Source organism: Elephas maximus, chromosome 1 (genome assembly GCF_024166365.1).
Source record: "Elephas maximus indicus isolate mEleMax1 chromosome 1, mEleMax1 primary haplotype, whole genome shotgun sequence".
Taxonomy (NCBI): domain Eukaryota; kingdom Metazoa; phylum Chordata; class Mammalia; order Proboscidea; family Elephantidae; genus Elephas; species Elephas maximus.
Window position 1 is genome coordinate 63,155,763 of NC_064819.1, and position 288,358 is coordinate 63,444,120.

Sequence of the window (288,358 nt, forward strand, 5' to 3'; positions counted from 1 at the left end):
CCATTAGAGAAACATAAATCAAAACCACAATGAGATACCATCTTGCCCAGACATCATTGGCACAAATTAAAAAAAAAGAAAAACAGAAAATAACAAATGCTGGAGAAGTTGTGCAGAGTTTGGAACACTTATGCACTGCTGGTGGGAATGCAAAATGGTACAACCATTTTTGAAAACGGTATGGCACTTCTTTAGAAAGCTAGAAATAGAAATACCATATGATCCAGCAATCACACTCCTAGGAATATGTCCTAGAGAAATAAGAGTCATCACACAGATAAACATATGCACATCCATGTTCATCGCCGCATTGTTCACAATAGCAAAAAGATGGAAACAACCTAGATGTCCATCAACAGAAGAATGGATAAACAAACTATGGTACATACGCACAATGGAGTACTAGGCAACAATAAAGAACAATGATGAATCTGTGAAGCATCTCACAACATGGATGAATCTGGAAGGCATTATGCTGAGTGAAATAAATCAATCACAAAAGGACAAATATTGTATGAGACCACTACTATAAAAATTCATGAAAAGGTTTACACACAAAAAGAAACAATCTTTGATGGTTACAAGGGAGGGGAGGGGTGGGGATGAAAAAACACTAAATAGATAATAGATAAATGGTAACTTTGGTAAAGGGTGAGAAAGTACACAATACTGGGGAAGCAGCACAACTTGTACAAGGCAAGATCATGGAAGCTCCATAGACACATCTAAACTCCCTGAGGGACTGAATTGCTGGGCTGAGGGCTGTAGGGACCATGGTCTCGGGGAATATCTAGCTCAACTGGCATGACATATTTTATAAAGAAAACATTCTACATTCTACTTTGGTGACCAGTACCTGAGGTCTTAAAAGGCTGCGAGTGGCCATCTGAGATACTCCACTGGTCTCGCCCCTTCAGAAGCAAGGGAGAATGAAGAAAACTAAAGATACAAAGGAAAGATTAGTCCAAAGGGCTAATGGACCATAACTACCATGGCCTCCGGCAGACTGAGCCCACTACAACTAGATGGTGCCTGGCTACCACTACCGATGGCTCTGACAGGGATCACAATAGAGGGTCCCAGACAGAGCTGGAGAAAAATGTAGAGCAAAATTCTAACTCACAAAAAAAGACCAGACTTACTGGCCTGACAGAGACTAGAGAAACCCTGAGAGTGTGCCTGAGGACACCCTTTTAACTCAGTAATGAAGTCATTCCTAAGGTTCACCCTTCAGCCAAAGACTAGACAGGCCCATAAAACAAAATGAGACTAAAGGGGCACACTAACCCAGGGGCAAGGACTAGAAGACAGGAGGGGACTGGAAAGCTGGTAATCGGGAACCCATGGTCAAGAAGGTAGAGTGTTGACATGTCGTGTGGTTGTTAACCAATGTCATAAAACAATATGTGTACTATTTAATGAGAAGCTAGTTCTGTAAACCTTCATCTAAAGTACAATAAAAAAATACATAAAGGAGAGATAATCTGTGAAAAAAAAGAAAGTAATAAATTCTCGTTACTAACACACACACACACACACACACACACACACACAGGTACCAATTAGCTTTGCTTTGGCCCATGGCCTCAAGTATGTAAGTCCTAACTAGCTATACTGGTTTTAAAGTATATGCACAAACCTTTGACACTCCTCTTTTTAAAATGAAGAGCCTCATTGATGAACAGTAGCCATTGAGCTCCCTTTGAGTGGAGGCAGGACTTAGTGACTCACTTCTAACAAACGGAATGTGGTAGAAGTCATGGTGTGTGTGACTTCTGGCACTGGGTCATAAAAGACACCGTGGCTTCTGTTTGCTCTTCTGGATCACTCGCTCTGGGGAAACCATCCACCATGTGGTGAGGACATTCAAGTACGGAGAGGGCTACATGGTGGGGGAGCACTGACTTGCCAGCTCTGAGGGTGAGCCACTCTGGAAGTGGATCCTCCCAGCCACAATCAAATCTTCAGTTGTCTTCAGTCCTGGCTGACATCCTGAGAGCAACCTCCAGAGAGACCAGACATAGAACCACCCAGCTAAACCACTCCTGAATTCCTGACCCACAGAAACCATGTTTACTGTTGTGTAAGTTGCTAAGTTTAAGGATTTGTTATGCAGTAATAGGTAATACACTACCTTTCTCACAAATGTATGCCACTTTATATAAATCCAGTTGCTGTGGGGTCGATTCTGACTCATGGCACCCCCATGTGTGTCAGGGTAGAACTGTGCTCCACAGGGTTTTCAATGGCTGATTTTTCAGAAGTAGACCACCAAGCCTTTCTTTCTGAAGTGCCTCTGGGTGGACTCAAACCTCCAACCTTTTGGTTAGTAGTGAGCATGTTAACTGTTTGCACCACCCAGGGACTCCCTGTATTTAAAAGGACTAGAAAAAAAGTATAGATGAATTGGCATCCTCTGAAAATCATCAAGGAAGCCTGGTGGCGCAGTGGTTAAGCATTGGGCTGCTAACCAAAAGGCTGGCAGTTTGAACCCACCAGCCATTCCACAGGAGAAAGATGTGACAGTCTGCTTCCATAAAGATTATAGATTTGAAAACCCTATGGTTTGTCCTATAGGGTTGCTATGAGTCGGAATTGATGGCTGTCGGTCATAGGATATCATCAGCATCAAGACAGCTTTGAGTATAAGCTGTGCTGAGGTTAAATATTATATACCCATTCTTTGTATAGATGCCCTTATATGTACCCATTCTCGGTGAGTTGCTCTCTTCTTGGCAAGTGGTGAAGCAAAGCATTGTAACTCTGCTGTTGGTAAACAGGAGCCTTGGTGGCACAGTGGTTAAGAGCTCGGCTGTTAACCAAAAGGTCGGCAGTTTGAATCCACCAGGTGCTCCTTGGAAACCCTATGGGGCAGTTCTACTTTGTCATATAGGGTCGCTATGAGTCGCAATCAACTCGATGGCAATAGGTTTGGTTTTTTTTTTTGGTTGGTAAGTAGGCTTGGTTTATTTGTGGTTCGCCACACACTAGGTAAAGGTTATGGTGATTCAACAAGGGTGACTAATCGATCACACACAAGTGTCTCTTGCTTTAGTTCAGTTGTGTTTTTCTTTGACTAAAAATCTCAAGAGAACGGATCTACTCGGCTGTGATTTTCCCAAGACCTTGTGCTGGGCTAGGGAAAGACAAACGATAACACAGAAACCTAAGAATATCTCTAAGGTTTGATTCAGGCAAATATGTAGGAGAAAAAGGCCCAAAATAACTGCTTGAAGTTGTTAAAACGCTTAACGTTTTCCAGTTTTAAAATCCAAATAGTTAAATGCATTTTAGGCACTGTAAAAGGGTTAAGTTGGTTTGTATAACTACAAAACTGAACTGGACCTTTTTTCCCCTCTCTGTGTTGATCTTTTGTCCCTCAGGATACTCCAATTTCAAAACTTACCTCCTTCTTTGTAAACCACTCATTGTTTTATTAATCAGGTTCCCAGTGGCCTGATGAATAGGGTCCCATAAGGACTCAGGACTTCCTTTCTCAATGGCAGTCCCGTGCTGAGAAAACCTACAGTGAGCGCCAAGATGCAGATTGCTGCCAGCTGGGCTCAGATTACTGTGATTGAGACACCGAAAGCATCTTCTTGGGCTGCAGCCTTTTAGAGTAAGAACTGTAGGCAGTAACACAGGCACCCAGTGAGCCTCTGGGAGGGAAAAATTACCTGTTTTACCAGGAATACCCAGAGGGAGGTGTGCATCACAGAACATCTGAAAGATAAAGACTAAGGATTTCATTTCGACTTCAATCAATATGCTGCATCCAGGAAACGATGGCATTGAGGGGTGCTCAAATCTATGAGTCAATTTTTTCCCTCCTTGACAGATTAAAAACAAAGTGACAAACAGGCTAAATTTAGACTCTGGGATTTTGTTTTCATAAAAACGCATCCTCTCCTTCCGCCACCCCCGTAGAGTCCTCCACATTCCAGACCCCACCAACGGGAGGCTGTGGACACCTCCAGGAGGTCCCAGGTCCACTGGAAGGCTGCTGTGCATTGCAGCAGATGGCCTTTCTTCTCAGTTAGGAGAAAACCTCAGACAAACTGCTATCTATTATGGATTGTCTTTTTTGGTTTGTTTTTTAATTTGGAAGGTAGGCTTAGCCTTACAGGAAAAAAAAAAAAAAACGAACAAACACTTGTGCTAGTAGGTGATGCAAATGGATAATGTACTTGGCTGCTAACAGAAAGACTGTCAGCTCAAGTCCACCCAGAGGTGCCTTGGAAGCAAGGCCTGGTGATCTACTTTCATAAAATCAGCCATTGAAAACCATACGGCACACAGTTCTACTATGACACACCTGGGGTCACCATGAGTTGGAATCAACTCAACCGCACTGGTACTTGGAATGTTACTGTGGCAAGTTCAAGACTGAATACAAAAAGCTTTCTACACAGCTGCCCACCAAGAGCACACTTTTCTTCTTTTAAAACTCTTGGTCCAGAAGCGAGCAAGGGCTCTATTCAATTACGTCTTCTTCGAAGATTTTTAATTGTAGAACATTATGTGACCAGAAAGCTTTACTCTTTTTAAGCTTAATCATGTAATTGGTTGTCTTTTCCCAACATAGTTCTAAAGCTTGAATATTTTAATTAAAAAAAATAATTATTAGTTGGAACAACATAATTTAGTAGAATCTTGCCCTTACTTAACCCCAGAGGTATTTTTCATAAAAAGTTATTCTTCCTTTAAGTGAGTGCCATGGAAACACAAGGCTATATTGTTGTTATGATAAAATGTGTGTCTAAATAACTATAAAAAAAATGTGATGGCACTACTAATGTTATAGTTTGGAAATTAACTGTGAAACACATCCCTATATTTAACTACCCAATAAAATATGCCCTGAAACAGGTTTGTTCTCTCCCCATCCTAATGACAAATGACAGCGTCAATGACCCAAATACCACTGATATCTCCTACTAGTAAGGGCACGACAATTTGTTCATTTTGTCTTGAACAGTATTTTTAGTTATCACCGTTTATCTAAATATTAAATAGCTGCTTTTTTCTTTCCATTCTGTAAAACTCAAATAGGTTTTGGGATTTTTGTCTCTCCTATTTTCTCCTGGAAGTCTCTATATAAGACATTCTTCTGTCCAGAATAAAAGAAAAGAAAACAAAACAAAACATTGCTGTTGAGTTGATTCTGACTCATAGCGATCCTATAGGGCAGAGGAGAACTCCCCTATAGGGTTTTGAAGGAGCAGCTGGTGGATCTGAACTGCTGACCTTTTGGTTAGCAGGCAAGCTCTTAACTACTACGCCACCAGGTGTCCTCTGTCTAGAATAACCAAAGTTGTAGGCTAGGCTAATTCTTGATGGCTTTTTTTTTTTTTTTTTTCAGAGAGGCTATTGTGAACAACTGAGATTTTTTGGGGGAAAAAATTCTGTGATAACTTTTTGGATAAAAATTTCATATTAAACTGATCTTTACCACTGTTTCATGGGTTGAAGGGCACTGCCACCTGCTCTAAAGCTTGTTAAAGTATCATGAACATGTTTAACACATTGTGTCCTTTCTGCCCCGCCTGTCCCCCCCAGTACTGGTCACTCTGGAACTTGGGAACACTGAACACACCCTCTGTTCTCTCAAAGTTCCAGTCCTCCCTTCGAGAGGCCTGCCCCATTACATGTCACCTTCAGTGGGCAGAGCACCAAGAGACTGATGAGGAGCATGAGCTGAATTCTGGCCTTGCCAATTGTTCCCAGTAACTGAGGCACATTTCTGCCTCAGTTTTCCATTTGCCAAATGCTTTATAACAAGAGTACCTAAGACATCTGTTGCTGTGAGGATTAAATGAGATAATAAATATTAAATGTTTGGAACAGTGGCTAGCACACAGTAGCCAAAAAACTAAACCCATTGTCATCAAGTTCATTCAGACTTATGGAGACCCCATCTGTTACAGAGTAGAACTCCTCCACAGAAGTAGATCACCAGGTCTACTTCCACTGGATGGGTTTGAACTGCCTGGGTTAGCACTTGAGCACAAACTGTTTGTGCCACCCAGGGCACAAGGGACCTTAGCACGCAGCAGATCCTCAATGAATGTTTGCAGTTCTATTGTTTGACACCATAGAGACATGCATACATACAAATACAGCAAATTAGAATTTGACCTGAAATGTATGGCAGAGTTATTAAAGACAAACAAGTGATGTTTTCAAAACCTGAATTAAACCATTTGTATTCTAAAACACACAAAAATCTGTACCAATTAAATACAATAATGTTGAAAAAGGATATAAATTACAGTTTTTTTCTTTCTTTAAACAGACAATAGTAAAATACTACAGTCAGCTCACTATACACAAAAAATCATGAACAGCAGCTTTTCATTAAGGTCTCCAATATCTTCGTCACTTATTGATGCTAAGAACTTAAAAAGGTACAGCAGGCTGTACACATTCTCTCTCTCTTGCTCGCTCTCACAACACATCCAATCCAATTGTACAGGCATCTACAGAATAGATACAGAAAGTACTTGTGTACAAATGTCCACACACATGATCCTTCCCTGTCTCCATCAGTAGGAGAATCTTACAAATGAAGTCACGGACAGCAGGGTCACCTGTAACTGATCATCTCCTGCAAACACAATGAAGTATGCGCCCGTGAAGAGCTCAACCCATCTCTTCCAAATTTTCCAGAATTAAGTAAAATAACAACAACAGCAAAACCACACCACAATATCACCTAATAATCCAAAACAAAAACACACACACACAAAAAAAACCCAAAAACCAACACCCCCTCTTCCCACCTAACTCTTGGTATGTTCTTGTGTTTTCTTACAGTAATACTGCTCTCTGAATTCCACCTGCCTGGCTGGGCTGCACCAATGTGATGGGAGACGCAGGAGTGAGAGCCCCAGGCATTGTCAATGGTTATAATACAATGTCAAGTCAGCAGATGGTGGCCAGGTGGAAGACCAAAGAATATAGTTGTGAGATTTATCAGTGTGCTTATGAGAGGACAGAGAACGGCAGCATGTGGCTTGGTAGCCAAGAGAACTATGGCACCAAACTTGCAGTCAAACATATATGTACACAAAAAACAAGAGTGGACAGCAAAAACGTTCAGTCTTATGTAAGTTCTTTGGTTATAAAGAACAGCATTCCATAACCTTTTCTGCAAAGAGGGATCTGCAACCTCATCCCTACACAATAAGGTATTTTTCATTCACTTGCATCTAAGAGATCGCCCATGTTGCTTTGTAACAAAGTCCAGTACCTTCTGATTTTCTACAATTCACCTTTACCTGCATTTTAGCGTGCAGCCTTGTCTGTCTCTGGACAAACTATAGATACACATTTCATATACATTATATATATTATTTATATTAAAAAAAAATTAGAGCGTTAACTCCAGGGTCTACAGTAAGAATCGATTAAAGTTGTACAAGAATAGAGTTTACTTGTTCGAATCTGTAGAGGTTTCTACACAGTAGGGGTGTGTAGTAAGTGCAAACAAAAATACTGCCACTTAATTAATCCACGATTTTCGGTTCTCTTGCTTTCTGGAAAAAGCAGAGGCTGCCGATTCATCCAAGTGACAAAGTGCCGCTTCTCCCACGCAGAAGGGGGAAGGAGGTGGCCCAGGAGAAGGGTCTCTGTTTCTCCGGGCCAGAGCTGGTCTGAGGTCGGGCAGGGCTGCAGCATGTTTTAATGATGGAGGCTGGTGCTTGGCGAGTCTATGGAAGATGGCTGCCATTCCGTGGCCCCGAGTGCTCGCTGCCTTCACCGTGCAGTTGCAGTTGTGCTCCCCTAGAAGGCAGAGGCTCCATGAGTTCAAGCTCTCATCCCTACCTCCCCGGCCACCCCAAGGACTGCACTCAGCCCTCACCACTCCTACAGCTCCCACATAATAGGGCATCTCTTCTAAAGGGACCCTCAGGATTGGGTCTCTTACAGAAGCCACTTCTGGAATTTACACAAGGGAGAAACACAGGCCCACAGTAACACTTCTGGGAAAAGTACAGGCACATCTTGTTTTATTGTGCTTCACTTTAGTGTGCTCTGCAGATGCCACATTTTTTACAAACTGAAGGTCTGTGGCAACCTTGTGTCGAGCTAAGTCTATTGGCGCCATTTTTTCAACAGCATGTGCTCACTTTGTGTCTCTCTGTCACATTTTGGTATTAAACTTTTTCATTATTAAATCTGTTATGGTGATCTGGCATCAGTAATCTTTGATGTTGCTATTGTAATTGTTTTGGGGCACCACGAACTGTGCCCATATAAGACGTGACGGCAAACTTAATTGATAAATGTGTGTGTCCTGACTGCTCCACCAACTGGCCTGTCTCTAAAAAAAAAAAAAAAAATTTTTTTTTCCCCCAATCCCTGAGACAGACAATATTGAAATTAGGCCAATTAATAACCCCACAATGGCCTCTAAGCGTTAAGTGCAATTTGAAGTGTTAATCATTTCAAATGCTAGAAATGATTAAGCTTAGTGAGGAAGGCATGTCAAAAGCTGAAATAAGCCAAAGGCTACTGGGCCTCTTGAGCCAATTAGCCAAGTTGTAAATGGAAAGGAAAAGTTCTTGAAGGAAATTAGAAGTGCTACTCCAGTGAACACATGAATGATAAGAAAGCAAAACAGCCTTATTGCTAAAATGGAGAAAGTTTTAGTGGTCTGGACAGAAGATCAAACCAGCTACAACATTCCCTTAAGCCAAAGCCTAATCCAGAGCAAGGCCCTAACTCTCTTCAATTCTATGAAGGCTGAGAAAGGTGAGGAAGCTGCAAAAGAAAATTTGAAGCTAGCAGAGGTTGGTTCCTGAGGTTTAAGTAATGAAGCTGTCTCCATAACAGAAGTGCAAGGTGAAACAGCAAGTGCTGATGTAGGAACTGCAGCAAGTTACCCAGAAGATCTAGCTAAGATAATTGCCGAAGGTGGCTACAGTAAACAGCAGATTTCCAGTGTGGACGGACAGCCTTAGGCTGGAAGAAGAGGCCATCTAGGACTTTCATAGCTAGAAAGGAGAAGTCAATGTTTGGCTTCAAAGCTTCAAAAGACAGGCTGATTCTCTTGTTAGGAGCTAATGCAGCTGATGACTTTAAGTCGAAGTGAAAATGAACGCTCATTACCATTCAGAAAATCCCAAGGCCCTTAAGAATTGTGCTGAATCTACTCTGCCTGTGCTCAGTAAAAAGAACAACAAATCCTGGATGACAGCACATCTGTTTACATTATGGTTTACTGAATATTTTAAGCCCACTGTTGAGACCCACTGCTCAGAAAAAGAAAAAAAAAAAAAGATTGCTTTCAAAATATTATTGCTCATTGACAATACACCTGGTCACCCAAGAGCTCTGATGGAGATGTACAAGGAGATTAATGTTTTCATGCCTGGTAACATCCATTCCGCAGCCCTTGGATCAAGGTGTAATTTCAACTTTCAAGTCTTATTGTTGAAGAAATACATTACGTAAGGCTATAGCTGCTACAGTGATTCCTCTGATGGATCTGAGCAAAGTAAATGAAAACCTTCTGGAAAGAATTCACCATTCTAGATGCCATTAAGAAAATTCATAATTCATCTTAGGAGGTCAAAACACCAACGTTAACAGGGGTTTGGAAGAGGTTGATTCCAGCCCTTATCGATGACTTTGAGGAGTTCAAGACTTCAGTGGAGGAAGTAACTGCAGATGTGGTAGAAAGAGTAAGAGAACTAGAATAAGAAGTGGAGCCTGAAGACATGACTGAATTGCTATAATCTCATGATAGAACTTTAGTGGATGAATAAAAAGGAGTTGCTTTTTATGGATAAGCAAAGAAAGTAGTTTCTTGAGATGGAAACTAGTCCTGGTGAAGATGCCGTGACATTGTGGAAATGACAACCAAGGATTTAGAATACTGCATAAACTTAGTTGATAAAGCAGCAGCAGGGTTTGAGAGGAGTGACCCCCATCTTGAAAGAAGTTCTACCGTAGGTAAAATGCTATCAAACAGCATGGCACGCTATATAGAAATCTTTTGTGAAAGGAAGAGTCAATCAATGCATCAAACTTCACTGTTGTCTTAAAGCAGTTGCCACAGCTACCCCAGTCTTCAGCAACCACCACCCTGATCAGTCAGCCATCAACATCGAGGCAAGCCCTTCCACCAGCAAAAAGATTATGACTCACTGAAGGCTCAGATGATGGTTAGCATTTTTTAGCAACAAAGTGCTTTTTAAATCAAGGTATTACATTGTTTTGTTTTTTTTTTAGACATAATGCTATTGCACACTTAATAGACTACTCGTTGCCGTCGAGTCAAATACGACTCGTAGTGACCCTATAAAACAGAGTAGAATTGCCACATAGGGTTTCCAAGGAGCAGCTGGTGGAGTTGAACTGACAACCTTTTGGTTAGCAGCTGAGCTGTGAAACATTGTACCACCAGGGCTCCTTAATACCCTATAATATAGTCTAAATATAACTTCTCTATGCACTGGGAAAGCAAAAAATTTGTGTGACTCACTTTATCGCAACATTTGCTTTATTGTGGTGGTTCTGGAACTGAACCTGCTATATCTCTGAGGCGTGTAATGACAGCAACATCCAACATTAAAGTATAAAATGTATTCCTAGGCCTACACTCTAAGTCATTTCCTGGTGAGACCAAAAGTTCCAATAAAACTAGTACTTTAAAAGGTTCTCAGATAAACTTTAAAACTGTCAAAACAAATTACAAAAACAGCAGGAAAAAAAAAAAAAAAACAGTAAAGCGGATTCTTTTCAAAAAAAGAGAAAAACTACATACGCCCATCACCCCGGTACAACAAATGTTTTTATAATTCTACTTTTAAGCTAAGATTTTTGGCAAGGACACACTATTCTGGAACTTTTCAAAAAGCTCAACAGGTACTTTTCCTGTTTGTGGAGTTCTAAGTAATCTAGGCCATGGGATAAGAGTGGGATATGGCCTCCTCTCTGTGAGCCATGCGTCTCCCAGTATGGCCCTCAGGGTCCCTGCATTACAGGGTGTGTACGTGTATGCGTGTGTACGTGTGTGTGCACATGTGAGAGAGAGAAAAAACCTTGTCAACTCTGCTCCAGGCATCCTGAAAAAATCTTGGGGGTGGAGGGTGACTCCAGCAATTATAAATTTTTAAGAGCCACCTACCCTCAACACCCATGCGGAGTCTAACGTACATTTAATTTTAAGGAGCACTGCTATGAGTTGGAATTGACTCAACAGCAACAGGCTTGGTTCTAGGATGAAGAATAAAGAGGCCTTGACTATGAACTTCTCGAAAGAATGACTGAAACGCTGATGTAGGCCAGCTATGCCAATTCTGCTTCAGGATCAGTATAAAGGAAAACAGTGATGAGTGACTACTCTTATTTTGGTGGGGAAAGAAAGTCTTTCTCTTATTTTAAGAAATCACTGTTTAGGGTTTGCCAGTTTTTTAAATGAGTATGCTGTATAAATGACCACATACTGACATCTTAAGGGCTAGTATCAAAAGCAGAGGACATTGATGGTTCACTGGTAGAATTCTCTCCTTCCATGTGGAAGACCCATCGCTATGAGTCAGAATCAACTCAATGGCAATAGGTTGTTCTACGTATTTCGTGGTCCCAACTCTTGTTCCCAAAGCAGACTTGCTCCCCCATAGAGCATCAGCTGGGCCGGATGTGAGCTTGCTCCCCAGCGGGTCCATTTTCCCTGTCAGAAACATCTGAATGAGTCTATCCTACTAACTTAGTGGGATGAATACCCTATGGGGGTTGCTGCACAATGAGGTACGCCCATTGATAGCACAGAATCCAAAGGGCTGCTTCTGGAGTCCATTACCTGGTCACTGTCTGATGCAGAATGCAGCTGGCCAGGGTCCTGCAGCCCCTCTGGGACACTCTTACTCTCAGTTTTATTTGGTAGGTTCCTCCTCCTCAAAAGTTCTCCAGCAGAAGAATCCGTTAAACCATCAAAATTGTTCCCATCCGACACACCCATGAACTCTGTGAAAGAATGATCCTCCAGGATGTTTGTGGTGTGTTCTACGGTCACCTCCCTGGGGAAGAATTCCCTGGCTGGTGGGCCATTTTTGCTGGGGCAGGCATCTAGTTCTGAACATGAGCCAGCTCTACACAGTATTTTGGAGTTTTTCTCAAGGATGCTTTGGGATGATGGGCTCCCTTTGGTTAAGGCACTGTTTTCCTTGAGTGGCACCGTGATTAACTTATCCTTTACCAAGCCTCTATCTAGCTCTGTCAACTCTTTGTTTGAGGACGGTCTGCACTCGTGCGTAAGCGATGGTCCAGAATGGTCATGGGTATCTGCATCCTTCATCTGAATGGCCAGCTGATCTGAGCTGTCACTAGAAGGGACCACCATGTCAGACAGAGTGGCATTGGAGGCACTGTGGGAAAAGTAGCCACTGGTAATACTGCTGGTGGTAGGGCTACGGGATACTTCCTTCTCCAAGACCCGTGAGTTTGTCAAATCTACTTTAGAAGAAAACCACTCCCTGTTCTCCAAGCCAGCATTGTAAACACTGAAGTCAGCAAACTCCACAGGTACATAAGGCTGCGAGCTTATCAGCTTCCTGTTGATAGCTTCCAGCTCATTTTCCTCCTCCTCCGAGTCCTACAGAAATGAAGCAAAAGTCAGTCATTGGCTCCTTATGGCAACTGTATCGTTGAGACAAATTTTAAATACTTTCCTACTAAAGGCATTCGCATTCACATTCACATATTTCATGTTTATTTTCTTTCTAAGTTTGGTCAAATGTCACCTATTGTGCTACACAGGTAAATTCTCAGAAACCTGTGTGCATAAACCCATTATCTCCTAACGTGAAGAAGACTTATTTCTTCGGTGTTCACTCAATGCTAATTTGAAAACATTCTTTCTGCTGGTTTAAGAGAATGGATGAAACTGAAAGTGCAGAGGACTTTTAATTATTACTCAGGATTAGTCTTCAACAGTGGCATCCTCCCTTAATAAATGAACAGAAGAATGGCTAAAGGCAGAGAGGGCCCTTCTACATTTGTTCTTACAATCTTCTCTTTGGGAAGCAAAATACAGGTAATTACGGTAATTTGTGAAAAGTTTCTGAGCTTTTTAGTAGGGGAGTGCGGTAACAGGACAAGGAGTACAATTTCAACACCCATCCTTAGTATTATGCTAAATGTTGCAAGGCTGCAAAATACTAACCACCAAAGTGATAACTACAGTTTTCCAGGGTTTCTGAGAAGCATGAATAGAGGATTTGGGTAGAAGGTACAGAAGGCTGAAAAGTGGTTTAAATGAAAATCTCCTTGCTCATCAAATAGCTGTTTATAAAGATTAGTGAATACACAAAAGTGGGTGACATCAACTCCCTGATCTCTCTCCATATGAATGATTTTTTTTTATATTTGGTAGAAGATATTATTAAACCAATGGGTATTTTCTGTTCAAATAAAAATAATATTACTATCTAGTCATTTCTAATAACCTCACAAACACCTGATGACATTCCAAATATTCCTTTTCTCACTTAAAATATGACTTTCATTCAGCAAATATTCACTGAGCACGTACTATGCGCCAGCCACTGTCCTAAGCCCTGGGAATGCCAACGGTGAGCAAAATAGGCCAGGTCCTAGCCCTAGGGGAGTTATGTTGTTGGGTCCTTGATCTTAGAATAATCCTGGACACGCTGCTTGGGTGGTGGAAATTTCATTCAAAACTAGAGCCATAAACCACAAAAAAGAGTTAGCTCTTTTCACTGGTCATTTAGTTTAAGAAATTAATTAAAATGTCCATACAGGTATTTATATAACAATTAGCAGACAGTACAGACCTGGAACCAAAAAAATCAGCCTTACTAATTAAGGTTACATTTCAAACTTATTAAAAAAAAGAGACAGAGAGGCACACAGGCAGAGAGAGAGACTGATGGTGGCAGATGACTGCTGACAAAATAAATTTCATCTGTTGAATCTTATAGCAATATTTTTTGCATCTCATAAAATTCAAAAATAGTCTAGTTCTCTCTTCAATCCTTCTTAGTTTCTAAAATAACTTGAATATAAATTATTAAAAAGCATTTAGTAGTCTTAAATTCCTTTGGTTATTAACCAAAGCTAAATATCCAATGTCAGTGATAAGTTTCTGGAATTTAGAAAAATAAAAATTGTTGGCAACACTAAGCTCTTGTTGTCTTATCTTTAGCTGCATTCTAAATTAAGCAGCACTATGAAAAAGGGGAAGGAGCCCTGATGGCACAGTGGTTAAGTGCTCGGCTGCTAACCAAAAGGTTGGCAGTTCAAACCCACCAGCTGCTTTGCAGGAGAAAGATTTCAGCCTTGGAAACTTTATGGGGCAGTTCTACTCTGTCCTACAGGGTTGCCATGAGTCAAAATTGACTCAATGGCAATGGGTTTATTAAAAAGGGGGTGGAACATTCTTTTCCCCAGGTAGGGGGAATGCTTGTAAAGGCACAAACAGTGGACAAAATTATCTGAATCAGTAGCCTTTACCTGTGTTTTCTATATATTGTCATGTTTAGACTCAAAATTGTATTTCCTTTTGATTTAAGCTGGCAAAGAAATACAATTCTCCGAGTCAAAATACCTGATGCAGTTAATTACTAAAAAGTTGTGTGTTGGAAGGAAAATCAAATTTTAAGACCAGAATACATAATTTGGGGCCCTTTTAATGCCTGAAGTTCTCTTTTCTAAAGATCGAGGGAAGGCACGGTATCCTAAAATACAACTTTGCTGAAGGAGATAATCATTCGTGGATTTATCAAGTAAGAAAAGGCTGAATAAGTGTGAATTTATCACACTCACAAAGAAAAAAAATTATTCTTAAGGGATGAGAATGACCATAGTAAAACAGCTCAAATATGGACAAATACAGTAACACACTTAAAACTCACTGCTGTCGAGTCCAATCCAACTCATTAGGGACCCGACAGGACAGAGTAGAGCTGCCCCGCAGGGTTCCCAAGTCTGTAATCTTGACCGATGCAGACAGCCACATCTTTCTCCCGAGGAGCGGCTAGAAGGTTTGAGCCACAGACCTTTAGCTTAGCAGCCGAGTGCTTAACCACTGCACCACCAGGGCTCCTCAGTAATGCACTTAGGAAGAGGGAATAAATGACCTAAAGGGAAAAGCTAAAGGAGTAGGGACAACTTATCCCAGAAAAAAGAAAGTTGGGTCAAGATTAAACATTTTCCAACATTTAAAAGGAGGGTGAAAGTTTACCAATTTATTGCCCTCAAGGAGAAAAGAGAAGACTTCATTGGGTTAAATTGCATGTTGAGGGAGTTTGGGTAGATATATAAATAATATTTTTGGTATAAAAGTCTATCTACCTAACCAAACTCCCTCAACATGCAATTTAAGCCAAGATAAATATTATTTTTCATATAAAAATCTATCATTGTATCTTAATGAAGACTAAACTAAGCACTTTCCTACTATTCCTTAAAGACAGAAATAATCAAGACCCTACCTAAAAGTGGAGAATGAAGTCAAGTTCTCAAACTTCTCTATAGCTAGAGTCTTCATGAATTGATTTTTGCACTTTAACTTGTACAGCTGACATTTACCTACAGACAAAACACCTTGCTTTTAAAACGCGATCAAAAGCCACATTAAAGCAACGACTCTTTACAAGGAGCTTCGTTCAGAGTAGTTTTCAGCCCCAGTACAGTCAGGTCTGTGCTGTCCACCAGGGAGATGGCCTGTTTTCAGGACTGTGTTAACCAAGGGCTCCCAGTAGTTCTGTCCATGGTGCTTAGGAGTGGGCAGCACTTTGTTAGAAAGGCGCCCCAGCAGAGTCTACTGGAAATTGTACTCTTAGAAGCAGATGGATTGACTGGAGTCAGCCCAATTCTGCTGAGGGATGGGGCTCCTTGTTCTTATACCCTCGTTACCTGTGCAACCCTGGGCAAGTCACTCAATGCTTCTGGACCTTTGTTTCTACTTCTATAAAATGAGAGGAATGAACTATAGGCTGTTTATACAAGACTTGAAAGAAGGGTAGTGTGGATACTGGGTGAAGTGACTCACTTTTTCTCTCCTATTCTTCTGCTTCATGACTTAAAAAGATAAGACTCCAGAGCATACTGTTGCTACATTCATTTACTTTATTTACATAACACATAAAGTGCATTTCTATATCTTCCCAAATTGGTCAGACAACAAAATCTCACCTTATGAATCAACCACAACTATATTTACTATATTTAACGTGAAATTACAGGAGTTACTACAGTAATTAAAAAAAAAAAAAAATTTTTTTTTTTTTTTAGAGTAATTAGGGGGGTGAAAAAAAAAACTGGAACAATGTCTCGATATTCTCAAAAATGATCTCAAACTCCCTTGGTCACTCTGGACCACTACTTTACCCTCTGATCTTCCAAGAGTGCAAACGAAAGTGAATTAGGAACAAAGGACGAAAGCAGTTTACATTCATTTAAAAGAAGGGAAATAAAGTTTCCCAAAGAGAAACTGGAGGTTCATGTCAAGAAAGCAATGTACCTAAAATCTACCAAAATACCCTGGAAAAGCTGCTTTCTGAAATAAATCAAACAGTCCAGTAGGCTCAGAGATGAAGCTGGTTCAGTCAGTCAGCTTTCTAAGGAGAGTAGAGACAGGTGTCTCAAGTAAGACTCCAGCAAAGAACATGGTACTATCAAACCCTACTTGGTATACTTCATGAACATTTGGCTGCTTGAGATTTCCTGGGTCGAGAGAATCTGGTTCTATCCTACTCTCTGCTGGCAGAAAGCCTTAAGGTGGCTTTATTTAAAAGTATTAAAAGGAAAGCAAAGAAATAACTACAACACAAATTCTGTGAACTGTGAAAACTCTGTTGGCCAGCGCCAGAAGGGTTACCCAGCAGTGTCTTGATGGTGTGTTGTCTTATACCAAAATGTATTTTTTAAAAAGGTTTACAACAATGCTTGTGCATGAGGGTTGGGAGAGAGATGTGGCAGTCTGCTTCCGTAAAGATTCACAGCCTTGGAAACCCCATGAGGCAGTCCTTTAGGGTTGCTATGAGTCAGAATTGCCTCAACGGCAGTGGGCTTGGTTTTTGGGCACTATGGTCATCGTTGGTATGTGAGTAGACAGATGTAATCAGCCATAGAGCCAGGGGATCTGGAGGGGAAACAAACCAGCCACTTGGCCTTCTTAGCCCAGGCTGCTGTCCTTATTAACTAAGCAGATGGTGATCAAGTAAATGCCTGAGCAGCTCATTACAATTCAGAGAGATGAAAGGACAACTGCTGATCCTCTCACTCTTCTCCCTCAGGAGCTGGGGAAATGGTGTTTTCCTCTTTTCCTCAGTGGGCATTAGGAATGAGAAGGTCATTTCTAAAGATCCACTAGCACCCCAAGCATGCAAATGAGTGGCCAACTGCACATCTGGATTAAGTTCCGGTTAGTCTGACACGGTGTGCGTTAGCAGTACGTTTTGGAACTTGGAAGGGCTCTCACATTCATGAGCCTTTAGAACGAATGTAGCGTGATGGAATTGGGGAAGTAAGACTTCCCACACTCTGCCCAACACAGCAGATCCTACGCAGACATAAATATCCAGCAGCCCGACTTGCTTCAAGTCGGCCTTATTTTCCCAAAGCCTAGGAAGGCACATGAAAGTGAGAGCTGAGACACACAATTAGAAAATTCTTTCCAGCCTTGAGAATATGCAAATTAAAAAAATTTTTTTTTTTTTTTTAAATCGAGGTCTAATTTATAATCTAATAAGTGTGGTAGGCAGTGTTTTAAAAACCATTTCTCAAATCTGTAATTTAAAAACCAAGTGCTGGGGGAATGAGGTTTTGCAGGCAGAGTTTCAACCTATCTGTGGTGAAATATACACAAGCCATCCCGAAAGCAAGGCCAACACCAAGGGTGCTACAAGATATTTCACCGGGTAGTTAAGAAAGGCTGCCTACGGCACAGAGATGATGATGGTGGCTGAGGATGGACTGTGGTGTGGCTACAAACTACAGAATAATCTTGGCAATAGCATCAAGCAACATAAAAAAGCTTTCAGACAGACCCACAGCTAAATGCATAATTACTTACTCCAAGTAAATTCAATTCCTCTAGGTAGATTAACTTCAGAATCTGGGCAATATGTATAGGCACATTAGAAATATTTCAATATTAGTTACAGTGATCTCTTTGCTACAATTTCATAAAGACCAGAATCATTAGAAGCACCTTTCTCCCCTTTTTTCCAAGCAAACTAATAAACTAGAATTGGCACTTAAAAAAAATCATCAGCCATGGCCACATCCATGCAAAATTTCATTACCAATGATCACATGTTTTTTAAGAAAGCAAACACCCAACGCACAACTTGATTTCTTCACAAGTATTTGGATGATTGTCTGTGAAAGGGCCTTAAACCCACCACCAGGCAATATGACAGAAATGGTTCCAGAACTTACAATCTTCTTCTCAGGTTTGCTATTGTGTTCTACTGGCATGCGGCTGCCATTGCTTCCTGAGGGTACAATGCAGCCAAGGTTATGTGGCTGAGGTGGAGACATGCTCTGCAAAGGTTAAGACACACACAGATGCATCACACACAAAAGACAACGACAGTGAAAATACATATTAAGTACATGCAAGTTAGAAAGGCAGTGCAAACACTTTTATTACAGGTGAGTGGTGCAGCAACCAATTTTGCAGGCCGGACTTAAACCCCTGATGATATCTGACAAGACTACATGAGCTTCGGTAGCAAAAAGCACAACTGGCTTCATCAAATTAAAAACATAAAAGCCTCTAATATTTTCCAAATGTCCAAGAAACATCTCTTTCTCATTCAAAAGATAAAAATACCTTGAAAATGCTATTTACCACAAAGAACAAAACCACAATCGTGACCAAAAAAAAAAATTTCTACCACAACCCTGTGTGCTTAAGAAAAAGGAATTTCAGAATAGGATTCATGGGTGATAATCCACCTATGTCCACATGCATCATCCAACCTGTTAGTTAATGCAAATTGCTACTTCTCCAGAGGCAACCTTCTATTCTGCACAGTACAGACAAGTGAAGCGTTTACCTCCTGGCTCAGAAGAGGCCTCGTTTCAAGAGCTGTCCTTTTCTTATGCTCCTCTTTTACAGGCATGAGGGGTTTGAAAAACTTTGGTGGCTGAGGAGAGAATGCTTTAAAAGGGCTGACCATTAAGGCATGAGGATTCTCTGATGTACAACCTGGGGAAGACAAAAAAGCAAGTTTACAGGTGCAGAGCACTGAAAGCACAGGGAGAAGACAATAACCTCGCCACAGGAATATTTAATATAACAAGGAAATTAAGAGGCTAACATTTGGCTACACATTCAAACAGATGCAGACAAGAATAGAGGTAAATCTGAGTATATACTCGGTCTTAGTTATCTAGTGCTGTTATAACAGAAATACCACAAGTGGATGGCTGTAACAAACAGACTGAATTCTCTCATGGTTTAGGAGGCTAGAAGTCCAAATTCAGGGTGCCAGCTCTGGGGGAACGCTTTCTCTCTCTGTTGGTTCTGGGGGAAGGTCCTTGTCATCAATGTTCCCCTGGTCTAGGACCTTCTCAGCACAGGAACCCTGGGTCCAGAGGACAAGCTCTGCTCCTGGTGCTGCTTTCTTGGTGGTATAAGTTCCCCTGTCTCTCTACTGGCTTCTCTCTTTTATACCTCAAAAGAGATTGTCTCAAAAAACAACCTAATCTTGTAGATTGAGTCCTGCCTCATTAACATAACTGCCTCTAATCCTGCCTCAGTAACATCACAGAGGTAGTACTTACAACACATAGAAAAATCACATCAGATGACAAAATGGTGGACAATCACACAATACTGGGAATCGTAGCCTAACCAAGTAGATACACATTTGGGGCATACAATTCAATCCATAACATACCCCAAAGAACTGAAAACATGGCTCAAACAGACACTTGTACACCAATGTTCACTGCAGCACTATTGATAACAGCAATAAGGTGGAAACAACCCCAGTGCCCATCAACAGATGAATGGATAAACGAAAATGTGGAATAGAATATTATTCAGCCACAAAAAGAAATGAAGTTCTGGTACATGTTACAGCATGGATTAACCATGAAAATATTAAGTGAAATAAGTCGGACCTAAAAGAACAATTAGTGTGGGATCCCACTTGCATAAAATATCTAGAATAGACAAATACATAGAGATAGAAAGTAGATATGTGGTTTTCAGGGGCTAGTAGGGGGAGTGGGAAGTTATTGCTGAAGAGGTACAGAGTTGCTGTTTGGGGTGATAAGAAAGTTTTCAAAACAAACAGTGGTAATGATTTTACAACATTACGAGTGTAATTAATGCCACTGAATTGTACACTTGAAATGGTTCATGTGGCAAATTATATGTTGTGTATATTTTACTACAATTAAAAAAAAAGAATAGAGATAAACCTATAGAGTCACAAGAAGTTCCTAAAGGGCTGTTCAGCCTGAAAAAAATCAGAAACCAAATTTTCCACCCTCTTTTTTAAAATATAAGAAGTGCTGTTGGCATAGTGGTTAAGCACTTGGCTGCTAACCAAAAGTTGGTGATTCAAACCCACCAGCCACTTTGTGGGAGGAAGATGTGGCAGTCTGCTTCTGTAAAGATGACAGCCTTGGAAACCCTATGAGGCAATTCTACTCTGTCCTATAGGATCTCTATGAGTTGTAATCGACTGGACAGCAGTGTGTTTGGTTTTTTGGTTTTTATGATTTAACTTAAGTGCCACTTACCAGACCATTTCAATGCAGGCTCATCTGCCACTTCTCTGAATTCTCAGAATCCTTATTATCTGTACATGCATTTTGGCATTTAATCATTTCATATCTTCTATGTATCTTATTTCCACAGTTAGATTTTAAGAACCAGGATGGCACTCTCGTACCTTTCATTGCGTATAGCATAGTAGAAGCTTGAATAAATATTATACAAGTTTTCTTACAAATCTCTCTTTTCCTCAAGGCATCCTGCTCTATTTGACTAAGGAAGGACAATTCCTTTTTGCTTTTACTCATTTCTTACTTTATCTGGCCTTTCTCATTCTAAATTTTCTTTCCACATCATTGGTACAATGGCGCTTAGTAGGTAAAATATGAAGTGTAAGGTAACACAACCAATTTACCTATTCAGAGAACATTGTTCTTTCAAGGCAGTGGGAGACTGTGTATTTAGGCAATGACGTTGCCACTGATTAAACTAATTTCTGGTATTGTTGAAATTGCTTTAGGAACCAGTGCCATGTTCTCCTAAAAAACTCTTTAGTTTGAGTAAAAAATATAATGATGTTGTTGTTGTTAGGTGCCATCAAGTCAGTTCCAGCTCATATAGACCCTATAGGACAGAGCAGAACTGCCATATTGGGTTTCCAAGGAGCAGCTGGTGGATTTGAACTGCCAAACCTTTTGGTTAGCAGCCGAGCTTTTAACCACTAGGTGACCAACCCCCCGCCCCCCCAAAAAACCCACACTCTTTGCTGTTGAGTTGATTCCGACTAATAGCGACCCTACAGGATAGAGTAGAACTGCCCCATAGGGTTTTCAAGGAGTGGCTGGTGGAGTCAAACTGCCGACCTTTTGATTAGCAACCATAGCTCTTAAGCAGTATGCCACTAGGGCTCCAAAAACATGATAGAGGTGTAAATTCTTTGGGTTAAAGGATGAAGTCGAACTATAATGTAATAAGACTTGTTTGTGTCTCAAAACTGACTTCAAACTCATGAAATGATGAATGAAAAATGATTTGAGAATTCTAAAGTGTTATACAAAAATCCTAGTATTGATATTTGGATACACAATGGGGAAAAAAGCAAAAAGAAATTGAAAGAATATGATGTGTTCTGTTTAAAAAGAGAGTTGGATCTTCAAGCTAATTAGAATTTCAGCTTCAGATCTTATACACCACCCATGAAAGACCTTCTTTGTCATGCATTTCCTAAGTACTTATAAAGAAATATCACTGAAAAACAATCTCACTGCTACCTTCTTTACTCCTTCGAGGTGAATCCCTGGGTAAGGTTCCATAACATGCTACATCTTGGTAACTGGAGCTGTAGTCAGACATGTCTAACTGGTTCTCCGGCCAGCCCTATAAGATAAAAGTATGGATTAACTGTAATTAAGTCCTTCTAAAATGAGAAATGAAGCAAAGATTTGAGTTCCTTCTTCTTTTTTTTTTTTTAATGAGGGTGTATGCCATACTTTGTTTTTAGTACGAATTTCGAAAACAAAAAAGTACTGAATAACAAATACTATCCTACTCAAGGTATGAGTAAATGTTAGTATTTTATTGCATTTGCTTAAGATTTAATAAAATCCTCACAAATATAGGGAAATCCTCTTTTGTACCCTACATTGTCCCATTCACCTTCCTCCCCCTCCCAGACTCAACCACTTTAATGAATCTGGTATCTACCTTGGGTGACTAGGTAACTTAAAAGCCAAATTGAAACACTTTCGAGAATGAAAGGGTTCTATTAATAACTCTGCCTGGGCAGCACGCATAAGCTGGAAACGTCCCAGGCAAACCAGGTGGTGTGTTTACACTACGTATATTTGAGATTTAAAAGTTTTAAACAGGCATAAGATACTGGGGTACTAAAAGGAGGAAACTCTTGGATATACAGAAACTTATTTCATATTCCTTCAACTTCTCAAGAGTTGGCTGCCTCTAAGGACTAGATTTTAAACTTCTTGAGGACATAATCTGCATTTATTCCTTTTGAATTATCCACAGTCCTTGGATACAATTTGTGCTCAAGAAATATTTGCTGAATAAGATGGTGATGCAAACTGCCCTTAATTTTAAATCCCTAATTTTATCCAGTTGGGATAATTTTGATTTTGCTATGGTGAATGTAATACTTTACGCAGTTGATTGAGTTAGACCCATAAAGATAGATATTTAATTATGAGTATACAGAATGCTAACATAACACTGTAACACTAAGACCGCAGAGCAATTTCACGAGTATTTTAACTTGAAAACGGAGATATGGAGAGAATAGTTCGCCTAAGATTAAGATGGTAAATCCAGAGATTTTAAAAATATCACTATCCCCTGACTTTCGAGGTTTAGATTATGCTTGGGCCCTATCCATGTTCACGTGGACACACCTTATCATCTTCGTCAAAGCCAGAAAGGTCTGGTCGACTGGAAGAGACCTACAAGAGATGAACGGTTTTTATTAATGTGGTTTTTTCATTTAATATAATTATTTTTTCTAAAGAAATATAATGTCACAGATACATTGAAGCCTGTTTGACCCTCTCTTCATGCTCCTTCTTTCTTCCCAACCCTAGCAGTAACGACTACCCTAAGTTTGGAGTTTATCATCCCCATACATGTTTTATGTAATCACATGTGCATATATCCATAAGCAATATACAGCATTATTTTGCATGTTTTTATATTTCATGTAAGCGGTATCTTACTATACACTTTAACAGTTTAATTTTTTACTTGTTCCCTTCTCCTACTGATAGACATCTAGACAACTTCTAGTTTTTTTGTATTACAAACTGTGATGCGACGAATGTTCCTCTTATTGCCTCTAAGTACCACTCTAACAACATCCCGCAAGTATTGCTACGTGTTTTGTTTTCAAAGTAATTAGTTCTAATTACATCCTGTATAGCAATGGGAATGGCTATATATCTAAAAAATGGATGTCTGGGTTGTAGATAAGGTATGCGCATCTTCAGTCCTGTTCTTCCATGGGGATTTTAAGATTAGCTTTAAAACTGAGCCCTACAAAACATGCTTTTGGGGATTTATAGGTCAATGTAAGGAGAAGTGACAGTATGTTTATACTATGTGTTCCCATCAATGAATGTAGTCTGTTTTTCTATGAGTTGAGGCCTTCTTTTTGGTTATAGCTGTATTCAGCTTTTCTACTTCTTCTTGATTCAGTTTTTGCAGGTAATTTTAATTTCATTTAAGCTTTTGCATTTATTGGCGTAATATTATTCATGGTTTGCTCTTATGATGTCTAAGCCTCTGCTCTATCTGTAGTAATATCCTCCTTCTTATTCTCAAATTTCATAATATTTCATCTTCTTTCATGTTTTCTTTTCTTCCTCAAATCAATCTTAACTAGAGATCAGTCCATTTTACCAGCCTTTTCAAAAAAATCTGCTTTCCAGCTTTGGTGACCCTCTCAAGTGTTTCATGCATCTCTGTCCTAATCTTTAGTGTTTCCTTCTTCCTTTGAATTGATTAGACTTCTGCTCCAGTATTTATGATTTCCTTCCTTGTTTGAACTTATTCTGATTTTCTTTTTCTAACTTTAAACATTTTTATCCATAAAGATTTCACTATGTAACTCTAAAAGTTAAGGAACTCTTTTTAAAACCTTAATCACAATGCCATTATTGCATCTTAAAAATTAAGTGATTTCCTAAATAGTATCTAATACCCAGTCAGTGTTTCAATGTCTCCAGGTGTCTCATAAACTTTTTTACAGTTAATTTATTTGCAACAGGATCAAAAAAGCTCATACATTGCAATTGGTTGATATTTTCTTTAATCTACGATTTTCTTCTTTTCTCTTTTCCCTTGAAATTTAATTAAAAAAAAGAAAACCAACAAACTAGGTTATTTGTTCTATGAAGTTTCCTACAGTCTGAATTTTGCTAATTGAGTCCCTATAGTGTGCTCTAACACTTTTCTCTGTGTTAGATGTAGAGGCTTGCATACAGGTTCAAAAAAAAAAAAAATTTTTTTTTTTTTTTTTGCTAGAATACATCATAGGTGGTCTTTATTTCTTAAGCTAAATGCTTAGCTCATTATTTTTCAGTCCTCTTCTTTCTAGTTAAGAGCTGTACATTTCCTAATACTAGCTCTTAAGCTTCTATTCTCTCTACTGTCTGGTATTCTGCTGTGTAAATGGAATAATAAGAGAATTTAAGGCTAATGACAACTCTCCAAGTACCACTTTAACTGCACCCCACAAGTATTGATGTGCGTACCCTTTTCATTATTCTAATTATTTCCACCGTATGACCTCTTCTTTGATATGCTGAGCTAATTAGAAGTTTGTTTTCCAACTCCCAACTGTATGGGTCTCTTATTATCCATCTCTAATAACTGCACTGTGGTCAGAAGATATGTCCTATATGCTATTGATTATATGCATTTGCTTTGTGGGCTACTGCAAGGCAATTTTTGTAACTGTTACAGGTTTTAAATCATTTTCTGGCAATTCTAGAGGTCAGGAAGGCCAATAATACTATCTTGGAGAGCTCCTTACTTTTGTTCTACTGCTTCTATGAAACAGACTACTTTGAAGTGGTCCACACACTCATCTGTCCTTTCTTCCCATGACAGTGTCCCGCTCAGCTAGAAGCAGCTTCTGCTAATTACCTTTTCTAGATAAATCAGTTGAGGAAGATAATCAAAATGGTCAAAGGCAAGACTAGGAACCAGGGTGCTTGGCTTCCTGTCACACTGATGGGCCTCACAATAAACCCTGTCACAGCAGCTAAAATGGGACATTTATACTGACTCAAAAGCAGCACCCAGGGGCTCTCTGGCAGCCAGGATACTCCTTCAACCTACAAAGTTCAAAGAGGAATCTGGCAGAAGAGAAATGATAACGGACTACTCCCTAAACTCTTCCTCCCTCCCATCTCAAGCTCTATTTGTCTTTATGTCTCAAGAAACTTCTTGCCAGAAGATAACTTTGTGAATGTTGTTGTTGTTGTTGGTTGCCGTCAAGTCAATTGTGACTCAGGTAACCCCATGTGCGCAGAGTAGAACTACTCCATACAGTTTTCTTGGCTGTGACCTTGCAGAAGCAGATCGCCAGGTTTTTTTTTCTGAGGTACTGCTGGGCGTATTCGAACTGCCAGATTTTAGTAGTTGAGTACAGTCTGCGCTATCCAGGGTCCTTACTTTATGAATAGGGATTTGCGGTGCAATGAATTACTTAATATGGCCTGTCTAACCATGGTCTTTGTGACTTAGACACAATGACTGAGCGGGATTATAGAAATAAACTAATTGTGGCCCACCAAGGGGAATTGGTCAATTTTGCCATCCTGCTAGGCTTAAAATGAGCCACCTAAGAGGCAGGAGGACAGGATCTCACCACTGCCAAGAAAGAAGAGCTAGGAGCAGAGCACGTCCTTTGGACCTGGGATCCCTGCACTGAGAAGCTCCTGGAACCAGAAGACTGAGAGAGGGAGAGAGAGAGAGCTGTAACACTGAAGACGGTGAGAAGCAGTGGCAGAAAAACGGCAGCAGGAGAGACAGGTAGGAGATAGCACAGTGGGCTTCCCAGCCCATGGAGCAAGAAAGCTGAGTGCCATTGAACAGAAGGCTTGCTAGTGGTATAGGGTGTCTCTGGGCGCTAGGTGGAGCTAGGTTTGCTGACCCATGGAACTAGAGCTGAGCACCCTCAGGTTGAGGCTTATTGGAGGAGTGGGGTGCCTCTGGCTACTTATCAGCAGAGCTAAAAGAGCTTTGTAATACTTACCTGAGCAGGGCAAAGATCGAGGGGCCAAAGAGAAGCATGCCTGTGGGCACAGATGGGAAGAGGCCGTCCTGGTGGAAGAACTATATCCTAAGTGTTCCTGAACCTGAACCGAAGCCTGTCACTTCCCTAATAAACCCCATAATCGTGAGTATTATCGGTGAGTTCTGTGTGGCCACTGCAATGAATTATCCAATCCAGCAGAGAAGTAGAGAGTGCCATGGGAGGGATGGTGGGTGTCAGAACTGGTAAAGATGGTGTAGAGAGGAGACATGTCTAACTCCCACCTCATAGGAGTCAGCCTTGGGCTGTTGATCTTGATTCTCTTTCCGTCTTGTGAAGTTAGAGGAGGTCAGATGCCACCTTCATGCCATTTTCACAGGAATAGTAAGATTCCATTAAAGGAAAGGCCATGTTACATGTGACTATGTCCTCTGGTGTGCTACCCTGCTGCAGATGAGTGGGTTTGGCACTTTGGGAGCTCTATACCAGCACCATATGGTCTACTCCCACCTTGTAAACCCCAACCTCATGTCCCCTCATGTCCTCCACTCTGAATTCTGAGATACATCACGTAAGAAGCAGATCCATGGAGGATGTAACTTACGTTATGAACATTTGGTGTACTAAGGCTCCTCCGCATATGCCGGGCTTTGGTGGAAAGTGCTTCTTTTACAGTGACGGCCTGCAAATACGTAATAGTTTGAAAATAACATTTCTTATTTTTTCCCTCTGATTCCAAAAGTAATCTTTTTTGTGTGTAGAAAATACAGAAATTAAAAATTACTTCAATACTGGTGACTACTGCACAACATGGGGAATGTGGTTAATGGCACTGAATTGTTGTTGTTGTTACATGCTGTCAAGTCGCCTCCAACTCATAGCAACCTGATGTATAACAGGACAAACTGTACATGCAAAAATTGCTGAAATGTTTTGTTATATGTATTTCACCACAGTAAAAACTTAAAAAAAAAAATCACTTCAATCATACACACGCATGCATCTGTATTTAGAAAATAAAATCACTGTATTTACTTCTTGGGGTTTTGCTTTGTTTTGTTTTTTTAGTGAAAAAATACTTACTGAGTACTTGCTATGTGTCAGGCACTGTGATAGGAGAAGAGGGGTTAAGAAGACATTGTCTTTGCTTTTAAGGGAGCTTTACAGTGTGATATTTCAATACCCTTTGGTAAGTGCTAATGGTAGAGATAAACATGGTACCATGAGAAGACTAAGAAAGGAAAACTTAATTTGGTTAGGTCAGTCAAGGTCTGAGTAGGTATTAAGGATCACTTTCTGGTGGGAAGTGATAATTGTGCTCAATTTTTTTTTTTTTTTGGTAATTTGACCACACACCTAATATCCATAGTACTTTTTTTTTGTTTTTAATTGTGGTAAATATATATGAAACAAAACATTTTTTATTTCAACAATCTTCACATGTACAGCTCAGTGACATTAATTATGTTTATCATGTTGTTTGACCATCACCCTCATCCGTTCCCACATTTTTCCATCACCCTTAACAGAAGCTCAGGGTGCCCTAAGCAATGAGTCCCCTCCCCACTCCATCCACCCCGGCCTCTGGTACTTTCTAATAAACTTTGGTCTTTATACACTGGGCATCCACTTGTTGTTTCGCTTCACAATACACCAAAAGGGTTTTTTTTTTTTTTCATAGATAAAATCAGGAAAACTGCTGAAACAAAGATATTTATGCTGTGAGTTTTTCATATAGGAGGGCAGAGAAAATGAAGAATACCTCTAACTACATAGCCATCTTACTTGCAAAACTACCATAAACTTTTAGGAAGGCTATGGTTTACTCAGAAACTCTGGTGGCACAGTGGTTAAGTGCTAAGGCTGCTAACCAAAAGGTCGGCAGTTCGAAGCCACCAGGCACTCTGTGGAAACCCTGTGGGGCAGTTCTACTCTGCCCTGTAGGTTTGCTATGAGTCGGAATCAGCTCAATGGCAATGGGTGGTTTACTCATGTGGCAACTTTAGGTGGGACTTTTGCTAAAGGAAGATTTTTCTGACAGACTCTAATCTTGGCCCTTCTTGTTGATCAACATGTGCTTCCATAAATTTACTGCCATTGCTCTTACAAAGTAGTGCCTCTTCTGTCTTATAGCTACTTCCACGGCCTAGTGGATGATTTTCTCTTGAATGTCCTGCTGCCACCTCAAAAGTTAGCCTGGGTTCAAAAATTAGGGAGGCAGTAATTGTCCGTGGTTAAGCACATGGTCTCTGTAGAGTCAAGCTGTCTGGGTCTGCATCCTGGCTTTGTACCACTTACTAGCTATGTAATCTAGGGCAAGTTAGCCAACTTCTCTTGGTCTCTATTTTCTCATTTGAACATGGGGGTTCCCAAAGTCCTTACCCTATAAGGTTATTTTGAAGATTAAATGAAATAAATATATCTAAAATACCCAGGGCACAGTGCTTGGCAAATAGGCAGTATTCAATGAAGTTTTGCTGCTCTTAATACTTTTGCTACTGTTTTGTCCGAGTCACTTCTCTAAAAAGATAGCTACTCGGGTGTTTCTTTTCTGGTAGATTTAGAGAGAAGGAGTTTGATAAGTAAATTTCTCTTTGTCTGTATAGGGCTGGGGACTGGTAATCTATCATCTTCCAGTCCAGACATCCCAGTTACTTGCCTGGCGGAGCCGTTCGAGACTCAGAATGTTTTCCACCTGCAGCACACCACGTGTGTACTTCTCAATGTAGGTCTCCCCATCCGACGTGCCTTCGTTTTCACTCCTTGCTGCCATGAGAGCCAACGTTTCCCGGTCCTCTATCTCCTCTGTTGCCTAAAGGGACAGGAAGGCAATTAGAGTACTTTCACTTGAGCATTATTTTCATCAAAATTTTGGTGAGAAAATGATTTTAAGGTTTTGAGAATTTAGAGTTAACATCTTCTCCATTATTTACATATCGATACTTTTTAAAGTAGTATATATTTTACCTTTGGTATATTGGATACTATTTCATAGGTGACACCACAGGAATAAAATATATTTTTCAATGATATTCTCCTCTTCAAACTCTGGGTGAAACTCTGATAGAAAAGGAAAGCAGTATTAAGAGTTAGGTAAAAAATTTAGTATTTTACACAGTGGTTAAGAGCTAGGTCGCTAACCAACAGGATGGCAGTTTGAATCCACCAGCCGCTCCTTGGAAGCCCCATGGGACAGTTCTACTCTGTCCTATAGGGTCACTATGAGTTGGAGTTGACTCGATGGCAATGGGTTTTTTGGTTTATGCATTTGATACACATACATACTATTCAGCAAAACAGAAAAAAAGCTGAACCTAAAAATTAGAATCTCCAATCCTGTGTGACAATAATGCCCAGCTATCATTTGATTTGGGGATTAGATTACAGAATTTCTAGCATATTCAGGTGTTTGGTGGTGGTGTCCCTTTCCTATTGGCTGCCTCCCTTTTGATTTCTTCAGGGTTCAATCAGTCTATGAAGGGACAGTCAGAAGAAAACTGGAGAGGATCAGTTTTGTTGACAGCACCGTTGAGATGAGATTTGGAGAGACAGTAGATGAGGGCTTATTTGGAGCCCGCATTTCGTCCTGCCTTTGTCACTATCCTCCCTGGATCTGACACTTAATCTCTCAGTGCCAGTTTTTCCAGTTTTCGAGCAGTGAAATATCATAGCTCTCCTGCCTCCTAGAATTTTGGGTCTCCAATCAGTGGAGGTAGAAAAGTCCTTTTGTGGATGACGTTCCCCTCTGCTGTCCTCATGCCCCGCTACCTTGGGTAAATGAGAATCAAATGATAACTTGACCAGCGTGGTAACATCCTGCACGCCCATTGCATTAGCCCCACAGAAGAGTGCTCTGTGGTGACAAGAAGGAGAAAATTTCAAGCTCACATACACCACGGCAAACTCAGGCCCTGTAACTACCTGTTTATTGTAAATGTTGGCTGCAATCCGTTTTCGCAAGACTAACTCCATAGCAGCCGGGTGGCTGAGCTGGACTGTGGTCTTCACGATGAGGTAAATCCTTTCATTCTGGGGTGTGACCCTATTCAAGTGGACGGAATCATGTACTGAGGAGTCCCAAGAGGCTGTGGCTGAAACCTAGGAGTGGCACAAGGATGGAGGGACGGAAACACAAAACAACTCAGGCGTAGCTGTTCCACATCACAAACCAGGGGAAAAAAAGAAATTCAACTTTATTAATCCAATAGGTCTCTTTCCTCACCTTTTTTGAATGCCAATATACATGTTTATTTTTTAAAGTCCTCATTCCTCTATCACCAAAGCAGACCACCACAGTTTAATGGGCAGACAGCCATGAACCTGAAGCCATGGAAGAGAACCCGCAGGCTCCCTTACCTCATCGTCACTATGCTTTATGATGGGCAGGTAGAAAAACTGGCTCCCGTGCTCCTTGGGCAGGATGGAGTTCACACCCGATGCATGAGGGCCGACAAGCTGCTCATTGGCACTGAGGTCATCGGCTAACCATACCCAGGGCACCGAAAAAAGGAGAGGGGGAGAGGGAGTCAGGTTTTAAGCAAACATTAAAAATTTTTAAAATAGGCTTTTCACAGATGAAGTTTACACAGAACACATTTTCCTTTCTTTCTTCCATTCCTTATCTTGCAATTGAAATAGAGACTCCAAGATACTACTAAAAAACAAACAAACCAAATCCGTTACTCTTACGTCAATTCTGACTCACGGAGACACCACGTGCATCAAAGGAGAATTCTGCTCCCTAGGGTTTTCAATGGCTGCAATCTTACAGAAGCAGGTCTCTAGGCTTTTCCTCCATGATGCCGCTAGGTGGATTCACACCGCCAACCTTGCATTTGGCAGCAAAGTGCAACCTGTTTGTACTACCTAGGGACCTACAGATACTACCATGGGAGCTAAAAAGGTGCCTTTGTGAGTCTACTATAAAATGGACAGAATATATTCTATATGTAGGCCTAGGAGCAAATATTTTCACAAAATAAACTCACCTTAGAATTTTGTAAATTTCTGGTGTCAATTTTTCCTATAACCTAATGGTAATGTTAGGTTTGTTGTGTTACTTACACAACTTAACACTAAATTAGGGATTTCAGCAGTTAAGTTACCAATTTAGAATCAAAGTTCTAAGCACTTGGGAGAAATAGGAAGATCATTTTATTCCAATGCCCCATCCAATGTGGGCTTCCCCTTCACAAATTTCTGTAAGTGGTCATCAACCTTTGCTTGTACACCTCCAGTAATGGGGAACTCACCACCTTATGAGGTGACCCCACAGAAGCAAATCTACTTTTTTTTTTTTTTTCCAAATTGTGCTTTAGGTAGAAGTTTACAGAGCAAAGCAGTTTCTCATTAAACAATTAATAGATTACTGTTTCGTGATATTGGTTGCCAACCCCGCGACGTTTCAACTCTCTCCTCTCCTTGACCTTGGGCTCCCCATTTCAATTCGTCCAGATTTCCTATCTCTTCCTGTCTTCTCGTCCTTGCCCCTGGGCTGATGTACCCATTTAGTCTTGTATACGTGGTTAAGCTATGTGTATTATTTTTTGTTTTATAGGCCTGTCTAATCTTTGGCTGAAGGATGAACCTCAGGAGTGACTTCAGTATTGAGTTAAAAGGGTATCTGGGGGCCATACTCTCAGGGTTTCACCAATCTCTGTCAGATTAGTAAATCTGGTCTTTTTTTGTGAGTTTGAATTTTGTCCTTCATTTTTCTCCTGCTCTGTCTGCAAATTCACTTCTATGCTTTAAAACAATTCTTCATGTGAGGGACCAAAACCAGCCTCCCTGTATCTCCCATCCATCCATTACTGGTCTTCAGTCTAGAACAGTGGTTTTCAGGGTGTATTCTGAAGAGCCCTAGGGTCCTGAAGAAGGGCCTGCTAGGAGCCTGCCTACCTCCAAACTCAGCAACTCTGCTTTTATGTTCTACATATGGGGTTCCACTTAAGAGTTCATTTTGACAAGGGATTTTATTGATAAAAAACATTGAAAACCACTGTTATAGGTTCACCCAGGTTCGATCTCATTGCTGTACTAGAAAACAACTCTTAAGGTAGTGTTCTTGTATCATAGGGTGCCACTGGCATCAGAATTTTCAGGAGGGTTGGTCCGCAGTTATAAATGTGGATTCCTCCGCCTCTACCAAGGCTAAAGATTCAGAATCTCGCCAGCGGCGGGAGAGGTGATTACATTCCAGGTAACTTCTAGATCCTTTAATATTTGAGAAAAACTGCTCTAATGTTCTTGTATGCAGTTCTCGATCTCCCCAAGTACTCTCTTTTTTTTTTTTAATGAAATATCCACGTCTATCTTCCAATGATTCTAAATGTTACGCTTATACATAGTTGATTGGAATAAAAATGTCATCTAAATATGGCATATGAGTAATTAGAAAAGTGACTTAAAGATCAAAATGATGTGAGTCTGACTAGATTACAAACCTTAATGATAATGGGATTACACCCCAGGCCTTTAAGTGTCTTCTTACCGTTCAAATCAAGGAAAAGAACTGGTATGTGGGTTTCCATTCCAGGAGGTGGGATCCTAAATTTAATAACAAAATTTAATCATAATAAAATATGTGTTTTACGTTCTGTTAAATAACTAATAAAACACCACACAGGCATGGCAGCAGGACAGTATCATTGTGAGATACAGGATCTATTAATGAACTACTTCCACGTTTCCTGACCTCCTTGATAATACAAATCATAGAAATTATGTGACTTACATAAACTAAGACTAGGAAGAAAGGCTTGGAGATTGAGAATTAGCCAATGGAAACCTTATGGATCACAACAGAACACTGTCCAACTTGCTTGCTCTGGACATGTCATCAAGAAGGATCAATCCCTAGAGAAGGACATCGTATTTGGTGGAGCAGAGCACCAGAATGGGTGAGGGAGACTCTTGGGGAGGAAGGAGTGGTTTAATAGCCACAACAATGGACTTGGACATGATGGTGATCATGAGGATGACAAAGGACCATGCAACATCTCATTCTGTTGTACTTAAGGTCACTATGAGCTGGAGTCAACTCAACGGCAACTACCTATCTTTCCAGTTAAAACAAAGATTAACTGAAGCCTTTCTAAAATCATTTCTATTGATGGGAAAAACGGAGAGAGAAGTTAAGAGTGGGGACAGGGGACAGGATTGGAGCCTAGAAGAAGCAAATGAAAGGGACAATATTTAAGAAGATCAAAGGAGAAGAGAATGAAAGATGTGAAAGTAGGAAAGAGTGTGTGCAGGAGAGACCAAGGTAAGGCCTTATCAAAAACTGGCCCATCTGCATCAGAAGCACCTGGAGGGCCTCTTAAAATCAGGAGTTCTGGGCCCCATCCTTTCTCTTCCACATGAGAAGAACTAGGGTTGCGACCCAGGACTCTACATTTGACAAACACTCAAGATGATCTCAGACATGCTAAAGTTTGAAAACACCTCAAATAAGAGAGATGTGGGTAAAGTGAACTAGCCTAGAGGGACAGCTTGAGGAACAAAGGAACAAAACGGAAGTGGGATGAGATGGCTGTCCAGGGTAACTGGCTGGCAGCTGCATTCCACATGACCTATAGGACCTGGCACAACAGGAGCATTTGCAGTGAGAAATATCAGGTGACAAGTTATATCCTTGCAAATTCTGATTTTTAAGTTTTATAAGACAGACCATGAAATCAACTATACTTTCATTTATCATCAGGGTTTCCAATGACTGGGATTTTTGGAAAGTAGATCAACAGACCTCTTTTATGAGGCATCTCTGGGTGGATTTGAACCACCAACCTTCTGGTTAGTAGCTGAGCACTTAACTGTTTGTACCACCCTGGGACTCCTCCATTTTATCATTATAGACACATATAACATCACTAATATTTCTATGCCTCCCCAAAAGAGATGCTGGGCATTGTACATTCTGTGTACAAAAGGAATCTGATTTCTCTTAAATATGTAGGATGTTTTATAAGAAGAATGAGAATAAGAAGCAGCAGCAACTAGTATTCAATGAATGGGTACTAAGTACAAGGTATTTTATATACATTATCTCTAATCCTCATAACAGTACCAAAAACGTAACTCTTTTTTTTATTAATAGATTCGGAAGCAAAGCATCAGATAAGTTAAATAACTTGCTTAAGGAAATACAGTCAAGAGCTGAAGCTGGAAATGAAATCCAGATCTCTTTGACTCCAAAGACTCTGATACCATGCTACTTCTCATGAGCAGATAATAGGATTGATCGCTTGATTGATTCAATCATTATTTGTGCATTGCTGAAGTGCTTTCTTACTGGTACACTAGACACCAAACTAGATAGGCACTAGGGCAAATAAGAAGATATATTTTCTGCCCTCTTCAAATATACTCTGAAACATCCTTCTTTCAAGCCAAAAGGAAAGAATTTCTGCAGATGAGAGAACAATGTCCCAATTGCTTCTGCAGAGCAGGAAGTGCATGGTATTGGATTCCCAGCCAGGTAAATGGCAGGAAGTTGGCTGCAGTGCGGAAGAAGGCGGGAGGGAGCGGAAGAAGGCGGGAGGGAGCGCTAGAACGTTGCCCTTTCCTGCGCAGCTCATGTTGGCTAGCATTTGTTGTGATAATCCTGGAAAGTCACATGTATAACTTCTGCCACTGACACTCTGTACTATCCTGCCCTGCCTGCCTGGAAGGAAAATGGGACTCACCAGTCGGCGGGAGCGCCGGGGATGCCACTGCCTGGTGCTGGGACCAGCACAGCGTTCCTCTCCTCAGTCAGCCCCACCCACTGCTCCACCAGCCGGGCTTCCCGCTCCACGTCATCCTCTGTCTTCTCTGCAGAGCAAAATGAGGAGTGAGTGCCAAGAAGGGAGCAAGTGCACCTTCTAAACTTAAACGGACAGATTCTTACTCAGTGGTAACCACAAGTGGTTTAAACATCCACGGCGTTCCCAAACAGGAGCTGAGACTTCTAAGTTTAAGAATGAGTATGCAGATAACCTTGGGAAGCTAAGATGCTAGCTTAATGTGCCATAAGGTGGGAAGAGTAGAAACAGCAATGGGACAGGAAGCAGAAGAAGGGTTATTTTACTGGTTCCATAACCCGGCAAAGTTATTCAACAAATGAGTCTTAGTTTCCTAATCTGTTAAAGTGGGATACCTGTCACATCTACTTCATGCACTTGTTGGAACAACCAAATGAAATAATGGGAGTGATACTGCTTTATAAAAAAACTAGATACCATTTTATAAAGATGGGGGATTAAAATGCACCATATATTCCGCTCCTTAGAATCAACCTTTTTTGTTCCATTACAGAAGGAATTTCACTGACATACACTAAAGTCCTCTTACCCATAATTCAATTCTGAGGCTACCTATATGTAGTCAAAGTGAGTTTTCATTAGCAGGCTGAGCACAGACACAAACTGACACCACGAATGTTGAGCCAGGATGTTTCAGTGAGGGAGGATTTTTGCTGACTTCTGCAGGAAATGGATTAACACTCATGATGCATCCTTTGGTGCATAATCAATCACAGTAAGTGAACTGTAAAGTCAGGATGAGAAACTAAGGATTTTACGAGCACAGTTCTACTCTAGAATCTAAGAGAGCCGTGGCCAGCGTTGCCAAATGTCATCCTTGGGGCTACGTGGCAGACAGTGGTGCAGCAAGGGGCAGCCCTGAAGAAGCTGGGCTCACGGCTCTGGCCAAACAGTAGCTGGGTGGTGACCTACCAATGCTGGGGTTTCTGAAGTGACCCTTTAACTGCTGTCAGTCCCAAGTTCTGACCCTAGAATACATCGTATTGAGGTATTGATCTTATTTGTGTTCCTAAAAACAAAATTTAACGTTTAATGTCACCGTAAAAGCACAGTTTTAATGAAAACTGTATCACTTTCACGTTCAGAACTTTTGAAAACCAACACTCTACAATAAGATTCGCTCACGTGTATAATTTTTACAAATTCAAAAAAACTAAGATACTATGTCTAACAGTGGAAGAAAACAACCCAGCACTATCATGTAAAAGTGAAAAAGCTATTCGCAGAAAAAAAATTTAACGCCACATGCCTTCTTTTCTTTTTTTTTAAATTTGTGGTAACTATATAAAAAAAAAATTTTATATATATATATAATTTTTTTTATATAGGTAAGAAAACATTTGCCATTTCAACAATCTTCACGTGTACAGGTTAGTGACATTAACTATCACACACCTTTTTTATTGCTGACTTTTTTAATCTGTTCATCTAAGTATTCCCGTCGTTTAATGAGTGCGTCAGACCACCTCTCTCGTACACAGTTTAAATCTTCTTCCTGACATCAGAGAGGAAAAACATTTTGCTGTACAGTGCAGAGACAACCATTTCTTTTACTTTTTAAGGATATTTAAGTTGATTAGGAAACTTTTCATTAGGAAAGGCCATTGAATATAGCTGTGTGATTAATATGCGAGAAAGCAAAGAGGTCCCAGCAACACTGCATGCTGATCAAGGATCCCATTACTCAGAAATCAGAGCCCCTGGATCTCCAGAAGGATAATTATACTGAAAAGCAAGACATCTCCAACTACACCAGCTGCTGGATGGTTTTTACAGTGTGTGTGCATTTAAATCGAGGCTATTCATTGGAAGGATTTGTGATTTCAAACAGGACACCATGAACAGAGCCCAAACCATGGAACAGCAAATGGGATGGAACAAGACAGCCATTACATAGTTCACAGTTCAGTGGCCTGATAACACATATTATCTGAAATGCAAGAATAGGTAGGCAGAGACCCTTTCGAACTTGTTGCAAAGGTTTCACTTCCAATAACTACCATCAGGCTAACCCGAAACCTCCCATGTGACAACCCCACATGCAGTCAGCCATGCTTTAAGAAATCCCAGAAGCATCTGTTGGACTTCGCTGTGAACGAGACAGGAAGCACACAAACAGCCCGCAGGACATTAGTAAATGGCGTCACTGAGAACCCGGGGGATGATGAAAACTTCCCTTTGTTTGTTTTTGTTTGCTTTCTTTCTCTTATGAGGAGGGAAGGAAAACCCACCAAGCCTATTCAAAATGCTGACTTGCCTAATCCCAGTCTAACGCTTAAGACTTAACATTAACAACTGTTGTTGTTGTTAGTTGCTGTTGAGTCAAGAGACTCAAGGCGACCCCACATGTTACAGGGCAGAACTGCTCCATAGGGTTTTCTTGTCTGTAATCTTAATGGAAAGGAGCACCAGTGGTGCAGTGGTTAAGTGCTTGGCTGCTAACCAAAAGATTAGTGGTTGGAACCTACCAGCTGCTCCATGGGAGAAAGATGTGAGAGTCTGCTTCTGTAAAGATTACAGCTTTGGAAACCCTATGGCACAATTCTCCTCTCTCCTATAGGGTCACTATGAGCAGGAACCAACTTGACAGCAATGGTTTTTTTAATCTTAATGGAAGCAGACTGCCAGGCCTTTATTACCATGGTACTACTGAAGGGGGGTGGTGCAAAGCATTTGTGCCACCTAGGGACCTTACGTTAAGATAGACACATGCTATTTGAGGACTTCTGAGGCTTCCCCTACAATGCACCACAGTTTACATACAGGGAAAACATCTTTTTAAAGCTTGTGTGAAGAATCAGTGCAAAGACTGGGAAGCCAAACCCAGAAAACATTATCTTGGTTTGCTGCTCTGACCACTATTACCCCCATTCCATGACATCAGGTCAGTGAGTCTTCATGAGGTAAAACTTCTTGTCTACACATATTTTCTAGATTCCCAAAAAGAAAACGCTGAGACTTGAATTCTACAAGTCATGGATAACTAAGCTCATCCCTAAGGACAGAAGAAAACTGGCTAGAACAAAAACAAAAAAATATGTGCATAAAATGTCTTCAATATTCTCACCCAGCAAAAGTCTTGTAAAGTAAAGCGGCATATTAGAACAACGCCAGTCTCTTGGATAGAACCAGCAAAGTGCAGTTTAGCATAGGAAAGACAAGACCCTAGCCCAAGATTATGAGTGGATAACTGTGTGATTTTTAAGATTACTGATTTGAATACAGTGATGATGCTCTTTTTTAGCAAGGCTTTACAAGCTAGTCATTTCAGATGGCATAGCAAAAATGCACAATCTGGTTATAAATTTTGAGCTGACAAGGAAATCTGTGGAAATAGCACTGTAGCCCTGATTACGCTTAAAGCAAATCAAAAGCCAGGGAAAAACTGCATTCTCAGTCTCCTGTCCTTCCTCCTCCTTGCCGCCCCGCTTTGCGAACGCTGGCCATTAGCAGTAGCTGTGCCCCATGCCACAGGATCGACAGCAGCAGTAATACCTGATAACTATCCATATCATCACCATCCTCATCATCTCTCTGGGAGGAAAAAAATAAACACAAAGGACATGCATTTTTGTTTCTCAAACAGCACACAAAGAAAATAATCCTATAGCTTAACACATACACACACTATGCTGGACAGCTCACAACATCAGCATAATAAAACACTTAATTGAATCTCAAAAAGTTTAGTGGATTTCATTCCGTTGCCTCTAATTATTTAGAGATTTTAGGGTTTTTATAAAGCGAGCGGTCACCTGAAAATAAGAACTCCATCGTTATGCAAATAGTTGGCATGTATTGACGGGTAGGCTATTTGACCGAGTGAGGTCTGGGAAGGGCCTAGAAACGCAAAATGGCACAACTAGAAAGGACTAGAAAAATCTAGAGATTCTTTTGGGAACCTTTAGTTTAGCGATGAGGAAATAAAGGCCTGGAAAGATGAAATGGATTAACCCAAGGACACCTGGATACTGGCAGGGTCAGGACTAAAATCCAGGCCTCTGGTCTCCAATCCCTTCGGTCATCACAAGCAAAGCCCACAGGGAACCTAAGGCTACACTGGGCAAGATTCCATACCCTACTACCACAATGAAAGCACAGGAAATTATTTTGCCCATGTGGATCTATCAGTATCCACTATCGACCATGACAAGACCCCTGGGAAAACTGTAACTGTCTCAAACCCATGGCAACATTTTATACTTTTGTTGCTACTGTTAGTTGCCCTCAAGTCCATTCCAATTCATTTTATACCATTTACTTAAAATAAAAATTTTGGCAAAAACTTTTTTTTGGGGGGGCAAAACTGAAAATCACCCTGCTAAAAAGAATTCTAGTTGAGACTATTTTCCTTAGACACAAGGATTTAGGAACCCCCCATCTGTAGAGACCCATCCAGACGAAGATGGGCCCTACTCAAAATGAGTGCTGGGCCTCCTGCCGCCGCCTTTCCTTTTCCTGTGCTTACTGGAGGGGCTGATATTCAAACAGGCAGTTTGTGGAGTGGCCTAGTTAGAGAAGAGACATTAAACTGTTGGTTTTTGTTTTTCTTTTAAATGCTTCAAAAATATAGTTAAAATTACTCTCTTATCTGTGTAGGCTTCAAAATATACTTGGGTTTTTCTGTTTTCGTTTGATTAAGTGATAGATCGTTATCATTTAAATGACTAACTTCTTAAGTGAAAGTCTAATACTGAAGTCATTTTTCTAAATATTAATATTAATTCTGAATTAATATGGAGCCTCACAGTAAGGATAAAAGGACAGATGCTCATATCATTTACAACAAAGAGCTACTTAGAGAAACTGAAAACTGGCATCAACTTTCATGATGTGAAACTGCTGTGAAATCAGCATATCCTGGGTTGGTCTGAGCTATTCCAAAGTACTATGTCAACAACAACAAGAAGTTACTGGACATAACCTTGAGCATGGCAGCAAAGGGGGAAAAAAATCTTAAAATAGCTACAGTTTAGATCTGTATGGCTTGTACTATGCTCTTTAAAGGGTTTGTAGCACTGCAGAAAGGTTAATAATTTAGAGCTCAAATTTCAATAATCAGTTTTAACTCCAGGTGGAGTTGTTAAAAAAAAATGCAATTAATCAATAAATCCTTATCCTATTCCTCAGTGATCATATCCTGTATCCATACTGATCATATTCAGTGATCCATATTCTGTAGGTCACAGTTTAGGACACAGACTCACTGTTTAATCTGTGACCAGAGACTTATTAAGCCATACAGTTTTATTGCCGAAAGGGACCTCTGAGAATTAAGAAGGCCACTTCATCATTTTAGAGAAGAGAAAAGGAACTTGAAGCACAATTGACCCAGTCAAGGTAACTATTTAGTAAGGCTGAATTAGACTGAAGAGCCCACATCTCCTAACTCCAAGTTAGGGCTCTTCCTACCTTTCTATCTGCAGCCACCCCAGAAGATGACCACCAAGGGAGTGACTGATCTGGGATGAGAACACATACAATCCAATGTCCTACTTCACAGGCAGCACACACAAGGAAAAGTTTGGCGGATGAAATCTCTCCGCAAACAGAACAGCCCCTGTCCTTGGAATCTTATTCATCTGTTCCCCCAGGCTCTGAAAGCCAGAGGGGTCCTTGGCCTGAGGCCGGGAAGGCAAGATCTGATCCAGCTACGCCTGCCTTAGAGGCAAATAGTCTGCATAGGGATTTTTAGCCTTCCTAAAAAGCTTTTTTTAAAAAGCTTTGCCTGAATGCCAAAAGGAAATTGAGATAGAAGATGAATCATGCTCAAGACTAGCTGGGCTGATGCCCAGACTCCACAGAGAACCCAAAGGAGAAAAGTTTTCTCCTCATCAGGATTCTTTAAAGAGGAGGAAGCGTTCCCTATCACATACTGCAGGGAGGGAGCCAGGATGCGCTGCTCTGATTCTCCCCAGACCCTAGTTCATGTCTGGTAGTAAACTGAGGGCTTTGTGAAGTATATGCACTCCTCTAGACCACTGGGGGACAAGTGCCACTTCTCACAGTTTACGCTCAGGGAGTTCTGAGGAGTCCTGACTGATAACATGAAGACCAATTCTTAGAGGTTCTAGTGTATCTTTTTTTTTTTAATGAGAACTTTTAAGATTTAATGCATGGAGATTCAATGAACAAAAATGATCATGAAATCAATTTTTGATTTAAAAAAAATAGAGATTTCAAAGAGCTGCTAATTATGCCAGCGTATGGGACAATATTATGATAGTGATAAAAGTGTATTTGGCCAGGCCACGATGCCAAATATCCAACATAATTTGGGCCAGATATAAAATGAACCCTGCCCAGAGTAAATGAGTACTGTAGCATTAGTCTGTGTGTGTTTATAAATAAAACTATTATTATTATTAAACTCTATGCAAATAAAGAATTTTAAATCTAGAAGAAAAGTCACAGATGGAAATGTGAATTGGGGGCAGATATATGGTTAAGGCACAGAGATCTGTTATATTCCCAAATAGGTTCCCATCATAGCTCATTACCTGATTTAATGCTGTATCAACCAATCTTTGTTAAACACTCTTTTTAATCTGTTTGTCTTACCTGGTAACTGTCCAGCCCTCTTTGGAGTTTGGTAGACCTGGCCGTTACGCAGCCAATGGATACTGACAAGATGGCTTCAACCATAAGAGGCAATGTCCCTGAATGCTGTACAGGCTTCACTGTTACTTGCACTCTACGGGAATGACCCTGCAGAAGTGGAGATGAGGTGGGGAGTGGGTGCCAGGGGGTGAAAAGGGGAGATGGAAATAAAGAAATAGAAAGAATTAAGGAAGAAAGAGGCAAATAATTAGAAGATGCCCAGAAACTGTGTATAGGAGTGGGACAGAGAAAAAACATAAAACCAAACAAATAAAAAACATACGTAGTACCTGTCTTAGTTGAAAGATGCCTCCCGTGTTGACATCTTTTGCCTGATGAAGTTCCACAGCTGTGTATTCCCCCAACTCATTCAATTCTAATATGGAGATCCACATTTCTATCCTGCGAGTTACTTCGTTCCACCTGCAAAACCACAACCCAACACACAACCATGTCATCACCCAGGAAAATTACTGGTACTAATAGTAAAAAAGCCACCATTCACTGAGCATTTACTCACCAAGATTCTTTTTCTTAATGAGCTCTCAGAACAGCCCTATGGTGTAAGTTTTTTCTGTGCATTTATTTTATTGAGGCGGAGCTTCATTCAGTGAGATTGCCAGATCATTAGTATGCGGTTGGATGAGTTTTCACAAAGGCATACACAGCGTAACCCACACTGCCATGACTTCAGGAAGTTTCCTCATGCCCTGTCCCATACAATCTCCTCACACCCCTGCAGCAGCCATTTAAATGCATAGAGTAATTTTCTCCATTCTAGAACTTTACATAAGTGGAATCAGGCAGTATGTCCTCTTTTGTGTCTCACTTCTTTCCTTCAGCATAATGTTTTTGAGATTCATCCAAGTGGGTACAGATAGTTCTCTTGTTTTTAATTGCTGAGTAGAATTCTATTGGATGACTATTCTACAACCTGTTTATCCATTCTCCTGTTGCTTGCAATTTGAGAGTACTATGAACAAAGTTGTCATGAACATTTGTGTACAAATCTGTTTGTGAACTTATGTTTTCCTTTCTCTTGGGTAAGCTCCCAGAAATGGGACTGCTGGGTTACAGAATAGGTGAATGGTCTACCTTATGAGAAACTGCCAGTCTTCTCCCAGACTATGGCTTGCTTATTCATTTTCAGAAAGGTGTGATTTTTTTTTGAAATTTTTTTGATGAGCACAAGCTTTTAATTTTGATTAAGTCCAACTTATCAATCTCTTCTTCCACAGTTAGCGCTTTCTGTACCCTCTCTGAGGTTTTGTGACTATCTTTGTGATCGTTAAGGTTGCGTGTCAACTTGGCTGGGCCATGACTCTCAGTGGTTGGGCAGTCGTATGATGATATGATCACTTCCATGATGAGATTTGATATAATGTGATCATCTCCATGATGGGATCTGCTGTGAGTAGCCAAACAGTTGAAAGGGAGTTTCCTTGGGGGTGTGGCCTATACTGACTATAAGTAGGCTTCCTGGTAAGGCTCGTGGGCTTTTGCTCGCTCTGGATCCTGCAGCTGGCTCATATTCATCTGACCGCTGGTTCTTGGGACTTGAGCTAGGAGCTTACCTGCCGTCTTGACTGCCGATTTTGGGATTCGTCAATCTCTGAAGGCTGTAAACAAAAGCCCTGCTGTCTGACCTGCTGATCTTGGGTTCACCAGCTCCTGAGGCTACGTGAATCAGGAGAAGCCTCTATCCTAAGCCACAGACTTGGGATGTTCCAGCCTCTACAACTGTGTGAATCATCTCCTTGATATATACCTCTCTCTCTATATATACACATTTACATGCTTTACTGGTTTTACTTCTATAGAGAACCCAGCCTAAGACAATCCTCAAGCTGTGAAGATCGTCCCGTTTTCTTCTAGAAGCTTTATAGTTTCAACTTTTACATTTGAGGTTATAATGTATCTCAAATTAATTTTTGTGTATGCTCTGAGGTAAGGGTCAAGGTTGATTTTTTTCCCCCATGTAGATATACAGTTGTTTCAGTCCCATTTGTTGAAAAGATTATTCTTTCTCCATTGAATTTCCTTGGTGCATGGTAGTTCCTTTTATCTTTGTTTTATAAAGGAGGAAACAGGCTCAGAGAAGTTAAGCTTGCTCTAAGTAACAGCAGCAGACCCAGAGTACACAGCCTGTATTCTTATTCACTGTCCAAGGGCTAGTGCTGGCCCTGTGTCTGAAGTTCACAGCCAAGTACATACCTGTCATGCAGTGTCCTCGTCTTAGCATGAAGGGAATCGACTTCCCAGATGGAGCTACCATTTCCTGTACACCGGTGCCCCCATACTTCAATTGCCAATGCTCCATCTGAAATGAACTCCAGGAATTCTTCTGTTACGTTCACCACAAAGTCCTGGGAAAAGGGGAGGAAGGAAATAGCCAAAAGAGTTACGTACAGATGAGCCTGTGAGATTTCCTTTTTATCTTTCAACTGTATGTAGATTCAGGTTGGAGTACATTAACCTGACCCAACCATAACCATCTCTGAAGTTTTACAGAAAAGTACAAGGAGCCACAGAATATTAAATCTAGAAGAGAAATTATGAGACAATTTAATCAAACCTCATTCTTTTATAAATGAAGGAACTGAAGAAAGTGACTTGTCCAAAGCCTTACTGCTTGTTAGTTACAGAGATGAGTTACAGCCATGTTCCCTTACTCCTCATTCTTTCTTAGTTCCACAATGCCACTCTGACTTCCAGCTGGTGTGGATTGATTCAGAACATCAAGATAGGAACTTCTGATTATTCCTTCCAACAGAATTAAATTCTAAACAATTATCTTTGTATCTCTCTGCTCTTAAATTCTTCCACCCCAATTCCTTATTCTAAAATGCGAACAGATAATTGTGAGGAAATGAATACTGAAGAAGTAGGTGCAAATCACCCAGAAAAACACAGTGGGCAAGGAATCAAGCCAATTTTCCTTCCAATGGCCTCTATGGAATTGCAGGGGAAAACTTCTCTTTAATTTCTGGGAACAGCTGAGCTATACTGTTTAACCTCACACACACTCTCTTATTTATTTCATTTGGAGACAGAGCCAGAATTTTAGAAGAAAAGAAAATTTAAGAATCAACTAGTACAATCTACACGTTTCAGAGATGAAAAAAAGAGAGATCCAGTGAGTATGTGTAGCTCCTCAAGGTCACAAAGTGAATCCAGTGGCTTTGGGACTAGTTCTTATAAAAACAGTGGCTAACTAGGATGTATTATAAAAGTTAGATTTCACCCTTCTAAATAAGCAGCTTTGAGGATTCGAAAGAAAGACGGGGAATATATAAACAATATTCAGAGAGCAATAAAAATGGTCAATAATTCAGACTTAATGGTCTGCATGAGACTGGAGGGACCCCAGAGGTCATGGTCCCCAGACCCTCATGTTAGCCCAAGACTGGAACCATTCCCAAAGCCAACTCTTCAGACAGGGATTGGACTCGACTGTAAGACAGAAAATGATACTGGTGAGGAGTGAGTTTCTTGGCTCAAGTAAGACACATGAGACTATGTGGGCAGCTCCTGTCTGGAGGCGAGATGAGAAGGCAAAGGGGGACAGGAGTTGGTTGAATGGACACGGGAATACAGGGTGGAGAGGAGAACTGTGCTGTTTCATTAGCGGGAGTGCAGCTAGGAGTACATAGCAAGGCATGTATAAGTTTTTATATGAGAGACTGACTTGATACATAAACTTTCACTTAAAGCACAATCAAAAAAATGGTCAAAAAAGATTCTGAGAAATAGACTTGGTAAATAAAGATAAAGAAATGTGGGCTAATGATTGATTTGTTGCAAGAAGAAAAGACCTGGCATCTTTACATGAGTGAAATTGAGATGAGGCAGATCTCTTTGCTAAGTGGAGAACCAGAGAGAATGGACACAATTTGGGTCTTGAGTATCTGCTCAGTGCTTTCCAAGGAAAAACAAAACCATGTAGTGGATTGAGCCTGCCTTTCAGAAATGAGTCGTTGGCAGCCCCGCACAAAAGCAAGGGAGATCAAGTGACCTCTCAAAGGAGACTCATCCAACATTCACCAAAAATTCACTTTGCTCATCTTATGTATGTTTTTAAAATTCATAGGATACAACAGAATACTATGCTGCATTTCTCCCTACCCCCCCGCCAAAAAGAGAAGCATCTATATCAACTTACATGCTACTATGTTCATATATATTAAAATAATAGGATACAAATCTGCAGAATGTATAATGTGATACCACTGTTGTAAAAAATGTTTAAGAAGTTAGGCACACATGGCTATAAATATATGTATGCCCGTTTATGTGTGTACATATGTTTACCATACACATATAAAAGCTGTAGAGCAGTTTAACAGTTTACGAAAACTTTAATTTAGTTTCTTAAAATACATAGCAAACTGCCCTTGGTGGTTACACCTCTGGGGAATAAGATTCTGAGTAGAGGTGTTTTTCAGATTTTATTTTAAATATTTCCAAATTTAAATTTGTAAGTACATTCTGTACTTACAGAACAGAAACACATTTTGAGGTTTTAAAAAAAAAAGCAATAAAATATTAATTTAAGAAAATCCTTAGGGAAAAATTTTAAGTTACAGGTAGGTCTTTGAACTGCACCTAACCCGGCTGCCTCCACGTGGCTCATTTTGCAGCGTCATCTGTACCTTACAGTGAGAGAAAGTCACTGTGTACTGGGCATCCTTGGATGGTGGAGAAGGGACTTCTGGGTCCACCACGGGCGCAGCCACTGTAGACTCACATTGGTCCCAGAATGTGTATTGACAGAAGACAAAATTGGAGAGGTTCAAGGGCAGCCCAGATGCCTCTTTAATTTTCACCTGAAGAGAGAAAAATGCAAGGGTGACTCCCATAAAATAAATAAATAAATAAATAAAACTAACATTTTTTTCTTATTTTGATGACCTCAAATTTAAGGGTAGGCAATGTAACAATCAGCATCCATCTGACATCTGTAAATAACCGGCACCACTTCATTAAGGGTTCGATCTACAATTAAATCTGTAGATCGGAGCTGTAACTACAGTATATAAACATGACAACAAATGTACACATTGCCCTAAAATGTTCTTATTGACCGAGTTTCTGATATAAATGTAAACTTTTCTAAAAAGAACATAATTAACTGAGCAACATAAAACTAGCTGCAGCTGATTCTGACTCATGGCGACCCTGTGTGTGTGTCAGAGTAGAACTGTGTTTCATACATTTTCAATGACTCATTTTCCGGAAGCACATCACTAGGCCTTTCTTTCAAGGCATCTCTGGGTGGACTAGAACCGCCAACCTTTCAATTAGCAGCCAGCCATGTCAACCATTTGCACCACCCACAGACATCAACTAAGCAACATATATTCCCCTTTAATTAACTAAGCAACACATGCTTCTTACATGCCAAATAAATATGTAATATGCTTTGAAATTTTACGCAAGTGCCATCAGAAAGTGCTCCATTCTTTTGGAAAAGGACCGTCCACCATGTATCTAAACAGGACATTTACATGAGCCTCCCCATGACCATGCTCTCACCCGGCATGTCAGTTTTTTGACTCGGTGAATGATTTCCCCAGTGCTGTCTACGACTTCGAGGCTCCCACTTTCACTAGAGTTCTCCGAGGAGTCATCCTCCACCACGCGCTCCGGAACAGCTCCTGTCACGCGCATCACTTCCACGTGGAGACGCCCTGCAACCTGGGTCAAGGCAAGAGAGCATCTGGAGTTCAAAGATGCCCCATGCACAACCTGGTCCAACACAGACCAGAGACAGAAGCACAGCCTACAATATCCCCGGGGAGCCGCTCTGAAGCTACTGCCCAGTCATCTTCAGCAACAGGAGGCTCCCTCCTCCCAGGGCCAGGCCATTCCACTGCTGGTCCTTGCAATCACTCTGCCTTACTTGGAGCCAAATTTGCCTCCCTGAAACCTGCCTTTAGGAAGCATCCCTGGTCTTATCCCTCATCCACATGACAGCCCTGGAACAGCTTAAAGGCAGCTATGATATTCTCCCCGGAGTCATCTATCTTCTGTGTTTGTTTGCAGAGTCATTCATTTATTCATTTGATCAAATGCTTCTTGAACATCCATCCTCAATACGAAATACTTAACTGGAACTAAGTATTTAAAAGTAAGTATTTAAAACACTAACATAAAGATACAGGCTCTGTTGACAGGAAATGCACAAGCAAATGGGAAACATAGAGAACAAAAAAAAACACCAGTGGAGAGTAGTTGCCATAACAGAGATATGTGCAGGCTGTTACGGGATACACTTGCCCGCTCAACAAATATTTACTGAGAAGCTACTCTGTGCCAGGAATTATGCTAAGTGCTGTGTTTACAGCAGTTATGCAAGCAGACAGGGCTGCTGGCCTCATGAAGCTTCTATTCTCTTGGGAGTAGAGAGCAGCTATGTAAGTCAGACTGGAGCTGGGAGCAGGATGAAGAATGGCTTCATGAGGCAGTGACACCAGACCTATTCTGGGAGGACCAGCATATGCCAAGTAACAAAGGTATGAGCAAACAGTTCTTTTTAAAACTGTTTTTTATACTCAGCAGGCTTTAAATGTCTTCACTCTCCTGGTGGTTCTCTGATATGTTCCACGTTAGTAGTGTCCCTATTAAAGCTGGATGCACAGATCTGAACTAAATTATCGGGGCTATGCTGAAATTCTCATTCCCTGAGTGCTTAGATTGGCTGAGCTATCTTTCATGACAGTTTAAGGATGAACAGGACTGCAGGTTGTGAAGATGACTCAGGGTTCTCCCAGTGTTGCTGTCATATTGGAATAAATAACCATAGTTATTTTCTTAAAGGTAGCTCAGATCCAACTTCCACATAGCAATTAGCACTGGCACCAAGGACCTGAGAGAAATTAGTTGATGATATTTGACCAATTAGACAAATACGGGAGAAGCAGTAAGAGAAAAAGAAGAAGAAGAAGAAAAAAGTAAAAGATAATCAACTAGAAGACAGTGATTCTTTAGCTTTTTGGGGTGCTTTTTGAGAATCTAATACACTTTAAATATAATTTCAGGGAGATTCATGAAACACCCAAAGCACACCATGGACCCCAGCTCAAGAACTCAGGAACTAAGGTCTCAACCATTGGATTCTTTGCCACATGCGGTATGCCTATTTTTAACCTGATGTGGTGCGATGGATCATTTTTGTGTAGCCTTTCTCGCCATGGTCTTTTAACTCCTACCCAAGTGACTGGGTGGGACTGTGCAAATAAAGTAACTGTTGCCCACCAAAGGGACTGGTTAGTTCTGCCATTCCTGTAGGCTTAAAATGAGCCATCCCAGGGGTGAGAGGAGAGGATCTCACCACCACTAAGAAAGAAGAACCAAGAGTGAAGCATGTCCTTTGGACCTGGTATCCCTGCACTGAGAAACTCCTGGAACTAGGAGACTGAGAGAAAGCTGTAACACTGAAGATGGTGAAACGCAGTAGCAGAGAAATAGCAGCAGGAGAGATGGGCAGGAGACAGCACAGTGGGCTACCTGGCCCACAAGTGAGAAAGCTGAGTGCCTTTGGGCAGGACGCTTGCTGGCAGAGTAGGGTGCCTCTGGGAACTTGGTGGAGCTAGGTTTGCCAACCCACAGAGCTAGAGCTGAGTGCCTTTGAGCCAGGGCTTACTGGTGGTGTGCGGTGCTTCTGGCCACTTATCAGCGGAGCTAAAAGAGCTGTGTAACACTTGCCCGAGCAAGGCAGGGGCCAAAGGGCCAGAGAGGCATGCATGCAGGCACAGCTGAGAAGAGGCTGTCCTGATAGAAGACCTGTATCCTGAGTGTTCCTGATCCTGCACTGTAATCCGTTACTTCCCTAATAAACTCCTAAGTATTGTCTGTGAGTGCTATGTGGCCACTGCAATGAATTACTGAACCCAGTAGATAAGGAGAGCATGCCATGGGAGGACGGTTGGTTTCAGTACTGGTAAAGATGGTGCAGAGGGGATGCATGTCTGACCTCTGCCTCATAGGAATCAGCCTTGGGGTGTTGATCCTGATTCTCCTCCTACCTCATAAAGTTAGAGGTGATGCCACCCCCATGCCATTTTTACACCTGGGAGAGAGCAACTCTAGTCACCAGTCTTTTCTAGCAGAACGTGCACAGGAGAGTTATCATGTGTAGACGGTGTACTTGCAACACCACATTTAGGAACCTGGGATCTATTTCTCAGCTTCACTTTGTGCAGAATAGTATCTTATCCTCAGTCTGCTCTGTGAATTGCAAAAAACAACTTAGTAGTTCAAGTTTGTATGTTATTGAAGGATGAGCTAGAAAGTATTAAAAATAAAAACAGCAATTGATGAAGCGGGCAAAAAATTTTTTTTTAATTTGAACTTGAACATTTTCTGATATGTCCTATGTCCACATAAGGACAATATACCTAAATAACTAAAATATGAGAGTTCAAAAAGAGTAATAGTGGGATATGAAAGTTTGTTTTCTTTGAATGCTTTGGATTTCAAAAGAATCCTCCCAAGTTGCATCTTGTAAAGACCATTTTGGGGCCAGGAGTTAGGAAAGAACTAGAGTGTATTATAAAGGGAAGAGACTAAAAGAGAAATTAATTTCAGGCATAGAGCTGAATCTGGTTACCAAAATGTTTTTGATTTTATTAAAACAAAGAAAAAACCTGCGAACCTTACATATAAAACTTGCTGTAATAATCTTTTGAAACCATGACTTAATTCTAGCAGTTTCTATCTGTATTAGCAGAGAAAAAAGAATGTGGTTCTGACTACTCACCTTAGTTTCTTGATCTACCTCAAGAAAGCCTAGTCTTACCTCCCCCTGCTGGCTGATGATGGGAACTGCATACTGGAGTTTCACATCACAGAAGAGGCACTCCAAGAAGACATTAGCCACACCAATTAGGTTGTGATTCTCTTGGGCTTCATAAAACGGGTCACCTCGTTTCCCGCAGAGTCTCTTTGCCTAAAGGGTTGGAGGAACAGGCAGGCAAGTACGAAACAAAATATTGGCTTAAATAATGTTATAAAAACAAGCACTAAAAAAAAAAAAAAAAAAAAAATTTTTTTTTTTTTTTTTTTTTTAAAGAAAGCACTTACTCATATAAACAAGAAATAAAATTAGAATCATGCCATTAAAAAAAAATTAGCACACTAGAGGGGCTTGTTTTCTGGGGAACTAAGTGATATCCACGGGGAGGACTCTGCTTTAGTCACTGCCTCTTCTTCCCAGTCACACCCCACCTGCAGCCTTTTCCATTTCATTCCTTGTGCTTTGCCTCCTTTTCTTCTCCAAGCCTTCTTTTCCATCACTAACATCCCCAAAATGGATTATGCTCACTAAAATCACTCTGAATAATCTACCCAGGCATGGTGACAGGCAGGGGCGCATGAACATATGCTAATGATACAAAATTCACATCGGCTCCACCCAAGCTGATTTTTTACCACACTTCATTTGGCTTGAAATACAGTAAAAATGCAGCCAAATAAGAGTAAGCTACATGCTCTCTTCATTTAGTTCCCATCTGTGTGGGGACCACACATTACCCTACTGATTAAACGTAGCACTCCTTTCAAGGTCACTTTTAATTTGCTTTCCTAATGTAGATGCCCAAATATCATTAGAGATATTCCCTGGCACGTGTGTATATATGTGTGTGTTCTGATGGCTAAACCACTTAAATTCTCTGCTCTTATGGAACCAAATCTCCATGACATTTTGCATCTCTTACCTCTGGAACTTCTTCCTTCCATTCTTGATAAAGTTCTCTCATGTCAATTAATTTATTCTCCAGCTTCTCAATGGTCCACACTTGGGTGCTCTTTCCTTTCCTCCTCACTTGAATAGCTGGCTCACTCACTATTGCCCCTCTCTGCATAGTGAAGAAAAGCAAACAGAACAAGCCCTTTATTTATTAATTCATAAAAGTAATATATAGCTTTTTCGGGCTGCTGAAACAATATACATTACAGTAATATAGTAAGTTTGAAAAACACATCGATGTGTACAAAAGAAGATAAAATTCTACTATCTAAGGAATATTCTGGTTTGCTTTCCCTTGTCTCTAAAGACCCATACACATACTCTTTATTTTTTATCACAATTAAGACCAACACAAAATATAATTTCATAGCCAACTCTTCCCACCACAGTTTTTATATTGTGATCATTTTTTGTGTTGTTAAATATTCTTCATAAATGTGATTTTTAATGGCTATAAAGCAATCCATCATGTGGCTTTACCACACATTTGACTAACTATACTCCTATTGTTCATCTTGATGGCTCATTCTTTCTTTGCTATTATAAAGGCCGCTCCGCTAAGCTTCCTTGTACATAAAGTACTTAAATCTTTATGTATAATTCTGATTATAGACATAGAATAAATTTCTCAAAAGGGAACTAAAACCCACTCAAAGACTAAAACCCAGCAAGACTGCTATGATAGTCCCTGGCTCACTTTCTAGCACACGTGCTAGAGGGCTAAGTGATGGACGAAAAACTTTTCTTTAGAGTTTCTCCCTACAGGGAAAATCCTTCAAGTTGAAATGACAGGAAACTTCCAAATGGCTGCAAACAGTCCTTCTTGGTACATAAAGACAGGTATTGTATAAGTCTTCCTTTCTTATAAAATTTACTCTTAAAAGGTTACCTTAACAAAACATACACATACCTCCAATTTCAGAAAGGGGCCATTTTTATGAAAGGGAAAGACAGGCATGATTACTCATGGATACTTCTAGTTTCACTGTTTTAAAGAAACCATTTAAATTAGCAAGCTCTTTAACCACCAAAATTCTGCATATTCTGATCATAACATACCTAAGGGCATTGTTTAAATAGCAATTCTTACCTGAGAAAGTCTATAGAGGGATTCTTAAAAAGAATAAATACTTCTGGTTTCTATGTGGTTCTCCTCATGGATTTTTATGGACGTTGGTTTTATATTTCATTTTACAGTACTTCCTGTTGTATATCTTGCTCTTCTTTAATAAAGTCTCTTACCTTTCTATTGGCACTGAGGTTTGTAGCAGGGATCTGAAGAGTCACTTGGTAATCAGTGAGTTTGCTCATTTCCTCAGCTAAGAAGTTTGCTTCCCTCACCAACGTATTAGCTTTCACTAGCTGCTCTCGGAGCTTTGCCAGGCTTTGTCGGAAGAGTTCATCCCTGTGGTGCAGCAGAAAAGGAAATGAGAAAAACTAAAAGAAAACTATGACCCTGTTTCTAAGTGAGTCATATTATTAGAAAATGGTAGAAAACTCCTGTTAGGCAATATTTTCCACCTATTTTTACCAGGCCACCTCCTAGCCTTCCTTCCTTCCCACCAGGGATCTGTGGGCTATCTGTCGGGAACTATGAATCAAGAACAAATTTGTGAAGTGGCTTAACTAAAAACCATGTTTTAAATGCTATGCCATTTTAAGGCTGACTCGATTTTGATGTAATGATGGGGGGGGGAACAATAAAGGAACGCTTTAGAAAAAAGAAACAATGATTATGACCTGAGTGCTTGTGGGAGGGGCAACTGGGCAGGGGAGAGGGACCCGGAGTTAAAAGAAAAGTGTTTTATGTAAGTCTTTCAGTCGGTAAAAGGCACGAAATGGGGACTTTTGTGGCAGCAGAGTTTTTTTCCAACTTTCTACACAATGGCACTTCCTGATAAAACCTTCTCTAATACCTGGACAGGGTCAGAACCCTATTATATATTTTCCCAATCTCATGTCTTTTGCCTCAGGAGCATTTATCATAGTTGTAATTTTTCATTTATTTGTATAATTATTTGATTAATCAAATAAATGTAAGAGTCCTTAGGGAAGAGACCATGACTTTTTAACTTGTCACCACACCTAGCTGTAGCCAAATGCAAGGCCCATCGTAGGATACCCAATAAATGCCCATGGAATGAAAGAGAAACGCACTTCTGGATTTCACAGTTGAATCCGGGTTCAAATGTAACCCAGTCTAGCAGATTGCTCTAAGCAATGTATTTATACACCTCCTGCCCTTACTTCTTAGAAAAAGGATGACCCTTGAACATCAACATCTTGAGTCTTTTTTCGTCACCTTAGAAATGACACAGGAGACAAACTACAAGGATGCTACTAAAGATGACCTAAAATATATCACACGTTGATACTGCCTTCCCTAATTTCCTGAAGTCCCTGGGTGGTGCAAACAGTTAACATGCTTAGCTGCTAACCAAAAGGTTGGAGGTTTAAGTCCACCCAGAGGCACCTTGGAAGAAAGGCCTGATGTTCTACTTCCAAAAAAAGCAGCAACTGAAAACCCAATGGAGCAGAGTTCTACTCTGACACACACACAGGTGCTATGAGTTGGAGCAGACTCATGGCAACTGGTTAAAGGGGGCAGTCTTTAACAACTACCACCAAAGTACACATACTTCAAATGGACAGTATCTTTGAAAGGAAAAGCCAAATGCTGGTGAACCAGATATGAGATTAAACCTTTCCTTCTTTGCAAGGCTTGGCCCTCTTTGATATGTCTCACAAACGCTTCCCCTGAAGTCGCCCAGGTTGCCGCTCTTACCTCTCCTCTGCCCACTGGGTCACCTTCTGCTGAGCTGTCTGGCTGCTGTAGGCCAGGCGGTCAGGGCCGCTGCTCTGGGGCTGCCTCTCAGGGGAGAGCTGCTGGCGGAGTTGCTCCAGCTCGCGCTCATACATAAGCCGCTGCTCCTCCAGAGCACTCCTCTTTTCCTCCAGGTATTGTTTCTCCAGGACCTGAACCACATTTTGAACTGGGTCTGGTGAGCCAAGAGACAAGGCGAAGTGTCTGTCAGTGGTGGCTATCGCAGGCATCCATATCCTACTGCCAGCCCATCAAGGCTTCCCCCAGCAAGAACCAGCTCTTTCTGCAGAATCCAGCCCTTCAAGACGCTTTCTGTGAGAGCCCTGAAGGGCCTGTCAGACGAGATCACCTCACTTTTCTTTTTACTAACATTTTAGATAAACGTCCTATATGTAAGCATTCCCCACATCCACTTTCTTCAGCTTAATGTGCTCATGCTAAAGTTTAGGTAGACCATTAATCTACTACAAGCAGAGGGTGAGGAAGAGGGTGTGCTCTTGCCCAGTGAGAAGCAAAACTTCCTGAAATCTAGTTCAACTCCACAGACAGAGCCACACAAGATTTTACTTGTACAGTAGCCAATTTAGCTTCGGTTTTGGTATATGAAAAAAGTGTTTATATTTTTTTATTTTAACCACTAATCTTATTACTGTTAAATTTCTCTAATGAGGGAGGAAACTTACAAATTACAACATGTGTTTGAAAATACTGATTGAGTATATATATGGCCTGACAATTCCTTGGGTGCTAATATCTAAGAGGGCAATTCACATGTAAAAACACCAAACAGCTGCTTCCAATGTCTCCTTGGTGCAGAACCACAGCTCACCACATACATATGGGTGAATTAATGGATGATGCTCAAAGGGGCCACTACTATGATTATTGGTGGTTCTGGTGTCAACCATAAAGAGCTAATTGACTGGGCAGGACACAGGTTTGGTAATGACCAATGAGCTGGATGCCACAGAGAAAGATTAAGGCACTGGTCACATGTACAAAGGAGACAGTTACTGACATCCCTCAGTGAGGAGACTGTAGAGAAGCAGCAGGTTAGACAATCTGGATGGCAGAACAAGAAAATCACCAGCATACTAACTATTTCCTGGAAGTACATGGGACCTACAGGAATTGAGTTCGCAGACTGGCCTGGGGCATTTTTATCTCACCTGATAATGGCTATTTATTGACTGACTTAAAAAAATCCTATCAATCTATGAAATACTCATGTAAACTGCACTAATTTTCTATGTGAGCAGTAAAAGAAAAAAAAAGATGTTAGTTTTAAAAAATAAGGTTAAATAGTACAAAAGTAGGAAGCAATTTAAAAAAATCACAAGATACACAGAGTGCAGGTAAGTTGTTTTAATAAAAATGAGAACCACAATGGCAACAATAATGCTACTAGCTGCAGACTACATTTCAGGGAGAGGTACCATGCCCTTTGCATGCATGACCTCAGAAAAGCCTTGCAACAACCTAAGGCTGGATATCATCCCCATTCTAGAGATGAGGATATTGGGGCTCAGAAAGGTTAAGTAGCTTACCTAAGATTGTAAAGAGCTGGTAGGTGATAGCACTAGGTTTTAAGCTCAGATCAGAGTTAACTGGCTGGGGTATTAACTCAGTAATAAATTGATGGAATATTCTTACCCCCAATGTTTTATTCCAAATTAAGTACTCTGACTGGTAAAGAGCAGAAACTTTAAAATACTGTTCTTTGCTGATATAAAATTCTATAATCCAGTATTTTTTTAAAAGAAGAATAGTTTCCTTTATAGAGAGTCCTGATATAGACTGCCTAAAATATGTCACTTGAAAACCTAATAAAAAAATGAACTCGGAAAAAATTCTCACACAAAGGCAGATTGTGGGTGGGTAAGACATAATCTATAGAGCGACGATCCGTACATTCCAAAGCATTAGGGTTCCTAACATGGCCCCGGAACTTCTGAAGAAAATACGAAAAACATGACAAACTTGTTTGAAGGCGTCTGAAGAAATTTTAAATGTATAGATAGGAGAACACATGTTCTCTCAGAAATTTTACAAAATACATTTCTCAAACAGTATCTATTCTTTCTCTTAGGCTCGGAGTAATTAACTATTGCAAAAATTAATTGTTTTTTAAAAAAAATTTAAAAGAAAGGACAGGGTCTACATCATCCATTTACATTTATATAAATATACAGAAATAAATATACATTTATAATTACCTTCAAGGGCCCTAACTTGGCATTTCTGAATCTTCCAGACGAGGAAAACTGGAAACCGCCATTTTATAAAATAGTATTAAAGGCTTTTGCTAAAAGACACTAAAAAAGATATTTAACCCTCACTTCTTCTTGTTAATCTAGTAGCATGGAAACCCATATGATCCCCAAAATGGCTGCAGTAGAAGGATTTTATCTCAAGATTCTGTGTCGATGCAGAGACAGTATGACTGAGCCTGTTTAAAATGCCTCAGTAGCTACCAGGGAATCGCTGGGTAGCGCAAACAGTTAAGCACTTAACTACTAGCCGGAAAGTTGGTGGTTCAAACCCACTCAGGTGCCTTGAAAGACAGTCCTGGCGATCTGCTTCTGGAAGGTCACAGCCTTGAAAACCCTATGCAGCACAGTTCTACTCTGACAAACATGGGGTTGCCATGAGTTGGAACTGACTCGAGAGCAACTAACAACAACATTAAGTAGCTGCTAAGGCATCCCTGGTTAGTGGAAACAGTTTAAGCCCTTGGCTACTAACTGAAAGACTGGCAGTTCAAATCCACCCAGAGGTGCCTCAGAAGAAAGGCCTGGCAATCTGCCACTGAAAAATCAGTCACTGAAAACCCTAAGGAGCAAAATTCTACTCTGACACACATGGAGTCGCCACAAGGTGAAATCAACTTGATGGCAACTAGAGTAGCTGCCACCTGTATTTACCATGTACTCACCGCTCATGTTGTGTCCACAAATCAACAGGCAGCTATGAAAGAGAGAGTAACTCACCAAGACCTTCCCCAAGCTGCCCCACAGTACAACCTTGTAAGACCTGCCCCAGGGGACTCCCTGCTCTGTCCTCACTGTATGTAGCTCTGAGGGAGTCACAGGGGTTGGATTTTGGTTTTACCTCTGATTCCAAAGCTAGTCTGAAAATACTCTCTCTTAGGGATATTTGATAATCAGTTTCAAGCTTTCGCCATGATAAAACCAATTGCCATTGAATCGGCTCTGATTCATGGCAACACCATGTGTATCACAGTAGAACTCTGCTCCATAGGGTTTTCAGTGGCTGATTTTTTATAATCAGATCGTCAGAGTTATCTTCCAAGGCACCTCTGGGTAGACTTGAACCTCCAATCTTTCAGTTAGCAGCCAAGCTCATTAACCATTTATACCACACAGGGACCCCTTCCACTGCTATAAACCAAAAGAAACCCAAACCCATTGCCATTGAGTTGATTTCAACTCATAGCAACCCTGCAGGGCAGAGTAGAACTGCTACTATAGGGTTTCCAGGGCTGTAATCTTTATGGAAGCAGACTAACATATCCTTCTCTCACAGAGCGGCTGGTGGGTTCAAACCACCGGCCTTTCAGTTAGCAGCCGAGTGCTTAGCCACTGTGCCACCAGGGCTCCATTTTTTTTTTAAATAGGAGTTCATCCTTATCAGCAAGTTAATCTGGCTCTGTGATACCGCCCAGGGCAGAATCCAAAGATCAAGTGGCCTGCTCTTAAAAAAAAAAAAAACAGCCAGTCAAATATCAGGGCATTATATACAGTTTTACTTTCCTCTTACCCCCCTCCTCCTGAATGAACTGTTATAAAATTTAGTGAGCCTAGCACCTAAAGGAGATATTTCAGGTTGGTATATTAAGAAGAGAGAAAGGACTACATTTAATTAGACACAGCACTTCCTCTTCTTCGTTATTCTTTCCTGGACATAGAACTATGAATGAGCTCAAATCTGCCCTGTTAATGGCATAGAGAATGCTGGTGGGGGAAGAAGGGCATTTAGGTGAGGAAATAGAATAACTTCACATCAAAATGTCCAAAGAACTGAGGTCAGGGGAAGTAGATCCTTAGGGGGAAAAAAAAAAAAGAACATTTTTATCCCGGATGTAGTAAGCTAGATCTGTGACTCTTGTTGTTAGTTGCCATCAAGTTGGTTCTGACTCATGGCGACCTTATATGACCCCTTGTCAGTCCCTTATAGCTCTTTATTTAGAGCTGCCGTTGATACTGTGAAAATAGATGAGCGTCTGGTGCCTATTTGGAGCCCTTGGGAAGACGGCATTATTGTCCACAGATACTGGGTTTTCTTTTGCTTTTAGATCAAGTGAATTGGGTTTTAGATTATTATTTACTCTAAAGACTCAAAATTATATTATTCTAGCCTATTACTGGAATAATGTATGTGAATATACACCTGGAAGTACTACTGCCCTGAACTGCTGTGCCACCAACAGTAATAAAGCCACCAATAACGGTGGCATTAATACCAATGACACGTTTCAGTATGTCAGATGCATAGGAAAAAGGTAGCTACCAGGTTTGAGGCATTGGGAAGATAATGGAATTGGGACATAAGGGGCCCATAACTGAAAAGGAACATTGCTCATCAAGAATTCGGAGCAGCTTTGCCAGGCAAAAAACTTCAGCTTCTTCCCAATCATGTTTGTTAGATTTTACCAAAGCATGTAGCAGAAGCATCAACCACAACAGCACCGCCCAAAACCCGTCGAGAACCCTCATGCGAAGGCCAATCCATTAAAAACCTTTCTCCCAGCGTTTGTGGAGGAGCTTCGTCTGAAACCACACGAGAGGGAAGAGAATCTTCAAATAGGACCACCATGGGGATGACCACCAGGCAGACAGGCTTATTATCGGGAAGCCACCTAATAGCAGGAGTGAATTGCTTTGAACACTGTCTAGCCACCAGCCAGCCAATGTTGAAATAACACTTGTATCAGAGCATGACCGTGTAGCCTGTAGGGAAGTTCCATCTACTTGTGGAATTGGGTAAGGGGTGGGGAGGCAGAAACGTTACTAGACAAAATTAACACTGGAGAGCAAGGCTCAATACGGAATACAAACGGTGACTCATGTGAACACCATGAGTCAGAAAAATGATGACTCTAACTAGTTTGGCTAAGAGGACTGAAGGAATTAACAATTACTTCCTAAATACTGGTTATTCAGAGGTTTAATATATATATTAAGAAGATGGCAATTGGATAAACTTAGAAATCTGTGATCAGGATGGATAAATAATTAAATTGATATTACCAGGACCCTCTGCAGAATTAAAGACAGAATAGAGATCTCTAGAGTTCTGTAACCTTCTTTGAACAAACAAGCTCTCTCCAAGTGGGTGTTCCTTAACCTGGAGTTTGGAGCCAACATCCTCCTGTCACACCCTCCTACAGCATGTACCAACTCAGGCTTCTAAGAAAATCACTCACAGGAGACTTGCTGCCCAGGCATGTTGCTAAAGTGACCCACTGATGTGATTTTGGCGTTTGCACATCACTTTGGAAAGTCTTTCAGGATTCCTGCCAGCTTGCTGGGCAAGTAGCAAAGCAGACCAAAGCCTGAGTTCTAGCTATGGCCTGTTTTGTGCTGCAGTGTTCAGTAGGTAAAAGCCTCAATAGTCAATTTAAGACCCTAATTCCAAGGATGCTTAAAGAGAGAAATTACCAAACTTCTTTCATAAAGTTATTAATTTTTTTCTCCATTCTTTTTGTTGTTTTATACTTCTGCTTGCTTTTCAGAATCTAGCCTTTTCTTCATACGTCTTTTTTCCAATTCAAAATAGGGGTCCTTGCGGCTAAAAATCCAGAGATAAATAAAAAGGTCAAAACCTTTATTTCTACAAAAGAATCTCTAATTTGATATGCCAGAGATTTGACTGCCAATTCTCTAGCCGTGCTCAAATTCTTCCCAGGTAGGCTTAATCAAAGAGCAGAGTAAGAAAGGACATGCTTAAAGAAGAGCTCAACTGTGACAGACTAAAGGCTTTCCAAGCGCTCTGTCAGGTATTGGTGGCTTGTCCTAGAGCTCTCAGGGTCCCTGGAGGTCCTCCCTGGCTCACGTTAGGAACCCCTAGGTACCCAAAGAGCAGATAAATGGGAAAATAAGGTTGGAACAAGTCCAGAAACTAACCAGTCATTTTCCCAGGTGCCTCTGCTTGTAGCCTCAGCTTTATCCTCATAAAAGAGTTCTAGTCCTGAAATGCTGTTTTATCTCTGGTAACATGCAGACTTTCCTGTCCTGCTTCTGGGAGGTTGACGGATGAGGAAAGGAAGGGACAGACTTATAAAATACAAGCAAGGAAGGAATCTGGTGTTTCTGAGCACACATGAGTGTGTATAAGCTCAGAAGAAGAAAGAAGAGGTAAAAGAACACTGACTTTCAGACAAGGAAAGAATCAACTTTAATGCAAACACTGAACACCATCTGGAAAGTGTGATCTAGAAGGAATGTTCTAGGGAGGATCTCTTTCTGAAAACTCTGAGGCAGACTGGAGTGTAAGTAACACAAATAGCCTATAAAAGCATTTCATTTTTACAATTGGTTTTGTAAAAGTTATCTGGGCTCACTAAACAGGTCTCTTGGGGGTATAATTTCTAATCAAGTTTGTAGTAAAATATTGGGACTTTTATGTTTCCATTAGATCCTATTTGAAAGCCCTGGATTCATACTCTGCTACGGGTTTCCTACTCTGAAGGATTCAGCAATGACAGGTTCAATAAGTGGGAAATTTGATAAGCAATTCCATCACAATTACTCAGTATGGAAATGTTATCATCTGGCTTGGGAACAAGAGGTCTCAAAAAAGGCACTATCACCTCCTGGTTATATCTGAAGGGAGCCAAATATCCATCCCCTGGAATCTTCTCTTCAGCTCCTCACCTATGGCCTTTTTAAGGAATTAGTGCTTCTGTGTGTCTAGATTCCAGAAGGACACTTTAACTTCATACACACTTATCTCTCTTTGAATGGTGGGAGATAAGGAACGGCCCCAGGCAACAGAATCCAGGGTTAGGGTCTTACCATTGCTGTTCAGCGTTTTCATGATCACTTCCATCTGTGCAAACTCATAGTTATAGTCTGGTTCTGAGGATGCTTCACTGGCTGCATCCACGTCATGCTCCGGTGGACCCGTTTCTTTTTCAAAGTCTTTCAACCAGTCTCGCCGTTTCCTTTTAGGTAAGTTTATTCTGTGGGGGTTTTCACCATTAGAGAAAATCAACTTGTTTTACCCTTAAACCAGTAACGTGAAAACTTTATATGAAACTATTACTGAACATGGAGATGTTACCTAAAAAAGTGGTTATTTCCCCACAGGATTCTATCACCATGCCACAGCTGGGTGGTGCTGCACACGAGGGTGCCGTTTACACAGGACCTGAAGGGACACAGGGAAGATGGTAAGGTAAGAAGATGGAGGGTAAGAAGCACAAACACCAGCTCTGGGGGAACCTTCTCTGAAGAGAAGTATCCCAACTAATATATGGAGAAGTAATAACAGACTATCACAATTTGCAACCACTAGAGAATACAGGATATAGACAATGATGACTAAAGGTGGATAACATCTCTCAAGGAGCCCTGGTGGTTAAACACTTGGCTGCTGACTGAAGGGTTGGCGGTCTGAACCCACCCAGCTGCTCTGAAGGAGAAAGCCCTGACAATCCGTTTACGCAAGATTTGCACCTTTTTCTCCGATCCCCACAACTCTATGGTACCTGAATGTCCCAAGGTTACCAGTGTCTTCCTAAATACAACACCCAAAAGAAGCTCGCTGGCTACAGTTTTGACCCTTTCTTTTAATATAGGAAGACACTGTATGACTAAAGATTATTTGAAATCAGGAAAAAAAAAACTCGTTGCCATCGAGTCGATTCCAACTCATAGCGACCCTATAAGACAGTAGAACTGCCCCACAGAGTTTCCAAGGATCACCTGATGGACTCAAACTGCCAACCAAAGGAGCTGTAGCTCTTAACCACTATCCCACCAGGGCTCAAAATAAATAAAAATCAAGGAATAGTATCATTTCACCATTAAATATCTTAAGAATATCTTAACAATGGTATCACTACAACACACACTTTCACGTACTCCGTATGCTATTATTGTTAGTCTCAGTTTTTCATCATTTAGAAATTGATATGTCCTACATTAACAGAAAAATCTGAAATGAATGCAATGTCCTTATAAAAATTATAGTGCTCCAAAAGCGTGTTAATGAATATTTAACAAACTTTGTTTAAACTTTATAAATCACTGCAAAATAATTCAAGACATCATTTAATAGAAATAAAAAAGTAAATATATTATCTTCCCGATTCTCAAATTTCTACATATTATGGTCTGTTTTAGGAAATTTTTGTGCAATGGAGTTATATGATTAACTGTTTTCTTATATAATACACTGAATAACAGCAACTAATTTTATTCAGTACTTATACAGGTCAGGCACTGAGCCAAGGACTGGTAATTCTACCTTATTTAATCTTAGAAATCCCCAAGAAGGAGGCACTATCAGCCCCATTTACCACATGAGGAAACTGAACCTTAGATAAGGAAGTGTCTTATCTGACATTACACAGCCAGTCAAGACAGAATCTGCCTGATCCCAAGGCCACCAAAAAACCCACTGCTGTCAAGTTGATTCTGACTCACAGTGACCCTATAGGACAGAACAGAACTGCCCCATAGGGTTTCCAAGGTTGTAAATCTTCACAGAAGCAGACTGCTTCATCTTTCTCCTGGGTCCCAAAGCCAGTGCTCTTAAACAGGTGTGACATCATTCTCCACACCTGGAAAACCCTCTACACCTGATGATCCAGTGTATCGTTGACTTTGACATAACTGAAGTCTTCTCCTGAAAATGAAGCACCCGAGACATGGTAAGTAGCCATTTGCTTTTCTTACCTTGCGTTTTCTTTTGGGGTAAGAGACACATCTCCATCAGATGCAATGTCAATCTCACAGTGCTCAGGCTGAATTCCTATGCCAAAGAGCTGTATGTCCTGAGAGGTATCTGCACCCACCCTGGTATGAGCCTAGTCATAGATTATTCAGGAAGAAACACACTGATAAGTTATTCAACAAAATTGATCATGATCGGCTTGAATAACCCAACAGCACATTCATGACAACATTCAGTGAATCAGACAGGAGATGCTAGATATCTGGGACATTATAAGTCAAAAGCATTCATTAACATATTAAAAAATATTTTTAAACACTATCGGGGGAAAAAAAACCCAAAAACCAAAACAAAAAACCTTGATCAACAATATTTAAAGATTGCTTAAAATTATTAGTAGAATTCGTTGGCATTCCAATTTTGACTTGATCCCTTACCATTTATGTGACTGTAGACAAGTCAGTTCACTTTCTGAGCCTCAGTTTCTTTTTTTGTAAAACGAGGACAATACAGGGTTCTTTTAAGGACTGTCTGAGGTAACAATTAAAATGCTTTAAAAACAAAAATGTACTATATAAATTCAAGAAACACTCAAAGCAGTTTCATGGAAAGTCATGTTTTAAAATATGTAACTTCAAAAAATGCTAAAATTGGCTGAGTTTCCAATAACAATATTACATAGAGTACTAAAGCCTGTGGCTTCTACAACAGACCAATTAGCAGGATAAATACCTCAGATCTCAGACACATGAGGACTCTGACTGTGGTGCATTAATCTACTGCTTATACCCTAGTATTTTTTCTAACACTCCTAAAAATTATTTAGTCTCTCTTCAACAGAGAGGAAACCCTGGTGGCATAGTGGTTAAGTGCTACGGCTGCTAACCAAAGGGTCGGCAGTTCAAATCTGCCAGGCGCTCCTTGGAAACTCTATGGGGCAGTTCTACTCTGTCCTATAAGGTCGCTATGAGTCGGAATCGACTCGACGGCACTGGGTTTGGTCTGGTTTGGTTTATTCAACGGAGAAAGTGTTGAGGCTTTGTCTTCCAAAACTGAGATTTCAGAAAGAATTCCTGACTCCTTCATCATTTCCTAAATAAACAGATCCAAAGTCCTTTGGAAACCCTGGTGGTGTGGCGGTTAAGTGCTACAGCTGCTAACCAAAAGGTCGGCAGTTCGAATCCATCAGGCACTCCTTGAAACTCTATGGGGCAGTTCTACTCTGTCCTACAGGGTCGCTATGAGTTGGAATCGACTCGAAGGCAATGGGTTTGGTTGTTTTAAAGTCCTTTAGTGGGCTCTCAATAAGTCAAGGGCTATTTGCACCATAGTTATGTCTCTGGGAAAAGTAGAATAAAAAGGATGATAGAAGACTGAGGCTCCTTCTTCAATTCTACCTATTTCTCCACTGCATCCTATATATTCATTAGACAGATCAGAACCCTAACTAACCTTCCACACGTAGGTAATTCAGAGATTAGAGAATCTCTGCATTTAGAGATTTAGGGTTTCGGATACTGCAATGTAAACTACCTTCAAGTTCCTAGGTCCCCAATCCTTGAGAGTCATTTAAACATTCCCACCTGTATTTATATATCTCCATAACACAGAAGGAGAGCCTGGTGGTGTGGTGGTTAAGAGCTATAGTTGCTAACCAAAAGGTCAGCTGTTCGAATCCACCAGGTGCTCCTTGGAAACCCTATGGGGCGGTTCTACTGTCCTATAGGGTCGCTATGAGTCAGAATCGACTCGACAGCAACTGGTTTGGTTTTGGATAACACAGAAATTGTATGCGTGTGTGTGTGTGTTTGTATGAGATTAAAAATGTCCTAGTAGTCATTTGAGTACCCTGTGTCATTCGGGGTGCCCTAAAGCAAACAGGTGTCTCATTTTTCCTGGAACAAAAGAAGCCAGCAGTTCTGAAAGTGTGGCCTGAGAACCCCTGGGGTCTCAGAATCATTCAGGAGGTCCCTAGATCAAAATTACTTTAATGTCTTTTGCACTCTCATTTTCTTATGAGTGTACAGTGGAGTTTTCAAGAGGATAAAAGGAGTAAGTGATATATGATGATTTTTTTTTTATATCATGGTTCTGAAGACTAATAGAATGTGTGCTTGTATATATTTTTATATTTTAAGTTTATCTCCATTTTAATGTCTAATACAGTAAATTAGATAGATATAACGCACAAAAACAACAGTTCTTTAGCATCTCTGACTTTTTGAGTATAAATGAGTCATGAAGCCAGAAAGTTTGAGAACAGCTGCAAGGCTGCAATCAACTATCTAACATGGGCTTAGTCAGTGGCATACTCTGAGGCCAAAGGGCTAACTTCAAAAGGCCACACCCCATCTCCACAACTGAAGGGTGATTACAGGGCCAAGAGTTAATTTCTGAGGATGCAGGTTTAGAAGGGATAGACCTAGAAAAACCCTTGCTGTCTAATCTACCACAGGGGTTTGCTTTTGGCTTATGTTGATCTTGAGATCACCTTAGAATTACTCAGAAGCTTATCTGAGAATACCCAGATCTCAGAATCCTTGTGGCTGAATTCAGAACTTCTCAGAATCCTTCTCATACCCGGAGCTGCCTCGCACCCGGAGCTAGGAATCACCCTGAACTGCACAGAATAGCTGTTTTTCCTTCTCAATGGTGACCTAACTGTATTATCAATCCTTTTACTCTCAATAAGGCCTAAGCTAGATATAAAACACAAAATAAAAAAAGACAGGCACCCGATTCAATTGAGAATTGTACATGAATACATTAGGATTTCAACTGTTGGTTTACATACCATCTTACCTTTAAATAATAAACCAGGAGTTCGTTAAGAGCAGGGTCTGCATTTAGGTTGACTAAGTAACACTTGTCATCCCCCACCTTGATGCCAGACGTCTCAAGGGAAATCCCCATACTTTCAAGTTGTCGTTGTCTCTCCTGTGGACAAAAGGAACAAATGCAGGGAACTCTGTTTGTTACTCTACACACAAGATGTATCCATGGAAAATTTAAGGCACTGTTGCAGGGCACAATCCCAATAAAATTACGCCTTCTACTCAGTTCAACCAAGCTTACTGAGAACCTACAATGTGTGAAATAGTGTCCCTGTTTCATAAGGACACCAAGGGTGAAGCAGACATCATCTTGATCCCTAAATGGTCCACAGTCTAGTAGTGGAAATGTGGCCTGCACAATTAGAATACAACAGAAGAGATTACTGTGCCATGGGGAGATGCAAAGTGCTATAGGCTTCAAAGCAGGAGAGGCCATGATGGGTTAAGAGAACAGGAAAGCACAAAAAGATGGAAATAACTCAAAGGTCTATCAACAGATGAATGGATAAACAAAATGTGGTATATACATCTAAAGTAATATTATTCAGCCATAAAAAGAAATGAAGTATGGATACATGCTACAACACAGACGAACTTTAAAAACATTATGCTATTTGAAAGACACCAGACACAAAAGGTCCAATATTATAAGATTTCATTTATATGAAATGTCCAGAACAGGTAAATCCATAGAGACAGAAAGCACACTGGTGGTTCCAGGGGATAAGGGAATGGAGAGTGACAGCTTAATGGGTATGGGTTTTATTTGGGGCAGATGGTAATGTTTTAAAACAAGATAGAGGTAGTAGTTGTACAATATTTTGAATGTACTGAACACCACCAAACCGTTCATTTAAAAATGATTAATTTTACGTTCTATGAATTTCACCTCAATTAAAAAAAAAGAGGTATCAGGAGAGTCTTCCAGAAGAGAATACATTTGCAATGGTTCTTGAAACATAAGAATCTCAACAGGAAGAAATGGGAGAGTAGTAAGATGAGGGTACGGCATTCTAGGGGCAGGGCCTAGGAAAGTACAATGAAGGCTCTGGGCAGACTGGATGATTTCAGGTACCAAGAACCTTTAGCAAATGTGGGAAAGCAGTGGGAGATGGAGCTAGCAAAGCAGGTTGGGCCCATATTGTAGATGACCTTGAATTCATTCATTCATTAGAGCGTATAATGTGCTAGGCACTATTTAGAACTAGGAATATATTAGTGAACAAAACAATGTTCCTTCCTTCATGAACACTTACATTCTAGACAAACCATGAAGAAACAGACGAGTAAATATATAGAGTTTCCAATGGTAGTAAATACTATAGAGAAACATAAAGCAAGGTAAGAAGGATAGGAAGTTAGTTTTGTGTGTGTATGTATGTGTGTGTCTATGATATCTATAACAAACATATAAGCAGAAGCCTGGATGAGGTCCCAATTACTGCTTTAAGCTACTTGATTGGGATGGTCAAATATTTCCAAGTAGTCAATGAGATTAAAATATTAATGAAATGCATGGTGTAGAGATATGTACAACACACATATCCAATAAAGACAGCAAATGAAAAAGGAATCACAACATTTTATGCCAAAGTTATCAAGCTACCTGTGCAATTTCTTCTGTTTTCCTCAGCTTCTCTTCCCATGTCACTGTTAGTTCTTTTATCAGCTTTTCAGATTCTTCGAGCTTCTCCTTCAGTTCAGGGGCCTTCATAGCCTTTACAACGAAACCAAAGATATCTGATTTTTCAATTTTTTCCCTATCATTTTGTACAAGACAATCATTTATTGTCCTTCCTTAAGCAGTTATCAATAATCCGTTGGGAGCAAGTAATTAAGTAATACACGCTGCGGGTGTGTTTTGGATCCTTATTAATCAAGTGAAGTGTAAGAGAACTTGGTTTCTGCTGCTTAAAGGAAATACCAGTGCCCTGAATTGAAGTGACACAAATCATTCAGAGTGATTTTATCCATCATACTCAAATTTCACACCTAAAAGATGCTAAAGTTCATCTTCAAAACAGAAAAGTAGGAGGAAAAAAAACTCAAAAAACAGGTTACCTAAGCAAAATTCTTTTTTTCACTAAGACAGAGATCAACACATTTCACTAATAAATGCATTCCAGTTATATTAACGGACTATAAGTCCATTAATATAATGGACATAAGATTCTTCTTATGTATTTGAAAAATTGAATCTGGGCCCTTTATAATTACTTTTCTCTACTGATACTAATAAATTTAGCATCTTTATTATTTGCTTGGAAGCAGAACATCTGGTTAAAATGGCAGACTTCCCTCTGAGTTTGTTCAGTGACAATACCCAAAGGATCTAAATATAAATATATGCAACTTAAAAAAGGTTTTGGCCCAAGAGACAGAAAGGGCCACATAGGCCACAGACTACATCAGCCTGAGACCAGAAGAACTAGATTGTGCCTGGCTACAACCGATGACTGCCCTGACAGGGAACACAACTGAGAAGCCCTGAGGAAGCAGGAAAGCAGTGGGATGCAGACCCCAAATTCTCATAAAAAGTCCAGACTTAATGGTCTGACTGAGACTAGAAGGACCCCAGTGGTCATGGCCCCAGACCTTCTGTTAGCCCAGGACAGGAACCATTCTCAAAGCCAACTCTTCAGACAGGGATTGGACTGGACAGTGGGATAAAAAAAGATGCTGGTGAAGAATGAGCTTCTTGGATCAAGTAGGCAGTTGAGACTACGCATCTCCTATTTGGAGGGGAGATGAGAGGGTTAGAAGCTGGCGGAATGGACATGAAAGAGAGGGTGGAAGGAAGGAACGGGCTATCTCATTAGGGGGACAGCAATTAGGAGTATATAGCAAGGTGTATATAAATTTTTGTATGAGAAAATGCCTTGATTTGTAAATTTTCACTTAAAGCACAATAAAAAAAGGTTTTGGGACTTCACTTGGTAACAATGTGCTGTGACACCCTATAGTAGCATGAGCCTCTTCAGAGCCAAACCCTACAAATAAGAATGATGGTAGGGCTTGGGCAAGAAGTTGAAATGCTGTCTATGTGGAAGCTAGCTGAGTCTGCCTGAGTCTCCAGGTATTAACAGAGCCTGAGAGTGCCATTTAGTGCTGGATACAGGGAGGTAGACATGAAAACTGTAGGGTGAGCCTGCTGTGGCTTCTCCTCTCTTTACCTCAGCGAAGTACTGCTCTGGTGATCTGGCCTAGATTCTATGTGGCTGTGGAAATGCAGATTCAGAAATAAGTGAAAGTAACTAGATAATTCACCTATAAACAAATTCCAGGATCAATACACTTTCCTCCCAGGATCATCCCTCCCTTCAAAGTTTATCAGCATTTTGATTTTAGGGATGTTTTGTAACCCTTGTTGGCATCAATTTGAAAATTATGCTCAATGCACTGAATGATGATTTAATAACAATAAAAAAACAAACAAAGAAAAGTCTGGGTGAAGTCAAGGAAAGATGGTAACAAAGCAGAATTATTGCTTTTGTTTCCTGCCAGGAGCTGATATAAATGAAAAAGCAAATGGAGATTTCTGGGTTATTCCTCGTGTTCGACCATCATCGATCACCTACCTCTATGACTGAATGAGTAGATGATACGTAAGTAGTCTCTGAAAACTGCAAGGCACTGCAGAAATACGATCTACAATGTTAATAACCAGAAAAACAACATGCTTGTTTTTTACAATTTCACATCAGAAGAAATGTGGGCTCAAGGGCCAACTGATTTAGAAGTAAATAATTAGGTGGCGGTGGCAGCAGCAGCAGAAACTCTCTCTTAATTGTTCGCTTCCTCATCTGTAAGCTCCTTGGGCGGATCGGGTATTACGTTGTTCTTTACAATACCTAGCACACAGCAGGTGCCGATAAACACTGAAATGGTGAACTACGCTGAAATGACCTCGAACCAAGCAAGCACGTCCTCACCAGTCACATACCACAAGACAGGGAATTTCAAACACAGGGAGCATCAGGCTCACTTTACCTCAGCCTGTGAGAGCTGCTCTTTCAGTTTCTCCACTTCTTCCCGCAGTTCGCGGATGACTCTTGCATTGGGATCCTCATTGACAATGGCATGGTTAACAATCCTTTTGGCTCGATCTGCGTATCTTAATGTAGAGAGGGTCTCTTCATAGTTGTCTGCTGCTGGGCTGATGGTGGCTATCATGGAGGTCTGGCTGTTGCCCCCCAAATTGTCCTGCAGAGTATTTCAAATACAGTATTGGGAAAAGAGGTCCCTTCCCCACACGTGGGATGCAAGCAGTGCACATACATGTATGACGTGATTCCCCATGGAACTGAGTCTGCATTTCACAAATTATTCTGTTGAGAAGATAAAAATGTACCCTTTCTATTATCACAATAAGGAGTAATACCCTTGAAGAGAATTATAACAGAATAAAAAGCAACTGTTATCCTCCTAGGAGTGAGGATAACAGTATTGTCACGAGAGTTCTTTGTGTACTTGGTTGGCTTTGCACACACCTTTCAGCTGTCACATCTGAAATAGCCAATTTATAGCTGAAAAAACATTTAGAATGATATGTTACCTTAAGAAGCCAAGTGAGAACTGAATCTCGGTAAGGCACAAACTTGTTTTTACCCTTGCCAGCTGCCTGGTCGGCCAGTGAAGAAATAACCAACCCCAAGGTTGTAAGTGATCTGCCAAGAGACAAAAAAAGTTTTATGACATGCTTGTTTCCATAAAACAATGATCTTCTAGGTAATAAGTATAAAAGACGCAGAACAAAGCTCTAAAACTGATGCAAGCAGGTCTAAATAAATTTGTCAAGAAGCTGAAACAATGAGGGGGGAAAAGTAGCTATTAATTTGACAGAATGAATTTAGAACCTCCATAAGAATCTAGGAGCCCTGGTGGCACAGGGGTTAAGAGCTTGGCTGCTAACCAAAAGGTCAGGGGTTCAAATGCACTGGCAGCTCCTTGGAAACCCTATGGGGCAGTTCTACTCTGTCCTACAGGATCACTACTAGTTGAAATAGACTTGACGGCAAAGGGTTTTATAAGAATCTGTTCTGCCCAATCACAGAATCACATTCAGAACCTGGAAACATAAGTTTGTAAGATCAGACTAGAGAATTTTAATTTACTCCAAATGTTATGGTTAAAGATCTGAACCATTTACTCTCTGGGTCTAATTTGGACCATTCTGGCCTCTAATTTTGTTTCTCAGAATAACCAAGTAACTTGCAGGGCGCCCTCTCACTACACATTATAAGGCACACCCTATTCATCTGCTTAAATTTGGCAAATTTATTTCAGTGTATACTGCATTAAAGTTCTACAAAAACAAAGAACTACCCAAGAAGAGGATAACATATGGCTACAGTTTCAACCCGTTACTCAAAGCTGCATCTACATCACCTGAGAGCACGTTAGAAATGCAGATCTCCGAAGCTTCCCCAGACGTACTGAATCAGAACCAGTTATTGATATCCTCAGGTTATTCCTATGCACATTACATTTTGAGATGTTCTTATTGGACAGTACCCAAAATGGTAAACACATTTAGTTGTTGAGGTCTATGGTCCTCAAAATGTGGTCCCGGGAACTTGTTAGAGATGCAAATTCTTAGCCACCACCCCCCCTGCAACATTCTTGTTAGTTGCCATCGAGTCAATCCCAACTCACCCGATCCCATACATATCTGACCTAAACGCCGCCTGATCCTGGGTCATCCCCATGATCAGTTGGGAATCTGACTGTTGTGATCCATAGGGTTTTCGCTGGCTGATTTTCAGAAATAGACCACCAGGCATTTCTTCCTAGTCCATCTGAGTCTGGAAGCTCCACTGAAACCTACATGCAAGGATCATAGCAACATGCAAGCCTCCACTGATAAATGGGTGGTGGATGCACATAAAGTGCACTGGCCAGGAATTGAATCTGGGTCTCCTACATGCAAGGTTAGAATTCTGCCACTGAACCAACAATGCTCCCACACCCTAGACATTCTGAATGAGAAACATAAGGTGGAACCTAGAGAGCTGAACTCTAACAGGCCTGCCAGGTGATTCTGATGTAGGCTAAATTTGAGAGCCCTCACAACTTTAGCCTAGGTCAACGAGCTTTCTTTGGTGACTAACAGATGTTCTCCACATCTTGAGAATGGGGCCCTGGTGGCGCAGTGATTAAGCATTTGGCTGCTAACCAAAAACACCAGCAGTTTGAAAAGAGCACTGTAAAAACAACAGGTTTGTGGGGCTGAGGGACAGAGGGTTTCCTCTCTTCTCACAGGTAAGTACCAATTGCACTTTTAAAGGGAAATCAATTGGATCCCAAGTTTAGCAGCCAGAAAACAGCAACCTCAGCAGATCTTACTGGATCGCAATGGGGATTGCATGATATTACACAGAGAAAATCCTTTGTAAATATTTTCAAAAATTAAATTTAAGACATATTTTTATTAACTAGGAAGCCCACAAATTAGCAAGTCACCTGGCATTAGCAACTGAAAATGAGCTTTCTTTCCAATGTCAACAACAGATTCCCATTAAATAAGTTGAAAGGAAAGAAAGTGTATTTCCCACAAAACAAACTCCCCAAAGGTGCGGCACTGAAAAGTCATGGAAATATAAAGTGAATTCAAGAAGCAGACAATGAGCCAGAACTGTAATAACTAACAGCCATGACCGCAAAGCGACATAAATATGTACATCACACATGACAGATTTAAACCCATACAAAAACTTGCCCAGGAATGTTCATTCACAGCAGCCAAACTGTGGAAACAACTCAAGTGTCCAAACGGATAAACAAAAATGTGGTATATCTATACAATAATATTCGGCACTAAAAAGGACTAAAGTTTTGATACATGCTACAACATGAATGAACCTTGAAAACATTAAGCTAAGTGAAAGCCTTAAAAACATTATGCTGAGTGAAAAAAGCTGGACATAGAAGGCCATGTTTTAGGGAAATGAAAACATTTTAAAATTAGATTGTGGTGATGGTTGCAACTTCTGAATATACTAAAAATACTTAATCATATACTTTCAAAGGGTACACTTTATGGTATATGAATTATTTATTTCCTAGAAGCTTTAAAAAAAAAGGTCAAGCAAGCACAATTACAGTTTTTCAGTTGCTGTCAAGTCAATTCCAACTCCTGGTGCGCCCATGTGTGTGAGTAGAACTGTGCTCCATAGAGTTTTCAATGCCTGATTTTTTAGCACAGACATTAGGCCTTTCTTCTGAGGTGTCTCTGTGCAGACTCATACCACCAACCTTTTTGGTTAGCAGCTGAGCATGTTAACGTTTTGCACCATCCAGGGACTCCTTGCCAATTTTAGAGGCAGAAAAAGTTATTTAAGGAATCTCTCAGATTCTGGCAAGGCACTGCTCCTTCCCCAAAGCTGTTGGAGTTAGAGATTAGAAGCTGGGTCCTCATTTTAAATCTCTGCTGCAGGGATGCTTCTTACCACAAGTTCGTGGGTGGGGGTGGGCTTGCTGGAGAGGAGGGAAAAGCTAGGCTAGGAGACAACATTTATAAACAGAGAGCCATGTTTTATGACAGACATTTTAAAACTCTACCTGTCTATAAAAATGGAGAATTCAGGGTCGAAATGAGAGCAAATGAAACTTGGGAGGATCAAAAACAAAATAAATGCTGTTCCACAATAAACCAACCAATGAGGAAAAAGGAGAATCATAATTCAAACTTTCTTTTGCTTTCAGGGCCTTCCCAAGCTTAGTTTCCCTTGAAACTCTTAACTACCAGATTCCTTTTCTTGGGAATCAAATGTGATGTGAGTTATCCACACTGTCTGAGACGGATTTCAAATATGTTATTTTATCTACTTTTCCAATGATTGTTTTCTAAGATCAGAAGTACTGTATACAAACCAAAAAAACCCATTGCCATCGAGGTGATTCAGACTCATAGTGACCCTATGGGACAGAATAGAACTGCCCTATATGGTTTCCAAGGAGCGGCTGGTGCATTTGAACTGCTAACCTTTTGGTTAGCAGCCAACACACTTAACCACCGTGCCACCAAGGCTTCAAGTAGTGTATAAACCAAAAAACCAGTTGCTGTCAAGTCAATTCTGTCTCATAGAGACCCTATAGGACAGAGTAGAACTGCCCCATAGAGTTTCCAAGGAGCGCGTGGTGGATTTGAACTGTCGGCCTTTTGGTTAGCAGACGTAGCTCTTAACCACTACTTGAGGGCAGAGACCATTCCTTGCCATATATTTTCCTGCATGCAATTACTGTCCTTGTGGGTCTCTCATGTCAAATGCAAAGACATTTATCCAGATTTTCTTTTCCACAGGCTTGGACCCTGTAATGTGTAATGTGTAGATTAACAAGGATTCTCACCCTTAGATAATGAACAGAAGCAGGCTATTTTTATTCTCCCTAGATACAAGTCCATGTTTGATAACTCAAGCAATAGCATTTTTAAAAAAATGAAGAAATGAACACAAGTCACAGAAAGCACTCAAGAAGAAAAAAAAAAAAAGGAAGACTGAGACACATAAAACGATAGAAATATGCTTCTAAGTTGTAATATTATAAAATAAATTTAATGACAGAATTCTAGGAGTAACATACATTAATATCCCTAGAGCAAGTGTTCAACAGAAGCCATGTTTTGGAAATGTTAGATTATACTGTACTATATAGTGCCACAGCAGTGGAAATGGAAATGAGATTGGGAATGATACTCATCAGATGAAAACTGCTTACACTTAATGACTGGCCACTGTTGAGAATGAAATGGAACCATTCTCAGTCACATTCCTAGGGGTTAGTGGGAGAGTTCCATGCTCTAAATGAGTTCTTAGAGAACCTGTACTAACCAGACTCCAAAAAAAAAAAAAAAAAAAAACTGGCCATCAAGTCGATTCCAACTCATAGCAACCTTATAGCACAGAATAGAATTACCCCATAGGGTTTCCAAGGACCGGCTAGTGGATTTGAACTGCTGACCTTTTGGTTAGCAGGCAAGCTCTTTAACCATTGCGCAACCAGGGCTCCAGCCAGACTCTAGTAGCAGGGAAAAGGCTCCTTCCTTCCACCACCAACAGACAGGTGGAGCCGCAGTCTGATTTTTCAGTTACACATTCCCCTGTGAAGAGGGCTACAGATGACCTGTACTTCCCATGCCTCGAACATACCATGGCCATGTGGTGGCCACACAGCACCGTGGTTCTTCTAATGAAAGGAATAAAGTGCACTGTAAAGCTCTTAAGAGCTTAAGGAGAGACGAAGTTCCTAAATCCATAGGCCATTAAGCAGACACTAATGTCTGTGTGATGTCCCCGACAGGTCTGGTTAAGAGGATTATTACTGCTCCATCAAAGCTCAAAAAGGGGGCAGAGAGAAAGCTTAGGAAACATGTCAGAGACTTCTTTAGTTTTAGTGCTCAACTGGGCCTACGAGCACTGATTTTAAGGCTTAGAAAGTCATTTGTGCAACTATTGTGCAGCACTTCAATTTATCATTTTATTTTACTTTATTAACACCCATTTATATAGTGTTTCCACCACCTGTCTGTCAGTTTGTTGTACTGTGATAGCTTCTGTGTGGCTGTGATGCTGGAAGCCATGACACTGTATTTCAAGTATCAGCATGGTCACCCATGGTGGACAGGTTTCAGTAGAGCTTCCAGACTAAGACAGACTAGAAAGAAAGGCCTGACAATCGACTTCTGAAAATCAACTCTATGGATCACAACAGGGCATCATCTGATATAGCACTAGAAGATGAGCCCCCTAGGTTGGAAGGCACTCAAAATACACAGTGGCTGCAACAATGGATTCGAGCACACCAACAATTGTGAAGATGGTAAAGGACTGGGCAACATTTTGTTCTGTTGGACAAGGGGTCGCCATGAGTCTGAGGTGACTTGACGGCAATTAACAGCAACAAGAGTTAGGGGACTGAGCTCAGAGGCAGCTCCCCTCCCTTCTAGCCGGTGATCTTGAGAAAAGCACAGGACCACCGTGGCAAACATCCGTGGGATGGTAAATGTGCTATGAAAAAATTTCCATGCTTAGACACTGGGATATGCAGCATTTCCCAAACTTCTCTGGTCAAGAAAATCTTCCTTCCTTTGACTTTTTTAATGAAGTGACTTACTGCTGCCCTAAACTTTGTGTTCATCAAGGGCAGGAATCATGTTGCAACGAAGTAAACCCCGCAAATTTACCATCTTGCAGCTCTGGAGGCTAGAAGGCTAGAATGGGTTTCACTGAGCTAAAATCAAGGGGTCAGCAGGGCTCTGTTCCTTCCAATGGCACTAGGGAACTGTCTGTTCCCTTTTCTTTTTTCCACCTTCTGTAAACCACCTGCATTCCTTGGCTTGTGGTCGCTTCCTCCATCTTTCAATCCAGCAATGGCTGATCACATCTTTCTCACACTGCATCAGTCTGACCCTTGCTCTCCTGCCTCTCTCTTTCACTTATACTCGTGATGACTGTATATTGGGCCCACCTGGATGACCACTCGATCTCAAAACCACTGACTTAATCACTCTGCAAAATCCCTCTGCCATGTAAGATACACAGCCAGAAGTTTGGGGAATTAGGATGTAGTCAATCTTTGGGTGCTGGGAAGGCATTTTTCTGCCTACCACAATGCCTAAATTACTTTAGCATTTGATGCAGTGCCAGGAACTCAATAAATGTTTGCTGGTCTTTTATTCATACTATTTACCGTATACCCAAGCCTCAGCTTCCTCATCTTTAAACAGGGATAAAAGTATCTGTTAGGAGCGTCAAATGAAATAATGCATGTGAACATGCTCTGAAAACTATAAAGAGCTATAAAAACAAAGATGGTACCTCATAATCTAGTAGTAGGGAACAGACATACCCATTTGTGAAAGGGCTAGAATATAAATAAGGAAAGACAGTACAGGGCAGAGAGAACACCAATCAATTCAACAGTCATTATGAAATAGAGACATTTTTTTTTTTTCTTTTATCATTGTGACCTTGAGGTAGTCCAGTTAGGGGTGCTACATAATTCAATGTGCAAATGAGGACACCTGAGAAAATTTAGGGGGGCGCTCTTACTGTTTACTCTGGAACAAAAGTATAAACCAGGACTCTTCCAGGCAAACGGAATGCAGGGTCCCCCTAAGTGGAGCCCAGTGGCTAAGCCTGGGCTCTGGAGCCAGACTGCCTGCATTCAAATATGAGATCCAGCACTTAGAGCTGTGTGACCCTGGACAAATTACTTAACCACTTTCTGCCTTGGTTTCCTCATCTGTAAAATGGAGATAACAGATTAATCTCATGACACTGATGTGAGGATCAGATGAATCATTACATGTGGACGATTTAGAATAGCACCTGGCACATAGTGAGTGCTCAGTAAAAGCTAGTGATCATTATACATCAAGGCCACACACATACACTCTAAATTCCCACAAGTCCGCAAGCACAGAACGCACAGTGTTTTCTCACAAGCCTAGCCAGCAGGCAAAAGGCTGACATGGCTCCACACCAGTAAGTGAATCTCCAAGAGGGTGACAATCCTTTCTTTGGTACCTGCTCCCTCACACCCCCATTCCTGCTTTGCCATCCGAGTTTCTCAGCTCATTACAGAACGCAATGCAGAGCTGTAGTGCCAGTCTGGGATCTTGTAATGCTTCGTCATGAAATACAGCAAAATCCTTTGTGATTCGAGCAGGAGACAGGATGCCTGGAAGATTAACTTTCCAAAGCAGGAGTCTTTCTCCGGGAGTGGGGCTGTGTCCATCTGATAGAGGGGGCTCTATTTTATTTCTAATTTTAAACTACTGTCTGCTGAAACCATAATGCGCTGACATCATTTTAAAACGCAGGCTGCACAAATACGTTCCTGAAAATATTTCCTCTTGTCACATTCTGTTCTAAACTAAATCCCAAATTATTCCAGCTCTACCGAAAAGATGACAAGGACAGGCTAAACTTGCTAAACTTGGAATAATGATAATGATGATCAGAAAAATAATAGGTACAACAATTAATATTTATTCAGCACGTACTATGTCTCAGGCATTGTTCTAAGCACATTATGGGCATTTAATCCTCATTTCCTCTGCAACTATTTTATAGGTAGGTACTATTATTATTGCCATTCTACAGATGAGAAAAATGAGGTACCGAGAAGTTAAATCACTTGCCCATGATAAGCATACTGGGTAAGTTATGGAGCCAGGATGAAACCAAGATGGTCTGGCTTGAGGGCAAACTCTTAACTACAAACTCTGCTGCCTTTCCTGCTGGAAAACAAAAGCCACTTCCTCTGGATTATCAGAAGCACATACAATTTTCCAGTCCATCATGACTTGGTCCCCATTCATCTTTCCAGACTCATTTATTTCCACTCCTGTGCACATTCTCTCGCTGTCCTGAGTTACTGTTGCTGTTGGGTGACTCATGGCGACTCCATATGACAGACTAGAACTGCCCCATAGGGTTTTCTTGGCTGTAATCTTTATAGAAGCAGATTACCAGGTCTTTCTCCAGAGGAGCTGCTGGGTGGGTTTGAACCACCAACCTTTTGGTTAGCAGCCAAGCACTTAACTACTGAGCCACAGGGGCTCCTTTCCTGGGTGACTGCCTCACTGAAAATAACAAGCCCGGCATTTTTCTGGACCTCTGCTGCCCCCTCCACATGCAATGCCTGTATCTCCTTTGTCAACCTAGCAAACTCCTACACATCCTTCACCACCCTGCTTTCTTTTAGCCTGTGATGAATGGAATTGTGTCCCCTCCCCCCCCCGCCCCCCACAAAAGATGTGCTCACATTCTAACTTCTGGTACCTGTGAATGTGACCTTGTTCGGAAATAGGGTCTTTGAAGATGTGATTGGTTAACATGAGGTCACACTAGAGTAGGTGGGTCCTAATCTTATATAAATGGTGTCCTTATAAAAAGGGGGAAGACACACAGAGGCAGAAACACAGAGTGAAGAAGGCCATTCGAAGATGCATTTATAGGCCAAGGAATGAATACCAGGGCTACCAGAAGCTGGAAGAGACAACAAAGGATCTTCCCCTAGAAGCTAAAGAATGAGCATGGCCCAGCTGGCACACGGATTTGAACTTCTAGCCTCCAAAGTTATAAGTCAATAAATTTCAGTTCTCACAAGCCACCTGCTAGTAGTATTTTGTTTCAGCAGCCCTCAGAAACTAATACACAGCCTTTACTGCATCACTGTACCCACGTAGGAACTCAAGGCAAACAGCAAGATTTCAGTATGGTAGTTTTTCAATAACCTTTTTTTTTTTTAAGGTACTGATATTGAAACAGTATTAACCTTAGGTGGAGCTCTGGAGGCATGGTGGTTAAGGGCTTGGCTGCTAACCAAAAGGTCAGCAGTTCGAATCCACCAGCACTCTTTAGAAACCCTACAGGGCAGTTCTACTCTGTTCTATAGGGTCCCCATGAGTCAGAATTGACTTGATGGCAACAGTTTGTTTTTTTTTTTTAAACCTTAGGAAGGGATTCAAAGCAGATTTTCTTTTCAGAATAAACTTCCCCAGTTCATTTAAGATAATGACTGATTTGTAAAATTGTGACTTGTATTTACCTAAGACCACATTTATATGATGATACACTATGTAGTGGAGAAAAAAAAAAAAAAAAGTTTTTCTCCACTACACGTATGTGTGTATATAATCTTTGAGCAGGGCTGCACCATGTAGCTTTACCTAAATCAACCTCATGCATCTTAACAGGGGCAGGCTGTTTTCAACTCAGATTACTAAATCTGCATAGATTATGAACAACTTGTGCAACAGGCCCCTTACAACACAAGTCTCCCAGGACGCACACCAAGCTGGATGCAACACTCCAGTCTAACTCTGAGATCACCAATGTTGTCCTCACAGAGCCAGCTTACTTGTTAATGTTGCTGCCTTCTTTCAGTCGCTCTCCCGCAGCTCCTGTTTTAGACACTCTTTCGCTGCCTGCCAGGTCTACCAAGCTGACCTTACTGACTTTCTCTCCCGAGTTCTAGTTGTAAGAAACAAGAGAGAAATGACACACATCAATGAGAAAACCACACAGATATCAACACCTATGTCAACACTATAATTAAGAGAGCAATGTGAGTATCCGTCCCATTCCAACAAGGCAAACTTCTCAGGAAGTTTTTAAACTGCCAAAGGAGTTATCTGGACAAGCGATCCATTTCATACTCAATGTTTAAACCGGAGTGGAAAGCTCGCATTTTATTATGTATCTGGGTAATAAGTTCACTCAGCTTCCCGGCATCTAGTCAGAAAGCTGGAGGTTTTCTTTGGCTATGAGGAAATGCTAGGATTCCTGCACATTTAAGTCAAATTCCTCTTCTTCTGAAAACGTGCTCTTTAGGCTAAAAGCTGTGGTGTCCGCTGTGATAGCCCTCAAGTACTATAAGATAGAGTCAGTTGTTTTAAGGGAAATTTCAGGAAGAAAGTACAGACATTAGGAGCTGTGTGGTAATACCATGCTCTTGAGGGAGTTTACATTAAGAATCCAATTTTCTTTAAAAAAAGTTATATAGAAAGAAAGATCTAGCAAATTAAATGATTTAAGTAGCTCATCTAGTAAGTAGAAGAGCTGACATAAAACCCTCAGCCACTGACTCCTCCTGATCTATCTCACCCAGGCAGGCATTTTGAGTCATTCTGCTGCTGCTAGAAGTTCTGCCCGGACCCTCACCCCAGACTGCAGGTCATAAAGTGTCTGTGTGATGATGATGTTGAACACGGCATGGGAGCGGCTACTTTCTTCATTCATGTTGGTTGCAGCTACCGTCCGAGACTTATTTCCCTCAGACATCAATGACTCAATATCCTAGAGGCAAAGCATAAGGAAAACATTATAAGCAAAAAACAAGAACACCGTACTGCCTACCAGGTGTAACTATTAATTACAATCCCCTGACGCCCTGGTTACCGCCCTCCCATAAAAACCTCCCTGCCTTCCCTCCATCGAGCATGGTCTGGTCTTCCACCTCTTTCAGTGCTTCCTATTATTTGAAATGTCTCCCCCATTCTTCTGTCCATCCCCCAACTGTCTTCTTTCTATGTTGCTGGTGTTACTGTATACCATCAAGTCCATTTCAACTCACAGCGACCACATAGGACAGAGTAGAACTGCCCCATAGGGTTTTCGAGGCTTTTCAGGAGCAGATCACGAGATCTTTTCTCCCATGCAGTGGCTGGTAGATTCAAACTGCCAACCTTTTAGTTAGCAGCCAAGCGTTTAATCATGTGCCACTAGGACTCCTTCTCTCTAAGTACCTATTTTCTCCTTTGCAAGTTCCTAGGAGAGAAAAGAGCTAATGTTTATTGAGCACCACAGGTACTGCAAAGGTAGCTACCTGGTTTAACTCTAACTCTCCCATGCTTATCAGCCTTGTCTTGCTATCACCCGCTATGCTCCTCTGTCTCCCCCAGCACTGTGGGTCTCCCAGAGCAGGGGCTGTTTCTTATTCATCTTTGCACACTTGCTCCTAGAACACCTGGATCCTATAGATTCTTATAAAATGTCTGATGAATGAACATGACGAAAGAGGTATTTTCCTGATTTTGCACACAAAGACACTGCAGTGCAGGTAAGTTAAATAACTTTTCCCATATGTAGCAAGAGGCAGAGCCCCTGGCTCTTACTAACATGTAGCAGGATAAGAAGGACAAAGAACCCAAGCACCCCGAGCTAAAATGAAGGCTCCTTAGCAAAGCATTTGCTAATTCCACAGACCCACTGTACGACTCTGCATTTTTACGTCAGGCATGTTTCCATTCATCTCAGAATCAAAACATTTTTAAAGGGATGACTGCACCATATTTCTAATCTGAGCCATACTAAGAATATCTTCATTTAAATGGCTGGAGAGTGTTACCTCGCAGATTAATTTTAGTCATACTGATTTGACATGCTGATACAACAGCCATATAATATATATATAGCACAAGTAAGTATGAGTATTCATACACTCATTTGCATTCTTCAGCAACAGAGATAGCTGTTCATGTTATAAGATTTCCAAAGCAGGGATTACAGAAATAAGAGCAAAACATTGAGCCAGGCCTTAAGAAGGCATAAAAGTTAAGGAGTAGGTAAAGGAAGATGAGTCACTCAGTGGAGAGAGGAATGATTCAGAAAAGCAGAAGAACCAGAAAAGTGAAAAGCGATGGAAGCTGAGGCAGGAGACACCATCAAAAAGAAGGGGTCGAGAGAAGAACTAGATGGTACCCGGCAACAATCCATGACTGCTGTAAACTGACAGTAAATCAGAGTGTAACTAGTAACACAACAGAGAATCCCTGATGGAGCAGGAGAGCAGTCGGATGCAGACCCCAAATTCCTATAAAAAAGAACAGGCTTAATGGTCTGACTGAGGCTAGAAGGACTCTAAAGGTCATGGTCTCCAGACCTTCTGTTAGCCCAAGACTGGAACCATTCCCAAAGCCAACTCTTCAGACAGGGATTGGACTGGACTATAAGACAGAAAATGATACCAGTGAGGAGTGAGCTTCTTGGATCAAGTAGACACGAGACTATGTGAGCAGCTCCCGTCTGGAGGCGAGATGAGAAGGCAGAGGGGGACAGAAGCTGGTTGAATGGACATGGGGAATACAGGGTGGGGAGAAGGAGTGTGTTGTCTCATTAGGGGGAGAGCAACTAGGAGTACATAGCAAGGTGTATGAGAGACTGACTTGATTTGTTAACTTTCACTTAAAGCACATTTTTTAAAAAAAATTCTGGAAAAAAAAATAAGAAAGGGTGGAGTGAAATGCTGTTTAGACTACCAGATTTGTCTAGAAGGATGTCACTTGGCAACCCTAGGGTAAACAGTTTCCAACAGAGCAGTGTTAGTGAAAAGATTCAGCAACCTCAAAATGTTGGGCATTTCAGCCACACTGTAAAACTTTCACAACAGAACAGCTTCAAGCGTGTGATTAAAAGCCCTTTCTCCCTGTTTGGCATGTGTTGATCCTGGGTTTCTGAGGCTATGAAGGATATCAATACGCTATAAAGTATCAACATAAAAATATACCCAACATCAGTTACCCTCTGACTTACTGTCAGTTATTTTTAATGACTTTTTTTTTTTTAACGACACTTACCTCAAAGCTAGTAACAGCCAGTTGAGATAAACCATCTACATATGGCCCCAAAACTTTATGCTCTCGAACTTTAAGAGACTGCCTACTCCTGTAGGAGGGAAGAAAATGGAATGAATGAATCAGACCAAATTTGGAAGCTTTTCTTTCTTTGTAAGTATGCAGAAATTAAGATTGCAATTTGGAATTTTTTTTTTTTTTTAATGATCAGAAAATATTCTAAAAACGACTTTATTTGGATTAGCTAAACAGCATTCCATATGAGGAATCTCTTATGTGGTGATTTCTATTTAAAGTAACTTACTATTTAAAAGATTCTATTCTGAGTCCCAAACTAAACAGCCAGTGTTACAGAATACTAGGTTAGGCTAACTTGCTTTAGTAGATGAACTTCAAAAAAATGAAATTCTGCACATAAAAAACCAAAAACCAAACCCAGTGCCATTGAGTCAATTCCGACTCATAGCAACCCTATAGGACAGAGTAGAACTGCCCCATAGAGTTTCCAAGGAGCACCTGGTGGATATGAACTGCCAACCCTTTGGTTCACAGCTGTAGCACTTAACCACTATGCCACCAGGGTTTCCATTCTGCACATAGGAGGTTAAAAAAAAATTGGGAAAGAGCATGGCCAGATTGAATTTAAGGCTGTTTTGTTTGCTTTCTTAAATATTATTTTATTGTGGTAAAAATATGTATATATACCAAAGATTTGCCAATTCACTACTTTTTATATGTACAATTCAGTGTCATTGACTATATTCATCATGCACAATTATCACCACCATTAACAGAAACCCAGTGTCCTCTAAGCAATGATTCCCCCTTTCTCCCTCCCCTGCCAGATCCTCGTAACCACTAATTGACTTTGGTCTCTACACACATGGCCTATTTCATATAAATGTGATCATACAATATTTGTCCTTCTATGACTGACTTATTTCACTCAGCATAATGTTTTCAAGATTCATCCAGGTTATAGCAGGAATTCAGGACTTCATTTCTCTTTATGGCTGAGCAATATTCCACTGTTATGTATATACCATGTTTTGTTTATTCATTCATCTGTTGACAGGTATTTAGGTTCTTTCTACATTTGGGCTACTGTGAATAATGCTGCAATGAACATTATTGTACAAGTTTCTGTCTGTATTTCTGCTTTCAATTCTTTTGTGTATATACCTAGGATTGGGATTGCTGGGTCATAGGGTAGTTCTGTGTTTAACTTTGTGATTAAGGCTATTTTATACAAAAACCAAACCCAGTGCCATCGAGTCAATTCCGACTCATAACCGACCCTATAGGATAAACAAATTCTCAGTAAATAACGTCTTAAAATTTTTGAACGAGTACTGCACAATATTAAAATGTTTCAACTTTAATTTACTTCTTTAAGTATGCATTATTTTATGCTGCTTCTATGCTAACGATTTTAAACAGAAAATGATATTACAGTATACTGGTGTTTACCGTTACTGGTATTTTCTTTATACTTAAAAAACTGGCTCTGCTGTTGAAGATTTTAGGCTTCTTTTGACTTTTTAAATGGCAAACCTGCTTTGCGGTCTATTTGAACAGCTTTTCAAGAGACAACTGAGATTAAAGGCAAAGCTATATGTATTATGACCATATTGTCTATGTCATCTTTTCCATACCATCAGATATTCATTACTTTTAAAATCAAGAGTCAGTGCTAGGCATCAACTCAAGTGAGAAAAAAGGAGCTAAGAATTACTGGGAATCCCTAGGTAGTGAAAATGGTTAATTCCTTGGCTATTCACTGCAAATTTGGAGGTTCGCCTTTACCCTGAGGCCCCTTGGAAGAAAGGCCTGGTGATCTAGTTCCAAAAAATCAGCCATTAAAAACCCTATGAACCAGAGTTCTACTCTGACACACGTGAGGTTGATATATGTCAGAACTGACTCGACAACAACTGGGTTTTTTTTTTTATCTTTCAGTGGTGGGATTATAGATCATTTTTATTTCTTCTTATACTTTACCTATTTTCTAAATTTTCTATAAATTTATTTTTAAATCAGCAAAAAAATTAATTTTAAAGAAGTAAACAGGTCTCTCCTTTCTTTACGAATCTAGCTTTTATTACCTATTTTAAAAAAAATACAGACGCCTGGGTCTCACCCTGGGTTTACTAAATCATAATCTCTAGGAGTGGGGCTCAGGCCCATGTATCTTTTAAAAGTTCCCCACATGAGTCCAATGCACCAAGTAGAAAACTACTTGCTCAGGCTGAGTTGTTTGAATTCTTCAACTACTTTACCCCCAATATAGAGGCACTGCTTTCCAATATAAATGAAGGACCAATGTGTCATTCTTAAATCAATTTTTAGGAATAAGGTCATCATGGCAAAACAATACCAATAGTAAAAACATCTTTATAAAATGGCATTATGTTAGCAAATTTATACATGAATATAGAATAATCTGTAATGTGTACCGGGTACACCGATAGGCTTTGAGAGGCTGATAATTTCTCAGTAAGTGAACGCAGGGTACTAGTGACCAAGTCCTCAAATAAATTTATAGCTTGTAATTTTAACTTAAGGATCAATTAAAATGATTAGCCCTATTACTTGTGAGGATGGCGCAGGACCGGGCAGTATTTCATTCTGTTGTACATAGGGTTGCTATGAGTAGGAACTGACTCAATGGCACCTAACAACAACAAGGACCCCTATTACAAACTTAATTTCAACCGTTAACTCACCCTTTGGGGTCTAAAAGGTCCCGTACTTTCTCATTATAAATTTCCATATAAGATACTTCAACTTTGAAGGTCTGTGATTCATTTTGCTCCAAAGAGATCCTTTGAAATAAAGCACAGCAGAGCCTTGGAATGAGGCCCAGCTGCTCAGCATTGCCCATCATGGAAAAGGATTTTCCTGAACCTGGAGAAGAGCAAACAGAAAGAAGGAAGGGTAGAAGAAGCAGTAAAACGTAATGCATCAAGCGTGCAAGTTTTCTACATTCCCCAGCCAAGGTCACACAGCAGGAAAGTGGCAAACTTGACCTTCCAACCCAGGCTCTCAGACGCTAAGGCTACTGCTCTTTCCACTACACTCACGTCCTCCAGCTTCATTCTGACCACTAGGTCCAGAGGGCACCTTCTTTACAGATGGGTGAGTATGTACCCACTAAAAACACATAGTCTTTAATAATACATACAATAAACCACCAACTATACATTATTAAATAATATAAACAGTATATTACTTTTTTAACAGTATTTTACTCTTCTATAGTATTTTATATTTGTGCCTTGAGATATATTCTGAGTCTCCTAGTTATCCTGTAATGTGATATAAGACAGTGCTGTCATGATTTCTTGATTTATTTCCACTTTATAGTTGAAAGAAGGAGCCCTGGTGGTGCAATGACTACGTGCTTGGCTGCTAACCAAAAGATTGGTGGTTGGAAGCCACCTAGCTGCTCCTCGGGAGAAATGCCTGGTGATCTGCTCCCACAAAGACTGCAGCCTATAACACCTTATGTGCAGTTCTACTCTGACACTTGGGGTCTCTATGAGTCAAAAAAATGACTTGACAAAACCTTACAAGGGAAACATGGTTGAAAGACTGGTAGCTAAGAGCCATTGGTTTTTTTTTTTTTGTCTTAGTTCTTTCAATTAAGTGTGCCAAAAGCTTAAAACCAACCAAACCCATTGCTGTTGAGTCGATTCCAACTCATAGAGGCCCTATAGGACAACGTAGGGTTTCCCTACCCCATTGGATTTCCAAGGAGTGGCTGGTGGATTAGAACTGCCAACCTTCTGGTTAGCAGCCATAGCTCTTAATTACTGCGCCACCTGGGCTCCTATGCCAAAAGCTTAGGTTTAATAATTTATCATCACTCAGTTGCATCCTAGTGAAAGTCTTCAATATAGAATGAAACTAAGAGTTTTTCTATAATTTTTACTATAATATCTATATTGAGAGATTGGTAATTATTTTTCTAGTTTAAATACAAGTGAAAACTATAATTTAGAAAAATTACACTTAATAATTTGAAACTAGCTTTGCTCATTAACACTGAAATTACTCAATTACCAAAGCTGTTGAGCCTTCAAAAAGAAGGTCACTTCTGACAAAGTTAGAAACATTTTTCTGTTGCTTCCCAAATGTTTTCTATTTCCAAATTTTTATAAATGCATATTTAATATCATTGACTGCAAAACAAAAGCAGCATCTTACCTGTCTGTCCATAAGCAAAAATACAAGCATTATAACCCTGAAAGGCCTTTTCAAGAATTCCTTCCCCAAGGCACTTGAAAACCACTTCTTGACCTAAAAAACAAAACCAAAATAATAATAACAAATAAAATTTAAAAACACCAAAAGAGAATGATTTTTCTTGATGCATTTTTATTAATAGTTCCTGAACACACTGATAATATTCTCTCAATCCAAAAATATGTTAAAAGTGTACTCCATACCTACTACGTGTAGCGCTCTGTATTAAGAGGTTAAGACATGCAATTTCATATACTCTTCTAAACTAGAGCTCAGTACCTGGGTAAGTTTATGATTCTACACATTGTTTCCTTCTACTTCGTTTCCCTAGGCATTAAAGTTTCCCTTCCATTGTCAGCGGGCTATATGGAAGCATCATTCAAATTTGATTTAGTTTCTTCCCATGCCTTAAACCCAAACCCACTGCCGTTGAGTCAATTCTGACTCACAGTGACCCTATAGGACAGAATAGAACCGTCCCATAGGGTTTCCAAGGAGCACCTGGTGGATTTGAACTGCCGACCTTTTGGGTAGCAGTCGAGCTCTTAGCCACTGTGTCTCCAGGGCTCTTTCCATGCCTTAGCATCTAAAATATCTTAAGCATGAAACAGCTTATCTCCCCATCTGGATTCTGAGCTTCCAACTAACAGGAACCATGTCATACACAGCCTGATGTCCCTTCAGCACCTAGCACAGTGTTTTATACATGCTGCATGCTGAAAATTGTGTGTCACTAATGGCGGAATGAGGTCTTGAGCACTGAAGTGCTGTTTGAAGACTCACTGGCCCATCACAGGCATGAAGAGTGAGATGCAGGCACAGGCTCTTACGTGAACCTGTCCACTGTAGGCTGCAGCTTTTGGGGTGTTCTATCACGTATATGTTGGAAACCCTGGTGGCGTAGTGGTTAAGTGCTATGGCTGCTAACCAAGAGGTCAGCAGTTCGAGTCTGCCAGGTGCTCCTTGGAAACGCTATAGGGCAGTTCTACTCTGTCCTATATGGTTGCCACGAGTTGGACTCGACAGCAGTGGGTTTTGGGGGGGGTGGTTATCAAGTATATACTAGATTACAATCATGCTGCAAGGAAACATGTAAAAATATTTTTGAACACTTAATAATGCAGCATTTACTACTCTTCGAATTTGGTGATTTTCTAACATTCATTCTCACCATTGCACACAAAAAGCACACCAATTGCTGTCCAGTTGATTCTGACTCATGGCAACCCCAAGTATGCAGAGTAGAACCAATTTATAGTGTTTTCGAGGCTGTGACCTTTTGGAAGCTGATCGCCAGTCCTTTATTTTGAGGCAGCTCTGGGTGGGTTCAAACCGCCAACCTTTCAGTTAGGTAGTCTTACACTTGACACCCAGGAACTCCTTTATTAACGGAAGTAAATTTATATTCTCCTTTCTCTGTGCTCTTAAAGCCTTACAAAGACCACTGGTTTAAGCACTCCTTTCCCTGACTGGAATGAGAGCCCCTGGTATCACAGACTATAATTTCTTTATCTTTGTAATCCTAGTGCCTAGTACTAAACGTTTAATAAATGTTTGTGGAAAGGATGAGTTGGTTTAACTGTTTCTTTGATCATACATGCTACTACAATATGCTAATTCCTTTTACATGTGAAAATGATGCAACCAAATATAAGCTTTTGGATGTATGTTGTTCTCCTATGCAAAGTTGGATCTGATTTTAACAGTCCTGATATACTGTGATATATCCAGGCTGCAGAATGGGACTTGTAAAATGTGTCAGCATGAAACAAGATATTTTCAACCATTAGGATGGCAAAAAAATAAGATTTTGACAACCAATATTGGTGAGGAGTGAGGAAATAGGAATTTCCATTTACTGCTGATGGGAGAAAAGACAGATACAGTCAATTTGAAGGACAACCTGCCAGCACCTGTTAAAAGGAATCAGTCCACACTCTGTGACTCCCTTCTAGGCATCTATCCTAGAGAATCCCTGGATAGTACAAACGGTTAATGTGCTCAGCTGCTAACTGAAAGGCTGAAGGTTTGAGTCCACCCAGAGGCACCTTGGAAAATCTGCCAAAAATCTGTCATTGAAAACCCTATAGAGCACAGTTCTACTCTGATACCAATGGGGTCCCTATGAGTTAAGAGCCAACTCCATGGCAACTGGTTTGGTTTTAACTAGAATCAAGTTAAATGCCTACTAGCTGGGAAGTGGATAAAGTATGACTAGTTTATATAATGGAATACTTTATAACAGCTAAAAAAAACAAAAATTATACGTGTAAGCAATGCTAGATTTCGAAAACATCACTGAGTGAGAATAAAAGTCATATTCAGAACTCTACATATAATGCAAAAACTTATGTCAAATAATGTGTATGTGTGAGAGACAGAGAGATCCATGGATGCTTAAGTATGAAAAACAGACTGGAAGAAAATACATCCAACTTACATAACCTATTTCTCTATTTGTGACTTCAAACATCTAGTATAGACCCTGGTGCCAACAGGGAACTCAAAACATGTTGATTGAATGGGTAGATTTTTTACAGTGGGTATAATCCTAATTGTTGTGGTTGTCCTTCCTGAACAAACAGGTTTGTTGTGAAGACTACCTGAAGATGTGTATGTTTGCATGGGTGTGTGCATGCACACACATACACATCCTCTGAGAAGAATAAGGTATTATCCAGTAAATACACACTGTTGTTATTGTTGTTGTTTGCTGTCGTGGAGTCAGCCCCTGACTCATGGCGACCCTATGCACAATGAAACAAAATGGTGTCCAGTCCTACACCATCCCCATGATCAGTTGCAGATCAGACCACTGTGATTCACTGGCTAGTTTTCTGAAGTAGATCACCAGGCCTTTCTTCCTAGTCTGAGTCTGGAAATTCCACTGGAACCTGTTGAGAATAGTAGCAAAACATGTTCCATCACTGACAAACGGGTGATGGCTGCACATGAGGTTCAATGGCCAGGAATCAAACCCGGGTCTCCTACATGAAGGGCAAGTCCACCCAGAGGCACCTTGGAAAATCAATTAAGCCAATGCATCAAACACACACTAAACACACAAAAGGTGATATTATGTTATAGTCAAGTATGATAGAATCTTGCGTCACTAAGAAAATGTGTGACCCACCCTGTCACATGACTTTGCATATACATCAGTATATTTTTCTCAGAGGACCTTCTGTATTCCATATGGATTCCCAGACCCTAAGCAAGTGGCAGAGCTCATATCCAGAGCTGAGCCCTTTCTTAGAAGATCCTGAATTAAACCGAATCTTGTGTGCTCAAGCTTGTTAGAACTGTTTATGGTCCTCAGCTAGATCCAAGTGCCGTTTGAAGGCATTCTACAAGCAACGCTTTCTTGGCACAATCAGATAAATGGAGCAATCCTGTTTGATCTTCCACACTGGTTAACCAGCCCATGGGAAGGGGGTAGGGTACAGGTAGAGACAGCACACTATTTAAGATTTGGCTAGGTCAAACTTCCTGACTGTAATTTATGATTTCAATTCATATTTAGTAACTTGAAAGAAAGCAAGAGTTATATAGTTGTTGAAAGGATTCAACTGCAGAGAAGCACTGTATCCAAAGAGATTTTATCATGGTCATGCAGAGCCTGAATTCATTAAGCAATCACAAATTTATATCTATTTCTATATCAGGTAATGAAATGTAGCAGTCTCTGGTCTTGATGCTGACAACTGGACCAATAAGCAACATCATGATAAATGGAAAACACCGAAGTTGTCAAGGATTTTCATTTTACTTGGATTCATAATCAACGCCCATGGAAGCAGCAGTAAAGAAATCAAACAATGTATTATACTGGGCAAACCTGCTGCAAAAGACCTCTTTAAAGTGTTAAAGAGCAAATATGTCACCTTGAGGACTAAGGTGCATCTGACCCAAGCCATGGTGTTTTCCATCACCTCATATGCATGCGAAAACTGGACAATGAATATTGAAGACTGAAGAAGAATTGATGCCTCTAAATTATAGTGCTGGCAGAGAAACTTAATATACCATAGACTGCCAGAATGAACAAATCTGCCTTAGAAGTACAGCCAGAAAGCTCCTTAGAAGTGAGGATGGCAAGACATTGTCTCACATACTTTGGACATGTTATCAGGAGGGACCAGCCCCTGGAGAAGGACATCATGCATGGTAAAGTAGTGGGTCAACGAAAAAGAGGAAGACTCTCAACAAGATGGACTGACACAGCGGCTGCAACAATGGGTTCAATCATAACAATGATTATAAGGATGGTGCAGGACCAGGAAGTGTTTCATTCTGTTGTACAAAGAGTCACTGTGAATAGAAACCAACTCAACGGCACCTAATAAACAAAACAAACATTTTCCCTATGTTCTTTCAAGGGCAAACCACAATGTCCCTTTTTTCTTGGTAGGAATCCCCCCCCCCACCCCCGAGTGCCATCAAGTCGATTCCACATTTAGTCTTTTAAAATAAGATTATTGGTCTTGGGAGAAAAAAAGGAAGAACACTATAGAGCTACCTGAAATGATATGTTAATAAAAGAGCAGGATGTTCAAAATAAAACTGCATAAAAATAAATGCACATGATCAAATAATTCCCCAGCTTATAAAATACAAGAGCAAATTTCAGTTTAGCCTATATCCAAATTATTGCAAACGTTAAACAGGATGTGAATTAATATAACTAAATGGTATACATCATTATGCTTGCTACTAAGGAAAATGCAGAGAATTAATTCTTATCAACAACCCCAGCTGCAATGCATTTTCCATATTTTATATCACTGAATTTTCATAATACTCAGGTAAGAGAGGTATGGATTGTAATAGATAAGGAGACAGGGGTTCTGAAAACTTAAGGCATCTGCCCAGGATCATACCTGTAGACAGAGGCAGGGCCTGAGGAGGAAGCCAGGTGAGCCTGACCCCAACGTCTGTAGGCTCTGACTACACTGACTCCTGAATATTAAGGCTATGTCCATCCATAATCAGTAACTCACTCTGCCCATCACAGGGAATCAGATGCTGTCACCTCTGGTTCCCAGGATACTTTACAAACTCCCAAAGTGGAACTTACCATATTACACTGTTTTGTTTTTTTTTTTATGTGTGTCTCTATCATTGGATTGTGAGCTTCTTAAAAGCAAGGGTTGCGTCTTTCTAGAATGCCTGGCACAGAGTAACTCACAGAGACCCTTGTGCAGCAGAGTAGAACTGTGCTTCATAGGGTTTTCAATGGCTGATTTTTCATAAGTAGATTGCCAGGCCTTTCTTTCAAGGTGCCTGTAGGTGGACTCTGACCACCAACCTTTCAATTAGCAGCCAAATACGCTAACCATTTGTACCAAGTAGGAATTCCTATTGAGTGAACTATTCCTGTGCTGACACTGCTGTCTTCAGACTAAAGTGCATTTAATTGAGGGCACCTGTCCTCATTAATGGAGCCCTGGTGGTGCAGTGTTTAAGAGCTACGGCTCTAACCAAAAAGGGCGGTAGTTCGAATCCACCAGTTGCTCCTTGGAAACCCTATGGGGTAGTTCTACTCTGTCCTATAGGGTTGCTACGAAATGGAATCAACTTGACAGCAATGGGTTTGGGGTTTGGTCCTCATTAATAAAGAAGCCTTGGTGACACAGTGGTTAAAGTGTTTGGCTGCTAATCAAAAGGTTGGTGGTTCAAACCCACCAGCTGCTTCTCAGGAGAAAGATAAGACAGTCTGCTTCCATAAAGATTACAGTCTTAAAAATCCTATCGGGCAGTTCTACTTTGTCCTACAGGGTCACTATGAGTTGGAACTGACTCTATGGCAATGGGATTTTGGGGGAGGGTCCTCACTAATGGACATCAAAATATTGTTCTTTATGCTTAATAAAAAATGCTTAACTGTATTTAAGTTTACACTCTGGTCAAAAGTATGGCTCTTTTTGGAATTCTAACGAGCCCCTAAAGACTACAGTAGCCTTTGTTAAATAAGCCACTGGGGTGAGAATAGATTCGTCCACATAATATGCATCTAGTAATCGGATACTTTTGATAAAAATTACAGATTACACTTTTATTGACATCCACAGTAACCTTCTGGACATTATGACAAAATATACGTGACTGAAAGAAATAAACTGTCTCCAATTTAAATAAATAAGATTTTAGAAAAGACACAAGTTTTTAGTTAAATATTTGCAACTATGCTTGATAGAGTACAGTTCAGATTTCTCATATTTAATAAAGTTTTATTTATAACTAAAAAAAGGAAAAATTGGAGAAAAACAAAAATGGTATACGAAAAAGTAGAAAAAGATTATACTGTGTTTTTGGTGAAAAGAATTTTTCTCCTTTCCAGCCTTAAGTAACTATCCTGAAGCACAATTTGTAAAAGGATAAAATACAAAGAACTATTGTAAAGTGCATGTATTTTTAAAAATCAAAGCCAGACTAGCTTCTAGAAAAGACTGGAATACATTTCATCACTATGGCCTCACGTCTCAAAGGAAATTTCTTCTCTTCTAAGAGAAGAAATAATGAACATTTCCCCACCTCTACAAATACACAGCAGCATTGGCATTTTTAGTAGCTGTTTCCCTTTCTATTCTATGAATGTCCCACAATTAATATAATCAATTCCCTAGTATGGATATTTAGAATGCCCCCCCAAAAAACCTTTTTTAGCTGCAAAATTTATCCTTATCTTTATATACTTTTCTATTGACTTTATAAGGAAAACTCCAGAAAATCACATTGTTAGGTCTTATAGCAATGAATGAGTCCCTTTTCTCTAAACCCTTGACAAAAGCTGGCTATTATTCTTCATAGTTTTGAGCAAATTAAAAAAAAAAAAAAATCATGTTTTATTTATTCTTTAGTAAACTGGCTACTTAGGACCTATGTTTATTTCAATAAGTCAATTGGTTTAGTCATTTGCTCTTTTTCATATTAATTTTAAAACGCTTATTATATATTAAGGGTATTAACTTTTGGCCTATCATAAACGTTCTGAATACTTTATTCCAATCATTTACCTTTCAGTTTTATGTGGCTCTTTGTCATACGAAAGCTTTTGGTCTTTCATATTCACCTATTTTTTCCTTTATAAGTTTGTCTATAATAAATGTCATGCTTCAATATCCTTTTCCATCTCCAAATTATACAGATATTCATGCATATTTTCTTCCACTTTTTTTTTTTTTACAGTTTCATTTTCCAACCTGAACTCTACTCCTTACTAGCTATATGACCCTCAGCAAGTTCCTGTTTTCTTCATTAGTAAAATAGGGATAACAGTTGCTACCTTATTGGGGTGCTGGGAAGATTTAATAAGGCAACACAGGTAAGGCACTTCACTCTGCCTTGTTAGTATAAATTTAGAATATATTTTAGCTATTACCTATTATTAATATAATCCCTGAAATCTTTAATCAACTGTAATTAATTTTGATGCAAAGAAGGAGGTAACCATGTAATTCTTTTTCCTTCAAATCTTCCTTCTGTCTTTGCAAAGGAGGCTAGGCAATTAGGAGGTGATCTAATTTCAAAGATGAAATAAAATAGAAAGGGCACTTGTCTTTAGATTTTTGAAAGGAGTTATTCATTGCTATTTTTCTAGCTCCTCTAGAGGTCCCACTTCTAAAGTCCCACTGACCAAATATAATGGTGGTCCACTCTCACACCAGAGAGAGTGAGAAAGGGACATAGAGAGCAAGTGAGAGACAGCACGCATGTGCACACTACCAAGTGTCTGTGTGCAGTGTGGTGTGTGTGCTGCAAGATGATGAGGAAAGGAAGAAGGAGTGTCATTACTTGGATCAGGGTAAACCAGTTGCTTTCAGTCGATTCTAACTCCTGGTGGCCCCATGTGTGTCACAGTAGGACTGTGCTCCACAGGCTTTTCAATGGTTGATTTTTCAGAAGTAGATCATCAGGTCTTTCTTCCAAGGACCCTCCAGGTGGACCTGAACCTACAACCTTTCAGTTAGCAGCCAAGCACGTTAACTGTTTACACCACTCAGGGACTTTGGACCAGGGTATGCCAACCTATACTGTCCCATGGAGAAAAAATATTTTCTATTCTTTTATAACATGGAGCCCTGGTTGCATAGTGGTTAAGAGCTCAGCTGCTAACCAAAAGGTCTGCAGTTCAAATCCACCAGCTGCCCCTTGGAAACCCTATGGGACAGGCTACTCTATCCTACAAGTGTTGCTATGAGTTGGAATCAACTTGACAGCAACGGGATTTTGTAACATTAACATACCTCAGAAGGGTACAAAAAAAAAAAAAAACCCAATGCAGCAAAAGCTACATCAATAAAATTGTAAATGGTGGCATGTTCTAGAGTTCCCCTTATTTTTCAATTCTGGTGCCTTTTTAGCTGTTTGAACCCCTGGCCACTATTACAGTTCATCAATTTTTTGGTATCAATGACCTTCAGAGCACCACTGGGACAGGAAGAAACCATGACAAAAATGGCCAAACTGTCAACCTAAGCCTAAAAGTGCCCTGTCAACTCTTTATACAGCCTCCTGCCCTCCTTAACCTAAACAGCTCTCCGTGAAGCACAAACAACAGCTACCCTTCACTCTATGACACAGGAAAAGCACTAAATATCAAAAACCTTTATATGGTCTCTCAAACTGAGACCATGGTTTCTCCAAAAGACTGAAGAGTTTTTGTTTTGATTTTTAAAACATAACATTCCCCTTTTCAGTGTTGGAAAAAATGACTTGTCCACTGCTTTCTGAAGCTCAGGTCCAAAAAAAAACCTAGCTGTTTACGCTGTGTGGTGGTGGGAATCAGGGAATGTGACCAGTGCATGGGCAGATGCAATACACCAACCTAAGTGTTTCCTGACAACAGTTTACATTCAAAGAGAATGAAATGCTGCCTGTATGGAGGAACAGGCACCAGCCCATAAGCTCTACATGCCTGGCCTCGTGAATCCACAGGGCAAGCCTGGCCTCACTTGTTAATACCCATGGCCAGGATGCCAATTTCCTTTGCGGCATTTATGATTAGCCCTTCTATAACCATGAGGACAAGTCTTACAGCACTGGCATGCCCAAAGTAATAATGCAGTCACCCAGAATACATTGTCAGAACAGCAGAGAGAGCCCCAGCAGGGAATTTCTGCAAGCAAAGTCACAGGCCTGAGTCACCCAACCCTGAGTAGTCACATATGATACAGACCTTTGAAAAACTGACACCCTTGAGTCTCCACACTTGGGCAGCATATTCTGTTCCTATAGTGAACAGCAGCAGTACACTCAAAGCTACTGTACCTATGTGCACTGGGAGCTGGGTAACCAAGGTAATCCTCTCTCTAAAGCAAGGTCCTGATAGTAAAACACAGAAGAGAAAACAGGGATGAGAGGGAAAGAAGTGCCTATCATCCATTTGCCTACGATCTGATTAATGAAGAGGTCCATCGGGTCAATTCTGACTCATAGCGACCCTCTAGGACAGAGTAGAACTGCCCTCTAAGGGTTTCTAAGGCTGTAAATCTTTATGGAACCAGACTGCCACAGCTTTCTGCTGCAGAGTACCTGGTGGGTTCCATTAGCTGACCTTTCTGTTAACAGCCAAACACTTTAATCACTGTACCACAAAGGCACAGGGTAAAAAAGTCACAGTGGACTAGGTTCTAGGAAACAGAAGGGGAGGACAGATCCCATTCTTGTTTTACAATCTGTATTAAGCCAGGGAGACACATATAGACCATGGATCTACAAAACTATGCATTTCTCTCAAGTAGCTACAGGGAAGAGCATCTAAAATTTTAACACACTAATTTTATCGGTTTAAACAGAGTCCCTAGTTTTCCTGCTTTTCGCCACCTCTTTTCTCTATGGAGTAAGAGTAGGAAAAAAAAAATGGTGGGGCTCAATATTTGAGATGTAAATTTCTGGGCCTGCTCACGGGTGCGGGTGTTTTTCCACTTCTGAACAGTGCTGACAGGCATAGCGAGTCTGATGAGTCTGGACTTGGCAGGTGGCCTAGCTCCAACACAAAGCACCTGGACAGTGCAAGACCAGACAGGTGCTTCACGCACACCTGAAGGGGCTTCTAAGTAAATGGGGTTTAAGTAAATCCCTCTCTCTAACACCTTTGGTGTATGGAAGTGTAGCTCTCAAAATTGTTGTATGTAGTAAAATCTGGTTTAAGTTAAATGACCAAAGAACTACAGAGAGTTCAGATAAAAATAACTAAGGCTTTAAAGCTGGACTCAGTGACTTTAGACTGAAGTTTTAACCAACTACACGGTTTGCCATTAAGGGGCCTGGTAAATGGATCCCGAGAAACAGGGCCACGAGGGTAAAGGTAGACCATAGGGCCATTTTCCACAGTGGGATCCAAGAGCTATCAGCATTTCAGTCCTCAAGAGTCTTACTTTCAGCATGGCATGAGGTGACTCACCCAGATGAATGTTTCCACCCAGAGACAGCCCTGGGGCTTGTCATGAGCTGGCAGTGAACGTGGGCTCTTTATTTGCTGCCGGATAAAGTGGCTGACTCACCCAGGAGGGGGTCATGCAACACTGCCCTCAGTACTGGAGCCCAGGATGAAAGAAGACAACAAAGCCACCTCACCTGTGGGGACTGACCTATGCACACTGCCTTTTGGGGTTATTCAGGAGGGCACTTTCACATAAAACAACTGCTGAAAAAGTAAATGTTCTTTCAAGTAAATGTTCTTTATTTCATCTTTTCTTTGGTACCAGACAGGGACTATCTGCTCTATAGTATTCAAACAGTAACTTATACCACCTCTCTGATAAAGAAATATATCTACTGGACTGCAGGGTGCAAAATATTTACAGACTTGGGGGTGAGGGTTAAAACAAAGCTCAAGCCAAACATAAGCATTCTGGAATCTAGACAACTCTGACAGGAGGGAGAACACTATTAATATTATTCCTGGCTGGGTTCCTGCCCAAGCACTCCAGTGTAACCTCCTTAGCACAGGCTCTCTCAGGGTGAGAGAGAAGGGTAAGAGCCAGGACTGGAGTGACATCCATAGCTTTCACTAACATATTTATCATCATTGATTAAAATCCACATTTACCATTGTGTTCACCCATTTCACATGTAGCAGGGTCTCCCTGAACCTCAGTTTCCTTGTTTGTAAAATGGGGACAGTACTTGTTTCTACCTGATTTGGGTGTGTATCGCAATTAAGCTGTTGTTGTTATTAGGTGCCGTGGAGTCGGTTCCAACTCATTGCAACCCTATATACAACAGAAAAAAATACTGCTTGGTCCTGCGCCATCCTCACAATCATTGTTATGCTTGAGTCCATTGTTGCAGCCACTGTGTCAATCTACCTTGTTGAGAGTCTTCCTCTTTTTTGCTGACCCTCTACCTTATCAAGGATGATGTCTTTCTCCAGGGACTAATCCCTCCTGATAACATGTCCAAAGTATGTCAGAGGTGGGACAATTAAGTTAGCCATGACACATAAAAGGCCTAGCATAGTGCTGGGAGACTAGTACTCAGGACGATGTTGTCTACTGTTGTTATTGATAGCTACCTCTTAAATACCCTTAATGAAGTTAAGTGATGTCTTTCTATGTCAATAAATACTTCAAGGCAAAACAGAAAGGAAGGTATGGAAGAAAATGGGATGGGTGGGATAAATACACAGGACTGGGGGGTAAGAAATAAAAGAGAAGAATATGTATATAATTTTTTTAATTTAGCAATATTAGCTTAACTCATTTATTTCTTGTATGTGTGTGTGTGCTTTAGGTGAAAGCTTACAGTTTAATTTCGCATACAAAAATGTATACATTTATTGTTATGCGACAGTGGTTGCAATCCCTATAATGTGACAGCACACTCCTCCTTTCCACCTCGAGTTTCCTGTGTCCATCCAACCAGCTAACTCGTTTATTTCTGACATCTTTATGGAATAACCTTTCTTAACTGACCCCCAGTTCTCTATTCTCTGGGCGAGCCTACATTCTTCCTTCCATTTATAAAATACAGTGGTGGATGTCCACTGTGCACTGCATCACCCCAGCTGCTGGGCTATGCTCTGGACCTGTACCAGCTGAGTTATGTTTTTACAAAGGGTCAGTTGTGTTTGCTCCTACACTGGCTTATGTCAGCTGTACTTCTCTTTAAATATACAATTTAATTAACAAATTCAAAAAGAGAGGTCCTAATTCTGAGCCAGTAAGTTGAATGCTTAGTAACAACTGAAAGAACTGCTGTCAAAATAAGTACAGGTGAGACAACTGTAAAAGATTAGGGAAACATAGTAAGTATAGATGGATTCTGTGTCCAGACTGCTTCAGACTCACTTAAACTGGCATTCCTGGTTTATAACGAATCCCTACTTTAACAATCTTTTCAAATAGCCAATTAATTTTTTTTTCTTACAACTAGAGGGAAAATTTCTACGATATTTGACAAACCTAATAGTTAACAATTATTGTTTTCTCAGTGCAAGACATTTGCTGATTGCCTGTTTTCATGCTCACATGACTTACAAGAAGAAGGTACTGTGATTATCATCCAATGTCGCAGTAAAATAGCGGCAGAGCCAGGACTTGGTGCCCAGGAAGTCTGACTCCAAAGACTAGAAATCTGACTTTCAATTAAACAGAGCACTTGAAGAGCAAAATAGCAAACCAATATAATGTGATTAAACAAAGTGATACGGCAGAACTCTGCTAAAAAAAAATTGGTTCTATTTTTGCTCCTGTTGGCTTTTAGACTGCAAATTTTGATGCACAAATGTTTTGTTTCATTACTGATCTCACTTCAGTTAAACAATGTGAAACAGAAATTGTTCCTACCTCTGAGAAAATAAAACCTCCCATCATGGGAGCAGACTCTAACACGCCTGCTCTGCCTGGAGGGACAGCCCATACCTCGGAGGGGCTCCCTGCCACCTCTCAGGATAAAGGAGGGTGAAAAGAACAAGAATGAGAAGTGCAATCTTTCTCCTGCACTGCAGGCTATTAGCAATGCCTGAAAACACACGACTTTAGCAAGTCTGAGCAACATGCCATATGGCAAGAGCTGTTATATAATTTCTAAGTCAACAGTTTAGAATCTCTCGGGTCAGTAAGGAAATGTTAACGTCCACGCCAATCCCCAGATTTGCCATACCAGCTTGGTTATTTTTGATATAAGAATTTGTAGAAAAATAAGGTTATGAAAATATGTCTTAACTATAAAGAAAAGAATCATGGTTACTGGAAGTTACTGTTATTTACCAACATGACACATTTTAGGCAATGATTAAAAGTATATATATATACACATATATATATATATAGATTCATTGTAGAGATTGCCTTAATTGCAATCAATATTGACTTAAACATTTACAAAGACCTATTTATTGTTATGATAGCTCTCCAGTTTATTAGTACTTGCTATAATAGTTTCATAATCCTAAATGTGTATCCATGTTTATGTGCATGCATATATGGGGCTTTGGGAGACATGGGTTTACACAGGTTTACATAGAAATGTCATGTTTTAGGTGCATTTAGTCATTCGAACAGAACGAGGGGATACCACATGGTTTAAAATCAGGAAAGGTATACGTCAGAATTGTATCCTTTCATCACACTTATTCGATCTGTATGCTGAGCAAATAACCCAAGAAGCTGGACTATATGAAAAAGAACATGGCATCAGGACTGAAGACAGACTCATTAACAACCTGCGATATGCATGGGACACAACCTTGCTTGCTGGAAACAAAGAGGACTTGTACTTATTGATGAAGATCAAGGGCTACAGTCTTCAGTATGGATTACATCTCAACATAAAAGAGAAAAAAAAATCTCACAACTGGACCAATAAACAACATCATCATTTGAAAATAACGAAGTTGTCAGGGATTTCATTTTACTTGGATCTGCAAACAACACCCATGGAGCAGCAGTCAAGAAATCAGGCAATGTACTGCATTTTGGCAAATTTGCTGCAAAAGACCTCTTTGAAGTGTTAAAAGGCAAAGATGTCACTTTGAGGGCTTCTGTGAGCCTGACTCCAAGCCACAGTATTTTCAGTCACCTCATATACATATGAAAACTGGACAGTGAATAAGGAAGACCAAAGAAGAATTGATGCCTTTGAATTACATTGTTGGCAAAGAATATCAAATATACCATGGACTGCCAGAAGAACGAACAAGTCTATTCTGGAAGAAGTACAGCCAGAATGTTCCTTGGAAGCAGGAATGGCAGACTTTGTATCACATACTTTGGATGTATTATCAGGAGAGACGTATTATCTGAAGAAGGACATCATGCTTGGGAAAGTAGAGGATCAGTGAAAAAGAGAAAGACCCTCAACAAGGTGGACTGACACAATGGCTGCAACAATGGGCTCAAACATAGCAACGATTGTGAGGGTGGTGCAGGACTGGGCAGTGTTTCATTTTGTGGTACACAGGGTCGCTACGAGTTGAACTGACTCAAGGGCACCTAACAACAACAACAACAACAACAAGGTGCCTAATTCTACAGGTTACTTTTTGTCTTTTCTTAGCCCCAGTACAAGGGTAGCACAAATGGTTAAGTGCTCAATTACTAGCCGAAAGGTTGGCAGTTCTAATCCACCCAGAGGTACTTTGGAAGACAGGCCTGGCAATCTGCTTCCAAAAGGTCACAGCTTGAAAATCCTATGAAGCAGTTCTACTCTGCACACATGGGGTCACAGGGAATCAAAATCGACTTAAAGGCAACTAACAATAACAACAGCACAAGGGTATCTTGCTTCAAAGACTCAGAATTATCTGCCAGGCAAGCATTATCACGACTATCTAGCCATAAGGTCATTGGAGGAAGAGAGAATATATATGAAGTGTAAAATGCCTCAAAGCATTATTTAGTGCAATTCAAACGGCTACACAAACAAGCCTGTGCTTCACCTCTGAAAAGTCCCCTGGAACAGCTGTGCAGCCAGCCTGAAATGTCTGATTCGTGTTTTATCAGAGAGCTGGAGGAGATATGAGATCATTCTAGGCTCTATCTCCTCATTTCACAGATGAGAAAACAGACACCCATACACACAGGTCATTTTGCCCAAAGTCTAACAGTTTGTGCCCAAACCAGATCTTTTAAGTCGCAGTACAACGCATTTTCTTTCCAAAGTACTGAATCTGCTGCTACCACCACCACCACCGCCACGGAACAGTGATAAAGATGATAAATATCAAGTGAGCCCTTCCTAAGTACCAGGTACTGGGTTAATTAAGTACTTTACATGAACAGGTCATTTGATTCTCAAATCAATCTTGTGAGACAGAACTATTACTATCTTTACTGACATACAAGGAAACAGAAGTGACTGGAGATTAAGTAACTCATCAGACTTTTCTCAGATAGAAAATGGTAGAGGCAGGATTTGAACCCTGGCAATCTGACTTTTTTGTAATCTGACTTAAGAGCCCACATTCTTCAACCACCCCACTGCAGTGCCATTACACATACTATAATTATGCGTTTCTAAATCAGAAAGGTTAGAGTGGAGGCTCTTGCTATAACTTTTAATAAACAGCAAAACATAAGGCAAAATTAAAGCTTTGCTTCTCTTTGCTCTCAATCAATCCCTACCCTTATCCTTATCCCCTGCCCTTCTCTCTCAAACACACACACACACACACACCCGTCCCCAGTTTTGAAAGCTGCCTTGAGAGCCCTGATTCATTATCAATGATGCCATTATTCATTAAGCCTGACGAATAGGTTGGTTTCAGGAAATAAGTGCTTAGCCTTCTCCATTTCCTCTATTTCCCACGAGAGAATGAATGCTTCTATCTTAACTTTTCTATCTACAATTAAGAAGACATTGCTGTTTTTGTTTTAGGGCTTTTTTAATGAAAAAAAAAAGAAAACCAAATTAGTACAGAAGCCAATCTACTAGTAACATGTTTACTAGAGAGATTATTTACAATGGCTAAAAACGAACTTAAGGGATTAGCAGAAAGATAATTATACTTTTTAGCTAAGGTGGTCACAGTATTTATATAATAATGAGGAATATCTAAAGAATAAGAATTTCCCCCCAAATTTTGTAAACAGACATTGCTTTGTGAGCCAGGAGAATCCTATTTCAGAGATGACTAGAACAAGATGCCTAGAATGTGATTCATGCAACCTAAAATTTAGTAAAGATGGCTATCAGCATGTTTAAAAATCATTTTTATTGTATGATCCCACTATATGAAATATCTACACTAGGCTAGTGTATAGAAACTAAAGTTTATTAGTAGTTACCCAGGGTGGGTGGGAAGGAGGGGGAAAAGAGGACTCACTGCTTAGGGGACACTGAGCTTCTGATGTGGGTGATGGAAAAATCTGGAAATGCATATGGTGATGGTTGAACAACATGACAAACGTAATTAATATCACTGAATTGTACATATGACGAATGTTGAAATGACAACTATTTTACAATGTACTGACTGCAATTAAAAATCTTATTTATCTTTCTTAACTATTTCTGAACATAGCTATTTGTAATGAAGAGCTATAGAAATCTTGAGTTTCATGTTTGAATATTTTATCATCTGTACTTAGTGAAATTATTTCTGATAACAGAAAAAAGTGTCTCCTGTATTCAGGGACATGAGTGATATAGTGCCGGAAGCCAGAGTGGTCTCTCTGGGCAATAAAGGAAGATGTGAAAAACAATCTCCCTTAGCCGTTACTACTACTTTTTAAGTATTTTATTTTTATTGTTGTTGAGAACATACACAGCAGAAATTCAGTTTCTACAGGTACAATTCAGTGACATCGATTACATTCTTCAAGTTTTGCAACCACTGTAGCCATTATTTTAACCACATCACTCCAAAACCAACCAACCAAACAAACAAAAGCCCACTGCTGTCAAGTTGATTCTGGCTCATAGCGACCCTATAGAACAGAGTAGAACTGCCCTATAGGGTTTCCAAAGAGCAGCTGGTAGATTTGAACTGCTGACCTTTTGGTTAGCAGCTGTAGCTCTACTCCAGCAGCCCCTATTATACACTGCCTCAGTCTAAACTCAGTCTACCTTTTAGGATTTCCTATTATCTGGCCTTACTCAACATGTACACATAGGTTTCCCACTGCTTCATCCCAACATATACTTTCTGCCCAGAAAGGCTGCACACCATACTCAGTCCACATCTGCACCTTCACTGAAGAAAAAAAAAAACCAAACCTGTTGCCGTCGAGTCAATTCTGACTCATAGCAACCTTATAGAACAGAGTAGAACTGCCCCATAAGGTTTCCAAGGAGCAGCTGGTGGATTCAAACTGCCGACCTTTTGGTTAGCAGCCAAGCTCTTAACAACTACGCCACCACCTTCGCTGAAGGGCAAGTCAAATGAAGCATCGATTATGAGTGCCTTCCATTAATCAGCACATTGTTACCTATTTAACCCTTGCAATGACAATGCAGGAAACCCTGGTGGCGTAGTGGTTAAGAGCTATGACCATGTAAGTATGATCACTCCTATTTTTCCCATTTTACAAAAAGGATATCACAGCTCAGAGAGATGAAAGAAACTGTCCAAGAGAACCAAAATAGTGGTTCTGAGATTCAGACCCAGATCTGACTTCAAAGCCCATGTGTTTTCCTCGATAGCATGTTCCTTCCTCTCGTCTCACTCGATGCCCTCTACGCTCACCTTCATCTAAAAACCCTATGCTTAGCTTATGCACCAGTACAAGTCCTATCTCCTCCATGATGTCTTCTCAGGCAATGTCAGCCTTATCACACTGTGCCTCTTCTCAGAATTTCTACAGCACATAAAACCTGTAAAATTTAGTTTAACTATATATTATATCTAAATGTTTACTGTTGTTTAATATGTATTTATTTTGGTCTCCAAATCTATTTTTGAGTTTCTCAAGGACTTCCTGGTCTGCACACATGGTAAGGGTTACATGAGTACTTAGGGAATTATTCTGAGACTTTTTGGCTTCCTGGGTTATACAAAAGGAACAAAGAACAGACTCTGGGCCGGGGCACAGAATGGGCGGTACAGTCAGGGCGCAGTGAACTGGAGCCATATCATAAAGGACCTTGAATGCAGTCCAAGAGTTTTTTAATTTTATCTAGTAGGTGATGAGGAGCCCTTGCAAGTGTCTGAGAATGGCAGGAGAAGAGCTTTAGTTCAGGAAGTTTTATCTGGCTGCATCTGCACAACATCAATTGAACACAGCAAAAGACTGGACTCTATAGCTTCTGTCCCCCTTTGTCTCTGTAACCAGCAGGAAATTTTGTACCTTTGTTATTTACTTAAATCTAAAAGCACACTCCCAGCACAAACATACATAGGGCTAATGGTCAAGGCAGACTGCTTCAGACTCTTTAGAATCTACTATCTAAAGTCCTAAAGAACCTATAAGCAGGCAAATTAATTATAACCGACATTAAGAACTACTTATTCGCTTTAACAAAATACACTACTGAGCTTACAGGAATGATGTTTTTGGAAACGTGGGCTAATTTACCCAATATGAGCAACTGAAGCAATTCTCCTAATGCAAAACTGTTAATTTCTGAAAAAAAAATCATTTATCAAAGAATTTCTCAACAAGTTTGCTTTCCAAGTTAAGGAAAAGGCTATCAATTAAAAAAAATTTCATTCCCTATGAACAAGTAATGTCCCTTTTTCTTTTTTTTAAGATCTACATGTTTTAAGATCTGTATCTTTTCCTCTCCTTTCCAGAAAACTAAGCGGGAAAGTCATTCAGCTGATACTCACGTAAGTACAAATAAGAAGACAGTGTTCATTAAGATGAAATATCTATGAAAGGGGGCGGGGCAATCAGTAGGTAAGAATCAAAGCCTTCCTCCACTAAAACAAATGCTTCCCTCTTGTATTAAAGCAATTGTAACTGCCTTGTAGGAAAGCCTAAGATTCGCCTATGATCGTAAATGATGAATTGTTCAATGGAAAGGGGGATAAAATGCATTAAAGCAGGGACAGCTGTGAAACAGGGGGCCAGGAGGGAAAGTTTCCCTGAGGAATATGCAGTTTTAGTTAATGTCAGCACTGACTGCTTTGGAAACTTAGTATATGAGTGGGTTCTGGAAACCAACAGCACCTGTGCTTGGCTTACACATAACAGTGCCTTTGAAAGTCAGTACACAGGAAAGGCATGACAAATTAAACCTCTTCTTCATGTGATCATCCCAACAGCTACTGTTTATGGCTTGAGGTGGTTCCCCCATCATCGCTAATTCTTGGAACACCTCTAAAGTTATTAAGTACCCCTTTCAGATGAAGCTTAGTGATGTTAAAAAAACTGGTCAAGGCTTCAAAGCAGTAAGTGACAGGGCCAGAGTCTGAAACCAAACCTCGCTGGCTTCAAAGCCCACATGCAAGAATTGGAAAGAATGAGTACAAGTTTCACAAGAAAAACAAAACTCCAGAATAATTCAAGAAAATAGATATAATGGAAGAAGTGGCCAGGGGCCCAACAGTCAAGTGCAGAGAAATAACTAACTTACCAGCATATTTTGTCGTGTTAGATTCATCCATGGACCAAAAGCAATAGTCAAAGGCAAATACCTGAATGAAAAAAACAAAATATTAAACTTAAAATTACCCTTACATGAGTACATATGACTACAACAAAGAACCCAAACAAAAAATTACTGATGAAAAGGAGAGGGATGTCTGCTAGTGTTTGATTTAAAAACAATGTTTGGAAAGGAGCCCTGGTGGCGCAGTGGTTAAGGCACTTGACTACTAACTGAAAGGTCCATGGTTTGAAACCACCAGTGGCTCAGCGGGAGAAAGATGTGGCGATCTGCTTCCATGGAGATTTACAGCCTTCGAAACCCCACAGGTCGCTCTGAGTAGGAATCAACTCGACAGCAGAGCGTTTTTTTGAGTTTGTGTGTTTGGTGCCTTGTTAATCCTTGAGTTTCTTTTAGATTAAATGTATGATTACCTTTCTGTATCATACATATCTAGAATTAAAGCAACATCACAACTACATCTTTTTCTAAATGATACGTATAGTGAGGGAAAGAAAACGAGCTCTCTCCCAAGTCCCACAGTTATCTGTTGGACACTACTGGCTGGATCTCCTCTGGCTTCTCAAATTCAACATGTGAAAACTAAACTGATCAGCTTTCATTTAAACTAGTTCCTCCTCCTAGCTTTCCATGATGTTGTCATTTCTAGCATCACTGAAGGTCAAAACTCCCCATTTGGGACTCCTTTCCCACTCCTGTTTCAGCATGCAATCTTGGGCCAAATACCATTAACAAATCAACAATCTATTCTTATATGCACTAGCTTTCTGTATAGCTGTTGAATGCCTGCTATGAGCCAGGAATTGCTGATACTTCCTCTCTACCACCGCCCATCTAACCACTGTTTCCCATGCATGTTACCACCACTTGTGTTCAAGTCATTATTAGCAAATGCATACGGCAACGTTCCCCAAAGTGTGTTCCAAGGAAGAGTAGTTTCATGAGATAGCCCATGGATAGAAGATTAAATCATGCTGGAAACAGTGCACACTTTATTTGAGATTCTCAATGCATAATACATATTAAAGGCTCTAAGAAGTCCTCCAGCAAAGGAAAAAAAAACAACCAACTAGCTGCTTTCAGGTCGACTCCGACTCACAGTGACCCCAAGTGTATCAGAGTAGAACTGTTCCATAGGGTTTTCAATAGTTGATTTTTTGGAAGCAGATTGCCAGGCCTCTCTTCTGAGGCACCTCAAACCTCCAACTTTTCTGCTAACAGCTGAGTGTGTTAACCATTTGCACTACCCAGGGACTCCCCTCCAGCAAAATAATCCATTTAATTGTTTTACCTTTTTATTCCCCCAAACAATTTTGGCAATGAAATTCTTTTTTGAGCAACATCTACTGACATGCCTTGAAACTAGTTTTTCTCAGAATACCCTTTAGCAAGCTCTGACCCAGATGACTCAGCAGCCACTTTCCTGGGCTCTTTGCTAATATATAGCCTTTGCCGCCTTGCAGTCCAAATACCCAACTATGAGCATCCATGGGTGGGATCATTTAACACTTGATCATTTCCAAGGGATCATATGCGCTGAGCAACAGACCCCAAGCTCTTTGGCCTGGCATCTGAAGGGGCCACACACAGCGTGGCACTTCTAGCTGATTTCCCCCAGCTTCCTCATGCTCCAGCTGAACTTGTCATCACCTTGCAATTCCTAGGTACAATGCCACCTCTGTCCCTGTTCTTGTCTTCGTTTCCACATTCAAAATGTTTCACACTCCTAAGGCCCAGTTCAATACATTTCTTTTCCAGGAAGCATTCTTTGGTTAACTCTAAAAGAGTGAACTTTCCCTTTTCTGAAATCTCACAACACTGTTTAATCTTTTGCTATAACTACTATCCCTACACTTAACTGTGTATGTGATCTGTGTATATGTCTTATCTCCACTGGCAGACGAAGTTCTTTGAAGGCTGAACCATATCTAATTCATCTTTGTATCCTGCACTGTTCATAACGGTTGCTTTATAATTATTTACTGAATGATTAAAGGCATTGAGGCCTCGCAAGAACATAAAAATCTTTCATATCACACAAGTCTAAGTTACGTTCTGAATAGTTTTAGCACTACATAATATTTTAATGCTTTTAAAACTGATTCAGGTATATACAACGCACACAACTTACATCATCAACCCGAGGTCCAAATTTAATTTACTTATACAAATATTTGGAAACCCTGGTGACGTAGTGGTTAAGCGCTACAGCTGCTAACCAAAGGGTCGGCAGTTCGAATCTGCCAGGCGCTCCTTGGAAACTCTTTGGGGCAGTTCTACTCTGTCCTATAGGGTCGCTATGAGTTGGAATTGACTCGATGGCAAAGGGTTTTTTTTTTTTTTTAAATTAAAAACATTCATTCTATTCCTATACTAACCAAGTTAAAAAAGAAAACACTATAAGGATCATGGAAATAAAAATAGGGACAACACTAGGGACTCTAACATATGGCATAAATAGGATACAAACCATAACTAACAATGCACAAACACCAGAAGAGAAACTAGATAACTGGGATCTCCTAAGAATTAAACACTTATGCTCATCAAGACTTCACCAAAAGAGTGAAAAAAGAACCTACAGACGGGGAAAAAATTTTTGGCTATGACAAATCTGACAAAGGTCTAATCTCTAAAATCTATAGAATACTTCAACACCTCAATAACAAAAAGACAAATAATCCAATTTAAAAATGGACAAAGGATATGAACAGACACTTCAACAAAGAAGACATTGAGGAGGTTAACAGACACATGCAGAAACGCTCATGATCATTAGCCATTAGAGAAATGCAAAACGAGACTACAATGAGATACCATTTCACCCTGACATTACTGACACTAATCAAAAAAACAGAAAATAACAAATGTTGGGAAGGTTGCAGGGAGACTGGAACTCTTATGCACTGCTGGTGGGAATGTAAAATGGTACATCCACGACAGAAAACAATATGGTGCTTCCTTAGAAAGCTGGAAATAGAAATACCATATGATCCAGCAATACCACTCCTAGGAATATATCCTAGAGAAATAAGAGCCATCACATGAATAGGCACACATACACCCATGTTCACTGCAGCATTATCCACAATAGCAAAAAGATGGAAACGACCTAAGTGCCCATCTACAGATGAATGGATAGAAAAACTATGGTACATACACACAATGGAATACTATGCAACAATAAAGAACAATGAGGAATCTGCGTAGCATCTCACTACATGGATGAATATGGAGGGCATTATGCTGAGTGAAATAAGTCAATCACAAAAGGACAAATACTGCATGAAACCACTACTACAAAAACCCAAGAAGAAGTTTACACACAGAAAGAAACAATCTTTGATGGTTATGAGGGAAAGGGGGTGGGCAGGGGAAATCACTAACTAAATAGTAGATAAATGGCGACTTTGGTGAAGGGAAAGACAGTACACATTATAGGTGAAGCCAACACAACGTGACCAAAGCAAAGTCATAGCAACTTCACAGACCCATCCAAACAGCCTGAGGGACTGAGTTACTGGGCTGAAGATTGGGGACTATGGTCTCGGAGGACATCTAGATAAATTGGCATAACATCCTACTTTGGTGATTAGCGTCTGGGGTCTTAAACGCTTGTGAGTGGCCATCTAACATACATTTACTGATCCCATCCCATCCCCAGCAAAGCAGAATAACAAAAGCCACTAATGGACCACACGAACCACAGCCTCCACCAGCCTGAGCCCAGAACAAATAGGTGGAGCTCAGCTACCACTACTGACTACTCTGACAGGGATCCCAATAGAGGGTCCCAGACAGCGCAGGACAAAAATGTAGAACAAAATTCAAATTCACACACACACACACACACACACACAAAAACCAAACTTACTGGTCTGACAGAGCCTGGAGGAACCCTGAGACTGTGGCCCCCAGATACCTTTTTAATTTAGAACTGAAGTCACTGCCAAAGTTCACCCTTCAGCCAAAGATTACACAGGTCTATGAAACAAACAGTAACACACGTGAAGATCATGCTTCTTAGCTCAATCATGTAAATGAGACCAAATGGGCAACACCTGCCCAAAAGCAAAGATGAGAAGGCAGGAAGGGATAAGGAAACTGGATGAATGGAAATGGGGAACCTGGGGTGGAGAAGCGGAGAGTGTTGACACATTGCAGGAACTGCAACCAATGTCACAAAAACAGTGTTTGCATAAATTGTTGAATAAGAAACTAATTTGTTCCGTAAACTTTCACCGAAAGCACAATAAAAGAGAAAACAAAAAAGAACCTCAGCTATGAAACAATAGTTTCAGCCAATGGAGTGAGGCATATTTATGCATTCTAGGGCTCTTTCAGTGACTCGAGAGACCACACAGGCGTGATCCAGTTAATCTTCCTGCCTCTGGGCAGAACCCAACTTCAACACTTCTCCTGAGAGATGATGATCTGTCTTGTTTTCAAACATTTGCAGAAAAGGAGACTCCACAACCTCCCTTCAATGGCATTTTATAACACTTAACTCTCATCCCCAGGACATTTTCCTTTCTTTTTGACCTAAATCAACTCTCCTTACTTCAAATGGCCAATAGAGGCTATTTTCTACTTTTTAACTATCTTTATTGGTTTCTTCTGGGGTCTCAAATAATTCCTCTTAGTGGTTACTAGACATAAAAAATAATTATTCATTTCCTAATGCTAATTACTCATGTCTACTTCAAACTTAGTTTTAACAGTTTGCTATCCTGCATACAAAGTAAGAAAGCTAGAGATTTATATTCACAGTAATGCTACTTACTGAAATCCATGTACAACAGAACAAAACTCTGCCCTGTCCTGTGCCACCCTTACAATTGTTGTTTTCTTGAGCCCATTGCTGCAGTCATTGTGTCAATTCATCTCATTGAGGGTCCTCCTCTTTTTCACTGACCCTCTGCTTTACCAAGCATGATGTCCTTCTCCAGGGACTGATCCCTCCTGATAACATTTTCAAAGTATGTGAGACATAGTCTCACCATCCTTGCTTCTTAAAAGGTAGATGGAAATATTTCATTTTCAGTATTTTGTCCCCTAAAATTCAGACATGTGTTAAAAACAAGCAGAGGAGAAAGCAGCCCTGATGGTACTGGTAGACACAACTGTTCTTTGCTTGCCAAACTGCCAGCCTCTCCCTGAACTGAATTATGTCTTAATCTCAAAAGGTTTGATCACTGCCATTTGACAATGGTCATTCCTCAAATCAGTCAGGAAGTACAGGTTATTATTTTACTAAGCATTTACCAATAAGAAAAGTTGAAGCCAAGAAATTTGAGCGATTTCCCTAAAACTCAAAGAGAATGAATAGAAAACTCTTGTTATAAGTTTTTTTTTTTTTTTAATCTCAGTTGGGCATGATCTCCCCCTTCCATGAAATTCTACAGCACTTTGTAGCTCACGTAGCACTAGTTCACACACGGTCCTATTTCATGCCTCAGTTCTTCTGTGTGGGTCTTACCTCCAACTCTATATGTTGAGCTCCTTTGGGGCAGGGACTATGTCTCACGCACCTCACAGTGCCTGGCTGTCCACCTAGTACAGGAAACCCACTGATGCAATATTTTTTCAATTAGAAAACATACTACCAGGGGAGGAAATTGGAATGCAGTGCAAGAGATGGAATGAATGTGAGAACTGTTTTGAATAAGCAGTTCAAATTGCAGAATATATTTTTAGATGTTTCAATACTTTCGGATCCATGTTTTTGAGAACTCAGTTTCTTCAACGGTAAAATACGGTTTGGCCACTAGGTGAGAACTGGGATTCCCTCAATATCATCACATGATTCAGGTGGATAAACAAGTAAGGCCACATCATGTATAATTTGTAGTTTTACACCAGAATTAGAAAAATTACTTGTCTGACAGTTGGTCAAACAATGATCTGTTATGACTGTTATAACAACAGTTTTAAGGATGTTTAAAAGAATTTCTCTGCCTCAGGTAGTCCCACCATTCCCCTTGCAATCTTGTTATTACTACAAACAAATTACTTGTAAACGATTATTCTTCTTTTCATGGACAAAATTTAATTCATTACTGGATAATAAAAGATTTGTTACAAAAGGGGTACACAGGTTAATTTTGGTAACCATGATTTTCTGAGGTCTTATAGATGTTTTGATTTTCCAAATCAAAATTCATTGATATTTCAAAAAAGATAACAACTATTTTCTTGAGAGCTATTCACTGGAAAGTGGCTACTTTGAACAAAAAGGAAAAAAATTTTTTTTCCAAAACCAGCACATTATATTAGAGAAATGTGTTAAGGCATGGAACTCATTTCATTAGAATTCCTAAGTGCTTCTATCATCTGCTCATTATGAAGTCAGTAATATCTTAATTCAAGTGTAGAAGATAAGGAACTTTTTAATACATACAACCAAGTAAAAAATAAATCAAGTACGGAAACAAGTATAAATTTTATATTTCATCAATGTCAACCAACACCGTGAGAACGTTTTTTGTAAAGGCATTCATACCTTCCAAGAGCCTTTGATTAGAAAAAGAGCCAGAAGTACAGATGTTCTCTAGTCAATATTACAATCTGAAAGCCATTGTCTTCGTTGTGTTTCACAAAATTTGATCCCACCTTCTCAGAATCCCACTCCTTCCTCTTCGTTTGCACCTTGTAAAACTTATAAAGCATTTAATTCCCTGCAGCCTGATGTACACATCTGCTCCACCTTCATCACTCTCTTAAAAAATGTTAGTTTTGCGTGTGGGGGAACCACTGAACAGCTAGGAAAGTTACTACAAGCTGTTTTTAATAAGGCAAATGTGTTGAGTGATATATATTCTGAGGCAATGGAGTTTCAGGTCTTGCGAGCAGAATGCAGCATATACTCGAACTCCATGTGTACCTTAAAGTGCTATCTCTGCTGGCATTTCAGCAGAAATCAGTCTACAGCTAAAAAAAGAAACTTGTTCTATGTTCCGTGAAGAAACAGAATGTGTCACTATTTTAAGAGATGTGATCTGTAATCATTTTCCTGAGCCACAGACATCAAATGTGAAAATACTTAAACTGTTATTATTTCTGTATTCTTTCATTTATCCTTTCTAGTTGTATCCTTTCACTAATATGTTCACCAATTGCAAAATGTTTAACCCAGAAGGCAATCAACAAATTGGCCATTTGCCAATCCTCTCATTTTACGGGCTGTAGGGAGCTCGAATATGTATTAGGCATGTTTTCTATCCCGTAGGGAGCATGTTTGCTTACAGGCTAGTTAAAAAGACAAAAATTAAACAATTAATACTCTTGAAAAAATACAGATTTTTTTTTTCCAAAATCTTTTTAATACTTTTCCCACTGCCTTCTCAGGCACAAGGTGATTAATCCAATAGTTATTATGTCAAGACAATTAACTTTTATGCAAGGAAATATTTTTGAACATATACATCAGATGATTTTTGCAAACTGAGTCTAAGTCCATCCTCTTTCAATCTCTCCTTATTAAAATCTTTCAATGCCATCCGAGCCCCCTAAGTTGCAAGGCGCAACAATGAACTCAAACATACCAACAACCAAGATGGCACAGGACAAGTGACGTTTCATTCTGTTATACATAAGGTCACCATGAGTTGAAGCAACTAATGTGGCAACTAACAAACAACAATGTCATCTCAAATGTCACTCCCTTATGAAAACTTTCTTAAGGACACTATTGCTTCTTGCTCTGAATTCCATACCTATCTAACCAGATTTTGCATGTATATATATGTACATGTATGTATGTACATGCATGTATATATATGTATTATATATGTATATACACATCTCTATTTCCCTTTGTTCTGCTTTATCATTAACTATTTGTGGACAAGATCTTTATTTCATGTTTTTATTATGCATAATTCCACCAAACAAAAACACTCCCAAGAGTTTACTTTTTAAAACCAACTTCCTGGTGAATTACCTTTTAAATGATCTTGTAAATCTTTGTTTTCCTGCATTATGGCTGCTTAAAATAGTGCACAGAAATGAGTGTAAATCCTTCAGCAGCACTGCCAGGATAGGAGATACCACAACAGTGCTTTGTCAAAGCTTGTTTTCCCTTCAACAGTGAGATGACCTAGACTGGTGTCACCCCACAGACATTATTTTATGTTTACCGAAATCCCAACCCTTCCCCAAAGAGACAGAAGGAAGTTCCCCAATTCATCTATGTTTTACATCAAGGGCCAGCCACCTCTTCAGTTCTGAAAGCCTCCACTAGTGACCAAGAAATCTTCTGGGTATTTTGGGCACAGTGGGAAGTACACAGGAAAAAGAAGGAAAGAATATATAGACAAATAAGGGACTCCCCCTTCTGCTAATAGCCTCTCTCTCCTCACCTTCCTGCCCACTGAGCTGCAACTCATTCTTCAAGACTTGCCTAAAGCCACCTCCCCCAAGGTTTCCTTGACTTGCTCTCTGAGAAGTAATTATTCCCTCCTCTGGGCATTAAAGTTGGATTGTCTGTGGGAAATTAAACCCTGGGTGATGCAAATGGTTAACACATTCAGCTGCTAATCAAAAGGCTGGTGGTTCAAGTCCACCCAGAGACACCCCAGAAGAAAGACCTCCTGATCTACTTCCAGAAAATCAGTCACTGAAAACCCTGTGGAGCACAGTTTCTACTCTGACACACATGTGGCAGCAACTGGTCTGGTGGGAACTAAAGTAAAATACCTAATATAATGCTAGACCAGGAAAACAAACAAACAAACCCATTGCCTTTGAGTCAATTTCAACTAATAGCAACCCTACAGGACAAACAGAACTGCCCCACAGGATTTCCAAGGAGTGGCTGGTGGATTCTAACTGCTGATCTTTTGTAGCAACTGAGCTCTTAATGTCACCAGGGCTCCAAAGTAAAATACCTACTAATATAATACTAGGCACATAGAAGTAACTCAGTGTATAGCAGCCGATATTATCAGCATTAGCATTATCTACTAATGGGCTCTCTCCTCAGTTAACAATACAGCTACCACTTATGGAGTGTTTACTTGTATCAAAGCTTCAGGCTGTTGTTGTGTGCCCTTGTGTCAATTCTGACTCACAGTGGCCCTACAGAACAGAGCAGAACAGCCCCACAGAGTTTTCTAGCTGTAATCTTTACGGAAGCAGACTGCCGGGTCTTTTGTCCTGCAGAGCCATCGGGTAGGTTCAAACCACCAACCTTTCAGTTAGCAGCTGAGCACTTAACCATTGTGCCACAGGCCTCCTCAGGCACCAGGCTAAGCACTGTATATTCTAACCAAGCTATGAGCCTTATTGAAGCCAGGCACTGTGCTAATGCATACCTTCATTTCCTACAGGTACAGGACCCAACACACAGGTGCTCAATAAATTTTTAATAAACTAAATGGAGAGAGAAAAGTGAAAAGACAAAAAATGTCCATATCCGGTAAGAGGAAGAGCTACTACAGACTGTTTCGTTCTGTGTCAGAAGCATCAATGCAAAACATACTACTTACTAGTTTCGAGACCAGAATCAAAAAAAGATTCCCCGGAAAAAGAAAAAAAAAAAATTCCCTCTATGTGGACTCGCTTCACGCTGCAGGAAGGAGTGTGTCTCCTCTCACTCTATGACGTCTTTCTCCTCTCTTTATACAACCAATTCTCTGTTCACATCTGCAGGCCCAGCTGCCACTAACAGCCTGTCCCTAGACACTACCTGCTTTGAAAAACCAGCACCTGAGATCTCTCCGCAAACACCCGGTTCTCTAGTTTTAGAAATACTGTACAGGCTGGCTTGCTGATGTCCTGTGTTGTGGTTCCTTCCCAAACTGGTCATTGAAAGACAACTGGCATGAAAGACATACACCAGATGTGTGCACATTTCACCACACTGTTATGACACTTGAGGCAGGCCAAAAAAAGCAAAATTATGGTATTTCATTTCATTTCTAAATTTTCCTGTTAATGCCAAGTTTCAGCACTTTTTTCCCGTTCATCTCTTTCTCCTGATATCAGAGATGTGAAGGGGCATTTTTTTTTAAAAAAAAAAAAAAAAAAGGAAGCATCCAACTTCATTCATCTTGGAGAGGCCGGAGAGAAACTGAAAGGCCACTGAACCCAGAAAGCCTGTCTGATCACCGGAACTGTCTTCACCGCTGCTGTTAGCAAAAGCAGCACTGCCAACATCCACTCCTGCCTGTATTTGGGGATATCTGTTACTGGGCACCAAGAATGAGCGTCAGAATGATTATTCTTAGTACTGGTGAACTGTATGGACAGATGCTGCCTCCGCATTTAAAAATCTGTCAAGTAACTACTGTCTTTTTGTAACATCATTCATCATTTCCTTTACGTATAGATGCCTGTGTACGCATAGCAAACAATGTCTTGGATTACATGGTCAACACTGCCTGACCGTGAGGATGTCAAAGCCTCTCAAAGATTCAAAGCAAGGCAACAGCATCTGTTGCACACCTACAGGGAATAAGGCACTGTTTCTGACTTCAGGGAATTCACAATCTGGTATAGGAAGCGACTGTGCTGTGCCAAGTAATACTCTGCACTGCAGCTAAAATTTCTAAGGGCGCAAGGAGAAGATGTCTCTTTAAAGAACTGATTCATCTTTGCATTCATTTAACAAAAGCATTTACTGAGCAGTTATTATGGGCTAGCTAAGGCATAAATGAGTGCTCTCACTCTTAAAGATCTCATACTCTATTACAGAAAAGTAACCAAGAAACTTTAATTGACAAATGGAAAAGAAATTGAAGCTGTAGATGATTTCATTCCACTTGCATCAACAATCAACGTTCATGGAAATAGCAGTCAAGAAATCAGATGATCTATTACATTGGGCAAATCTGCTACAAAAGGCTTAACATTTTAATGTTTTAAAAAGCAAAGATGTCACCTTGACGACTAAGGTGCCTCTGACCCAAGCCATGGTCTTTTCGATCACCTCACATGCTTGCAAAAGTTGGATAATGAAAAAGAAAGATAAGAAGAACTGATGCATTCGAACTGCGGTGTTGGCAAAGAACATGGAATATAGCATGGACTGCTAAAAGAATGAACAAATCAGTCTTAGGTGGAATACAACCAGAATGCTCCTTAGAAGTTAGGACAGTGAGACTTCGACTCTCTTGCTTTAAACATGGCATCAGAAAAGACCAATCGCTAGAAAAGGACATCATTGTTGGTAAAGCAGATGGTCAACGAAAATGAGGGAAAACTTCAACGAGATGGATTGACACAACAGGTACAACAATGGACTCAAACATGCCAACAATCATGAAGATGGCACAGAACCAGGCAACATTTCATTGTTTTACATAAAGTCGCCATGAGTCGAAGCTGACTTGACAGCAACTAACAACAAAAACCACCAAGAAAAGTAAAGAAGGTAGTAAAGGATGACAGAAGAATAGAACTCAGTATACGATCCAGAAAAAATAAAAATGGAATAATTAAACTGGAGGAAGGAACTCAGGAATGGTTTCTAGAAGAGGAAAAATTGGGGCTGAATTTTGAAAGATAGCTGCTGAGTAGACACGTAGAAAAGGCACTCTAATAAAGGGCAAAGTTTGTAAGCAACACAGAGAAGAAGGAGTTGAGTGTGACTGGAGTAGGATGCAAAGTGCAGTAAGTAGGCAGGGGGAGAGAGAGAAAAAACTAGAGGAACAGGTTAAGACCAGATCATGTAGGGCTTTACATGCCTTATTAAGAAGCCTGAAATTTACCTTGCTGGCAAGTGATAGGGTCATATTTTCATTTTGGTGGCATTAATGTGGAAGACGGACTGAATGGGTACAAGAGACCAAGAGGCCAATTAGCAGATCATTATGACAGTAATTACACGTCACTATAAAAAAAAAAAAAAAAAATTTTTTTTTTTATGAGTCAGAATCAGCTTGATGGCAACTGATTTGGTTTTGGTTCCATGATAATGGTCAGATCTTCTACTACTCACCCCAGGGTGGACAGGGAGGAGCTATAGTGAACACCTACTCTTTTTTTACTTTTATTTTTGCCCAGAATTCCAATTTATTCTGAAATAGCACTTTTTCTTTTGAGGAATTCTCCTGTCCTCCACTTAGCCATTTGGCTCCTATGAGTGCTGCCATGTTTTTATATTCCCCACTACTGATTGCTTAGGGGAGAGGCATAGATGCTCAAGCTGGACCACTACCAGTTCCCTAATCCCTTGGCCATAGTTAATTGATCCCACAATGGATGTATGATTTGGGATTTTTAGACTTGGGTCTAAGGAAGTCAAACTAGTCTTTCTTTCTCTGATGACTGATGCCTAAATCTGGGACACATTGAGGGCATGTTTCTAACCATGTGGACCAGAGAATCAGAGAGAGGTGGTCTGTAGTGAGAGACAAGTGAAGGAGACGCACAAGAGCACAGTGACAGGAGGTGGGAGACGGGGCGGGGGGGGGGGGCGTGATGACACTAGAAGTCCAGCTACTTCCTGCCCTTGAGTTCTTTGAGACATCCTAGAATCTTTATAATACATTTATCTTTTGGTTAATATGGTCTGAGTTTCTGTCACTTTTACCTACATGAGCTGAATTACCCTGGAAGGCAGAGTTGAAGCCCAGGGCCAAGGGGCCTCCACCCAGAATCCAGAGGGCATGGCCAACATCCAGAGTCTGGAGGGCAGGGCCATTGCCTAGATGGTCTCAGAAGAGAGGATTATTTTCAAGCCTTGAGAGCTAATTTACTTTGCTTTCTTGGGTTTTTTAGACTTGGTGCCTATTATCCCTTCTTTCTGTCAAATTCCTCCCATTTGTAATGGAAAATGTCTACTTTGTGCCTGTCCCACAATTGTACTTTGGAAACAGATACCTTGTAATCTAGATTTCACAGGTTCATAAATGACCCAGAATGGAATATGCCTGAAGTCTCACTCATATATGATTTAGATGTGAGATTCAGACAATGAGATTTTGGACTCAGAGTTAAGACTTTTGGGATCATGTGATTGGGTGAATGTGTTTTACATGTGGGAAGGACAGAAATTTTGGGGGGACAAAGGGTGGAATGTTACAGATTGACTCGTGTCCCCTAAAAATATGTGTTATAAATCCTAACCTCTATGCCTGTGGTTATAATCCCATTTGGGAATGGGTTGTCTTTGTTACATTAATGAGTCTCTTTTTGAGTTATAAAAGAGATTAAAACAAGCAAGCAAAAGAAGCAGAGATGAGGGAGGAGAGACACCAAGCCACATGAAGATCACCCAGGAGCAACAGCTAAGAGACAAGGACCTTCCTCCAGAGACGACAGAGAAGGAAAGCCTTCCCCTAGAGCCAGCACCCTGAATTCAGACTTCAAGCCTCCTAAACTGTGAGAAAACAAAATTCTGTTTCTGAAAAAAAAAAAAAAAAATTTTTTTTTGGCAGACATATTTAAAAAATAAAGAGAAAGATATAATTTTAGTAATATATTGTATTTTAACAAATATATCCAAAATATTTATTTTATATTCTTTTTTTTCTCTCATACCATATCTTTGAAGCCTAGTGTGTATTTTACACTCACAACACATATTTTGTGCTTAATGGCAACCATACTGAATAGTGCAAGTCTACAACTCATCTCATGAGACAAGATTTTAGTTTCTGGAAATCCACTACAGCAAAGCAGTAGAGGCAACAGAACATAATGACATTCACAGATTATAAAAATAAGACTGAATAAAACCACACTTCACATGGCATAAGTTGTATATAATAAAGTTTTCCCCTCCTTTTTTTCTGAGCAATTTCTGTGAAATGCGGTAATTAGTATACCTTGGTATCTTTTTAAAAGATACTGCCATCAAAAGGAAACAATTTCATTTCACTATAATGTCATTTTCTTCTGATTAAGATATTTTTAAATATAAGTTTGCCAACAAACTTATGTAAGCAGATGGATTAAACACCTTGGAGTTGAGTAGTGAAGCTGAGAAGTGAAGTTAATTAACAAGATCTAATTGTTCAAATAAATCATATACTAAATTATAATGTATTAAACAGAACAATCATGGATAAAAAAGTATATGAGCCTAAACAAAGTAGTTTACAGATATTAACATTTTCTACAAACTTTTCCTCCTTACACTTTCTACCTATCTTGCCCCACAATACCCCACAAACAGAAAAACCACTTTTCAACCCCTCTGAGGTAACAGAAAGTATATTAGACTGGCCATCAGAAGGTACAGGTCTGGAGCCAAGCTCTCCCACTGGATAGTCTTGCCACTTCATTTCTTAAACCTCAATCTCCTTGGCCTTAAAACAAAAGGACTTGAATGGTCTGAGTTCAAAATCTCTCCTAGCTCTGCAGTGACAACTTGGCACATGAAAAGTGCTCAACAACTATTGAGGGAGAGAAGAAAAAAAGGGAAAAGGGAGAAAGAATTCATTTGTTCTTCTCTGTGTGTGTTTCAATTTGGCTCCTTAAGAAGAAAAGATGCTTATGCCAAGTATGACAAAAGCATGAAAAATGAAGGGACCTAGAATGTGCCAGACATCCTGGGGCCATCTGGGAATCCAGGAACTGGGCTACCGAAGGCAAAGCTACTGTGACCGAGGGTATTTTCCTGTACTCCATCAACAGAGTGTGTATAATGGCCTAATGAGAGACTGACTCTCCACATACATGTGCCAACTCCCTTTATACCACATCCTGCTAAAATACAAAGTTTTATCAAAAAGTGACTAAACTACCAGCAACTTTTCAATTTTTACCTTTTTTTATAATACCTCTAAGACAGAAAATTCTGACTCAAAATTACAGTCACACTGGCAAGGAGAGACATACCTACCCAACTCTGAAAATTATGAGTAATTTACAAATATTTTCTCCCAGTCAGTGGCGTATATTTTCACTTTCCTAACCATGTTTTTAGCAGAAGCTTTTAGTTTTAATAAGACCACCCTATCAATTTTTTTCTTACATGGATTATATTTTTGGTGTTATACCTAAAATGTCATCGCCAAACCCAAGGTCACCTAAATTTTCTCCTACGTTATCTTCTAGAAGTTTCATAGTTCTGCATTTTACATTTAGGTCTATGATTCATTTTGAGTTAATTTTTATCATTATTATTATGCTTTAGGTGAACGTATATGGAGCAAATTAGTTTCTCCTTCAATAGTTTATACACAAATTGTTCCATGACGTTGACTGCAATCCCTGCAATGTGTCAGCGCCATTTAATTTTTGTGAAGGGTATAAGATATGTCTAGATTCCTTTTTTTTTTTTTGCACTTGAACATCCAGTTGTTCCTACACCATTTGTCTCTTCTGTACTTCATTTTGATATTTTCTGCCACCCTATCTTCCACTTATTTTACTCTTTCTTCAGCTGGATCTACTCCACTGTTGCTGTTACGTGCCATTGAGCCGATTCTGACTCATAGCGACCCTATGTACAAGAGAATGAAACACTGCCTGGGCCTGTGCCATCCTCACAATCATTGTTATGCTTCAACCCACTGCTGCAGCCACTGTATCAATCCATCTCATTGAGGGTCTTTTTCGATGACCTTCCACTTTACCAAGCATGATGTCCTTCTCCAGGAACTGGTTCATCCTGATAACATATCCAAAGTATGTGAGATGAAGTCTCATCATCCTTGCTTCTAAGGACCATTCTGGCTGTACATCTTCCAATACAGATTTGTTCATTCTTCTGGGAGTCCATAATTCAAAGACAACAATTCTTCGGCCTCCCTTGTTCATTGTCCAGCTTTCGCATACATACGAGGTAATTGAAAATACCATGGCTTGGGTCAGGCACACCTTAGTTCTCAAAGTGTTATCTTTGCTATTTAGCACATTAAAGACGTCTTTTGCAGCACATTTGCCCAATCCAGTGTGTTGCCTGGTTTCTTGACTACTGCTTCCATAGTCTTTGATTGTGGATCCAAGCAAAATGAAATCCTTGACAACTTCAATCTTTTCTCCGCTTATCATAATGTTGCTCCTTGGTCCCGTTGTGAGGATTTTTGTTTTCTTTATGTTGAGGTGTAATTTATACTGAAGGCTGTAGTCTTTGATCTTCATCAGTAAGTGCTTCATCTTTGCACTGTGAACATGTGCAGGTCTTTGCAAATGTTCTATTCTGCTACTAAATGCTAATACTGAATTTTTAAGTTTGTTTTTTTCACATTGATAATTTACATTGGGTTATTTCCTACATCTGTGATATCACTTTTTATAAGTAACAGTTCTCTCCGACAGGTAACTCTCTCTTATCTGTTTTCTCCTTGAACATAATAAGCATAGTTATTTTAAAATTCACGTCTAATAATTGGAACATCTAAGTTATATGGGGGTCTATTTCTGTTTTTCTGTGTGGCCTTCTAGGCCACACAGGCTGTCAGACACACTGTTCCAACTTTAAGCTACTTCTTCCTGAATAACATACACCAAAACCACAGATTCACCTCTTTAAATTTCTACCTTCTCCTGGATCTTGGTCTGGTTATTACTTACTGTGGTACAGTGAATTACTTAATATGGCCCTTTTAGCCATGCATAGTCTTGTAACTCCCACAAAACCACTGGGTGGGACTATGTAAATAAGGTGCTAGTGGCCCACCAAGGGGATTGGACAGCTTGCCAACAATACAAATAAGGTGCAAAGAACCCTTGTATAGGTGGGACCATGCAAATAAGGTGTATGGAATGCTAAGGGGATTGGCCAATTTTGCCATTCTGCTAAGTTTACAGGAAGTCAATCCCAGGAGCAAGAGGTGACCTCACTACCATCAAGAAAGAAGAGCCAGGAGTTTGGAATGGATCCTTTGGATCAAGGCAGCTACAGTGGGCAAGCTGACTCATGAGTGAGACTGCTGAGTGACTTTTGGCAGGAAGCTTCCCAGCAGAGTGGGATGCCTCTGGGCACATGTTGGCAGAGCTAGGATTGCCAAACCATGGAGCGAGAGAGCTGAGTGCCTTCAGGACTATAATATCCTTACCCAGGTCACATCCCTGATCCAATGTAAAGGGAGTTTCCCTGGGGTATGGCCTGCCTAACCTCTTATGTCTCAACAGATAAAAGAAAAGGGAAGCCAGCAGAGAGTTGGGGACCTCATATCACCAAGAAAGCAGTGCTGGGAGCAGAGCGTGTCTTTTGGACCAGGGGTCCCTGTGAGAAGAAGCTCCTAGTCTGGGAGAAGATTGATAAGAAGACTCACAGAGAAAGCCTTCGGCTGGAGCTGATGATCTGAATTTGGACTTGCAATCCACTAGACAGTAGAGAATAAATTTCTCTTTGTTAAAGCCATCCACTTGTGGTATTTCTGTTATGGCTGCACTAGATGACTAAGACAGACTGGAATTTGTACAAAGGTTGGATGGAGCATGGAGGTATATTTGATTTCCACCTCATAGGAATCAGCCTTGGGCTGATGCTGATGGTGATTCTAGCCCCTCAAGAAGTTAGACGAAGAGGTCACACACCCCATGCCATTTTTATACTTACTAGCTTATCTTTCCAGTGCCTTCAAGCACAGGTATTATTCTTTTGTACAGTCCTGGGTGTCCTCAGTGGAGTGAGAGTTGTTATTGTTATTTGGTGCCGTCAAGTCGGTTCTGACTCACAGTGACCATATGTACAACAGACTGAAATACTGCCCAGTCCTGCACTATCCTCAAAATCATTGCTATGTTTGAGCCTACCTTTGTAGTCACTGTTGTCAATCCATCTGATTGAGAGTCTTCGTCTTTTTCACTGATTGTCTACTTTACCAAATATGATGTCCTTCTCCAGGGAATGGTCCCTCCTGATATCATGTCCAAAGTACATGAGATGAAGTTTCACCATCCTGACTTCTGTGGAACATTCTGGCTGTACTTCTTCCAAGACAGACTTCTTTCTTCTGGCAGTTTGTGGTATATTCAATATTCTTCACCAACACCATAATTCAAAGGCATCAGTTCTTCTTCGGTCTTCCTTATTCATCATCCAGCTTTCACATGCGTATGAGGCGATTGAGAACACCATGGCTTGGGTCAGGCACACTTAGTCCTTAAAGTGACATCTTTGCTTTCTAACACTTTAAAGAGGCCTTTTGCAGCATATTTGCCCAATACAACACATCATTTGATTTCCTGATCACTGCTCTCATGGGCATTGATTGTGGACCCAAGTAAAATGAAATCCTTGACAACTTCAATCTTTTCTCCATTAATCCTGATTTTGTTTATTGGCCCAGTTGAAGATTTTTTTTTTTCCCTTTATGTTGAGGTGTAATCCATACTGAAGGCTGTAATCTCTAATCTTCATCAGTAAATGCTTCAAGTCCTCTCGCTTTTTGCAAAGAAGGCTATGTCATCTGCATAGCACAAGTTGTTAATGAGTTTTAATTTATGAGTTAATTAATTAACGAGTTCTTCATATAGTCCAGCTTCTCAGATTATTTGCTCAGAATACAGATTAAGTATGGTGGAAGGATACAGCTCTGCCACACACCTTTCCTGATAGCCCCTTGTTCTGTTCGAACAACTGCTTCTTGGTTTATGTACAGGTTCCTCATGAGCACAATTAAGTGTTCTGGAATTTGCATTCTTTGCAATGTTATCCATAACTTGTTATGACCCACAGTCAAATGCCTTTGCATAGTCAATAAAACATAGTTAAACATCTTTCTGGGATTCTCTACTTTCAACCAAGGTCCACCTGATATCAGGAATGATATCCTTCATTTCATGTCCTCTTCTGAATCTGGCTTGAATTTTTGGCAGTTCTCTGTCGATGTACTGCTGCAACCAATTTTGAATTATCTTCAGCAAAATTTTACCTACACACAATATTAATAATATTGTTTGATAATTTCCACATTCTGTAGGGTCACCCTTCTTTGGAATGGGCACAAATATGTATCTCTTCCAGTCAGTTGGCCAGGTAGCTGTCTACTAAATTTCTTGGCATAAATCAGTGAGTGATTCCAGCATTGTGTGTGTTTTTAAAAAACCTCAATTGGCATTCCATCAATTCTTGGAGCCTTGTTTTTCACCAATATCATTGGTTCTTGATAATACGCTATCTCCTGAAATGGCTGAACATCGACCAATTCTTTTTGATACAGCAACTCTGTATATTCCTTCCATCTTCCTTTGATGCTTCCTGCATTGTTAAATACTTCCACCACTTGTCTGTCAGTCTGTCATACTGTGGTGGCTTGCGTTTTGCTGTGATGCTGGAAGCTATGCCACCAGTATTTCAAACACCAGCAGGATCACCCATGGTGGACAGGTTTCAAAGAAGTTTCAAGACTCAGACAGAGCAGGAAGAAAAGATCTGATGATCTATTTCTAAAAACACTGGCCAGCAAAAACCTTATGAAAAGCAGTAGTGTGGGAGAGGTGAGATTAATTCCGAATTGGCCATTTCTGACTGCACAAGTCAGAACCGGACCATTCAGCCTATGAGTTCCACAAATACTCTGCCTCTTGTGGCCGTTTGCACAAATGCTTTTGTTTTATATTATGCATGTGTTCCCTACCCCACTCTCATCAGAATGCTGGGACTGGGTCTTACCCATGCAGCACACGTGTCCTGCCCAGAATAATTATAGGTTACATTAAGCCAACCAGTCTTCTCTGATGCTTTTGCTGGTTATTTATGCCCAAATCTCATTGTTTTAAATTAATAAAATTTCATTTGTATATGATCATCATCAAAAGCATCTTTCCCTTTCCACATCAGCTTTCAACATTTATATTAATTCCTGCAGGGAAAGGCCTGTATCTTCTTTAATATCTTTTTTTTTTTTTTGACTCTATTGTATCATTTGTTTGATTTCAAGTTGATCTTTATACTTTCCAGATGTCCCTTACGGCATGCATTTATTTTTTTTAACTCAGTGATTTAAAACTAAAAAAAAATTTTTTTTTTTTTAATTTTCCTTGTACTTTTTAGGAATTATCAACAGGATACCTAGTGAAACCAAGGCTGAAACTACTAGGCGTATATACTGGTTAGAAAGTACCCAAGATTTTTCTGTGTACAAAGCAGTTAGTTATTTTTTAAAATGTGTATGTGTAGCTCTGTTTAATCTCAGTGCCTCTCCTTTCCTAAGTACCCAAATGTGGGATTGTTTAGTATTTCATTCCCTTTGTCTGTGGGGAAAATATAAAACATATTACAAGAGTGACACTGTGTTACAAAACTTCTGGGAACCAACAGGAAGGGAAGGAAGTGCTACATAAAAGGCACTCATGTCTTCCTGAGCAGGGCCCTGTTGGTATAGTGGTTAAGAGCTATGGCTGCTAACCAAAATGTCGGCAGTTTGAATCCTCCAGGTGCTCCTTGGAAACCCTATGGGGTAGTTGTACTCTGTCCTATAGGGTTACTCTGAGTCAGAATCAACTCGAGGGCAATGGGTTATCTTCCTGAACAACAGATAACTTTTTCAGGTCGCAAATCTCAGAGATAATATCCACATCACTAATTGCTCAGGGAGGGCTCCCTAATCCTCTAGATTTGACCAGGATGCCATTGCTTATACTTCTACAGCATTATATATTTCCTCTTTCTTAATAGATCTCATATTTATATTATTTGTTCAATGAATGACTTCCTTACTGGAGTTAAAACTCTTCCTGCCAAGGACAATACCTATGAAACTATTAAAAAAAAACAAAACTGTTGCCATCGAGTCGATTCCAACTCATGAGAATTCCGTGTGTCACAGACCAGAGTTGTCTTGGCTGTAATATTTACAGAAGCAGACTGCCAGGCCTTTCTTCCATGGTACTACTGGGTGGATTCAAACCACCAGGCATTAGGTTATCGCTGTTGTTGTTGTTAGGTGCCGTCAAGTCGGTTCTGACTCGTAGCAACCCTATGCATAACAGAACAAAGCACTGCCTGGTCCTGAGCCATCCTTACGGTCGTTGTTATGCTTGAGCTCATTGCTGCAGCCACTGTGTCAATCCACCTCGTTGAGGGTCTTCCTCTTTTCTGTTGACCCTGTATTCTGCCAAGCATGATGTCCTTCTCCAGGGACTGATCCCTCCTGACAACATGTCCAAAGAATGAAGATGCAGTCTCACCATCCTTGCCTCTAAGGAGCATTCTGGTTGTACTTCTTCCAAGACAGATGTGTTCGTTCTTTTGGCAGTCCATGGTATATTCCATACTCTTCGCCAACACCATAATTCAAAGGCATCAATTCTTCGGTCGGTCTTCCTTATTCATTGTCCAGCTTTCACACGCATATGATGTGATTGAAAATACCAAGGCTTGGGTCAGGCACATCTTAGTCTTCAAGGTGATATCTTTGCTCTTCAACCCTTTAAAGAGGTCCTTTGCAGCAGATTTACCCACTGCAATGCATCCTTTGATTTCTTGACTGCTGCTTCCATGGCTGTTGATTGTGAATCCAAGTAAAATGAAATCCTTGACAACTTCAATGTTTTCTCCATTTATCATGATGTTGCTCATTGGTCCAGTTGTGAGGATTTTTGTTTTCTTTATGTTGAGGTGCAATCCATACTGAAGGCTGTTGTCTTTGATCGTCATTAGTAAGTGCTTCAAGTCCTCTTCACTTTCAGCAAGCAAGGTTGTGTCATCTGCATAATGCAGGTTGTTAATAAGTCTTCCTCCAATCCTGATGCCCCATTCTTCTTCATATAGTCCAGCTTCACATATTATTTGCCCAGCATACAGATTGAATAGGTGAACGAATACAACCCTGACGCACGCCTTTCCTGGCCAACTGACTGGAAGAGATCCATATTTATGCCTATTCCCAAGAAAGGTGGAAATTATAGAACAATATCATTAATATCACACGCAAGCAAAATTTTGCTGAGGATCATTCAAAAACGGCTGCAGCAGTATATTGACAGGGAACTGCCAGAAATTCGGGCCAGTTTCAGAAGAGGACATGGAACCAGGGATATCATTGCTGATGTCAGATGGATCCTGGCTGAAAGCAGAGAATACCAGAACAATGTTTACCTGTGTTTTGTTGACCATGCAAAGGCATTCGACTGTGTGGATCCTAACGAACTATGGATAACATTGCGAAGAATGGGAATTCCAGACAGTTAATCGTGCTCATGAGGAACTTAATATTAATTAGGTTATTAGTCAAGTGCAAACCATTTGCATCAGCCAGGACCTATAGGCCTTCAGTAAATACAAATCGATGAAAGTCAGCATTTTAGTGGGTTTTTATACTCCAAAAGCTAAGTTGGATTCTTCTTCATAACCTCAAAGGCAAGTAAGCCTTGCCTATTCTGGATATCTTACCCTGTCCCAAGTAGCCCTGGTGGCACAGTGGTAAAGCGCTCAGCTGCTAAATGAAAGGTTGGTGGTTTGAATCTACCACCTACTCTGTGGAAGAAAGATGTGTCAGTCTGCTTCTGTAAAGATTACAGCCATGGAAACCCTTTGGGGAAGTTCTACTCTGTCTGATAGGGTTACTATGAGTCGGAATAGACTCAAAGGCAACGGTTTTTTACCCTCACCCAACACAGCTTAGATTCTGACCTTATAGTATTTGTAGTAACAGCCTGTTCTGGTCCCATCTCAGAAACCACAGATATAAGCAATCTCATCAGTCAGGAGCTGGCAGAATTTCTCCTTCCTTTTGATACCAAGTGTGCCTCTGATACCCAATAAAATACTCACTGGTAACAAAATCAGCCTTCAGTTATTCAGGGGTTGATCATTCAGATCCCTGACTTCTCTTACTTTTTTCCCATTTACTCTCTAGCTTTTGGGCTCCTCACTGGTAAACACACCATCAAAGGCTGACCAGAGCAATAGGGACAACTCCAGTTAATGAACTTTGTGATTGGCTGGGATCTACAATGGAGCACATGGAGGTGGTGGAAGGTTGAATATCTAAAAGTTCAGATGATTTTTCTGATAATTTCAACTACTTTTAGTAAGGCACAGAAAAGACAGTGTCTCTGATCAATAACCACAATTATCACACTACCACACTGTGATGTTACTATTTTTGTCCTTCCACTTTCTAAGGTGGTGATACCAGGTCCCAGGTCTTCCTCTTAATCATTGTGAATTACGACATGCGGTTCTCTCTCTTTGAGCCTCATTTCATCATCAATAAAATGGAAACAATAATTTGACATGTTTGCTTTGAGGATCAGAGCATTCATTTAGAGAAGGAACTAACACGTAAAAGTGCTCTGTAAATGTTGAGTAGCATTCTCGTTTTATGTTATTGCCAACGTCATATGTTCACAATCTGAGTTTTACATTACACTGCTGTTTTTTCTTGTCAGGGATAGGTGTTTCACATGGTTTATTGTGATGGGTAAAATCCTGAATTTGTAAACACTAAGCCACTATACCTGCCAAAATTCCATATAGGTGCTTACCTTGGGAGGTTTCCTTAATGATAGAAACAAAAAATTTCAGCAGCACAGGTAAAGAGGTTGTCAACACAGCAGCCACATCAGCGGGAAGCAATGGAAGAGAGAAAACATAAGGTGAATTCAGCATCTTGATAACGTGAGTTCAAAGATATTCTACTTCATGAAGCCTGGAAGCAAAATTCAAATACATTACTGCCTAAAGTGGCAAACTCTTATATTTGCTCAAAAATACAATATGGGCACAATGCATTTCTTTCCTGGCTTAACAGAATGACCCCACAGTCATTCAGGGATATTTTTAATGATTCTAAGAAATGCCAGTGGAAGGGTGTCAAGATAAAGATGCTACAGTCATTATTGCATGTGGTCAAACAAATACTTTTAAGTTAATTTTCACATTTAAAGCTCTTTTCTGAAATTGGTATTAAAACATATGCGTATTTTCCTTTGACTCCATATACTCTTAATTTATACGGGAGTTTTTCTCACTTAAAAAACCATGGCTCTAAATGATCATTTTCACATATTTCAACCCTGAGAATTTTTAAGTCACATTCTTCCCCCACCAACAACCATACAAGCTTATCTGTTCCCATATACATAGTCTTGTATTCTGCTTTTTCACCTAATATCATGATGCTAGGGGCACTGTACATATTTTAAAGTATTATTTGAGAAAATTATTCTGAGTAAACCTTTTTATCAAAGTATACATGCAGAAAAGTGCATGCATCATAATTTCTCAGCTCAGTGAATGTTCAGAACATGAACACACCTGCACACATGCACACTGTTAACATCAATTTTCACATATTAAGAACTCCGAAAGGGCTGAAATTGAACCTGAACACAACTCTAAAAAGGAAATAATTTTGAAAGTAGCAAAATATTAAGTTGACTTGTTTTGTAAATACGTTCCTTGTGGGCCAGTTAAGGCGCTGAGCTACGATTCCTACGTTAAGACAGTTCTTATTGTTCTCCCTAACGTGGTTATTCTTGATCAACCTCTGATACCATCAATTCACATACTATAAAACTAGCATGAAAGAGAAACGGAGAAGCTTTTCTCAGGGTTTCAATCCTTGTTCACAGGGAATAGAATCCTGGGGATAAGTAAACAGATTTTCCAGGGCAGAGGCCATGGGAAACAAAAGGTACAGGTGAAAACAGCATGGCGCCTTTTCTCCATCACTGCGTCCAACACTCCTCACAGAGCTCCTAGGACCCCAAACAAAGCCCAGAGCTCAGCAGCAGGGAAAGAATTTCCATGGATTCCACAATCAGGTAGATGATTTCACACATTTGAATCCAGGGAAAGAAAATTATGACCTTCCTATAACACAAACCTGAAGCATCATTTTGAAATTCCATGAATTAGCTGAAAGGAAATGAGTCCTCGTGTCTTATGTTATCAGCTCAGACAGCCAGAAACAATGAACATGATTTTTGTTTTAGTTTTGGAGCGGAACTGTATCTAGAATAACTGGTATCTCCGGCTGCTACCAAGCAAGTCTCAACAAACTTGTGCGTCTACCTTTCAAACCCAACATTTATAGATGTTATAATAAAAACGCATGGCTTTAATCCTAACAGAGCTATGGAAATTCTGTACATAAAGTTTGAAATTCATGCCAAGAAAATTTCCTGAAGTGGGACACTGCTCTGAAAGGCATCTGTTCAACAATGAAAACTTCATGCACAGCACTGTTGACTAAGTCTTCTCTTATTTTGTTTATTTTTAAGAAGTCATTTAAATAATTGTTTATCAAACAAAGAAAAGGAAAAAAAAATCACTTGGGTTACAATAAGACAATCAAATGAAATAACATGGGACAACCAGGAAAATACCCGTTTCCCATGTAAGCTGTGATGAACCAAATTACCTAACAGGGGGGTAGAACAGCACAATGGGGGGTAGCGGGTGGCTGGGACAGTCTAACAGGAATCCCAGAGACCTCTCCAGAGTTCAAAAAAAAAAAAAAACTCAGTTGCTGCTGAGTCAATTCCAACTCATGGTGATCCCAGGTGTGCAGGGTAGAACTGTGTCCATAGAATTTTCAATGGTTGATTTTTCAGGAGTAGATTGCCATGCCTTTCTTCTGAGGTGGCTCTGGTAAACTTGAGCCACCAACCATTCGATCAGCAACCATCATCCATTAACCATTTACATCACTCCTTTTGCACCCCAGCTGTCTGATAATCATCACCAGCTGCAAAGAACAAGTGCTGGTTTCAGCCAGCAGTGCATTTACCTCCTTAACTGCCCACTAATCAAACAACCCTTTCTTCATTCATATCTCATTAGCGTTTTCTTTATTCTTCTTAGGAAGTCAGTTCTATTTCAACACTTTTAGTACTTTTAAAGTATGTCCTTTTTACTTATAAAGACAGTATATTATATGGTGTTATGGGTTGAATTGTGTCCCCCTAAAAAATGTGTGCCAGCTTGGCTAGTCCATGATTCCCAGTATTGTGTGAGTGTCCACCATTTTGTCATCTGATGTGATTTTCCTACGTGTTGTAAATCCTACCTCTATGATGTTAATGAGGTGGGATTAGCAACAGTTATGTTAATGAGGCAGGTCTCAATCTACAAACGATGCATTGTTATCATTAACCAGTCTTTTACTATTAAAATATAATAAAAATAGTAAAAATCTTTCACTATTAAACTACAACCTACAAGATTAGGTTGTGTCTTAAATCAATCTCTTTTGAGATATTAAACAGAAAAGAGAGCAGAGAGACAGGGGGACTTCCTACCACCAAGAAAGCAGAGCTGGGAGCATTACACACCCTTTGGAACTCAGGGTCCTTGCGCTGAGCCAGTCCTATGCCAGGGGAAGAGAGATGACAAGGACCTTCCCCCAGAGCCGACAAGAGAAAGAAAGCCTTTCCCTGGAGCTGGCACCTTGAATTCTGACTTCTAGCCTCCTAAACTGTGAGAGAATAAATTTCTATTTGTTACAGCTATCCATTTGTGGTATTTCTGTTATAGCAGCACTAGATCACTGAGACTTATGGGAGTGCCAACACAATTCTGCTACCTTCCTTTGTGTTTCTGAGTAAAGACTCCTTGTTGAGAATGAATGGAGACTGGGCAGCAGGGTAGAAAAGGAAGCCACCAAACTCATCTGCTGCTACCCATATGTACTCATCATTTAGTTTAAAACAAAGATCCTTACTGCTGAAGAAAAAGCAAGCCCTTTTTTTTTTTTTTTTTACTGCATCATCACTTTGGCAAACCTTTCCTGAGATGTGACAGCAGGCAGCTAAGACATCCCTAATTCAGAACTGTAGGTACTGCCCTAATCCCCAGAGACTATGTGTCACTTTTCCTTAAGTATAAAGAAAAACACTTCCAATGTCAGTTATACCAATACTATAATTAAATACAATATGATATCCTTTGGAAAAAAAAATAATGTGACAAACCCAGTGACATTCATGTGAAAAAGGATGAATGAGGGTGAATACTGTATCTATATCTATCAGATTCAACATACCCATTGCTGTCCAGTTGATTCTGACTCATAGCGACCCTACAGGACAGAGGTGAACTGCCCCATAGAGTTTCCGGGGCTGTCAATCTTTGCCGAAGCAGACTACCGTATCTTTCTCCCTCAGAGCAGCTGGCGGGGTTGAATCGCCCACCTTGGGGTTAGCAGCTGAGGGCTCAAACACTGTGCCACCAGGGCTCAACAGAATCAACATACTCAATATTAAATGTGTATTTTTAAAATTTGGTCCCTTTGTTAATTACATTAGTCAAAGCCATGTTTAGGTCTTTGTCAGATCCAGCTACTGTCGAGATACCTGAGCGCAGAGAGAGGCAATATCCCAGCTAAGCAAATCTCCAGTGAACTAAAATTCTCTCTTCAAACAGGCCTCCCTGACCCCAGTCACAGGCTCAGTTGCTAACTCCTTAGAAAGAATATTCCACCAACACTTAGCTAACGTTACGGGTACTTCTGACCACGCTCCACCGCCTACTCTCTCATTCATCCTCTGAAAAGGTCTTGTTTTTAGACATGTGAACCTCTGTAATTTAAAAATATGTATTAAACCTGTTGCTGTCGAGTCGACTCCAACTCATAGCGACCCTACAGGACAGAGTAGAACTGCCGCATACAGTTTCCAAGGAACGCCTGGTAGATTCGAACTGCCGACCTTTTGGTTAGCAGCTGTGGCTGTTAACCACTAAGCTACCAGGGCTTCCAAAAATATGTATTAGAAGACTTTTTATGTATTCCAAAAAAACTAAACTGAATAGAACTTGACATTCTAAAAGCCAGCTAAGTAATATTTTTAGGTCTCAGAATTTGGAGAGAAAATAGAAAGTGCAATTCAACAGTGATACTAACTCTATCTTGCAAGAAGCCAAAGCTTCCTTTCTCTTCCAAGACAAGCAGCCCAATCTCCTCATGCCATTCACAGAATGTGCGTTCACCACCCAACTCAGGTAATTTCCATGCCTTTATCCTGCTTCCCTCTCCCCCTCTGCCTGATCAAATTTCCCACCCTTCAAGACTCAGCACAATAAGCAGATGAAAATATGCTCAACATTATTAGTCATTAACCCGTAGCCCACTGCCATCAAGTCAATTCCGACTCATTGAGACCCTACAGGACAGAGGAGAACTGTCCTATAGGGTTTCCAAGGAGCAGCTGATAGATTCGAACTGCTGACGTTTTGGTAATTAGCCAAGCTCTTTAACCACTGCATCACCAGAATGCAAATAAAAAACACAATGAGGTACCACTTAATATCCACTGGTACGTCTATTATTTTAAAAAATGGGAAAATAAGGAGTGTGTGGAGAAATTGGAACCCTCATTAATTGCTGGTGGGACTGTAAAATGGTATAGCTACTGTGGAAAAAAGTTAAACACAGAATTTGGCAGTTTCTGAAAAAGTTAAACAGAATTATCATACAACCCAACAATTCCACTCCTAAGTATATACGCAAAAGATAGAACAGAATTTTAGCACCAATGCATCTGGTTTGCTTCAGAAGAGTATACCTTCTAGAATCTACTTGACTTAAAATACACGCTCAATGGCATTTTTTAATTGTTTCCCTTCTAGCCCCCCACCCCCTCATTTTCTATAAGACTTTGCTCTTACCACCTATGGATTTTGCTAACAGCAGTGCGTTTCAACAACGTAATTCCTGCAGTTACCATGAGGCTGCTGTGGTTCAATGGGAAGACCCTTTAGGGAATGGTTGAGTAGAGAAGTGAAGTCAAGAGGAAGGGAACCACCACCAAAACGTATGTGTGTGCTTACACAAATATGTATACAGGCATATATGTGTATGGGTATGAACACGAACGTATATATATGTACACAGATAGTTGTGGATATACATACATATTACATATGTATATCCATATATATAATAAACCACATAGTGGACACAGTTACAGATACTTCTTAGACATACCCAAACACCTCGAGAGATTGGTTTTCAGAGTTTAAAGGCTTAGGACCATAGTATCATGGGACAACTCAGATAACTGGCATAACGTAGTTCATAAAGTGTGTGTTCTACAACCCAATTTGGTGAGTAATGTCTGGGGTCTTAAAAGCTTGCGAGCAGCGATCTAAGAAACAATTATTAGTCTCTACTTGTTTGGAACAAAAGAGAAAGAAGGAAACCAAAGACTCAGAGAAGAGAGTAGTCTACAGGACTAATAGTCTACACGAACTACGGCCTCATCTATCCTGAGACCAGAAGAACTAGATGGTGCCTGGCTACCATTACTGACCACTCAGATCAGGGTCATAATAGATGGATCCTGATAGAACAGGAAAAAAATGTGGAACTGACCTCAAGTTCTTAAAAAGTCCAGACTTACTGGACCGGTTCAGACTAGTGGACTCTCCAAGACTATTGCCCTGAGATACTCTTTAAACCCAAGCCAAAATTATTCCTTTAGGTTACCTTTTAACTAAATAACAGATTGGCTCATAAAACAAAGAATATCACCTATCAGTAATGGGCTCTTTTAAAGAATCATCTACGTGAGACTAAATGGTCAAAAATTACTCTAAAGCAAAGGTGGGAAGGTAAGGGGGCAGGGAAACTAGAGTACTGGAAATAGTACAACCAGAACGGAATGAATGGGAATGACGACATAATATCACTGAGTAATTTTTGTAGAAACTGTTAAATGGGAACGTAATTTGCTGTGTAAACTTTCACCTTAAACACAATAAAATATTAGTTATAAAAAAAAAAAAGGAAGTAATCAGACTGGGAGAAAACAGTAGAGGCAAGAAACTTGTGGGGTGGATAAAGTTAAAAGTAAAGATGCTGGGGTGGTAAAAAGATAAGAGTGTCACAGTCAAAGAATGAGACATTGACCTGTAACATTTCAGAGGCAGAACATTTCAGGGTGGTAAACTCTAACCTGGTCTTAGTAGTACGTCTGTGAAATGGAGTGGACAATCATTCTTTTAATAATACCTAACACTTAAAAGTGGAAATCCTGGTGGTGTAGTGGTTAAGACTTACGGCTGCTAACCAAAAGGCTGGCAGTTGGAATCCACCAGGTGCTCCTTGAAAACTCTGTGGGGCAGTTCTACTCTGTCCTATAGGTTCTCTATGAGTTGGAATCGATTTGATGGCAATGGGTTTTTTTTGGCAACACTTATTAGAGTACAAAGGGTTATGTGCTCAGCTGCTAACAAAAAGGTTATGGTTCGAGTCCAGCCAGAGGTATCTCAAAAGAAAGGCCTGGTGATCTACTTTCAAAAAATCAGCCTTGAAAACCCTATGGAACAAAGTTCTACTCTGACACACATAGGGTTGCCAAGAGTCACAGTCAATGTTATAGCAAAGGGTAGCACCTAGAAGTTCTTTGTGCCAGATATTATTCTGTTAGTTTTACCTGATTTAACTCATTTAACCTTCTTAATAACCCTGTAAGGCCGGTACTGTTATTTATTATCATTTTTCAGATGAAAAACACTGAGGAATAAGATACAGAGACTGCATGACTTGCTCACGTTCACACAGTTAGCTGGCAGCAGCGCCATGATTCAAACCCCAGCAATCTCTAGCACTTAACCCACTCTTAACTGCTACATTATTTTGCCTCTGTTGAGTCTAGAAGGATTTAGTGAAAGCTCCTTGAGCCTAGGCTAAGGTTTTAGATAGCAATCCTTATGGGTATTCAACTGTGTGGATCACCCTTATCTACGTGGGACATGAATGTGGTTAATGCGTGAAGTAGCCCTGTCCATGCCCAGGTCCTACATGAATGTGCAGCAGAAACCTACAGAGAGTGAACCTCAAAGAAGAAATACTTTTAATGTGCAAGACGGCTGTGAAGTTTGAAGAAGACAGCAAACTGCCACTTCCCCTTGAGGAAGCAGAAAATTGAGCACCACTACAGAGGTTATGGAGTCCTTGGGTAGTGCAAACCGTTAATACACTCAGCTGCTAACTGATGAGAATGAAGTGGTATCTCATTGTGGTTTTGATTTTCCTTTCTCTGATGGCTAATGACACTGAGATCTTTTCATGTGTTTGGTGGTCATCTGAATGCCCTCTTTGGTGAAATGTCTATTTGAGTCCTTTGCCTAAATGGAGTTGTTTTGAGGGTTAAATTAATTAATATATGTAAAGCCTATGAAAGAGCGCCTAGCATGTGGTAACCGTTAAGTAAGTGTTGGCCATTATTATTATTAAAAGGAGCCCAGGTGGCACAGTGTTTAAGCAGTTCAAACCCACCAGCCACTCTACCAGAGAAAGATGCGGCTGTCTTCTTCCGTAAAGATTATAGCCTGGGAAACCTCATGGGGCAGTTCTATTCTGTCCTATAGGTTTGCTATGAGTTGGAATCGACTCGATGGCAACAAGTTTGGTTTTTGGTCTCTGGGTGGCGCAAATGGTTATCACTCAGCTGCTAATCAGAAGGTTGGTGGTTTGAGTCCACACAGAGGTGCCTCGGAAGAAAGGTCCGTGATCATCTTCCCAAAAATCAGCCATTGAAAATCCTGTGGAAACAAAGCTCTACTCTGACACACACGGGGTAGCCATGAATCAAAATCATCTTGATGGCAACTGGTTTGGGAGAGGTCTATGAACAAAACCACAAAAATATTCATGTAAATGAGTTCGGAGCAAATCTAAGGCAGAAGGGGGCTGGAACAAAGTTGGAGAGTACAGCATACATTCGGAGAACAATAAAAAGACAGGGGTAATAGAGGGTAGTAAAGCTGAAATAATATATAGTGATCAAAGGACAAGGAAGGCCACACTGACTTTTCTTTGAAGCAACTGCCATGAAGGTTTGTGAAATAGGAATAAGGCAGTCAGATCTGACTTAGGAGGGTAAGACCCAGTGTGAATGAAGAGGCCATACCATCTCCACAGAGTATGCAGTGAGACGCACAGCCCTCAGAGTATGTAAGCTGAGACACACTGCAAAGGCAAGGGCTATAGAAAAGCAAAGAAAGATAGGATGTAAAGGTAAGAACATAAAGACAATTTGAAGAGAAACTCTATAAGATGTGTCTACTGATGTGTCCCACCCAGCCTCTCCACCATGTCTCTGAAGGTGGAACCACTGCTGTGTGACGGGAAGTGACTTTAGTATGTGACTTCAGGATCAGAACTTGAAGCTGATCTGACGAGATGAAGAATAAGGGAAAAACTACTTCAATTATATCAATGTTTATTATACTATTGACAGTTTAAAAAAATGAATTCAAAATACATTTGCTATTTAAAAAAAGATAATCCCAACATACTTTAAAAAAAAAAGACAAAACTCATTTCTTTAAAAAAAAATTATCACTCCACTTATCCTGCTCTCATTGTCAATAAAACTGACAAAGAAAAACTCAGCTAACTTTGTTCTGGGGAGGAAAGACTTGTGGTTTGATTTTTTAAACATATCTGGACTACATTCTTCTGGCATAACTATATCTGGCTAAAATTTCTACAAGAAGTAATATAGCACAGCGTTGCTGTCGTTAGATGCCATCAAGTTGGCTCTGACTCATGGTGAACCCATGTACAACAAAAGGAAGTGTTGCCGGGACCTTCGCCATCTTCCCCATCGTTGGTATGCTCAAGTCTACTGTCGTAGCTACTGTGTATTCTGAGTTCCTTCCAACATAGGGGGTTCATCTTCCGGTACTATACTGGACAACATTTTGTTGTGATCCATACAGTTTTCACCCGCTCATTTACAGAAGTATATCGCCATGTCCTTCCCTCTGTCTGTCTTAGTCTGGAAGCTCTGCTGAAACCTGTCCACCCCGGGTGACCCAGCTGGTATTTGAACTACAATAGCATAGCTTCCAGTATCAGAGCAACATGCAAGCCACCAGAGCATGACAAACTGACAGACAGGAGGCAGAGGATGTATTATGCTGTGATCTAGCTATGCTGACCTTGGGCAAGTTTACTTAACCCCTCTGAACCTTGGTTTGTGTCTAAAACTGGGGATAGAAGAGTGCTCCTTCAGGACTGTCGGAGGATTACATACAAGGACCCACCTAATGCTATTCACTGTTAGCGTGTGTAGCTATTGCTCAATAAATGCTAGATGCCATCGTTGTTGTTACAACAAATATCCCTCCTGGATTTTATATGCAAAAGGTCAGCACGTCTCAAACAAAATTTCATCTCTGAAAAGGTTCCTGGGAGCTGAAGAATGAGAGTACTTCTAAAACAGGCTTCGGGTTTTTCCCATAAGGGAAAAAAGTTTTTCCCTTTATGTACAAAAAAGCAGAAGAAAAAGAGAAAGAAAACAAACAAAATCCTCAGGAATAATTAAATAGGCATGCATTAAGTTCCCAACCTTTCTAAGAATTAAGCTATGATCTTAACTTTGAAGGAACAGGAAGGAACAGGTGCTTAACTGCAAACACCTCAGCATACTCCATCCAGCTGGTCACACCTGACATCTGGTCCCAGGTACTGCTACACCTAACTACAGGGGTCAAAAAAACCTCCTAGGACAGCAAAGCTGGTGCCATGACAGCTGACAAAATGGCCAGAAGAATAATGATCTAAACTTTAAAATTAAACAGACTTTATTTTTAAAAATGACCTAATGTATAAAAATGCATCATTTATTTTCTCAGTCTAATAAATACAGGGTATTTATATAATCACTAGCTGAAGAATCTAGAAGTATATACTGTTCAATGTGAAAAGCTGGCAATAAAAGGTCAAGGGTCAGGGTTAGAAAGAGAACCCAATGGAGAAAATAGCTTTAGGTTCCCTTTCCCAAAGCGACACTAAAGAGCACCAGAGAGCTAAGTCTCATTACCAATGTAAAATGTGACCTACAGGCCAAAGTTGAACGGTTATACTGTTTAACTACTGAAGCCCACTGAAATGAATGGTGAGGCAAGGCGACCTAAGACAGAAGAGGTCCATTCTGGTAGTCATTCTCTAAAGCATTTTCTGCAATCAAGAGGTACTGGCTTTGTAACAGAAGCAATAAACTTATTTTTTTTAAATAATGTTTTATATATTATGTTTTCAGTGAAAGTCAGAAGCAATAAACTTTTCAAATAAAGTAAATAACTGCAAAGTTATATAATTCTCACTGGATGTTTTCTAATCTATTAAAGTTTCATAAATTCATTCCATTATTTTAAAACTCTGATGGTGCCAAAAATTGTTCTAAGGCTGTAGGACTTTGTGAATAGAGGAAAATAAAACTCCAATTTTTTAAAAATTACTTTTCTGCATCGTTTGATGTGATCACGTGTTTTCTTTTTAGTCTGTTAATATGCTTTACACTAATTGATTAAAAAAAATCATGGCGAAATCTACGTAACGTAAATTTTGCCATTTGAACCATGTTTAAGTGTACAATCAGTGACATAATGACACTGACCGCATTGTGCAACCATTACCACTATCTATTTGCAAAAGTTTTTCATCACCCTGAACATAAACTCGGTGCCCTGTAAGCAATATCTGCCTATTCCCCCTTCCTCTCAGTCCCTGGTAACTAACAAACTTTTGTCTCTATGGATCTGCCTATGCCAGATATTTCATATAAGTGGGATCATACAGTATTTGTCCTTTTGTGTCTGGCTTAGTTCACTCAGCATAATGTCTTCAAGGTTCATCCGTGCTGTCACATGTATTAGGACTTCATTTCTCTTTATGTCTGAATAATATTTCATTGTATGGATACAGCACATTTTGTTTACCCATTCATCTGTTCCCATTTTTTTTAATCAGCATTTTTTCCTACACTTATGTAAAATTTGTCTGCCACCCAGCAAAGACAAGTTTTACTGATGCCAGACATACCATCTCCACCAACTGGAGAAACCCTCAGAGTATAGCCCCTGGACACCCTTTCAGCTCAGTAATGAAGTCAGTCCTGAAGTTTGACCTTCTGGCAAAGATTGGAAAGGCCCATCAAAAAAAAAAGAAGGAAAGTAGGTCTGCCAGGACAATCCCAACCACTACCTATATTGGAAGCTCCCTGCAGCCAGGTCCTGTAACTGCTTTGCTGGCTGCTGTTTACATCCTCAGCACGTAGCACACAGCAGATGCTCCATAAGAATCTACTGAATAAATCAACTGAACCACCTTTTTCCAATTCTTTACCTGGGACATGCTGCCTTTTGGAGTTTCACTTTGTATCTTCAGGCTTCCTTTTCCCATCTTTGAAATCATGAGGTTTTTTTTGTTTGTTTTGCTTTTTTAATGTCTTACAATAAAGTCTACAGATGGCTTAAGACGAGGCAAGGTCACATGAAAATAAATATCCTCATAGTAATGGTTCAGAAGCACAAAGAAAAGGCTACTTGTTTCTCAGGCTATCCTCCCCAGCTAGGAACTGACCTGGCCCCTGCACAGAGAAACCCCAAGCAGATACTGATGGTAAAGATGCCTAAGCAAAAGAGAATTGGTTGGAAACACAATTCCTGTAATTTCTCCTTCCCAGAACTCTTGCAGAACTACAGATTTCCTTATATCAATTTTTTTTTTTTAACGCATCTTGTATCATCTGAATAAACTAAGAAAGTTCCCTTTTAATCAAGAGGATACTCTCCACTCAGAACAACCAAGGACAGGAAAAACAGGGTCAGGGGAGGAGCAGGGAGCTGGAGGCAGCTGATCCCTGGATGGATTGTGGAATGAATGTCCAATGAGTTTTTAAACCACTAATTTCAGGAATCAATGTGTACTAATACTTTCACTCAATATTAGCCGAGTTTTTTCCTTTTTAATGAATTAGCTTTTCTATGCTTACAATAATATTGCAGTAAGCACAGTCGCATCACATACCCCTTGCTCTTAATTACAATGATCTGGCAACACAGAACCAGAGTCAGTTGTGACCAGTACAAAACTGAAGAACGTCACCACTTTTTACAAGTCCCACCGTGCCATTCCAGGATGTAGGAATAATGTTAGTATTGTGAGGCAGGTGAGGTCAAAGATGGATTTGTGTCGCCTTCACCCATGTTTTCAACTCAAAGGAAGCATAAAGAGGGGACAGTCCACTCAGCTGAACCTTGAAAGAGGCGGGGGTGTTTGTTAGATACAGAAGGGAGCCAGGTGTGCAGAGAAGGAGGAAGAAAGGAATCTATTCCTTGGCAGTCCTCTGAACTGTAGGAGAATCTGTAGGGACAGGGAGCTGATGGAGATGCAAAACCAGACAAGAAAGAAGGGCTGAGGCAATCTGGTTATCAGGTAGCTGGTTACACCTGGATAAAATCTGGAAGTATCACCTAGCCCAGAGCTCCTGAAAGTATAGACTGAGAATGGGTACCAGTCCATGAGCTGTTTGCTATTGGTCCTGGAGGAAATACGAATCTTGTCCAAGGTACCAGCCACTCCCTCATCTTCCTGTGGGGGTCAAGTGTCATGATGCCTCCCCCAACATTTATGAAAGTACTGGTCCCTGATGGACTGGAATTAAAAAGAAAAAAATGGTCCTTTGTTATTTTAGATATTTTGAGAAGCAATTTCTTAATCTATAAAATATTCAGGTTAGAAGGCAAACCTCAAGTATCTATTACTAAATTCTAAAATAAGTTTTTAATATTTTTATTGCTTTTTAACTACATTATTTATATTGCCTCTTTTTTTTCCACTAGCCACTTAACATGATGTCTTCTGAAAGCATTTTAAATACTGCTGCCCAGGAAGCAGAGTAAAAGTGCTTCAGAATAAATTCCATCTCTATGTAATCAACTGGTTAAAAAAAAAACACAGTCAATGCAAAACTTGAGATGACTAGACAAGTGTATATCCACATACCTACTAATCTAACATAATGATGCTCCTAGGGTCTAAATAGACATATTTCTAAAATTAAATGCCTACATAAAGCAAATGGAACGTTTTACAAGTGACGTGAAGTTATAATATAATTACTATCCACCAATAACAACTTCTGTGCCCTTTTCCCAAATATTGTCAAGGAAAGTAACACCTGAACTGTTTCTCCAGACTGACAAAACGTGTGACAAGAGCTGAGTGTCACAGGCCTCCAAGTAGGGCTGTCTCTGTGGAGCGCCCTCCAGCACGCTGCACGCAGCTCCTGTGCCTGATCGTCATGACTGCAATTCCCTGTTGGGTGAGCCAAGCAAGAACTCACATCTGGTTCTTGTTGGGTGCCATGGAGTTGATTCTGACTCACCATGACCCCGTGTGTTACAGAGTGGAACTGCCCCACAGGGTTTTCTTGGCTGTAATCGCACCAGGTCATCCCCCCACCCCCACAGAGCCACTGGGTGCGTTTGAACCGCTAACCTTTTACATAGCAGCAAAGCACTTAACCGTTGTCACCAGGGCTCCTTACCCGAAGCAAAATTAAGGAGACACAGGCGGCTTACAAAATTAAGCAAAATTAAAACAGCTCTTGTGCAATTTTCTTGTTATTATCCTCAAAATTATCATGCAGGAAGTGTTTTTAAAAATGCAGCACAGACCATCCATTCTCAACTTAAAAATAAAAAATTAAGACCCTCTGTGTGGTTATCCTCAGAGATAAATGTGCTGCTACTAAAGGCCTGACTTCAATTAATGAATGGTGCATGCATACATTTAACAACCCAGATTAATTTTCCATTTATGTGAAAGCTTGTGCCTTGATAGCTTGTGAAAGCATGCTTATGACAGTATAAGCAATAATATATCTGTATTTTCTACATTTGGGGGCCAGAATCAAACATCATGTTCTATGCAGTAGCTTTATGAAAGCAAGGGTATTAGCTGAATAATCTTTTAGTCCTCGATAGATGGTTGGATGCCACTGAAGTGACTCCAATGTATAACAGAATGAAATGTTGCCTGGTCTTGCATCATCCTCACGATTGCTGGCATGTTCAAGTCCATTGCTGAGGCTACTGTGCCGATCCATCTCACCATCTCATTTTCACTGGCCTTCTGTTTCACCAAATATGATATCCTCCTCCAGATCCTGCCTGATGATGATGTGTCCAAAGCAAATGAGTCAGACAATATTCTACGATCCATAGGGTTTTCACTGGCTAATTTTTGGGAGTAGATTGCCAGGCCTTTCTTCCTAGTCTGTCTTAGTCTGGATGCTTTGCTAAAACCAGTCCACCATGAGTGACCCTGCTGATATTTGAAATACTGGTGGAAGAGCTTCTAGCATCTCATCAACACACAAGCTACCACAGTGTGATAAGCTGGTAGAGACACACAGATGGTCGTTTATGAGAGTCAGTACAGTACGGTGGTTAAGAGCAGGGATACAGAAGCCAGGCTGCCTGCATTCCATTGTTGGCTCCACCACTTTCTAGCTATGTGACCTTGGACCTGGCATTTAAGCTCTCAGTGTCTCAGCTCTCTCATCTGTCAAATGGACTTTTTGTTGTTGTTCTTGTTGAGAATATACACAGCAAAATATAGACCAATTCAACAGTTTCTACATGTACCATTTAGTGACACTGATTATATTCTTCGAGTTGTTCCTCCCCCATTAACATAATCTCACTGCCCCCTAAGGTTCCTATCTAAGCTTTCAAGTTGCTGTTGTCAATTTGATCCCACATAGTTCTTAAATGAGCATATTGCAGCCCGAGGTCACCTTTTAGCTAAATAACAAAATGGATCACAAAATAAAGAGTATCACGTGTGAATACTGGGCTCCTTTAAAAAATCATCTATATGTGACCAAAGGGTCAATAATTACTTGAAAACAAAGATGAGCATGTAAGGGGGCAGGGAATCCAGATTTAAATGGAAATGGAACAACTAGAAATAATGAGATTGTTCGTGCATTGTAAAGAATGTAAATAATGTCACAGAACAATTTGTATAGAAATTGTTGAATGAGGACCTAAACTGCTGTGTGAACCTTCGCTAAAAACACAATAAAAAATTATTTAAAAAAAGAAAAAAACCTCCCTTCCTCCTAATAAGGAGGTTTCGGCAGATGCGCCAGGGGAAGGCCTCATTTGAGGGCCTCCCATAATGGAGGTACCTGGGCTAGCATGTGTAAGAGCAGGGCCAACTAAGAGACTGAGCTGAGTCCTTGACTGCAACTCCCTTCAGATACTACAGTGCGCTGGCTGTGCACCAGGTCTGGTGTGGGGAGAGCAGCTTTCCCCCACGAGGCCTGTCAGTTAGGGCCTTTCTAATTGCCTTTGAAAGGCCACACATAAGATTTTGGCCAGGATCTGGACTCCTCTTCTACAAAACTGGAATTTCTCAAAAAGAGGACAAGAGTTGGGAACAAATAACATTAAGTCTATTTTAAAGGATTAACATCTGAAAAATTATTTGTGCATTTTTTGTTATGACTTTCTCTTGAGTTTTTTTCCTTGTTTCTTCAGATTAGTCTACATACCTACAGGGAGAAGAAGTTATAAAATTTCTTTTAATGGACCTCATGGAATAGAATATCTTACATCACAATTAACGGAATGTGAAATACATCAACTAGTTCTTGTATTTTAAAAAAAAAAAGAGAATAATGTTTGGTTTTAAGAAGACTTCAGGGGATATTTTTGGTTTAAGGTTTAAAGATTACCTTAGGGCAATAGTTTCAGGGGTTCATCCAACCTTCATGGCTCCAGGAAGTACGAAGTCTATGAGAATTTGAAATTCTGTTCTACATTTTCCCCCTTTTGATCAGGATTCTTCTATAGAATCTTTGATCAAAATGCTCAGTAATGGTTGCCAGGCACCATCCAGTACTTTTGGTCTCGGGACAAAGGAGGTAATTTTTTATGGAGGCAATTAGCCACACATTCCATATCCTCCTCCTATAACTGGAATGTCCCATGAAACCATGACCCTAAACCTCCAAACCAAGACACCAAATCCCAGGAGGTTTTTGATTGTATATAAGCAGCCTCAGCAGCTACATTTTTTCTTTTTTTGTCGTCGTTGTAAATCTATCACACAACTTTTGCCAATTCAGCTTTTTACAGGCGTACGACTTATTGACAGCAATTACAATCACCAGCTATGCAAACCTACCCTTAAGCAGTGTGATATTTCCATCACCGTTAGCCCCTCCTTCCCCCTCTCTCCCACCCCTGGTAACCATTAATAAACTTTGTTTTCTATACATTTGCCTTTTCTTGTCTTTTAACATAAGTGAGATTATATAATATTTGTCCTTTTGTGATTGACTTATTTCACTCAGCATAATGTCTTCAAGCTCCATCCATACTGTAGCATGTAACAAGACTTCATTTCTCCTCCTGGCTGAGTAGTACCACATTTTGTTTATCTATACATCTGTTGATGGGCATTTAGGTTGTTTCCACCTTTTGGCTATTGTGAATAGTGCTGCAATGAACATTGGTGGACAAGTCTCTTTCTGAGTCTCTGCTTTCAAGTCTTTTGAGTATATTTCTAGGAGTGGGAGTGCTCAGTCATAAGGCAGTTCTATTTTTTGTTTTTTGTTGAGGACCCGCCACACCATTTTCCACAAAGCTGTACCATTCTGCGTTCCCACCAGCAATGGATAAAAGTTCCAATTTCCCCATAATCTTGCCCAAGTTTGTTATTTTTTGGTTTTTTGTTTTGTTATTTTCTGTTTTGTTTTGTTTTTTGATTATGAGAATGAAACAGTATCTCATTGTGGTTTTGATTTTCATTTATCTGATGGTTAATGATGCTGAGCATCTTTTCATGTGTTTGGTGGTCATTTTAATGTCGTTTTTTGGTGAAATGCCTTATTTAAGTCCTTTGCCTAAATGCAGTTGTTTTGAGGGTTAAATGAATTAATATATGTAAAGCCTGTGAAAGAGCACCTAGCATGTGGTAACTGTTAAGTAAGTGCTGGCTGTTATTATTATAAGGAAGCTGGGCAGCGCTGTGGTTAAGCAGTTCAAACCCACCAGCCACTCTATGGGAGTGACGGTCTTCTTCCATAAAGAGTACAGACTTAGAAAGCCGGTGGGGCAGCTCTATTCTGTCCTGTAGGGTTGCTATGAGTCGGAATCGACTCAACAGTAACCAGTTTGATTTTTGGTCCCTGGGTGGCAAAAATGGTTAGCACTCAGCTGCTAATCAGAAGGTTGGCAGTTCGAGCCCACCCAGAGGTACCTTGAAGAAAGGCCAGTGATTGTCTTCTGAAAAATCAGCCATTGAAAATCCTATGGTACAAAGCTCTACTCTGACACACATGGTGTAGCCATGAGTCGGAATCAACTTGACAGTAACTGGTTTGGCTTTTGGTTTTATCGTTATGGCTTTAAAGATGCTTTCATAGATGCTTAAAATATGCTGGTCAAAGAAAACCAGAAGACAACAAGCAAAATGCAGTTAAAGGTATGGGAGTAACAAATTTGGTGCAAAATCTCCCACTTTCGGCCATTTAATTTACTTATAAACTCCATTCTCTCCATCTGCCACAGAAATAGCTGTGTTACAGATGCCAGATGCTTGGGGGCTTTGAGAGCCTACAGGACCAGCCACCTTACGGGCTCTGGGGCCAAGAGACCCCCTGACTCAGCAGCCCACTTATTCTTCAGGACATCTGTGCAGAACCATCTAGTTTCAATGTCACATTGAGTCAAATCACCCAGGCAGTAAAATCAGAATTCAAATTAATCCCATTTCTGTTACTAATGAGATTTTAGGAAACATGCTAACAGGGCAGGATGGCATATCTCATCCTTGTCTCCATACTGAACTGGGAGCTGTGAGTCTTTGCCAATGAAGTGCTCATGACAAGAGCCACACCAGTGGCCAGCACTCATAGCAGTGTTATTCTCCAGGTTAGGAACAATGAGATGAAAAACCTTTGCAGTGCACAGTTTCATTCTAGGGTCTAGATATACCCAAAAATATTTAGGACGGGATGCAAGGATCCATTTTAAATTGCATCCAACCACACTGCAGAATGGAAGAAATGGGTGGGCAAAACAGGAGCCTGTTGTCCCGTGTAACCTCACTATATATGTGATCACTCTACAATGCCTATCACCCTCCCAGAGCTGAGTTCACAATGAGGCAAGTCTGAGATCCGATTCGTGAAGGTTTAGCATTGCGAAAACAAGGCTGCAAGATTCTCTCCCCATGTTCTCCTTGAGGACAGCTGCCATGTCCGAATTGCTTTTTATTACCCGCCCCCCCGACCATATAACAATGCTTTCTCTGCATGTACTATGTACGTGGCTTAAAAAAAAAAAAAAGGAATTATCCATTAGTCAAACTCACATGACCAAAGGAACCCCATTATGATGAAATTCTTCAAATTAAACGGCTTCCTTAAAGTTGTATAGGAAACTCATTATTTGCTGAAGATATTTTTTAAATATTAAAAAGATCAGGAAAATCCAAGTAAATTTTGGAGGATGAAGACAATTTCTTTAGTTTAAATGAGAATCTCAGGTATGAACAAGAGGCATCAAAGCTGGCAGACTCTCTTCCTGCTAGAACCTCAAGAATTATCAGTAATAGAGCAACCAGTAGTATTAGCAACTTAGTTCTCTCCTTCAAAAGGCACAAAGAAAACAAAAAGAATCTGTTAGACAGTCTCAACTCATAATTCCAATTACAAGCTATTAATAAAGCCATCGTTACTATTCCCATACTTAACCAAGCCAGATCGAACTCAAACAGAAAAAAAAAAGTTCCACAGTCAGACAAAACCAGTTGAGTCAATTCAGACTCATGGCAACCACCCTTTTGTGTCAGAGTAGAACTGTGCTTGATAGGGTTTTCAACGGCTGATTTCTCGGAAGTAGATCACCAGAGGCCTTTCTTTTGAGGTGCCTCTGGGTGGACTCAAATGCCAACCTTTCAGTTAGCAACTGCAGCGTCTATATGGCAGCCATAACCTCAGTGCTCAGTGCTGCTGTCCCTGAAACCATGAGACTGTGTTGTGTCTCTGTGACACCAGAACGCTACTCCTATCTTCTGCTTGATGGCAAGGAGGGACAGGGAAGAGGGAACTAATGTTACTGAACACATCTGTATGACACCCATGGTTCCTGGCACCTTGCCTTGTTCACTCAATCCTCAGACAACGTGAGGTGGAAATTATTAACCCCATCTCTCTGATCACATAAACTGCCCACATGGCTGAGTAAATGGCAAAGCTAGGATTGATACCTATTTCAGGTTCTTTTTTGGTATATTCCCTTACCCCCACATATAATCTTGAAACCAGAATGATCTTTTTAAAATAAACTTTCTATCATTCTCCTAGCTTAAAAACCTCCAACGGCTCTCTATTGCTCTCAGAATATACACTTGGAACACACGTACCTCTGCTTACCCTTCACACCCCTCATCTCCTTTCCCCTCCACCGTAAATTCATAAACCTCTTTCCCATCTCAGAACTTTCTCAAATGCAACTCCCTCTGCCAAGAACACTCTCCCCTTCCGGTTCTTTCTTGCCTTTGGCATAAATGTCACCTCCCTAGAGAGGCCTTCCTTGACCTTCCTTATTTCAGGACCCCCGTTTACTCACAATCATTGCTCACAGTTTCCCACGTGGTACTTACCACAGTTTCTCAGTGTCATGGTTTACTATCTGTCTAGGTCACCTTATAGTCCCTGGGTGGTACAAACGGTTAATGCACTCAGCTGCTAACTGAAAGGCTGGAGATTTGAGTCCACCCAGAGGTGCCTCAGAAGAAAGGCTTGGCAATCTACTTCCAAAAAGGCAGCAACGGAAAGCCCTATGGATCAGAGTGCTACTCTGACGTGTATGCGATTGCCATTGAGTTGAAGTCGACTCAATGACAACTGGTTTTTAGTCCATTTTATGGTAAGCTGCACCAGCACGGTGACTGTGCCTGCCCTGTTCACGATAACTGCATGCCTGAAGAATACAGATGTCCCCCAAGGCCACGTGACAAATCATATTTGAAGGACTGCCTATTTTTACATAAATAACTGGGTGCATTATTTTACTACTTACGGCAAAGTAGTTTTCATTTTGGTTAACCACTAATTTGAAAGTTCTTTTCAGTAAGGATGGTGTTTACCGGCTTATTCACTGGATTACTCAAGAGCTTTTAAAGTAGCAAGTATCAGGTCCAAAATAAAACCAAACCCACTGCCGCTGAGTCGATTCCTACTCATGGTGACCCTACAGGACAGAGTAAAACTGCCCCATAGAGTTTCCAAGGAGCACCTGGCGGATTCAAACTGCTGATCTTTTGGTTAGCAGCTGTAGCAGCCCTGTCACTCTGCTTTATTTTCTTCTTAGCACCTTTAGCCACTTTAAACTATCTCATTTAATTTTCTGCTTACTTATTTATCAGATTTTCTCCCCTGGGCCCAATAGTTATGAGATCCATGAAAACACGGACTTTTGTCTTGTTCCCTGCTATAACTTCAATAACTAAAAGAATGTCAGGCACAGTCACTTAATAAATACCTGTGAAATGAATGAATGAGTGAGTGAGAGAGTTCCTTGGCTCATGTCACCGGGTAACATTACAAACAATGGTGATACTGCCCTGAATAATGGGGTTTGTGTGAAGACCAAACATACATGCAAAGTGTTGTGTTTTTAAAGGTGTTATATTAGGGAAAATTTCAAATACCTACAAACGGAGATAAAAATAATGCAACATAATGAGCCCACCTTCAACAATTATCAGTCCATGGCCAGTCTTAGGCAGGTAAAGTATACTGGTTGTTGTTTTTATTAGCTGCCATCAAGTCGGCCCCAACTCATGTGACCCCATGCACAACAAAATTAAACACTGCCCAATCCCATGCCAGCCTCATGCATGGTTGCAGATCCAACAATGTTCTGTGGTGAAACATGTGATTTTCATTGGTGGATTTTCAGGAGATTACCAGGCCTTTCTTCCTAGTCCACCTTAGTCTGTAAGCTCTGCTGAAGCTTGATCAGAATCATAGCAACATACAAGTCTCTGGTGACAGATGGCTGATGGGTGTACATGAGGTACACTGGCTGGGAATCAAACCCAGGTCTTCCACATGGAAGGTAAGAATTCTACCAATGAACCACCAATGCCTCATTAAAGTATATTTAATGCTCCTAAAATAAAGCTGCTAGAGATTCTCCACTTTAAACATCAAATATTAATGTCAAATTCAAGGTGGACTCACATGTAGTCCTGGGAAACTAACACATTAAAATTTTCCAAGGGACTTCTCAAGGTTTTACACAGCACTGAGAACAGTTATCACTCCTTTTCCCAAGGACCTCAACCTTCCTGTACACAGAAGTAAGAAAGCCTGTGGGCACCAGAAATAGATGTTCCACAGCCCCAAGGGAGCCAGCCATGTCTTCACTCCCAGCACACTCAGGGGCACTACCAGCTCCTATCTGACCTGGTCTGTTATCTAATTCTCCAGCACAGGGCAGACAGGTCAGCCAACAGGCAAGGCTGTGAGGGAGGGAGGCTGACAGTCCAGCACTGTGATGAGACACAGGAAGCCAAGACCAACACAGGCTCCTTTCACCACCAGAAAATAATGGATGTTCGTGATTATGGCGACACAGCCCCTAGACTCTGTTTAAGATCTTGGGAAACTATGGCAAAATGGTTAAGGACTGGTGTTTGAGGAATAAGCTCCAGTTATGTGGAAAATTAACTTATATTAAAATACTTATGAATAGGGGGAGGCGGAGCCAAGATGGCGGACTAGGCAGACGCTACCTCGGATCCCTCTTACAACAAAGACACGGAAAAACAAGTGAATCGATCACATACATAACAATCTACGAACCCTGAACAACAAACACAGATTTAGAGACGGAGAACGAACTAATACGGGGAAGCAGCGATTGTTTCCAGAGCCTGGAGCCAGCATACCAGTCAGGTACGGCACAAGCACAGAGACCTGCTCCACCCCCCTGAACTAACCCCGGGAGGGGGACTAGCCGGTTCCACGGGCGGCGTGGGACGCAGCCGTTAGGAGAAGTCCCCGGGAGGCAGTGACTGATCTTGGAGCAGAAAGAGCAGCATCCGAGCCGGGGAACCGTCCCACAGGGATTTGGACTGCACGCAGGCGGCTTCATTAACATCTGAATAGCCTGAGCCAGAGGGAGAACTCTGATAGGGATCTGACTGCAGTTTTTTTTTAGCGGATTTTCTGGAAAAACTAGTTTCCCAGTGATGGCTCGGAGACAACAATCCATATCAAACCACTTAAAGAAGCAGACCGTGACAGCTTCTCCAACTCCCCAAACAAAAGAATCAAAATCTTTCCCAAATGAAGATACAATTTTGGAATTATCAGATACAGAATATAAAAAACTAATTTACAGAATGCTTAATGATATCACAAATGAAATTAGGATATCTGCAGAAAAAGCCAAGGAACACACTGATAAAACTGTTGAAGAACTCAAAAAGATTATTCAAGAACATACTGGAAAAATTAATAAGTTGCAAGAATCCATAGAGAGACAACATGTAGAAATCCAAAAGATTAACAATAAAATAACAGAATTAGACAACACACTAGGAAGTCAGAGGAGCAGACTCGAGCAATTAGAATGCAGACTGGGACATCTGGAGGACCAGGGAATCAACACCAACATAGCTGAAAAAAAATCAGATAAAAGAATTAAAAAAAATGAAGAAACCCTAAGAATTATGTGGGACTCTATCAAGAAGGATAACCTGCGGGTGATTGGAGTCCCAGAACAGGGAGGGGGGACAGAAAACACAGAGAAAATAGTTGAAGAACTTCTGACAGAAAACTTCCCTGACATCATGAAAGACGAAAGGATATCTATCCAAGATGCTCATCGAACCCCATTTAAGATTGATCCAAAAAGAAAAACACCAAGACATATTATCATCAAACTCACCAAAACCAAAGATAAACAGAAAATTTTAAAAGCAGCCAGGGAGAAAAGAAAGGTTTCCTTCAAGGGAGAATCAATAAGAATATGTTCTGACTACTCAGCAGAAACCATGCAGGCAAGAAGGGAATGGGACGACATATACAGAACACTGAAGGAGAAAAACTGCCAACCAAGGATCATATATCCAGCAAAACTCTCTCTGAAATATGAAGGCGAAATTAAGATATTTACAGACAAACACAAGTTTAGAGAATTTGCAAAAACCAAACCAAAGCTACAAGAAATACTAAAGGATATTGTTTGGTCAGAGAACCAATAATATCAGATATCAGCACAACACAAGGTCACAAAACAGAACGTCCTGATATCAACTCAAATAGGGAAATCACAAAAACAAACAAATTAAGATTAATTAAAAAAAAAAAATACACATAACAGGGAATCATGGAAGTCAATAGGTAAAAGATCACAATAATCAAAAAGAGGGACTACATACAGGAGGCATTGAACTTCCATATGGAGAGTGATACAAGGCGATATAGAACAATACAAGTTAGGTTTTTACTTAGAAAAATAGGGGTATATAATGAGGTAACCACAAAAAGGTATAACAACTCTATAACTCAAGACAAAAACCAAGAAAAACGTAACGACTCAACTAACATAAAGTCAAACACTATGAAAGTGAGGATCTCACAATTTACTAAGAAAAACGCCTCAGCACAAAAAAGTATGTGGAAAAATGAAATTGTCAACAACACACATAAAAAGGCATCAAAATACTTATGAATAGGAAAACACGAGCAGCAGGTAGAGTTGGGAAAGTTTTTTTTTTTGACTGAAGTAAGAATAATTTTAGATACAGTATCTAGCCAATTTTCCATTTTTCAGGCTTGAGTTTCTCTAGTTTTTCTTTAGTATTTTGGTTGAAAGGATCAAACCCACTGCCACCAAGTTGATTCTGACTCATGGCAACCACATGCGTGCAGGGCAGAACTACTCCTTAGGGTTTTCAAGGTTGTGCCCTTTCAGAAACACACTGCCAGGCCTTTCTTCTTCTGAGGTGCCTCTAGGTGGGTTTGAACCTTTAGCCTTTCAGCTAGTAATCAAGCAGTTAACTGTGTTTGTGCTGCCCAGGGACTCCACAAGCAGACTATAAGCAGTAAAACACCTGACTATACACACCTTAGCTTTGCTGTACTCTATTGTGCTGTCCAAGACACCTTAGCATTAAAAAACCAAAGCCAAACCCACTGCCGTTGAGTTGATTCTGACTCATAGTGACCCGATAGGTCAGAGTAGAACTGCCCCATAGTTTCCAAGGAGCGCCTGGTGGATTCGAACTGCCGACAATTTGGTTAGCAGCCGTAGCTCTCAACCACTATACCACCAGGATTTCCTATCTGAGTGGAACACCACAAAATAAGTCATATGTCCCCAGTCTGAGTAAGGAATTTCTTTTAAAAGTTGAAACATTATTCTTCTGATCAATTTACAAAACTACTATTTCATCCTACTCTCATTATAATATATATATATATATACACATATATAGTCTAAATTAAAAGTGAACTGAAAATAAGTTGCCCTTAAAAGTTCACATCCTACCTTAAGATAAATGATTATATGTAAGGTCCTGGAAAAATTCCACCATGATCCTAAGACCTAGGTAGAAGGCACCAATACAAAAGAATGGAAAACACTCTAATGGCACATTTCACTAAGAGTATTCAGAGGAGGATTATTACTTTAATTTACACTAAGCGGGGGACGAGGCTGGTGGCATAGTGGTTGAAGCACTTGACTGCTAACCAGAGGGTCGGCAGTTTGAACCCACCCGCTGCTCTGCAGGAGAAAGATGTTGCAGTCTGCTTCTGTGAGGGTTTACAACCTTAGAAACCCTATGGGGAAGTTCATAGGGTCGCTGTGAGTTGGAGTTGACTTGACAGCAGTGGGTTTGGTTTGGTTTGGTAAGGAAGGAAAGAGTTTTATAATAAAATACACCCACCTCTCACTTATCAACAGGGTTCCAAAGACCAGGTAGTTATGTGAAAATCAGTGTTATGCAAAAATGGAGATCACAAAATGGAGGATGACTACATCATTATATAACTGCCAAACCATTGACAATCATGGCTCAGCCAAGTTGACACATAACCTTAACTGTCACAGCCAGTGTTACTCTCTCCTCACACCCTGCCATTTATTATTGCCAGATGTATGTCGTTAATATGCAGAATAGTCTGATAGTAGATTTTTTACTATTGCTGTAGATGTGAAATGTCAAGTAATGAAATAGTGATAAGTGAGAAGTAGGTATATGTTTTGAGCTTCTACTTCTGCTGGCCCCCAACTTAAAGATTCACAAGGCATGACAGCATGTCAAAGGCTCTGAGAAGTCCTGCAGTAAAAAAAAAAAAAAAATTAACTGCAGAACCATTTTTCCTTATGTGGCAACCCTTAACATCCAGTAGAAGCAAAGACAATTCAAGACAAGCTGAACAAATCTCAAGTAATAATCAGCTAATATAGAAAAATACACTTGGGCTTTCTACTTTATGAAGGAGGAAAAACATACTCATCTAAAGACATAGTTTCAAAAATGTCAGAGGACCACAAACATGAAGAAGTAACTCCTTAGTGCAATCTTTCCAGAATATTTTTCTACATTTGAAAATAAATGCAACCAGCTGAGCTTCTTATTAGAGCTTTGGTCATTTCCATAGGGATGTTTTCAAACTAAACAATGGGTGTGCCCCATAACTGACTCTCTAAGTGGAGACACAATGGAACAGAACATCTGCCAGTAACTGATGAGAAACAAGGTGGGGAGGGAAAAGGAAGGGAGGAGAATGCCCTTGGAAAGTCGAGTTCGGGAAGAACAAAAACTCCAAGTGTCTTCCTGTGCTCTCAAGGCTAGCCTGGTTCCAAAGACTAGCCTGGTTAAAATATTTGGGTTGCTAGCCAGCCCCAATCTATCCAGAGCCCCCCAAAATAATTTGTTATTTACCAGTTTCCATCAAGTAAACTCTGACTCATGGTGACCGCATGTGTGTCAGGGTAGAACTGTGCTCTGCAGGGTTTTTGATGGCTGACTTTTCAGAAGTAGATCACCAGGCCTTTCTTCCAAGGTCCCTCTGGGTAGACTGGAACCTCCAATCTTTTGTTTACCAGCCAAGCGTGTCAACTTTTTGTACCACCGACAGGTTCCAATATGGTATTAGCTCTAGAAAAAGTGCAGTGATCACAAGAAAGGGCTCACCCACAAGATTCTGCAGAAATAGGGCTTTGATTCCAACTTAGGAGACTCAAGTGAAGAGGTAGCAGACCCTAGGAGAGTCCAAAACAAGTCCATTTTCCAGGAAACCAAAACCAAACTCATTGCCGTCGAGTTGATTCCAACTCATAGCGACCCTATAGGACAGAGTAGAACTGCCCCATAGTTTCCAAGGAGCGCATGGCGGAATCGAACTGCTGACCTTTTGGTCAGAAGCTGTAGCTCTTAACCACTATGCCACAATCTCCACAAATGAAATTCTCCAGTATTCCCATTAATAAAAGCAAACCATTTGGAAATTCCCAACCTTTACCCAAGACATTTGGCCAGAAAGGAGTCAACTCTTGAAACTTTCAATGACAAGCCGATTTGCTAAATTTGGGGTCCATATTGTTTTCCAAATATCAGTGAAGAAACAAAACTGGAGAACGGAAAAATAAACTGTAGTGGTCCATACCAATCTGTACGCTGAGCAAATAATTCAAGAAGCTGGACTATATGAAGAAGAATGTAGTATCAGGATTGGTGAAAGACTCATTAACAATCTGTGACATGAAGATGACACAATCTTGCTTGCTGAGAACAAAAGGGGACTTGAAGCACTTACGGATGAAGATCAAAGACTACAGCCTTCAGTATGCACTACAACTCAACATAAACAAAACAAAAATCCTCACAATTGGACATCATGATAAATGAAGAAAAGACTGACCCTCTCAAGGATTTCATTATACTTGGATCCACAATCAAGACCCATGGAAGCAGTAGTCAAGAAATCAAATGACATATCGTATTGGGCAGATCTGCTGCAAAAGACCTCTTTAAAGTGTTCAAAAGCAAATATGCCACTTTTAGGACTAAGATGTGCCTGACCCAAGCCATAATATTTTCAATCACTTCATATGCATGAGAAAGCTGGACAATGAATAAGGAAGAGCTAAGAACAATTGATGTCTTTTAATTATGGCATTGGTGAAGAATATTGAATATACCATGAACTGCCAAATCTATCTTAGAAGAAATACAGTCAGAGTGCTCCTTGGAAGCGAGGATGGTAAGACTTCATTTCACATACTTTGGACATGTCATCAGGAGGAACCAGTCCCTGGAGAAGGACATCATGCTTGGTAAAGTAGAGGGCCAGCAAAAAACAGGAAGACCCTCAACAAGATGGATTGACATTGTGGTTACAACAATGGGCTCAAACATAACAATGATTATGAGGATGGTGCAGTACCGGGCAGTGTTTTGTTCCGTTGTACATAGGGTCGCTATGAGTTGGAACTGACTCAATGGCACCTAACACAACAGTCCATATGATGCAATACTTCATGGCAGTGCAAGTACCTGAGCTACAGTTATGCACGTCAGTGTGGATGAATCTCAACAACATAATGTTAGAGGAAAGATACAAGTCCACAAATAATATATCCAGTATGATTACATTTACATAAAGTTTCAAAAAAAGGGCAAAACTCAACAACATATTGGGGATACACAGTTAAATGAAAAACTGTTTTAAAAAAGGCAAAGGAATGATGAATGCAAAAATCAGGAAAGTATTGGGAGCACAATACTCTTGAATCTCCTCTGAAGTACAGATAATCTGTTTCTTAGATGGGTGGAGGGTATGTGGGTGCTTGTTATTATTATTATTATTCTTTAATTCCCCTATATGTTTTATATCCTTTTAAACATATATTTTGCAATTTTCAAAAGTAACCAGTGATTCTTAAGTCACTACAAAAAATAAATTTAAAAAGATAGAGTGGATAAGTCAGGAGATTTCTATTAGGAGAAACTCACCAACTGTGGCTAAGGTCAAGAAAGCCCTTGGAATTCAATGAGTCTCTGCAATTAAAACAGGAAATTCCATCATATTTTCCTTGTTCCTCAGACCTGGAGGTGGCCAGCATGAGTCCCTGTTTTTCAGATGGTTGGTAGCAGGTTTTTTCATGTTTGTGAAAAGACAATATATGGTGATTAGGGGCAACCCTCTTCACGATGATTACATTAAGGAACACAAATTTTCAAATGAACCACTCAGACAAATGACAAGGAAAACAGACCACAATCCTTCACAAGCTGCACTCCAAGGATCAAATAACAGCTCTTTAACCCGTTCCCAACTTCCTCCAATGCTCCAATGGTTGTTTTGTCTTTTGTTTTGTTTTAACCAATGCCTGAGCCAGGAATATATTATAAGTCTTCAGTTCTTATCTCAGACGTTGTCAGTGGGGGCATAGCTCTCAAAAAATCTTTCCTTGAGGCTAAGCAAGCTCAGGAGACCCAGTAGGATAAAAACTACCATTTACCGAGTAAGCTCTTTAAGGTCAGGCCCATGTCTCACCCTGGAGTATCTTCAGCACCTACCTCGCTATCTGGCATGTGAAGGTGCTTAAAACTCATTTACTTTAAAATATGATCTTAGAATTGTAAAATTATTTTTAAGGAGCCCTGGTGGCACAGTGGTTAAAATGCTTGGTAGCTAACTGAAAGGTAGGAGGCTTAAACCCACCAGCAGCTCCATGGATGAAAGACGTCCATAAAGACTTACAGCCTTGGAAACCCTATGGGGCAGTTCTACTCTGTCCTACAAGGTCGCAATGGGTTGGAATAAACTTGACGACAGTAGGTAGTGGGTTAAAATTATCTTTATTTAAAACTTCTGACAAAAATTTCAGGAACATTAAATAAATGTTATGTTAGAACTAAAAGATACCGTTATGAACAGAGATTATATTTCTAATTATATAATATTTGAAGTATCATTTATTAACATGCTTTGAAAAGTCACGTTCACAGGTTCCAGCAGGACTCACATTTGATTTGAAGATTTTCCTGCCACTAATTACAATACTTGGTAGAGCTGCTTACCGTACACATTTTGGGGATTTTCTGCCCAATCTATCATGCTTGGTAAAGAAGAAGGTCAGCAAAAAAGAGGAAGACCTTCAACGAGATGGACTGACACAATGGCTGCAACAATGGGCTCAAACATAGCAACGATTGTGAGGATGGCGCAGGACCAGGCAGTGTTTCGTTCTGTTGTATGTACATGGGGTCACTAGGAGTCGGAACCAATTCGAAGGCACCTAGCAACAATGGCCCAATCTCTAGTCTTAGGCTTGAAATAATTTAAATTACTATGAATTCGTACAATGCTTTCAGTGCTGTTAATAAAAAGTCCAGCCTATCAGTGTGCTTCATTCCCCTTTTGTCTGATTTAGAAGTTTGAAATTTCTCCTTGGATTAATCAATGAAAGCACCTTACAAATAAATGCTGCAGATTTTTTAGACACTTAAGTAATAGGATTCAGCAGGTAAGATGAAACGTCTATAAGCAATAAACAAACTTCTACTAAGGGCAAAAAAACCCAAAAACCAAACCCAGTGCTGTTGAGTCGATTCCAAGGGCAGCCCTTCTTAAACAATCCTGGGATTAGGTTGCGTTACATACTCCCCATTTTTGTCCATATCTGCCTTAGAAACACGACAAAACAAGGGCAAAGAGTTACAGGAAGGACATTATGAGCTGAAAGGAGTTGAGTTGGGAGGGCAAGACAGAGAAGAAAGAAACTTAAAAAAAATCTGCTAAGAAGCAGAGGCCCCCCCCCCCACTCCCCAACCTCCCCACCCCAGTATTTAGACAGAAACATATTGCATTTCATGCATCATGTTCTCTCTTATTGCTGGTTGCAGCTGAGTATGAAACTAATACTTAGCTGGTTCAGAAGTAACAGCAACAAATTCCAACAAAACCTAGGTTAACTGATACCCCTTATTATATACAATATCTAAGAAGATGGGGATAAGTGGATATACTCCTAAGAAAATTCACTAAGATGCATAAAAAAAAAAAATAGGAGCTTGATATTAGAATCAAATTAAATTTACCCCTCCCTCCAAATGTAAAATAAATAAATAATTTTTTTTCTCCAAATGTGTTCCCAAAAAGAAAAAAAAATTTTTTTCAAATCCATCCAACAGATACCTGGGAGGAGAAAAGTCAAGGCAGAGGTATCAGCAAGTCCAAAAATACTGAGGCAGGAGCATGGTGATAGAGATGTTAGTCTTATTCAGGACACATTTTGAAGTTAGGGCCAAGGGGTCTGCTAATACCAAGAGGTGAGGTGTGCAGGAAAGACAGGAATCAAAGAGAAAACCAAAGTTTGTCACCTGATCAAGATGAAGAATGGGGCTGTCTTTCACTACAATAGGAGAGGCTGTGGGAAGAGCTGGTTTGATGCAGGAAATCAGGAGTTTGCTTTTAAACATGAGAACTTTGCGATGCCACTTAGACATCTAAGTGGAGAACACAACTAGGCAGTCTAGATACACAAGAAAAGCCCAAACCATTGCCATCGACTCATTTCCAACTCATAGCAACCCTGAAGGACAGAACAGAACTGCCCCATAGGGTTACCAAGGAGTGCCAGGTGGATTCAAACTGCCTACATTTTGGTTAGCAGCCGTAGCTTTTAACCATCATGCCACCAGGTTTCCCAGATACAGAAGAGGAGAGAATAAAGACAATGTTTAAGGCCATACGCCTGGATGAGGTTATATTCTGTTGTGTAGAGCAGAGCTGTCCACTAGGCAGCGTGAAGGGAACGCACCTGGTTTCTCCATCATCACTTTGAAGAGAGAGTGTAGTGGACGTTTCACAAGAGAATGTAAAAGTTATCCTATGCGTTTAACTGTTGTTGTTAAGTGCCAGTCAAGTTAATTCCAACTCACAGCAACCCTACAGAGCAGAACAGAACTGACCCATAGGGTTTCCAAGAAGCAGCTGGTGGATTTGAACTGCTGACCTTTCGGTTAGCAGCTATAGCTCTAAACCACTAGGCTGATATGGCTCCATACACTTAACTAGGAGATGATAAAACAAAGCCTATGGGTAGAGCTGATAATCAATAGTGTGTGTATTTAAACAATGGGCAGCACCTCAACACTTAACCAAAGATTATGCTTGATTAACAGCAGTCATTCCCTGAGAATGGGGTGGCTACCAGAATAACGACAGAGGCAAACACTCTTATCTATTTTATAAGATCTACTCACAAATAAGGAGATGCCAAGATGCCAGTTCCCAATACCCATCTGTCAGTTTGTCCTACTGCGGTGGCTGGCATGTGGCTGTGGTGCCGGAAGTTATGCCACGGGCATTTCAAATACCAGCAAGGTCATCCATGGTGGACAGTTTTCAGTGGATCCTCCAGACTGAGACAACTATGAAGAAAGGCTTGGGTATATACTTCTGAAAATAAGCTAATGAAAAATCCCACGGATCATATCAGAATATTGTCCAATACAGCACTGAAAGATGAGCCCCCCAGGTTGGAAAGCACTGAAAATACACAGTGGCCACAACGATGAACCCGAGCATACCAACAATTGTGAAGATGGTGCAGGACCCGGCAGGGGTCACCATGAGTCAGAGCCACTAACAACAACAACAAAGATGTCAGTTTGCTCTGGAACTTACTAAAAAAGAGGATACTTGGCTAGGAGAGCAGCAAATCAGAAGGAAAATGTATTTTGTTGCACAAGTAGCTACATTCACTAAAGATGGCCGTCATTCCTACTCTGCCCCTATCCCGACACTGAAAGGAACCTGCTGTGCCCAAAGAAGCAGACGAGGGAGGCATCCTCGTGTAAACCTCTCATCTTAGAATGAAGACGCCAGAATCAAACACGTAACTGAAGTGGCCATTAGGCCCAATTTCCTATTAATTCTGGAAAGAAATGTACTGTTTATCTTTCGTTAAAATAGAAGGCTGCCAAAAAAACTACGCTCCTGAAATGTTCCAGGAGTTCCCAAATTTATCCATATCCTGGTGTGTTTCTCACAACACATTTAGGCCGTTTTCCTGGCCTTCAAAACGAGGTTTCACTAGCTACTTCTCAGCTAGAAGGAACCCCCAATCACAAGACTCATTGGGAATGCAGACGACTAATAAGAAGCAGATTGAAATTTTCTTTGATGTAAAATTTAGCTGTCACCTAAGGACGCAAAAACTGGAAAATGCTCTAATAAATTAGATGATGAAGAGATCTGAAAGCGGTGTTTTAAAATCTAATCAGAGTACAGGTAAGTCCCTACTTCCATAATTGCTGGGTACTGAGGCTACTGGGGCAGGGTGCAGGTCCTAGCGTGGCTTAAACAGTTTGCGCTCAACTACTAAAGGTTGGCAGTATGAACCCAAACACCAGCACCAAGAAGGAAAGGCCTCGTGACATACTTCTATAAAGATTACAGCCAAGAAAACCCTGTGGAGCAGCTCTGTAACACACAGGGTTGCCATGAGTCGGAATCAACTTGACAGCAACAGGTTTAGTTTTGGAGGCAGGGTGAGAGAGCAAAACTTCTAGGGGGAACCAGAACAGTGAGGATTTGGTGGGCGGCGGGGGGAGAGTGGCAGCGGTGTGGCCCAGGCAAGAAGACTCTTGGTATAAACAAGCAGCTCCTACTTGGCAGGCCAGGGTTGAGGGGTCTTTTATTCAATGTGGGCCCCCACGACACCAGAATACCAATCCCCAAATACTTCAGAAGCAGACACTGGCAGGCAACAACACTTTGAGGACTCATGTACATCAGTCAACTCATATGCCAAAGACAGACCTGGACAAAAGAAAGTCAGTTTAGAATCACCCCATCATGTATAACGTGTAAAAGTGCAGGCTGTGAGAAAATACAGTATGTGAAAGCTGAAGACCTCTTAAAGACGTTTCTGTATCTATTTCACAGGCTGGTTTAAATATGGGAAAATGAACCCAGTCTGTGAGCTAATAATAGGTGCAGCTCTTCATCCAACTTGGCACAGTATGGTTTAATGAACACAAATGCACAAAACTCACATATGTATTTGCTTTTGTATAGCTGGGGTGTTTTGTGTGAATGTATTCTTATTCTCCAAAATGTCTGCAGTACTCCAAACCTGTCTCAGGTGAAGTTCAAGGAAATCTCTTCACACCAGTCAGACGAGATAACAGGAGAATCAAGACCGTCTTCAGGCCTGAGGTGTTGGTGACATTGGGTCCAGACAGCTACAGAAACCAAGCAACTAGACCAGGGGAACATCAATTTGCCAGTTACATCAGAGGCCACCACCAAAGGCCACTCTGAGAAACAGAAGCCACAATCTGTTCCACTTCACTGATCAAGGATCGAGGGAAACGGAAGTTCAGAGGTCACTTTATCCTGCGATATTATGCTACAAGTAGACGGTTGTTGGTTGTTGCCGTCAAGTCGATTCAGACTCCTGGCGACCCCATGTGTGCAGAGCAGGATGGCTCTGTAGGGTATATGAGGCTGTGACTTTTTGGAAGCAGACTGCCAGGCCTTTCTTCCAAGGCACCTCTCAGTGGGTTTGAACCCCTAGCCTTTCAGCTAGTAGTCAAGTGGTTAACCACTTGCGCCACCCAGAGACTCCCCAAGCAGGCTACAAAGCAGCAGAAAGCCTGACGCAGCTTCCCATTGCTGCGCTCTATCGTGCTGACCAAGACAATCTCAACATCAGAAGACCACAAAATAAGAAATCTTATTTCTCCACTTTGAGTAAGGTCACGTGTGTTAAATGTCATCAGAAGATAACCACCCAAAAAATTACGTTTAAAAGGAAGTTATTGAAAACACATGATAGAGGTCACACCAGGTCTTAAGCTTCTCAGGGTAATTTGGATCACACGAATAACAAAAAATGTGAACTTAGAAAAGATAAGTGTATTAATAGAAATGCTGAGGAAGAATTTAAAGTAAGATCACAGACACTATAAATATCTCACATTCAGATTTCAGTCACCTAGTCTTACCTCTTTGACCTCCTTCTCTAGCAGGAATGAAGGGCTCCACATGCGTGCCCTAGCCAATCCCCATGACATTAATCCCCACAGCCATGTACAACAGTTCAGAGACAGGCAGCGGAAGGACAGCTGACGAGCAGGGCCACTGTTACGTGAGACTCATTAAAACGTTAAGTCAAAGAAAAGGAACTAAAAATGGGGTTACAGCCCATCTGCGATACTTAAAAAGATACCATTTGTTAAGTGTATTATCCTTTTGCCTTTTGCAGGATAAAATGAATTAACAGGTGCCCAGAGCTAGGCCCAGTGCTATGGGAACTAGAGAACAGAGCAAAATTATCCCACTTCCTTTAAAGAGTCACAATTTATTTTGAATTTTCAACACTGTACATCAAACCATTATGACGTATTTACTTAGGAAGTATTAAGTACCAAGTGTCAGCTCAGCTGGAATGGTGAAGTACCATTAAAATTTATAAGGAAGAAATCACAAAGGCCTAATTCCTCAGCTTCCTAATACATGCAGTGAACAATGAAGTGACAAACAAATTCCTCAGGTGAGACATCATTTTTAATTCAAAAGATTGGTGGATTTCCATAGAGACAGTAACTACTTCAACTTCCTGGAGACATCGTAATAGGAAAGCAACTTATGGTGTTATCTGGAGAAACACTGTTCAAAAATTATCTTGCTTTTCCCAGAGTTGTCTGACCTCAGGGTTCATACAAAGGCTAATAAGTGTTACAGCCAAACTGGCTGAGACTGATGGAAAGTGGACAAGTCTGGGTTAGCCAGATTTTGCCATAACCTTTGCTGCAGCAGAAGGGTTGGGAGTTAAGGAAGTTTCCACAACAGACAGCAGGGCTGGGAAAAGGAAAAGGGTGGTAGGAACCTCACTGTTTAGATCACACCACTACCTTAGAGTCCAGAGGGTTTTAATGGGCTTCTGACCAGCTTTCTCAGAGTTCCTGGGTGGTGGAAATGGTTAATGTGCTCAGTTGCAAACTAGATTTGAGTCTACACAGAGGTGCCCTGAAGAAAGGGCTGGCAATCTACTTTTGAAAAATTAGCTATTGAAAACCCTATGGGCACAGTTCCACCTTAAACACAGGTGAGGTTGCCGGGAGTTGAAGACAGCAACTGGTAAACCCGCTTTCTCACACCCTAGCTCATTTGATCACTGTGACAATCCAAGGCATTCCCAGGGTACCAAAATTACCATTTACAGACTAGGGCTTAATCCAAGGAGTTAAGTAATTTGTCTAAAATGTGATAGAATCAGATCTAGAAACTAGTTCTCTGGATTCCATAAGTCCTATGTTTTCTCAACTGGTCAATGCCGAAGCTTATTGTCAAATGAGAGACGGCCTTCCTAAAATACTGAAATACACATACGTGCATGTTACCATTGTTGTACTTTCACGGGAAAATACTGCATTCTTGAGGCTTTGTTTTGTTTGGTGTTATGGACATATTATTCCTAAACCTGTAAAGGCCTACCAATGAAGCACCTTCACAGGCTTAGGTCCAATTTCTAGTGCTAGAGATTTTTATTTGTTTACTGGTTGGTTGGCGGATTGGGTGATTCTGAGGCCAAGAGAGCTGGATTATCATTTTGCTCTTGACTTGTTTTGTTACCTCAGATGAATGCTTTACATCTCTTTCAGATTCTTAAGAGATCTTCCTCTTCCAAAGGGATACCACATACAGTTTGTACTCATAAAATAGGATTCCATGAAGTCTTCAGAGAAATGATGTAGTATAAAAGAATTCGATATTCTAGCTAATTGAGATGTTGAGTATATATTAAACACCTACCATGTGCTCAGATAAGAACTTGACATGACAAATATGCCCTTCTCCAAGCTCAAATCTTGGGATGAGAAAATAAGAATGAGACACAAAACGCTCCATTCTCGAAGCTTTGTTCTTATAATGGTGGTATTATAAAGCTGGACAATAGAGGCCAAATGAGACTTTACGTGCTTATGAGAGTATAAGAACAAGAGCCGCCAAAGCACTTTACTATGCTGTCCTTACGATGATAACAGTAATACGCGACCATGGTAGGGGAAGGCGATACTGAAGAGTATACAGGAAAAATAAAAGCCCCTGGGATCTCATTGCCGAAACATAGCTACTATCACTGTTATGGGGAATTATTCTCCCAGACTGATTTCTTATGTTTCTATCTCCACAATGGTTCTCAAACTGTGGTCCCCAGACTAGCAGCAGAAGTGTCACTAGACACTTTTAGAAGGCAAATGCTCAGGCCTCACCTCAGACCTACGGAATAAGAAACTCGAGGGATGGGACCCAGCAACCTGTGCTTTTAACAAGCCCTCCCAGTGATTCTGACGAATGCTCAAGGCTGAGAACCACTGACATATCCTACACGCACATACACGTGTATCTAAACATTTCCCCCCCAAAAATGGGGCCATGGCATACATGTTTAAAACTTTAAATCTGTACTTGGTACCAAGTTTATATTTTTAAAATTACCTGAGTATTGTATAAATACAATAACTTTTGTATGCTTGAACACCTTGTACACAGGTGAACAGTATCACCAAATGGTTCATATGACAGATGCAACTATACATCAGAGTCAGCCGGACTAAAGCGCTGCTGGCTGAATAAACAATCATTTAGCAATGCTGGGACCTAACGAATCCATTTTTTACAATCTCTGAGTAGTTTCAGAAGGGCTTTAGATCTTTCTAAAAACAAGGGACATCCTCATTAGCTTCCCCATCCTGCCTATGAACCTATTTTGTTGTTATTTAAAAACCTGCTTTGCATTCCAGCATTCTGGCACTAAGCAAGTTAAGTCTCCTGACCCACCAATCTGCACACACCGGAACTGTCGCCTAAACACTCTTGCTTTTGCTGCCTCTGCCCCATCACAGCAGGGCACCACAGCTCAGATTCCAGAAAAGCTACACACCACACTTCCAGCTCTAGAGCTGGTACGCAGGCCAGGCACCTCTACAGGGATCATGGAGTAACGCCTGAAGCAAGGAGGAAGTCTGTTTGAGATTGGAAAGACAAGAAAACTGCTGGTGAGTAGCACAAACCATTCCATGAAGATTCTACTTAATTTTGCCAAATTATTCCTCCAGTTTGGGAATCACATCTTTCCAAAATCTTTGCCAGCCCTAGGAAACCACAGTAGATTAAAGCAGAGAATTAGGTCAAGTTTTTTCTTTACACAAGGTCACACAAAAAGTTCATCTTAACTGGAAAAAACTATTAACAGTAAGATGAGAGTATCTTCACTATGTGGAGACCTGATGGCTCAGCGGTTAAGAGCTAGGGCTGCTAACCAAAAGGTTGGCAGTTCCAATCCATAGGCTGCTCCTTGAAAACCCTATGGGGGCAGTTCTACTCCCTCCCATAGGGTAGTTATGAGTCAAAATTGACTTGACAGCAAAGGGTTATTTATTTTAAAAGGAAGATAAGTTTAATGACCCTGGACAAGTCACTGAACCTTTCTGGGTCTGTTTCCTCTTTAATAAATGTGAGGGGATTGCAGAAAATGAACTTGAGAGTTGTCAAGTGCTAGGAGCAAAAGAAACCCACGAAAGCACAAGTATCATACAATTTTACAGCACCTGTAAAAGATTTGCTGGATAGCAATCTTTCCTCTCAACGAAAGAGTACATTCCAACTGCACTCTTTGTTAGAAACTTCAGGAGAAGAGAAGAGAGAGGATAGCAGGCACGGATGAAAGGCTTCGTGGAGGGGTGGTTAGCACGCAGACTGGAGTCCGAACGCCTGGGCCTGAATGCTGGCAGAGCTCCCCCATAGGGCTTGTAAGGAGGTGGATCCAAGCTGCTGACCTTTTGGTTAGCAGCTGAGCTCTTAACCCCTGGGCCATCAGCACTCCTACTAGCTGGGTGATTTGGGCAAATCACTTTATCCTGCTGAGCCTCAGTTTCTTCATTTAGGAAATGGGTTTAATAGGGTTTTGTGAGGATTATATGATTATGTAAAGGACATAAAACAATTTCTCACCTATATAAATGTATTATGAATAGTATGAATATTTATGAACATGCATATAAATATGAGTTATTACAAATAATATGATTAGTGATATTGGATGCCCATTAAGAAGTACAAGGTGGCTATGATCTGGAAACATCATTAAAATGTAACATAAGTGCCAGAAAACATAAAAGATGTACCAAGATTACATGGGGTTGCCAAAAATGCAGATACGGCCTGAGTGAGTAAACACACTAGTCCCAAAGTTCAGCAGAGACTACCTACCACCCTGCTTAATTACAGCAATATCTTTTCAGGGGTGACCTTTCAACTCACCATTAGAGACCAAAGGTAAAGCAGCTCAGAGGAAAGTCTCTAGGCTTTGAGTCAGAACAGACCTGGATTCAAAACCCAGCACCTCCACTTAGGAGTTTAGTAACCTTCAGCAAGTTACTGAACTTTCTCTGAGAATTATGGCCCTCATATCATAAAACAATATACTACCAACTACCCCACAAGATCGTTATAAACCTAGCACAGGAACAGCCACATGAACAAGTGATCAATATACGTAAGTTATAACAGTTAAAACAGCTCCAGTGGAAGTGTAACGACTGCTGAATGACCATAAATTTCCGTTTTGTGTGGGAAGGGCAGTGTGTGCAGATTGGCAGGTACCAGGAGGGTGAAAGGAAGCTAAATGAAAAATGACTCGTAGCATGGGGAGAGGTACTGACAAGACTAAGGCCAAACCACAGAATTCATAGCTTTGCTCTGGGGCTAAAAAAATAAAACAGTTGTCACTGAGACAATTCAAACTTGTGGAGACCCCAGCTGTATCAGAGGTGAACTGTGCTCCACAGGGTTTTCAGTGGCTAGTATTTTGGAAGGAGATCACCAGGCCTTTCTTCCACGATGCCTCTTGGTGGAGTTGAACCTCCAACCTTTCAGTTAGCAGCTGAGCGTATTAACCACTTGCCCCACCCAGGGACTCCTTGTCCAGGGGTTACCCTCTTTAAAAACAAAAGCTATATGCACTGAAAATATTTTAGTCTTTGGACTGCAAAAACAAACAGCTTTGTTTCTTGTACCTTAATTTTTTTAATTTCATTGCAGATTCTGTTTCTTTAAAAAGTAACTATTTCATCTCTATTACTAATAATAGCAATTAACATCAGAACCCATATCCTGGGATGGAAATTCATAAAGCCATCACTTGCCATAACTAGGACCTCTGGTACGGAATACACCTTTTCTCATGAATGTTTTCCCCATTCAGTATTTGGCTGGTGTTCTTATGAGGAGGAAATGTGGCTTACCTAAGAGTTTCATGCGTGGAAAGCCATTTTATCAATGTCACAATGAAATCTTGTATTTCTAGTGCTGTTTCAACGTCACACACAATGACATACAATTCAAGACAAGGAGGGCTCCTGAAAACCACCTATGGTATCACTGCGTATAAGGCAAGGACGACAGAAGGCTGGAAAGCTAATGAGGATTGCCAAGAGGGAGAATTGCCTTAAAAACGACAGCAGACAACTGAAAGAAACGAACGGAACTACAATAATTAGACCACGGCTCAGAAAATGAAAACATGTTTGTAATACATTTTATGTGAACTGTGAAAAGATGAAGAGGTCTGGTTTTGATCTAGAGCCGATACTCTTCCCAAATTAATCACAGAGATAAGGGAATAAAAGAAATTTTATATTCTCCTTAACAGAGTAATTCAACCAGCTTTTCCAACTTCATTTTTTACTGTTTGGCATTTTATTTTATTAATGTGCCCCTTTAACTTGATGACATGGATAACAACACCTTCTCTTGGGGGAGGGAGCGTTAAAAAAAAAAAAAGAAAAACTGAAAATGTATTGTTTTCTTGTGAATTAGAATAACTATTCTACAAGGCAGTTTTTTTTTTTTTTAAAGAAATTACAATCAATGAATACTAATAATAGAACTTCATGAATAGTAAAATTTCACTAAAGGACTAAAAGTTAATGACATTCTGCTTCAAGTTCAAAGACTGTCTTCAATGTTGTCTGTGTTCTCACACAATGCATATAAGAACACAGCAGGACACACTTACACTCCAACAGGAAGACGGTCATCCCCAGAATGCAGCCCAAACTAATCTACAAACTACAAACTTTGTTGAGGGCCAAACAAATGAGCATCAATTATCAATTCCAGGAGTTGTAACCTATTTATTTCTATTGCTCCAATGCCGAGTGGGTTAGAAGTGACATACTCATAGTTGATGTCCTATCTGTTAACACTACAGTGGAGACTTTTAATCACTATTTAAAATTTTTATGTCACATCTTGATTCTGCTCTTTTCAGTTCAGATCGAATTTAAAAAACAAAACAAACATTTAAAAATTTGGACAATTTTATACTGTCTGGTTCTATTGTTAAAACCATCACACCACCCACAATAAACCTTCAATCCTTGCTGGATTTTTTGAACCACATACCTTACTTAACTCACTCTCCTCCCACTCAAGTTCTCATATTTCAAGAAATCCAGTTCAAAAGGCACAACGACTGATGTTCGTTAAAAAAAAAAAAAAAGAATATAATTGAAGTAACCAAAATAAAAGTAATAAAAAGTCTGGACCAAGTAAAATACACACTATACAGCCTCAAGTCTCCAGTATTCTTTGAAAAAAGAATAACTAAGTGAATGGGAACAAGAAAGGAGTAGAAAATCAGAATCATTAAGTCAGCAATTAAAAAAAAAATTTTTTTTAAGTTTACTAATTTCCTGGAATTAAAATAAATAAATAAATAAATACTCTGTATATGTTTCCAAAAAGAACTTTAGCAAATTCTCTTCCTAGGTATTGGTAAAATAGAAATTCTCAACACAGAAGCAACAGTCCAAGTTTCCTTGATCCATTTTTATCTTAAACACAATGCACTAGAAATACCTTTCTTCCAACGGGAAATTTCAACTCGTTCGACCTTCCTGCCTAGCTCCTTACTAAAAACCTGGCACAGTGGCTTCAGAACCACATTTATCTCAGTCAATTCCTGGAGTGCCTTTCAGATCTATCCCTCAGTCTTCCTTTTATCTGACGACAATGCAATGTAACTATGGAAACGTAGGTCTGAGAGTTATAGGTTCTCTTATAAACACAGAGAGCTGCATTTTATAACTCGATTCCACCTAAACTGTGTCATATATAGGGTCAACTTGCATTTTTTTTTTTTTTTAAACAGTGGGAGAAACAATTATATAAATAGGAAAGAATAAATGCACTATTATAAAATTCAGGGCAGACTTTCTTCATAATTACAAAAGAGGCCACAATTTGGTCTCATGTACTACTACCTAAAGGCCCGAGGTCATTGGCATTCTTCAAATCCTAAAGTAACCCTGGTGGGGTCAGAGCGGAGGGCCTGGGATGGCAGCATTTCCCTGCAGTGGGCAAGGTAGAAGCCCAAGCCAGCTGCTTACACAGAGAGAAGAGCAGCTGAACACCACCCCATTCCTAATTTAAGAACTCAGAACTCTCCCAGCACTATATGCTTCCGTAGCTAGAAAGTCAAATAAAATATTCTGGCAGGTGGCATTCTGATATCATGAACATACTGGTACCAGTTGCCATGAAGTTGACTTGACTCGTGGCGACCCCATGTGAGTCAGAGTAGAACTATGCCCCACGGGGATTTCAATGGCTGAGTTTTCAGAAGTAGATCACCAGGTCTTTCTTTCAAGGCACCTCTGGGTGGACTTGAACTTTCAACCTTTCAGTTAGCAGACACGCAGGTTAGCTGTTTGCATCACCCGGGGACTCCTATCGTAAACACAGACCACCCCTATCATGTGATAATTAAAAGACTTTTTTTTTTAAAGATTATACTCTTGCAATAACTGCATGTCATAAATACAGCCACTTACTGAGATCCAATTTTTATTAACAATAAACAAACGTAAACACTGCAATCTCATAGAGATTAGGATTCGTCACCATGCAATCAGGTTATGTCCTGTACTGACTTACCAGCTGCAGCACTGAATGAGTTCCTTTGCTCCTGAGTTTCTGGATTCTTATAAGAGCAACTGCAACTTCACGTGCTGGCCCAAAATAAATATTCAATAAATGAAAGTTTGGTGTAACTATTTTTATTATTTCATCATTTACCGGGGAGGGAGGGGTACGGGGGAGGAGAGAAAACCCTGTTACCATCAAGTGGATTCCGACTCATAGCGACCCTACAGGACAGAGTTAGAACTGCCCCATCGGGTTTCCAAGGGTGTCATCTTTATGGAAGTAGGCTGCCATGTCTTTCTCCTACCAAGCAGCTGGTGGGTTCAAACCACAGGCATCTTGGTTAGCAGCTGAGCGCTTTAACCACTGTACCACCAGGGCTCCATGGAAGGGTAGAGATGGGACACAGAAAGACCAAAACATCAGTGGTGGTTCTCTGTCTCGAGGGTGGGATTGCAGATACCGTTTTTTCTTGTCTGTGCTTTTCTCTGGTTCTTAAATTCTCTACAAGGAAAATTTTAATGCTTCCGTAATATAATTTTTTAAAAAATTGGTCACTGTCCTGAATAAATACCACAATCAGATTCTGAAGAAATACTTATCCTCTTCAGAAGAGATAGGAGCCCTGGTAGCGCAGTGGTTAAGAGCTCAGCTGCTAACCAAAAGATCAGCAGTTCAAATCCACCAGCCACTCCTTGGAAACCCTATGGGCAGCTCTACTTTGTCCTGTAGGGTTGCTATGAGTTGGAATTCACTGGACTGCAACAGGTTTGGTTTGGGTTTGGTCAGAAAAGATAGTTCCTGTTTAACTCTCTCTTATCCTGGTAGTCAATAATTTCTGCTAACCACAGCCCATTCCCAGGCCCAAGGCAGGAGGAAAGAAAAAACCCTGAACCAGCACCCAGGGGATCAGTGAGAAAAAGTCAGTACCTCTGACCCTCCCTCAGCTCTGGGGTGGGTAAGGGAGGAGTGCAGGGAGACCTGGGCATAACACTTCTCAGGCTGCTGGTTCTCACCACCACCCACCTTTGCAAGTGGCTCAGTGCAGAGAAAAGCAATGCGTCCTGGACTGTCCTGTCCTCACCAAGTAACCAGAAAACTTCAGATGCCCTGGGGCTGGCCCTGGGCAGAGAGTTTTTTTAAACATTTCCCAAGTGTTTCTAACAGGCAGCCACCCAGTATCGAGAACCACAGCAGGTTCCTGAACCTCAATGCAACACCCTCTCTCCCAAAAAAGGAGGACTTCAATTCTCTCGAAATTCATCTCTCTCTCACTATCTGTAAGAGAAGGAAGAAAGATAACTCTTGACAGCCTAAGAAGACTGAGCATTACCGACAAAAAAAAAAAAAATTATCTTCTTAAATTTGTACAGGTATAAAACAAAAAGCTAGTTACTTTCAAAATTGAAAAACCAATTGTATACTACACTTGATTAGTATAAATGAGGCTTTCAGAATGATAAATGGCTAATTTCCAACCAGAGTCTTAAGATAAAACCTGATGGCTTAATTGACCCTTACAGAGATCCTAAAACCACGATATTGCCTTCTCCCTCCTTTCAGCTTGTGCTGTCTATGCAAAGGTTATTTTTTAATGAAAACATAAAGAAATTTCCCCCAGTGAGAATATCGCAGAGGTGACCACACAAGCTGACCAACTCAAACAAAATGAGTGATTAATAGTGACATCAAGTCACTTACACTCACGTAAAAATCTGAACAGAAGCAAACCGCTAGAGAGACAGGAAGGGTCTGCTATAATTCTTAATTGAGGTGAGTTGTAACCAAAGGTAAAACGCTTCAGGCAAAGTAAAAGATGGCAATCATTTGAAACCAGAGAAACGAAAGAATAGAGAACAGGCTGGTGTCACCTATTCAGAACACAACCAAAGAGAACTCCCATCAGTAACTCACTATCAACAGGGTAAAATCAATGTTAATTTGACACTATTACAACAGTTCACCAGCCATCACAGGGAAAGAGGGCTGAGTTGCCCCTCCATTGCCCTAAACTTTTAGTAACATATTACACACACGCAGTCTAATATCTTTGAGAGGTTTAAATGTATGCACTTTCTATGCTGCACAGTCCCAAGCAATGTTGTGAGAAAAAACAGATACGGAGGGAGCTGCAGGTATGATATGCCAGGGCCGATAGGTATTGTAAACAAATTCTTTCATTCTTTCAATTTATCCCAGTAGTCCTGTAAAAAGCCCTGGGGGGGCACAGTGGTTAAGTGCTTGGCGGTTCTAACCCACCCAGTGACTCCACAGGAGAAATACCTAGTGATCTTCTCCAGTGCCAAGAAAACCCATGGGGCAGTTCTACTCAGTCACAAGGAACTGTTATGAGTCAAAAATTGACTGGATGGTACCTAACAACACCACAGCGATCATATAGAATGTGGCTACCATGACCCTAGTTTACAGATGAGGCTCAAAGAAGTCTAAAAACATCCTGAAAGTCAGCAACATAACAATGTCAATTAACAGTATTCACAAGTAATATTAATGAATTAATACTAACTTATTATTTTTGAAAATATATCATTCATTTTGACATCCGTAATGAGATTTCTATGAAGTAGATTTACACCTTCCATTTAAATGTGTTGGCATTTCCTCAGGAAAAATGGGTAGCAACAACCAGGAAATTTGTGAGGTAAAAAGAAAAAGAGAATCTAGATTCAGGATCCGCCCCCAATAACCCAAAGTGGAGAGCAACAACTGGAAGTCTCTGGTAATTCCAAAAGCTGTTACTGCTGGCTGCCCTAAATCCAAGGGAGCCACATTCTCAATACAGATTAAAGTCTTGATGTAGCATTGGCCTTGACAATGATCTCAAATGGTTTTAGCCCTTCAGCCTCTATAGATGTTTTTCACTGTAACTGGGTGAGGGCAGTTTACAATAGCTTATTCCACAGTCCTGAAGACACAGTCATCTAAATGCGCTGTTTTTCAAACAGTGACAAGTGATCTTTTCATATAATTATGGAAAGCAAAGATGCCTTGAAAAGGGGGCACTGGGATAATTTATTCGGGTTTTTTATATGTGAAATTATAGAATTTTCCAGTTGGGCATCTGCATCTCAAGACCCACTATTCATTCCGCTATTGGTTATGTAACATAAGAATGAACAAGAAGTTATCCTATGTTTAATGAGATTACAATCCAATTAGGATTGTATTGACACATAACAGGTATGAAACAAAGCCTTGCCGAATGACCGAATTAATAAATGAATTGTAATGAAAAAGGTAAAACAACATAAAATGTGATAAATGCAATAAGAAAGGTATGGAGTGCTTCTGGAGTTTAGAGGGAGGAGACCATGAAGGATTTCGTGAAGATAGAACATACACTGGTCCTGAATGATGGGAGGATTTGCCAGTCTCTTTCCCCTAACGAAGAACTGCAGTTGCCATCAAGTAGATTCTGACTCATAGCAACCCCATGTGTGTCAGAGTACAACTGTGCTCCATAAGGTTTTCAATGGCTGATTTTTGGAAGCAGATTATCAGGCTTTTCTTCTGAGGTGTCTCTGGGTGGGCCCAAACCTCCAACCTTTCTGTCAGCAGCAGAGCATATTAACCATTTGCACCACTGAAGGGTTGGGAGTTTGAGTCTACCCAGCGGCAACTTGGAAGAAATGTCTGGCAATCTAAGTCCGTAAAATCAGCCACTGAGAAACCTATGGAGCACAGTTCTACCCTGACACGTACAGGGTCACCTGGAGTCTGAGTCGACTCGATGGCAAAGGGTTTAATGAATAATAGGACTTCCTATGTTATGGCAGCCTTGAAACAAATGCTTATGCTAGGACTTCATCTAAAACAAACTTCATGCAAAGAATAAAGAAGAGTTAACTTTTTAAAATATCCTTTCCCTCTAGAAGGTTGTCAACTAAATCTCACTAAAATGTCAGAAACTAGTATCTCAGTTTTCTGAGCTATAATGGATTCAATATGGTACTTAAAAAAATTCTCTTGCCATATGTAGAGGTTGTCCTTGAAACATCACATTGTAACTGAAGGTCTGTCTTTAGCATTTCACTCCTTTGAAGGCTGTATCTTTACCCAGCAAAGAAGAGGCAGGGTTACTACAAGAGTGATATGCTCAGTTAATTTTTATGTACTCATACTGCAAAACCAGTTCAATTTATTCAACCAATCTCATAAAATGTTACAGCCTTGCATGTCAAAACCCCATCATGATGAAGACAAGAGTCATTTATCTCTAAAACATATGCGATTGTTATGCAAGCAAACTGGCACAAACCTTCTTGAAACCCCTGTCATTGGCTCCAACAGAATAAAATCTAAAGAGCGACAAATTTAAATCTTGAAAATACCCTAAGGTGTACCAGGGTTTCCCTGCCCCTCCTCACTGTGCATGTGCTACATATTAACAACACTGAAACAACAGAAGTCATCTATAAACAAAATTTCCTGAAAGGAAGACACAAGACATTCTGGTGCACGTCTTAGTAACAGATGTTCTAGTACACCTGAAATCCAAAAATCAGCAAAGCAGTGATGATACACTTCACTGTAACACAGTAACAACAAATACATAAGTTATACTTGATTTGGTTTTCCATAATACCTCCTCAAGGTCAATTTAGTTCAAGTTTATTACTCTGCACAATCTTCTTTACTTTGGAGTTTGAGAGCCTATCCATTGGAAACAGAAATGAATTCTCACAGAGTCTGAACTGCAATGAACTGGAATGCTACATACACTTACAGGATCAGAGGATAATAGCAATTATTGAGATTAATCTCATTTCACATCTATGTGACTTGCCCAAGGACACAGGACCAGAACCCAGGCTTCTGGATTTCCATTTGTAAGTAATACAAGTACACACTAGCTGTCCCAGTCAGCAGTACCAGAGCCTTCCTGATGAGGTTCCAATGGTGTCTATTAAACAAAGAAAGCCTGATTAACACACGGATCTTGAGCCTCTTCAGGGTAGACAAACCAACCAAACAAACAAACTTGTTGCCGTAGAGTCAATTCCAACTCATAGCAACCCTACAGGACAGAGTAGAACTGCCCCACAGGGTTTCCAAGGAGCACCTGGCGGACTCAAACTGCCGAGCTTTTGATGAGCAGCTGTAGCTCTTACCCACCAGGGTTTCCTCACGGTAGACAGGCAAGGTGAAAATGGACAGGTTGTGGACAACTTTCCTCTTCTCAGCTTTTAAAACATTTTGTTATAGGTTTTGTTTGTTTCAGAGGGGGGTTTAAAGACATCTATAAACAAAAAATTTGAGTGAATTACCTGATGGGTTGGTATGATAGCCCTATTTATGGTGACAACTGTTCCTCAAAAAACAATTACTACATTTATTATTGACTTATGCAGTAAGCACTTTATTAGACTAAGTAACTGCTGTTTGGTTTGCTCGTGGTTGTAGCAGCAGCGCTGGTGGTAATAATCAATAAAACAAAACAGAACAAAAAACCAGTTGCCATCGAGTCAATTCTGATTCATGGCAGCCCCGTGTGTGTTTCATAGGGTTTTCAATGGCTGATTTTTTAAAAGCAGATTGTCAGGCTTTTCTTCCAAGGCACCTCTGGGTGGACTTCAACCACCAACCTTTTGGTTAGCCACGAGTGCTTTAATCATTTGCACTACCCAGCAACTCCAATAATTAATAATGATAATAATAAAAGTCAATATGACTGAGCACTTGCTGTGCCCAGCACTGTTCTAAGAACTCTACATACATTCGCTCCTTTAATCTTCCAACACTAAGGTATTGTCCTCAGTTAACAATGCAGAAGTTGAATGGAAAAGAAGATAACGTAGCTGCTAAGTGGCTGAGCCAGAAAGTCCTCCTATATTCTGCCTAGTGCAATTGGATATTACACTGGAACAGAAAACAGAGATGAAACTCATTGTAGGAAATTTTTTTGTAAAAAGATTAAAGTTCTGCTCCTATCACCATTGACAGCAGTGCTTTTAAAACTTGACTATCTTTACAAATCACTCAGGAATTCTGTTAAAATGCAGGTTTTGATTAGGTCTGAGTTGGGGCCTGAGATTCAGCACTTCTAACATGCTCCCAGAGGATGCTGATGCTGCTGGTCCATAGGCCACACTTTGAGTAGCCAATGATGACAGCATGAAAACTGTTACAGAGAAAGCATTACTGTTAAACAGATTTGACACATGGGAGGAAAATACTGTTAGTGAATGTAAAGATTGAACTGAAGTAGGGGTAAAAAAAACAAACCACAGACAGTGTACACTTTGCCCCTCCAATCACTGTTTCTGTTCTTTCAAGAGGCACAAGAAGAGTTAAGCAGGCACTAGCAGAGTTAAAGGAGCCCTAGTGGTGCAAAGGTTAAGCACTTGGCTGGTAATCAAAGGCTGGAGGTTAGAATTCACCCAGTGGCTCCATGGAGGAAAGATTTGGCAATCTGCTCCTGTAAAGATTACAGCCTAGAAAACCCTGTGGAGCAGTTCTCCTCTCACATGGGGCTGCTAAATGAGTTGAAAATCAACTTGGTGGCATGCAACAACGAGCAGACTTAAGCAAGAGCTCCCATTTCCCCTTACCAGATAGGAGCCCTGGAGGCACAGTGCTTAAGCACTCAGCTGCTAACCAAAAGGTTGGTAGTTCGAACCCACTAGCCACTCTGAGTGAGAAAGCAGTGGCAGTCTGCTTTCGTAAGGCTTAAAAGCCTGGAAAACCCTGCGGGGCAGTTCTGCTTGGTCCTACAGAGCCATAACAAGTTGGAATTGACTCCCCAGCAATGGGGTTTAGCAATGAATAAACTAAAAACGAAATTAAGAAAACAATGACATTTACAATAGCATCAAAAAGAATATACACTTAGGAAAAAATTTAAGACAAGAAATACACATCGTGTGCACTGAAAATGAAGTATCCTTGAATGAAACAACAGGTTTAGACTCAGCTGACAGGTTTTCAGGAGCCAATTTCACAGGGGGCCATATGTAAAATACAGCTGAAGGCGGGGCTTGGACTACTGGCTGCATAATTAACTTGATGTACAACAGGACTCTTGACATTTCAAGTCCCACAAGTTTGTTTTTTTCTTATAACAAGAAAAAACTGAAGTTGGCAGTTTTTTACGACACACTTTTTAATTGGTTAAGACTTAATATATGCAATTCTAAATCATCAAAGAAGCTTTAATTGGTCTTTGAAGGATGAAATCTGTTCTGCTATCCAAATATATTACCCTCCTAATACCCATTAAGAATCTGGCTTGTTCTCACCTGGATTACAAATAGCCTAGTTCCATGAACTGTGACCTCATTATATTAAAGAAAATAAAGTCAAGGATTTATGAATCTCAATGCAAATATCTTGACTTTCTGGGGAAACTCTAAATACCTAAAAGCATCTTAGTTGCTTTTTACTTTGATTCTCAATTCAGGATGAAATATAGAGAAACTAAATTTCCATGGAATTTAGAAAAAGATGGACTGTACACCCCCTTCATTACTACAGAAGAATTGGGGCACGAGCTGAGTATTATGAAGCCTCGCCATAGCTCCTAAATTACTGCCTTCTCTGTACATTCAAGATGCAGGTTACTCTATGTCAACATACGTATTTCGGTCCGTGGACGTTTAGGCCATGCCAGGGCAACACGCGCCTACCTAGGTTTAAATTTTGGTCATGTCATTTATTGGCTAGACAATCTCCAAACTTGACCTGCTTCATCTGTAAAATGGGTACTGTATTAATTTTCTAAGGCTTCCACAACAAAGTACCACCAACCGAATGGCTTTAAACAACAGAAATTTATTGTTTCACAGTTTCGGGGGAGAAGTCTGAATTCAGGATGTCAGCAAGGCCATGTTTTCTTGAGAGAGATCCTTTCTTCTAACTTTCTGGTAGCCCCAGGCATTCCTTGCTTTGCAGATACAATACAACTTGCTCATCTTTCTTACTGTCTCTCTCTCTTTTTTTTTTTCCAGAAACATGCCTCAAATGTTTTAATAGAATTTAGCTTTCCCTTAAACTGTCTTCATAACAAAAACAAAATGAACAATAAAAAAAAAAACACTCAGCGTTAAAACCACTACTGAAACTTACAAACTTGAAAAATTAGACATTACAGATAAGCAAAAAACTTCATATTTTGAAAGCAATATATTCCAAGTTTCAAAGACTTGACAAGCGCTGCAGAATATCTTTCATCAGTAGATGGCATCTTTCAAAATCCATGGTCTTCTGCTAGGTAGCATTCACTAGTTTGAGGTATCTTTTATAGGTCAACCACTCAGAGATTGGATTAGGACCCATCCTACTCCAGAATGATCTCATATTAATGGATAATATCTGCAAAGATCCTATTTCCAAACCAGGTCACTTTCATAGGTACAGGGGGTTAGGACTTCATCATATCTTTTGGGGGGACCCAATTCAACTCATAACAGGTACCTACCACATAGAGTTGTGATAAGAATTAAATGAAATAATATGTCTCAGAACAGATGGTGAATTGATCAACTCTTCAGCACAGCTGGATGCCTATAAGCCCTGGTTATAAGATTTATTCAACAGAGCACAACCCTCCTCTCTTATGGACTGGCTTTGGCACTTGGACAGGAAATTGAAAAAGTAGATTAAAGCAAGGAATCATAAAAACTAATATGTGTACTACCAAAGCAAACCCACTGCCATGAAGTCAATTCTGAATCATAACGGCCCTATTGGACACAGTAGAACAGCCCCATAGGGTTTCCAAGGAGCGCCTGGTGGATTCGAACTGCTGATTTTTCAATTAGCAGCCATAGCTCTTAACCACTACACCACCAGGGTTTCCATGTGTTTACTAATATCTGCCTTTACGTTAACTTACATCACATAAAGTTCATTCATTCACCAATATTCAGATGTGAGGCAAAGGCCTTCATCTTTGATAATGGAGTCCTGACCTGTTTTTTTCTATATAAATGATACCATGATGGATGGTCAACAATTTTTGTTTTCACTTTCTTTAAAGAGGAGCAAAAATTAAAAGGTCTTTGAAAAACAATCTGAGGGCAGAAAACTTTTACATTTTATAACCCTCTCTCCTTCCTCAACAGCAATATTTTGAGTGCAGAGATTCTCAAACTGTAGTGTGCTTCAGGATCACCTGGAGGGTTTGCTAAAACACAGCTTTCTGGGCCTTACCCTCAGTTTCTGAGTCAGTAGGTATGGGTTGGAGCCCAAGAATGTGCATTTTTAACAAGTTCCCAAAGGATGCTGCTGATGATGATCTGGTCACCACACTTTGAGAACTCACCTTCACTGATTCTATCTTTCATAGGATGTGCATTTATAGTTCATCCGTTTATATAATATCTCATTAAATTCCACAATTTAACAACAAATAACTACTGACTCTCAGTAAGCTTACAACTCAGCTGGGAGAGGTAGAAGTGCTTGGTGTTATGAATTATGTCCCCTTAAAAGACATATTGATAATGTTCTACATCTTAATCTTGTGAGACGCGTCTGGAGACTTAAAAGCTCTTGAGCAGCCATCTAAGACATAACTATTGGTGTCTACTTGTCTGGGACAAAAGAGAATGAAGGAAACCAAAGACTCGAAGAAGAAACTAGTCCACAGGACTAACAGTCCACAAGAACCACAGCCTCATCTAGCATGAGACCAGAACTAGATGGTACCTGGCTACCACTACTGACCATTCTGACCAGGGATAAAATAAAAGGTACTAGATAGAAAGGGAGAAAAATGTAAAACAAAACCAAATTCCTAAAAAAAGGTCAGACTTACTGAACCAAAAGAGACTAGAGGAATCCCCAAAACTATTGCCCTAAGATACCCTTTGAACTTGGAACTGAAGCCACTCTCAGCGGCCACCTTTAATCCAAATAATAGATTGGCTTACAAAATAAACAATATCACCTGTGAGTACTGTGCTCCCTTAAATAATCAACTATAGGAGACCAAATGGTCAACATTTATACTAAAATAAAGAGGACATGTTAAGGAGAGGCAGGGAAGCTAGATTAATGGAAACAGAACAAACAGAATGGAAATAATGAGAATGTTGACAACACTGTGAAAATTGGAACCAATGTAATGGAACAATTTGCAAAGGAAACTGTTAAATGGGAAACTAATTTGCTGTGTACACTTCCCCGTAAAACAATATTAAAAAAGACACATTGAAATCCTAACCCCTGGTACCTATGCACATGACCTTGTTTGGAAATAAGGTCTTTGAAGATGTTATCAGTTAATATTAGATCATACTGGAGCAGGGTGGGTCCTAATCCAATGAGTGGTGTCCTTATAAAACTGGGGAACGGAGACAGAGATAGAGGAAGGATGGCCATGTGACAATGGACAGGTTGCCAGGAGCCACTAGAAGCTAGGAGAGGCATGGAACAGTTTCTCTCAGAACCCTCAGAAGGAATCAACATGATGTGAGCTAGAGATTTGGACTTCAGAACTGTGAGACAATAAATTTCTATTCTTATAGGTCACTCAATTCGTGAGATTTTGTTACAGCAGCCCTAGGAAACTAATACACTTGGATATCCAACCAGGATGTTCATGGACATTGGACCCACCATGGATATCAGCCGACTTGTGTCACAGAGAAAATAGAGAGTGCCAGTAAGTGCAGTGAGTTGGTAAATGGAGATCAGTTATGAAAACGCTGACTGCATTAAGCCGATGCTTACAAATTCCCTGCATCCACTCCCAACATACAGGTGAAAAGAATCAGGGCTAGAAATGTGTGGTTTTCTAATAACCACACACTTATTGAAGTTTTTTCTCACTACTCAGCATCTCAGGCTATAATTATATTACCAGACAGAGTGATCAATCCAGCTTTAAATTTGTAGGTATAAAAATTCCCTGTTGAGACTTCACACATAAGCCTTATTGCTTTTATCACTGACGTCCTCTCAGAAATTACAAGGTTAACTTACCATTAAACTTTTTACATCTTCTACTTTTCTTTCGAAACCTCACCTTGTTTTCTAGGAGAAGTTTCAACTGAAGCATTACACCAGAGTCCTTACAGATGCAGACCTAGGACGGTAGAACTTACTTGTACGCTGCTAGGCTCAATGTGCCCCATTCATTTCATTGCATCAAATAACAAACATAAATGCTAGCACACCAGTTACCACCCACAACAATCTCTTGGATACCCAGCTGCAGTGATAAACCATTAACCAAATGTGATGGTGTCTCAAGGTCCTATAAAAGAAACTGATCTCCAATTGCACAGATGTGAGCTAGAGGCCAAGGATAAAGTAACAGCTACCCTTGTTTATTCCTCCCCAAACCTAATTCCCCTCTCCAAATCATACAAGCATTGAAAGGCAGCAGAACACAGGAGAACAAAAAATACACTAGGAATGCCAGCTTGATTTTACTTTTTCCAAAATCTAAAAAAAAAAAAAAAAATCTGTCTAACTTATTTATAAAATATATATACCCTGGTGGCACAGTTATCAAATGCATGGCTGCTAACCGAAAGGTTGGTGGTTTGAACCCACCAACCGCTCCATGGGAGAAAGATGTGGCAGTCTGCTCCCACAAAGATTACAGCCTTTGAAACCCTATGGGGCAGTTTTATCTGTGCTTAAAGTCACTATGAGTCAGAATTGACATGGCAGCAATGGGTCTGGAATTTTTTCCCCCATATTTTTGCATCTTACTTGTTTTATACTTCTTAATCAAAAGAAGTCAAAGATATAAGGATCAAAAAAAATCATTATTAGAAAACAGTATGGCTGTCTATAAAGAAACCCCAAGACAATCTGCAAAAAGCTATTAGGACGTATGAAAATTTAGCAATGTTACTGCTTATAAGATCTATATATGCTAAAGTCAACATTTCTAAGTTACAACAAAAAAGACTCAGAAAATGCAATTTACAAATACCATTTATGCTGTGCATCAAAGGACATTATCAAGAAAAGTGAAATGACAACCTAGAGAATAGGAGAAAATATTTGGAAACCACATATCTAATAGGGGTTTAATACCCAGAATATATAAAGAACTCGGCAACAAAAAGACAAATAACCCAATCACAAAATGAGCAAAGGACTTAAAAAAACATTTTTCCAAGTAGGATATGCAAATGGCCAATAAGCACATGAAAAGATGTTCAACATCATTAATTATCACCAGTTGCTGTTAAGTCAAATCAGACTACCAGTGGTGACCCCGTTAGTCATTCTTGTTGTTGTTGCTAGTTGCCATCCAGACATTAGGAAAATGCAATTCAAAGCCACAATAAAAAAAACTTAACATCCACTAGGTATGGCTATTATCAAAAAGCTGGAAAACTATAAGTGTTGGTGAGGATGTAGAGAAATTAGAACCCTCATCCTTTGCTGGTGGGAATTTAAAATGGTACAGTTGCTGTGGAAAATATTCTGGCAATTCCTCAAAAACTACCATATGACCTAGAAATTCCACTTCTGGCCATATGCTCAAAATAACTGAAAGCAGCAACTGAAAGAGATACTTGCACACCAGTGTTCACTGCAGCATTATTCACAATAGCAAAAGCTAGAAACAACTCAAATGTCCATCAACAAATAAAATGTGGTATATACATACAATGGAATATTATTCCACCATTAAAAGGAATTAAGTTGTAATACATGTCACAAAATGTAAGAATCTTAAAAACATTACGCTAAGTTGTGATGGTTATGGTTGCGTGTGTCAACTTGGCTGCACCATGATTCTCAGTGGTCTGGCAACTATGTAATGATGTAGTTTGGCAGCTTTGTGATGATGTAATTTGGCAGTTATGCAATGATGTAATAATCATGTGATCTGATGTGATCAGCCAATCAGCTGAAAAGGGAGTTTCCTTGGGGCTGTGGCCTACACCCAATATATACGAATGTTCTGGCAAAACTCATATGCTCTGGATCCTGCATCCGACTCACCATCCTCTGACATCTGGTTCTTGGGACATGAGCCAGCAGCCTGCCACCTGACCTGAAGATCTTGGGATCTGCCAGCTTCTGCAACCACTTGAGCCAGCTGCCTTCCACCTGACCTGTGGATCTTGGGATTCGCCAGCTCCCGCAGCCCCAAGAGCCAGCTGAGTTCCACCTAACTGGTCGATTTTGGGTTCATCAGCCCTGCAACCACGTGAGTCAGGAGAAGTCTCCAGCCTGACACCTGACCCACAGATATGGGACTTACCAGCCTCCACAACTACATGAGCCATTTCCTTGAGATAAAGCTTATGACATAAGTGAAATAAATCAGACACAAAAGAACAAGTACAGTCTAACCCCATTTACATGAAATACCAGAATAGACAAATGCATAGGAACAGAAAGATTAGTGGTTATCACAGGCTGGAGGGAGGGGTAATGGGGAATTATTGCTTAATGGGTAAGTTTCTGCTTAGGGTGATGAAAATGTTTTGAAAAAAACATTATGAATGTGATCAATACCACTGGACCGTACACACAAAAATGGTTAAATTGGCAAATTTTATGTTGTATATATTTTACCACACAAAAAATACCACCATGCATATTTATGCAGTTAAATACTATACAGCAATGAGAATGAACAATCTACAACTAGATGATCAAAGAAAAATAACACTGCAAAAGCCAGACATACAAGAACACATATTCTATGATTCCATTTGCCCAAAGAACAAAAAGAGGTCAAACTAACCTATGCTTTTAAAAGTCAGGGCAGTGGCAACATTGGGGCAGTGGTAGTAACAAGAAAGGAACAGGAAGATGGCTTCCAGGGAGCAGCTAATGTTTTTGTTTCTTCATTTGGGTGCTGGTGTTTAGTTTGGAAATTCAGCAAGTTGTACACTTACTGTCATGGATTGAATTGCGACCCCCCAAAATATCTGTCAACTTAGCTGAACCATGAGTCTCAGTATTGTGGGACTATCCACCATTTTATTTTATTTTATTTTTTGGGTCCACCATTTTATGTGATTTTCCTATATGCTGTAAATCCTATCACTACGTTGTAATAAGATGGATTAACAACAGTTATATTGATGAGGTCTACAAGATGAGGTAGTGTCGTAAGCCAATCTCTTTTGAGATATAAAAGCAAGAAGCGAGCAAAGAGACATGGTAACCTCATACTACCAAGAAAGCAGGGCCGGGAACAAAGCACATTCTTTGGACCTGAGGTTCCTGCGCTGAGATGCTCCCAGACCAAGGGAAGACTGATGCATCATAAGGACCTTCCTTCAGAGCCAACAGACACAGAAAACCTTTCCCTGGAGTCGGGGCCCTGAATTTAGACTTCTAGCTTACTGGACTGTGAGAGAACAAACTTATCTTTGTTAAAGCCATCCACTTGTGGTATTCCTGTTATAGCAGCCCTCCATGACTAAGACACTTATACATACAGAACAGGGTACGTATTGCATTATACTTCAGTTAAAAGGTTTTTTTAAAAAAAAAAAAAAGATACCACTTACAATAGCAAAAAATATTTTAGAAATACCTAGGTAGAAATCTAATAAAAGATGTGTAAAAACTCTACAAAGACATTTTTAATTCTAAATTTTTATCATTAAAGAACGCCTAAATAAACTGAGAAATATGCCATATTCTCAGATTAGAAAATTCAGTACCGTAGAACTCTCAGTTCTTTCCAAATTGAACTATATATCCACTACCACCACAACATAGTTTCTTAATGGAAATTTGTAAGAATGACCAAGCCACCCCCTTAAGCAAAATAACACGGGAGAACTTGCGCTATAAACTTATAAAAGTTATCAATAATTCAGACGATGTGGGATAGAAAAACAAAACACTAAAACAAATCAGAGAGCCCAAGAAATGCCTCTTAGTTATCTGGAAATCTGGTATGGCAGAACTTGTATCACAGGTCAGTGGGAAAGGAGGGATGACTTCATAAATGGCGCTGGGGCAATCTGCTATCTATATGTAGGGGAAATGAATCCCTACCACATACCATATATTTTCTAAAAAATCAATTTCAAGAATTTAACTCAGGAATTTGTGAAACGTAAAATTTAAACTTCTAGAAGAAAATATAAGAGAATATTTTTATGACCTTGGAGTAGTAAAGGATTTTTTTTTTAAACATATAAGACATTAACCTTAAAGAGAAAGAGGTTTTACCAGTTACCAGCTGCCCTCAAGTCAACTCTGACTCATGGCAACCCCGTGTATGTCAGAGTAGAGCTGTGCTCCATGTGGTTTTTTTCAATGGCTGTCACCTTTTATAGGTATATCTCCAGGCCTTCCTTTCAAGGGGCCTCTGGGTGGACCCAAACTGCCAAACGTTTGGTTAGTAGCCAATTGCTAACAGTCTGCGCCACCCGGGCGGGCCAAGGTGAAGCATAAATTTGGCTATCTCTAAACTGGAGCCCTGGTGGCACGGTGGTTAAGAGCTCAGACTGCTAACTAAAAGGTCAGCAGTTCGAATCTACACGCAGCTCCTTGGAAACCCTATGGGGCAGTTCTACTCTGCCCTATAGGGTTGCTATGAGTTGGAATTAACTTGATGGCAGTGGGTTCAGGGTTTTGTTTTGCTTTGTTTTTTATCTTCAAATTGGAAGTTCTGATAATCAAAAGAAATATAAACTAAATGAAAAGAAAAATCACAAACTGAGGAAATATTTTTGCACATGATAAAAGATTAATATGAATGATATGTAAATGACTTTTAGGAATCAATTAGAAAAGACAAACAATGAAATAGAAAAAAGGGCAACAGAGCAGGCATTCCACCTACCCCATGAAATGGTCAATAAATATATGAGATGTTATGAGGAAACGAAATTTAAACAAGATATCACTTCACATGCCATCCAAGGCACAATTGGTCTCTATTTAACTGGAGCAACAGAGGAAGAAGGAGAGTCAAGAATAGGAGGAGGATATGGAAAGGGCAGCTAATTGCCTCCATGAACAACTGCCTCCTTTGCCATGAGACCAGAAGAACTAGATGGTGCCCAGCTATCATTCCTGAACATTTTGATCAAAGATTCCATAGAAGAATCCTGATCAAAAGAGGGAAAATGCAGAACAGAATTTCAAATTCTCATGGACTCTAGACTTCCTAAAGCCATGAAGGTTGGATGAATCCCTGAAACTATTGCTGTAAGATAACCTTTAACCCTTCAACCAAAAATATCCCCTGAAGTCTTCTTAAAACCAAACAATTAAACTAGTAAAAAATGTCTGTCTTGAGCATTATGCTTTTTTAAAGATCTATATAGGATCAAATCGACAATAGGAACTTGAACGATTAGATAGGAACATTAGAGGGCAGTGAAATTACGTTCAGGGAGGAGGAACAACTCAGAAAGGGAGGATGAGAATGGTTGCACAACTCAAGGAATGTAATCAATGTCACTAAATGGTACATGCAGGAACTGTTGAATTGGTGTGTGTTTTGCTGTGTGTATTCTCAACAATAACAACAACAAAATAAATAAAATTATATTTGAAAAAAGTACACATATGCTATATACTTTTTATTATGCATTCAGTGTTTCGAGATTTTTAAAAATAAAAAACTTAGTTTTATTTTTAGAGATTAACTTTAAGAGAAAAAAATTTATTTCAGCAAAATTTGATAAATAATAATTGAGGTTAGCAAATTTGTTTTTGCTTTTAGGTTTCTCTTTAACTTCAAATTTTGAAACTCCATTGCCCATTAAAGTTTCTAAACTTTGTGATTCATAGAAAATGCACATTAAATATTAAGGGCAACCTACTCGCAATAGCTCAAAAAATTATGAACCCACACACTCTAACACATAAATATGCAGACAACGACAGAGCAAATGCAGCCAAGGTTTAAAACAGGTAAATTTGCTTTTCTTGTGACTTTTCTGTAAGCTTGACATTTTTTCAAAATTAAAGTTCTATTGCCCGAGAAGCATCTAGAACTCAGTAGAGGAAATACTATTTGACACTGAGAACACACTTTTCATGCTTTTCTCCTATTCTAATAATTTTTGATTGTAATGAACCACCTGCTCCCTCTCTCTGGTCTGAGAGCACGAGGTGCTGGAGTGGCCAGACTAAAGCATCGGAACAGGCTTGACTCGAAGAGATTCATTATGAAAGCGTCCTGGGTTAAAACGAATTGCCATCAGGGAGTAAAGTGGTAGGGTCTTGGGAGAGGACACTTTATATCCACAGATTTCAGTTTAAAAGTATTGATAACACACAAACGCAAGACGTCAACACCAGGAGAGACAGCATGCAGGGGGAGAACATATGGAAACTGTACTTCCTGAACAATTTCTCTGTGAACTTAAATCTGCTCTAAAAAATAAAGTATTTAAAAAAAATGAAAGGTCGTTTCCTCTGGGACATAAGAAATGTAATGAGCTAAATATCTCCTAACTTCAGGAAAACAACAGAAATTAATTGACTCAGTATTGTAGATTTCCTAAGAGCAAAATAAGTTATGCTGCTTGAATACTGAGGGGAAACATTTTGTTTCCAAATGACACAGTATCGATCATATGCCCTCTTTTACGACATAAAATCCGTTGCCATCAAGGTGATTCCAACTCATAGCGACCCTATAGGACAGAGTAGAACTGCCCCATAGGGTTTCCAAGGAGCAGACAGTGGATTTGAACGGCCGACCTTTTGATTAGCAGCTGTAGTTCTTAACCACCACGCCACCAGGGCTCCTATGATATAAAAGAACTATGCAATAGCAGGAGAACATAAACTTTTTGAAAGCGAAACCCACGCACTCTAATATACTTTTCCACTAATGACTGATAGCCCCCTACTTTACAATATTATATTCAATATGAATACACAAGTCCAATGTACAATATACAACATGACTTCAGAAAAAACAAGACCAGAGAGGATAAGTACATATGCCATCTCAAAGGAGATGCTGAAACTTGCCTACAACCATACATCATACCTCATTAGAAATTAACATTTTTCTCCTCTGGGTAAAAATGCACTTAAGCAGAGAAAAATTTATTGTGCCCTGGTTTGCCATTAGTATGAATCTTTTAGGAAAAATTAACCCTAGTGTACCACAGCTCATCGATAAGCTAATAACTAGTGAGACAAAGCATGTGACCAATGGCTTTGGGGAGAATCTTGGTTTAATATTTGCTGTAGCAACCAAATGGGCCTCCTGCTATGAATTAATGCGACTCCACATTATTTTAATTCTGGCTACTGAGTGATTCGAGAAATAATAGGTAGCTATAAAAAAAAAAATTTTTTTTTTTTATCTTGGAAACCCTGGTGGCGTAGTGGTTAAGCGCTACGGCTGCTAACCAAAGGGCTGGCAGTTCGAATCCGCCAGGCGCTCCCTAGAAACTCTATGGGGCAGTTCTACTCTGTCCTATAGGGTCACTATGAGTCGGAATCGACTCGACAGCACTGGGTTTGGTTTTTGGTTTGGTACTGACATCTTTGAGTACATTAGGATAAACATCGGTGACAGTCTGAAGGCACTGACGTACACAGGGACTTTAACTGTATTTTGCTGTTTGTCCAGGTTTTCTAAGGAGGGGAAATTGGGAAAGGCAGTTAGGATAGGAAAGGAAACCCTGATTCTAAGCACAGCCATAAAATACACCTGACACCAGTGTTCTCAATTGTCTAGAGTTGTGGAAACCTTTGAAATTTTGATCAAAGATACGAACTGTCACCCTTGGAAACTGTACATGCATACACAACACGTCGGTTTGCATTTGATTTCAGGGGGCTGACTAACCCCAGTTCAACATGCCCTGCACTACACAGATGGTCCTAATACTGCATAGAAGGTAAAGAAACAAGTGCCAACTCCAGTTTTTATGCCTAGAGGTTGGCAAACTAAGAGTAAAAACTCAACACAGTTAAGAAGTGACAAGTACACTACTGGTAGGTTTTAAAAGTAGTCATTACACTGGTTTTTATATTCATAAAGCACACTGATTAACTAAGATGATACATTTCTTACAAAATGCAGTTGCAAACTTATTTTAGCTAGCTCCCTTCTTCCTAAATAAAGCCTTGCATGAAAGTAATTATTAATTACAATCAATTTACTGGGCACTCATAAGAGTCTGTTGACAATAAAAACTAGTGACCCAAATAGTTTTCCTAGAATCTAGTCTGTAGCATACTGCTCTAATTGTTTAACTTAATCCTTGTTCTTTTGCAAAGCCTTGTTTAAATGTAAATTACATCTGGCAGTGTCTCAGAGTCTGGGGTTTCTGAGCTTTTCCGTTTACCTCTGTAAATACAAAATTACAAATCTTTGTGCTTCCTAACACAAGTAAAAGAAGAGCTGAGCACAATCTGATTCTATTCTAGTAAACAATAGGGGATTTGAAAAAAAACTGAGTGCAAACTTTATATTTGATTAGAAGGACAGAAGATTAAAAATGTAATTTCTATAAATATATATGCTGTTATCAGATGATTTATGAATGGATACCAAGTAAAGCACTGTAATTATGGATTTTACTGGTCAAATTTACCTTCTCACACTCTCGAGGCTCAAAAGAAGGGTAGGAAATATGTACACATACAAACATTCCTTTCTTATACGACATTTTCTGGATGAGTACCCTACAGAATTTTAACAAAAGCATTATTTCGTCAATGGTTGAGCTTCTGACAAAATTACAAAGCGACCACTATCTCTGCATCTTAGGAATTTATCTTTATTTGTCTAATTGTCCTCAAACACATTTTTAATCATGTCTTAAAAAGCCAAGTGAAATGTAAAAAAAAAAAGATTAGAAATATTCCTTTAATCACCCACCTAAAAAAATCTCTAGACAACTACTAAAGGATTAAAATTTTTTTCTTAAAAAGAACACAATATTATTGACTTTAAATGACTAGAAAAAAAAATGACTAGAGTATGTGGGAAATCACAAACCCACTTAATCACCTCCTAAGGAGCTATAGTTAGCATATCACTTTACCAACAGCCCACTTTTTTTATGTTTACGTTGGTTCTGATGCAACTCACCCATATATCATTTCATCTTTTTTTAACATTTTATTGTGCTTTAGATGAAAGTTTATAGACCAAATTGGTTTCTCATTCAAAAATTTATACACAAATTGTTTCGTGACTAGTTGCAATCCCCGTAATATGTCAGCACTCTCCCCCTTTCCACCCCAGGTTCCCCGTTTCCATTCCTCAGGTTTTCCTGACCTTCTTGCCTTCTCATTTTTTGTTTTTGGGCAGATGTTGCCCATTTTGTCTCATATACTTGACTGATCTAAGGGGCAGTTCCTTACAAGTGTTGTTGTTCTTGTTTCACAGGCCTGTCTAGATATTTGGCTGAAAGGTAAATTTCAGGAGTGGCTTCAGCTCTGAGTTAGAAGTGTGTCTGCGGGCCATAGTCTGGGGGGTTCCTCCAGTCTCTGTCAGGCCAGTATGTCGGGTCTTTTTTGTGAATTTGAATTTTGTGGTACATTTTTCTCCCACTCTGTCTGGGACCTTCTATTGTGAGTGTTGGTGGTATTCGGGCACCACCTAGTTCTTCCGGGCTCAGGCTAGTGGAGGCTGTGGTTCATGTCGTCCATTAGTCCTTTGGACTAATTGTTTCCTTGTGTCTTTGGTTTTCTTCATTCTCCTTTGCCACGGAGGGGATGTGACCAATAGATGTATCTTAGATGGCCACTCACAAGCTTTTAAGACCCAGGTGCTACTCACCAAAGTGGGATGTCAAACATTTTCTTTATGAACTATGTTATGCCAATTGACCTAGATGTCCCCTGAGACCAGGGCTTCATTTCATTGTAATAACAGTTTTCTTGAGATATAATTCATATACCATACAATTCATCCATTTAAAGTGTACAATTCAATGGTTTTTAGGGTATTCAGAGTTGTACAGTCATCACCGCCATCAATTTTAGAACTTTCACATTGTCATGAAGCTTGATATCAGAAGAGCACCACATACTTTTTCAAAAAGCTTCAAAAGAGCACCCTGAGGTCTTGGGCCAGCCTTCATCCAGCAAAGATTCACAGAAAACTTTAGTAAAATGTCTCTAAAAGCAGTCACCAAATCCTGCTACTGAAGCTGCCTTCTGTCCGATAACCTGACACAGAAATAGAAAGCTTCATTTAATAGACACCTGCCTCTGCAAGCCGTTACTTTTTCATCTGCAATGACAGTTACACCTCACGCACAATAAGGGATTTAACCAAAGAATAATTACAAACCATTCTAATCAACTGTAATTTGTCTCAGTGACATTAGTTTCGTCTACTGTCTCCACGTGACCATCAAATCAACCTAATTCCTCAAAAGATACTAAAGGGACTTGCAAAAACTCTTCACAGAAAACTTCATCTCTAGCCTTCTATTCCTTTCAGCAAAAGTGTTTTCTTACAATTGTTTTTTAAGCATCCCTGTATTTGCATAACGTATTCTGTAAAGCACACACATCTAACTCTGTCTTGTGAAAATTAGATATATCAGACTTTTGCGTAACTAAAATTGTTAAGTAAGATGTCTATAAATATCCCAAAACAGAGTTTGTTGCTTTTAACATTAGCTCCCAAGATACAAATAGTAAAAACTGTTCTCTACAAATATGGCACAGCTGTTATTTGAATTTTGTGAGGCAAAGACTACAACAATTGGGGATTTTAACAGCAATATACTTTTTTCCATCAGCTATCCTTTATATTTCAGATGGGACAATCTTGCTCAATTCTTTCATCTTCATTTTGAGTGTATAGTATGACATTTTCAATTAATTTCTGGTGTATGGTTTATTCTTATACTTTAATTTCATTTAATCCACCTAACTCACTGTCATGGTTTTATTCATCTAAACACTACATTCATTTCATTTTCTATTTTTTTTAAACATATACTTTTTTTTTAATTGTGGTAAAAATACACATAACATTTGCCGTTTTGATATTTTTTACATGTACAATTCAATGACATTAATTATGTTCACCATGTTGTACAACTAAAATAACTAGCCATTTCTGAATTTTTTCTTCACCCTTAACAGAAATTCAGTGCTTACTATGTACTTAATTTCTTAATTCTATAAAAAAAAAAAATGAAATTCTTTGAACAGTGCTCCCACCGTTGTACCATTTATTTCTAAATAAAAACTTACTGAGTTTGTAAGCTATTTGCTCGTCACTGTTTAAGGAGCTACATAAACCTTGTCATTCATTTAATGTTTACTGAAAACCTCTGTGGTAGGTTTACAGTGACAAGCAAAACTGGCATGATGCCTGAAGCCTCAAAAGGCTTTAATCCAGAAACACTCTCATTTATGTTGACAGGCCTGCATGGAAAACTTACCCATACAAAATCATGTCTTTTATGTGCCTTTGCAAATTGCTCTTTCTTTATTAATTGTGCTACATTATGTTTGGGAGCTATAATGTAGAAAGTTTTGTAAAATATTCAGCTGCCACCAAAAATAAAATTCTCAGAATACCAGATGTTTCTCTGTATGAACACATAAGAGTCAAAAGCTGGAATGCAGGAAAGAACGTATTCGTAGAAAAATTAATGATTTAGCAACAGGTTGTCATATAAATAACCCAAAAATAAGTCCATCTCGACATCTTCTGTATCAGTAGCCTTCTCCCCAAAAAGTGGAAGCACTCCTCTTGAGCAGGATAGATCATTTTCAATTACATTTATTAAACCTCCACATTAACCCAAAAACAAGCATGAAAGTCCGGGGCACATAATAGTAGGTTTCCTCATTCCATTGAAAGCTCAGTCCCACCGAGCAGCATGCCCTCCACAAGAGGCTATACTATGGCTGCACTCTGAGGAAAGTTGCATGACGCATTCATTTTGAATGCTATTTATGATTCCCCCATCAGCTGAGAAACTTTAGGAGTTACAAGTTGCCAACAAGGTAGGTCTGAGTCAATGGGAAAGTGTTTATTCAGAAATTTAAAAAAAGAAGGAAAACATGCTTTCAGAGCCATTTCATGAAAGCCATGAAAAAAATAATTTTGGAGTTTGCTTTAACTGGCAACATGAATGGATGGGCCTCTCTGCTGACTGGACTTAACAAACAAATTATAACCCAAAACAAAAGTGCTAAACTACAAAACCAAAACACCTTTGCTAAGCAGACCTCTCTCCACGAATAAGTTTTTTTCCTTCTATATCTAAATATGCATTTATGGATGGGCTCAGGTTGTCCAACAAATCAGTAAAGATTTTAGATTAGTAATAACCTTCAACATTCTCTATCACGTGAGAGGATCTTCTTATTGCAATAATAACTGGGGGAGTATAGCGTCCCCATTCCCTTCCCCCAGGTGATATATCAAGAATATCATCTCTCAGAGGGATGTGAGAGCTTTGTGTTGATCCAAAGGACCCATGGGTTTTAAATTTTTGAGAAATGCTTTTAAATGTCATTCCTCAGAGGCACATTCTAAGGAGATTAGGGGAAAGTAAAGCATTGTGGTGTCCATCATGTAGTTGTGCATGAGAACCAGCAAAGCAAGAGAGAAACAAGCTAGGAAGATGTCCCCATGGCTTCACCACCAAGGAGCTCATTCATAGTTTTAAGTATCATCGATTCCTTCATGAATCCAGCTGCCCACCCTCTCGCTAGGCACCACTGATGATTCAAAGTAGAAGAAGCTAAGCCTCCTTTCAAGAAGCTTACCATACAATCAGTTTAAAAAATTATTAAAAAGCAGATAAACAAGTACATATGCTTAAAATTATCTAAATAAAGTTAACACAAGGATCAGAGAAAGATTCTTAAAGGATGCATTTTGAATCATGTAAAGGGAACTCATCGACAAGAGTTCTTAGAGGAAGCTAAAAGAGCATTTCAGACTGGAGAAAAGACACAAGTGAGAAGTCAGATGTGCTACTTAACAAGACCTGAGCATGGCAAGGGCATAGACTTGGCTAGAGTGGAGGGACCTGATGAGCAGCTGGGATTACAAAGGTGAGGAGGCAGCAACTGATGTGGAGCTAACAACACAAGTTATTAAGATAAAACAAACAAAAAAAACCCATTGCCATTGAATCAATTCCAACTTATAGCAACCCTACAGGACAGAGGGGGACGGCCCCACAGAGTTTCCAAGGAGCACCTGGTGGATTCAAACTGCCTACCCTTTGGTTAGCAGCTGTAGCACTTAACACTACACCACCAGGGTTTCCAGATATTAAGATATATGACAATTTAAGTCCCATCAAGCAAGCCAGGGTGTGAAACCATCACACATTGGCCAATCACCAACCATATTTTAAACATCACATTACTCTGAATGAGGCTGACCACAAAGAATCAAACTGCACTTCTACTATTTTACCAATTGACTACCATAAATTAAAGAACACTAAACAAAACAGCCCAATCAAAATGATGGTATTTATGGTAAAGACGTTGTTGAGGATACTGTTCACTAAATGACACTCTAAGAGGACAGGGAGATATTTCATTCTGGGTTTAATTGCAAGAATAGCTCTGTTCTTTTTGAGCAACTGGTATTCTTTTTATAGACAATCATATAATTGATAGTGTTTTCCTCCGCCTGTGGCCTTGTAGGATCCTCCAGTCAAATATGAGGTCACTTTCCAGCAACTACAAGGACTTTATAGAGTACATGGGGCACCTTACCACTAGTTTCGAGTTACTTAGTCTCCCTTCGCCCTGGACGCCCTCCCCCTAAACCCTTGCCTCCATCCAGTCTGTGCTCTGTTCAATGGTTGGTGGATGATTCTGTATTTTTTCCACATTTTAATGTTTTCAAATTGCGGTGTGTCCTACAGTCAATGATTCGGTGGTTCAAATGGCAGCAGTTTCTCTTCCTTTTGTGGCACCTAAATAATGATATGTCTTATAATTTATAGCATTTTAGATATGATGAAAAATGGTAACAAATCAAAGAACAGGCTTGAAACAGCCATAAACAGGCAAGCTTTTCCTACAAAGGCTGAGACCAGGGAGAGAAGCAGTAAGCCTCAAGAAAAGTCGTAAAAAGAATGAAAAGGAGACCTGTGAAGGCACCTGCACGGGCGATAGCCAGGAATGGTAATGGAGGCAACACACAGAAGACACTGACCAGAGATGAGCACAGCCAGAAAGAGGCAAAAGTCAGAAAGGCTCTGCTCACAGAAGGTGGAGTGGAGCCGACATACGGACCCAGCTTTCCCTGGAGGGAAGGGCTGATGCTAGCATGGGTGTAGCGTGCATACTTGCCTGAGCCTAGAGGTCAACTACAGAGCCCTGCTGGCACACTGGTTAAGAGCCTGACTGCTAACCAAAAGGTTGGTAGTTCAAATCCACCAGCCACTCCTTGGGAACTCTAAGAGGCAGTTCTACTCTGCCGTGTAGGGTCGCTATGAGTCAGGATCATAACAGGCAGAGGTCATCTACAGGCACCCTGAGGCACCTCATCCGGAGTGCTGTAAATGTTATATGTATTCCAGCCAGAAAAATTTCCTATGGTCCTCTCTCTCACATTTCTCTGAGCCTCCACAACACAGCCAATTTCTCCCTTGCCCTTCATTGCAATCTTGCTCATGTTTGATTTGACTCAAATCTGATTTACCCAAGTTACTTCTGGCTTATGAATGACAATGTAATGATTAGAATCAAGTTTATGTTATCAGCCATCCCTAAAATTTCTTAAATATTGCACTTGGTTTCATTTGATTTAATTTGATTCCGACTCATGGCGATCCCATGTGTGCAGAGTAGAACTGCCCTAAACAGTTTTAAGGTTAGACGCCTCTGGGTGGGTTCCAATCAAGTAACAGTCATCATAAGGCAAACCTCCCAAGTGCAAAGGTAACACATATCCCCACTTTCCTATTTTTCCATTATCCTGAAACCTGCCATTCACATGGCACTTTGTCTCTCTGACCCTAGCAACAGAGAGCTGGGTCTTCACAAGTTAGGATTCTGTCCCATCAGCCTCTGCTGGCTCAATGCCCCCTGAGGACTGATGAATTCTTTATAACAACTCATGAAATTCAGAGAGACTATTACTTATACTATACGGTCATTATGAGTCAGAACAGACTCAACAGGGTTTTTTTTTTTGGTATTACCTATACTTATGGTTACCTATTTATTATAATCATAAAGGATACAAATAAAGAGATGCAACAGGAAGGCCTGGGGGAGGTACCAGCGCAAGGCTTCCACTGTCTCCAGGGACAGACCACCCTCTCCCATGCCACCCTCTCCCATACATGGGTGTTCTTGCCAATCCAAAAAGTCCAACTGCTTCCATGTTCAGGGCCTCTTACAAGAACACATATGAATGTTTAGGGCCTCAATGCATATGCATCAACCATGGAAGCAATCAATATGGATAACTGCATCATGCCCCCCTCCCTTCTGGAAGCCAGTTGCCAAAGACGGTTTTGGGGCTTCTACTACATTTTCACGTGTTTAAGTGCTGCCCAGCTGTTGTAGAAAAACAAAGGCACTTTGACAGCTCAAAAATTTCAAGGGCTATTTTCGGGAACCAGAGAACCAAAAAAACCAAACTCATTGCCATTGAATCAACTCTGACTCCTAGTAACCCTATAGGAGAGAGTAGAACTGCCCCGTAGAGTTTCCAAGGTGGATTCGAACTGCCAACCTTTTGATTAGCAGCTGTAGTTCTTAACCACTATGCCACCAGGGAACCAGAGACAAAAGGCCAAATCAAGTTCTTCCTCCTACAAGGTCTGTCTGTCCTTTCTAGTCGTTCTTAGCTGCCTCAGGGAGATCCCACACACAAAAGAATAAAATGCTGCCTGGTCCTGCAGTCCTGCATCATCCCTATAATCACCTGAGGATAAAACCACTGTGATCCACAGGGTTTTCACTGGCTGATTTTTGGAAGTAGATTGACAGGACTTTCTTTCTAGTCTGTTTTAGTCTGGAAGCTTCTCTGAAACTTGTTCAGCATCATGCCAGCCTTTACTGACAGACAGGTGGTGGCTGTGCCGAAGGTGCTTTGGATGTGAATCAAACACAGGTCTCTTGCATAAGGAGGTGAAAATTCTACCATTGAACCACCACTGCCCCATCCTCTTTCCTACTACACTGTAAACTTAAAGTGCATAACAACAATCAATTATCCCATATAGTACAAATTCATAACCAGTAGGTCTAGACATTGAAGGGTTCGGCTTCCTTTAAATGTTTTGACCAATAGAAATGGGTGGAGAGGGAAAAGAGTGGCTTGTGGAGAACATGGTCGGAGGTTTTACAATATGAAAAACATATTATCAATGACTGCAAAAGAGCACAAAAGAATTATTTCGGACAGAGATGTTCTATATCTTAATGATGGTTGTGGTGGTGGTTACACAGGTGTGTCCAACTGTAAAAACTCAGCAAAGTATACACATAAAATGGGTGCATTTTATTGTAAACAAATTACATCTCAATAAACTTGATTTTTTTAGAACCTATTATACTGCCACAGTAGTCAAAACAGCCTGGTACTGGTACAACAACAGATACACAGACCAATGGAACAGAATTGAGAATCCAGACATAAATCCACATATGAGCAGCTGATATTTGACAAAGGCCCAAAGTCAGTTAAATGGGGAAAAGACAGTCTCTTTAACAAATGGTGCCAGCATAACTCGATATCCATCTGCAAAAAAATGAAACAAGACCCGTACCTCATACTATGCACAAAACTAACTCAAGATGGACCAAAGACCTAAATATAAAATCTAAAATGATACAGATTATGGAAGAAAAAATAGGGACAATGCTAGGAGCCCTAATACATGGCATAAACAGTATACAGAACATTACTAACAATGCAGAGGAGAAACTAGGTAACTGGGAGCTCCTAAAAATCAAACACCTATGCTCATCCAAAGAATTCACCAAAAGAGTAAAAAGACTACCTACAGACTGGGAAAAAGTTTTTAGCTATGAAATTTCTGATCAGCATCTAATCTCTAAAATCTACAAGATACTGCAGAAACTCAACTACAAAAAGACAAATAACCCAATTAAAAAATGGGCAAAGGATATGAACAGGCACTTCACTAAAGAAGACATTCAGGTAGCTAACAGATACATGAGGAAATGCTCACGATCATTAGCCATTAGAGAAATGCAAATCAAAACTACAATGAGATCCCATCTTACTCCAACAAGGCTGGCATTAATCCAAAAAATACAAAACAATAAACGGAGAGGTTGTGGAGAGACTGGAACACTTATACACTGCTGGTGGGAATGTAAAATGGTACAACCACTTTGGAAATTGACTTCGTGCTTCCTTAAAAAGCTAGAAATAGAACTACCATACGATCCAGCAATCCCACTCCTTGGAACATATCCTGGAGAAATAAGAGCCTTTACATGAATGGATATATACACACCCATGTTCATTGCAGCACTGTTTACAATAGCAAAAAGATGGAAGCAACCAAGGTGCCCATCAACGGATGAATGGATAAATAAATTATGGTATATTCACACAATGGAATACTACACACCGATAAAGAACAATGATGAATCCGTGAAACACTTCATAACATTATGCTAAGTGAAATTAGTCAGTTGCAAAAGGACAAATATTACATGAGAATACTATTACAAGAACTCAAAAAATAGTTTAAACAGAGAAGAAAATATTCTTTGATGGTTCCGAGAGTGGGGAGGGAGGGAGGGAGAGAGGTTTTCACTAATTAGATGGTAGATAAGAACTATTTTAGGTAAAGGGAAAGACAACACAAAATACGCAAGAGGTCAGCACAACTGGACTAAACCAAAAGCAAAGAAGTTTCCTGAATAAACTGAATGCTTCGAAAGCCAGCATAGCAGGGGTGGGGGTTTGGGGACCATGGTTTCAGGGGACATCTAAGTCAACAGGCATAATAAAAACTATTAAGAAAACATTCTGCATCCCACTTTGGAGAGTGGCATCTGGAGTCTTAAATGCTAGCAAGCGGCCATCAATGGGTCTCAACCCACCTGGAGCAAAGGAGAATGAAGAACACCAAAGACGCAAGGTAATTTATGAGCCCAAGAGACACAAAGGACCATATAAACCAGAGACTACATCAACCAGAGACCAGAAGAACTAGATGGTGCCCAGCTACAACCAATGACTACCCTGACAGGGAACACAACAGAGAACCTCTGAGGGAGCAGGAGGGCAGTGGGATCCAGACCTCAAATTCTTGTAAAAGGACCAGACTTAATGGTCTGACTGAGACTAGAAGGACCCCAGAGGTCATGGTCCCCAGTCCTTCTGTTAGCCCAAGACAGGAACCATTCCCAAAGCAGAATCTTCAGACAGGGATTGGACTGGAGTATAAGATAGAAAATGATACTGGTGAGGAGTGAGCTTCTTGGATCAAGTAGACACATAAGACTACGTGGGCAGCTCCTGTCTGGATGGGAGATGGGAGGGCAGAGGGTGTCGGAAGCTGGCTGAATGAACACAAAAATATAGAATGGAGAGAAGGAGTGTGCTGTCTCATTAGGGGGAGAGTAACTAGGAGTATATAGCAAGGTGTATATAAATTTTTGTATAAGAGACTGACTTGATTTATAAACTTTCACTTAAAAGCATAATAAAAAATTTTTTTAAATAATACAGTTGATTTTTAAATATATTATCCAGGAACTAATTATTCAGTTTATAGTATATCAGCTTCATTAACTCTCTTCCTTCTCTTTTAGCTGCTTATATTGTAGCCACTTCACTAATGCTCACAAAATACACTAGAAAAATGGTTGACAACATGGAAATAATATTCGAATCTGTTTTTTCCTACTTTTTAGAAGCTATGATCATTCATTGCCCTAAAAGGAAGGTTTTTTTTTTTTTTTTTTGGTGGTAAGTTCTTTTGTTTTTTAATTGTATTGTGCTTTAGGTGAAAGTTTACAGAGCATATTAGTTCCTCATTAAAAAATGTATACACACACAAATTGCTTTGTGACATTGGTTGCAATTCCCACACTGTTTCAGCACTTTCTCCCTTTTTCTTTCCATTCCAAGTTCACCATGTCCACTCGTCCAGTTTGCCTGTCCCTTCCTGCCTTCTTGTCTTTGCTTTTGGGCAGGTGTTAACCATTTGGTCTTGTATACTTGATTCAACTAGGAAGCATATTCCTCACATGTGTTATTGTTTGTTTTATAGGCCTGTCTATGGCTGAAAGGGAGACTTTAGGAGTGGATTCAGTTCTGGGTTAGCATGGTATCCGGGGGACCACAGTTTCAGGGGTCCCTCCAGTCACCATCAGACCAGTATGTCTGGCCTGTAAAAGGAAGTTCTGATAAATGTTGCCTATGGTTCTCAAAAGTTGACATCTAGGACCCAACCCCTATTCTCCATTGCCCTCAAATGTAGAAACAGCCAAGACAAAAAATAAAAACTGAACTCAATCACTGCACAAAGTGTGACTCTTTTACAAGAACATTAAATTTAAAAAATAGTAGAAAACTAACAGGAGGAAAAAGTGGAATCCCACCAAACTGAGGATGTATTGATGTTGCTTTCTTGAAGAGTAACCTATAAGTTTAAGGGGCTTTTTTCCATAATAACATATAAAACTGGACAAAATGATACAAGCCCACAAATTTTTATGGACTTAAATGATCACCACCTATAAAGTCTTAATTTCAGTCATATTTAATCTCTAATATATTCTGTCCACAATTTTATCAGGTGATAAAGAATGTTGTTTGCAACAAGGTCAGCCATACAAGTCATCTAAAACTTGACTATCTGAGACTCCAAAAAAAACTCATCACCGTTGACTGAATTCCAACTTACAGCAACCCTACAGGACAGAGTAGACTAGGACTGCCCCATAGGATTTTCAAGGGACAGCTGGTGGATTCGAACTGCTGACCTTTTGCATAGCAGCCGAGCTCTTAACCATTGCACCATCTGAGAGTAGTATACAAATATTTTTGCTATATTTGACTCAAATCTCCTAAAGTCCATTTTATTGACCAATATTTCAATAATTATTGAGAGGAACTCAGAGTTCAGACACAGAAACTGGTTCTCTGGTCCTTACAAAATTTCACATAGCTTTTATTGAGTCAAAAATTCCATTCTCTTTTTAGCAGCAGGAAGGAAAAAAATTATTACAAGTGACTCAAAACAAAGTAATTTAACTGTGCTTCATCAGTGGGATGTTTCCAAAACGCAGCCACTGAAGACACTGTGATGTTAAATCTTATTATTTATCCAGTCTCTTTATTATCAGTGTTGATGTTGACCTTGTTACTCAGATTTGTCCTCCTGGTGATAAATAACATAATAGCTTTAATCATAATTTGAGATTAAGAAATAATCACACACTCATCAAATTAAAAAGAAGTATAATATTGGTTTGGGTAAAGGATTAAAATTTTTCATATAGGTAGGTGGTAAGGCTAAAATGAAAATTATCAATGTCAACTCATAAAAAGTGTGTGTGTGTGTGTGTGTGTTTATTTTCTCTCTAAAGTGGCCTAATATAGCAACATTAGTAACCATGAGAAATGACCTCCCATACCCACTAGATTTTGTTTCTATGTTTTTTTTCCACCAAAAGGATTCATATCTTGAAAGAGTCTTCATGATCCTGGAAAATATTTTTGCTAGTGAGCAAAATTCTTAAGCTTAGTTAAAAGGGCACAACTAAGACTCTGAATCAGCAAGATGTAACAATCTGAGCATTAAAAAAAAAAAAAAAGGAGAGGTGAATAAAAAACATGTCTAACATCTGATCCAAACACCACACAGTGCTTGGTTTCCACATGGATCAGGTGTAGATTCACTTGACTACATATTCTCCATCAGGTAAGTTTGAGAAGTTATCTAAAAAAAATTTGTTTTTATCCTCATTATGCATCATACTGCTTCAGCACCATTCCTCTGTCTTGTGGCTGTTACTTGTTGTTGTTGTTGTTAGGTGCCGTCAAATCAGGTCCAACTCATAGTGTCCCTATGTACAACAGAACAAAATACCGCCCGGTCCCGTGCCATCCTCATGATCACTGTTATGCTTGAGCCCACTGTTGTAGCCACCATGTCAATCCATCTCACTGAGGGTCTTCCTCTTTTGCGCTGACCCTCCACCAAACATGGTGTCCTTCTCCAGGGACTAATTCCTCCTGATAACACGTCCAAAGTATGTAAGATAAAGTCTCACCATCCTTGCTTCCAAGGAACATTCTGGCTATACTTCTTCCGAAACAGATTTGTTCGTTCTTCTGGCAGCCCATGGTATATTCAATATTCTCCACCAACACCATAATTCAGAGGCATCAATTCTTCTTAGGTCTTCCTTATTCATTGTCCTAGCTTTCACATGCATACGAGGCATTTGAAAACACCATGGCTTGGATGAGGCGCACCTTGGTCCTTAAAGTGGCATCTTTGCTATTTAACATTTTAAAGAGGTCTTTTGCAGCAGATTTGCCCAATGCAATGCATCTTTTGATTTCTCGACTGCTGCTTCCATGGGTGTTGATTGTGGATCCAAGTAAAATGAAATCCTTGACAACTTCAATCTTTTCTTTGTTTATCATGATGTTGCTTATTGGGTTCAGTTGTAAGGCTTTTTGTTTTCATGTTGAACTGTAATCCATACTGAACGCTGTAGTCTTTGGTCTTCATCACAGTAAGGGCTTCAAGTCCTCTTCACTTTCAGCAAGCAAGGTTGTGTTATCTGCAAAATGCAGACTGTTAATGAGTTTTCCTCCAATCCTGATGCCCCATTCTTCTTCATATAGTCCAGTTTCTCGGATTATTTGCTCAGCATACAGATTTGGTTCAGTGACTGTTACAAGTACATGAATAATAATAATAACAATTCACTAATAACAGACAAATACATAGATACCATTGAGTCAATTCAGACTCATGGAGACCTTACATAAAACAGAACAAAACAGTTCCCAGTCCTGTGCCATCCTCACAATCACAGGCTTGTTCAAGTCCATTGTTGTGGTTATTGTGCCAATCCATCTCACACTTGCTGGCCCTCTACTTCACCAAACATAATGTTCTCCTCCAGCAACTGATCTCTCTTAATGACATGTCCAAAGCAAGGAAGTTGGACAATGTTCTGTTGTGATCCATAGGGTTTTCACTGGCTGATTTTCAGAAGATCACCAGACCTTTCTTCCTAGTCTGTCTTGGTTTGGAAGCTCTGTCTAAACCTGTCCACCACGAGTGACCCTGCTGGTATTTGAAATACCAGTGGTACAGCTTCCAGCATCATAGCAACACGTAAGCCACCACAGTATGACAAACAGATGGGTGGTAGCTAATAAAAATATCTAACATTTACTGAGTATTTAGTATGTGCCAGATATTATTCTCAGTGTTTTACCTATTTTACACAGAGGAAGAAGTTAAGCAAAGCGAGGTTAAGCAGTTTGCCCAAGATTACACAGCTAACATGTGCAGGTACTAAGATTCATGCCCAGAGAGCCTGGGCTCCAGAGCTAGTGTTCCTAATGCCACCTCATTAATTAGAGAAGGAAAATCCCAAACATTCCACCAGGGTCTAACTTGGTTTAGTAGACATTCTACTCCCTGTTGGTACTGATCCCTTCCTCAGGGGAAAAGAAGTCTGAGGAAGGGAAAATTGGGGGGAAGGAAGATGTCGAAGATAAAGCAAAAGAAAAAAAATTATCAGCAAGACAGAAGTTTGAGCTTGGACTTAATGTTGTAAATTTTTACATAGTGTTACTGCCTAGAGGCAGTGTGCAACGACTGTCTTCTCATAACTTAAAAAAATTTACTTATCCCAATGGTATAAAACATCAAGCACATAAAATGGGAAATGCATCAAAACGATAATAGAATGAGCAAATTTTATTTCTAATATCTTGTATTTTCATGTGTCTAACAGTGAATGGTGAGTACCTGAGCAGTGCAAATGCACTCAGCTGCTAGCCGAAAGGTCGGCAGTTTGAGTCCACCCAAAGATACACCAGAAGAAAGGCCTGGTGATCCACTTTGAAAAAATCAGCCATTGAAAACCCCACAAAGCACAGTTCTACTCTGACACATATGGGGTCACCATGAGTCAGAATCGACTCAAAGCAACTGACAGTGGTAGCAGTAACAGTGAGTGGACATCACGTCTGGGTCTTTTTTTTTTTTTTTGCAATTTAAAAAGTTTATTTCACTCTGTAAATAGAGTTTACATGATAACAGTCCAAAATCTGTACAAAAGTTTCTGAAATATTTGTTGATCATGGAGACGATGAAGGGTATGGATGGCAGCAGGGGCATGGTAAAAACCAAGGCTGGATGTGTGAGCAAGAATCAAATCATAAAGGGATTTGTTTATGTTGATACAGAGTTTCAACTACTCTGTAGGCAGCACGCGTCACTACTGAGGAGCCATTAGATACAACTAGACTTCAGGTTACACAGACCAAGGTGGTCCCCTGCAGTTGAGGTCCAGAAGACAGGGAGATGAGAGAAGTTAAACCTGACCTAGATGCATTTTTTTTTAAATTGTTCTTTAGACAAAGGTTTACAGAGCAAATTAGTTTCTCATTAAACAATTAATACACATACTGTTTTGTGACACTGGTTGCCAACCCTACAACATGTCAACACTTCCCCCTTCTCGATCTTGGGTTCCCCATTACCAACTTTCCTGTGCCCTCCTGCCTTCTCATCCTCACCCCTGGGCTGGTGTGCCCATTTAGTCTCATTTGGTTTTACGGGCCTGTCCAATCTTTGGCTGAAGGGTGAGCCTCAGGAGGGTTATCAGTACTGAGTTAGAAGAGTATCTGGCAGCCATACTCTTGGGTTTCTCCAATCTCTGTCAGCCCAGTAAGTCTGGTCTTTTTTGTGAGTTAGAATTTTGTTCTACATTCTTTTCCAGCTCTGTCCTCTATCGTGATCCCTGTCAGAGCAGTTGGTAGTGATAGCCAGGCATCATCTAGTGCTGGACTCAGTCTGGTGGAGGCTGTGGTAGTTGTGGTTCATTAGTCCTTTGGACTAATCCTTCCCTTGTGTCTTTGGTTTTCTTCATTCTCCCCCTCTCTAGACAGGGTGGAGTATCTTAGATGGTCGCTCACAAGCTTTTAAGACCCCAGATACTACTCACCAAAGTAGGATGTAGAACATTTTCTTTATAAACTATGTTATGCCAACTGAGATAGATGTTCCCCATGACCATGTAAACATCACTTTTATAACTAGAAAAAATATTTAGAGTAAAAGCAAAATTACTTGCACTTTCAAAAAGAGAAGGAAGGGTACACGTCTCTCACTTCCCCTTCGTAAAGAAACCCTGAGCCATGCAAAAGCTGGCTGCGAGTTGCTAAAAAAGTCAGCCACGAGGGCGCTTGGATTAAAAAATAATAATAAAAGTAGAACTGATTGTTATTTTGTCATTTAAAAGTGTTGTGAAGAAGGACATAGCAGGAGTCCATCTCACATTCAATCACTCAAGGTCTAAAAAGGTACAGAATATTCACAGCCTTTCTGGAAGACTGCAGCTCCAGGAGCCGTGAAGCCATGAGTCATGAAACAGCACCACCACACAGATGGGCATTTGGAAAACTTCCAATGAGCTATTCCACCCTTCACTCCCATCAGTAAGACCTGCAGCGTGGGTTTTCTCCTGCTCTGTATTTCTCCCCAAAATGTGTGTATTAACTTGGTTAGGCCTTGATTCCCAGTATTGTGTGGTTGTCCTCCATTCTGTGACTGTAATTTTATGTTAAAGAGGATTAGGGTAGGATTGTAACACCCTTACTGGGTCACATCCCTGATCCAATGTAAATGGAGTTTCCCTGGGGTGTGGCCTGCATCACCTTTTATCTCTCAAGAAATAAAAAAGAAAGGGAAGCAAGCAAAGAGTTGGGGACCTCACACCACCAAGAAAGCAGTGGTGGGAGCAAAGCACATCATTTGGAGCTGAGATTCCTGTGCTGAGATGCTCCCAGACCAAGGGAATTCTGACGAGAAGGACCCTCTCCCAGAGCCAACAGAGACAGAAAGCCTTCCCTCTGGAGCGGGCTCCCTGAATTTCGACCTGTAGCCTACTACACTGTGAGAGAATAAATTTCTCTTTGTTAAAAGCCACCCACTTGTGGTATTTCTGTTATAGCAGCACTAGGTGACTAAGACAGAGAGAAAGGAGAATGAGCATGCCAGCGCCCCATGCCACTTACAGCGCTGACGTGGATCCACAGGGCAAGTGACTCCAAATGAAGGAAAGTATGATGGCAATTCCTCAGTATCTTACCTTTCTGTCAATTCTTCCACTTCACCCCCACATCCTCTCTCTCTCCTCCCTGTGAAAACGGATGGAAAACCTACGGCCTAACTCATATGAACTCCACACAAGTCATGTGGGTGTAGGCCCCATCCTTAGTCTGAGACAACACACCGCCACCTGGGCTCAGTGTCCCAGACGGCTTTGAGTCAGACAACAGTTCTGGTCTTACAGGAACATACCTAACTTTATGACTGCCAGGGGCAGAACTCTCTTCCGCTAGTCACCTGAGTGGTGCAAAGGTAATGCATTTGGCTGCTAACCCCAAGGTTGGAGGTTTGAGTCCACCCAGAGGCACCTTAGAAGAAAAGCCTGGTGATTTACTTCCAAAAAATCAGCCACTGAAAACACTATGGAGCACAGTTCTACTCTGACACACACGGGGTCACAGTGAGTTGAAGTTGACTCAACAGCAACAGGATTTTTCTTTTTTCAAATCATCTGTATAAAACTTGCTATTGGAACTGCAATATAAGGTGTGCAGCAAACATTAAAATGTGAACTTCTGTCCAAGTCTGGGTGGCTGCCCTTGGGAGAATCAACCATTACTTAGCTTAAATAGTGCTAAGCAGCTACAGATTGAGGGCAGTAGTGGTTCAGTGGTAGAATTCTCGTCTTTATTCCTAGTCCATGTGGGAGACCAGGTTTGATTCCCTGCCATGCACCTCAAGCACAACCACCACCCACCTGTCAGTGGAGGCTTGCACGTTGCTATAATGCTGAACAGGTTTCAGCAGAGCTTTCAGGCTATGACAGACTAGGAAGAAAGGCCTAGTGATCTACTTCTGAAAAATCAACCAGTGAAAACCCTGTAGATTATAACAGTCCAATCCTGTTGTGCATGAGGTCGCCACGAGTCAAGGGCCAACTTGACAAAAACAATAAGCAGACACGGCTGCTGCTTGTCAGCTACAGGCAATGTCATCAAAGCTGTAAGGGTGTAGAGCCATATCTGTACCGTCCTGCTCCAAAACTGCAGCCCTAGTGGCACAGTGGTTAAGAGCTCGGCTGCTAACCAAAATGTCAGCAGTTCAAATTCACCTGCCTCTCCTTGGAAACCCTACGGGGCAGTGCTACTCTGTCCTACAGGGTCACTCTGAGTTGGAATCAATTCAAAAGCAACGGGTTTATTTACTTATTTGATCTAAAATTGCCACATGACAATGCAGAGCCTATCATTATATAATAACCTAATGTAGAAACTAGATTAGGACCCAGGCTACAAATGGCAGAACCACAAGTGACATGACAGGCATGGACTGAGGGCCAAATAAAATCACTCCAACCTCAGACTCACATATCCAGGGTCAGCTCTTCTTTAAAATGTATACGCATATCTTTCATGGCATCCAGTCATAAAACATCTAGAGGGCACCCACTATGTGCAAGGCACGTACCAGATGCAGAGCAATGGGTAGGGAGGAAACAAGATAAATAAGACAAGGAGCTCTGCCCTCAAGGAGTATAGGGTGTAGAAGGGCTAATAAGCCATTTGCTCAAATTCTTCAGGGACGTGGAGCCAGTCATCATCCTCCTCTAGAGTACTTGGCACTATGACTGAACTGACAGAGCCATAATGTCAGTAAATGAACACAAGGTACCTTACAAGTATCAGTCTACAAAAACATAAATAAGCCACTAAGGAAATATTCATTGCAAGCTGTACTTCAAGTCTGTAAAATTACCAAAAGCTAGTGAAAAAGGATCGGAAACTTGCAACAGCTCCTCTCAGACACATGAGTCCTGAGCTGTGCTGAACAGAACCCCTTGGGCAGTTTCCTCCGAGTACACCTGCCCAGCTATGCCCGCCCTCCCAAGAAGGTTGGTCTGTTGACCTTTGGGGTGGATGTGGCAAGTGGAAAGTGTAACTCAACAAAACTCCCCACTGGAATTCTTTATGTGCTCCACCCCCACCCCACCATCCAACAAAAACTAAACTAGTTGCCATCAAGTCAGTTCCAACTCATGGCAACCCTATGTGTATCACAGTAGAACTGTGCTCCACAAGGCTTTCAATGGCTGACTTTTCAGAAATAGAATGCCAGGCCTTTCTTCTGAGGTGCCTCTGAACCACCAACCTTTCGGATAATAGCTGAGTGCTTAACCATTTGCCACTCAGGGACTCTTCCCACCATCCACAGAGATGGTGGGAAGGGACATGGAGCAAGTCATCATCCTCCTCTAGAGTACTTGGCACTATGACTGAGCTGACAGAGCCATAATGTCAGTAAATGAACACAAGGTACCTTACAAGTATCAGTCTACAAAAACATAAATAAGCCACTAAGGAAATAAGGATGATGACTGGCTCCATGTCCCAGTGGAGACAGGACTGAATCGTTTCATAAAATATAAAATGCCAAGCTCCCTCCCAAAAGTCCAGTTCATTATCAGGACTGTAGCTGGTCAAAATAACAAGTGCTTTACATTTAAAAGGTCAGATACTCCAAATATCATTCACTGAAGTGGTGCAGCATAACCTCGAGCCCTGTTTGCATTTGTCTGCCACCTCGATGGAATGAGGAGACGTTGGGCAGTTTCCACTCTAGGACTGGCCTCCACACAACAGACCCCAGAGCAATCAGTGCCAGACACTGGCTTGGGCCTCTGCCCCTGCTAACAATGTCCATGGCGGTAACATTCACAGCGATGAGACTCTCAGGCCACATGGTTCTGTACACTGATGTAACACTCTACTGTGAAATTAGAAGTCTTTATTAAAGGGCCACATTCTGCAAGTGAGACACCACGAACTTTTCTGAAAACTACTTTCAGAAAACTAGAAATGTGAGTGTGATCATCTTCCCCCAATTTACTGGGCCCGAACACGTATCTGTTCCTAAACCGCAGCCTCTCTCAACTCCACCTTCACTCATAAAAGGGCAGCCCGGGTATCCTAATGATGTAGAGCATCTGTGGGATTGGCAGTAATAGGAAGTTTCACAGAAAGGACCGCTGAGCATCTGGCCAGCAAGAATCTTGTACTGCGAACCAGGGCTTTGGACTGGTTCTTCTCACTTCAATCGTGGCCAAGAAAGCAGACCCAAATTTTTAAAATCTGGGTAAACCGGAACCATAGCCAGAATGGGAAAAAGTACAGGTCAAAGCCCTGCTAGAAATGTAATCTCTCTCTTAGCAAACAAGGGCAGTGTACTCACTGCATAGCAACCAAACCTCTTGCCCTTCGGATTTGCACAGAGTCAGAAACAGTGGTGCCCCATTCAAAGACGGTGGCTGACTGCACCACTTTGTGTCGCTCTCTCCCGTCCTGGCAATAACGCAGTCTCACTTATCAGGCTTCTAAAAGGGCTCATTATGCCTCTTCTGAGCCTCCCATTCCAGGGCTTTGACCCATAATTTTTCTCCTTCCAGTTGTGGTTCCAGATCACCCAAGTTGTAAAAATGTGGGTCTGTTCTGGTTTTGCTTCGTGGGCCATGACTGAATGGGTTTGAACAGGTTCAAAGCCGTGCTACAAACACATCCAAGAAACAAGACTATGTTAAAGTTGTCTCATTACACCCAGGGCCTTGGTAAAATAAAGGAGATGTCAGAAAAAGCCAGCTTCGGTTTGGTTAAATTTGTACATGTTCAAACTATATATAACAAAAAAAGATGTCAGTCCCCCCCAAATACCACATTACTCCTACTTATCTAAATCTAAGCATATCAAGAATTCTGCCTGCATTTTCACAATAAGCCATCTTAGGCAAACACATGTGAACAAGCTGGCTGTCTGCAAAACTTATTTTTGTCTCTTTATTCAAGGCAACAGGTTTTGGCCACATGAATGGAAGAAGGCACCAGGATGATAAGGGGAATGGATTCAAGACTTTTTAATGGATGTAATCTGTTTCTAAGGCACCCTAGTGGCACATATGGCTAAGCATTTGGCTACTAACCAAAAGGTTGACGATATAAATCCATCCAGTGGCTCTGTGGGTAGAAGACCTGGCGATCTGCATCCGTAAAGAAAACCCTACAGGGCAGTTCTATTCGGTCACGTGTGGTCACCATGAGTCAGAACCAACTCCACAGCACCTAACAACAATCTTATTTCTGCTCCGAACTCCTACTTCTGACATCCCTAGAAAGAATTCACTAAATACGAGGTTAGGGAGAAAGAGTTCACTAACACTCATAGCCAGGGATACCCAAGATCCAGATGTTTATGATGAAGACTGCATTAAAATTGGAATAAAAAATTAAAATTTAAAAAACCACCTGGTAATAAAAGCAAATTGCTGTAAGCACATGTAACTGATCTGAAATCTACTTAATTTCACTGTATCATTAGATCTCCTCACTCAGAATCCTAAAATAAAAATGCTCCCACCTGGTTCCTCACAAAGTTAAACATAGAATTACCTTCCAAAATCCACACCAAACCCGCTGCCGTCCAGTCGATTCCAACCCATAACCTCTCTACAGGACAGAGTAGAACTCCCCCATAGGGTTCCCAAGGATGTAATCTTTATAGTGTTGACTACCACATCTTTCTCCTGCAGAGTGGCTGGTGGGTTTAAACCATCAACCTTCTGGTTGGCAGCCGAGCGCTTAACTGCTGCACCACCAGGGCTCCTTAGAATTATTACCTTAAGACCCAGCAATTCTACTCTGAGGTATATATACCCCAAAGAATTAAAAGCAGAGATTCAAACAGATATTGGTACACCAGTGTTCACTGTAGCATTATTCACAAAAGCCAAAAGGTGGAAACAAGCCAAGTGTCCATCAACAGATGAGTAGATAAATAAAATGTGGTACTGTATTAAAAAAAAAAAAAAAATTTTTGTTTTTTTCTTATTCATACAATGGAATATTACTCAGCCATAAAGAGAAGTAACGTCCTGATATTTGCTACACACCAATGAACCCTGAAAACATGCTGAGTGAAATAAGCCAGACACAAAGGACCAATATGGTATGATTCTATTTATATGAAATATCCAGAATAGCTAAATCCATAGAGACAGAGATTAGTGATTATTACGGACGGGGATGAGATAGGAGTTACTACTTAATGGGTGTTGTGTTGTTGGGTGCCAGCGAGCCGGTTCCAACTCAGAGCGGCCTTATATACCACAGAACAAAATACTGCCTAGTCCTGTGCCGTCCTCACAATTGCTGTTATGCTTGAGCCCATTGTTGCAGCCACTGTGTCAATCCATCTCGTTGAGGGTCTTCCTCTTTTCCGCTGATCCTCCACTTTACCAAGCACGATGTTCTTCTCCAGGGACTGATCCCTCCTAATAACACGTTCAAAGTACATGAGATGAAGCCTCAACAGCCTCACTTCTGAGGAGTTTTCTGGCTGTACTGAGTACATTTCTACTTGGAGTGATAAAAAAAAGTTGTGGAAACAAATAGTGATCAGTTACACAACATTGTGAGTGTGATTAATGCCTCTGGATTGTACACTTGAAAATAGTTAAAATGGCAAAGTTTATACTGTGTCTATGTTACCACGATAAAAATAATAAAATAAAATGCTCCTAGGCACTCGGTGTCATACATGGAACAATACTTTCTGACGGGATCTGATACTTGCTTTTTAACAGCTGGCTGATTAGACTCATAGCAACCCTATACTATGAGTTGGAATCGACTCGATGGCAGTTTGGTTTGGTTTTTTTTTTTTTGGTTTGGCTGATTAGACAAGTAAAAGGCTTTATTTTACCAATTTAAAATTGTCTGGACTGGGACTAGAAGGACCCTGGAGGTTATGGTCCCCAGACCTTCCGCTGGCCCAAGATAGGAACCATTCCCGGGGCCAACTCTTCCGACAGGGATTGGACTGGAATATGGGATGGAAAATGTTACTGGTAAAGAACGGGCTTCTTGGATCAAGTAGACACATGAGACTGTGTTGGCATCTCCTGTCTGGAATGGAGATGAGAGGACAGAGGGGGCCAGAAGCTGCCTGAATGGACACAAGAAGAGAGAGTGGAGGGAGGGAGTGTGCTGTCTCATTACGGGGAGAGCAATTAGGAGTGTATAGCAAGGTGTGTATAAATTTTTGTATAAGAGACTGACTTGATTTGTAAACTTTCACTTAAAGCACAATAAAAACTAATTATAAAAGAAAAATGGTCTGGAGATAATCTAATACCAGATACTTTAAAATATTACAGCTGTGGAATGAGATCACACCTTGTCTGGCCTTGTCTCCCCATTTCAGCCTATCACTGTGCCTAGATTACAAAACAGACTGGTGAGCAGGGGCTAGAAGCCTAGACCATCAAGGCCCAGCCGCTCAGGGCCTAGGCCTCCTCCCCCTCCCATCCCTAGCTTCCACTCCTCATCCTGCTTCCCTATCAAGTTCTTTGCTTCCAGGGGTGGAAAAAGGACCAGCTGCTAACTCTGAGAGAAGCCAAAGAGTCAGAGATCACAGCTGGGAGCAGGGAGAGGCAAGGGGGAAAACTGCACGCCTGTCTTTTCCCCACTTACAAAGCCCCAGGCCAGGATGTTTGCTGAGATATTTTACACGCAAAGTAAGAAAAAAGAAGAGAGAGAAAAGCAAAACACACATACTCCATGTTTATTCATCTAAAGCTACAAAGTATTTAGCACATTAGAACTTCTAGTTACCTGCCTCAAAGTATTTCTGTTACACAAAACCCAAAATGGACAAACTGATCAAAATTCGTAAGAGAACAAAATATTTCCCTTACGTGGGTATATGTGTGTGTGTGTGTCTGTGTCTGTGTGTATATACTGCCAGGCGCTCCTTGGAAACTCTATGGGGCAGTTCTACTCTGTCCTGTAGGGTCACTATGAGTCGGAATCGACTCCATGGCAGTGGGTTTAGTTTTGGGTTTTTTTATGTGTATATATATAAATATGTTGTTGTTGTTAGGGCCTGTCGAGTTGTTTCTGACTCATAGCAACGCTATGCACAACAGAACGAAACACTGCCCGGTCCTGAGCCATTCTTACAATCGTTGTTATGCTTGATATATATATAACCCAGATCCAATGCACTCAAGTCAATTCCGACTCATAGCGACCTTATATATATATATATATATATATATATATATATATATATATATGTATATGTACGTGTGTGTGTTTGTGTGTACATATATATATACATAACAGATATGCATATACTTAGGCTTGCATGATAAGTTTTTAAAAAAAAATTTAAGAAAATGACTAATAAATTCAAAGAGAACTAGAGTGTTTCCAGAAAATAGCCTAAATCTGTTTTCAAAATTTTAATTTCTCAGTAAAAGAATGCCAAAAACGAAAGATTACAAAAAAATAAATAAGTGAAACAAAATTCAGGGATAAAATATATTCACTGAAGGGATGCCAGTGAACCACATATTCAAGTAAAAATATTTCTTTTTTCTGATTTTTATGTACGAGCCTTGTGTCCACCATCTTCAAAACGGTAAACATTGGAACAAGAGTCATCAGCACGGAGCCTGGAGATAATAAAGCCAGCTGCCTCAGGAAAAAAAAAAATCACATTATTGAATGCAACATTTAGTGGCTCAAGATGGTCATAACCTCACAAGTCAGCTTATGACTAGGTAGAGCCCTGGCAGCACAATAGTTAAGCACTCAACTACTAACCAAAAAGTTGGCCATTCCAACCCAGCCAGTGGCTCTGAGGGTGAAAGACCTGGAGATCTGCTCCTGTAAAGATTACAGCCGAGAACATCCAATGGGGCGGTTCTACTCTGTCCTATGGGGTTGTCTGGATTGGAATCTCCTCAGTGGCAGCCGACAACAACAGTACTGACTACCGATGAATCCCCTATACTAGCTATAGCCTAGTAACCGCATATCCAGTTAATATATCCAGTTAAGTACAACAAACATTTATTGAGAACATACTAGAGCTAAAATGACAAACATCTGTTATTTTTAGTTGCCACCAAGTTGACTTCAACTCATGGCAACCTTATGTATAACAGAACAAAATGTTCCCTGGTCTTGTACCATTTCCATTGATTGTTGGTATGTCTGAGTTTGGGAGAGGAGCTTGGAGTTTGGGAATGGAGTGACTAGCACTCAATTTCTAGAACACAGAGCAGAAGCCTCACAAGTGGAGTTGGGCCCCAATCCTATGACCCAGAACTGATCTCAAAACAGGCCCTCTACATGTTGTACGATTCCATTTATGTGTATGAAATGACCAGAAAAGGCAAATACATACAGATAGAAAATAGATTAGTGGTTGCCAGGGGCTAGAGAGGAGGGATGGGGGAAATGGAGAGTCACTGCTAACGGGCAGAGGGTTTCTTTCTGGGATGATGAAAATGTTCTAAAATTAATGTGATAACTGCATAACTCTGTGGATATACTAAAAACCACTGAATTGAATACTCTGGGTAAATTTTATAGTGCATGAATTATATCTCAATAAAAATGTTAGTTTAAAAAAAAAAAAAAAGCAGGGCCCCTTGTCATTCAGATAATTTTACAAAGGTTGAAATTCCAAGGAAGACTATCTATAACTGAGGTTTTTCCTCCTCAGGTCTTACTCCATGGTATCAGTGCTCCTCCCAACCCCTAGCCCCCATTCTTTGCACACATTCTTTTTAAAACATGTCAACCTATAAATACATATATATGTATTATTTAAATATATGTCATATATTTCTTAGAAGTATTCACCTACAATTTCTGGATATAAATTCTTTGTCCAAATTTATGACTGCCAAATGAGAGAGACTAGTGAAATATGGAACTTTCCTCTCAACAAAATTCATTGCATCCATCTCAGCCAAGCAAGCCTTCCTGGGATCTGTCCACTGAGGCAAGCAAACTGCTTGATTTCAGTTCAAATGAACAACATAAAAGTAGGCTTTAAACACATATTGCACTAAATGTGCATATTTTAATCAAAAGTAATCCAAAAATTCCTGGCTTAAAAGAATTTTCAGACTCCCTTTAAGAACAATCTTTAATTGTTCTTTCAAGGTATTAAAAAAAAACAAACTTCATTTGTGTAACCTGGAATGAGTAAGACACACTAGTAAAAGGCAGGCCCAGGTCAGTAATTTCGAAGTGTTCCATAGTAATCAAAATGATAATACTGCCAACACTTAGTGACTGCTACTTGCCAGGCACCGTGCTAATCCTCACAACCCTATGAGGCTTGTACTTTTATTATTCCCATTTTACAGATGAGGAAACCAAAGCACTGAGAACTAATTAAGGGACTTGCCCAAAATTTCACAACCAGTAAGTTGTGAAGTTGGAATTCAAACATAAGCAGTCTGGCTCCAAAGCCCACGCTCTTGGCCACTATACCATTCTATCACAAAACTTTACAGTGCTTTAAAAACTAGTCATTTACACCCAACCAAAAAACCAAAACCAGACCCAGTGCCGTCGAGTCGATTCTGACTCATTGCGACCCTATAGGACAGAGCAGAACTGCCCCATAGAGTTTCCAAGGGGCACCTGGCAGATTCAAACTGCCAACCCTTTGGTTAGCAGCCACAGCACTTAACCACTACGCTACCAGGGTTTCCAACAGATGTACATAAAAACACAGCCTGCAAGAGGCAAATAAGATATTTCCCTTCATCCAGGGTAAAAGCTTAGGCTCAGATACAATTTACAATATCCATGAAAATTTAAAATAGGCTAACTTTTAAATAGGGTGGTGAGGTTACCTCAGTACATTCAACTATACAAGCAAAAAGGTAGCCTGTCTTTCACAACATCCAATTATACACAAATAAGGGGACTATTTGTTCAATTTTAAGGGAAAAATTCTTTAGAATTTATAGTATACATATTGCCTTGAAGGACCCCAAGAAGTACAAAGTCTAATGGCGGAAGTAATATAAGGCCTCACACACACAGTGACAACCAACTTGAGAGTCATCCGTGGTGATGTTTTCATCAATTCCCCCATAAAGGAGAAAATTAACAATGTGCAATGAGTTTTTTACAAAACTAAATTTATCCAATGTTTGAATCTGAGATTATGTCCGCCCTCCTATTTTGGTGTTAAAATGTATTTTATTAAATAAGGTATCAACATACAGTGGTGTTTTGGGGATTTTTTTGTTTGTTTTCATGTGCTTAGATGGCACATTTTTAAAAGAAAAACTTAGAAACTCTTGTTTATCCAGCTTTTTATTTCTACTTTTTTTTTTTTTTTTTAAATCCCTGAGTCTAGGAACCAATGAGCAAGGTTAGCCAGAAGTCATCAATGCAAAAAAACACTAAGTAATAACCTGGCTAGAGAACTAAAAAGAAAAAAAAGTTCCTTAAGGAGTTCAGTAGACCAGCAATTTTGGAAAATTATTCCCACTGCATAATTCATCATAAAAATGTAGACTAAGCTGTCATTCCAAAGAGTGCTATTTCGGCTATCAAAGCCAGCAATAATTCAAGGCTTCAAAAACCCTTAGTGATATTACCACGCTAATGTTACCTACTGGAGCTGTAACTCTAGATCAAAAAAGCAGATGTTTAAAACTGAATAAGGCTGCTCGAATTTGACACCATTACCTTGATAAGCCTTCCCTACCACCACACTCTTCCCTACTTAAAACCTTACCCTTGAAACAAGTGTTTTTAAGGATCTTCCTCACTGTGATAATGTAACCAATACCTGTTACAATTCGTATCATGAATACTAAACTTTAATTAACCATATAAGTAGAAGTAGTTAAACAGAGAAAACAAAAGGACAAAAAAAAAAAAAAAATCCTGAGAGTTTGTTACTCAAACAAAACGAGGGTAGTTACAACTGCAAGTTTAGCTACACATTCTCTGTAGCTGGGATAATAAACAAGTGAGCACAAAAAAAAAAAAAAAAAAAAATTTCTGAGGACTTGTTTTATTAAACCACAGAACCTAAGTATATCTGAAGGTTTGTGAGGCTGCTCAACAAACTGGGATTCTTCTATGTGGCACTTCCCTGATTTGGGATAACCTTCTGCAGACCTGCACAGAGTCTGGGCAAGCTCCTAGAGTACCCTTTCTGATTTTCCTCTGAGGCTCCCAGCTGGAGATGCATGAATATTTGTGGTCATTCGAGGTGGGTGTATAAACTAGGGAGTGTCTCCTAAAGACAACACAAAGAGCCAACAGCAAAGAGTAAGCTTCCCTTTTCAAAGGCTTCCTTCCTATGTCTGCTTAAACAAACAAAACAAAAAAAAAGTCTCCAAACTTCTTCCTCTAAAGGAATTGCAAACAGACGCCTCTTCTAATAGCAGCAAGGCTCATCACACCTACAGACCAGACTCTGTAGGGCTGCAGGAAATCAAAAACACCACTCTCCCTTCCAAAGGGACGATGAGAAGGCTAGAACCCAAGAGGAAATGCACATCCACACACACCCTAACCTGGGTTTGGACCACAATGATGAATATTGGGGATTATTAACTGGAGTTTGGTAGGGTGAAATTTCAGAAACAAAGCAAGCTGCCGAATGAAGACTGGAGGCTAACAGTTCTGGAAATGTCATCTCTCCACCCCCAAACGTACGTACTTATCGCATAAAGCAGCTGCACGCCTGCGAGAGCAGCCTAAAAAAATCCACTGGTTCACAAGACAAATGCAACTGCCCAACGTGAACACTAGAAGATTCAAATCCGATGGCTGACAATATCCTATAGGCACAACCAAAAGCCACTGTCCTGGGCGAGGTAGGAGGCATTTAGAGTGTCTCTGTGGAACCCAGGCTCCTTGGCTAAAAAAAAAAGGCTAGCTGATAACAACTTCAGATATCTGGAGCTAGAGGCTGTCTTACTTCACCTGACACCTTCAGCTCTAGCATCAGCTACTGCAGGAAAACAGGGCCTCTTAAGATCAGTGACCCTGACCTCCCCAGTTCTCGAATGCTCTGACAAGAAGTAAATTAAAATGCAAACCATTCCAGTCACCGTTAAGTGTTGCCTCCATACTCTATTTGACTCAACTCTATGTTTAAGCAGAGTTGGGATAAATCTGAATTTTAGAACTGGATAAAACATGGTACAGATTATCTAGGCCAACCTTCAATTTTACAGATGAAGAAACTCAGATCCAAAAGGATGAAAGACAAGCTCAAGGATACACACAAGTTAGTGGCAGAACCAGACAGCCCCCAGACTTCACACCAGGCTCACTATGCCACAGAGCTTTTCCATAGCCCAGATCCCCTCCTGTGCATCGTGGGGTCCCCAGGGCTCTGTAATGGTGTAGAAAGTGATGTTAAGAGTGCCACACAGTTACAGGGCCTGAAGCAGGGAACTGGGGTTACAAAGCCGAGACAGATCGGAAAGCCAAAAACCTGTGACTCCTGACATTGTCAGTATCGGGAAGAAACAAGAAAGAGCACCACAGCTAGACAATTCAGATAATACCTTCCCCCTCTTCTGCAACTTAAGCAAAAAACAAATAACCATTGGCATTATAATTAAATACAGCTGGCTTAGGAGTCCTTAAGCTGTGAAATCAGATTTTAAAATTTGGTTTGTTAAACTAGCCCAGTGGTTTTCAACCTTGCCTGCTGGTTAGAATCAACTTACCAACCATGTGTGTATGTTAATCATCTTGACCATTCAACATGGTTTTGGCATCCTGACTTCTAGACTTCCCAGTTGGGGCCCCCGAAATAGTGCAGTCACGTACCTACTTTGCTCTACCAAATTCCTGACCCACAGGATCAATGTGCATAATGAAATGGTTGCTTTAGACCATTATGTTTTGGAGAGGTTTGTAAAGCAACAACAGTAACTGGGATACCTGGGAAGCTTTTAAAGACCCACTGCCCACTACACAGATCATTTAAGCCAGAATCTCTGGGGGTAAGACCCAGGCATCTATTTTTAAAGAATCCCAGAGCAGTGTGACCTTTCTCATCATGGTCTTTTAACTCCTATCAAGTGATTGGGTGGGACCACGCTAATAAGGTACACGGAACCCTAGTGAGGGGATTCATCAGTTTTGCCATCTCGCTAGGCTTGAAATGAGCCATCCCAGAGGTGGGAAGGAGAGGACCCGACTGCCACCAAGGAAGAACAGCCAGAAGTAGAACACATGCTTTGGACCCAGGACTCCTGTGATGAGAAGCAGGAGGGGGAGGGAGAGAGACTGAAGATGGCGAGAAGCTGTGGCAGAAGAAACCAACAGGAGACAGCGCAGTGGGCTTCTCAGCTCAGTGCCTTTAGGCTGAGGCTTACTGGTAGAGTAGGGTGCCTCCGGGCACTTACTGGAGAGGCTAAAAAAGCTTTGAAACATTTGCCTGAGCAGGGCAGAGGCCAAGGGCCAGAAGAGGCATGCCTGTGATCACACCTGGGAAGAGGCTGTCCTGATGGAAGAACTGTATCCTGAGCATTCCTGAACTTGAATTGTAAACTGTTACTTCCCTAATAAACCCCCTAATTTTGAGTATTGTCTGTGAGTTCTGTGTGGCCATTGCAATGAATTATTGAACCCAAGAGAAGTAGAGTCCCGTGGGAGGGATAGTTGATGTCAGAATTGGTAAAGATGGCAGGAGAGGAGGCATGTCTAACCTCTGCCTCATAGGAATCAGTCGTAGGGTGTTCATCTTGATTCTCCTCCCACCTTGTGAAGTTAGAGGAGGTCAGATGCCACCCCGATGCCATTTTTACACCCAGGTGATTCCAATGTGAAACAAAGGTTGAGAACCAATGTCAAGATCTCCAAGGAGCCCTGATGGAGCAGTGGTTAGAGAGGCTGACTGCTAACTGAAAGGTCAGCAGTTTGAAACCACCAGTGGCTCCACAGGAGAAAGATGTGGCAGTGTGCTTCCATAGAGATTTACAGCCTAGGAAACCCTATGGGGTTGCTATGAGTCAGAATAGACTCAATGGCACTGGGTTTGGTTTGGCCAAGACCTGCACTGTCCAATAAAGTAGCCACCTGCAACATATAACTGTTTAAAACTGATTAATAAAAAATAAACCTTAAAATTCACTTCCTCAGTGGCAATAGCCACATTTGGACAGCAGAGATACAGAACATTTCCATCACCACAGAAAATCGGAGAGTGTTGGTCTAAACTAGTGTTTTTCAAAGCTTGGTCCTATACCGGCAGCATCAACATCACCTGGAAACTGACTAAAAATGCAAATTGTTAAGCATCACCTAATCAGAAATGGTGGGCATATAGTTCTCCACATGATTTTAATTCACACTCAAGTGTGAGAACCATTGGTCTTGTGACTGCCCATACAAAATCATTTTTTCCACATCCTTATCTCATATTTAAATCTTTAAATTGTCAACTTTTAGCTTCGTTCTAATGTAATAGAGTAATTCACGTGCCATAACAATTTCAAAGAGGTGTTTTTCTGTTACCAAGCTCAAGAATAAATGCCTTTCAATAGTAAGCAAAGAACTCCTTTAAAAAGTTTGATGAAGAAATGGAATCACCAGAATGGAAATAATGAGAACGTTCACATACTGTAAAGAATAGGATCAACATCACTAAACAATTTATGTAGACATTGTTGAATGGGAACTTAAACTGCTGTGTTAACATTCACCTAGAACACGGTGTTTTTTTTTTTTTAAGTCTGATGAAGATATTCTCAGCTATTTATAATAGCTAAGAAAAATAATGCCTAAAAATACAGAAATGGTTAAAAAATTATGAAACTCAACAGCCTATTCAATTATTAAAATTATCATTGTGGAAAACATGTAGCGTGACAAATAGAAATGATTTTGAAAAAAACAAAACACAAAATTGTAATTGTAAAAAAGTATATGAGGACAAGGACAAAATGAAGGTAGAGGAAAAATAAAAACAACTGATAAGAATGATTTCCCCCTTTTTAAAATTTCTGCCACGCTTGTTACAAAGCTTCCTATGCAATAAACGTTTTTATATTGTTTAAAGATACAATTCAAAAGAGATGAGATTGTGTTTTGATGTGAAAAGTCCACTAAAAGGACAATTTAGTAAAATATAAAATAGTCCTTGTTGTTGTTAGTTGCCTCTGAGTCACTTGTGACTCACGGCAACCCCACACGTGCCAGGCAGAACTGTGCTCCAGAGGGCTTTCAAGACTGTGACCTTTCTGAAACAGATTGCCAGGCCTGTCTTCCAAGCACCTCAGTCGGTTTCAACTGCCAACCTTTTGGCTTGTAGTCAAGTGCTTAACCAGGAATTCCTACTTTACCGATGATTCATGGAGTTGTTAATCTCGTGGTAACATGGAATCAAGACTGGATTCAAGCAAACAAGGGGCTTGGAGTGGGTCAATTCTCCAGTCTTTCTAGTCCTGAGTGTCTATAAGGATTTCCCCTCTCTTCGTTTTTAACCTTAGATCAATCCCACAATCATTATAAGAATTATGCATACTTACAGTAAAAGCAGCAAAAGCCAGAACCTGAGTAAGGTGGAAACCTGTCAGAGAAAACTCAAATATTTTCCACTAAGAGAGAGCGATAGAAAAGCAGTAAGACTACGCCTTGTCAAAGGTGGAAAACTTTAGAAACCCAGAAAAACAAGGCAGTCCCATTGAGTTTCAGCTCTCACAGGTTTCACTGTACAAATAAAATTTGAAAGAGAGGTAAGAAACTTGACATATTTCTTGTTTATTTGGTTTTCACTTAGTTGTTCAGTGGTAAAATGGCAAATGAACGGATTTCCAGAGGAATTTCTTCTTATTTTTGTATTTGTAGAGTGACCTTTGAAAAGACAGCTCCTGAACCCAGATGTAATCAATTTCTTGCTTGATTCAATATATTTTCATTTGAATATTAGCAGTACTTCCTTTAGGCAGTTCTGCTGTTAGTAAACCTAATTTTCATGTTACCAAGGAACAAAATAATTTTTGAGTGTTTTTGTGTTTTTCTTACGTCTTATGTGTTTATCTGCTTTTCTCTGTTAGCTTTTCAGGTAAAGTTCCACAAACTCCTTTAAGTTCTAAATGCGTATAAGCACACTGTTCTGGCTCCAGGGAAGATTTGAGAAAGGATAACTTTTGACAGATAACTCTGAGAAACCTTGCTGTCTTGAGGATGCCTACTATTTGGGGGAAACTTGTTCCTATACATGTTCTTTAAAATTTGAGTGCATGGCATGTGTAATTTTAGTAAAAATTGGCAATGATACAAGTTCTTCAATTTATCCCTAACCAGATTTTGCCAGAAGAAGCTGATTAAGTGGTAGGATGATAAACTGACCACTTTGGTATTACTTTGAAATTTTATACATATTTTTTTTTCTCAGCTCAACAGGTATACCTCTTTTTAAGTTGAAGGGGAAAAAACTCTTTCAACTTTTTACCGTGGTGATGCAAAATGTGATTTAAAAAAAAATACTCTGCCTTTTTAGATGAGCCACAACCAATTCTCTTGATTAATTTGGGTAATTGAGAGTTACCTAGAGGAGTTACCATCTTTAATTCTAGCAGTTAACTATGCTCTTAAGAAAAAGGAAATCATTATTTTTATCATTGAACGTTAAGTAGAAGAGAGATTCGACAGAAACTTTTCGTAATAATAATAATGAAATAGCAGTACTTGGTGTATTGGATATTCTTGAATCTAGGCACTGAGTACACAAAGATGAATCATCTTTATAGTCCTTGCCTGGAGGAGTCCCAGAGTATAGCCGGAATTCAGCTACATCAGAGAAAGGTCTATAACATGAAAGCCAGAAATCAAAACATACAGATCAATATGCTTTAGGAAAAAAAAGTAGGTTATATAGGGAAAGGAAACTCTGGTGGCATAGAGGTTAAGAGTTACAGCTGCTAACCAAAAGGTCGACAGTTCGAATTCACCAGGCACTCCTTGGAAACCCTATGGGGCAGTTCTACCCCGTCCTATAGGATAGTTATGAGTTGGAATCAACTTGATGACAATGGGTTTGATTTGTTGTTTTTTTTTTTTTAATATGGAAAAAGGTGCCCTTGTGGCACAGTGGTTAAGAGCTCGGCTGCTAACCAAAAAGTTGGCAGTTCAAGTCTACCAGGCACTCCTTGGAAACCCTATGGGGCAGTTCTACTCTGTCCAATAGAGTCACTATGAGTTGGAATCAACTCACCAGCAACGGGTTTCTGGTTTATAGAGAGAAGACGATCACTAATATCCTCAGAAAGAGGAAGAAGATACTAAAATGATGAAACAAAAGTAGGATGCCACAGGAAAAAAAGTCAGAAACCAAAATAAAAGTGCTTGAAAATTTAAAATATGATAACATAAATGAAAAATTAAACATAATGGTTTGAAGATTAAACAGAGAAAATCTCCCAGAAGGTGGAATAAAAAGAAAAGAGATGAAAAACAGAAAGGAAAACTAAAAACAATGAAAGGTCCAGTTCAGGAAATCCCACATCCAAATAAATGTTCCAGAAAATAACGGGAAAAAATGGAAAGAAAAATTCATTAATGAACAAATTTAAGAATTGTTTTCAGAACTGAAGCACATGTGTTTCCAGGTCAAATAAGGCCCATTATAGTGTTTTCTCAAAATGAAAAAGAAAATATCCTACAAGATTCCAGATAGGAAAAAAACAGGTCATCTCCAAATAATTAGAAATCCAAATAATTTGGGGCTTCTCAACAGAAAACACTGGAAGATTCAAAAACATTGGCGGTCGTTAAGATAGAATTTGATACCCGCCCAAGCTAACAATGAGCTAAGTGGGTAGAATGAAGATATTTTCATGGCTTCAAAAAAGTTTTCTTCCTATAATACCCTTTCTTATGAAGCTACTAAAGGATGTGCTCTACAAAAAAACAGGCACATCCTGTAAACCACAAAAGAAGAAAAGTAAAGCAGAAAAACAGGAGATTCCATGCAGAAAGGAGGCCAAAGGAGTCCCCAGAATGATGGTGAAGGGAAAACCTAGAACAACCGGTCAGATAAGACTACCTTCCACAAAAGAGCAGGTTAGAGGGGCCAAAGAGAATTATCTCCAAGATAAAACCTAAAGAGTATGTGGTATCTTTCACTATCTGAAGAGAAGATTCGGACAAGTGGCAGAGAGTTTGAATGTTGAATTAATAAGTATATACAAAAAGAAGTACATGAAAAGCAGAAAAAAAAAAACAAAAAACAATTGTCAACTCCAGGGAAAGAAACCATAGAATAGAACACGGCTCAACAGTAAATAGTGTTCTACGTAGTCATATGGATAATGTAAACACTAAACAATGATCCAACCAAAATCTGTTGCTGTTGTTGTTAGTTGCCAGTCGAGTTGATTCCAACTCCTGTGTGTCAGAGCAGAACTATGCTCCATAAGATTTTCAAGGCTATAACCTTTCAGAAGCAGATTGCCAGGCCTTTCCTCCAACGTGACTCTGGGTGAGTTCGGACCACCAACCTTCTGGCTAGTAGTCAAGTGCTTAACCATTTACACCACCCAGTACTCCTCCAACCAAAATTACTATATAACTACACTGGGAAAATGGGGGGAAGGGGGAGGAATATGGAGGTAATAAGGCAGAGAAAGAGAGAAAAATCCTCACGTTTCATGGTAGTACACTGACATTGATAATGCCAAAAATTGAAAAAAATCAAAAACTAGCACTGTTGTTGCTGTGTGCCATTAAGTCAATTCCAACTCACAGCAACCCTATAGTACAGTGCAGAACTGCCCCACAGAGTTTCCTAGGTTGTTACCCTTACAGGGACAGATCACCAGGTCTTTTCTCTCACATGTTTTTCAAAAATATGAAAAGAAATTCCAGAATTAGCTAAAGCCACTAAAAGGGTTGCCTCTGCGAGAGAAATGAAGAGGATTTTTTTTTATCATAGCCTCTATAACTATTTCGTACTTCAAACCATGTGCATGAATAACACTGATTTAAAAAACTAGAGCCCAAGCTCTTACCCACTAAACCTGTGTTTTTCAAACTATAAGTTGTGACCTATTATCGCGTTGTGAAATCAGTTCAGTGAGTCACAGCCATTATTTTGTCATGAATTAGAATAGGATAGGATAGAACATAACAGAGACATTGCACACAGAGTATTTTTTTTACAAATCTTTACACACACACACACACACACACCGGGTCATAATGTAAAATACATTTTTATCTGTGGAATGTGACAACGTAATATAAAAATCACCACTCTACTACATTGGAGCCCTGGTGGCACAGCGGTTAAGGGCTCAGCTGCTAACCAAAAGGTCAGCAGTTTGAATTCACCAGCCATACCTTAGAAACTCTATGACGCAGTTCTCCTCTCCCCTATAGGGTCACTATGAATAGGAATTGACTTAACAGCAAGAGGTACATTGCATTATATGTAATCACTTTCAATCCTGTTTTTGAAAGAAAAAGATTTCAATCTAACTTTATTTTAAAACAAAGTGAAATGTTGATGGCTAGTGAAAATATTCCATTATAACGCTCTTTAAAATCCCACTTACAGATCATGACTGAAGAATGTTCCTTCCCACACTAGTGAAAACTAAATACTCTTCGGTTTCTTATAATCAAATCTGTAATATTTGAGCCACAGAAGAATAACAACACAGACAACAGAGAATGGAATTCAGAAATCACACAAATAATTTTAAAATGTATGATGTTATTGCACAATTAAGTGTACTCTGGACATGTTATCTGGAGAGACCAGTCCCTGGAGAAGGATATCATGCTTGGTAAAGTAGAGGGTCAGTGAAAAAGAGGAAGACCCTCAATGACAGGGATTGACACAGTCGCTGCAACAACGGGCTCAAACATAACAATGATTGTAAGGATGGTGTAGGACCGAGCAATGTTTCGTCCTGTTGAACACAGGATCGCTATGGGTCATAACCAACTCGACAGTACCTAACAATAACAACGTTCTTACTTCTTAGGGTGTTTATCTTTTTAATTTTGTATGACTTTGATTAATATTTAAACTTCTTGTCTACAGAGAGGCTTGGGTAGAAGGAGCCACTCTAGGAGCCTTGGGAGTGGCTGTGAAACCAGCTTGGAAATAAAAATTTGCAACATATAACACATAAACTAGAAAATATATTTGTAGTTGACTATGAGGTAGCTGACCCTCCCTCATACAGTTTGCAAGGCACACTATATACTTTGCAGTACAGAAAAATGGGAAAGTAAAAACTTTTATGCTTTTTTTCTAAGAGCCCAAATTTAGTCCAATACTCTTTTCACTTATCTAATTAGATACACACTTTGCTTTAGCTGTATTACCTCACAATTCACTTAAATAAAATACAGAATCAAGAACAAAAACTTCTGCAGAAAGTTCCATTACACTGTTTTTATGATAAAGCTTCACTTCCTAAAAGCTGTTAAGAATCAAATCCATTACTCTGTATTTTAAAAACCACCACCACCATCTAAGTTAGATACTGATATTGAAAGATATCAAAGAGATCTGTTAAGCTTTATATTTAAAAAAAAAAAAATCCGTTGCCATCAAGTTGATTCCGACTATAGCGACCCTATAGGACAGAGTAGAACTGCCCATATGGTTTCCAAGGAGGTGGTGGACCCGAACTGCTGACCTTTTGGTTAGCGGCCACTGCGCCACTAGGGCTCCACCCAAACCCAGTGCCGTCGTATAAATAATATGTATTTATTTATGTGTGTGTGTGTGTGTGTAGTGAGGAGATGGGACTAACTGGGGTGGCAACAGAGCTGGGAAGACTTTTCACTATCTCTTTATACTTTGGTTTTGTAGCTACCAGCAAATTAGGAATTCTCATTCTATTTTCCCACCTGAATTGCCCTGCTTCCACACCCTGCTCCACACCCCACACTTCTACACACACAATCACCCAGAAGTAATTTGTGGCAGGTATACTTTTTTTTTTTTTTTTTTTTTGACAAAGAACTTTCTCCTGCTCCTGCAAAAGTGAACCTACATTCTGAGCACCTACAACACCAGCACAAATGCCACCTGTCTCTAAAAGCTGCCAGGACCTAGGTGGGTTCCACAGTTCCCCATCAGTGCCCCCAGTGCAGTGCAGACATTTACTAAGCACCCATTATGTGCCAGGCATCAAGCGAGCAAGGGCATGAGACACAAAATAAGACAAGGTACCTGCCTTCGGTGAGCTCACAGCCTCAAACGGGGACAGAAGGGGAAACAGGTAATTTCCAAACAATATGGTTCATGTAATGACAAGTATACGCCTACATAGTTAACCACATTGTTTTTAAACTTTTTTCCTGTCTCTTCCTACACCTCTGGGAGGTGAGAGCCTCTGGAGTTGGCACAAGATCTGCATTTATTTTTGCATCCCCTGTGTCAAAGCATGGTATTAGCTGAACTTCATAAACATCTCCTGTACAACAATGCAATGGTATTTTAAGAAACAACACATGTATTTAATGTTTCAGAACTGTGATCAACATATGGTCCAGCTATTAACCTGGATCTTTAAGGTAAAATCCTAGAGTTTCAGGACCAAAAAACATTTTTAAACTCAGAAACCCTGTGAGCTATTAGTCCTCACCATGCCATTTTGGCTTTGATTCTATAGAAGGGGAAAAATTATGAAACTAAACCTGTCTGCTTCTCTTCCTGAAAATCAACACACTCTGCTTGTTTTTACTGGTAAAAAATAAACCCGAAAATTTTCACCCAGTAATGCTGAGCTTCTACTCATGGCTAATACAGTAGTAATTTCTTGCAATTTTCAAGAAAATAGTAATTTTCAATTTGACACAAGTTTACCAGTATTAGTATAATGACCTCATACACTTCAAGCCTTTGGACTTCCAGGTAGGAATAATAATAATATCCTCAGTATTCCAGTCATCCACCCTCTCTCTGCCCTTAGTTCTATCGCAAAACAAGTAACAGAAATGAATTACAAGTGCAGGTATGCCCCACTTTTCAAAAGTTCGGTTTACACCACTTCACTTTTACAAAAGAATTACATCAGTACCTGTTTTCGCTAACCAAAAGAAATCTGAAGAGGATTTTTGCTTTTATGAAAAAAGCTGAAAAGCAGAAATAGCATTCAGCATTTGTTTCGCAGCGAACCATTAAAAACAATAGCCTACGTTCAGGTTTACGCTAAGTATAACACCCTTACGCGCTCCCTGATCAGCAAGAGTGGAGTCTCCAAGCTCCATCCCTGGGAACTGTAGTCAGCATCTCAGCATCAAGCCACCATAACCTTGAACTGTATCTGTGAGCATCTGTGCTTTATCTTGATTTTGTGCATCCCTTAGCAAGATGTTAAGGTATCAGAAAAGCCTAACAGACCTGGTAAGGGTGTTAGACGGAGCGTAAAACTGGGTGTAGTTTAGTTGTTTGATACGGGAACGCTCAAAATTTTTTCCCATACAGATTAATGGTAATGGCTTCTTTGCTTCCCACCATTTCAGCTTATGAAAGGTTTCATAGGAACACTCTGCTTTCGGATAGGAGGGGAAACCCGTATAACATGAAGCATTGTGGCAATTAATCAACCAAGAGCCCAAGGGAGCAACTGTTTCTATTTTTAAACGCACTGTTGCTTTAAGGAAAAACCCTGTGGAGGAATATGAAACCAAACTGCATAATGAAAATCCAAATGCATTTGATGTCTTCATCCCTGCAAAGACAGTAATCCTAATCTAGGGGCAGCACTGCCATGTTGTTTCCACTCAGTATGACTATGGCCTGGACACGAGGAGAATTCCACATAAAGAACCCCATCCACCTTCCAAGAAAGGGATCTGTCAGGACAACAGAACAAGAGAACACCCATATTTCACGGCTATTCTTATAGCTCTAGATAGGGGACTATTCCAATCACCAGGCAGATGGATAAATCGCCAAGACCAGCCTACAAGTCTTTACTTAAAAGATCCTAATTAATAACTACAGTGGCAGCCCTAAAAATGATCAACTGATGATTTAGCATTTCTAACCAACTGTCCACAGTTACAACTGCTTTTCAAATTCCACCAAATTAAATCTGTTTCTTTCCACAAATGGCAAAGGTTCATTTCATGACATAGGAACCAACAGTAGCATTCATAGCCAAGAGTGACAAGAAGCAGGTGCCAAACCAGCAAGGAAAGGACACCATCAGATGCAACGGCCAAACAGCAGGAGTTAAAACATTCTACCTGTTTCCTACACTGTTCTGAAGAATCTGACCCAGCAGAATTTTTTCTCTAAAACAATATAACAACATCTAGTTTTGGGGGCAAAACTTTGGTGAGGTGGGTATCTAATTTAATTTGTAAATATTTTAATTTACACAAAGAGTGAACTATTACTATGAAATATACAACTACACTTCTATAAATGTATTTAAAAATAATAGGACAAAGGTACTGAAAAACATTGTCCAAGGATGCATCCATTATGGAAAAGTATCTCATCACATTTTCAATATAACTTAGCTACTTAATATCACAAGACAATTATAGGTAGTAAAACTTTTGTAAGCTGGGTAAAAATTGCTAGGCTGGACACACAAAAAAAGGACACTGATCTCCTTATAATTTCTTCCCCCAAAATTAGCAAAACTGTGCCTGATCACCACATGATTATAGAATGGTGGTGGTCCCTTCCTTTAGCAATAAAGTAACAAGCCCTACTTCAGAGTTTCTTGTCACTGAACATCTCTGACCTGCAAAATTCACTGATGTAGGGCATCAAACCACAGGTAACTCTTAGAAACACACTCATGCTCACTTCCGAGACAAATTAATTTTCAAAAGCCTCCCCTTTTTTCTTTTATATTTTTACAAACTACTGCCTTGCTGTATTGAATGAATTCCAAGTTTTCTTCTCAGGGGCTTACCAGAAAAATGCCAAATATTCAAATTATTTTCAGGCATTTTCCCATACTGCCGCATGGAACAGGGCAGAATTAATAAGGATCCAACAGTTACCACTTTTCAAATGCAAATATGTTGCCATCAAGTAAATGCAGCCTCCTTTTAAACATCCCCCAGTCTCTACACAGTTCAGGGCACTACTTTTGTTTCCCTGAAAATCAAAATTCCCGCATTACATTCAGGCATTATCTCAACTCAGCACCAACAACAAAATAGATTTTAAATGGTCCGGGCCTGAGTCTGCATCATACAAATCTGTTTTGCTTTGTGTTTTTCCCCCATTTTACACACTAAGTCCCTAAGCAACTCTGTCAAAGGAAGCAAACAGTGCAGGGGTGTAAAGAATGAGGGGCACTGGGTTCCACAACATAAGGCCTTGGGCTCCCGGCTAGTGACTTGCCCGCTTCGGCCTCAGTTTTCTTATCTGTAAAATGTGGCCGCTAGACTAATCATTTTATGGTCCCAGGCAGCCCCTCTCTGGGTATCATGAAGCCCGCCAAGGGCACAACTGATGGGCACCATCTAGACTCGGGAGGGCTGTGGCCAGGGTGCCCGGCCTGATGCCGCTCTAGATGGGCGGGCACAAGAGGGGGAGGGTGGACAGAAGGAGGAGAAGAACTTGGACTTGTAACAGCTTCAGACAGGAGCGTGCGACAAACTTGAAGCCGCCCTCCTAACAATAGAAAAGAGCACTGCTATTTTCCTGGCTCCAACTTGTAGGACCTTCTCCCCTCCCTCTCTGTATCCGCGTTACCTTTCTCCCTGTTTGGTGTTAGAAGGAGGAGGGTGCAGGACCGTTTGATTCCCTTCCATCTCTACCACGCACTTGGTGTTCAGTTCCAGTTCTGAAAGCACAAGGAAAAACGAACGTTGCAAAGTCGAGCATCCGTCCTCCAGCCGCCTGGGCGCGCCGCGTTCGGCTCTCTCCTGGGAGGCGGCCGAGCCGGGAGCCAGGAGTCGGTGCGCCGGGAGGCTCCGGTCCCCAGGGCGAGCGCGGGGACTGCCTCCGCCCGACTCCCCGACCCCGGCTTCCCTCTCGCAGCCCCATCCCGCGCCCTACCTCGCGTCCCCGCGCCCTCGCAGTTGCCAAAGTTGCCCCCGCCCTCCTTCCGACCAGAAATGAAAAGGAGCGGAAAGCTGCTCACCTCGTCGGTTCATGGGCCGGACCCGGACGGCAACTTTTACCTTGGTATCCGACATGTTGTCGGCGCTCACCAGGCGGCTCGCTGCGCCCGCTCGGCCCGAGGCGGCCCCTCACGCGCGGCGCCACCGCCGCCGCAGCCGCGCGCCCCCCGAGCGCGGCCGCCGCCGCTCCGCCGTCTGCTCCGCGAGGCAGCGCCGAGGCGCGCGGGCCATCCCGGGGGAGCGCGACGCGGGGAACGGCCGCAGCCCGGGGAGGGGCGGGCGCGCGGGGCGGGGCGCGGCTGCGGCGGCGGGCGGGGAGGAGGCCGGGCCGCCCCGGCCCAGGCGCCGCTCTAGCCGCGCCGCTGCAGCCGGGCGCGTAGCGCCGCGGCCCCTCGCGGTTGCCGCTGGCCTGGCCACGCCGCCATCTTCCGCGTTTCGCGGTTGCCCGCGCCCTCGGGCTGGGGTCGCCGCAGCTCCGGGGAAGGCCGGACGCGGCAGCGCGCGACGCCCACCTTGAGAGCGGCAGGGCGGCCCGGGTGGGAAGGGCGAGCGGCGCGGGGCTCAGGGACAGCTGGAATCCGGGGCGGGAGGCATTGTTCCCCCGGGTGGGGGGTGCCCGGGCCAAGCCTGTACCAGCGCCTTCGGGGACCCCACGGGGGCCGCTGTCACCCGCAGGCCCAGCGCCCTTGGGCGGTATGGAGGACTCTGACACGCCATGCCAGGTGGGCAGGCCTTACCCACGGAATTAAATACGCCTCAACCGAAATACCCGCGCGCCGCCCCCCTCTGCCGCACACAGCATGCAGCGGTATTTCAGGATCGTTGTGGTGAACCGAGACTAGAAATTAATCGATGAATCTACCACGGAAAGATTGTGCATTTGTAAATAGTGATCTCGCTTCATTCCCTTCCCTTCCACTTCTCTTATCGTGGGAGGGATGTCAAGAGGGCTGGGAGGGTCATTAACTCTTACATAAGAATTTAACAGCAATGAGTTCTGGAGTCCTGCCAAGAGGAGTCTTTGCTGCCAGGGCGGAACTGGGCGAATTTGATTTATTCTGTTTGGTTCAACAAGTGCTTATTGAGCGCTTGCTATGTGTCAGGCGTTTTGAAAAGCTCAAAAGAAATCTGAAATCCAGAGTTCACGGCTGGAGAATCTCAGTTTTCCTTTAATGTGGAAATTCATTTGTTGATAAATTGATTCACTGAAACTTGGATTGAGGGCCTACTTGGTGCAGGTTGCTGTGGAGGACACACACATGAAAAAAGTGATGAATCCTGTACCCTGGAGACAGATGCTAGAAATGTCATGGAGACATGTATAATGCTAGACAGTGTGGGCAGGCAGTATGAGAGAGGTTCGTTCGTCTCTGACAGGTGCCAACGTGTGGGCGTGACTTTAAGTGAGGCTCCACTGATGCTACTTCTTTACCCCTCTGTTTTTTTTTTGGGGGGGGGCAGTTGGAGCCATCTACCTGTGAAAGGCCTGTTGCATCTTTTCTTTCCCTCTCCATTCCTACTGCTGCAAGCCTAGTTGGAGCATCCATTCATCTACTCAACAAATGTGTACTCAGCTACTACTATGTAACAATGTTTTAGGCTCTTGGGATATATTACTGAACAAAAGAGGCAAAAATTACTAGCCCCTGGGGCTTAGAGTCTAGTTCTGTGCATATCTTCTCACCTTTGGACTACTGAGGCATCCTTTTAAAGGATTATCCTAGCTCTACCTCCTTATAAAACTCACTGCCACGTGGAGGATTCCAACTCACAGCAACCCTATAAGACAGAGTAGAACTGCCCCATAAGGATTCCAAGGCTGTATGTAATTTTTACGGGTTGGTCTAGTGGTTAAGAGCTCAGCTGCTAACCAAAAGGTCAGCAGTTCGAATCCACCAGCCACTCCTTGGAAACCCTATGGAACAACAGTTCTACTCTGTCCTGTAGGGTCGACATGAGTTGGAATCGACTAGATGGCAATTAATTTTTTTTTTTTTTTTTTTTGGTTAGGGCAGTTCTACTCTGTCTTACAAAGTCACTATGAGTCGGAATTGACTCAAGAGCAGTGGTTTTGGTTTTCGGTTTTTTATTGGAGTCCCTGGGTGGTGCAAATGGTTCAGTGCTTGACTACTAACTGAATGGCAGTTGGTATCTATCCAGAGTTGCCTCAGGAGAAAGGCATCTCTGGCAATGGAGTATTTATTTATTTATTTAATATTACCTTCCACCATTCCTGATACTCTTCATTTCATCCAGGACCTTTTCATGTAAAATTCCATCCCTATGATTAGCCATTTTTCTGGCAGTTTCCACCAATGGGAGTTGTAGTCCATTGAATTGTGTGCCTCCTGCCCCTGCCCGCCCCCACCTGCCCAAAAACAGTATGTTCAAGTCCTAACCCCTGGTACCTTTGAATGTGACCTTATTTGGAAATAGGGTCTTTGCAGATGTAATCAAGTTAAGATGAGGTCATACTGGATTAGGGTGAGCTCTAAATCCGATGACTGGTGTCCTTATAAGGGAAAGGAGAGGGTGACTTAGACACACAGAGAAGAAGGCTATGTGAAGACAGGCAGGAACTGGACTGATATATCTACAAGCCAAGGAACACCTGGGGCCACCAAAAGCTAAGAAGAGCCTTAAGAGGGAGCATGGCCTTGTCAACATCTTGATTTTGAACATCTAGCCTCCAGAATAGAAAGAGAATAAATTTTTATTTTTTTAAGCAATGCAGTTTGTGGTAAGTTGTTATGGCAGCCCTAGGAAGCTAATACAGGAATCTCAATCTCTCTCATTCTCTGCCAGGTAATGAAAGCCTTGAGTACTTGAGTAAGAAATTTCAACTTCATCTAAAGGCATTGGGAACTGAATGAAGGTTTTGGTTTTGGAACCCAGGACTGACATGGTTAATATGATGATACTCTATGTGGGAGTGTCCGATGAAAGACTATCCAGAGGGCTGTTGTAGTCATCCAAATAAGAGGCAATGGTGGCATGAACACAGCCCATGATAGAGAAAATGGGACCGAAGGAACAGATGCAGGACTTACCGTGGAGATAAAAGTGGAATGACTTTGCAACCAATCAGATACAAGGATTGAGGGAGATAAAAAGTTTGACCTGAAGGATGGCGGTACCATAACACACCATGAACGGAAGAGGAGAGTGGGTCTTGCAGTGAGATGGCATGATTAATTTGGTGTAGTTGGTTATATCAACAGCTTCCATCTGTTCTTTGCTAAATGGTCCTTCCTTCTCCTTTTCACCTTACTAGTGCTCTTCCACCTGGAGGGAAGAATTTGGGAACCTCAATGTCTTGGTTTCTTAGTGCTCCTGTAACAAAAAGCCACAAAGAAATTTATTTTCTCACAGTTCTGGAGGCTGAGTCCAAACCAGCGTCTCGTCTGTTGATGCTGTATTGGGCCTCTCTCTTAGCTTCTGGTGACTACCCACGATCCTTGGCATTCCTTCCTGCTTGTAGATGCATGTGCCTCCTTTGTCACATGGCATCTCCCACTGTATGTCTCTCCATGTCTGTTTTCTCGTTTTATAAGACACCATTCATAGTGGATTAGGACTCATCCTACTCCAGTATGACCTCGTGTTAACTAATAATATCTTCAAAGACCCTATTCCAAACAGGGTCACATTCACAAGTACCGGAGTTGGGACTACCATGTAACTTTTGGGGGATACAAATTAAATCCATAACACTCAATCTCAGACATTTGGCAAGCAGAAATCCAAGTAGACCAGAGATTTTAATTGGACAGACTTAAGAATCTGGAATCTTCTAATTCCCCCATGTTGTTGTCATTGCTGTTGTTATGTGCCACTGAGTTGATTCTGACTCATAGCGACTCTATTTCCAAGGAGCAGCTGGTGGATTCTAACTGCCAACCTTTTGGTTAGCAGCCTGAGCTCTTAACCACTTCACCACCAGGGCTCCCATGCTTGGTGTTTTTCTTATCCTTGTCTATTTACTTGAAGAGATTAGCAGTTGTAAGTGCTTCCCTTCAGGGACAGCAAGGAAACTTCTGGGAGCTGAACAGAGTGTTCCATTCTGGAGTCAATCTGAGGGAAAATAAGCTAAAGGCTCAGCAAAGTAGTTTGCTGAAGTCATGCTGTGTAGAAGTAAAGGCCCATTGGAGAACTGGCCTAACCTGAGAAGAGGCCCTGGTGGGGCTTCTCTGTCTGACAGCACAGCTGGCCGAGATGTTCTTTTCAACCATCTCTATAATCCCCAAGGACCTCCATAACCAATGAATTTGGCCATGTACACTGGTCACTAAGATATAACCTGGTACATGCATCTCACACACATGGCAGTTTGTTAGGAAGAGTTTGTTAATAGGGCTTGACTTCAGAAACTAGAAATGCCATGGGTTCTTAAGAGCTGGCGAGACAACTGAACATGAACATCCCAGAGTCTCTGGAATCATCTTGATTTGTGTGAGACTGAGATAGATAGGGTTAACTGTGCTGAACAAAAGAGCTTTTAAAAGATTATCATCTAGAAGCTGGGTAAACAGGAACCCACCTTGTCAACATGAGATAGGAATTACTATCTCCTTCTTAGTATCTTTCTAGTCCGCTCCTCTGCAGGATCCGTAGTACGCACAGAGGAGCAGAGTGTGACTGCTGTTTGACCTTCCTTAGCCCTCCAAAGATGGCGAAGTAGTGCTGAAGATCGAGTGTGCTTGTGCTGTATCCCATAACAAGTGATGCCAAAGGCTGCCAAGAGGACTCCATCTTGAATATCAGCGGGTTCCATCTTAGATTCCAGATGGGTGTGCAACCTAATTAACACACACTGCCATTCTGAGAAGTACCCGCCCCTTGAAAGAAGCTCACTAAATATTCATTACTCTGTTGTCTCCACTGAACCCATAAAAGCCCTAGCCTTGCTTCCCTTTTCGAGTCAGTCTTTTGGAGAGGCTTAGATCCCCCCGGACTCCTTTTGCTTGACTCAAGCAAAATAAAGCTTGCTGAAGATACAGTTTGTCTTTCGAGTGTATTCTTACTTGGGAAAAGACAACGACCCTTTGTGTCAGATTGGCAATTGGTAACAAGACTACGTTCCAAACCTAATTCAGTCAGAAGTAGGCTGTCCGACTAATCTAAAAACTGCCAAGGGCTTAAGTTTGCAGAGGATCAAATAGTGATCATGGGGCAGGTAAATAATTAAATAACAGGCTTTCTATAAATCTGGTTTAACAACTCTATCAATCAGTTTAGGCTAAATTATGCCAAGGTGACTGTAATGAGTTGAAATTGTCCCCCCAAAAGGGGGGATGAGTCAATTGAAGTCCTCATCCCAGGTACCTGTGTGAACAAGACTTTGGAAATAGGGTCTTTGAAGATATTATCTGTTATATTAACATAAGGTCATAATGGTGTAGGGCGGGTCCTCATCCTTTCTGAGTGTTGTCCTTATAAAATAGAAGAGACACAGAGAAACTCACAGAGGAAAGATGGCCACGTGAAGACAAAGGCAGAGGTTGGAGTTTTGTTGCCACAAGACAAGGAGTGCCTGAGGCTACCAGAAGCTAGGAGAAATAAGAAAGGATCTTCCCCTAAAGTCTTCAGAGAGAACATGGCCCTATTGACACCCTGAGTGTTGTCTTCCGGCAGACAATAAACTGTTGTTTTAATCCCCCTGGTTTGTGGTATTTTGTTCCGGCAGTCCTAGAAAACGAATACAGTGACCAACAAATTTTGAAGCTTACAAAAACACAGTTTTATGCCTGCCATGGTAGGTTGGTTGATGGAGCAGTCCCTAGCTAGGATAATGCTGGTTTTGTAGCAGAGGGAAGGGAGAAGGTAGCCGACTTACACAATGACTCTTCAAACGTCTCCTCAGAAGTAGCGCATGTCACTTCTGCTCAATTTTCATTGGATAAAACAAGTCACATGGTCAAGCCTAGCATCAGTGTGGCGGCGAAGAATAATCTTCCTGCCAGGGTGGAGATCCAAACAATCTACTACAATAACGTTTATACTTTCCAATAGTAACAATGAAACAACCCAAAACCAAACCCACTGCCGTGGAGTCAGTTCTGACTCATAAGGACCCTATAGGACAGCATCGAACTGCCCCATAGGGTTTCCAAGGAGCAATTGGTGGATTCGAGCTGCTGACCTATTGGTTAGTAGCCAAGCTTTTAATCACTGTCGCTATGAGTCGGAATTGACTCGATGGCAAAGGCTTAGTATTAACAATAGCAAACATTTATTATGCATTTGGCTACATACCAAGCACAGTTCTTTTATCTTATTCAATCCCCACAATAACCGAATGAGGTACACACTATTATTACCATAAAGACCGAAACTTTAAGTAGCTTGCTCAAGGTCACACACACGGTGAGTGATGGCCTTGGGATTCAATGGCAGATCTTCAAAACCACAGCCATCATTTTTACAACACTATAACTGTTTCCTGGAGCACTGGTGGTACAGTGGTTAAGCCTTCAGCTGCTAACCATAAAGTTAGCAGTTCAAATCCACCAGGCACTCTTTGGAAACCCTATGGGGCAGTTCTACTCTGCCCTATAGGGTTGCTATGAGTCGGAGTTGACTCGATGATAATGGGTTTATAACTGTTTCATCTGACTCATAGTGACTGAATGTGACAGGGTAGAGCTGCCCCATAGGGTTTCTGAGGCTGTAATCTTTGCAGAAGTAAAGATTGCCAGGCCTTTCTCCCGTGGAGCAGCTAGTGGATTCGAACAACTGACCTTTCAGTTAGCAACCAAGTACTTAACCATTGGCGCACCACGCCTCTATATTGGGTTGTTATGAGTCAGAATCAACTCAACAGTGCACAATAACAACATAACTGTTTCAGATGGGTTTTCCAAAAATAAAGCTACTGGTCTGCATAAGTGAACATGCATATGGGTGGTTTTCCTAAACATGATAATAAACTTGTCCTGACTCATCTATACTTTTGGGCACAAAAAATATGATAAACAGTATAACAACAGTTGTTTGTGTTATGATTTTCAGTTTAATGTAATTTGTTGTTGCTGTTGTTAATTGCTGCCAAATCAGCTCCAATTTGTGGTGACCTTATATATAAAAGAATGAAACATTGCCCCGCCCTATGCCATCTCCATGATCTTTGATATGTGTGAGCCCATTATTGAGGCTATTGTGTCAATCCATCTCATTGAGGGCTTCCCTCATTTTTCCTGACTATTTTACCAAGCATGATGTCCTTTTCTCCATATAATGCAATATGTAGCACTTCTAAGAGAGTTACAAAATATAATGGGAGAAAGAAAAGGAGAGAATCTTTTTGGCAGCTCTCATCCAGGATACAGGAGGTAACATTTGCAGAGGATATTAGACTTAGAGTGGCATAGCAGGACAAGCAAATTTTGGTGTCAGACTAATGATGGTTTGTTTTGCACCTCTGTAACTTCTTTACTGTGTTTATTTTGGAGATTCAAGCCTTGGGTCTGAGTCTCTAGAGTGGATACAATAATGCCATTCTAACAAGGTTCTTGTGAGGATTAGATGAGATAATATATGTAGAATGCAATTGCTGCCTGACACATATACATAGAACATTCAACAAATGGCAGTTGTTACTGTACTATAGCCATTGTTCAGGAAAGGATAGAATTTCAACAGAAATATTTGCAGGAGAGCATTCTATGTGGAGGGAAAAGTGAGGATAAGAACATGCAGGCAGCAAAACAATGAAATGCTGTGCTTTAGGAAGATAATTGAGCATCATAAACTGGAAAGGTAGGCCACGGGAGAAATCAGACCCTCAAAATGATCTGGAAATGGACTTGTCCAAGAAAAAAGGAAGGAGAGCCTGAAGAGGGAGAAGAGCAGGGACAATGGCGAGGAATACAAGGGTTGAGATGTATCCCCCAGTGGAAGTCTTGGTCTGCACTGCAGGTAGGTAGAGCCGTCTTGCCAACTTCTGAGCAAGACTAGCAGCTGATCAGAACATGGTGTTCAGTGTCTAGTGATGCAGAGACCTGGAACCCAGCCTCACCCACACAGTGACCTAAACAGTGGGTTCCAAACCTGGCTGACTATCCTTTGGGGACTGCTAAAAGAGGCATTCCTGAGTCCTTCCCTAGGACAGGGATTCTGAAACAGCCCATGCCTGGACTGGCATTTAGGATTAAGCTTGACTAGGCCACCCAGTTGCGCTGGCTGCAGCCCACAATGTAAGGGGAGAGAGATTGTCCCTGGCTGTTGTATAGCTTTCCTTCTTGAACATGAACTCATGGACTGATTTAGAGCTTACCCGAAAAGAGTCAAAAGAGGATCAGAACAAAACATAGACTTTTCCTGAGGAATTTATTCAGAGGTGAAGACTTCATGTTGGAAGCTGTGTGGGTGAGAACTCAGTTACTCACTACCAAGAAGTGCAGAGGAACTAGTGTGCTTTAACTTTTATTCTACAGAGATTCCTAACAGAAAGCCGAAAAGCTCCCCCATCAATTAATGAATCCATTCATTTATCAAATGTTTACAGAGCAGCAGAACAAGAGGTACTATGGGAGTCTCACACACAGAGATAATATCTGTTGGAGTTATTATCTGTCCCGTCAAGGAGGTCATGGGCAAAGAAAGACCATTTAGATGCCATCTAAAGTGGGAAGCACTCTCGCGGTTGGATGAACCAAGTTTGGTGGTGGGAAGCAGCGACTTAACACTGGAGGGGACATTTAAGCTGGATCTTAAAGGCTGAGGGGTAGTTTGCCAAACAGGGAAAGAGAAAATCTTAATGTTGCAAGAAACAGAAATTTACTCAAATCAGCTGAAGCCAAAAGAGAAATGTGTGGGACGAGCACTCCTCTCTTAGGAGGTAACTACCCCAGATCTCATGAAGGGTTGTAGCCAGTAACTGGAGATTTGGAATTGAAGTTAGAGTCTTGTTTCATTTCAGCCCCGTGGTCATCATCTCTGCCTCTCTCTGCATGCTTATTTTCTTCTTCTCTCTCTCTCTCCTGATGAGTTTTGTCTTATTCCCTGTACCCACAATGAAAATTGGCCACCTTAGATCCCTTTGTCTATGGCTTTCTGTTCCAGTTCCCAATAACAGCTAATCAGGCAGAGCAATGAGTAATATCTTGTGCTTTCAGTCAGTTGAGGTTCAGTTAAAGCCAGAATGTGTATGTGTGTGTGTGTGCGTGTGTGTGTGTGTGTGTGTGTGGTACGGATTAGTGATAAAGACAGGAGAGACAGAGGAACAAGGAATGTTGACAGGCTGAAGAAAAGTATAAGTTAACTGGGCATAAGAGATGAGCACATGGAAGGGTGAGTGGTCAGCAGAGTAGAGGGCAGAGGGGATAGTGGTAGTTGTGCTTAGGCAGTCACAAAGTGTTTGAGGGTGGAGAGCACTGAGGGGATCATGGATGAGATTTGGAATTATCTGTTCCTGTGTGTGGTGGGATGGAAGCTCTGGTGGCATAGTAGTTAAGTGCTACACCTGCTAACCAAAGGTCGGCAGTTCAAAACCGCCAGGTGCTCCTTGGAAACTCTATGGGGCAGTTCTACTCTGTCGTATAGGGTCGCTATGAGTCGGAATCGACTCGACAGCACTGGGTTTGGTTTTTTTGGTATGTGTGGTGGGGGTTGGGTAGTTAACTTCTTCAGACCCACTACACTTACTCTGCTGTAGGGGTTCAGTTAGAAAGGGTATTTTCTTTCAGGTGGCAGAAAACTAGACATTGTATCTCCACATCACCTTCAAGTGTAAAATTCTTTAGTCAGATTCCTGTCCCTGTGGTCCTGCCTGCTGTTTGCTTCTAGATGTGATCCACATCTAACCAATCACAGGAAATGGCCTAAGTAGGAAGGAGGAGCTCTGTGGATAGGTGTGCAGGGTATAAAATCTGAGCTGTTAGACACTGATCCATCCTTGTTTCACACCTTGTACACACTTTAACTGTAAGCACTAGTTGGGTGGGGGTGAGTGGTAGAGAAAGCATAGTCAATAGCACATAAAGAAATGGTCTGGGAAACATGGTGGGGGGGTCCTCTTGGACAGTCCTGTTCTATGGGTCATATTCAAAATGTCCTGCCCCTAGAAGATGAAAGTACTGGCATCTTAACTCAATGAAATGGAAAGAGAGGACAAATGGCCCAAGGAAAAGTCTGAGGCTGGAAAAGCCTCAGTGTTGTGTTGTGATCCTGAAAACCACTTTGGTTATCCCGTTGCCCTTGATCCCTTCCTTTGTCAGGGACTTTCTCCTTCAGGGACTCTTGCTCTGTTTCTCCACCTGTAGCCAACATATTCTATGACACATTCACATGGTTGAAATATCAGATAGTAGAGGAAGATATAAAATATCAGCCCTTGTAATGGATTGAATTGTGTACCCCCAAAATATATGTCTAGGTCCTAACTCCCTGTACCTGTGAATGTAACCTTATTTGGAAGTAAGGTCTTTATAGATAATTATACAAGTATATCTACAAAGACCCTACTTCCAAATAAGGTTACATTAAAGTTAAAGATCTCAAGATGAGACTTTCCTGGATTTAGGGTGAGTCCTACATCCAATGGCTGACATCCTTATAAGAGAAAGGAGAAGGATATTTGAGACATGCAGACACAGAAAAGAAGACCATGTAAAGACAGAGGGAGAGATTAGAGTTATGCTGCCACAAACCGAAGAATGCCAAGGATTGCTGGGACTCACCAGAAGCCAGGAGAGAGGCGTGGAATGGACCATCACTCAGAGCCTTCAGAAGAAACCAACCCTGCTCCAACACCTTACTTTTGAACTTTTGGCCTCCAGGACTGTAAGGGAATAAATTTCCTTTGTTTTAAGCCACGAGGTTTGTGGTAATTTGTTACCATTGCCCTAGGACACTAATAAAGCCCTTTATCCCATCTTCTTCTACCTCCTGTCACACTCCCCAGAGGCAACCACTTTTAATCTTACATAACTACTAGCTATGTGACCTTGGGCAAATTACATAACTTCTCTATCCCTCCAATTCCTCATTTATAAAATGGCAGTAATAATATATCTACATCATAGGGTTGTTGTGAGGATTAAGTGGGAAAATCCATCTAAAGTGAGGAACATAGTACATTCATTAAATGTTAGCAATCCTTATCACTGTGCATCGAATTCCATTGGTTCCATTGTCTCCCTACTAGACCGTGAATTCTTTAAGGAAGCAGAGTGTATAAAGTGATTGGCACATAGAAAGAACTCTGCAAAATGTGGTCATTTTTATTATTACTGTTGTTGATGGTAGAAAGCTTGCCTCACTCAATATCGCTAGCCCGTAGTGCCCACACCTAGTATAGTACCTTCTCAGTTGATGTCCACTGACTGAATATATTGAGTAGTTGGGTCTCTTTTCTTTTCAAAATAGTCAGCATATTAGCATATGCACAGATTACTGTGATACGTCTAATTTTTTTCCTTCAGAGCCTGTAATACATTATTGTGAGTACAGCTGACCCTCTGTATCCAGGGGTTCCACATCCAGGGGTTCAACCAACCATGGATCAAAAATATTTGAAAAAAAAAAGTTCCAAAAAGCAAAACTTGACATTGTTGCCTGCCAAGCACTATGCTGAATCCACCTGAATGAAGTGATGTGTAGGCATCCCCTGCTGTAGCCTCCCGCCATTTCATAGATCCTCGGTCTCTCTCTAGCACTCGGTGCCTGAGCATTGTTTGTCTCTTATCTTGTCATTGTTCCCTAAACAATACAGTATGACAACTATTTACATAGTATATACATTGTATTAGGCAATATAAGTCATCTAGAGATGATTTAAAGTATACAGGAGGGTATATGTAGGTTATATGCTGATACTACATCATCTTATATAAGGGCTTTGAGCATCCTCAGATTTTGGTATCTGTGAGGGCCCTGGAACCAAACCCCCATGGATTCTGAAGGATGACTGTATTCTCAATGTTGGCAGTTCTTCATCTGTCACATAATCCTCAGCTTTATAAGCTGGAAAAGATCTTTGAAATCAGTTAATCCAATTACTTTACCTTAGACAGATAAATTGGAACTTGAGGCACCAGGTAATGTGGCTGAGGTCACACAGCTGGTCAGTAACAAATCCAGGAAGATGGTTTTTATAAAATCATTTGTAGTTGAGTCTGGAGGTTAGATGGGTGAATCATCTGAGAAATATCGGTTGGTTCAAAAACAGGGTATGGGAGAAAATAAAGCAAGCTGCCTTGCTTCATGGCAGTGAAGGCAATCCAAAAGAAGAGCCTTTATGAGCAAAGACACCATCACAGGAATGTGTAAGCACCTCCCAACATGGCTGCTTTGAACGGCTGTGTCCAAATCAGCTCCCCCATTCCCTAACAGCACTCAGGCTCTTAAAAACTCCTGGTGAAGTTATAGGTTTTTCATTAATAACTCTCTTCCAGCAAGGTTGCAAGCCTGGAGAGCTTAAGCAGTCTTATCTGACCTTAAAGACATTTTGTTTCAGGGCTTCTGCATGGCTCTCTGCGCACCCCTTCAGCCTTGATGTCTTAGAGACTTTGTTAACCCAGCTTCCTCCCATCAACCACAGAACACAGACAGTGATATAGGTGGCTCTTCTCTCAGTGAGAAGTTCAGTCATGACACACAATGGATGCCTTGGGGGCATCAGGGTTTAATTCTTCAGAACTCCTTTGAGAAAGGGTCTCAGAGACAGTCCTTATAATTCTTAATCTGCCAGATTCCAATGTCTTCGCTCCATGTTACAGATACTAATTTGCCCTACACACTCCCACTGATTGGGGGTGTTCAATCAGTGAAGTACTGGTGCATTTGTTTAAAAAAAAAGTTTCCTTGTGTTGTTGTTGTGTGCTGTAGAGTTGATCCCAACTCATAATGACCCTATAGGACAGAGCAGGATTGCCTCAGAGTTTCCTAGGCTGTAACCTTTACGGAAGCAGATTGCCAGGTCTTTTCTACGGAGGAGCCACTGGTAGATTGAAACCATTAACCTCTTGGTTAACAGTGGAACGCTTAACCATGGCACCCCAGGGCACTTAGTTTCCTTTTAGTCGAGTTAAAAGCAAGACAGACAACTAGGAAAAATTCCATGGGCAAATCACAGATTAATCTTGTTTGGGGTCAGATAAAAGCAGCTGTAAATTAAACAGTATTTCTCTTTCTATGGAAGTGAAAAGACTTTGGACTAGAAGATTTTGACTATTGTTTTAATTATTGTTATCATCATTATTATTTACATAATTATTATTATCTATGCAATTTAACTACTATTTTAACTGTTATTCTTAACTTCCTGTTTTTTGTTAGCTGCTGTCGAGTCCACTCCCGACTCATGGTGACCCAGTGCACAACAGAATGAAACTCTGTGGTCCTACCCCATCCCCGTGATTGGTTGTGGATCATACGTTGAGATCCATAGGGTTTTTATTGGCTGATTTTTCCAAGTAGATTACTAGGCCTTTCTTCCTAGTCTGTCTTAGTCTGGAATCTACTGAAACCTGGTCAGCATCATAGCAACACACAAGCCTCCAGTGACAGACACGTGGTGGCCGAGCATGAAGTGCATTGGCTGGTGATCGAACCCAGGTCTCCTATATGGAAGGCGAGAATTCTACCACTGAACCACCATTGCCCCTCCTTAACTTTCTAGGGCCTCATTAAGCACACAATTTTGCCTGCACCAATTGTGGTTGTCTCCTAGAAAGTGTTTTAGGATGGAAGGAAAACAATTCCTGCAAAATCTTTCTCCAGGGAAGGTGCCTTCATGTGCACTGGGAAGAATTGGGTTTCCACACAAAGTATTTGCTGGTGGATGATTTATTTCTCTACTTACTGGTAAGCTCTGTTTTCCAGGTAGCACTCAGGTATAGCTTTGTAATTTTAGAAAGAGTTTACTAAAGAACTTGCCAAAATTCTGAGACAAGTGGAAGATACATGGCTTTAAAAATGACTTCCTTTTCCAACAAGGAAATCCCACATTTCTGTGGAGGGAGAAATATTCTGTAGTGGCCATGGACAGATGTGTTTCCGAAAATAGATTGTAAGGCAGCACTTGTAAGGCTATTAAGAACCTCACTGGTTTTATTAGTGTTTTCTCAAAAAAGAGTTAAACTAAGTTCAAGTATCTATTGACCTTAAAAAGGCTTTAACTGCCTATGTTTATTGTCTCCACAGTCTATGAAATCATTATTATAAAAGGTCAAAATATCTTCATATACTAGAAGAGAGAAAGGAGAGGCAATAATTTTTCCTCTAAGAGCTTTAAATGAAAAGCTTAACTAAATGTGCTGTGTGGAACACTTGAATCCTGATTCAAACCAACTGGAAACAGATTTTCTGGGGGCCAATCAGAAAATTTGAATATGGATTAGACATTAGATGATAATTCAGGAATTATTGTTAATTTTGTGAAGTGTGAGAATAGAATTTTGGTTATGTCATTAAATGTCATTAAAAAAAAGATACATACTGAAGTAGTTAAAGGCAAATAGGATGGCTGGGAGTTGCTTTAAATACATTAGGAAATATCATAAAAAACCAACCAAACCCTTTGCCATCGAGTCGATTCCGACCCATAGTGACCTTATAAGACAGAGTAGAACTGTTGTGGACTGAATTATGTCCACCAAAAAATGTGTGTATCAATTGGGCTGGGCTATATTCCTGGTATTGTATGATTTTCCTATATGTTATAAATCCTGCCTCTATGATGTTAATGAGGGAGGACAGGTGGCAGTTGTGTTAGTGAGGCAGGACTCTACCTACAGGATTGAACTGTGTCTTGAGGCAATCTCTCTTGAGATATAAAAGATAGAAGCAAGCAGAGGACGGGGGACCTCATACAACCAAGAAAGCAGCACTGGGAGCAGAAGGCATCCTTTGGGCCTGGGGCCCCTGCACCTGAGAAGCTCCACGACCACGGGAAGATTGAGGACAAGGATCCTCCTCCAGAGCCGACAGAGAGGGAAAGCCTTCCCCTGGAGCCTACACCCTAAATTTGGACTTGTAACCTACTAGACTGTGAGAAAATAAATTTCTCTTTGTTAAAGCCATTCGCTTGTGGTATTTCTGTTGCGGTAGCACTAGACAACTAAGACACTGCCCCATAATGTTTCCAAGGAGCAGCTGGTGGATTCGAACTGCCATAGTTAGCAGCTGTAATAGCACTTAACCACTTTGGTTAGCAGCTGTAGTAGCACTTAACCACTACGCCACCTTTCCGGTATCATAGATAATGCAAAAGTGGCAAAATGACAATTATTAATAGAGATGATGGTTATGTCAAGGTTCACTATAATAGTCTCTCAATATATAAATGTTTAAAATTTTTCACAATAAAGTCATTTAAAAATAAATACAAATGAACATTTTAAAGGAGACTCTAATACAACAAACGGGTCATTTCTCACACAAAAAAATCACAGATGCATTTTGCAAATGAAAATGATACTCACTGAATCTTAAATAGGTCATTTGCAAACCCAGTGCAAAGCAAATTAAATTTTTCAATGAACTTTGTCAATAATTCATGGTCAGACACGATGATGTTATTCAGCTCATGGACATAAGCATGATAAAGAAGTCAGAAGGCTAAAATAATATGTTTCACTCACATTAACCCTAAAATGCACTTTTAGGTAAAAAAAAGTGAGATTTTGTTCTTAGCATAAATTGTAATAAAAATTGTTCTTATCAATGTAAATGAACTGTAATCCTAATACCTTCACTGATAATTGAATTTCTTCCTTAATACAAGAGTTAAATGTACAGATTTTTTTTACATGAGTGGAAAAGTAATAGCAAATTGCATAATCTCTACAAATCAGGCAATAGGTTGTTTCTTTTGTGACTAACACGGGAGCAAGAGGACCCATTAAAAGCCGCCTCTTGTTGCATGGACTTGGATTTGCCCCAGCTCATGTCATGTCTGAGGATGCTGCTAATGGAAGAGTGTTTTCTCACAACTCACGTCATGTCAGCAATTTAAGTGTACAGATTTCAGCTTAAGTCACAGCCTTAATTTGGCCTGTGCTAGGGTTCAGCCACATCTAGGAGCATTTTACGAAAGCCTGTTAGGACCAGCCTGAAGGACATGTATTTGAAAGTGGAACCAAAGAGCCTCTGGTGACAGAACTCATTCTAAGGAGAGAAGAAGAAACCAGACATAAAACTTTAGTCATTGAAAGATGGTGAGCATTCCGAATACAGTGGTTTTGTGCTAATTCTTTATCAGTCAGAGGACCCCTTAAATTAGGACAACTTGAGGAGGGTTTTAGGACCAAGGTGTGCATAGGGTGAGGGGGATTCTAAGGGACAGTGTAGTAACCTGGGGTTAGAAACAGCAGAGTTCTTGCCACACTTAAATATGAGGGGAAGCAGCAGTTTCTGCTTCCAGATGGAGAGAGTCAAGAAGAGAAGGCCACCTTTAGAGGAGCACTGACTTTACTCAAGGGACACAGCTGCCCGTGGTGGCCCCACAGAGGAGGAGACAGAGGAATTGATACCACTAGCTCATTCTCCTCTCTCCCTTCCATCTCCCATTGGGCTCTCCACTAGCTGAACCCAGCTGGTCTTCAGAGGGAAGAGAGCCTAGCTGAGACAGAGCAGACGGGGCAGCTGGAGAGGGTGTCTGAGGAGCAAATGGAAGATATTGGCACATATTCTCTTCCCCTCCGTCTAATATGGCAGCCAGAGTGGTGTTTGAAAAATCTTCATCTTGTTGTGTCATTCTTATCCGCAAAACTCCCCAGTAGCTTCCCCTCAGACCTGGAATAAATCTAAACTCCTTAGCAGAGCTCACGGGGGCATCACCACCTGGCTCCTTCCTGCTCTTCAGCCTCATCTCTGAACACCCTCCCTTTGGCTCCCTCAGCTCCAACCATATGGCCTTCTTAATGTACCAGAAACACTAGGCTGGTTCTCACCTCAGGGCTCACATGTTTTCCTTCTTCATATCATTCATATTCCCCCTCAAAGTCCATCTTGGAAAGGCCTTCTCTGTCTCCACTCATCTAAGATAGCTATCTAAGATATCTAAGATAGCTCCCCATCTCCACTCATCTTCCATCCTCTTGTCTGTGTTCAATGCTTCACCTACCTATTCCTGAGGCACCTGACCTAGTGCTATGCTTTGAAGGAACCCTGTATAGCCCTGCTCCAGCCCTGCTCCTTTTCCCTTTTCAGAGGCCAAGAAGTCCAACTGGCCAAAGGGACAGGCCCATCAACAGCTTATACCCTTTGAATCTGTCAGGGTTCAATCTGAGAAGTAGAACCTCCAGGATCTATATCTGTATATAAAACATTGTTTTGTTTTGTTTGTCTTCTGCTTTTTTAAAAACAATTTTTAAATAATTTATTTCTTGTGGTCATTGAAAATATACACACCAGAACATATACCAGTTTAACAATTTCTACATGTGCTTTTTGGTGACATTAATTATATTTGTAAGAGAAATTTTCCTGAACCTTTGGCCAGAGTAAAATGCCTGAACTAAATTCATGTTTCTGGTTCATTCAGCAGAACTAAAACAGAAGTTAACAATGCCCGCCCTTGAGGCATTTTATGTGGCTAGAAATCATGGGTAGCTAGGGAGATATTGTCTCTGCAATCAAGTCAGGATGTGGAAGGAATGCACCCTAAGGAGGGGGTCTTGACAAATGTATTTGTATAAAGGGGCCTTAAGAAATAGTCCTTTCAGGATAGGGATGTAGACACAAAGTCTCAGGAAAAAGACCTTGGGCACAAATCCATTGTCTAAATTTCCCAGGCAACTAGAAAGTTTTCACTCAGGCAAGGGGTTTCTAAGGAAGGGGCCTTGGTGCCAATTCTTATCACCAGCCCTAGAGGCATCCCCAAGAAATGTTTTACATCAAACTTGACATTTTCATGAACTGTTCTGGAAAATATTCACTGTAAGCATCCTGTGATTATAATTGTAAGTCTCTGTGTCCTCTGAAAGTCCAGCTATTATCCTTTGTAACCAATCACTTTAGCCCACCTATGTATATATAGGGGCCCTGATGGTGCAGTGGTGAAGAGCTCGGCTGCTAACCAAAAGGTCGAATCCACCAGCTGCTCCCTGGAAACCCTGTAGGGCAATTCTACTCTGTCCTGTAGGGTCACTATGAGTCAGAATTGGCTCGATGCCAACAGGTTTGGTTTATGTATATATATCCAGTGGAAGCCTTTTCCTCGCTTCACTTGACTCTCTCTCTTCTGACCTCAATGAATGTTAAGCCAATCTGTGATTTTGTTGTAACATCTTCTTTTAGCCCTATAATTTTTTCTGCCCAAGATCCTTTCTCTGGAATCGCCATGTTTTCACTTATGTGAGCTGGTGATTCCCCCCAATCAAATGGATCTTTAATGCTGAATAAATCTGAATTTTCAGTTTAAGATCTGTGTGGTTTCTCATTGGCACTTCTCCAAATTGTGCAACCATTCTCACCCTCCTTTTCCAAATTATTCTTCCCCCATTAACATAAACTCATTGCCCCCTAAGCTTACTATCTAACCTTTCGAGTTGCTGTTGTCAGGTCGATTCCATATAGATAGTTCTTTAAAGGAGCATGATGTTCAAGGCAGACATTCTTTACAAATTAAGCCAAACTATTTAGGGTCGCTATGAGTCGGGACTGATTCCGTGGCCACGGTGTTTTTTTGGCTTATTTGTTTGGTTTAAAGAAGACTTCAGGGGATATTTTTGGTTTAAGGATGAAAGTTTAAAGATTTTCTCAGAGCAATAGTTTCAGGGGCTCACCTAGCCTCAATGGCTACAGGGAGTCTGGATACCATGAGAATTTGAAATTCTGTTCTGCATTTTAGCTCTTTTTGGTCAAGATTCTTCTATAGAATCTTTGATCAAAACATTCAATATGCAGTGGTAGCTCAGCACCATCCAGTTCTTCTGGTCTCTTGGCAAGGGAAGCAGTTGTTCATGGATTGCCTTCTGCTTTTACTTAAGGTTTTTTTTGTTTGTTTGTTTTTTCACCATGCAAAAATTACAGGTTGTCTTATATACGCGTGTGTGTATTTATATATAGATACATATATATGTATGTGTGTATATGTACATATATACACACACATATAAATATATACATATATAAAAAAAAAATTTTTTTTTTTTTTTTTTTACACACACTCATATACAGTAAAACCTGCAAAAGCCAGGACCTACGTAAGGTAGAAACCTGTTAGAAAAAGGCAAACTCAAATATTTTCCTCTAAAATGAGCTTGGAAAATATTTGAGTTTTCCTTCTTAGGCAGGTTTCTGCCTTACACAGTTTCCTGCTTTCACAGGTTTTACTATATAGATACACATAGAGAGAGAAAGATTGGTTGCAGGGATTTGATCTTACACAGTTTGACCTTACACAGCAAGGCTGCCCTCTTCCCATCTGATGCTAAAGCTTGAATTCCACAGGGCAGGCAGTTGGAAAGGGAAGATGGCTGTGAAGTGGGGGAGATAAAGAGCAGAACTCAGAGTCATGAGCTGGAGCCCACGAGGATGCACCGAAACTCACGTCAGTTGTTGTTCACTCTGACTTTAGTGGTGTTGGTGTCCTGGAGAAGCCCGGGCCTTTCATCACAGAGCTAAACACCTGGACCCATACATCTGGCCAAGGAATCAGACACTGAAGGAGCACCAGGGGATGCTGGAGCAGTTTTAGGCTGCTGCCTCGTGCCAGTGAGGTGAACAAGCTGATTAGAGCTGATTAGCAACAGTGTATGTGAGCTACAAAATGGCTGTTGTTTCCCTCTGCCCACCAAACCCTTCCCAAGAAACAAATAGGAAAGGGAAATCTAATTCAGTATAGCCAAGGTGAAACATTGAAAAGCCACCATCCCTATTCCTGACTGCTCTCCATATACCTAATACCCTGAAATTCCCAAATAACCTCAACTCTACTTCCTGTATGGACCTCTTTCCTCATTCCAGCTTTCTTTTGTCCGACCATGCCGCCCTGAGGAATGCCTGTTTTAGGAATTGTAAATGGAGTTGGGACATGCTGTCAGCCCACATGTGTGTTTGTAAGGCCACTCAGGATGCAGGGCAGAGTGGAAGGGGCAAGAAAAGGGGGCCGAGTCACAGGCCAGCTCTCCCCCACATTAATGCATTCCTGAGAGAAACCTTAAAGAAATTAAAAATTTTTCCCCCCTCCTTTTTTTCTTTTCATAACTCCTCATTCTTCCCTCCCCCCAGCCTCTGGTAACCAGTAATCTACTTTTATCTCAAAGCATTTGCCTACTATAGATATTTCATACAAGTGGGATCGTACAATATTTGTCCTTTTGTGTCTGACTTATTTCACTCAGCATGATGTTTTCAAGATTCATCCATGTAGAAGTATGTATCAGAACTTCATTTCTCTTATATGGTTGAATAACATTCCATTGCATGTGTATATCACATTTTGTTTATCCATTCATCAGTTGGTGGACACTCGGGTTGTTTCCACTATTAGCTGTTGTGAATAATGCTGCAATTAACATTGATGTACAAGTATTTGAAATTAAAAATTCTAAATTTGAACTTTCCAGATAATTACGAAGTATGACAAATTATGAATTTGTCAGGGTAGATGAATAAAACATATTCTGGTTAATAGTCTTTTATATTGATTTACACATTTTAAATGCTTAGACGTTGCAGGAGGTAGAGTATCTGTGTGAGTAGCTGGGGGGATTTTTGTTGAGTAAGTATCCCCTAGGTACACAGAATCCACTTTTCATTCATTTAATTAAGAGAGTAACAGCATGCATCAAGTCAGAAAAACTCTTAAATTCTTTTGAAATTTATATATATTTTTAAATCCACATCATTCAAAACTCTAAAGGGAAAAACAATATTCAGTGAAAAATGTCCTCATTTCTACCTCCTAACCATCCAGTTCCTCTTCCCAGGACAAGAAATGTTACCTGTGTCTTATGTTCCCTTGCGGAGATGTCCTTTGCACATATAAGAACATTTGTACATTAATCACCCCCATTTAAAATTTTTAACCGACATTTTAGCATATTATTTGCACTGTTCTTCACTTTGACTGGAAACCCTGATGGCGTAGTTGTTAAGTGCTACAGCTGCTAACCAAAGGGTTGGCAGTTTGAACCCACCAGGCGCTCCTTAGATAACTCTATGGGGCAGTTCTACTCTGTTCTATAGGGTCACTATGAGTTGGGATCAACTCAATGGCAATGGTTTTTTTTTGTCACCTTGACTTTGCCACTTAGTAATGCCCCCTTAAAGATTATTTTGTTTTAGTTAGTACATGAATAGCTTCTTTCTTCTTTGTTATAGCTGCATAATGTTTTATAATTTATTTAACTAGTTTCTTATAAGCAAGTATGGTCAGACTTTGGCTTGCTTACTTTGTACATGTCATCAGGAAAGACCAATAGCTAGAAAAGGACATCATGGTTGGTAAAGTAGAGGGTCAGCAAAAACAAGGGAAACCCTCAATGAGAGGGACTGACACAATAGTCACAACGTTGGACTTCAACATACCAATGATCATGAAGATGGCACAGGACCAGGCAACATTTCCTTCTGTTATACATAAGGCCACCATGAATCAGAGCCAATTCGACAGCAACTAACATCAACAACAAATTTAGGTTGTTATAAATATTTTGCTATTATAAACAGTGCTGAAACAAATACTTTTCAACATAAATTCCGTTCACGTACATGTATGTCTCTAGGAAAAAAATTCATAGAAATGGAATTGTTGGCTCCAATGACTTGTAAATTAACATTTCGATAGGTACTACCAATTACCTTCCATAGAGGCTACACTGTTACACTCCCATCAGTAATGTAGGAGAATGCCTGTTTCCCTACACCTTTGCTAACAAGGCATGAGAGGTGGTCTTGAAAATATACTATTTAGACTTTTTGCTGCAGAAAATGTAGCTGACAGTTCCTACTGCTGTGTTCTGAATTTATCACCGTGCATGCACTGAGGCCAGGCTTCCTACAGGCTGTGCCCAGCCAGTGGCTGATTGATGACAGAATACTAAGGAAGGCTCATTCCTGAAAGATGTGGACTCCTCTGTTGGCGACTTCAGCTCAAGAACTCCACGTCAACCTGGCCAATCTTTCTTAGCACTGTGCTGCAGTTGGAGGCTCTATGTATCTAACCCTTCTTCCTCCCCTTTCCCCTCCACAAGGGTGAGCGCAGCATCTTCGTCCACAGAATCTCCCTGCCGCCCCCAAATTCGCTCCCTTTTTCCTTCACAAGAAGTCTCCCCAATTCATCTCTTATATATTTACTCCCACCTTGGTGCCTGCCTCTAGGAGGACCTGAGTTCAAACAGTGTCCTGTTGATCTCTACCAGTATGACAGGTAGAAAACTGGTATCTTAGTAAATTCTGTTTTTTCTTTTTTTTGTATCATCTTAACATGAATTTTTCTTATTATGAATAAAGTTGGGTATTTTTGTGTATCACTTGGCTGCTAACCAAAAGTCCAGTAGTTTGAATCCACCAGCCGCTCCACAGGAGGAAGATGTGGCAATCTGCTTCCACAAAGATTTACAGCCTTAGAAACTCTATGAGGCAATTCTACTGTGTTCCATAATGTCACTATGAGTCAGAATTGACTCGGCAGCAATGAGTTGTTTTTTTTCTGTCATATTACATAAAATATATATTTAGTATTTATATATATTTTATATAATATATAACTATATATCAGAATATATTTTATGTAATATATACTGTATAAAATATATAAAAATGCCCAACTTCACTCATTATATAAAATATATTCTGTATATTTTAAGTTTTTTTTTGTCAGATGCTGTCGAGTTGGTTCCAACTCATAAGGGACCCCACGGGAAGTCCTATGCCATCTTCCCAATTGTTGCTATGTTTGAGCCCATCATGGCATCCACAGTGTCAATCCACCTCCTTGAGGATCTTCCTCTTTTTCACTGACCCTCTACTTTACCAGGCATGATGTCCTTCTCCAGGGACTGTTCCCTTCTGATAATATGGCCAAAGTACATGAGAAGTCTCACCATCTTTGCTTCTAAGGAGCATTCTGGCTGTACTTCTTCCCAGACAGATTTGTTCATTCTTCTGGCAGTCCATGGTATATTCAATATTCTTTGCCAACACCATAATTCAGAGACATCAATTCTTCTTTGGTCTTCCTTATTCACTGTCCAGCTTTCACATGCATATGAGGTGATTGAAAATACCATGGCTTGGGTCAGGGGCACCTCAGTCCTCAAGGTGACATCTTTGCTTTTTAACACTTCAAAGAGGTCTTTCGCAGCAGATTTGCCCAATGCAATACATCATTTGATTTCTTGACTAATGCGTCCGTTGGTGTTGATTGTGGATCCAAGTAAAATGAAATCCTCAAAAGCTTCAATCTTTTTTCCTTTTATCACTATGTTGCTTATTGGTCTTGTTGTGAGGATTTCTGTTTTCTTTATGTTAAGGTATATTTTAAGAACCATTCATATTTCCTTTTTCAAGAGATATCTATATCCTTTGCTTGTTTTTCTATTGGGTTTTTATTGGTTCTGTCTTACTGACTTGTAGGATTTCTTCATAGTTTAGGGAAATTAACCCTTTGTAATATCAGTTGCAAAAGTTTTTTTGTTTATCTTCTGCTTTTGCTTAAAGATTTTTTTGCCATGCAAAGCTTTTTTTTTTTAAAGCTTACTTATTTATTTTTTGTCAAATTTGTTTTTTTTTAATTCTTTCACAGCATCTGAGTTTGTTCCACACTTTGAAAGTCTTTTGCCACTCAGAGAGGATTTAAAAATTCTCCCATCAGTACTTTTATTTTTTAACATTTAAATATTTAATCCTTCTTGAATCTATTCTGGCATAACAATCTGAGGTAAGAATCCAAATTTATTTGTTTTCCAGATGGCTTTTTACCAGTTGTTCCAACGCAATATCTTAAATAATCCTTCTTTTCCCTACTGATTAGAAATGCCATTTGTATCATATACTAAATTTTTGTTTGCATTTGGTTCTTTTTCTTTATGTTTCATTCAATTCTACTGATCTAAGACAGAAGCTTTTGCTTTTTTTTTTTTTTTTAGTCTAATATTTAAAATAAAACAAAACAGGCAGGTATCCAAGACTCCGGCATAAATTTATTTAAAAACTATCCAGAGCAATATATTCAACAGATGAATTGTTCTTTGGGGAAAATATTCTAAAGTACAACATCTTCTAAAATCCGATCTTCATATATTGAGGCTAAAGTACAAACCAACACTATTGTCAGTATTAGTCAGCACATCATGACTTTTGTATGGAAATAGCTGGCTAGTGTTGGTTTGTTGGTTTTCTGGGTCAAGTAAGCATGTTGGTGGACTATGCTCAGACTTAGGGCAAGAAACTGATCGTACCATTTCCCTGCTCATCCTTTTACTTTCCCCCAAAGCATGGTTCTGGTTTCCTTTTTTTTTTTTAATTGGCCCACATACACTTCATTTATATCCTTACCGCAAACCACTCTCTTCTTAGAACTTGTAGAATTTTGATTGGTAGGCAGCTTTGAGATGGCCATGACATAATGCCTCACAAACCTCCGACTATGGGGAGTGTAACTGACCAAGGCCTCCAGCTGCCCACCTCTGAAACTCACTGTGGTGTTTGTGCTGAGGCCACACCTAGCATGGGCTGCCCCCAGCCAATAGCTGAGGACAGCAAAGATGCTAAGGCAGGCTGGTTCCTGGAACACCAGGGAATCCTCTCACAGCTGACTTTAGCTCAAGGACTCCCCAGTGGCCTTTCTGAGCCTTCCTGTGACTGTGCCGTGGTGGAGGACACATGTGCCCAACTTTCCCTCTCTCCTTCACTTAGGATCAGACTTGCATCGTGGTCTGATGGTTCTCCCTCGCTCAGCTGTCTCCCCATTTTCTCTCACACAGGTATTTCCCCTAATAAAATCCTCTCACAGGTAACCGGGTTTAATATCTTCTTCTCGGAGGACCTGGACTAACACAAGCCTTCTGCTCTTATAGCTATTAAATGTATTTATTGGTGTTTTCCCTGCATACCAAGCATAACGGCCTTGGCTCTTGACTCTCCGATTGTGCGTTAGGAGTAGCTCTTTTTTTTCAGTTGACATTTTTTTTTTTATAGAGTCCAGTCTCTAAACCACAGAGACGCAATCAGAGACCATTAAATATGTATGCCAGTAAGTTAGGACTTTCAGACTTCAGTGGTCACATAGCAGGGATGAATGGGATATTCATCTCAAGAACAATTGGTGTCTGACTAATAATACAAAGAGATAGTTTTAACCTGAGCTTCCTAGGGGTGAAGCCAGAGAACAGAGCACCTCAGGGGCCTGAGCTCACTCTTGTCTGGAAGTGAAGCAGTACTAATGCATCATCTCGATCCACCCAATAATGAAGAGACACACCCTTGAGTTTCGTTAAACATTCACCCCTCCTGCCAAGTCTAAAGAGGTTCCTTGTTTCAAATGCTGTGATTTAATTGCAAACTTTCTTCCTCTTCCCATCTTCAGGGAGTCTGACATTCTGGAGAAACCAAGTATTATTTGAGGGTTAAAGTTCAATTATTAAGCCTTCCTCAAAATTCCAGGATAAGTTGTTATTTTTTTTTAGCATGAAATACTTCATAGGAGAGCTGTTGAGGTTCAGGTGACCAAATCCTTTTGCGTTCTGGTGTGCATGATGCACAATCACCTTGGAATGTCTCTGAGACGACTTCTGCAGGTGAGTCTTTCCTTCGAGTGTCTTTGGGGCTAGATCAGTCATGTGCACTTCATTGGTGATGAGGCATTTCGGTGAAAGAGAATTTTTAAACGATTTACTCAGCAGCTGTGATTAACATTTAATATTTGGATTCTAATGTGTCCATTATGCACATTTAACCTGCTTTTCACTGTGCAAAGGAGGGTATATATGAGTAACACCTGGGTGGAGTTAATTTGGGAAAGAATTTAGGGAGGAGAAAATTATGCTATCTCCATTTTTTTAGGGAGAGCCTGAACCTACCTCATTAATTTTTACCATTCTTAGTTCAAACGTTTCTGCTTATAGACCATCCCAGGTTGGTAAAAACCAGTTGCCACCAAGACAGCTCTGACTCATGGTGACCCTGGGTGCTCTACAGAGTTTTCAAAGACTGATTTTTCAGAAGTAGATTGCCACAGCTTTCTTTCAAGGAGCCTCTGGATGGGCCTGAACCTCCAACCTTTAGGTTAGAAACCGAGTGCATTAACTGTTTGCACCACCCAGGGACTCGCACATGATGTACAACTCAACCTTGTTTTTTTTTCCCTGGATCTTCATGCTCTAGTGTCAGCAGGATGTGTTTATTTCAAACTAAACTCCCTAGCAGGTAGCTTTTGTATGAGGTCTGTTGAGAAACCAGTGCTATTCATGCCCAAGGCTAGCACCACTCACTGGATAGGAGCGTGAAGAGCCATTGCCACCTATAGATGAGCTAGAGCATCTACCACCCTCCAAAAACTGCCCCAGAACATAGACAATTACACGTTTCATCAATTTCAAAACGTTGTAAAGAGGAAATTGTAATAAAGAAGGTGAAAAATCTCCACCCATCTTCATACCACCTTAACCAACCATCTATTTAATAACTGGGAGGTTCATTCCAATTCGTACTGATAGATGCATGTAGTTTTCACATAGTTGAATGACAGTGTATAACTGTCTCCTATGTCTTTCACTCGTTTCAGTGTTATGACATAACCATAACCATCATATTTATTATTTTTAATACCTAGATAATATTCCGTTGTTCATAAGTAATTTACTTAGTCATCCCAATTGTTAAACATTTAGGGTTTTTTTTTAGTTTTTTGAATTTTAAATAATTCTGTTAATGCTATTATAAACATCACAACAAGCAGCTTTAAAAAAATTTCCCTTGTGATCACTTCCTAGGAATAGTAATAGTGAACCAAAGAATATAAATAATTCAATGACTTTTGATAACCAAACAACCTTGCAAGAATACACCACAGCTTTATAAGGTGTTATGGATTGAACTGTTTCCCCCTCAAAATGGGTGCTGTAAATTCTAGCCCCTATACCTGTGGAGGAAACCCTAGTGGTTTGGTGGTTAAGAGCTATGGCTGTTAACCAAAAAGTTGGCAGTTTGAATCCACCTATGGGGCAGTTCTACTCTCTCCATAGGGTTACTAGGAGTCGGAATCCACTCAACAGCAATGGGTATACCCGTGGATGTAATCTCATTTGAGAATAGGGTTTTCTTTGTTACGTAGTGAGACTGTATCAGTGCAGGCTGTGTCTTAAAACAACCGCTTTTAAGATATAAAAGGAGCAGATTAGGCACAGAAGCAAGCAAGCACTAACGGGGGAAATGTAGATGCCACATGGAGATCTCCAAGAAATGCCGAGAAGAACACTAGAGAAACTAAGACAAAGATTTTTCCCCAGAGCAGACAGAGAGAGGCTTTACCTAGAGTTGGCACCCTGAATTTGGACTTCTAGCCTCTTGAACTGGGAGAAAGTAAAATTCTGTTCATTAAAGCCACCCACTTGTGGTATTTCTGTTACAGCAGTGCTAAGAAACTAAGACGTAAGGCTACAAGTAATACATTATATATAAGATATATTTAAAAAAAATAATTCAGTGATTGGTGCAAGGAATCAAAAGGTGTTATGGTTATCTTTACAGTGGATATGAAGCTTGAGCTGAGTCTTAAAAAATGAATAGCGAGAAATTAGAACTCTCATGCATTGAGAGTGGGAATATAAAATGGCACAGCCACTGTGGGAAACAGTTTGGCAGTTCCCTAAAAAGTTAAAATAAAATTTTTATATTGTACCCGAAAGAATTGAAAGAAGGGGTGCAAACAGATACTTGTACACCAAAGTTCATTGCAGCATTTTTCACAATAGCCGAAAGGTGGCAACAACCCAAATGTCTACCAACTGATGAATGAATAAACAAATACTGGTACATGTATACAATGGAATTATTACTTTACTATAAAGAAAAATGAAGTCCTGATACATACTGCAACATGGATGAACCAAGAAAACATTATGCTGAGTTAAAGAAACTAGACACAAAACGTCATATAGTGTATGATTCCATTTAGATTAAATATCCAAAATAGGTAAATCCATAGTGTTATGGATTAAATAGTGTCCCCCAAAAATGTGTGTCAAATTGCCTAGGCCATGACTCCCAGTATTGTGTGGTAATCCTCCATTTTGTGATCTGATATATTTATCCTATGTGTTGTAAATCTTAACCTCTATGAAGTTAATAAGGCAGGATTAGAGGCCTAATTAATTATACACCTATGATGTTAATAAGGCAGGACACAATCTACCAGTTTAGGTTGTATCTTGAGTCAAGCTCTTTTGAGATATAAAAGAGAGAACTGAGCAGAGAGGAGAGGGACCTCCTACCAGCAAGAAAGAAGAGCCAGGAGCAAAGTGTGTCCTTTGGACCCACGGTTCTTGTGCTGAGAAGCTCCTGGACCCAGGGGAAGATTGATGACAAGTACCTTCCACTAGAGCTGACAGACAGAGAAAGCCTTCCCCTGGAGCTGGCACCCTGAATTTGGACTTCTTGCCTCCTAAACTGTGAGAGAATAAATTTCTGTTTGTTTAGAGCCATCCACTTGTGGTATTTCTGTTATAGCAGTACTAGATAACTGAAACACACAGAGAAATGAAGCAGATTAGTGGTTGCCAAGGGCTGAGGGGAGGGACAATGAGGAATGACTGCTTAATGGGTATGAGGTTTCCTTCTGAGGTGATGAGAATGTTTTGGAATTAAATAAAGGTGATGGTTGCCCCACATTGTGAATGTACTAATATTAAATGCTACTGAATTGTACACTTTAAAATACTTAATTTTATGTTATGTGAATTTTACATGAATTAAAAAAAAATGAATAGAGATTTAACATGCGGACAAGGTGAAGAAAGCCATTCCATACAGAGTTTATGGCACATGCCAAGGCCCAGGGATACGAGAGAGTGTGGAATCATTTGGAAAGGTTTAGTACTTTAGTGTGGCTGGAACATACAGATGACCAATAGGAGGTGAGACTGGCAATTTGGGTTGTTGTTGTTGTTAGATGCCACCGAGTCGATTTTGACTCATAGCAATGCCATGTGACACAGTTGAACTGCCCTGTAGGGTTTTCTTGGCTGTAATCTTTATGGAAGCACACTTAGATCTTTCTGTCATGGAGCTGCTGGGTGGGTTTGAACTGCCAACCTTTCAGATAGCAGCTGAGCACTTAACAGTCTTGTCACCAGGGATTCTTGGGAATTTGAGTAGATGCCAAAAAAGTAAAAGGGTATTTGAAAGTACGAGGGCTTTATCTTGTAGGAAATGGGCACCTCCTAATTCAAGGCTCAGGAACTGGGCAAGGCCAAGCATGTAGGTGAAGGCACTATCTAGAAGGTTCCAAAAATCACTCACTGCTATTGATTCAATCCAGACTCATAGTGACCCTATAGGACAGAGTAGAGCTGCCCTGTAGAGTTTTCAAGGAGAGCCTGGTGGATTTGAACTGCTTACTCTTTGGTTGGCAGCCATAGCATTTAACCACTATACCACCAGAGTTCCCTCTGGAAAGTTAGGATGACTAAAATGGCTTCCCATCCTGCTTCACAAAATGTTGGCAATGGAAGGGGCTTAGAAAATATTCAGCCCAGTGTTATCCAAGGTGGAGCCGTGAAACACTGGTCTTGTAGGTCTTGTATCATACTGGGGGGATGGGGGAAGGGAGGAGCTTCTGTGGCCAAATAGTTCATTTACTGCTATTTCCCCAACATCTAGAACATTTTCCGGGTGAGTCACAGAATGCCAGGTATGGAATTTTAAACCAGGCCCAACTGCGGTGAAATTCAGAAGTACCCTAATTTCCTACACCCAAGAAAAATAAGGCCTCTGATTTTAATAAATGATTTGACGGGGAAGTTGTTCTCTAGTTTGGATGGAAACAGAGAGGTCTAGCCTGTTGTTTTTCCTGCCAGCACAGTCTGGCCGGTGCCCTGGCTAAGGAAGAGCTATTTCCACTTGGCCGTCATTGTTTATATTTACTTCTCTGGTTTTACAAGCAGTAGAATGCTTGCTTTGGAGTCTTCAGCCATCTGTTACAGGAACATCATTTTTCCTTATCCGTAAAATTAATACCTTACCTCACAGTATTAAAAACAGCTGCCGCGAGGTGACTCTGCCTCATGGCGACTCCGTGTGTGTCGGAGTAGACCTGTGTTCCGTAAGGTTTTCAGTGGCGGAGTTTTTGGAAACAGATCACCAGGACTCTCTTCTGAGACACCTCTGGATAGACTCAAACTTCCAACCTTTTGGTTAGCCTCCAAGTGTGTTAACTGTTTGCACTACCCAGGGAGACATCCTTACCTCTCCGGAAGAGTATTTACCATGAAACATATGAATCTTAAGCCTCAGGCCCTTCACTTGCATGGGCCTATTTCACAATTTGTTGCATTTTTTTCTACTCATTCTAAAGAAATATTTTGCATAGTAAATTTGTATTCTCTTTCATAAAGAGGCCCCTAATTATATAAGGAGTCCCTGAGTGGCACAAACAAAAGAAAGGCTTGGCAGTCTGCTTCCGAAAAATCAATCATTGAAAACCCTGTGGAGCACTACACTACTCTGACACATGGGGTCGCGCCATCAATTGCAGTTGACTTGATGGCAACTGGTTTGTTTTTTTAGTTGTTGGGATGGTTAAGGTTATATGTCAACTTGCCTAGGCTGTGATTCTCAGTGCTTTGGCAGGTATTATATAATCATCCTCTATTTTGTGATCTGATGTGAGCAGCCAATCAGTTGAAAGGAGAGTTTTCTTGGGGGTGTGGCCTGCATCCAATGTATTTGGATGTTCTGGCAAAGCTTGCTCTTGCATTTGCCTCATCATCCTCTGACCTCTGGTTCTTGGTATGTGAACCGGCAGCCTACTGACTGGCCTGCAGATTTTGGGTTCGTCAACCCCTGCTACCACATGAGTCAGGAGAAGCCTCCACCGTGCCACCTGACCCACAGATTTGGGACTTGCCAACCTCCACAATTATGTAAGCCATTTCCCTGAAATAAATCTCTATATATTTACATATACGGTTCACTGATTTTGCTTCTCTAGAGAACCCAGCCTAAGACAGTTGTATAAAGTTCATACCCCACGCAACCTAGATTTCGTGCTCATGGGCCACGATAAGTGACCAGACTGGTAGTTCCATGAGGACAAGGACCGTATCTGTCTCGTTCAATGCTGAATCTCCTGTACCCAGCATTCAGAACTTATCTGACAATAAATAGGAATTCCATAAATATTGGTTGAGAATTGAGTGTTTAGAGATCATGTTAAACACTTGGCACATTAAGCACTTGGAAAATAGTCCTTATTAAATAGAGTCTTTATGAAAGAGGAGTCAGACAAGAGGCAGAAAGGGAAAGTGCAAGGAAAAGTGTTTCTATGTAGCAATGTGCAAATGTGAATGGCTTTGAACTGACCAGCACTACGTATTAAGAATATTCAACATCACAGGTACAAATTGCAGGCTTAGGAGTGTAAATTTGTCCCTTTGCTCCAAAAAGAATGTGCTCTTCCCATTTGCTGTCCTATAGCATATCCCCTCTGGGTTCAGAGGCAGCTGAGGCAGTCTGCCCTTATGCAAGAGCATGAGAAAGAATGATGCACTGTTCACCGTATTCTAAGCTCCATACAATGTGGGTGAAATAATTAGAACAACAAACATCTGTCTGATGGTCCTTACGAGACAGGTGATTTTCTCATTCGATTATGGCTGGCATTCTTTATAACAATGAGGGGGAAGTGAGAGCCTTCCAAGGAAGCCAATCGGGTTGGAGTAGTATGTGAATATTGGGAGCTAAGTGGAGTATGTGTGTGGTCTTTGTTATAGCTGTCTCTGTAAATGGAAATCCAGGGGAATCCTCTGGGAATAGCAATTAACTGTAGCAGTCATGCCTGCGCTATTAATATAGTGAGCATTAAGGCTGTGCCAGGCAGGAGAGGCTCTGCCATTCTTCCCCCTCCGAACCTCCCACCACCTCCAGAATCCTTCCTAGAAGTCACTCACCCTTCTCATCATTATCATAAAGAACGGCTGGAATGTGAGGATGACTGGAACTAACCCCTGCTGTTTCATTGTCTGAGTCTTAAACACTGCTCTAGTCTAGTCGAAGGAAAAGAAAGTGGAGGAACAGCCCAGCTTATTAACACTGGGGACAAGATGTCAGTGCCATCCACTGCTGGCCTGGAACACTGGGCTATTTATCACACAGAGGCCCATCTGTTCAAGGGCAGAGGAATGCGATTTGCTTGGGGAGGAAAGGGAAGAATTGATAGCAATATGCCCCAGCTTTTTCATTAGAGGGTTTGAAAAATAGCCTTTCAAAAGAAAGACACCTTTATATTCCAATTGAGTTATGAATTTAAAAGCATCACTGGGCTGCGGTTCATCATCTGTTTTAGTCAAGCTTAAGATTCAGCAGGCCTCTGAACCTTGCCTTTGAGAATTCTGCTCTGTTAATGAATTTCCTGAATTTTGGGCAGTTTTTTGTTGTGTAAAAAATGAATAAATAATTTGGCTTATTTTATCATGAACTGAATTCAAAGAGCAAAAGGAAGGAAAATAATAACAGATTTAGATAAGAGAAGAAAGCATTTGCAAAAACCTTGCACACGGTTATCTTAACACTCAGCAAGGAACATCTCTGAAGATGATTTTCCAGAACCAACTAAATCCACCCTTTATCCCCAGTTTTTTGAAAATTCATGATGATGTCCCTCAGTATGGGCCTTATTGTTCTGTTATAATTATTATTGCTATTATTTTGGACTTTTGTAGTCCAGTCAATCTGGAAATTTACATCTTGCAGTTCTGTGAAATATTTCTTCATTATTTCATTGATAATTTTCTCCTTTCCATTTTCTCTATTCTTTCTATAATGTCTATTAGTTGGATTTGGGACCTCCTGGAGTGATTCTCTAATTTTCTTATCTTTATACTCCTATTCTCCACCTTGTTCTATATTCTGAGAGATTTCCATCAATATTATTACTCAACATTTCTACTGATTAAAAATTGGTTAGCCTGTTTTTTATTTCTAAGAGTGCTTTCTTGAATTCTGTTCTTTTTTCTTAGCATCCTATTCTTGTTTCCTCTTAGGATATTAACTCTAAACTCAAATTCTAGCAAAAAGACCAGACTTAATGGTCTGACTGAGACTGGAGAGACTGCAGAAGACATGGCCCCTGGACTCTCTGCTAGCCCAGAATTGAAACCATTCTTGAAGTCAACTCTTCAGACAAAGATTAGATTGAAATATAAGACATAAAATGATACTCATGAAAAGAGTGCTTCTTAGCTCAAGTAGATACATGAGACTAAACTGGCAGCTCCTGTCCGGCAGTGAGATAAGAAGGCAAAAAGGGACAGGAGCTGGTTTAATGGACACGGGAAATCCAGGGTGGAAAGAAGGAGTGTGCTGTCACATTATAGGGAGAGCAACTAGGGTCACATAACAATGTGTGTATAAATTTTTGTATGAGAAACTAACTTGAACTGTAAACTTTCACTTAAAACACAATTAAAACAAAAGATACTAATTCTATTTTGTTTTTTAAAAGTTTTCCTCTGTTCTTTGCATTAATTTTGTTTCCTGTGGGTTATTTTTGTTTATTTTGGACCCTCCTGTGGCCTTACCTATGGTCATGGATTGAATTGTGCCCCCCAAAATACCTGTCAACTTGGCTAGGCCGTGATTCCCAGTATTATGTGATTGTCCTCCATTTTGTCATCTGTTGTGACTTCCCTATGTGTTGTAAATCCTACCTCTATGATGTTAGTGAGGCAGGATAAGCTGTAGTTATGTTAATGAGGCAGAAGTCAATCTACAAGATTAGGTTGTGTTTTAAGTCAATCTCTTTTGAGATATAAAAGAGAAAAGCCCGCAGAGAGACAAGGGGACCACCTATCACCAAGAAAGTAGAGCCAGGAGCTCGAGTCCTTTGGACCCTGGGTCCCCGTGCTGAAAAGCTCACAGAGCAGGGGAAGATTGATGACAACGACATTTCCTCAGAGCCAACAGAGACAGAAAGCCTTCCCATGGAGCTGACACCCTGAATTTAGACTCCTAGCCTCCTAGACTATGAGAGAATAAATTTCTGTTTGTTAAAGACATCCACTTGTGGTATTTCTGTTATAGCAGAGTAGATAACCAAGACACCCATGAATAGATGTAGATCCATACCTCTGGAAATCTCAAAGTGAACAACCAGACATCCTGATTGAAGTCCTGTCCACCAGGAGGCTCTCCCTTTTGCACTCTCCTTCGTGGTTACTCCCGAGCAAAGCCATAGTGCTGCAGCACTAAACTGGTGCTGGCATATTGTGTGAAACAATGGGAAAATCATACTTGAATTTTTATTCCTCAATCCACTACTTATTAGGAGCTTCAGTGAGGTCATAGGTATGCATTGAGGAAAGGTAGCAATGCATAAGGAGTAGGTGGCATGGGATCACGCAAATTACCGAGGCTTTATGTCCTGCTCAAAGCCACCCTTGTCTGTGCCATTTAGAACTGATGGTAGCTAAAGCAGTCAAGAGCTAATTGGAAGTGGTGTGAGTATCTGTGCATATGCACATGTGCACGTACGTATGTGGTGATTTTCAACGGTGAGCTTCAGAACAGGTTAATCATGTGCCAAGCTAGCTTTTTCATTGAAACAACCCACGAATGTCAGTTTCTAGAAGACTTTTTTCTGAAAGCATTTTGTATAGAGAAGATTCTCCTAATATTCTTTCTAAGGAATATGAGCCTTGCTGCCAGCTTTCTGGAAGCATGGTAAGGGAATAGGCTTGAGCAGCAGTCCAGCTATGCAGCATGGGTGGTATCATCATCTTGCCTCCATTTTCTCCTTTAATCTCCTCTGTTATCCTTTTACTCTCTATCTGTTTAGGTCACAGAGATTAGGCAGAAGAAACTCTCATATTACGACAGTACCCAGAGTCTATCCGAATATATACAGTTTTCACGTAAGTGTTGTGAATAGACCCCAGGTCACCAGAATCCCAGTCCCGTGTTGAACTCAAGGGAGAGTTGGAAGATCCTGGTTTGAATGGTTAAGGCCAAGGGTGTTTTGTGAACTTGGTATGAGGGAGTGGGATTTTGGTGTGATAAGCAAAAACAAAAAAGCTGTTGAGAGTGAATGCCAGGTCCTCTTTTTGGACTGACAACCTTTTGGATATAAGCAGTTTAGTTTGGCTTTCCTCAAGGACTGCGATTCACATACCCCTCTTTTTTTCTTGGTGCACTTTTCCTCAGGTGTGTCTCTCCTTGCTTCTTCTTGCCACCAGAGCCCTTGATCCAGAGGACTGATATTAAAGTAAGAGTTTGAAGCAGAGATGACAAGCAGGTTTCAACTTGCTTGTCACTCCAGCTTGTTGTTTGTAATTACTTAGAAGGCTGTTTTGAGAAGGGCTCTTAAGATCTGTCCAGGCTTAGCTGAAAAAGCAGGTAATACAGTTAATTCATAATGTATTCTGACAAGGCGACTATTCTAGGTTGGGTTCCACAGAGTTAGACTCTGAGACTCAGAGAATTGCACACAGGAAGTTTATTAGAAAACATGCGAGAGAACAACAGTTGTACAGAAATGAGAGAACGAAGATAAAAAATTTCAGTTATTCCAACTGGCAAAAGCCTCAGCCAATCTCATAATGATCTCTGGAGCCATACTGTCTCAACTGAGGCACGAGTGCCAGGACTTAGCATCAACCCCTTTTTTTCCACATTGACCATGGGAGGTTGTTCCTTGGGCAAGGCAGATTCCTTTGGCTAAGGCTTTCAGAGAAGGATGCAATCATTAGCTATCAGCGGCCAACTTTCCTGGAAGCTGGAGTAATGAGTGCCTGGATCCTGAAAGAAAGAGGTGGGTTGCATATTACCATATCCATTAGAGCCATGTAACTGGGAGCGGCCCTGCATGTGCCAGACGTTGGCCACTTTTAGCCTAGGGGAGGCCAAAGAAGTTACCCTGTTTGCTTTAGATCTAAGCCTTGGGCCAGAGGAGCAAGGTAAGACTGTGCAACACACAAGGTCTAGACTAGCTCATGACGCTAACAATACTGACTGCATTAATTTCCTATGGCTGCCGTAACAGAGTAGCTTAAAGTGAATGCCTTGGAACAGAAATTCATTGTCTCACATTTCTGAAGGCCAGAAGTCTTAATTTGGGGTGTCAGCAGGGCCGTGCTGTCTCCAAAGGCTCTGGGGGAAGATGTTTTCTTGTCTCTCTCAGCTTTGACAGAGGTATTCTGTATTATACACCCATGGCTTGCAGCTGCAATATAGTTCCATCTCTGCCTCCATCTTCACATGGCTATCTTCCTTCTGTGGGTCTCTGGGTCTCTTCTCTTCTTTTTTAAGGACATCACTCAGATCGTTTTAGTATCCATCTGTTCCTATACTACCTTAATGAACAGCATCTTCAAAGACCCTATTTCCAAACAATCTTGCATTCACAGGCACTGGGGTTAAGACTGCAACATATCTTTTGGCGGGACACAGTTCAATTCATACATTGAGGTTTGATATCAATAGTCCTTCTCAGCATAAAGTATTTCTGTGCCTGGCCTTGTTTGCTGGGAAACTCACATGAGGCAACCGACAGCTGCTTCTTTAGCAACTGGAGAGGATTTAGGAATTCGGGGCCCTGAATTCTGGTTATCTTTCTCAGTACACATTGTCTACACTGGAGACATGACTAATACCTATTTCATGCTGGCTCATCGTAACTAACGATATTATTCTCCTTTGCTTACCCAACTCTGCCTCTCTTCCATGTCTTCCGACTCTGGAGACTCTGTGGGTATACATGTTGGAGGGTGTCTGTGCCCCAGCTTGGCCTTCTCTAGAGTCTACACTGACTTTAGAAGAAGCTCAGAAGCTGGTGTGAATCTGAGCCCTTGAGAGGGGTCATTTGAAGCCTAGGGGTTCTCTACATCTCCTTTTCTTTTTTTCCATTTATTTTGAATTTCCCCCAAATTCATTAAATTTTCTCCCAGATCTTTAACTTTAACCACAGGTGTAGCTAGTCTATGGGTCAGAGTTAGGACCAGAATGTCCTCCAGCCTCACTCTACATGGCCTCTACTTGTACTCAGGTGGCATTAATACAGTACTATTAATACAGTATTAACACCAAAACTTCAACATTTCACAGCCTAAATAAGGTTGAACTCACTAGAAGTCTGCCATTTATATTTCTTTGGTTAAGCTTTAGTTCTCCCCCTTCCCATGATTAAAAAAATAAATGATTATAGACCTAAATGTTGTTCTTGTTAATTACCATTGAGCTGATTCTGACTCATGGCAACCCTATGTGTGCAGAGTAGAACTGCTCCATATGGCTTTCAAGGCTGTGACCTTTCAAAGCAGATTGCCAGGTCTGTCTTGTGAAGTACCTCTGGGTGGGTTCGAACCACTCAACTTTTGGCTAGTAATTGAGTGCTTAACCATTCGCATCACCCAGAGATGCCTATAGTTAAAACTAAAGCTTCTAGGAGAAACCATAGAAAATGCTTTCATGACTTTGGGATAGGCAAACATTTCTTAGACAAGACACAAAAGGCATAAAGCACAAAACTGAGAACTGGACTTTATAAAAATTAAAAGCCCCTGCCCATCAAATGACATGATTAAGAAAGTGAAAAGACCAGATTCAGTCTTAGAGAAAATATTCCAGATATATATGTATATTGGAGCCCTAGAGGCATAGTGAAAACCCTGGTGGCACAGTGGTTAAGTGCTATGGCTGCTAACCAAAAGGTTGGCAGCTCAAATCCACCAGCTGCTCCTTGGAAACTCTAAGGGGCAGTTCTACGCTGTCCTATAGGGTTGCCACGAGTCAGAACTGATTTAACAGCACCAACAACAACAACATACATATATTAGCAAAGAATTCATATCCAGTGTATACATATTTTTTAAAGTCCTAATAACCAACAATAAAAAGGCAAACAATTCCATTAGAAAACTAAGTAACAGGCTTGAGCTGGCTGTTCACAAAAGAAGAGAACTAAAAGGTAATAAAGCTTCTAAAAAGGCCCTAAAATCATTACTCATCAGGAATTTCAAATGAAAACCAGAACGAGATGAACAAAATTAAAACAACTGACAATAACATGTGATGTCAAGAATGTGGAAGAGTTTGAACTCTTATATGTTGTTGGTGGAAATATAAAATGCCATAAACAATTTGGAAAATTGTTTGGCAGTTTCTAATAAAGTTAAGCATGTATCTACCTTATGACTCAGTCATTTCACTTCTGGGTATATACCTAGAAATGAGAGTGTATGTGCACAAAAGGGTTTATATGTGAATATTTATAGCAACCTTATTTATAATAGCCTCAAAATGTAAATAACAAAAATGTGCATCAGTAGGAGAATGGATAAGCAGACTGTGGTACAATATGATGGAATACTACTCATCAGTAAAAAAGAATAAACCCCTGAAATAGGCAACGAAATAGATGATTTTAAAAAATATCTCATTGAGTGAAAGGAGCCAGACACTAAAGAATAGGTACTGTATGATTCCATTTATATAAAGTTCAAGAACAGGAAAAACTTACGTATGGTGATAGAAGTCAGAATGTGGGTGGGTGAGTGTTAACTGGAAAGAGACAGGAGGGAACTCTCTCAGGTGATGGAAATGTGCTACATCTTAATCTGGAAGATGGTCACATAGGTGTGAACATGTATAAAAATTCGTTTTTTTCCCATGTAAAAAGTCATCTTAAGACTTCCGCATTTTACCGCATGTAAGTTATATATCAATAAAGTACTAGGAAATGAACACATGATATTAACATAAAAAGGGAAAGAATAGAACCCCCAGAACTATGGCCCCCAGACACTCTGTTAACCTAGAACTGAAACCATTTCCAAAGCCTACTTTTCAGACAAAGATTGTTTGTTGTTGTTAGGTGCCGTCGAATCGGTTCCAACTCATAGTGACCCTATGTACAACAGAATGAAACACTGCCAGGTCCCGTATCATCCTCACAATCGTTGTTATGCTTAAGCCCTTTGTTGCAGTTACTGTGTCAATCCATCTCATTGAGGGTATTCTTCTTTTTCGCTGACCCTCTACTTTACCAAGCATGATGTCCTTCTCTGGGGCCTGATCTCTTCTGACAACAAGTCCAAGGTACATGAGACATAGTCTGGCTATCCTTGCTTCTACGGAGCATTCTGGTTGTACTTCTTCCAAGACAGATTTATTCGTTCTTTTGGCAGTCCATGGTATATTCAATGTTCTTCTCCAACGGGACAATTCAAAGGCATCAATTCTTCTTTCATCTTTCTTATTCATTGTCCAGCTTTCACATGCATTGGAGGGGATTGAAAACACCATGGCTTGGGTCAGGTGCATCTTAGTCTTTAGGGTGACATCTTCACTTTTCAACATTTTAAAAAGGCCTTTTGCAGCCGATTTTTCCAATGCAATGCATCTTTTGATTTCTTGGCTGTTGCTTCCACGGGTGTTGATTGTGGATCCAAGTAAAATGAAGTCCTTGACAACTTCAAGCTTTTCCCCATTTATCGTGATGCTGCTTATCAGTCCAGTGGTGAGGATTTTGTTTTCTGTATGTTGAGGTGTAACCCATACTGAAGGCTGTGGTCTTTGATCTTTATCATTAAGTGCTTCAAGTCCTCTTCACTTTCGGCAAGCAAGATTGTGTCATCTGCATAACGCAGGTTGTTAATGAATCTTCATCCAATCCCGATGCTGAGTTCTTCTTCATATAGTCAGCTTCTTGGATTATTTGCTTGCTTACAAATTGAATAGGTACAGTGAAAGGATACAACCTTGACACGCACCTTTCCTGACTTTAAACCATGTGGTATCCCCTTGTTCTGTTCAGATAACTGCCTCTTGATCTATGTACAGGTTCTTCATGAGCACAACTAAGTGTTCTGGAATTCCCATTCTTCTTAATGTTATCCATAATTTGTTATGATGCACACAGTTGAATGCCTTTGCATAGTCAATAAAACACAGGTAAACATTTTCCGGTTGTCATGGATTGAATTGTGTCCCCCCCAAAATATGTGTCAACTATGTGTCTACCTGGTTAGGCCATGTGTGGTTGTCCCCCATTTTGTGATTGTAATTTTTTTTTTATAATTTTTATTGTGCTTTAAGTGAAAGTTTACAAATCAAGTCAGTCTCTCACATAAAAACTTATGTACAACTTGCTACATACTCCCAATTACTCTCCCCCTAATGAGACAGTCTGCTCTCTCCCTCCACTCTCTCTTTTCATGCCCATTTTGCCAGCTTCTACCCCCTCTATCCTCTCATCTACCCTCCAGGCAAGAGATGCCAATGTAGTCTCAAGTGTCCACCTGATCCAAGAAGCTCACTCCTCACCAGCATCCCTCTCCGACCCATTGTCCAGGTCAATCCCTGTCTGAAGAGTTGGCTTCGGGGAATGGTTCCTGTCCTGGGCTAACAGAAGGTCTGCGGGCCATGACCACTAGGGTCCTTCCAGTCTCAGTCAGACCATTAAGTCTGGTCTTTTCATGAGAATTTGGGGTCTGCATCCCACTGCTCTCCTGCTCCCTCAGTTTTCTCTGTTGTATTCCTTGCCAGGGCAGTCATCAGTTGTAGCCGGGCACCATCTAGTTCTTCTGGTCTCAGGATGATGTAGTCTCTGGTCCATGTGGCCCTTTCTGTCTCTTGGGCTCGTAATCACCTTGTGTCCTTGGTGTTCTTCATTCTCCTTTGATCCAGGTGGGTTGAGACCAACTGATGCATCTTAGATGGCTGCTTGCTAGCGTTTAAGACCCCAGATGCGACTCTTCACAGTGGGTTGCAGAATATTTTCTTAGTAGATTTTATTATGCCAATTGACTTAGATGTTCCCTGAAATGTGATTGTAATTTTATGTTAAGAGGATTAGGGTGGGGTTGTAACACTGGATCAGGAAGGTGACCTGCGTAAGGGTGGTGTTTCCTTTCATCTGGGGTGGGACCTGCACCACCTTTTATCTCTCAAAAGATGAAAGGAAAGGGAAGCAAGCAGAGAGTTGGGGACCTCATACCACCAAGAAAGAAGCACCAGGAGCAGAGTGCGTCCTTTGGGCCCAGGGTTCCTGCACCTGAGAAGCTCCTTGATCAGGGGAAGACTGATGAGAAGGCTGACAGAGAAAGAAAGTTGTCCCCTGGAGCTGACACCCTGAATTTGGACTTTTAGCCTACTTTACTGTGAGAAAATAAACTTCTCTTTGTTAAAGCCATCCACTTATGGTATTTCTGTTACAGCAGCACTAGATGACCAAGACACTGGTATTCTTTGCTTTCACCAGGATCCATCTGACATCAGCAATGATATCCCTGTTTCCACATCCTCTTCTGAATCTGGCTTGAATGTCTGGTAGTTCCTTGTTGATATACTGCTGCAGCTGCTTCTGAATGATCTTCAGCAAAATTTTACTTGTGTGTGATATTAATGATATTGTTCTATAATCTCTGCATTCAGCGGGATCACCTTTCTTGGAAATAGACATAAATATGGATCTCTCCCAGTCGGTTGGCTAGGTAGCTGTCTTCCAAATCTGGCATAGACAAGTGAGCACTTCCAGCACTGCAATCATTTGTTGAAACATCTCAGTTGGTATTCCATCAGTTCCTAGAGCCTTGTTTTTCGCCAATGCCTTCACTGCAGCTTGGACTTCTTCCTTCAGTATCAATGCTACCTCCTGAAATGCTCAAACGCCACCTCCTGAAATGGTTGAACATCGATAAATTCTTTTTGGTGTAGTGACTCTGGGTATTCCTTCCATCTTCTTTTGATGCTTCCTGAGTTGTTTAATATTTTCCCCATAGAATCCTTCAATATTGCAACTTGAGGCTTGAATATTTTCTTCAGTTCTTTCAGCTTGAGAAACGCAGAGCATGATCTTCCTTTTTGGTTTTCCATCTCCAGGTCTTTACACATGTTTGTCTTCTCGAGCCACCCATTGAAATTTTCTGTTCAACTCTTACTTCATCATTTCCTCCTTTCACTTAAGCTACTTGACGTTCAAGAGCAAGTTTCAGAGTCTCTTCTGACATCCATTTTGGTCTTTTCTTCCTTTCCTTAATGATCTCTTGCTCTCTTCAGGTAAGATGTCCGTGATATCATTCCACAACTCGTCTGGTCTCCGGTCAAATTTATTCTTGAGATGGTCTCTAAATTCAGGTGGGATATACTCAAGGTTGTACTTTGGCTCTCGTGGACTTGTTCTAATTTTTTTCAGTTTCAACTTGAATTTGCACATGAGCAATTGATGGTCTGTGCTGCGGTCAGCCCCTGGCCTTGTTCTGAGTGATGATATTGAGCTTTTCCATCATGTCTTCTCATACATGTAGTTGAATTGACTCCTGTGTGTTCCATCTGGAGAGGTCTACCTGTATAGTTCCTGTTTACGTTGGTGAAAAATGGTATTTGCAATGAAGAAGTCACTGGTCTTGCAAAATTCTATCATGTGATCTCCGGCATCGTTTCTGTCACCAAGGCCATATTTTCCAACTACTGATGCTTTTTTGTTTCCAACTTTTGTATTCCAACCTCCAGTAACTATCAATGCATCCTGATTGCATGTTCAATCAATTTCAGACTGCAGAAGCTGGCAAAAATCCTGGATTTCTTCATCTTTGGCCTTAGTGATTGATACATAAATTTGAATAATAGCATTAAATGGTCTTCCTTGCATGCATATGAATATTTTCCTATCACTGACAGCGTTGTACTTCAGGTTAGATCTTGAAATGTTCTTTTTGAGGGTGAATGCAACATCATTTGTCTTTAAGTTGTCATTCCTGGCATAGTTGACCATATGATTATTCAATTTAAAATGGTCAATACCATTACATTTCAGCTCACCTATGCCTAGAATATCAACGTTTATGGGTTTCATTTCATTTTTGACAATTTGCAATTTTCCTAGATTCATGCTTCATATATTCTATGTTCCAATTATTAATGGATGTTTGCAGCTGTTTCTTCTCATTTTAAATCATGCCACATCAGCAAATGAAAGTCCCAAAAGCTTGACTCCATTCAAGTCATTAAGGTCAACTCTAATTTGAGGTGGCAGCTCTTCCCCAGTCGTCTTTTGAGTGCCTTCCAACCTGAGGGGCTCATCTTCTGGCACTATATCAGACAATGTTCCGCTGCTATTCATAAGGTTTTCCCTGGCTGAATCTTTTCAGAAGAAGACTGCTGGGTCCTTCTTCCTAGTCTGTCTTAGTCTGGAAGCTCAGCTGAAACCTGTCCACTATGGGTGATCCTGCTGTTATTTAAATACTGGTGACCTAGCTTCCAGCATCACAGCAACACACAAGCCCCCACAGTACAACAAACTGATAGACATGTAGACAAAGATTAGACAGGCCTATAAAACAAAAAAATAACACACATGAGGAATGTGCTTCTCAGTTCAATCAAATATACAAGACCAAATGGGCAGCTCCTGTTCAAAGGCAGGACGAGAAGGCAGGAAGGCACAGGAACTGAACGAATGGACACAGGGAACTCCGGGTGGAAAGGGGGAGTGTGCTGTCCCATTCTGAGGTTTGTAACTAATGTCACAAAACAATATGTGCATAAATTTTTGAATGAGAAATTAACTTGAGCTGTAAACTTTTACCTAAAGCACAATTAAAAAAAAAAAGTGAAAGACAAAAAAACAGAAAACAATAGCCCATAACCCAGTCATACAGAAGGTTAAGGCTTTCACCAAGTCTTGTTTCAATGCACATTTTATGAGAATGAAATACTACTGCACATACATTTTTATTATGCTTCCCCCATATCATCACATCATAAGCATTTTCTCGTGACATTAAAAACTTTTCATTAACATGATTTAAGTGGTTGTATCATAATTCATCATACAGATACACTGTAAATTATTTAACCATTCCCTTAAAGTTGGATCTGTGGTTCATTGGTATAAATCATGCTTAGATGAATATCTGTGTGCCTAAAGTTTTCTATTTCTTGCATTTTGTGTTTAGTTACTTAGGTAACATTCCCAGACATGTATTAGTTGCAATTTTTTAGAAGACTAGAAAACGTAGCAGCAAAAACATACCTCTGGAAATTCTGCCTACTGGCGTAGTGTCCTGGCATCCCGCCTTGGAAGTGAATGTATTTCCCAGCTGACCTATCGTTCTTCAGTAAATGCTAACGGAGATCCTACTCTGTGCCAATCCTTGGGTGAGGTGGAAGACAGGCAGAGATTAAAAAGGCACAGTGGAAGGTTTTATGGACTGATCATACAGGGAATACGGAAGAATTAAGAAAAGCTTCACAGAAGAGGTAATGTTTTAATTGGTCTGAAGAAAGTAGGGCTTTGCCGGGTAGAGAAAGGGCTACAGAGAATAAGCAAAGGCATGAAAGCACAGTGATGATAGAAGCTGGGATCATGGATGTTTTTTAAACATTAGAGAGATGTCATCATATTTGTGTTTTAGAATTTTTCTCTGGCAATGTTCTAGGTCAAGGAAGACAGATTGGAGTTGGAAATGGAGGCAGAGAGGGGAAGGATGACAAATTAGGGGACTCTTGATAAATGGGAAAAGTATCTGGGTCGTGCAAAGTGTCAACACACTGGGCTAAGAAGTGAAAGTTTGGAGTTCACCCAGAGACACCTGGGAAGAAAGACCTGGTGATCTGCTTCCAAAAATCATCCATTGAAAGCCCTTTGGAACGCAGGTCTACCCTGACTTACATGGGATCACCATGAGTGGGGACCAACTTGACAATAACTGGTATGGGTTTGATAAATATGCATGATTGGTGGAATTTGGTAGAGGAAATGTATTTGAGAGGTATTTGGGGGTAAGATTTTAGAACAAATTTTTTTTTATTTTTAGTGCTGGGGGTGGAGGGGAGAAATTTCATTCAAGAATGAATTTCCGTGTACTCCATTGAAACTCTGGTGGCGTAGTCGTTAAGAGCTATGGCTGCTAATCAAAAGTTGGGAGTTGGAATCCACCAGGTGCTCCTTGGAAACCCTATGGGGCAGTTCTACTCTGTCCTATGGTGTAGCTATGAATTGGAATCTACTGGATCGCAACAGGTAGTATTCCATTAACGAATTGCAGGACTTCTGGTGAGTCTCAACCTCTCCAGGCTTCAGTTTCCAGCCTGTAAAATAAAGAGATTGGACTAGATCAGGGCTAGACTGGAATCATGATGTCACCTCCCTCTTCAATATCAAAGACAGACAGACGTTGCTAACTGAACAGGGTCTCTCTCCTTGCTGATTTGGGATAAGACTCTAGGCAATCATCATGAACAATGGGATTTGGAAGAGTTGAAATCTGTGTACTTGTCCCAGAGGTGATAATCTACAAGATTCTTTCTAGGGCTGAAAGTATGATTACAGATAACATCTTCACATTCTTTAAGTGGGAAGTGGAATCATAAAAACTACTATTAAATAAGGGCCTGTAAGTAGTACTTATATGTAAGTTGAAATAACATATTTTCAACTTGAATACATATTCAAGTATATATACTTGAAATAATGTGAGCTTGTTCCCATGTTTGGGGGATTTGATTTTAACAAGAGGAATTCTCACAGTCAAAGTGTAAATAGCAATCAATGCGAAATAATGAAAACAATCATTGATACCCTATAATTACAGAAGTTGCTTAGTTCCTAACAAAAACACTATCACTTTCAAAACTATATTTTCAGATGAATTTATTATCCAAAAATAAAAGTAAGGAAATAGACCCATGGCCCTTCTCTCTCTCTTTTTTTTTAAGCATTAAAGCATCTCTTTGCTATTACTTTTTTTCTTTAAATTTTATTGTGCTTTAGGTGAAAGTTTACAGAGCAAATTAGTTCCTCATTAAAAAATTTATACACGAATTGTTTTGCGACATTGGTTGCAATCCCTGCAATGTGTCAGCATTCTCCTCTTTTTCCTTTACATCCTGGGTTCCCTGTTTCTATTCTTCCAGTTTTCCTGTCCCTTTCTGCCTTCTTGTCTTTTCTTTTGGGCAGGTGTTGCCTATTTAGTCTCATGTCCTTGATTGAACTAAGAGGCACATCCCTCATGTGTGTTATTGTTTGTTTTATAGGCCTGTCTAATCTTTGGCTGACCTTTTGAATGCCTTTTATTTACTTATTTTCTGTAAGACAAGGTGCATTTAACTGTGTATTAATTCTAAATGCAAGTAAACAAAATAAGAACCATTGTGCTTACAATATGTTATTTTTAAAGAAAAAAAAACCAAACCTAGTGCCGTCGAGTCGATTCCGACTCATAGCAACCCTATAGGACAGAGTAGAACTGCCCCATAGAGTTTCCAAGGAGCGCCTGGTGGATTCAAACTGCCGACCCTTTGGTTAGCAGCTGTTGGCAATTCCTAAGTAAAAAGATTATTCTTTCTTCAAAAAGGAGCACAATTCCAGTTTTTTCTAAGATTTAAGTAATCTCTTTTCAGAGCTGGCTACCAATTGTTGTTGTTGCCAATTGCTGTTAAATCAACTCAGATTCATGGTGGCCCTATGTGTGTTAGAGTAGAACTGTACTTCATAGGGTTTTTAACGGCTAGTTTCTCAGGAGGAGATCACCAAGCTTTTCTTCTGGAGAGCTTCTGGGTGGACTTAACCCCCCAACCTTTTGGTTAAAACTGGGGAGCATTAGCTGTTGTTTGTTGTTGTTAGTTGTCGTCAAGTCGATTCAAACTCATGGTGACTCAATGTGTGTAGAGTAGAACTGCTCCGTAGGATTTTCAAGGCTGTGACCTTTTGAAAGCTGATTGCCAGACCTGTCTTCTGAGGCACCTCTGGGTGGGTTCAGAATAGCCTAATATAAGCAAAGGAATTACAGCTAATCCATTCCTTCTTATCATCATATTTCTAAGAGTCATAGGGATGTTAACAGGAATAAAATTAACTGGGATAAAACAAGATTGTATAGAATCCTGGCAGTGAACATTGACTCCTCGCACTCTCACTCCGTCTCTCCTACTTCAAAGGGGGAAGGAAGGCAGGAGGAAGCCTTGATTTTTTAGCGTTTGCTGATTCCTGTGGTGTATGTACTCCTACCATGACTGATTTCAAGCCAACAATCTGATGTCACCCAACACAGGGTTGTAAAAAGATGTTCACAGTTGGCTCTCTTGAGCTAGCACTAGCCACTCCAACATAGCAACACTGATTTCACCTCTTCTTTCTGCTTTTGGCTTCATTTAGGCTCAGACTAGTGGCTAATGAACTGTATCCAGCCAAAAGAAGGATTTTATTTGGCTGCCATAATATTTTTGTTTCTAATGTCTTCAAATAGAGCATGCATATCTCCTGGCCACATCACTGTGTGATATCTCACATCAAGCCTGTTGGCTCCTGAGGATTTGAGTTTACAACCTCTGTCCCTGTTCTTATTACTCTCTATTGGTCAGGGGTTTGCGTCGGTTTGAACCAGTTTAGCCATGGCTGATGAAGTGAAACTAGAAGAGACTCGAATTTTTACAATTTGGGTGATCCAGAACCATAACCAGAACGGGAAAAACTATGGGCCAAAGCCCTGGAATGGAAGACTCGGAAGAGGCATCAGGAGCCTGGTGCTTAAGGCTGGGTTATTGCCAGGACTGAGGAGAGTGACACACATTCAGAGTGGCACAGTCAGCTGCCGTTTTTGAGCAGGGCACCACTGTTTCTGACTGCACAAAATCCCACGGGCTAGAGATTTGGTTGCTATGCAACACATACACTGCCGTTGTTTTCTAAGAAGGAGATTAAGTTTCTAGGAGGGTTTGACCAGTAATTTTCCCCATTTTGGCTATGGTTTTGGTTCACCCAAATTTTAAAAATTTGGGTCTGTTTTGGTGTCACATCCTGATTCCCTGCAATGATTAAACCAGGAAGAACTGGTTCAAAGCCCTGCTATTGGGAAAGCTAGTGTGTTCTCTCACTTCTTCTAAGCCAAGAGCTTTTGCATTTGTCTCTGAATCCCAAGTGCTTAATAAATGTCTGGTACATAATAGGTACTAAAAAATGTTGATTAATTTGTGTGTGAATTAATATTTACTTATTTCATAAGCACACTCAGTGTATTATACACTATACCAAGCCTAAGCACCTCTTAAGAAATACCTTCTTTAAAATGTCTGGAATGTCCCAAGATACTTAAAAACTAAACAATAGCCAAATGAAAATGTTATGCATTAGACAGGACCCAGTTTTGTCTAGGGGCTTCTGTCTCTCATCATCATTTTTGCTCGTATAGATAAAGATAGGAAATCTTGGTGGCATGGTGGTTAAGTGCTACAGCTGCTAACCAAGAGGTCGGCAGTTCAAATCCGTCAGGTGCTCCTTGCAAACTCTATGGGGCAGTTCTACTCTGTCCTATGGGGTCGCTATGAGTCGGAATCGACTCAATGGCAGTGGGTTTGGTTTTGTTTTTTTTTGGTAGATAAAGATATTCAAGAATTTAGATACAATGACATTATCTGACTTCCAATAACAAGAAAACCCAGAAATAGTATTGTACACTTAGTAAAAATAAAAGTGTGTTATATTTCTATAGTATTATATAAATTTCTGAGTTCTGGGTTTTTTCAAACCCCCTTTTCATGCCTTATAATAAAAAAAAAATAATTACATTTGATACTAGGTGTACAATGGTGAACAAAAAAGATGTGGTTTCTGCCCTTATGAATTTTATAAGGAGAGGCAGGCATTAAACGAAGACACAAGCAAATATAAAATTAAAAATAATGATAAGCAATATGGAAGAACAGAATGAGAATATAAGGAAGATATTAGGGTGGGACGGGAGAACACGTACCTACTCCAAACTTGGACTGTGGCTTATGACGTTTGAGTTGAGCTCTGAGGGGTGAGGAAGAGCCAACAAGTGAAACATGGGGGAAAGGGTTTTCTAAGCAGAGACAGCTGAGTGTGTATAAGCCTTGAGCTGGCAAAGAGAGTAGTCCACTCAAGAACTGAAAGAAGGACAGTTGGACTGAGCAAGAAAAAAGAGAGAAGAGTCAAACTACTAGAGCCAGGGATGAAAGAGGGGACATAACTACTGACCTTACAGGAAAAAAAAAGGATTATAAGAAAATACTAAGAACAATTGGATGGCAACAAATTAGATAACCTATGTGAAGTGGGCAAATTCCTAGAAAGACACAAACTATGGAAACAGTTCTGAATAGACCTATAAAAAGTTAAGGATTTCAGTTAGTAATAACAACAACAACAAAAAATTCCCACAAAGAAAATTTAGGTCCAAATGACTTCACTAGTGAATTCTACCAAACAGTTAAAGATTTTACATCAATCCTTCACACTATTTTAAAAAGAAGGAGTAGAGGAGGGAATACTTCTCGACTCATTCTATGAAGCCAATATTATCTTGTTAACAAAACCAGACAAAGGCATGACAAGAAAACTATGGGCCAATGTCCCTTATGATATAGATGCAAAAGTCTTCAACAAAATACTAGCAAACCAAATGCAGCAACATTTAAAAAGAATGATACACCATGACTAAGTTGGATTTACCCCAGGAATTTAAGATTGATTTAACAAATAAAAATAAATTAATTTAATACACCATATCAATAGGATAAAGCACAAAATCTATGTTATCATCTTGATAAATACACAAAAAGTATTTGACAAAATCCAACATTTTTTCATGATTAAAAATTTTCAACAAACTAGAAATAGTAGGGAATTTCCTCAACCTAATAGAAGTTATCTATGAAAAACCAACAGTTAAAATTATACTTCATGGTAAAAAATTGAATACTTTCCCCCTGAATGTAAAATGGTACAACCACTTTGGAAATCTATCTGGCATTTTCTTAAAAAGTTAGAAATAGAGCTGCCATACAACCCAGAAATCCCACTCCTCGGAATATACCCTAGAGAAATAAGAGCCTTTACACGAACAGATATATGCACACCCATGTTTATTGCAGCTCTGTTTACAATAGCAAAAAGCTGGAAGCAACCAAGGTGTCCATCATTGGATGAATGGTTAAATAAATTATGGTATATTCACACAATGGAATACTACGCATCAATAAAGAACAGTGACGAATCTGTGAAACATTTCATAACATGGAGGAACCTGGAAGGCATTATGCTGAGTGAAATTAGTCAGAGGCAAAAGGACAAATATTGTATAAGACCACTGTTATAAGATCTTGAGAAATAGTATAAACTGAGAAGAACACATACTTCTGTGGTTACGAGGAGGGGAGGGAGGGAGGGTGGGAGAAGGTTATTTACTGATTAGTTAGTAGATAAGAACTACTTTAGGTGAAGGGAAGGACAATACTCAATACAGGGAAGGTCAGCTCAATTGGACTGGACCAAAAGCAAAGAAGCTTCTGGGATAAACTGAATGCTTCGAAGGTCAGTGGAGCAAGGGCGGGGGTTTGGGGACTATGGCTTAGGGGACTTCTAAGTCAATTGGCAAAATAATTCTGTTATGAAAACATTCTGCATCCCACTTTGAAGTGTGGCGTCTGGGGTCTTAAATGCTAACAAGCGGCCATCTAAGATGCATCAATTGGTTTCAACCCACCTGGATCGAAGGAGAAGGAAGAACACCAAGGTCACACGATAACTATGAGCCCAAGAGACAGAAAGGCCCACATGAACCAGAGACTTACATCTTCCTGAGACCAGAAGAACTAGATGGTGCCCGGCCACAACCGATGACTGCCCTGACAGGGAGCACAACAGAGAACCCCTGAGGGGGCAGAAGAACAGTGGGATGCAGACCCCAAATTCTCATAAAAAGACCAGACTTAATGGTCTGACTGAGACTAGAGGAATCCTGGCGGTCATGGTCCCCAAAGCTTCTGTTGTCCCAGGACAGGAACCATTCCCGAAGGCAGCTCATCAGACATGGAAGGGACTGGACAATGGGTTGGAGAGAGATGCTGACAAAGAGTGAGCTACTTCTATCAGGTGGACACTTGAGACTGTATTGGCATCTCCTGTCTGGAGGGGACATAGGAGAGTAGAGAGGGTTAAAAACTGGCAAAATTGTCATGAAAGGAGAGACTGGAAGGAGGGAGCGGGCTGACTCATTAGGGGGAGAGTAAGTGGGAGTATGGAGTAAGGTGTATATAAACTTATACGTGACAGACTGACTTGATTTGTAAACTTTCACTTAAAGCACAATAAAAATTATTTAAAAAAAAAAATTGAATACTTTCCCCCTAAGATTAGGAAAGAGTCCCTGGGTTGCACAAATGGTTAAGTGCTTGACTACTAGATGAAAGGTTGGCAGTTCAAATCCAGCCAGAGACACCTTGGGAGATAGGACCAGTGATCTGCTTCCAAAAGGTCAGGGCCTTAAATACCCTATGGATCAGTTCTGCTCTGACACACATCCAGAAGCTTTAAGTCAGAATTGACTCAAAAGAAACTAACAACAACAAGATTAGGTACAAGACAAGAAAGTTCACTCTGCCACTTCTATTTGACATTGTTCTAGAGGTTCTAGCTAGGGCAACTAGGCAAGAAAAAAGAATAAAAGGCATACCAGATTAGAAAGAAAGAAGTAAAGCTATCGCTTTTCACAGATATCCTGATTCTGTATATAGAAAAACCTAAAAAATCTACACAGAAAAAAACTACTAGAACTAATAAACTAGTTCAGCAATACTTCAGGATACAAGATCAGTATGAAAAATTCGATTTTATTTCTATACCTTAGCAATGAAAAACCCAAAAATGAAAGTAAGAAAACAATTCCATCCACAATAGCATCAAAACGAATAAAATGCTCAGGAATAAAGTTAACAAAAGAAGTGCAAGACTCGTACACTAGAAAATAATAATAATTGAAAGAAAGTAAAGAAGACCTAAAAAAATGCAAACCACCCCAAAAAACCAAACCCAGTGCCATCGAGTCGATTCTGACTCATAGCAACCCTATAGGACAGAGTAGAACTGCCCTGTAGAGTTTCCAAGGAGCACCTGGTGGATTCGAACTGCCAACCCTTTTGTTAGCAGCCGTAGCACTTAACCACTACGCCACCAGGGTTTCTGAAGACATCCTATTTTCATGGATTGAAAGACATAATATCATTAAGGAGTCAATACTACCCCAATTGATCTACAGATTCAATGCAATTCCTATCAAAATGTCAGCTTTTTTTTTTTTTGTAGAAATTGCTAAGCTTTTCCTAAAATTCATATGGAAATGCAGGGAACCTAGAATAATTGAAACAATCTAAAAAAAAAAAAAAAAAGAAGAACAAATTTGTAGGATGCACACTCCCCCATTTCAAAGCTTACTGCAAAGCTACAGTTATCCAGACAATGTAGTACTGGCACAAGGATAGGTATACAGATCAGCTGAATACATTTCAGAGTCCAGAATTAAACCCTTACATTTATGGTCAATTAATATTTGACAAGGGTGGTAAGACAATTACCACCCTTGTCAAATATTGGGAAATAATGGTCTTTTCAATCGTTAGAGCTGGAACATCTGCATATACACATGCAGAAGAATGGAGTTGGACCTCTACCTCCGCCTTACACAGAAACTAACTCAAAATGGATCATAGACCTAAGTATAAGAAGTAAGACTGTGAAACCCTTTGAATGAATCATAAGAGTAAATCTTTCTGACTTGGATTAGGCAATGTTTCTTAGATATGACTCCAAAAAAAGAAAGAAAAAAAAAGCAGGTGACAAAACAAATAATAAATAATAAATACATTGAACTTTGTCAAATTAAAAACTTTTGTGTTTTAAAGTCCACCATCAAGAAAGTGAGAAGATAACCCACAGAACGGAAGGAAATATTTTCTAATCATATATTTCATAAGGGACTTATATACAGATATATAGAGAACATTTAGAACTCAACGATAAAACACCAAATAACCCAATTAAGAAATGGGCAAACTGTTTAAACAGACATTTCTCCAAAGAAGACATACAAATGGCTAATAGGCACAGGAAAAAATGCTTAACATCATTATTTCTTAGGAAAATGCGAATTAAAACCACAATGAGATACCACTTAATTTATGGCTATAATAAACAAGACAGACAATTGTAAGCATTAGCAAGGATATTGAGAAGTTGGAACCCTCATACATTGCTGGTGGGATTGTAAAATAGTGTAGCCACTTTGGGAAATATTTCTCAAAAGATTAAACATAGAATTACCATATGACTCAGGAATTCTACTCCTAGGTATATACCAAAGAGAATTGAAAACATATGTCCACATAAAAATCAGTATATGAGTGGTCATAGTAGCATTATTCATAATAGCCAAAAAGTAGAAACAACTCAAATGGGGAGCAGCTGCTAATGGATTTTGGGTTTCCTTTGATGGGTGATAAAAGTGTTCTGGAATTAGAAAGTCGTGATGGTTAAATGGAAACCCTGGTGGTGTAGTGGTTAAGTGCTATGGCTGCTAACCAAAAGGTCAGCAGTTCGAATCCACCAGGTGCTCCTTGGAAACTCTATGGGGGCAGTTCTACTTTGTCCTATAGGATTGCTATCGGTCGGAATCAACTCGATGGCAACGGGTTTGGTTTTTTGGTTTTGAATGGTTAAATAATCTTGTGAATATATTAAAAACCACATTGCACGCTTTAACTGTTATACTTAAACAGGGTGAATTCTATGGTATACGAAATGTATCTCAATGAAGATGCCATTTAAAAAATCTGGTGAGAAGCCACCAATAAAGTTTAAGCAGGAGAGTGGTATTATTTATGCTTTTAACAAACATCCTGCGATGTGGAGAGCAGATTGGGGATAAGTAGGGAAGCAAGAGTTAAAGTGGAGAAACCAGTCAGGAGATTACTGCAGTAGTTAAAGTAAGAGACCATGATGTCTTAGGCTGTGGTCCCAGTAACCCAGTGCTGTCGAGTCGACTAGTGAACAGATTTGAGATACATGTTGGAGGTTGAATTTACTGGATTTGTTCTTGGGTTAAATGTGGGGAGGGAGAGAGCAAGAGGCATTAGAAACGATTCCTAGGTTTCTTGTCTGGGGACCTGGATAGATAGCACTGTTGTTTACCATTGGGGAAGATTCATCACGTCTCTCTACACTCCTGTGAGTAAATCATACGTTAAGCATTTGATGAAGAAATTGAGGATCAAAAGTGGCTAAATTCCTTGAAAACATTATGCCGAGTGAAATAAACTAGACATAAAAGGACTAATACTGTATGATCCCACGTATGCGAAATATAAAGAATAGGCAAACGCATAGAGTTGGAAGTTTATTAGTGGTTACCAGGAGCAGTGGGAGGAGAGAAAAGGGAGTGATTGCTGAAGGGACACTGAGTTTCTGTTTAGGATGAGGAAAAATTTGGAAACAGCAGTGATGGTTGTGCAACATGGTAAACATAATTAACGTCACTAAATTGTACCCGTAAAAATGATTGCAATAACAAATATTTAGTTATAAATATTTTACCACAAAAAAAATGACAAATAAGGAAAAAAAAAGTGGTTAAATTAATTTTTCCCAAACCAAATAGCTAGTCAGGGGAAGCGTCAGAATTGGAAATTTGTTTTAATTGTGAGTTGATTGGCTTTCCCCTG

The 288,358-nt window shown here is 40.4% G+C and overlaps 1 protein-coding gene across 3 annotated transcripts; it reads right to left on the minus strand.

Moving 5' to 3' along the window:
* Positions 1–6,167: 6,167 nt before the first annotated feature.
* On the minus strand, positions 6,168–234,000 carry KIF13A (kinesin family member 13A). 3 transcript variants are annotated; one of them, XM_049884617.1, is made up of 40 exons: positions 233,761–234,000; positions 233,370–233,460; positions 130,375–130,387; positions 107,008–107,068; positions 87,505–87,597; positions 86,022–86,202; positions 83,299–83,386; positions 80,885–81,019; positions 80,082–80,194; positions 70,768–70,879; positions 70,203–70,415; positions 67,819–67,929; positions 66,181–66,315; positions 63,381–63,511; positions 61,762–61,848; positions 61,494–61,660; positions 54,418–54,631; positions 52,875–53,037; positions 51,601–51,741; positions 50,682–50,831; positions 47,417–47,578; positions 46,534–46,707; positions 44,096–44,247; positions 42,172–42,304; positions 41,843–41,989; positions 38,777–38,815; positions 36,677–36,776; positions 35,165–35,291; positions 32,971–33,026; positions 30,837–30,961; positions 30,402–30,578; positions 29,448–29,540; positions 29,140–29,292; positions 27,085–27,162; positions 23,119–23,166; positions 21,985–22,090; positions 19,041–19,192; positions 18,418–18,522; positions 11,813–12,604; positions 6,168–7,785 (listed from the first exon to the last, which is right to left on the minus strand). In XM_049884617.1, the coding sequence occupies exons 1-40, from the start codon at positions 233,813–233,815 to the stop codon at positions 7,759–7,761; spliced, it is 5,400 nt and encodes a 1,799-aa protein (XP_049740574.1). In that variant the 5' UTR covers positions 233,816–234,000; the 3' UTR covers positions 6,168–7,758. The 3 variants fall into 3 exon arrangements, with proteins under 3 accessions (XP_049740574.1, XP_049740582.1, XP_049740592.1); XM_049884625.1 differs by lacking the exon at positions 18,418–18,522; XM_049884635.1 differs by lacking the exons at positions 130,375–130,387; positions 233,761–234,000 and having other exon boundaries at positions 233,370–233,403.
* Between the last annotated feature and the right edge of the window lie 54,358 nt (positions 234,001–288,358).

Excerpts from the sequence above, each read along its gene's own strand:
- KIF13A (XM_049884617.1), bottom strand. The coding sequence starts at position 233,815 with ATGTCGGATACCAAGGTAAAAGTTGCCGTCCGGGTCCGGCCCATGAAC. Across the intron at positions 86,203-87,504 it reads TTTTGCTTATGGACAGACAG|GTTCAGGAAAATCCTTTTCC; the intron begins GTAAGATGCTGC and ends GCTCTTCTCCAG. Across the intron at positions 18,523-19,040 it reads GGCCTCTTCTGAGCCAGGAG|AGCATGTCTCCACCTCAGCC; the intron begins GTAAACGCTTCA and ends TAACCTTTGCAG.